Source organism: Phocoena sinus, chromosome 4, assembly GCF_008692025.1.
Source record: "Phocoena sinus isolate mPhoSin1 chromosome 4, mPhoSin1.pri, whole genome shotgun sequence".
Taxonomy (NCBI): Eukaryota; Metazoa; Chordata; class Mammalia; order Artiodactyla; family Phocoenidae; genus Phocoena; species Phocoena sinus.
Genome location: NC_045766.1, coordinates 22,602,609 through 22,846,401, shown reverse-complemented (window position 1 = coordinate 22,846,401; position 243,793 = coordinate 22,602,609). Strand labels below are relative to the sequence as shown.

At 40.0% G+C, this 243,793-nt stretch overlaps 2 protein-coding genes, 1 non-coding gene and 4 pseudogenes across 14 annotated transcripts; 2 read left to right on the top strand and 5 right to left on the bottom strand.

Moving 5' to 3' along the window:
* The first annotated feature begins 936 nt into the window (after window positions 1-936).
* Window positions 937-168,347, top strand: TFDP2 (transcription factor Dp-2). Of its 11 annotated transcripts, none has more exons than XM_032629719.1 (14): window positions 937-1,260; window positions 36,586-36,704; window positions 44,697-44,763; window positions 112,516-112,592; window positions 117,687-117,808; window positions 119,638-119,685; window positions 139,539-139,701; window positions 145,817-145,963; window positions 148,630-148,698; window positions 153,080-153,231; window positions 157,456-157,622; window positions 159,300-159,368; window positions 161,600-161,705; window positions 161,917-168,347. In XM_032629719.1, exons 2-14 carry the CDS (start codon window positions 36,690-36,692, stop codon window positions 162,098-162,100), a joined length of 1,386 nt encoding a protein of 461 aa, XP_032485610.1. In that variant the 5' UTR covers window positions 937-1,260; window positions 36,586-36,689; the 3' UTR covers window positions 162,101-168,347. The 11 variants fall into 11 exon arrangements, with proteins under 11 accessions (XP_032485610.1, XP_032485609.1, XP_032485608.1 ...); XM_032629718.1 differs by having other exon boundaries at window positions 112,489-112,592; window positions 145,820-145,963; XM_032629717.1 differs by having other exon boundaries at window positions 112,489-112,592.
* Window positions 27,589-27,660, bottom strand: TRNAE-UUC. Its single transcript has one exon. It is a non-coding gene; the product is annotated as a tRNA-Glu (tRNA).
* On the bottom strand, window positions 127,852-128,312 carry LOC116752798 (annotated as a pseudogene).
* LOC116752797 lies at window positions 142,463-143,200 on the bottom strand (annotated as a pseudogene).
* Window positions 168,348-174,703: 6,356 nt separating the features above from the next.
* Window positions 174,704-177,473, top strand: LOC116752796 (annotated as a pseudogene).
* A 6,637-nt stretch (window positions 177,474-184,110) lies between these two features.
* ATP1B3 (ATPase Na+/K+ transporting subunit beta 3) lies at window positions 184,111-226,014 on the bottom strand. Of its 2 annotated transcripts, XM_032630713.1 has the most exons (8): window positions 225,637-226,010; window positions 206,502-206,630; window positions 201,904-202,010; window position 199,948; window positions 196,028-196,212; window positions 193,267-193,317; window positions 187,006-187,092; window positions 184,111-184,787 (listed from the first exon to the last, which is right to left on the bottom strand). In XM_032630713.1, the coding sequence occupies exons 1-8, from the start codon at window positions 225,743-225,745 to the stop codon at window positions 184,617-184,619; spliced, it is 840 nt and encodes a 279-aa protein (XP_032486604.1). In that variant the 5' UTR covers window positions 225,746-226,010; the 3' UTR covers window positions 184,111-184,616. The 2 variants fall into 2 exon arrangements, with proteins under 2 accessions (XP_032486604.1, XP_032486603.1); XM_032630712.1 differs by lacking the exons at window position 199,948; window positions 201,904-202,010 and having other exon boundaries at window positions 225,637-226,014.
* On the bottom strand, window positions 209,975-211,460 carry LOC116753190 (annotated as a pseudogene).
* Window positions 226,015-243,793: the final 17,779 nt, after the last annotated feature.

The window sequence follows — 243,793 nt, the reverse complement described above, 5'->3', positions numbered from 1 at the left end:
CTTTAGGCATTTATTTAAATGGTGCCTTTCCTGCTGCCTTCACTGAGCGCTCTATTTAAGTCAAGCCATCCCTCAAACACCTTCTCTGCTACATATTTTCCCCAAAGCAGGTCCCAGCATGTAACATAGCTTATATTTTGCTTATTTCTTTTGCATATTGTCCTTCCCACCCCACTAAAATGTAAGCTCACACATGGTTTTCAGATAGGCACAAAATGTATTAATACTGAACTAAATGGACAGGTATTTGGGGGGTGGGAGCTGCGATTTTCTCTTCAGCTTCCACGTGACATGGTGACCTGGCCCGGTTTGGATCTTACTTGCCTGTGTACTGAAGAAGCCACATGCCCAGCGGTCTCTAACCCCTGTCTGAATAATTTACCGCACACTCGTCCCCACACGTGGCCTCAATCACTCGTCCCCTTGCCCCTCCATGCTGCTGCCCCGGAGGTGACCCATCAAGTGACTGGGGACGGAGTTGTGCTTGGGAACTAGGGATGACCTAGTTCCTCCTTTTCTAAGAGAGATGGGGGTTTTCCTGCTTGGGCCCGGGGGGATGGGGGTGGATGGAAAAGTCAAGATTCCCACCCAAGCCGGGGGAAGGGGCGGGGAAGGGTGTGTCTATAAATTTTAGGCCTCAGGCCTGTAGCCTGCCCCGGAGGCGGCTGGGGAGCCGCGTTGGCGACATCCCTGCGGGGGACCCACTGAGAACCTCCAGTGGACAGCCCAGGGACCCGGCACAGTGCCTGACGCCCCGCTGCTACGCCTCGCGGCCCCCTCCTCTCTTTGGGAAGCCTCGGGGCGGGGTTTGTTTACTCCTCGCACGCACCGCAGGCCTGGCCAATCCGTGGGAAGAGGTGCCGTACGACATTCATCCCGAGGGCCAATCGGCGCTCACCGTGCTGCTCCGCCGCCAAAGCTCGCGCGGGGGAAGCGGGGCAGTGGCTTGGCCGGGCGAGGGCGGACGAAGCTGCCTGCGGTCTCGGCTGCAGCCGCCGCCGCTGCTCGGTACGCGGGCGCGCCCTGACCCTTCCTCTTTGGGCAGGCTCAGGGGCGCGCGCGCGGTCGGCGTCCCGGGGCCTCGAACTCCAGGGCCTCGACTGGGCAGGCCGCGGATCGCCAGCCTGCCCGGCGTGCGAGTCGGCCGGGAGCCGGCCGCCGCCAGCCGCGGGCGCCACTGGAGCGGCGGCGCCCGAAGACGTGCCCCAGGCTCGAAGAACAGCCCTGCGCGGTCGCCTCGTTTTCTGCAGCCAAGCGGCGGTAAGGTTCAGGGTGCGGGCGCGGGCTCCGTGCCGAGGGCCTCTGGACCCGGCCCGGCGTGTTCCTGGGCAGTTTCCCTCCCTGCGCCTCCGGGCCCCCTTGTCACCCCGAGTCCCATCTGTTTATTCCCACGCATTCTTCCAGGCCTGGCCGAGTAACCCTTGAATGTCTGGGGAAGAGAGTTGGAAACCGGAGACCGCCCCTCCCCCCCCGGTCCCCCCCCGGTCTCCGCCCCCCAGCCACACACAGACACACAGAGCGAATTGGGGGAGGCACCGTCCCTGAGTCACGCCTCGTGGAAGAGAGGAAGGGCTGCTTTCTACTTTCTCGGTATCTTCAGGGGAGAAGCATGGCTTCTATGTCTGGTTTTCCATCTCTACCAGGTGTATTTCAGAGTTCCAAAGCCTCGTGCGCTTGGAAGAGCCTCGTAGCCTCTATAAGGGAACTTTTCTCTCAAGTAGAGGGTCACTTTTGGGGCCCAGACTCTTTTGAGAAATTCCGGAGAGCCAAGGTCTCTCTCCACAGAAAAGGGTAAAGATTTTTATAGGCTCTTGCAGGGAGACAGTGCAACTAAGGGGATGAGTGCTCCGTCTCTGGTACCAGTCTCTGTTACCTGGCGTTGTGTGGTCTCAGTTTCTTCATCTGTAAAATCGTATCCACCTATTGAGGGTGTTGCCAGGAGGAAATGGACTAATCGGTGTCACCATTTGGAACAAAGCTCACCTCCTATTAATTGCCCTGCCCTGCTTGAGTTAGGCATTTAATTGACCCCCGTGAATGATGGTTTAGAAAAGTTCCCCGTGTTGTTTCTCTTTTTCCGTTGAAACAGTTAACAGGCTCATCCCTTTCCGTATTCACTGCTGAAGCTCCCTTTGAGGCTTTGAATACTTTTCCTCATTCTGGCCCTGAGGGCTCAGACTCCCTGTCCCACTTCTTTGCTCTCTTTTTGGTAAGTCAGTAGCTCATTCCCTTCCTTCCCCTTTCTCCCCCAAATCTTAGTGTTGTGTTTTTTCATTTGATTTCTATAGCCTAATTTTTTTTCTGGGCCACTTTTCTTTTCTCTTAATGGCTTGAAATCATCTTCACCTAATAGGTATAGTTGAGGTTATTCATCTGTCCTCTGTACGGTGTAATCATGACCCTACCTCTGTACAAAATTATACAGAAAATAATTTAATTGATCTGATATTGCATGTTGCTTTTCCATTTCATTGGTTGGCCTATAATTTAGCTAAAGCTTTATCACTATCCTGTTACTGTAATAAATCTTTAATGGCAGTGTCCATTCTCAAGTAGCACCCGGAGAAAAATCAAATGCCTAGACCCCGGATTCTGTCACACTTCTGTGCTGGCTCTTGATGCATTTGTTATTTATTAGAACATCTTGTGCCTGGAACTAGAGTCTAGTCTCATGGCAGACATGGTGTCTGTAGCCCTGTTCTGGCAGTTCAGTTGCAGTTTCAGCAATGTGGTGCTTATATTTAATAAAGGCCCAAGACTTATTAAACTCTTATTTTGGAGTTCTCTTTCTGTCTAGTTGTTTAAGAGGGAAAACAGAAGTTTCAAGTGTTTAATACTTCACGTTACCATTTTGTGATCATATGCTTTTCCCCCCAACTCTTGGAAATGTGTCCTCCGACTGGCACCTTCAGGTTTTTCCCTTGCACCCAAAATTCTTAACTGTGAGCTATGTCCCCTCAATACAACTTGAAATTGGGTGCACAGATGTGTTTATCCTTAATATGGAAAGCATTTGTGGATGGAAATTATACATCAAAACAACCTGAAGGATTCAAAGGTTGCTTTTTGTAATTAGGAATTGAAATGTGAATATACATTTGCTTTTATTTTTTTTAGCATTGTAGAAAGACTGGCTTTGTTTTCTTGCTATTGATACTTTATGTTTTATGCATAATGCATGAGTCGTATATTACATTGCACTTCACCATTTTTATTTATTTTTAACATCTTTATTGGAGTATAATTGCTTTACAAAGGTTAGTTTCTGCTTTATAACAAAGTGAATCAGTTATACATATACATATGTTCCCATATCTCTTCCCTCTTGCGTCTCCCTCCCTCCCACCCTCCCTATCCCACCCCTCTAGGTGGTCACAAAGCACGGAGCTGATCTCCCTGTGCTATGTGGCTGCTTCCCACTAGCTATCTATTTTATGTTTGGTAGTGTATATATGTCCATGCCACTCTCTCACTTTGTCACAGCTTACCCTTCCCTCTCCCCATATCCTCAAGTCCATTCTCTAGTAGGTCTGTGTCTTTATTCCTGTCTTGCCCCTAGGTTCTTCATGACCTTTTTTTTTTTCTTATATTCCATATATATGTGTTAGCATACGGTATTTGTTTTTCTCTTTCTGACTTACTTCACTCTGTATGACAGACTCTAGGTCCGTCCACCTCCCTACAAATAATTCAATTTCGTTTCTTTTTATGGCTGAGTAATAGTCCATTGTATATATGTGCCACATCATCTTTATCCATTCATCTGATGATGGACACTTAGGTTGCTTCCATGTCCTGGCTATTGTAAATAGAGCTGCAATGAACATTTTGGTACATGACTCTTTTTGAATTATGGTTTTCTCCTGGTAGTGGGATTGCTGGGTTGTATGGTAGTTCTATTTTTAGTTTTATAAGGAACCTCCATACTGTTCTCCATAGTCACTGTATCAATTTACATTCCCACCAACAGTGCAAGAGTGTTACCTTTTCTCCACACCCTCTCCAGCATTTATTGTTTCTAGATTTTTTGATGTTGGCCATTCTGACTGGTGTGAGATGATTTCTCATTGTAGTTTTGATTTGCATTTCTCTAATGATTAATGATGTTGAGCATTCTTTCACGTGTTTGTTGGCAATCTGTATATCTTCTTTGGAGAAATGTCTCTTTAGGTCTTCTGCCCATTTTTGGATTGGGTTGTTCATTTTTTTTTGATATTGAGCTGCATGAGCTGCTTGTAAATTTTGGAGATTAATCCTTTGTCAGTTGCTTCATTTGCAAATATTTTCTCCTATTCTGAGGGTTGTCTTTTGGTCTTGTTTATGGTTTCCTTTGCTGTGCAAAAGCTTTTAAGTTTCATTAGATCCCATTTGTTTATTTTTGGTTTTATTTCCATTTCTCTAGGAGGTGGGTCAAAAAGGATCTTGCTTTGATTTATGTCATAGAGTGTTCTGACTATGTTTTCCTCTAAGAGTTTGATAGTTTCTGGCCTTACATTTAGGTCTTTCATCCATTTTGAGTTTATTTTTGTGTATGGTATTAGGGAGTGTTCTAATTTCATACTTTTACATGTACCTGTCCAGTTTTCCCAGCACCACTTATTGAAGAGGCTGTCTTTTCTCCACTGTATATTCTTGCCCCCTTTATCAAAGGTAAGGTGACCATATGTGCGTGGGTTTATCTCTGGGCTTTCTATCCTGTTCCATTGATCTATGTAGCCTGCCCCGGAGGCGGCTGGGGAGCCACGTTGGCGAGATCCCAATGTTTTTGTGCCAGTACCATACTGTCTTGATTACTGTAGCTTTGTAGTATAGTCTGAAGTCAGGGAGCCTGATTCCTCCAACTCCATTTTTCGTTCTCAAGATTGCTTTGGCTATTCAGGGTCTTTTGTGTTTCCATATAAATTGTGAAATTTTTTGTTCTAGTTCTGTGAAAAATGCCAGTGGTAGTTTGATAGGGATTGCATTAAATCTGTAGATTGCTTTGGGTAGTATAGTCATTTTCACAATGTTGATTCTTCCAATCCGAGAACATGGTATATATCTCTCCATCTATTTGTATCATCTTTAATTTCTTTCCTCAGCGTCTTATAATTTTCTGCATACAGGTCTTTTGCCTCCTTAGGTAGGTTTATTCCTAGGTATTTTATTCTTTTTGTTGCAGTGGTAAATGGGAGTGTTTTCTTAATTTCACTTTCAGATTTTTCATCATTAGTGTATAGGAATGCCAGAGATTTCTGTGCATTAATTTTGTATCCTGCTACTTTACCAAATTCATTGATTAGCGCTAGTAGTTTTCTGGTGGCATCTTTAGGATTCTCTAGGTATAGTATCATGTCATCTGCAAACAGTGACAGCTTTACTTCTTCTTTTCCAATTTGGATTCCTTTTATTTATTTTTCTTCTCTGATTGCTGTGGCTAAAACTTCCAAAAGTATGTTGAATAATAGTGGTGAGAGTGGACAACCTTGTCTTGTTCCTGATCTTAGTGGAAATGGTTTCAGTTTTTCACCATTGAGGACAATGTTGGCTGTGGGTTTGTCATATATGGCCTTTATTATGTTGGGGAAAGTTCCCTCTTTGCCTACTTTCTGCAGGGTTTTTATCATAAATGGGTGTTGAATTTTGTTGAAAGTTTTCTCTGCATCGATTGAGATGATCATAGGTTTTTCTCCTTCAATTTGTTAATATGGACTTCACCATTTTTAAAGGCTATTTAGGTGTATGAAAGTTTGTAGAATGTGGTGAGGAAACAGACTAAGCCAAAATTAAATTCATGGCAAAAATAGTGAAGTAGAACCTAGTATTCTGACTTCTAGTACATTGTTTCTTAGTTTGTCAACCTTAACAACCAATCGGGACTAAAAGATGAGAAGGGAGAGTTTAGGATGAAGTCTTAAAGGCAGAGGGGGAAACTTTCTAATTTGGGCATTAAATATTAGATATTGAGTAGTATATTAGCACCTCATTTTTTAATCTTTAAACTTAGGTATGTTTCTTTTTTTTTTTTTTTTTTTTTTAAAATTTATTTATTTATTTATTTTTGGCTGTGTTGGGTCTTCGTTTCTATGTGAGGGCTTTCGCTAGTTGCAGCGAGCAGGGCCCACTCTTCATCGCGGTGCGCGGGCCTCTCACTGTCGCGGCCTCTCGTTGTGGAGCGCAGGCTCCAGACGCGCAGGCTCAGTAGTTGTGGCTCACGGGCCCAGTTGCCCCGCGGCATGTGGGATCTTCCCGGACCAGGGCTCGAACCCGTGTCCCCTGCATTGGCAGGCGGATTCTTAACCACTGCGCCACCAGGGAAGCCCCAGGTATGTTTCTTTTAAAGATGAAATAGTAAGCCATTATTACTTACAGTCAGAACTTACTTATAGTTGGTTTACATTGTTGCTTGGCAAACTTGATTTCACTTTTTTTCTGAACCTGTCATGATATTTTAAGCTCTTACTGTAACATGTATCTTAATGTGTCTTAGGGGAAACTAGAAAGCATGAAGTTCAGTGCTTTTTAGATCATAAAGTTTTAAGCTGTAATCAGTTTTAAAGATTATAAAATATATTTGCCTCTTCATACTTGAATCTTTTCTGTTTTAATCTGGGTTAAGTAATTCTAAGGATGGGGCATGAGTACATTAAAAGTAGATTTGTGAACCCTTGGAAATTTTATGTGCATTTGTATATTTTTCTGGAGAGAAGATTCATAGTTTCTGAGGCAAAGATATTTGGACAACTCTCATTTTTATAAAATTATTTCTTTTACAGAACTAGAAGTTATATCTTCACTGGTTTTAGTTCTGTCCCCTCTGTAGTGGGTTTTCAAATATTTGAAGATACTTCCTATACTCTCATGATTCGTTTCTTTTCTAGACAAAGTATTCTCAGTCTTTAACCTCCTCTAATGATTTGCACCTCCTCAAATTACTTATGGCTCATTTGTGGGTTTGTCAGTTCATCCATATTCTTCTTAAAAGTGTAGTACCCATAATTAGATATTAACCAGTAGAGAAGACCGTAAATTACCTCTCTGATTTAAGATTAAGGGTAGACTTGCTTCTTTGGCAATCACGTGGCACTGTTAATTTACAATAATGTCCTGTCAAGAAGGCGAACTCTGGGGCTAGCCTGCCTGGGTTTAAATCCTGGTTCTACAGTTTATCAGCTGGGTGACCTTGAGTAAATTATGAAAACATTTTGGGGCCTCAGTTTTCTCATCTGTAAAATGGGGTTTATCATAGTACCTATCTGATAGGGTTCTTCTAAGGAATAAATGAATACATATATGTAAAGCATTTAGAATAGTCCCTGGCATTTAAGTGCTATGTGCATTACCCGTTATTGATTTTGTAGTCACCTAACATTCTTGAGTTGTTTTGTCCGTGCTCTCCCAGTTCTTTAATAGAATATTTTTTGGTAGGACTTGATATTTATCCCGATTAAATTTTATCTTGTCAGATTGGTTCCAGTTTGTTGACTCTAAAAAAAAGAAAAAGTCTTGATTTGGTCATTCAATAAAAAAGCTTATTTGTTTATCCATAGATTTGATAAACTATAATTTTGATAATGCTGACATAGCCTTCATACAAATATTATTAAAATGTTGACTAGGTGGGCCTAGGAGCAGAGCTCTCACCCTGCTAGAGACCTCATAATGTTGAATTTTAAAAACCTGTTAATTCTTTGATTCAAGTTGTTCAGCTAATTAGAAATCTAGCTAATTTATCATTATCTACCTCAAATAGTTCTAGGTTTTCACAAGGAAAATATAAGGAACTTTAACAATTGCCTTCCTAAAACCCAGGTAACTTTATATATACTTCATTAAAAAAAATCCTATCTGTTTAATAACTGTCAAAAAAAAAAAGAGCATTAATCTGTCATTACTCATCCTTAATGAAACTATACTGATTTCCAGGAGCATAGGCTGGTTATTGTTTTTTCTGTGTTCATAGACTGCTCTCAGTAATGACTCTAAAATCTTGTCTAGAGTTACATTTAACTCAGTGATCAATAGTTGGCAGGATCCCCTTTCCCTAGCAGCTGCATGCACATTTCATCGGGAGTGATATACCTTGTTGAAGGTTTCCTTAGAGCAGTTAGGAACTCTCTTTAGAATCTTCTCATCTATATTGAGCTTTGGTTTCCATTAATTCATTGATTAAATTTATTAAATGCCCATTTTGTGCAAGATACCAATGCTCGTTTAACCCCATACAGTCTGAAGAGAATTTTTCATGGTAGAGATACCTGAAGCAAAAAGGTAATCCATGTCCGTTTCTCGCCATTCCTACTGTTGTTACCATAGTCCGGGCCTCCATTCCTTTCCTCTACAATAATAGCTTCCTTTTGACCTTCCTTCTTTGATCTTTTTCTGTCTCCAATCCTTAAGCATTGCAGCCAGAATCATCTTTTTTGTTTTGTTTTGTTTTTTTGCTGGACTGCTCAGCATGCAGGATCTTAGTTCCCAGACCCGTGCCCTCTGCAGTGGAAAAGTGGAGTCTTAACCACTGGACCACTAGAGAAGTCCTTCATGTTTTTTCCTTAAATTAATTAATAAGCTTTTGGTTGCGTGGGTCTTTGTTGCCGCGCGTGGGCTTCCTCTAGTTGTGACGAGTGGGGGTCACTTTTCGTTGCAGTGCGCAGGCTTCTCATTGCGGTGGCTCCTCTTGTTGTGGAGCACGGGCTCTAGGCACGTGCACTTCAGTTGTTGTGGCACGTGGGCTCAGTAGTTGTGGCTCGCAGGCTCTAGAACACAGGCTCAATAGTTGTGGCGCATGGGCTTAGTTGCTCCGCATGCGGGATCTTCCCGGACCAGGGCTCAAACCCGAGTCCCCTGGATCGGCAGGCGGATTCTTAACCACTGTGCCACCAGGGAAGTCCCTGTTTTTAAAATGCATGTATTTCTTTAAAGTATTTTCTTCCCCACTGGAAAAATGTTTAATGATCTAATTAGATTTTAATTTTTGACTACTTTCCAACTCCCTTATTCTGTTTACTAGCCTTTTAAATTCAAGCCTCCCCCGCCCTCTTTATTTTTTACCTTACTTATTCTTAGAGATGATATGAACCATCAGCCAGATAGTAGGCATGGAGCAATGGGGATTCCTCACCAGCTGGTCTGTGTGTGAGTCACTCAGCTGACAGATATGGAGTGCTTACTATGTTACAGGCACTGTGTGAGCCACTGAACTGACAGAAGAGCATGACATAGCCTCAGCCCTTGAAGAATTCTAAGTGCAGGGAAAGATAGAATAGGGGAAAGTATTTGGAAAAGAGAAATCTTTCTTTTTTTTTCTTTAATACTCAAAAGCATAATAAGTTTATGTAACAGATTCCATTTTATTTTGAAAAGAGCCAAGTATGTTGTTATTAAAGAATGAGTTTGTGGGACCTGCCTGGCGATCCAGTGGTTAAGACTCCATGCTGGGACTTGCCTGGTGGCACAGTGGTTAAAAGTCCGCCTGCCAATGCAGGTGACATGGGTTCGATCCCTGGGCTGGGAAGATCCCACATGCCACTGAGCAGCTAAGCCCACGTGCCACAGCTACTGAAGCCTGCGCACCTAGAGCCCGTGCTCCGCAACAAGAGAAGCCACCGCAGTGAGAAGCCTGCGCACCACAACGAAGAGTAGCCCCCGCTCGCCACACCTAGAGAAAGCCCGCGTGCAGCAACAAAGACCAATGCAGCCAAAAATAAATAAAGTTATTTTTTTAAAAAAAGACTCCATGCTTCCACTGTAGGGGGTGTGGTTTGATCCCTGGGAGCTAAGATCCCACATGCTGCATGGTGCGGCCAAAAAAAAAAAAACAAAACTGGGGGTGTAATGTACACCATGATAAATATAGTGAACACTGCTCTATGTTATGTACGGAAGTTGTTAAGAGAGGAAATCCTAAGAGCTGTCATCACAAGGAGAACAGTAGTTTTCTGGTTCTTTAGTTTTGTATCTGTATGAGATGATGGATATTCACTAGGCTTATTGTGATAATCCCTTCATGAGGTATGTAGACAGATCATGCTGTCCACCGAAACTTCTGCAGTGCTTTTGACAGCTATATCTCAAAACTGGAAGAAAAAGAACGTATGCAACTAACAAATAGCAGTCAATAAAATGATTTCTAGGCTAAAGAAAGTTTGGAAAAACTTTTTCATGTTGTGACTACTAGCAACTTAGATGAATTTTTCACATTGAATCTACATCTATCTTAAGTAACCAGTGTGTGTTTGGTAACATTTTTATGTCCGATATCAGAAGCTCTCTCATAGTTTACATTATCTAGTGCTTACTGTGTGAATCTTGTTGTGTCTGATAGTTCCCTTGAAGATACTACCTGTTAATTAATTAATTAATTTTTGCTGTGTTGGGTCTTCGTTTCTGTGCGAGGGCTTTCTCTAGTTGTGGCAAGCGGGGGCCACTCTTCATCGCGGTGCGCGGGCCTCTCATTGTCGCGGCCTCTCTTGCTGCGGAGCACAGGCTCCAGATGCGCAGGCTCAGTAGTTGTGGCTCACGGGCCTAGTTGCTGTGCGGCATGTGGGATCCTCCCAGACCAGGGCTCGAACCTGTGTCCCCTGCATTAGCAGGCAGATTCTCAACCACTTCCCCGCCAGGGAAGCCCGATACCCCCTGTTATATCTACTCTTAGTCTTAGCTCTTGGTTATCTTGCACAAATCCCACTTTTTCTCAAGAGGAATATAGGAGATTGGTTGCTGACGATGGAGAAATAAAATAGACAAGTTGTGCTTTCTGGATTCTTCTGGGCTTAGGGACTCATGCTTGCCTTTCTGACTTCTTGTATTAATATTTGGCAGTTACCAATTTAAAATTTTCTGAAAAAGAATCTTCATATTTTTCATCTCACTATCCAGAGGTAAAACTATGTTTTTAAAAACTGCTTTTTTACTGAAAGATGATAGATACCTAAAATTGGACAAATTTTCACTAACTAAATAACACATCAGTGTAACTAGCACCCTAGATCCAGAAACAGACGATTAACAGCACCCTACTGCCCTTTCCAGTCACGAACACCTCTTCCCCAAGGGGAACTATCTTGATTTCTAACAGCACGAATTAGTAAAACTACCTTTAACCATATCTGCTTTTAGTTCTTTTGATGGTTATCACTCTTAGTGGTATAATTATTGCTGTATTTCTTTTTTTAAAACTTTTTTACTTTAATTTGAGACTTACAGGAAAGATACAACTTCCTAATGTTAATTTAACCTTTTCATAACCATTGCATAATTATCAGGAGCAAGAAACTAACATCAGGACAATATTATTAACTAAACTACAGACCTTAATTTGAATTTCATCATTTTTTTCTGTAATGACATCTTTCTGTTCCAGGATCCTATCTAGGCTCCCACATTGCATTTAGTTGTTTCTCCTTAGTATTCTCTATTCTCTAACAGCCTTCAGTTTTTCTTTGTTACATGACCTTGACACTTTTGAAGAGTACCGATCATATATTTTCCAGAATATCCTTTATTTGACTTTGTCCAATGTTGTCTCATGATTGGAGTATGGTTATGCCTTTTTACTAAAAATACCACAAAAAATGATGTGTCTTTCTTTCACAGAGCTCATCAAGGGCTTCGTCATGTCAATATGTTTTACCATTGGTGATATTTACCTTGTTTACCCTTGTTTACCTTGGTTAAGTTGATGGATGCCCACTTTCATTTTTTAAATCTTGATCTCTAATCCTTTTGGAGTTTATTTGTGTGTATGGTGTGAGATATGGATCTAATTTTATCTTTTTCAGAATGATTGCCCAGCACCATGTATTAAAAAGTTCATCTTTTCAGTTGATACCGAAAAGTATTTGACTAAATTCAACACCCTTTATGATAAAAACACTCAACAAACTAGGAATAGAAGGAACTACCTCAACATGTAAAAAGGCCCTATAGGAGAAGCCCACAGCTAACATCACACTGAGTTGTGAAAGACTGAAAGCTTTTCTTCAAGTTCAGGAACAAGACAAGGATGTCTGCAGTCACCACTCTATTTAACATAGTACTGGAAGTCCTAACTGGAGCAATTAGTCAGGAAAAAGAAGTAAAAGACATCTGAATTGGAAAGGAAGAAGCAAAATTTTCTCCATTGGCAGACAATATGATCTTTAGATGTAGAAAACCCTAAAGATTCTACATACCCAAACCTATTAGAATTAATGAACAAATTCAGCAAAGTTGCAGGATAAAAAAATCAACACAAAAGAATCAGTTGCATTTTTACACACTAACGTAGTGAACAATCCAAAGGGGAAATTAAGAAAACAATTCCATTCAGGATAGCATGAAAGGAAAAAAGAATAAAATACTTTAGGAATAAACTTAATCAAGGAGGCAAAACACTGGTACATGGAATATTATAAAACATTGCTGAAATTAAAGAAGACACAAATAAATAGACAACTTGTGTTCCTAGACTGGAAGACTTAATATTGCTAAAATGTCAATACCACACAAAGTGATGTACCGATTCAGTGCAATCTTTATCAAAATCCCAGTTTCTTTTTTTTAACAGAAACAAAAATCCGTTCTAAAATTCATAAAGAATTTCAAGGGACCTCACATAGCCAAAGTAATCCTGAAAGGGAACAAAGCTGGCGGACTCAGACTTCCCAATTTCACTACTTATTACAAAGCTACAGTAATCAAGCAATGTGGTACTAGCATAAAGACAGACATAAAAATCAGTGGAATATAATAGCCCAGAATAAACCCTTGCATATATGGGCAAGTTATTTTTGACAAGGGTGCCAAGACCATTCAATGGGGAAAGGGTGGTCTTTTCAACAAATGATGTTGGGGAAACTGGATATCCATGTGAAAAAAAAAAAATTGGGCCTTTATACCATATATGACAATTAACTCAAAATGAATCAAAGACCTAAACTTAAGAGCTAAAAGTATTAAATTCTTAGAAGAAAACATAGGTAAGAATCTTTATGATTTTGGATTTGGCAGTGATTTCTTGGACATGATACCAAAAGCACAGGTAACAAAAGTAAAAATAGATAAATTGGGCTACGTCAGAATTAAAAATGTCTGCATCAAAAGACACCATTAAGGGTGAAAGGCAGCCTATGGTATGGGAGAAAATATTTGCAAATCATATGTCTCATAAGGCGTTAATATCTAGGATATATAAAGAACTTCTACCAGAACCCAAACAACTTGATTCAAAAATTGGCAAAAGGACTTCCCTGGTGGTGCAGTGCTTAAGAATCCGCCTGCCAGTGCAGGGGACATGGGTTCGATCCCTGGTCCAGGAAGATCCCAGATGCCGTGGAGCAACTAAGCCCGTGCACCACAACTTCTGAGCCTGCGCTCTAGAGCCCAAGAGCCACAACTACTGAACCTGTGCCACAACTACTGAAGCCCGCACCCCCCAGGGCCCGAGTGCCACAACTACTGAAGGCCGCGTGCCTAGAGCCCGTGCTCTGCAACAAGAGAAGCGACAGCAGTGAGAAACCCATGCACTACAACGGGGAGTAGCCCCCGCCGCTCGTTGCAACTAGAGAAAGCCTGTGTGCAGCAATGAAGACCCAACACAGCCAAAAAAAAAAAATTGGTAAAAGACTTGAATAGACATTTCTCCAAAGAAGATATACAAATGGCCAAAAAGCACATGAAAAGATGTTTAACATCCACTAATCATTAGGGAAATGCAAGTCAAAACCGCAGTGAGAGGGCTTCCCTGGTGGCGCAGTGGTTGAGAGTCTGCCTGCCGATGCAGGGGACACGGGTTCGTGCCCCGGTCCGGGAAGATCCCACATGCCGCGGAGCGGCTGGGCCCGTGAGCCATGGCCGCTGAGCCTGCGTGTCTGGAGCCTGTGCTCCGCAACGGGAGAGGCCACAACAGTGAGAGACCTGCGTACCCCCCAAAACAAACAAACAAACAAAACAACGCAGTGAGATACCACCTCATACCTATTAGGATGACGCCTATTAAAAAAAAAAAAAACCAATAAAACAAAATAACAAGTGTTGGTGAGGATTGGAACCTTGGTTGGTGAAGAAATTGAAACCCTTACCCTGTTGGTGGTAAAATTTATAAAATGGTACAGCCAGTGTTGAAAACAGTATAGAAGTTCCTCAAAAAATTCAAAGTAGAATTACTATGTGATCCAGCAATTCCACTTCTGGATATATACTCAAAAGAATCGAAAGCAGAGCCTCAAAGCGATATTTGTACACTCATGTTTACACCCATGTTTATAGAAGATAGAAGCAACCCACGTGTCCATCAATAGATGAATGGATTAGCAAAATGTAGTATATACATACAGTGGAATATTGTTTAACCTTAAAAAGGAAGAAAATTCTTACACATGCTATAACATGGATGAACCCTGGGAACTTGATGATAAGTGAAATAAGCCAGTGACAAAAAGACAAATACTGTATGATTCCATTTATATGAAGTACTTAGAGCAGTCAAACTCATAGAGACAAAGCAGAATGGTGGTTGTCAAGGGCCACGGGGAGGGGTGAATGTGGAGCTATTGTTTAATGATTATGTAGTTGCAGTCTTTCACAGTGAAAAGAGATCTGGAGGTTGGTTATACTGCAGTGTCAATGTACTTGATGCTGCTGAACTCTAAACTGAAAAATGGTTAAGATAGTAAACCTTATGTTACGTGTATTTTACCACAATTTTTTAAAAATCTGAAAAGAGTCCATCTTTACCCAATGATTGGGGATGCCGACTTTGTCATATACTAAATTTCCATTTGTATTTAGGTCTAATTCTGTACTTTCTATTCTGTCCACTGGTCTACTGGCCTATTCGTGCATCTGTACCACAATGTTTTAATTACAGAGGCTGTATAGCATATTTTAATATCTGGTAAGGTTATTTTCCATTCATAGTTTTTCTTTTCCAGTACTTTCCTAGTTATTCTTGCATGTTTGTTTTCTATGTCAACTTTATTTTTAAAAATTTTTTAAAAATTATTTATTTGGCTGCGTTGGGTCTTGGTTGCTGCGTGTGGGCTTTCTCTAGTTGTGGCGAGTGGGGGCTACTCTTTGTTGTGGTGCGCGGGCTTCTCATTGCGGTGGCTTCTCTTGTTGCGGAGTGTGGGTTCTAGGCACGTGGGCTTCGGTAGTTGTGGCACACAGGCTCAATAGTTGTGGCGCACGGGCTTAGTTGCTCCATGGCCTGTGGGATCTTCCCGGACCAGGGCTCAAACCTGTGTCCCCTGCATTGGCAGGTGGATTCTTATCCACTGTGCCACCAGGGAAGTCCCTCTATGTCAACTTTAATATCAACCTGTCTAACTCTATAAAATGGGTTGTTAGTATTTTTATTGGGATTACATTGAATTTATAAATTAACTTAGGGAGAATTTATATCCTTATAATGTTCAATTGTCTTATCCAAGAACAGGGTATGTCTTTCCGTTGTTCAAATCTTTAGGAGTATTGAAAAATTTCCTTGTTTTTTTTTTTTTAAAAAAGCTTTATTGCATTATAATTATCATAAACTTTACCTTTTAAAGTATATGATTTGGTGGTTTTTGGTATATTCACAGAGATGTGCAGCCATCACCACCACCTAATTCCAGAACATTCCTAGTAACCTGAAGAGAAACCTGTGCCCTTTAGCAGTCACTCCTCATTCCCTTCTCCCTCCAGCCCTGGGCAACTACTAATTTACTTTATGTTTCTTTGGATTTGCCTCCTCTGAATAGTTCATATAAATGAACTATTCATGTATAATATCTAAATCATATTTAAATTCCGTCATACAACGTGTGGCATTTTGTGACTGCCTTCTTCCACTTAGTGTAATATTTTCTAGGTTTATACATAGTGTAACGTAACAATACTTCATCTCCTTTTTATTGCCAAATAATATGCATTCCGTTGTATAGATATAGTCCTTTTTATTTATCCATTCATCAGTTGGTAGACATTGGGTTTGTTTACGCTTTTTGGCTATTATAATAATGTTGCTACGAACATTCGTGCGCAGGCTTTTGTGTAGACGTATGTTTTCAATTCCCTCATACAAGTTTTTATACATTTCTTGTAATTTATTATTAAGTATTTAATCTTTCCTACTATTGGACTTTCTTTACCCTTGTAATCCTCCTAGTGTTTATTGATTTTTGTGTTTTTTTGTATTGATTTTGTTGCTGTACGTAAGTTAAACTCGACTGTAGTTTAACATATTGTTCCTATTATCTGGCTTTGGTGTAAGGGTTATACTGACCACATCAAATGAGGCATTGTTTTGAAGAGAATTCTTTGGAAAACAATGTGTATTCTCCCATTTTGGGGGCAGGTTGGTACATATGTCTCTTAGACCACACTTACTAATTGTGTTGATGAAATTTTGTGTATACCCTTACTGACTTTCTTATTTTGTCTGTTCAACTCATCATTACTGAGAGGTGTATGTTAAAATCTCTTTTATAGTTGTAGATTTCTCAGTTTCTCCTTGTAAATTTGCCCTTTTTTTCTTTATACATTTGTGAACTGTTATAAAATACATTCAAATTTAGAATATTTGTGTCTTCCTGCTGAAAAGAACCTTTAATCGTTATATCCTCTTTATCCTCTATAATGCTCTTACTGTGAAGACCATTTGTGTGTTTATAGAGTCACATTGTCTTTTTTCATTCTGTTACTTTCTGTGGAGGTATGTGTTAGATACTGCAAAGAGCAGTTGGATTTTGTTTTCCATTTTATTGTTTATTTTAAACCCAATGTGACAGTCTTTTTAACTAACGAGTTTATTTATGTATTTGCATTTCTTTCTACCATCCATTTATACTGCTTTTTCTGTGCTGCTTCTGTTTTTCTATCCTACCAGCTTTTGATAATTCTTTTATCCTTTAAGTGGTTGCCTTTACATTTTTAGTGAGCATATTTAATTTAACACAGTATTTTCTAAACAGCACAAGGCCCTTTGAATTCTTTAATTCTGATCAAATGCCTCCCTTCTTATATTATTGTTGTCCAGGCATATTTCCTCCTGTTTTTTCCCCCACTTTCTTCATCTTCTAAAATTATTCAGTATAACTGTCATACAGATGATGTATGTTTATATATAATCTTACCGTTTTTATTTCTCTTCCTTGAATTTCTTTTGCATTTTCAGCTTAGTTTTCCATTTTCCTGAAGTATATCCTTTGGATGCCTCTTTATTGAATGTCTGTTGAAGGTAAACTCACTGAAAATGTCTTTTATTTCACGCTTATTTTTAGGTGAAAACTATTCTAAAATAGTTTAGAATTCTAGTTTGCTTTTGTTTTCCCTTAACACCTTGAGGATATTCACCGTGTTTTTGCTTTTGCTGCTGTTGAGAAGTCTTCTGCAGTCTAATTGTCATTTGCTTGTAGATAATCTGTTTTTCTCTCTGCCTGTGTTTTTTCCCCCAATTTAAAAAAATTGTAGTAAAATACACATAACATAAAGTTTACTGTGTTAACCATTTTAAAGGATACACTTCAGTGTCATTAAGTACATTCATATTGTTGTGCAATCATCACCATCATCTCCAGAACTCTTCTTCTTGAAATCTGAAATTCTGCACCCATTTTCCCCTTCTCCAGCCCCTGACAACCACCATTCTACTTTCTGCCTCTATGATTTTGATTACTCTAAGTAGTCATATAAATCATAGAACCATACAGTATTTGTCTTTATGTGATGGGCTTATTTCACTAAGCATAGTGTCCTCAGAGTTCATCCATGTTAGAGTACGTGTCATTATTTTCTTCTTTTTTAAGGTCGAATAATATTCCATTGTATGTGTATATGTAGCATATTTTGCTTATCCATTCATCTGTCTACGGATACTTGGGTTACTTCCAAATTTTAGGTGTTGTAAATAATGCTGCCGTGAGCATGGGTGTACAAATATCTCTTTGAGACCCTGCTTTCAGTTTTTTCGAGTATATATCCAGAATTGGAATTTCTGGATCACATGGTAATTCTAGTGTGAATTTTTTCAGGACTTCCATACTGTTTAAACTCCACACTAGCTGTACCATTTTATATCCCCACTGGCAGTGCACAAAAGTCTCGACTTCTGTACATCCTTGTCAACGCTTCTTGTTTTGAGAGTAACCATTCTAATGGGTGTGAGATAGAACCTCACTGTGATTTTATTTTGCCTTTTTCTAATGATTAGTGATGTTGAGTATCTTTTCATGTACTTGTTGGCCTTTTGTACATCTTCTTTGGAAGAAAGTCTATTCAAGTCCTTCGCCCATTTTGGAATCGGGTTGTTTGGTTTTGTTTTTTTTTTCTTTTTTTGGTTGTTGAGTTTTAAGAGTTCTCTGCATATTCTGGATATTGATCCCTTGTTGGATGTATGATTTGCAAATATTTTCTCCTGTTCTGTGGGTTGCTTTGTTACTTTGTGGATAGTGTCTTTTGATGCACAGAATTTTAAATTTTTCATGAAGTTCTATTTGTCTGTTTTGTCTTCTGCTGCCTGTGCCTTTGGTGTCATTCTCTGCTTGTTCTTAAGATCTCTTTATTTTTAGTGTTTTGCTGTGTCTGGATGAATTTTTTTTTTTAATTGGAGATCATTATGATACCTGAGTCTGAGGATTTTTAGGAGACCTCTTTTTCCCCTAGTTTCCAGAGCTAGATAGAGACATTTTCTTGTCTTTGCTGGTGGTTGATTTCCTTCTCCTCCCCTAGTCCATCCTTTCACTGAGAATGTTTGAAACGGGGTGGAAAAAAAAAAAAAAAAAAAAAAAAGAAAGGGAGTGGGGACCTTAATTCCAACTCTTCACTTCATGTGATTCCCAAAGCCTCGTCTCTTGTCACTTTAAGGCCATTAAAAGTTAAAAGTTTTGGTTATTTGTGTTGACGAATTCCTCCATGGCAGCTGAAAACTTTGCTTTCTTGTGAGCTCAGCATTTGAGAGAATATGTATTTTAATGTATCCAACATTTCTAGATATTTGTTAAGGTGAAGTTTACAGACCCTTTAGTTCACTGTGTTACCAGAAACAAATATTTTTTGGGGGTATATAATTTCTTTCCTTCTTTTCTCTTTTCTTTTTCTGAAATTCCCTTTTAGTTGGACATCCTAGATTTGTGATTCTTATTTTTTTCTAATTTTAAAAAGCTTTTTGTTATAGTTTGTAGATTTCCCACTCTTCCTTTGCTTTCTTTCTCTTTCTCCCCTTCTTTTCTTTCTTTCCTTTCTTTTCCTTCTTCTGTTTTGTTAATTCGGTCTTTTTATTTCATGTTAGAGACTTTCCTCATTTGTTCAGTAAACTTTGGCCATCTGTGTAAAGAGTGAGACAGTAAAAACTCTGTCCGTGGGGAGTTGTTAACTGCAAGTCTTAATACAGGGTGATGGAGTGATTGAGGGTCTCTTCTCTTGGGTCAGATTCCCTATGGAGGAATCTCGTAGTCTCTTGCTTGATTGGCTTGTGTTCTGGAAGCTGATTTGGGGAAGACGGCTGGGGTCCACTGTTCAGCATGTGAATCTTAACTTAATCTCTTTGTGGTATGCTGTGACACACAACCCCTGTGTGTACCTGGTTTCTACATCCTAGTTTAGTGTCTTAAGACAAATCACTTGTCTCTTGCTAGGGTGCAGGAGAAGCAGTTTCTTGGCTACATGATAAGGCTTCTGGGTGAAACCTGTTCCTTATACAGCCTTTCAACCGATATTCCTATTTTCAGCCCCGACCCAGATGTCTCCATTCTTAAGCCTTTCTGTTGTGTTTGCAGCTTATTGGTTTCATACCCTCACCTGCCCTCACATGCATAGGGTTTGGCTTGTTCTGTTTTACCAAGCCAAGTTCAGCTACCCTCTGTCTAGCTTCAGTGAGCTGTATTTATGTCCCTGATGTTTCCTTTCATGCTACATATGTATATGTTTTTAAAAAAATATTTATTTATTTATTTGACTGTGCTGGGTCTTAGTTGTGGCATGTGGGCTCTTACTTGTGGCATGCGGGATCTAGTTCCCTGACCAGGGATGGAACCCGGGCTCCTTGCATTGGGAGCATGGAGTCTTAACTGCTGGACCACCAGGGTAGTACCAATATGTATATTTTTTGGATGGTTTTATCCTTTTTTAGTCCTTTAGCTTCATTTTAATGTAGTTTCAAAAGAGAATGGATATAAACCTGTGTTTTCGTATTTAACAAAAGAACCTTATGGACAACTACATGTAAAAGAAAGATATTAGAACATTTTTTCACACCAGGTACAGAAATAAACTCAAAATAGATTAAAGACCTAAATGCAAGCCTGGAAACCATAAAAATCCTAGAAGAAAACATAGGCAGAACATTCTTTGACATAAATTGTAGTAACATATTTTTGGATCTGTCTCCTAAGGCAAAGGAAACAACAGTAAAAATAAACAAATGGACCTAATTAAACTTAGAAGCTTTTGCACAGCAAACGAAACCATCAACAAAATGAAAAGAGAACCTACTGTATGGGAGAAAATATTTGCAAATGATATGACTGGTAAGGGATTAATACGCAAAATATATAAACAGCTCATACATGTCAATCTTAAGAACAAACAACCCAATCAAAAAATAGGCAGAAGATCCAAACAGACATTTTTTCCAAAGAAGATGTATAGATGGCCACCAGGCACACCAAAGGATGCTCAGCGTTGCTAATAATCAGAGAAGTGCAAATCAACACCGCAACGAGCTATCACCTCAACCTGTCAGAAATGCTGTCATCAAAAAGACCACAAATAACAAACGTTGGCTAGGATGTGGAGCAAAGGGAACCCTTGTACACTGTGAGTGTAAATTGGTGAAGCCACTGTGGAAAGCAGTGTGGAGGTTCCTCAAAAAAATAAAAATAGAACCACCATATGATCCAGCAATACCACTCATGCGTATATATCTGAAGAAAATGGAAAACACTAATTCATAAAGATGCATGAACCCCAGTGTTCATAGGAGCGTTATTTACAATAGCCAAGATATGGAAGCAGTCTAAGTGTCCATCAACAGATGAGTGGGTAAAGAAGATGTGGTACACGTATTCAATGGAATACTACTCAGTCGTTAAAAAGAATGAAAATTTTCCATTTGCAACAACATGGATGGACTTGGAGGGTGTTATGCTTAGTGAAGTAAGTCAGACAGAGAAAAACTAATACTATATGACATTATTTATATGTGGAATCTAAAAGATGAACTAGTGAATATAACAAAAATGAACCAGACTCAGATATAGAGAACAAACTAGTGGTTACCAGTGGGGAGAGGAAAGGGAGAAGGGGCAAAATAGTGTTAGAGGATTAAGAGGTACAAACTAATGTGTATAAAAATAAATATGCTACAAGGATATATTATACATCACAGGGAATAGAGCCAATATTTTATAATAATTATAAATGGAGTATAATCTTTAAAAATTGTGTATCACTATATTGTATACCTAAACTTATATAAAATTGTAAATCAACTACGATTTTAAAGCAAAAGGAACCTTATAATACGTTTTAAATATGTTGTATTCACTTAAAATAGTATTGTTATAAATTCAGGAATTTCTTCTGTCTTCCTTTTCCACTCATGTTTATTTCAGTTTCGTATCTTGGGTGAAGAGTAGAAGGATAGGTAAATATAGGCACGAATGCAGAAGGGCAACAGGACAGAGACATAGAGAAAAGGAAAAACGCGTCTCTTAATAAGACCTTGAGAGACTTAGATGTAGGTACCAGTGAGACTTTAGTGAAGTAATAGTGCCATCTTCTGGCTTTTTAAAACCTGTGTTCCTGTAATTTTATCTTGGAATCCCACATGTCGCTACATTGCACTGTGTGTCAGATATGGTGAATTTGGTCTTGTTTAGTTCTCTACCTTTTTGTAGAAAAAGGCTTTTCTTTACATAGGATTTGATTAGAATACAATAATTCTGGTTTTTCAAGCTCCTTAAGCGAGGATTCTATCTAAAATGTTACAAAAACCATACCCTGACTCTGTACTTCAGATATTATTTCTACTTATTTTTTGAAAGCAGTATTGTTTCTCTCTCTCTCTCTCTTTTTTCTTTTTGGCTGCATTGGGTCTTCATTGCTGCCCACGGGCTTTTCTGTAGTTGCGGTGAGCAGGGGCTACTGTTCATTGCAGTGCATGGGCTTCTCATTGTGGTGACTTCTCTTGTTGCAGAACACGGGCTCTAGGCGTGTGGGCTTCAGTAGTTGAGGCACGTGGGCTCAGTAGTTGCGGCGCGTGGGCTCTAGGGCACGTGGGCTTTAGTAGTTGTGGTGCACAGGCTCAGTAGTTGTGGCTTACAGGCTCAGTAGTTGTGGCCCACGGACTTAGTTGCTCCACAGCATGTGGGATCTTCCTGGACCAGGGATCGAACCTGTGTCCCTTGCATTCGCAGGTGGATTCTTAACCACTGCGCCACCAGGGAAGTCCAGAAGTATTGTTTCTGTATGAAGGAAAATACAGAATTAAAAATTAAATTGGTGTGTTACATAGGTATTTTGTGTTTGTGGGAAAAATACAGAATGTATAAAGGATGTAAGTAGCTCATCTTATTATTTCATTAAAATTGATCAAAGAAAAGAAAAATGTGTTCTTCCCACTCTTTGCCATATGTCCAGCCAGTTCCTTGCCTGGGAGGTAGTCTTTTTATACAAATGCTAGTATGCTTCACGTACTTCTCTTTAACTTGCTTCCTTTCACTGAAAGGTTTACATTGGAGGTCATTCTTTATTAGTTCACAATGCGCTCCCTTATTTCTTGTTTTAGGCCATGATTTGTTTAACTAGTCTAATATTGGTAAACAGGGTTTGTCTTAACTTTTGCTATAAAAGTGACACCATAGTGAGTATCCTTTATATCTATGGTTTCACATGACCCTAGGAAAAAACCTCATGGGATATATACATGTATAATTTTCATAGATATGGTGAAGTTACGCTGCATAAAGATTGTACCTATTTATTCTACCACCAGCAAGTATGATAAAGTCTGTTTTCCCTCCTTTTTCTCAGTACAGTATACCAGTGTCAATATTTTTGATCTTGTGTATTACAGCTTTATTTTGTATTTCTCTTATGAGAGAGGTTGAATATATTTTATGTTTAAAAGCCATTTGTGTTTTCTGTTATGTATCTTTTGCCCATTTTTCTTTAGATCTATTTATGTTCTGTTTATTTATAGGAGCTTTCATAGGTTAGAAATTAACTCTTTTTTTGGAAGGTGAATTGCAAATACTACTTTCCAGTTTATTTTTCTTATGACTTGCATTGTGGTGTTTTCTTTAAATATAAAAAAATGTAGTCATATCAGTTTTCTTCCTTTGATGAATCCTGGGTTTGGGTTCATATTTTAGAAGAGGTTTCCACACAGATTAAAAAATCAAGCTCCCATGTTTTCTTCTAACACCTAAAAAATTGCATTGGATTTTTTGATCCGTCTGGAATTTGTTTCAAACAAGGTACAAATTATGGCTCCAATTAATTTTTTTATATAAATTTATTTTATTGTATTTATTTGTTTTGGGCTGCGTTGGATCTTTGTTGCTGTGTGGGGGGCTTTCTCTAGTTGCGGCGAGTGGGGGCTACTCTTCATTGAGCTGTGTGGGCTTCTCATTGCAGTGGCTTCTCTTGTTATGGAGCACAGGCTCTAGATGCGCGGACTTCAGTAGTTGCAGCACGTGGGCTCAGTAGTTGTGGCTCGCGGGCTCTAGAGCGCAGGCTCAATAGTTGTGGCGCACAGGCTTAGTTGCTCCACGGCATGTGCGATCTTCCCGGATCAGGGCTTGAACCCATGTCCCCTGCATTGGCAGGCGGATTCTTAACCACTGTGCCACCAGGGAAGCCCTCCAATTAATTTTTTTAAGATGATTACTCAATTGTCTTGTATCCTATTGCTATTTATTGAGTAATCTACCTAAACCATTTATACCTAACTAATATGAAGTGTCAACTTTGATATATACTAAATTTCTTTGTAGATTTAAATCTATTCTTGCACTTGTTTTTTGGGTCCATCCATCTATACGCTTTTGCATTTACAGTATATAACATTTTAACTGTTGTAACTTTATGACTGGTTTTAATAATTAGACGGGTCTAATCCTTACTCTGTATTTTCCAGAATTTGTGTGGCTGTTTTGCTTACTTTTCCGTGTAAAGTTTTTTGTTTTTGTTTTTGCTCATCCCCTACTTTATTGTCTATCCATTAAAGAAATTTTTTTTATTGTGGGTAAAATACACATAACATAAAATTTACCACTTTAAGCCTTTTTTAGTATGTAGCTCATCATATCTATAACTCTTCATCTTGTAAAACTGAAACTCTATACACATTAAACAGCAGTCCCCCATTTCCATCCCCTGTCCCCCAGCCCCTGGCAACCACCATTCGGTATACTTTCTGACTCTGTGATTTTGCCTCTACTCTGAGTACTTCATGTAAGTAGAATTACAGTATTTGTCTTTTTGTGACTGGCTTAGTTTGCTTAGCAGAATGTCCTCACGGTTCATTCATGTTGTAGCATGTGTCAGAATTCCCTTCCTTTTTAAGGCTGAATAATATCAGCCTGGGAGCAGATAAATTGAGAACCTAAACAAAATGGATGATTATCCAGGAAAATATAAACTACCAAAAACTACCTCCAGAAGAGGTAACAAGTCTAAGCTGTCAGGTTACCATAGGAAAAATAAAGTTGTCAAAGGGTTGCCCATCTAAAGAGCAACTGGGGCCGTACTCTTACAAATAAGTTCTATCAATAAGAAAACACTTTAAGTATTTATTAGTAATTATTATTAATTTTGACTACTAATGCCTTTTAAGCAAATGCTAAAATATGCTTTCAGAAGATTTGATAAGATTTAACATGCATTCATTATACAGTCTTGTTAAATTCTCATTATAAACATTTAATAAGAGAAAATGATTAATATTTAGTAAGATTATATTTTATGAAGAATGCATATGGAATCTTATCAGATGCCCTTTCAGCACCTATGGATATATTTTTCATTAAGTATCATTAAAGGAACAGTCTGATTAAAGAATAATAAGAAAGAATGTCTGTTATTACCACTCACCACTATTATTTAACATTGTACTGCAGAAATCAGCCAGTGCAATCAGAGAAAAGAATGATAGAAGTATATAAAGTGGCTGAAGAGGTAAAGTAATCATTGCTTACAGATGATCTGTTTACAGAGAAGCCCCAAGAGAATCAACTGGAAAGCTCTTTCAAACAAGTGATATGGCAGATTACAAAATTCATACTCAGAAATTCACAGCTTTCTTTCTTTCTTTCTTTTTTTTGCGGTACGCGGGCCTCTCACTGTTGTGGCCTCTCCCGTTGCGGAGCGCAGGCTCAGCGGCCATGGCTTACGGGCGCAGCCGCTCCGCGGCATGTGGGATCTTCCCGGACCGGGGCACGAACCCGTGTCCCCTGCATCGGCAGGCGGACTCTCAACCACTGCGCCACCAGGGAAGCCCCTCAGCTTTTTTAAAAATGGGAAAACGAGAGTGTTTTGTATTGCTTGTATGTGCTTAAAAGAAATCTGGGGCAGATACAGTAGAAACAAAGTACTTTGACTGTCCATGCAGGGGTATAAATGGGGCAGATGGGAAATAGGCAGATGGGCCAACAACATCAGGAGAATAACATTTCGCTGTACACCTTTTTGTACTTTCTGGCTATCTTCTTTTAAAAAATTAATTTATTTTTAAACCAGTGTTAAAGAAATCAAATTAAAAATATGTGATAGCTCTAAGTTGATAGAGGGCTCATATAAATAAGACAAATGTTCTTTTTCTAAAAAAATATATTTATTTATTTATTTGGCTGTGCTGGGTCTTAGTGGCGTCATGCGGGATCTTTGTTGTCGCATGCAGGCTCTTTAGTTGCGGGATGTAGGCTCTTAGTTGTGGTGTGCGAGATCTAGTTCCCTGACCAGGGGTTGAAGCTGGGCCCCCTGCATTGGGAGCGTGGAGTCTTAACCGCTGGACCTCCAGGGAAGTCCCAAGACAAATGTTCTTACCCTCTGCCATTTTTCTAGAAGTCTCTTTTAATTAATTAATTAATTAATTTTTTATTAATTTTTATTGGAGTAGAGTTGATTCACAATGTGTTAGTTTTTTTAATTAACTTTTATTGAAGTATACAGAAGTTGATTTTAGATCATTTTAAACTATATAATAGTTTATATTCTTCGCCATTTATATACAATACAAACTTTCTTAAGTGTTTTTAAAATCTTAAATTACTTTAAAATTAAAACTGCTTGGGGGCTTCCCTGGTGGCGCAGTGGTTGAGAGTCTGCCTGCCGATGCAGGGGATGTGGGTTCGAACCCCGGTCCGGGAAGACCCACATGGTGCGGAGCAGCTGGGCCCATGAGCCATGGCCACTGAGCCTGCGCGTCCGGAGCTATGCTCCGCAACGGGAGAGGCCACAACAGTGAGAGGCCCGCGTACTGCAAAAAAAAAAAAAAAAAAAACTGCTTGGAACTCATCTTTTTATGATATCATGGAACATGTATGTAGTAACTTTATTGCAAATTTTGGTTGTATATGACCTTGTGCAAGTTATTTAAGCTGACTCAGTTTTCCCTCCTGTAAAATGGAGGTAATAGCTATTCTGTAGGTTATTTGGGGTAATTATATAGTAAGTAGCTCTTGTGATGATGCTGGATATAAAATTGTTTCATTTCCATTTGGATATAGATGAAGTATTTATATAAGAACAGTGCTGTTTTAAGTGAGGATTAGAAACTGTACTGTTTTCTTCACTGATTGCTTCCTTTTTCTTTTAGCTTTTTTAAAAATTAATTTTATTGGAGTATAGTTACTTTACAATGTTGTGTTAGTTTTTACTGTACAGCAAAGTGAATCAGTTATACATATACATATGCCCAATCTTTTAGATTTCCTTCCCATTTAGGTCACTACAGAGCATTGAGTAGAGTTCCCTGTGCTGTACAGTAGGTTCTCATTACTTACCTATTTTATATAATCAGTTGCTTCCTTTTGATTGCCTCCATTTTTCTTTTCTTCTTGGACCCTTAGGTGAATTGAACATTTTACACTTGCATCATTTTTTGTACAATACTTTGTCTGTAAATTATATTAATACCCAAATGATGTTTTAAAAACTCATCTAGTCTGTTGTGATGTATCAAGTAGGGATAGATCTTAACATTTGTATTACTTATCTAGAGCTACATTTATCTGGAAACAAGACTTTGCTAAAGAGCATATGGACAACAGGTGATCTAATCCATGCATTGTGCATAAACTGATTAATGGTTTAAATTTTGGCTTGTACCACTTGATAAAAGAAGCTTTCTATTAGGTTCTTGGCAGGATCTTGAAATGTGATTTTTTTCCAAATTTGGGTAATTACTTCTGATGTTGCTTGTTTGGTCAGGGCAGAAATAAGTTTTCTCTCTTAACTTTTGTTTTCTGTAATTAAGAACAAATAATAAATGTTATGATCTATGAAAATGTTTTAAACAATAATATTCATTAGGTTTTATTGTGAAAGCTCGTATAAGACCATGTCATTAATGTGGTTTTGCCAGGGAATGAGGGAGGATTTTTTTTGTTTTTTTTTTCCTGCGGTGCCACATGGTTTGCGGGGTCTTAGTTCCCCAGCCAGGGATTGAACCCGGGCCACGGCAGTGAAAGTGCAGAGTCCTAACCACTGGACCACCAGGGAACTCCCGGGGGAAATTCTGTTTCAGTGAATTTACTTGGTAAAATATAATATGTCTAGTTTTCCTTAGTATTAAGCTGCCAGTTGTCAATTACTTTGTCAATGTACTCACCTATAGCAGTGCCTCCTAACCCATTTGCTCCCTGAAAATCAAGATAAGCAAATTTACCAAGAATTTTATGTTAAATAAAATCAAGTGAACAAAGGCCTGTGTACTTGAGTTACTGACAAGTGCATAGGTTTTATGGAAGCTAATTTGAGAGCTGGGGACTTTTTTTTTTTTTTTTTTTTTTGGCTTATTTCTGAGCTTTGAGTTTTGTTCTAATAGGATAAGGTGTTTGTTAGATAAATGAATTGTAGATGATGAATATACACTTACCTGGTATAGTCAGGAAGTGAGTGAATATTTCAGTTACCAAAGAATTACAGAATATTATAGGTGATATTACCAGTTTTTAAAGAATTAGAATGCATGTAATTTGTACTTAATCTTTGGTGAATGTAATTTAGTATCTCTGGTTCAGATGTTCGGCTCTTAAAAATCTTTCCAAGGCTTCCCCCTAATTTAATTAAAAAGAAAAGAAAAAAGTAATGTCCTGCATGATTGGGCCTCCAACCTTATCTCTCAGTCTTTCCTCGTCTTGCCCTTTGTTTTCAGGTACATAGATCTTCCTTTAGCTACTGGAACTTGCTATATGTTTTTCTTCCTCTGAGCATTCCCCTGTCATGTTTGCACCCTCTGGCTGTGAGGTCCCCCTCTCTCTTTGCCAGTGGTTTACTCTGTTTGTCTGTTGAGCTCGGCTCAAACTTCACTTCCTCAGAGGAATCTTCTTTAAAACCACCAGAGTTCCAGACCCTTGTTGTACGTGCTCCCTTTGCATCTTTTTTTTTGCCTCTATAGTAGCACTTATAGTAATTGTAATTACATAGTTAATTGGGAAACATTGTTGAATGCCTACCTTTAGAGTTAAAATGTAGGCTCCATGAAAGCAGGGACCGTCTCGTTGTTTCTCGAAGTATCTTTAATGCTCAGCCTACTGTTTGACAAGCAGCAGGCAGTCAATCAGTATTTACTGAATAAGTGAACCAATAAGTAGTGCTCAGACAACATTATTCGTAATTTCCCTGCACATATGTGGAAGACTCTGTTAAAAGTTGTTACTGATTGCTTGTAGTATTAACCAGTTTTTATCATTGTGTAGCGTCCTGGGTGAAAGCTTATGTAAACCTGGACACATTTTTTTTCAATTTAAAAAAGGTGAGCAATGAACATAAAAGCAATTATCTTTTTCTTTTTAAGTGTAAGATGTTGATGGTTTCTTAGAAGGGCAGCTTGTAAATTTTAACTCTTGGGACTTCCCTGGTAGTCCAGTGGGTAAGACTCTGCGCTCCCAATGCAGGGGGCCCGGCTTCAGTCCCTGGTAAGGAAATTAGATCCTGCATGCATGCCACAATAAAGATTTCTCATGTTGCAACTAAGAAGTCCGCGTGCCTCAACTAAGAGTGCGTGCCACAACTAAGAAGTCTGCATGGCGCAACTAAGAAGTCCGCATGCTGCAATTAAAGACCCAGGTGCCACAACGAAGATCCCGTGTGCTGCAACTAAGACCTGGGGCAGCCAAAAAAAAAAGAAGATTAACTTTTGCCTACTGTTCTTTTCACCTTAAACATCAGTGAAATTAAATATACCCTATTATAAAATTTTTCCCATTTTTTGAAATTAATGAACACAGATATAATGCTGGCTCCAAAACACTTTTTGTTCATGACAGGAAAGTGACACACACATTCTGCTATGTAGCTTAGTGGCATTTCGGATGTGTGAATGTGTTCAATGTTTATATGTTTTCTTATTTTCTGCTACCACGTCATATTAAATGAGATCATCATATATTATTAAAGCATGAAAATAAATAAAATATTGAGTACATAATTAATTTAATGAATATTTCTTAAAAAGCAAACAAAAAACAAATATTTCTTGAGTTCCAACCATGTGCCAGACACTGGGTATATAATAAGTGAACAAAATGGATAGGGTTGGGAATTTCTTGGAGGTCCAGTGGTTAGGACCTCCAGGGAATTAGGAGTGCTTTCACTCCGAGGACCTGGGTTCTATCCCAGGTCAGGGAGCTAAGATCCTGCAAGGCGTGCAGTGCGGCCAAAAAACAAACAAACAAAATAGATAGGGTCCCTGCCCTCATGGCATTTACTCTTCAGTTGTAGAGATGGGCCACAATCTGATAACCACACAAATAAATAATGACAACCAGATGTGTGCTATGAAAGGAGAAGGTAGGAGAGCATTAACTGGAGACTCCTGACCTAGTCTGGGTAGTGGGAGAAGGACAGTTTTCCCTGAGAAAGTGACATTTGAGAAAAGATCTGAAGGAAGGAGTGTTAACTGCTGGGGAAAGTTCCAGGCAGAGAGAACAGAATGTGCAGAGGCCCTGAGGCAGGAGAGCCTGTCTTTGAAGAACGGATGGGAGGGCCAGTGGACCTAGATGAGAGAAGGATATGGGAAAGTGTTTCAACACAGAGCTGGCAAGGTGGTCAGAGAGCAGATCAAACACTGAGGATTGAGTCACTAAAATGTGATTACTGTCACCAGTGTAGAAATGTAGGAAATCTAAATGTCCATCAGTAGGTGACTAGTGACATAAGTTATGGTGTAACAATGTAAAGGAATACTATATAGTTATAAAAAAATGAGGACGTTTACTACCTACCCAGAAAAATAAATGTAAATTTAATACTGAAATTTAAATAAAGAAAGAACCTTTAAAAAGGGGAAAAACCTGACCCAACGATATATAATTTGTACTATATGAAAGTAATTCTTTTGGTATAATGTTATCCTTTTATATATGGATTTATTGTAATAGTAATTAGGTATTTTGTTTTATTTTGAGGATATATTTATTGTATTTCAAGGCAAATACATTTTACAAATTAGCATAGTAGTTAAGAACATGTCTGCTGGTCTAAGATCCTGACTTCATATTCTGGCATTGCCATTTACACAGTTGATTAACTGGGCAAATTACTTCAGCTCTCTAAAGCTTGGTTTTGCCATGTGTAAGATGCGAACAGTAATAACATTTACCTGATAGAGTTGTGATATGAATTGAATGAGATTATATAGGTGAAGCACTTAGATGTGCTCATCACCTAAGAAAAAGTTATATACTGTCACTTTTTATGAAAATATCTTCTAATTAATACCATTTATCAAAAGTTAGAGTGCAGAAGGAGAATACTGAAGAAAGTTATATCAAAAATTTATGGTAGGGCTTCCCTGATGGCGCCGTGGTTGGGAGTCCGCCTGCCGATGCAGGGGATGCGGGTTCGTGCCCCAGTCCGGGAGGATCCCGCATGCTGCAGAGCGGCTGGGCCTGTGAGCCATGGCCGCTGGGCCTGCGTGTCCGGAGCCTGTGCTCTGCAACGGGAGAGGCCACAGCAGTGAGAGGCCCGCGTACCGCAAGAAAAAAAAAAAATTTATGGTAGTTGCCTTTCAGAGGTGGGATTATGGCTGCTATTTGTTATCTGTTTTATTGTTGTGTATATTTTCCAAACTTTGAAACGTGAGCATGTATTTAAAATTACTATTGCCTTCCATTGAAATACGCTGGCTTTGCTGAAATTTAATTTTTAGTAACATCTTTTTCAGCAGTGTGAGAAAGTCTGCAAACCCCGATTCAAGTGATGTTAGTTCTGTAAATGTATTCATAATTATTTTTGCTTTCTTCCTTATATGTTGATTAATGTTGTACCAATTTAAAAGGCTTTGTGCCCACAGCTGCTAAGTTGTGATTGGAAAGGAAAGGGGCTTGCATTTTGAGACCATCTGTGGGAGTTGAATTGTCTGAGTCTGACAAGAGATCATGGCAGATGGTGAGGTCACTAAGATTGACTTTTTGAGCTTGACATAATGTGTTCATGAAGCTGGAAGAAGAAATCTGACTTAATTTTTTACCCAACAGCAGAGCATGGTGACAGGAAGAAGAGTACAATTGTTGAGTCTGGATGAAACATAAGGCATCAGTGCACATGACTGGTTTATCTTTGAGAATCACCAATACTGCCAAAGATGGCAGTTTCTTGAAACATTCAGTGCTGCATTTATTTACTTTCTAGGCCCTTGATTTAAGTCATATACTGCAAATGAAGACAGTGTAAAAGAAAGATAAAAGCTTTAAAAATACTTAGAAATGTATATTTTTAATTAAAAAGTTATAGGCTATCACTCAAAGCCAGTACAGCATACTTCTTCATTTTTAATTGAATGAAGATGTCTGTTGCAATCCCATTTCTTTTTATAACATTTATCTTAATGTAATTTTGTATCATTTAAATTACACTTGAAGGTTTATGCTTCCTGTTTCTGTCATCTACTAGGACGTCTCCAGTACCTGGATTCGTGTTTTGCCCATAGTGGGTATTCAGTAAATGCTGGATAGACAGATAAATTAATGAATGAAGTTATTGCCGACTCTTGTTAATTTTAGATGAGTTTTTCTTAACCACAGTTAAACACTTGTTTTTTCTCCTTTAAACTTGGATTTAAATGTAATAGCATTTTAAACTTGGATTTAAATGTAATAGCATTTTACCACATTTAAATGTATTTATCACTTCAACTACATGTGAATTAAGTATTATTTATTTTGGAGGAAGAAACCTTAATTTGTCGTGAGTCAGTGAACCACTTTTTTCTTTAACATTGATTACCTTTTGCTAGGCAGTGTCCTAATTATTTTCCAAGTCTTGACTCATTTAATTAAGTAGGTGTACTAACACTATTTTGTAGATGAAGAGATTGAGGCACAGAGATATTAATGTAAATGTGCTCAAAATATTCACGTACTTTGGCTCTATTTCAAACTTTTATCATTTAGGTAACAGAGGTTGCAGTTTATGCTTATCTTTGGTGAGAAGATGCAAAGGGAATACTAAACAAAATTATGTTTTGTCTTATTAAGCTCAGTTAATGTGGCTACAAAGCATTTTTATTGGTTGCCTCCTGTTACAGTGTGTTGAAATAGTAACACCCTGTTAATTTCTTCTTGTTTGCATGAGTAACGGTGTCACTCAACAACCTGGCCCTTAGGAAATATAATCCCATACTGAACACCGAGTATAATAAGGAAGCAGATGCATGGAAACAAGGAGCACTAGCCATTACAGGCATACTCTGGAAACGAAGAATTGGGGAGGGGGGAAAACGGCATTTACTAGCTGAACCTAGTAGCCCAGCCCAGTGATGGTCTGCTTATATTTCATTGGCTAGAATTATGTCATGGTCAACCCATCTGAGGGGGAGACAGAATGTAGTAGTTTCAGTTGGGCATATTACTACCTTCAACTATTCCTAAGGAAGAGGAGGAAAATGATATTGGGTAGGCAACAGGATCTGCCTTAGGTAGATACAGCAGGTTTCTAAAATTTAGCAAGTACTTTGGGTAGAAAAGAGTCTATTTTGTTGTTGTTGTTATAACTATATTTCAGTAGGTCATAAGACCATCTAAAAATATTTAAAACTGATTTTTTTTGGCTGTTTGGAGTGTTTATGTATTTATAAATTGGAGGACATTTGTTACATTGTCTTGGGTGATACAGTTGCTTTTCACTTTGACACAATGTATCTAACTTACTCCTAATGAAACAGCACAACTCAGATGGGACTTGAGTCCCAGATTGGGACTTGAACCCACAAGTTGAGACTCAAACCCAGCCAAAACCCAGACTGGGACTCTAACCCACGGGCTGGGACTCAGACCCAGCCAAAACCCAGACTGGGACTTGAACCCACTGTCTTTTAATTGAGATCACACATCTTGTCTCAGGATGTAATGAAGCTCAGGTTCTTTATGTCTCATCACAGAAAGAATTTAGTGAGAGGCAAAGTGATATAAGAAGTGGATTTATTTAGAGAGATACACATTCCGTAAACAGAATGTGGTCCGTCTGAAAAAGTGAGAATGGCCCTGGGGGAAACACACTCCACAGACAGAGTGTGGGCCATCTCAGAAGGCAAGAGGCCCCAGAATGGAGTGGTTAGTTTTTATGGGCTGAGTAATTTCATAGCCTAACGAGTGGGAGGATTATTCCACCTCTCTTGGAGAAGGGATGGAGATTTCCAGGAATTGGGCCACCACTGTCCACTTCTTGGCCTTTTATGGTTGGCCTTGGAACTGTCATGGTGCCTGTGGGTGTGTCACTTAGCATATGCTAATGTATTACAGTGGGCATGTAATGAGGCTCAAGGTCTCCTGGAAGTCGATCTTCTGCCCTCTTGGACCTAATTGGTTCTAACCTGTTTTATGTCGTAACCTCAAGGGCTATGTCATTCTTTCAAAGGTTGTGCCCTGCCCCCTTCCCTCCTGTTTCACTAATATAACCCTGAAAAACTCTGTATACCTATTTTTCAAATGAGGACGCTGAAGCTCAAAGAGGTTAAATCACTTGTTCAAGGTCACACAGCTAATAAGTGTCAGAGCTCAGACTGAGCCTAAGTTAAAAAAAGAAAAATCATGCTCTTTTCACTCTGCTACACTGCTGCTTATTATATGTCTACTTCAAGCAGGACACTTAGAACCAGTTGTTATTTTGATTTTTTTTCCTATTTCATTAATTCTTCTTTTTAAAATTAATTTATTTATGGCTGTGTTAGGTCTTCATTGCTGTGCACAGGCTTTCTCTAGTTGCGGTGAGCGGGGGCTACTCTTCTTTGCGGTGCGCGGGCTTCTAATTGCGGTGGCTTCTCTTGTTGCGGAGCAAGGCTCTAGGCACGTGGGCTTCAGTAGTTGTGGCATGTGGGCTCAGTAGTTGTGGCTCGCGGGCTCTGGAGCGCAGGCTCAGTAGTTGTGGTGCACAGGCTTAGTTGCTCCTTGGCATGTGGGATCTTCCCGGACCAGGAATTGAACCCGTGTCCCCTGCATTGGCAGGCAGATTCTTAACCACTGCATCATCAGGGAAGCCCCCTATTTCATTAATTCTTACCCTTCTGTTTCTTTTCTTCTTTCTTTGAGCTCCCACTGATCTTTTAAAAAGCTTTTAAGTTGGGGCTTCCCTGGTGGTGCAGTGGTTAGGAGTCCGCCTGCCAATGCAGGGGACACAGGTTCATGCCCCGGTCTGGGAGGATCCCACATGCCGCAGAGCGGCTGGGCCCGTGAGCCATGGCTGCTGAGCCTGCGTGTCCGGAGCCTGTGCTCCGCAACAGGAGAGGCCACAACAGTGAGAGGCCCGTGTACCGCAAAAAAAAAAAAAAAGCTTTTAAGTTGATTACTTAATGAATGAAGAGAAATGTAAATTTACTTCTAAGTACTATTTCAGCTGCACTTTACTGTTTTTTTATTATTGTTTTCATTGTCATTCAGTTCTAAACATTTTAAATTTCCTTCTCTAATTCATGGATTGTTTGAGCCATGCTATAGTTTTATTTTCTAAATATACAACTTTAGAAAAAAATGACTTCTAATTTAATTTCATTGTGGTCAGAGACCATAATCTGTATAATATTGTCTCTGAAGTTTGTTGCTACTACGTTGGTGATTTTGTATGTGGACAAATTTTGTAAGTCTGTGCTTAAAGAGATGTTTCATATCTGTTAGCTACAGAGTTTTATGTAGATATATTAACCTTGCTTAAAATATTAATCTTCAAAATGCAATACTTACATTTTAGCCTTAAATTCCTTAGTGTGAATATGTCAGGTAGTTTGGTGAATGGGACGTCATGAACTTGTGCTTTATTATTTACATCATGTTTGTAACACTGAAGAGGACATAACAAATAACTGATAAATGTGAAGCAGTTCCAATGTAGGAACTTGATTTTCATATGACTTTAGTCTTTTAAAATCTGGACTGTTTCTTTAAGCCTCCTTTGTCTTTCATGATTCTAATATTTTTTTAAGAGCTCAGGCCATTACTTTATAGAATGTTTCTCAATTTGAATTTCTCAGTTGCTGCCTCATGATTAGATTTAGAGTATACATTTTGGGAAATACCTCAGAAGTGATACTGTATCCATTGCAGTGCACTTGAGGAGATGTATGATGTTGGTTTGTCTCATTGTTGGTTGTCATTTGGTAGCTTTGATCACCTTGGATGAAGTGGTATGTGCCAGGTTTCTGCACTGTAAAATTGGAATTAAGAGGTATTTTGTAGGGAAATATTTCAAGACTATGTAAATATCCTTTTGCTCACCAACTTTCATCTACTAGTTTTAGCATCTTTTGGTGATTCTTGCCCAATCCATTAATATCACAGTGTTTACAAATTGGTAGTTTTCTAACTGCTTCATTTCTTTATACATATTAGTTGGCATTGTATTGCAGAGAAGAGCTTTCCCTTCCTCCTCGTTATCTGTTTCTATCAGTATGGACTCCTGGATTATTATTTAATGGGTTTAGAATCTGTTCTAGTCTGTTGCTATCAGTATATACTTAGGTGCTTAATTGCCCCTTTAAACTGGCTTAAGTTGTCCCTTTAAGTTGTAGACCCTTTAAGCTGGCTCCTGTATACTTTTCATATGTCTCCGTCGTTTTTCGAGCCCATACTTACTTTAGGTACAATACAATGTTCTAGGTTTATCTTATACATTACCTGCCCAGTGCTGGAAGTGGCTCTTTCTCCAAGAAGCCCTGGTGTTGCTCTCAGTGGATTATCTAAAACAGCATGGTATAATATTTCAAAGCCCAGTCTTTGTCACTTCTTAGCTGAGTTGATTTGGTCAAATTATTTAACATCTCTAAATCCCAATTTTTATCTGGAAAATGACAGTTAGAATGGTACCTATCTCACAGTGTTGTTTTGAGGGTTAATTTAGATAATTTAAAGAACAATGCATGCCACATAGTAAATATGACATAAATGTTGCTTATTATTATTATTACATTATTATTCCCTTTTTTCCCTTTAACAGGATGTTCTTTTAAAGAATATTGAAGACGAAGTTTTTTGTTTTGTTTTGGTTTTTTGTTTGTTTTTTAATGGCTTTACAGAATTTTAAATTGAATACAATTTGACATGACGGCAAAAAATGTAAGTATCTGTAAATTTTTAAATGTAAGTATTTAAAAAATGAGTTGTACTTTTTCGTATGCATGTTTGCTTTGTCATTCTGATTAATGAAATTCAGTGTACCGGCATTAGCTGATCACTGTTTTTGTTCCTGCAAAGAACGAGATAGTAAACTTTAACACTGTTGAATATTGTGCCAGGTTGCTCCATCTCAACAGCTGCAAAATTGCTATCTCCAGGTTTCCCACTCCCCCACCCCTCCTGTTTTGTGTGCTGTGATAAATTTGTTTTGGTGCTTGCTGGAGACTTACTTGGCATTATTGAGAAAAATCACTGTTTTCGTTGGCTCACATTTTTTCTTTTGGATTTACTCTTGGAAGTGTGTACAGATGTTATTCAGAAGAAGCTTGTTGTCCTCCATGAGATGATTTCTGAGGGAACATGAGACTTAGTTTTTTTGGAGAAGTTATTTCTGTTTTTCTTTTGCTTAAGGCTCTCACTTCTGAATCTACTTCCGTACAAGTTACATTCTTATTATCACCCTGTATCAATGGATTTATTTCCAGTCATGGTGAAGGATTATGCCAGAAAAGAAATACTACAACATATAGGGAAATAATTTATTATAATTACTGTTCCCAGATTATGCTGGAATATTTGATTACAGGTAACAGAAACCAGCTTGGGCTACCTTAAACAAAAAGGGAATTTATTATAAAGATACCGGATGTCTCAGGGAATTCAAGAGGAGGAATTTAGTGGGTCCTCAGAAAGATCTGGGTCCAGAAACTTGAAATCTACCAGGAATCGAAGCAGTATTTGGTTTCCATTTGTCATCTCTATTTGTTTCTGTGCATTGTCTTCATTACTCTCTGTCTCTCTGCAAAGCATCTTCCTCAGTTCTCAGTCAGCATCTTGATCTACTTGTTACAGTACCAGCCTATTCAGAGAGAGAAAGAGAGAGAGAGAGAGAGAGATGAAGGAAATGGGGGCAGGCAGCCTGACAAATCCTGTCTGCCTATGTCAGCTCTAATTTCAGACTCCTTGGGAAGGACCTCTGGCACTACTCCAGCCTGATATCTGCTAGTAGTTTGGCTAGTTGTGACCAGAGGCAAGTGTTATATTGTATAAAAAGATCTTGTGAGCCAGACAGATAGTTCCAGATACTACCCATTATACATTTAAAGAAGAGCATCGAAAACAAACAAACAAAAAACAGCCAAAAACCAAAAAAACACCCTGATTACTTATCTCTATTTTCCCATTATTGACCTTGCTTTTAACACACATGAGTAGCTGTAAGCAGATATAGACTTTGGTTCATTATCATCTAATTAATTATTTTAGCATAAATTATCAGGAGTAGTCTGCTTTTTAAAAATTTTTTTCATTGGGGTACATTTGTTTTACAGTGTTGTGTTAGTTTCTACTGTACAGTGAAGTGGTGTTGAGTTCCCTGTGCTATACAGCGGGTTCTCATTATTTATCTGTTTTATACATATTAGTGTATATATGTCAATCCCAATCTCCCAGTTCCAGCTTTCCCCCCTTGGTGTCCATACGTTTGTTCTCTACATCTGTGTCTCTATTTCTGCCTTGCAAACCGGTTCGTCTGTACCATTTTTCTAGATTCCACACATATGGGTTAATATATGATTTGTTTTTCGCTTTCTGACTTACTCTGTAAGACAGTCTCTAGGTCCATCCACGTCTCTACAAATGACCCAATTTCATTTCATTCGTGTGGTATATGTACCACATCTTCTTTATCCATTAAGAGTAGTCTGTTTTAATCTATGGCTCTTGTATATATTCGTTTAAGTGCTGTCTGGGGAAAAGAAGAAGCAAATTTTTAGTCTGTGTATTGGGAATTTTCTTCCAGGATATTTCCTTGATTTTCCCTCCTCTAGAAAAAAGAGAATATAAAAGTTATCCTGAGCAACAAGATGGTTAACATTCAAGCAGCAAGTATATTTTGGCTTAAAAATGTACCTTAAATCTTCCTAGCCATATGTACAGTTTGCTATATTAAAAGTTGTTTCCCTAAAGTAAGAAAGCATTTGAACCAGTGGTAACTATTCTCCCATTATTTCATTTGTATATTTGGAAGTAATCAAAGAGTATGCAAACAGTTTCTCTTTGCGCTACAGCAACCTAGGGGGAAAGGGCTACGTCATGAGCTGACCCTCTTCTGATTCCTTGGAGTTGGGGACATGGAGAGGTCAGGCCTCAGACTGGGCTGAAGCATGTGGGAAAGAATTGAAATAGGCTAAACATCTAATCAAGTTCACTAGCCATTCTGCAGTAGATAAGAACATTTTTGTGACTTTTAATATATTTTGTCGAGGTACTTACGGGAAGGCTCATACCAGTTTACAATGCCATGAACAACTCATTCTCATCTCCCCCCTCCCCATCTCTCTCCAACAAATAGATTGTGTCTGACGCTGTTCCGGGCTCCTACCTTCTTGGGGTTTATAGTGTAGTGAGAGAAGATGGTAAATATATAATGTCAGGTAACGATAACAGTTATGAAGAAAAATAAAACAGGGTAAGAGGAGAGAAAGTGACAGCGATGAGGGAGATCTCTTTCAAGGAGGTGTTCAGAAGAGTCCTCTTTAAGGAAATGATGTTTAGACAGAAGAATGCTCTTCAGTCTCAGTGCAAGAAGAAGGAGCCAGCCATGTGAATATCTGGGGAAAGAACATTCCAGGTAGAGGCGGGAGAAGGTGAGGTTGTTCAAAGAGCAGCAAAGGACCAGTTGATAAGACGGAACAGAGTAATTAAGCCGGGGAGAGTGCGAGGCTCCAGGTCGTGGGGAGCCTCAAACACTGGGGTGAGCAGCGTGTGTTTTAAATGTCAGTGGGGAGCTGTTGGAGGTTTTGAGGATGGTTTCATGTCCTGACTTAGCATTTTCAAAAGCTTGTCTGGCTGCTGAGTGAATAGACTGCAGAGGGGCATAGTAGAAGTGGGGAACTCATTTGGTACTTGTCCCAGTAGTTAGACATCAGAGTATGGTGACTTGAGCTGGGGTAATGATATTAGAGATGGGGAAAAGTAGTTGAATCTAAGATGTATTTGAAGGGACAGCCACCAGGACTTATTGAGTAATTAGGATATGGGGACAGGGAAGAAGTTAAAGATTTCTCAGCATTTGGCTTGTGTAACTGGGTAAGTGCCTTTGCGGTTTAATGAGAAGAGGAACCCTTGGGGAAGTGCAGGATTTTGTGGCAAACTCAAAAATTGTTTTGAATATATTAAAGTTGAGGGACCTGAAAACATCCAGGTGGAGATATTGACCAGGCAGTTAATATAATGATTAATAATGACTCTGGAGCTCAGGGGAAAGCTTGGGGCTGCATATAAAAATTTTGGAGTCATTTCATATTAGATTGATTATTTTAAAGCAGTATGATTCCATGAGATTATATAGTTCATGCGTGGCTAGAGAATACATAAGGACCAAGGTCTGAACGCAGGGAATACCCAACAATTGGGGAGGAGGAGAGGCAGCAAAGGACACTGAAGGAATGGACAGAAAGGAAGGAAAGAACGTTACCCTGATGATGTGGAAGCCAAGTGAAGACAGTGTTTCAGGAAGTGGGGGTGGAGTGATAATTGTGTCACATGCTGCTTAAAAGTGACTCTTAGATATAGAAGAGATTGCTCAGGTTTTATGGAAGAACTATTATTATTACTGTTATTTTTGCGGTATGCGGGCCTCTCACTGTTGTGGCCTCTCCCGTTGCGGAGCACAGGCTCCGGACGTGCTGGGCTCACGGGCCCAGCCGCTCCGCGGCACGTGGGATCCTCCCGGACCGTGGCACGAACACGTGCCCCCTGCATCGGCAGGCGGACTCTCAAGCACTGCGCCACCAGGGAAGCCCTGTGGAAGCATTATTAAACATATGTTCAAATATGTGCATCTTCAGTTCCTGTTTCTCATTTTGCATTTCTCTTATGAGAATAGTTTTTTGTGAAATGTTAGTTTTGCCTCAGCCATGCCATCCTAGGTCTCTTATGGTTGCAGGTGTTAGAAACCCTATTCAGAATCACTTAAGGCAAACCGTGGAATGTGTTCATTGGCGTAACTGAAAAGTCTGGAGTACTCTGGCTTCAAATACAACCGGGTTCAGGGAAATGATAGGCATCAGGGCTCTGCCTCCCTTTTTCCAACTCTTGGCTCTGTATTGTGACATAATAGCCTACATTGGCCTTTTAATGCTTATCTCAGAAGAAGAGAGGGAACTTTTCTTTTTTAGTATTTATATTTCAAATTCCATGGAGGAGCTTTGGTTAACTCTGCTTGGCCCACACACTTAGACAAGTGGAGAAGGAAGTAGGATACCATAAATGGTTTGCTGCTTCACTGTGGGTCATGGGTCCACTCCTATTGTCGTAGCACATTTGAGGCTCCAAGATGAACAGCCCTACCAGAACTGCAGGGAGTGTGGGATGTTTCGTTTGCAAAAGGAAGTTCTGCAGAGCTGGCAAAATATATTCATTGTATCTGGGACAAAATTGTTATCAGGTAGTATCTAGCATCCAGTGATACTCTTCTAGTGTCTCCATAAATGGAGATGTGGTCTCACTTAAGTTCACTTAGTATACAATAAAGAATTTGAAAGGTACTTTGAGGTGTAATTTTTTGCCTTGTCAAAGAATCTTTTAACAATATGTAAGCCATAATACTCATTACAGAAAAATTAGAAAGTACAGATAAAGAAAAGAAACTAGCCTAGAGATTATCAGCAAAATTCTGCCTAAGAACACATCTGGTATATACACAAATATATATATATGTATATATACACCAAAATCTATGTATATTATATTTTTTTTAATAAAAATGAGGCCAGACTGTTTTGTAACCTATTATTTAGCTTAGTCTCTATGATGAAAACCTTTTCTTGTCTTGATAACTCTGTAACATCATGTTAAATGGCTCTTTTATGTTATCTATTCTATGGACATTACACTAGTTTCCTAATATTGGCCGTTATTTCCATTTTTTCTCTTTTTTTAAACTTTTTGTTTATTTTTGTTTACTCATTGGATTATTTCCATGAAACAAAAGTCTTATGAAATTACTGGCCCAAAGAGTAAGTACTTTTTGGACTCTTGGTTCATATTGCTAGATTGCATTTCAGAAAGGTTGCACCAATGTACATATTCACCGGTGGTATATGAGAGTGCCATTTCCCTTTATTTTCTTTCTAATCTTGGTCAATCTAATCAGCAAAAAAATGGTATGTAATTTACTACATTTCTCTTAATTGCTAGTTAGGTCAAATTGGTATTCTCTGTGTTTATTGGTCATTTGTGTCTCTCTTATGAATTGTCTAGGTCAGTGTTGAAGTAGTAAGGCCATTGCCCTTTGAATTAACGACCCAAACTTGAATATTGCTTTGCCATTAACAAACGTCTTCACATAATTATTTAATTTGGTCTAAAGAGCTGTCTGAGTTTGTTGTACACATGTGTATTGTCATCCTCATTTTGCAGTGACTGTTCCAAGAACACCTTGCTTGTGAATGAATGGTACAGCTGAACTTTGACCACAGACCATCTTGCTTTGAATCTTTCAGTTATATCAGTCTGAAATGTTAAAGATCAGTGAAATTATAATGCTGTTATTGGGGAATATCGTTTGACTCTTAACATTTGGGCCTTGGATATTTTTTATTCAATAGACATTTAGTGACTGCTTACAGTATGCAACACAGTGTTTGAATATCCTGATAGAAAACTTTTCTCAGGATCTTATTAGATGAAAAATTTTACATAAAATTAGTTTACTTTTTTCTCTTGATCTGAGAAACATTATATAGAAAGATCCTTTTTAAATGGACAGAATAAAGAAAGAATAGCTAATATTTTTAAACGCCTTTCCTACCCAACTTTTTCTACTTGCATATCTACTTTTTCTTTGAATCTTTAAACTATACAGTGTTTATGAAAGCAGAAATTAATACATTTTCGAAGTTTTAAATAAATTTTAGTAGTATTTATTTAAGCTCTGAATACAAACACCTCCCCTCCATCCATGAGACCAAAAGTACACGCACTATTGATTTACAATTGACTTTTATCTTTTTGTGGTATAACCTGTTGTTCACTAAGGTGCAGGTGTACAGCTGCTTAAAACATTTCCTGATTTGTTTGCTACTTCACTTAGAAGTAGCAAAAGTTAAACAGTAAGAGCAGGTGTTTAAATGTAACAGTAATCCAGTAACTGAACTCTCGTCTGTGAATATGTGGTTTTGGTTGAGGTTTTTGCCGTTATCTTTGTATAATAACAAAAAGGTATAAACGGATACTTTTGAAGTTATTGTAATGTATTAAATAATCACATTGTATTAAGCATGGAATATATTAAAGGCTGTATTTGCCTTCTTTGCTTTCTGTTTACGGTAGAGCACCAACAAAAATTTCGCCTTTCTCTTTTTTTGTAGTAGAAGAGCTTAAAAAGGAGAGGCATGTTTGTGATGCCACAGTAAACTCTTGGCATTTACAAATTGAACGCTTAACGTTAGTATTTGTGAGCAGCTCTGGAAATCCATGCAGTGGTATTTTGTTGGAAATTGTGTTGCAAAAGGTTTACTTCTCATAGAATACTTACGAGAAGCTAGACAGGATTAAGGATCTGCACCATTATCTACATAGAATTAAGAGGCTATGTTTTAGGTGCCTCTGTCTTCAGCCGCTTCCATAAAAATTTAATATGAGATGCCAGACATAAGTTTGCATCCGAATTACTTTTCTGTGATGTGAACAATATGTAGAAATATTTCTGGTAGCATCTCTAGAAAAAAAGAAATAGCTGTTAGTAGAACATCTGAATTCCCAAATAATGAAAGAATTAGCTCTTATATTATGAAATTATAAAGTATCAAATGAGTGGTTTAGAAGAATATACAGTGTTAAAGCAGTGGATACTTTAAAAACATAAAGCAAGTACCCAGATACAAACTTACAGAACGTTGTGTGCCTTAAAATCCTTTCGGTGTGTTAGTACTTTGAGAGGATGTTTGGGGTACCAAATTAGCGTGGATGTTGCAAGGTTACAAATCTACAAGGATTAAAACAATAATACAGTAGTAACAGTAGAACCATTTATTGGATACTTGCTTTGTGACAAGTTTTTAAAAATAGAGGGTTTTTTCCTGCTGGCTCTATCTATAATGAAATTTTAAAACTCCGCTTGCTGATACTACCATATTCAGCTTATGATTCCAAGTAGTCCAGTAGACATCACATTAAAAGAAATATATTGTCTAAAGGAGAATTTATAAACACACTTGCTTTAGGGTAGTCCCTCAAGTATCTTACAAACAGTAATGAACATTAAAATGGATGGAGCATTTTGTGCCAAGCCCTGTGCTTTACATGAATTCTTTTTCTTAATCTTTCTAACAACCTGAATTGGTAAGCACCTTTAGCGGCCTCTAATTTATGGACGAGGAGACTGAGATATAGAGAGCTTGTGTGACTTGACCACGGCCACACACATAGTGGGCTTGATGAACTGCAGGATGAACCCAAGGCCAGTGGACCTCATGTCTGTGTTGTGGTATTAATGGTCTTTATTTGGTCCATTACAGGTCATAATGTTTAAAAGCATTATATGCAGTGATTGTGAACAGTAAAAATTAAGGGAAGCAATGAGGGTGGAATTTTGGTATATCTTTTGGCAACTTCATGGTTGCCAGATTACTTGCTTTCAAAAAAAAAAAAAACCATCAGTGAAATCTGTAGATCTCACATCTGCTCATAAGTAACATTATTTCATTAATTTTTATCTTGATCTGGACAGTGCATTATTTTTCCCATTTCAAGCAAAATGACAATGTTTTAATCCAGCTCCTATAGTTGATATCATTTACTCATCTTTATGTGACAATGTATAATATTTGATGTGGACCTCTGGTGGAAGGTTATTAATAATAGCTTATTAAGTGATCACATATTATTTAAGATCCTATGTATAATTTTTAAAACTGTTTTATTCAGGTTGGTTTGACTTCTACAAATGCAGAATTAAGAGGATTTATAGATCAGAATCTCAGTCCAACAAAAGGTAAGGACAGTTGAATAAAAATTTTCTGCATTGAGCTAGTTTTATTGCATTTGCTATATAAAATAAACAGTTAAATGAAGAATTACTTTATGTATAATAATTATATAATATTACTGTGTTATATTCCAAAGAACTGTCGTATTCCAAAGAACTTTTATCATATAAAAGTCAGTTACCTCTGAGAGGTGGAGAGGGGGAGGGAGAGAGAGAGAGAGAGAGAGAGAGAGAGAGAGAGTGTTTTGAGAGACCCTATTTGCTAGTGGTTTAACTTGTAAGGAATACAGTAGAATGAATGAATATATATGTAATTCCTTTGTGTAAAGTAGATGGTTTACTGGGGGGATGCTTATATCAGAAATCTGATCCATCCATACAAGAATTTGTGCAGGACACTTGTCAATATCTTTCACTATACATCTTTCAACAGTATCTTTTAGTACGTAGAAATAGCATCTGAAATCTTTATGGTTGAAATGATAGGGTGTTTGGGATTGGCTTCAGAATAATCCAGTGAGGGAAGAAGAGTAAAGTGAGTGGAATTATAGATAAAACAGAATTCTCTGTGAGTTGGTTAATGGTTTAAGCTGGGTGATAGTTATACGGGGTTTCATTATTCTTTTCTCTCTTCCTTTGTATATGTTTAAATTTTTCCATTATACATATATAAAGGTAAAAACAAAAGTGTCTACTATTACAATACAGATAGCTATGAGAGAAACATCAGCTTCCTCAAAGGCTTTATGTCTAAGGTGGGCTATGTATGTCTAAGGTGGAGAGAAGGCTAGAGAAATCTGTATTTCAGTATAAAAATTGCTAGCTTAAGAGTAGAAATGGTCTGTAGAAGTATTCTAAGAATTTAAATGTATTATGAAGCAATGAAAGAGATACTTGAAGCCTTGATGCTTGTCATTTTTTCCCCAATTTTTAAAAATTGTGGTAAAACACACATAACATAAAGTTTACCACTTCAACCATTTTTAAGTGTACAGTTTGGTGGCATTTAAGTACATTCACATCGTGCCACCATCACCACCATTCATATCCGTAACTCTTCATCTTGCAAAACTAAAATTCTATACCCATTAAACAACAATTCCCTATTTTCTCCTCCTCCTTTAAACCTCTGGCAAGAACCATTCTACTTTCTGTATCTGTGATTTTCACTACTCTATGTACCTCATATAAGTAGAATTATACAGTATTTGTCTTTGTGACTGGCTTATTTTGCTTAGTGTCCTCAAGTTTCACCCATGTGGTAGCATATGGCCTAATTCCCTTCCTTTTTAAGGCTGAATACCATTCCATTTTAAGTATGTACCACATTTTGCTTATCCATTCATCCATCAGTGGACACATGGGTTGCTTCCATATTTTAGCTATTGTGAGTGATGCTGCTGTGAACTGGGAGTACAAATATCTTTTTGAGACCCTGATTTAGTTCTTGCGGATATATTCCAAAAGTGGAATTGCTGGGTCATATGTCATATGGGTCAAATAACAGAATTATTTTTAATTTTTTGAGGAATTGCCATTTCGATTTTTACAGCAGCTGTACCATTTTACATTCCCATCAGCAGTGCACAAGGGTTCCAGTTTCTTCACATTCTTGCCAACACTTAACTTATTATAGCCATCATTATAGGTGTGAAGTGATATCTTATTGTGGTTTTGATTTGCATTTCCCTAATGACTAGTAATATTGAACGTATTTTCATGTGCTTATTTGCTATTCATATATCTTCTTTGAAGAAATGTCTACTCAAGTCTTTTGCCCATTTTTGAATTGGATTTTTTGTTTTTTGTTGTTGAGTTCTAGAAGTTTTTATATGTTCTGGATATTAATTCCTTATGAGATAAATGATTTGCAAAAATTTTCTCCCATTCATCAGGTTGTCTTTTTGCTTCCTTGATAGTATCCTTTGATGTGCAAAACTTCTTTGTTTTGATGAAGTCCAGTTAATCTATTTTTTCTACTATTGCCTGTGCTTTTGGTGTCATTTCCATTTAGTGGTTGCCAAATCCAGTGTCATGAAAATTTTCCCCAATGTTTTCTTCCATGAATTTTAAAGTTTTAGCTCTTAGGTTTAGGTCTTTGATCCATTTTGAGTTAATTTTTGTATATGATACAAAGTCAGGGTCAAACTGACATAAGGATATCCAGTTTTCCCAGTACCATTTGTCAAAAAGACTGTCCTTTGACCATTGAATGGTCTTAGCACCCCTGTCAAAAATCAGTTCGCCATATATGTGAGGATTTATTTCTGGACTTTTTATTCTATTGCATTGGTCTGTATGTCTGTCCATATGTCAATACCATAATGTTTTAATTACTGTAGTTTTGTAGTATGTTTCAAAGTCAAAAAGTGTGAGTCCTCCTACTTTATTCTTCTTTGAGATTGTTTTGGCTATTTAGGATCTCTTGCAATTCCGCATGAATTTGAAGATTACATTTCCCATTTCTGTGGAAAAGGCTGTTAGATTTTAAAAAAAATTTTATTTATTCATTCATTAACTTTTGGCTGCATTGGGTCTTCGCTGCTGCACGCGGGCTTCCTCTAGTTGCAGTGAGTGGGGGCTACTCTTTGTTGCGGGGCACAGGCTTCTCATTGTGGTGGCTTCTCTTGTTGCAGAGCACAGGCTCTAGGCGTGTGGGCTTCAGTAGTTGTGGCACACAGGCTTCAGTAGTTGTGGCTCACGGGCTCTAGAGCGCAGGCTCAGTATTTGTGGCGCACTGGCTTAGTTGCTCCGCGGCATGTGAGATCTTCCTGGACTAGGGCTCGAACCCGTGTCCCCTGCATTGGCAGGCGGATTCTTAACCACTGCACCACCAGGGAAGCCCACGCTGTTAGATTTTTGATAGAGATTGCATTGAATCTCTAACTCACTTTGGTTTTATTGACATCTTAACAATGCTATGTCTTCTTATTTATGAACATATTCAACTTGTCTAAGCCTTCTTTAATTTTACCATTTCTTTTTGAAGTCATAAAAAGGTTCTGGAAATAGTGGTTGTAGATATATAACCTTGTGTATATACTGGAAATCAGTGAATTTTTGGGTATGTGAATTATACCTTGATTTAAACAAAAAACATTTTCTTCAACTTAATCTCTCCTTCCAGCCCTCATTTGTTCTCCCCATCATTATCAGACTTCTTGAAAGAAGCTATACACTTACAGTCCCATTCTCAGCTTTCATCACTTCTCTGCCCAATGTAATCTGGCTTTTGACTCCATGAATCCATTGAAACTGCCCTTGATTTTGTCTTTTTTTTGTTTTCGGTTTATCAGCTTTTGGCACAGTTAATGTGCCCCCCACCCTTTAAAAATAACCTTTTAATTTTAGAACAGTTTTAGGTTTATAGAGAAATCACAGAAATAGTACAGAGAGGTCTCATAAACCCCTCACTCGGTTTCCCTACTGTTGACATCCTACATTATTCTAGTACAGATTTTATAATGAATGAGCCAGTATTGATACATTATAATGAATACAAGTTCATACTTTATTCAGACTTCCTTAGTTTGTAGCTAATGTCCTTTTTCTGTTCCAGGAGAGCATTCAGGATATACCACATTACATTTCATGATCATGCATCCTTTGCTGCTTTTGGCTGTGACAGTATCTCAGACTTTCCATGTTTTTAATAACTTGACAGTTTTGAGGTGTACTGGTTAGGTATTTTGTAGAATGTCCCTGAATTGGGATTTTTCTAATTGTTTTTCTCATACTTAGATTGGGGTTATAGGTTTTTGAGAGAAAGACCACAGAGATAAAGGGCCATTTTCATCACAACATATTAAGGGTATCAACATGACTTATCATTATTGGTGTGAACCTTGGTCACTTGGCTGATGTAGTTTTTGTCATGTTTCTCTACTGTAAAGGCACTCTCTACCCCTTCCCCCTTTCCATACCATAGTCTTTGGAAGGAATTCATTATGTGGAGCCCACACTTGAGGAGTGGAGAGTTTGCCCCACTTCTTTGAGTTGTGAATATCTACATGATTTGTTTGGAATTCTTCCACCCTAGATTTGTCTCTTCTCCTCCATTTATTTAGTTAATTCTTTCTTTATACCAGTATGGACTCATGGATATTTGGTGTATAGTCTGGGTCATAGTCCAATACTACTTCAGTTTTTTTGCTCAAATTGTTAGGACTATGGCCATTGGGAGCGTTCAGTTGCTTTTCTGTGTCCCTTTGACATATTTCCAGCCCATTCCTCAGATCAGCCATTTTCCGAGAGAGTCCTGATTCCTTTTTATAGAGAATGTTGTTAGAAATCAAGGTCTTGGTGCTAAGCGAGCTCATCGTTACTAGGGTGGTGTCTTTCTTTTTGAATCACTGTTTTTCTTTGTGTCTGTGATACCACACTTTTTAAGTCTTACAGGAAGCAGTACAGTGTAGCAGTTAAGGACAAGGGCTCTGGAGGATGAGGGTGTAATCTTGGTTGCACTTCTTATACTCCACCGAATGTGTAAATCTGAGCAAGGTGATCTCTAAGCCAAAATGTCCACATCTGTAGCGATGCAGATAATAATGGTAAATTGCTCATAGGGTATGTAAGGATTAAATGAGGTAGTGCACATAAATCACTTAGTACAACACCTAGCACATAGTAAGCATTCATTAAGTGCTTACTCCTTTTCCTCTTGTTAATATTTTCATCTTCCTTTTTGGCCATTCCCTTCAGTCTACTCTCCTAGCTCTTCTTTTGTCTTCTAAATGTTAGTGTTCCATGGTTTTTTTTTGTTTGTTTTGTTTTGTTTTTTTGCAGTACGCAGGCTTCTCCCTGTTGTGGCCTCTCCCGTTGTGGAGCACAGACTCCAGATGCGCAGGCTCAGTGGCCACGGCTCACGGACCCAGCCGCTCCGCGGCATGTGGGATCTTCCCAGACCGGGGCACGAATCCGCGTCCCCCGCATCGGCAGGCGGACTCTCAATCGCTGCGCCACCAGGGAAGCCCTCCATGGGGTTTTTGTCTTAGTTTTTTTTCCTCACCTTGTACATTTTCCCTAGGCAATTTCATCTGTTCTCACTGCTTTTACTTTGTGTATGGTTGATTCTCAAATCTGTACCTCCGGCCCAAACCTTTGTCTTGAGTTTTTGTATATTTAACTGCTTATGGGACACCTTCATTTGAATAACTTATATGCATCTCAGACTCAGTCTGTCCATAATTAAAGTGATTATTTCACCCTCTCAAAACCTACTTTCCCTTTTCTTTATCTTACTGGATAGTACAGTAGTACCTTTCACCCTTTGCCCAGACCAGAAACTGAAGCATCATCTTTGACTCCTTTTTTGACCTCTCTACTCCCAGTCAAATCACTTACAAGACTTGCTGATTCCAGCTACATATCTCAGTTCTCCCCACCCACTTTCTCGATCCCACTGCTATTATCTTAGTTCAGACTGTGATAAACTATTTCCTGGATTACTGTAGCCGTTTTACTTGCTTTGAGATTTTATTTCTTTCTATTTCATTCACTGTACTATAGCTACATACTTTTTCTCAAACACAAATCTGAACAAGTCTTCCCAAGTTAAAAAAACATTTTTTGTTCCTTATTGCCCTCAAGATAAAGTCCAAACTCCAGTTTAAAAGATCCTTCATGATATGGTTCTTGCTTTCATCTTTAGCCTTATCTCAGACATTTATGCTTCTGCTACACTGAACTACATTCTCTCTGTCTGTCTGTCCCTCTTCTCCCTCCCCTCCCCTCCCCTCCCCTCCCTTTTCTCTCTCTCTCTCTCTTTCTCTCTCTCTGTCTTTCTGTATTCTCTTCTCTGTACCTATAATGCCATACCTCTCTGACAGCATCCTCACTTCACTCCTGATAGATACACATTTCGCCTGGCTAATTTCTGTTCATTCCTAGCATCTAAGTTTAGATGTTACACCCACTTGGCCCATAAGCCTCTAATACTCTCTACTTATCCCAATTGCAGTATTTATCACACTGGACTTTAATTTTACTGATTACTTATTGGTCCCCACCTGACTCCTTGAAGTCAGAGACTTTTTTATCTTATTCATCACTGTTTCTGTAGAATAGATATTTCAAAGTAACTATTCCATAGTAGCTGTCCCAAACTGGAACTTTGTTGAAAGAATGCGTGTCTTTCCTTCTACCTGTAATTCCCTTGGCCACTGGGCAAATTCCTGTTTACGCTTTAAAATCTAGCTGAGCACGAATTCCTCTGTACCTCCTTGTTACTGAGCCTCCTTTGTGTTAACCTTTGGACCCTGTAGATACTTTGTGATTGTCCTTATCACATTATATTGTGTTTCTTTACAAGATTGTCCTTTTTTTTTTTTTTTTTTTTTTTTACTAGACTCTGAGCTCTTTAAGGACTGGGTCTTTTTTTATATATATATATAAATTTATTTATTTATTTTATTTTTGGCTGCATTGGGTCTTCAGTTGCCGTGTGTGGGCTTTCTCCAGTTGTGGCAAGTGGGGGCTTCTCTTTGTTATGGTGAGCACGGGCTCTTGTTGCTGAGTACGGGCTCTAGGAGCACATGCTTCAGTAGTTGCAGCACGTGGGCTCAGTAGTTGTGGCTCGCGGGCTTAGTTGCTCCGCAGCATGTGAGATCTTCTTGGACTAGGGCTCAAACCTGTTTCTCCTGCACTGGCAAACGGTTTCTTAACCATTGCACCACGAGGGAAGCCCAGGGTCTTTTTTCATATTTTTGTCTTTAGAGTCTAGCTTGGCATCTAGCGCAGTTACATATATTCAGTAAATTTTTAAAAGTTTATTTTTTTATTGAAATATAGTTAATTTACAACATTGTGTTAGTTTCTGGTGTACATCAAAGTGATTCAGTTATACATATAAATATATTCTTTTTCATATTATTTTCCATTATAGGTTATTACAAGATATTGAATATAGTTCCCTGTGCTATACAGTAGGACCTTGTTGTTTATCTATTTTATATATAGTAGTTTGTATCTGCTAACCCCAAACTCCTAATTTATCCCTCCCCTCCCTTCCCTTTTGCATACTAAGTACATATTGAACTGCAAGAGCTTGTTTTGCCGTAGCATTTCCAGACTTTTAATGCAAATATTCATTTATCTAACCTTTGAGAAATGTATAAAGAAGGAACTTGCCTTGAATGCTTTTTGAAACAAAGTGTTAAGGTATTCAGTGAGGAAGGTTTCTGAGCTTTTTGTCTTAGGGCATCTATCTAAGAGTTGGAGGTCTAAAAGTTACATAATTAATTAAAATAAGGACAAGCCTGAAGATGATTTTATTCCGCCATAACCAGGCGAGTAGCAGAGGATTCGAAAGCAGTTGAGTATTCGTATATCCTTGTCATAAATCATGTAATTTGTATTATTTTTTATTTTATTTTACTTTATTATAAATTTATTTATTTCTGGCTGTGTTGGGTCTTCGTTGCTGCGCATGGGCTTTCTCTAGTTGAGGCGAGCGGGGTCTACTCTTCATGGCGGTGTGTGGGCTTCTCATCGTGGTGACTTCTCTTATTGCGGAACATGGGCTCTAGATGTGTGGGCTTCAGTAGTTGTGGCTCATGGGCTCAGTAGTTGTGGCTCACGGGCTCTAGAGCGCAGGCTCAGTAGTTGTGGCGCATGGGCTTAGTTCCTCCGCGGCATGTGGGATCTTCCCGGACCAGGGATCGAAACCATGTCCCCTGCATTGGCAAACAGATTCTTAACCACTGCACCACCAGGGAAGCCCTGTATTATTTTTTAAAATGAAAGAAAAAGATAGTGTAACTCAGGGCTTCATTATCTCTAGTGTTGAAAGCCCAGCGGAACCTTTGTTGAAGTCAGGGATTCCTTCATTATCTGAGAGGTACATGCTGTTACTTGGGCTATATCTTTGGGTGGTTCTGGCATGTGAAAGAGGCCATATTTGCCTGTAAGCTGTATGCGTTTTCTCAGGCAGCTGCTGTGGGCTGAATTGCTTGTGTCTCTGCAGGTAGATGAGCCCTGCCGTGTATCCTCCTCTTGCTCCCTTATGTCCTCAGCAGAGCTAGCAGTGCCACCTTGCCAGCTCCTTCATTGCTTGCACATCAGATTGAAAATATGTGTATCTTTTACTCACTGCCAGTTCCGCACTGTCCAAGAGATTGCAGTAGCCTACAGCTATGGAAATGACAACCTACTAAAAGGAATGCAGCAACTCAAAAGAGGGAATATCCCTGGATAATCAGATTCCTCCTATGGAGGCAGAACTAATGGAAAGGTAAGAGAGAGCATGACAGGAAGAAAGAAGAATGGAACTCTCAAGAGGATACAGTTGGAACACCAAAAAAGTTGTTTTGGAACTAAAAATATATTCACAAGTATTGAATCTAAGGAAGATTAAAAACAAAAAAATGGCCAAAGATGTACCATGAGCAAAACAATATTGATACTAAATAAATATACTAACAGCCTCAAGCTATTAAAGGGACAAAGAGAAATATTGTATTGTGATGAAAGGAACAATCTACCCAACAATCCAATTTTTAGGAAATGGGCAAAACTTATGAATAAACAGTTCACCGAAAAATATTAATGGTTCTTAACACAGATAAAAAGGCACTCTACCTCATTCACAAACCATACATAATTTAAAATTACACTCGAGTACCATTTTTCACTCTATAAGGCTGGCGAGTATTAAGAAGTTTGATAAAACACTGTTGTCAAGGGTGTAGGGTAATGTGCTCTCTTATACTGCTGGTGGGAGCATAACCTTTATGGGAAGCAATTTCACAGTATTTATTAATTTAACATTCACATTTCCTTTGACCAAGTGGTCCCAGTTTTGGGAATGTATTCTACTGATATGTTTTATAAATTTGGGAAATAACATTTATCTTTGTAGTATTGTATGTAATAGCAAAATATAGGCAACAGTGTAAATCCATCAGTAAGATCTGGCTAAATAGATTATGTTCAGTACATATAATGGGGTTCTATGCAGATGTAAAATTGGGAGTGAGAAAGCTATGTACAAGTATGGAATGATCTACAAAGACACATTATTAACAAAAGAAAAGTGCAGGACAATGTGCCGAATAACCATTTGTTTAAAAGCAGTGACATAACAAGCACACGTATCACATTTCTTTGTAAGAATACAACAAAGGCTTGACATTTCTCATCTGGAGTTAGAGAAACAGTATCTTTCACGGAGAAGTTTTCATCTTAATGAAGTCTAACATTAAAGCCTCATTTTTTTTTTTCATGAATCACACTTTTTGGTGTTTTATCTATAAAGTCATTACCACACTGAAGGTCAGTTAGATTTTTCTCTTATTTTTCTTCTAGGAGTTTTACAGTTTACATTTAGGTCTGTGATTCATTTTGAGTAATTTTGTGACAGATGTAAATTATGTATCTAATTCTTTTTTTTTTTTTCTGCATGTGGATGTCTGTTGTTTCATCCTCATTTGTTGAAAAGACTGTCCCTTTCTTCATTGAATTGCCTTTGCTCCTTTGTCAAAGTCTAGTTGAAAGTATTTGTGTAGGTCTTTTCCTGGCTCTCTATTCTATTCCACTGATCTATTTTCTTATTTTTTTGCTGCATACCACGCTGCCTTGATGGCTGTGAGTCTTGAGGTTGGGTGGTATCAGTCCTCCAACTCTTCTTCTTCAATATTGTGTTGGTTATTCTGGTCTTTTGCCTCTCCGTGTAAACTTTAGAGTCAGTTTGTTGATATCTACAAAATAACTTGCTGGGATTTTGATTGAGATTGCATTGACTCTGTACGTCAGTGGGAATAACTGACATCTTAACAATATTAATTCTTCTATGCATAAACGTGGACTTCTCTCTCCATTAATTAGATCTCTGATTTCTTTCATCACAATTTGGTAGTTTTCCACATATAGATCTTATACATATTTATTGGATATATCCTTAAGTATTTCATTTTTTGGTGCTAATGGAGATGGCCTTGTGTTCGTAGTTTCAAACTCCAGTTATTCATTGTTGGTATATAAGAAAGCAGTTGACTTTTATTTATTAACCTCGTATCCTGCAACCTTGCTATAATCATGTATTAGTTCCAGGATTTTTTTTTTTTTTTTTTGTAGATGATATTTTTGTTATTGGTGGTGTCCTTTTTTCTTCTTTTCTTTTTTTGGCCACGCTGCGTGGCATGTGGGATGTAAGGTCTTAGTTCCCTGACCAGGGAGCAAACATGTGCCCCCTGCAGTGGAAGTGTGGAGTCTTAACCACTGGACTGCCGGGGAGGTCCCTGTAAATGGTATTTTTAATTTCAATATCCAGTTGTTCTTTGCGAGTATGTAGACACACAGTTGGTTTTTGTATTTTTTGTAGCCTGCTCCCTTGTGAAACTTATTTCTAGTAATTCTTTTGTGGATTTTTTAGGATTTCCCTTATATACTCTCACGTCATCTGTAAATAAAAAGTTTAACTTTTCCTTTCCAATTTGTATTTCTTTTTCTTTCCTAACGTCACTGATTAGGACTTGCAGTTCAAGGTTGAGTAGAAATGGAGAGAACAGAAATCCTTGCCTTGTTCTTGATCTTAGGAGGAAAGTATTAAGTCTTTTATTATTAGGTATGATGTTAGCTGGTAGAATTTTCATAGCCACCCTGCAACTGGTTGAGTAAGTTTCCCTTCTAAGTTTTCTGAGTGTTTTGATAATGAATGGTGGATTTTGGTAAATGTTTTTTTTCTGCACCTATCGCAGTGGTTATATATGGTGAGAGTAATTTTAGCCCATGAATATGGTGAGCTACATTGATTGATTTTACATGTCACAAAAACTTTGGATTCCTTGCATAAACAGCACTTAATTTTTTAAAAACTTAATTATTTTTTGGCTGCGTGGGTCTTCGTTGCTGTGCGTGGGCTTTATCTAGTTGCAGTAAGCAGGGGCTACTCTTCGTTGCGGTGTGCGGGCTTCTTATTGTGGAGGCTTCTCTTGTTGCAGAGCACGGATTCTAGGCGTGCAAGCTTCAGTAGTTGTGGCATGTGAGCTCAGTAGTTGTGGCACACAGGCTCAGTAGTTGTGGCACACGGCTTAGCTGCTCTGTGGCATGTACGATCTTCCCAGACAGGGCTTGAACCTGTGTCCCCTGCATTGGCAGGTGGGTTTCTTAACCACTGTACCACCAGGGAAGCCTAACACCACTTAATTTTGAGAGGAGCTTATGAGTTCTCCATTTGGAGAGTATTGTTGATTAGAGCCTGTTTGTACTATTTTTAATCCCTTATAATCTAGGATGATTCTGGAATCCCTGTGTAACAGCAGGGAACCAGTTGAGGTTAGGCAGAGTACATACGTTTATAGTGGAACCAATTGTTCAGGTTTTGTAACGTTTTTTTAAAAGATCTTCACAGCCTGGAAACAGAAATAAAAGAAAGCATTTTGTGGGTAAGGCAGTAGGAAGAGAAGGAATTCAGAGTTTTCCCCAAAAGTGTTGCTGGAATGGCTCCTTATAGGGGCCATATGAATGCATGTCTGCTAAGAAGGAAATGTGAGAACTTACCTTTCTTGATGAAAGAAGCTTAAAAGGACCTGGAAAGGTGAAAGGTAAGGAACTGTGTTAGAGATTATTTCAGTCCTCAAAATCTTAAGAAGAGAGAAGCTTGTATATTTTGGAGTTATATGTTTCATTAAAAAAGGCTGCTAATGGTTTGCCCCATTTAAAAATTTACTTAACAAATTTAAGTCCTCAAATATCTAGTAAGCTTTGTTTTTATTTTATATTTCTTTGAACAGTAGTATAAGCGACATTTGGTTGCTTTTTCTATGAAAATTCTTTGGCAGGCTTCTAAATCTGCGGTCATGTTAGGGTAAGTTGGGCCTCTCTTGCTGTGTGAGGCTTACTGAGAGATTGTATTTTAATAAACACAGTGAAGGGTTCTGGCTTTGCCTTTGAATCTGAATTTGTTTCAGGATATTTAAAAATATCTTAATGATCTGATAATAGAGTAACACATTCTACAAGTAGTTTATCGACCTGTTCAATCCAGTAGCTTGCTTTCCTGTAGGACCGGTGCCATCTGATCTTTTTCTCTTTTGATTTTTCTGATCTTTTTTTCTCTTGTGTTTATCTACAAGATAAGTTTATTTAAATAATCATGTTTAGTTTACCATACTACATAATTAAATACTAAAATTAAATAAGAATTATCTTTTAGAATAAAAGTTAAGTTCCTGATTTAAAACAAAAAATAAAGGAAAAATTAAATGTTTTTAAATAGACTGTGCTTACTACATCTTTTATCTTCCTGTTAACTGCTTTCACAATGTATATTGTGGTTAGGTAGCATTACATAACTTTGTTCTGTGTTTTGATTGCATGTTGTAGATTTATAAATAATTTTGATAACACAGTATGTTGTACCTGAGACCAAATAAAATGGGTTCCCCCCTCTTTTTTTTTTTTTTGCAGTATGTGGGCCTCTCACCGTTGTGGCCTCTCCCGTCGTGGAGCACAGGCTCCGGACGCACAGGCTCAACGGCCATGGCTCACGGACCCAGCCGCTCCGCGGCACATGGGATCTTCCCAAACCGGGGCACGAACCTGTGTCCCCTGCATCGGCAGGCGGACTCCCAACCACTGCGCCACCAGGGAAGCCCTCCCCATTTTTTAATATACATTTTTATTCTCTATTCTGATAGTTAATATAAATTGCTTTATTATAGAGCTTGACATGATGATACCTATTTTTAAATCTTGAAATAACGAGTCACTATTTCTTATGAAAGGATGATAAATGGATATTATTCTTTTTGGAGGAAAGGATATCTGCAGTCTTGTTTCTGTAGTATTTCAAAATTCATTTTCAGTGAATCAGCTTGTAACTTAGTTGGCAGAGTAGAATACTGTTGATGTTAAAAGGTCCTTCTTTATGTGATTTCTTATTTGCTAGGTAGTTGGAAAATGGAGTTGATCTAACTGCCTGTTTTTATTTCCTATTCCTATATGGCTCACTGTCTTCTAGAAGGAAACTTTTCCACACCTTTAACTTAGCTAGCCATCTTGCTTACTATTGGTAACAACTATTGGTACTGGTTAATTTCAAACCCACAGCACTAAGGGAAGATGATAATTTTGATTGTCAATTGGAATTTAGTTCTAAGATCAACTTCTTAAATGTTTTCTTTTTTTGAATTTCCTCATTTAAATTTATCTTGTTTATGACCAACATAAAATTTGCATGAGTTACCAAATCTAAAAGCAAAATATCAAAAATCATGCCTTAAAATTGTTTAACAGCTTTGTTGCCAACAGTGTTTTGGCAATTTAAATTGCACATGTTATTTAGGAAAGATTAAATTGCCTCTTCTGAATTTACCCTGGTTTCTCCTCTGCTTTATAAATTACATAGTAAATAAAAATGGTAGCTGTGTCTTTAAAAAATACTAAATAGGAAAACTATTAAAAGTTGGTAAAATTTTACTAACTATATTTCTTTAGGAGTTTTTTATTCATTCTAATGAAAACACATTGTATTTTGCTTCATGTTGTAAAGTAAGTTTGATATATTTGAAAAGGGTCAGGTTTTGGAATCAGTGAAGCAGAGCTTCAAATTTCAGCTTTGCTATTTACTAGATCTACAATTGATAACATCGGAAATATACTAAATCTCTCTTCTGATTTTCACATTTGTGCTTTGGTGATTGTAATACCTACCTTGGAGGGATTATATTTTCTCATTTAACTCTCATGTGTAAAGCTTTATGCATAATGCTTAGCATGTAGTGGGTGCCCAATAAAATATTAATTCTCTTCTCCTTTACTTCCTTCATTGTTCCTTTGATATTTGAGCCTTTCCTTATCATTGTATCAATTATGTAGAAAATGTCTGCAAGTTGCTGGTTAAATTATTGAAAAAGACCAGCCTGAATACATTTAATTACAAGCTGTATTTTGAAGTAAAAGGAAATTGCTATCAGGATTTACTGGTAATACAAATTACTTCCTTCATTTTCTGCCTGTGAAACTAATTAAATCCAATTTTTTGCATATCTCAGAATAAGCTAGGACCTGTTTTGTCATCCCTTTCTTCAGTGACATCCTTTACATCCCCTTTAGTGAGTCCATTTGGGACCCATTAAAGTGTGACGAGTAGCATGACTGACACTGCAGACATGTAAATCACAAATCTAAAAGAAGTGGAACAGAAGATGAAAACATTTATCTAACATGAAGGCCCTTAGTCTCTCAGATGAGCAAAGTAGCAATTAGAATAATAGTTTCTAAAAATTATTTATTTTTTTTCCATTCCCTGATTAATAAAGGTGATGTTTTCTTAGTATGCCTGGAGGTTTAGAGTGCTTTAGTCCAGTAGTTCTTAAATTTTAGCAAGCAACAGAATCACCTGGAGGGCATCTCATAAAGATTGACTCCAGAGTTTCTGATTCAGTAGGTCTGGGGTGGGGTCTGAGAATTCATATTTCTAACAAGTTCCTAGGTGAAGCTGATATTGCTAGCCCTGGACCACACTTGGAGAATTACTCCTCTAAGGGTATGTAGAAGAAGTGGGGATTAAGCAAAAGGTAGAATCAGACTGACTTTTCTGCCTAAGATTTTTCACTCAATTCAGAAAACTTTTTCCAGTACCTTCTATGTGTCTACTACTGCGGTATCATCAAGCCTCACGTCTTAGACATTCAAACCACAGATTTTGCTTTACGAAAGGACTCTACTGCCTAAGGAGCACTTCTAAAAGAAAAGACAAGTGAAGAAAGGATAGGCCATCCATTTTGTTGCTTTTTCAAACCTCTGTCCTCATGTTATAGCAGTATTTTATCTTTTGCTAATTTTAATGCAAGAACATTGGCTCTTGTAATTCTATCTCTAGGTATCTCTCCTAAGGAAGTAAAATTTGACTTATAATTAATATAGACAAAGACAGGTATTTATCATAGCATTGTTTGTAAATAGCAAAAAAGTAGCTCACACACAGAAGTATATTACTAGGTGATTTTAAAGTAAATTTTGTTTGTATGTATATGATAGCTAAATTTGTAGTCGTATTTTGCTTATGAAGGAACACGTTTTGAAAATAGAAAATGCTTAATACACATAATTATTTTACGTAGGTATGTTTTGATATAATTTAACCTCACATTTAAGTAAAATTGTATGTATTCTATGTTCTTAACTATGTGACATTTATAGAAAAATGAGGAAATACATCAAGTTACAGGTATCTTTTAGAATATGAGATTATGATTGATTGGTACTATATATTTTCTGCATTTTGTAATGTATCCAGAATGGGGTATTTACTTTTATAATGAAAATATTCATGTCGTATATTTACATATGTATATGTGTATATATCAAGTTATCAAGTTTTAGTTGAAATATATAGAGAAAAGTACAAATATAGGTGTACAGTTCAGTGAAATTTCACAAACCAGCACTCGAAACTAGAAGCAAAATACCAGCATCCCAGAAGCATGCTTTGTGCTCCCCTTGAAGGCTAAGTGCTGTCTTGACCTCTAACAGGATAGACTATTTTTGTCTGTTTTGGGGCTTTACATATGGAATCATACAGCATTTATTCTTTGTGACTTGCTTTTCTTGCTCAGCATGTTTGTGAGATTCATCCATATTGTATGTAGTTGTAGTTGATCTTTTCTCATTGCTATATAATATTCCACTGTGTAACTAAACCATAATTTATTTATTCATTCTAATGCAATTGGGCATCTGGGTAGTTTTCAGTTTGGGGATATTACAACTAGTGATCTCACAATATAATTTTAAAATACCGAGTCTGTCAAGTGTATTTACGTAATTGAATTTTATTTTCCTATTACCTTATATTATAATTGAAGTTATGTTCTCATAATCAAATTCTTCAGTAGAATGAGTTTAAATTTTTTTGGCAAAGACAGATAAGTTGATAGGCGTTTGGCAGTTGTAATCAGGAACATTACTAGACTCAATACTTTTAAAGCACTACACAGATATAAAAAAATTTTTTTAAATTTAATTTTATTTATTTTCTTATACAGCAGGTTCTTACTAGTTATCCATTTTATACATATTAGTATATAAATGTCAATCCCAGTCTCCCAATTCATCACCCCTTCAGCTGCTTTCCCCCCTTGGTGTCCATATGTTTGTTCTCTACATCTGTGTCTCAATTTCTGCCCTGCAAACCAGTTCATCTGTACAATTTTTCTAGGTTCCACATATATGCGTTAATGTACGATATTTGTTTTTCTCTTTCTGACTTACTTCACTCTGTATGACAGTCTCTAGATTCATCCACGTCTCTACAAATGACCCAATTTCATTCCTTTTTATGGCTGAGTAATATTCCATTGTATATATGTACCTCATCTTCTTTATCCATTTGTCTGTTGATGAGTATTTATGTTGCTTCCATGACCCAGCTATTGTAAATACTGCTGCAGTGAACATTGGGGTGCATGTGTCTTTCTGAATTATGGTTTACTCAGGGTATATGCCCAGTAGTGGGATTGCTGGGTCATATGGTAATTCTATTTTTAGTTTTTTCAGGAACCTCCATACTGTTCTCCATAGTGGCTCTATCAATTTACATTCCCACCAACAGGGCAAGGGGGTTCCCTTTTCTCCACACCCTCTCCAGCATTTGTTGTTTGTAGATTTTCTGATGATGCCCATTCTAAATGGTGTGAGGTGATACTTCATTGTAGTTTTGATTTGCATTTCTCTAATAGTTAGTGATGTTGAGCAGCTTTTCATGTGCTTCTTGGCCATCTGTATGTCTTTGGAGAAATGTCTATTTAGGTCATCTGCCCATTTTTGGATTGGGTCGTTCTTTTAATATTGAGCTGCATGAGCTGTTTATATATTTTGGAGATTAATCCTTTGTCCGTTGATTCCTTGACAAATATTTTCTCCCATTCTGAGGGTTGTCTTTTCATCTTGTTTGTAGTTTGCTTTGCAAAAGCTTTTAAGTTTCATTAGGTCCCATTTGTTTGTTTTTGTTTTAATTTCTGTTACTCTAGGAGGTGGATCAAAAAAGATCTTGCTGTGATTTATGTCAAAGAGTGTTCTTCCTATGTTTTCCTCTAAGAGTTTTATAGTGTCCGGTCTTACATTTAGGTCTCAAATCCATTTTGAGTTTATTTCTGTGTATGGTGTTAGGGAGTGTTCTAATTTCATTCTTTTACATGCAGCTGTCCAGTTTTCCCAGCACCACTTATTGAAGAGACTGTCTTTTCTCCATTGTATATCCTTGCCTCTTTGTCATAGATTAGTTGACCATAGGTGCGTGGGTTTATCTCTGAGCTTTCTATCCTGTTCCATTGATCTGTATTTCTGTTTTTGTGCCAGTACTGTATTGTCTTGATTACTGTAGCTTTGTAGTATAGCCTGAAGTCAGGGAGTCTGATTCTTCCGGCTGTTGTTTTTTTCCCTCAGGACTGGTTTGGCTATTCGGGGACTTTTGTGTCTCCATACAAACTTTAAGATTTTTTTGTTCTAGGTCTGTAAAAAATGCCATTGGTAATTTGATAGGGATTGCATTGAATCTGTAGATTACTTTGGGTAGTATAGTCATTTTCACAATATTGATTCTTCCAATGCAAGAACATGGTATATCTCTCCATCTGTTTGTATCATCTTTAATTTCTTTCATCAGTGTCTTACAGTTTTCTGCATACAGGTCTTTTGTCTCCCTAGGTACGTTTATTCCTAGATATTTTATTCTTTTTGTTGCAGTGGTAAATGGGAGTGTTTCCTTAATTTCTCTTTCAGATTTTTTCATCATTAGTGTATAGGAATGCAAGAGATTTCTGTGCATTAATTTTCTTTTTCTTTTTTTTTTGCGGTACGCGGTCTTTCACTGTTGTGGCCTCTCCCATTGCGGAGCACAGGCTCCGGACGTGCAGGCTCAGAGGCCATGGCTTACGGGCCTAGGCGCTCCGCGGCATGTGGGATCTTCCCGGACTGGGGCACGAACCTGTGTCCCCTGCATCAGCAGGCGGACTCTCAACCACTGCACCACCAGGGAAGCCCCTGTGCATTAATTTTGTATCCTGCTACTTTACCAAATTCATTGATTAGCTCTAGTAGTTTTCTGGTGGCATCTTTAGGATTCTCTATATATAGTATCATGTCATCTGCAAAGTGACAGTTTTACTTCTTCTTTTCCGATTTGTATTCGTTTTATTTCTTTTTCTTCTCTGATTGCTGTGGCTAGGACTTCCAGAACTATGTTGAATAATAGTGGTGAGAGTGGACATCCTTGTCTTGTTCCTGACCTTAGAGGAAATGCTTTCAGTTTTTCACCATTGAGAATGATGTTGGCTGTGGGTTTGTCATATATGGCATTTATTATGTTGAGGTAGGTTCCCTCTGTACCCACTTTTGGGAGAGTTTTTATCATAAATGGGTGTTGAATTTTGTCAGAAGCTTTTTCTGCATCTATTGAGATGATCATATGGTTTTTATTGTTCAATTTGTTAATATGGTGTATCACATTGATTGATTTGCGCATATTGAAGAATCCTTGCATCCCTGGGATAAATCCCAGTTGATCATGGTGTATGATCCTTTTAATGTGCTGTTGGATTCTGTTTGCTAGTATTTTGTTGAGGGTTTTTGCACCTATATTCATGAGTGATATTGGTCTGTAATTCTCTTTTTTTGTAGTGTCTTTGGTTTTGGTATCAGGGTGATAGTGGCCTCATAGAATGAGTTTGGGAGTGTTCCTTCGTCTGCAGTTTTTTGGAAGCGTTTGAGAAGGATGTGTGTTAGCTCTTCTCTAAATGTTTGATAAAATTCACCTGTGAAGCCATCTGGTCCTGGACTTTTGGTTTTTGGAAGATTTTTAATCACAGTTTCAATTTCATTACTTGTGATTGGTCTGTTCATATTTTCTATTTCTTCCTGGTTCAGTCTTGGAGGGTTATACCTTTCTAAGAATTTGTCCATTTTTTCCAGGTTGTCCATTTTATTGGCATAGAGTTGCTTGTAGTGGTCTCTTAGGATGCTTTGTATTTCTGCAGACTACACAGATTTTTGTATTACTTTCAGAGCTTTGATAACTTTGAAATGTTCTTATCATCTTGATTTTCTTTCTGTTTTATCCACTGGTACCCTTATTCCGAACTCTAAAAGTATAGTTCTCAGAATTTATTCCCTTCCTCCTATTGGCTGAGTCTTTAGAACAAGGTGGAAAGCACAAAATAATTCAAATTCTCCAGTAAAAAAAAAAAATCCAGTTTATGTTTATAATATGTAAGTTATACATGTATAATCTTATTAGCCTCATTGGTATTTTAAAATTATATTGTAGTGGCAGGCTCTTGAGACAAAGTAGGACTTTGCTAGGTAAGTGCACAGCACGTAAGTGCACAGTGCTAGGTAAGTGACTCGCAGGGGCTTAACATCTATCTGTTGAGTGGATGAAACAAAGACAAAATTCCACTATCAAGTTTTTCTCTTCTCAGGTTTTGTTGGCGTTTCCACTTGTCCACTCCCCTCAAATTTTGTATGTTTAATTTAAAAACAGGTATTTGAAATGAGTAAGAGAAAATTGCTATTAGTGGAATTTTTTAAAGTGGAACTTTTTCTCAAGATAACCCCATAGACAAGTCAGAGGAGAGAAAGGTAAAATCGTGAAATCACTGGAGATATTACACATTTTAGTGATTTTTTTTTTTTTTTTAGTTCAAATTTTGGGAGAATCTATTCAAATTCCCATTAAAATAAAAAACAAGGTTAGTGTTATCATAATATTAGTTAAGGTGTATCAGTGAAGTAAATTCTACAGTATATATTGGCTACTTATGAACAAAGAGAACTAGGGGAAATAATGCTTTAAGAGAAGGAAAATAAAAGAAGTTCCAAATACAAGGAAAGAAAGCTAGAGGCAGAGAGATCAGGAACAGTGAAACTGTCTGACCAGCATCTGTTATCCTAGATGATATTAAAGAGCTTTGTGTTGAATGTTTTTTCCTCAACTCTCTTCTACTTTGGATCACAAAATTTTATAGTGTATTATTTAGTTAGAAAAGACAGCTAATCCTCTAGAAATTGTTATTTGCTGCCAGTTTTTAAAGCTTTCCTTGGTTTTAGGTTCCAGATCTTTAAACCTCACTATGAACCAACCCAGTTGTTGAGAAACATTGGATACAGTCATTGGAAAATCTTAACCATATGTGTTAGAGTGGCTACAAAGAAAATGCACAGGGCTTAGGCCTGAAACTTCAGTGCTTTGTTTAATGTGTGTTTCAATTTTATATAATTGATCAAAGCAAATATATAAAACTGCTACTTAATTTTGTATAAAAATATCTAAGTAACTGTTGCTTTATTCTGTAATATCAGATACTCAAATTCAAAGATAGTCTAGATTTTGTTTACGTCACTGTGTTCTCTCTTGGATTAGTATCCCAAGGTAATTGTTAAATGAACTGGATATTTTAAAACTTGTCAGCTTATACATGAAACTAATATAATATTGTAAATCAACTAACTTCAATAAAATAAATAAATAAAAATTAAAAGTTTACTTAAAAATATTAATAATTCACATAGCAATTTCTAGAAAACATAGGTTAGATCAGGCTTTATTTAAATCAGTGAAGTGTACTATCCTGGAGAGGTAAGCTTTTTAAGGCAGTATCCTTATCTCAGTTTCTATGAAATTTTATTTGGGGATCTTGTTAAGATAATTGTGACTGTTTTGCAAACCATGAGGAGAAAAGTAACATCTGGTATATCTGGAACACAGACTTTAAAGGATTCCAGCATTAACTCATACTAAGCTCAGTTGGTGTTGAACTGGCCTGGGGAATAATGTGTCATAATAGCATATGACCTCTGAGATGGTTTGGATAGAAAACCTTATTATATAAAGCCAAGGGGGCTGAGTCTGGGGCCTGTGATCAAAGAAAGCTTCTAGCATCTCCCTGCAGCCACATTTAGTTTTACTGTTATTACCTACTCCCTTCCAACTCATCCTGTATTTTTGGAAAAGGAGGGAAATGTCTTTCTCTGAGATTTTTCTATTCATATTAGATAATTAGAATGCAATCACTTAAACTTAATCTATTGGAATTAAATAATTTATGGAATTCATAATACTCAAATTGTTTCAACAGGTACTCTTAGCAATTCTGGATTAGTTGATTAACCACAGTTCACAGCTCTTCAGTTACACATTATCCTTAAGTTTCAGAAATTCCTTTCTGGATGGGAGAGTCAAAACAACCCACCCAGGAACAAACTTATTTTCTTGGTTGCAGAGCAGTTTCCATTCTTAACGTACATGAAATAGCTTTGCCATTCTTAGCTCTGCTAATTTTTTCTCTTATTTTGCTTGTGTTTCTATTTTCACACAATTCCCTGAAGTGATTAAGCTGATCTCAGAGAAATATTTTTTATTTTGTAATTTTAGAAAGATCTTTTAAAAGTATTTTGTTTCAGAAGGGATAGGCTGTCCTTAACAAACTTTGTTATCCCGTGGAGGCTGTGGAAATACACCATTCAGATCTCCTGCTTGAAGGGAGGCGTAACTGACTGACAGTGGCAGCTGTGGCCCCTCTGGATCCACTACCTCATTCTTGTTGAGGCCACCCACACTGCTTGTGGCTGCTCTCAGCCACGATTGAGCACAATGGAGTACTAGCATAGTCCCATTCTTACAGGATGCAGAACTCCTGTGATGGGCAGAGCATTTCTGTTGCTGCATAACAAATTACCCTGAAACCTAACAGCTAACAACAAACATTTATTATCCCACACAGTTTCTGAGGGCCAGGAGTGGCTTAGCTGGGTGATTCTGCCTCAGGGTCTCTAGTGTATTGTAATCAAGCCCTGGGCCAGGGCTGTCATCATCTGAGCGCTGGACTATGTCTGGAACATCTGCTTCTAAGATGGCTCACTTATGTGACTTTTGGCATGGGCCCTCAGTTCTTCCCTGGCTGTTGTCAGGGGCTTTCAGATCCTCGCCACATGGGGGTCCCCAAATTTGTTGGGGATAAGTAATACTGATAATTCAGTTTCCATCTTGGGTATCATTTTCTCTAAGACACTTTTCTAAACATCATCCCCACCTAGGGTTGCCGGATATAGCAAATAAAAACACAGGACAATATTAGGGGCATACTCTAGAAACGTATTCATTGTTTATTTGAAATTCACATTTAACTGGATGTCTTGGAGCCCTACTTCTGGCCTCTCTGGGTTTAATTTGTCTCATCTGTGCTCCTGTGGCACCCTGTGCTGACCTGTCTTTGCATCCACACTACATATATATTTTTGCAGTACACGGGCCTCTCACTGCTGTGGCCTCTCCCGTTGCAGAGCACAGGCTCCAGACGCGCAGGCTCGGCGGCCATGGCTCACGGGCCCAGCCGCTCCGCGGCAAGTGGGATCTTCCCGGACTGGGGCACAAACCCATGTCCCCTGCATCGGCAGGCGGACTCTCAACCACTGCGCCACCAGGGAAGCCCCACACTATATTTTAATTATATATTTAGTTGTCGGTATCTTCCTACTAGGGTGAAAGTTCCCTTGGGTAGGAACTGTGTCTTGTTTATTTATTCACCGATATTTCCCCAGTGCCAAGTGCTGTGTTTGACCTTTATAGGTACTCAGTAAATATGCGTAGGCTATTCAAAGAAGGAAGATACTTGGCCTTGTAATTCGATGTACTTTTTCTCCTCCTCCATCTTTTTCTCCTCTTCACCATCATCATTATCATGATGAATGTCCAAGTAATACTAGTGCAGAGAAAAGGCAGGGAATTCCAAGATTCAAAAACTTGCTTTATCACTTTATATATAAACTTTAGTTTCCCCTTCTGATAGCTGGAGGTAATAACCTGTTTCCTGACTATCTTGGATCATAGCTGCCTCCTGTCTCCCTTAGAAAAAAACTAAAAATTACTAAGCCTACTATTTTCTAGGAAATGTGCTAGTTTCAGTCATTGGAAGCTGGGCTTTTATATAGTGGTAATAGGCTTTAAGTAGTGGTAAGGACATGGAATCAAAAGCTCTGAGTTTGAATCCTAGCCTTGCCACACTAATGTCACATACTAATGGGCAAGTTACTAAATTGTGTTCCGGAATGTCAATTTTCTCATCTCTGAAACAGCTAGCTGATACCTGATAAGGGCAATTGTGAAGATTAAATGGTACACATGTGACCTTGCACATGTTTTGGGCACATGGTAGGTACACAGCAAAACCCTAATGAAGCCTCTCAGCCTCGCCATATTGTAATTCTTTGAGTGACTTTGGCTTTTGATTTATAGACATTCATAATTCTACCAACTGTAAATTCTCAGCCAAACACATATACAAAATATTTGATCCTGTGATTTCTCTTACTGAGATGGTTTACTATGGCAACAACATATCAGTAGAGTGAAGCTAACTTGTTTTATATCAGTCTAAAATCGCTAATTTTCCCTATATGTAGTGCTTGTTGAATCCTGTTCCCAGTGATGGAAGGAAACTACATTGAAGGATCGAAAATGGATGTTTACTATGCTTATTTTTCTGCCCCGTGGTGACTTTTGTGATATCTCCTGCTTAAAAGCCAAAATATAAGAAGGCTCATGAGATCCCACTTTCTCAGACTGTGGTTCTTCTGAAAAATCAAGTTCAAGTGTAACTTTTGGCCCTTTGCTTCTCAAGAGGTTTAACCGTCCTTATTGGCCTCACATACATTAGGATTGCTGGTTGTACCCACCCCAAATCCCCAACTCTGTCTTTCCCCACTTTACCCCAATGCTGTTCAGTTTAATGAATAAGGAAACTTAGTTTCATATAGATCAAATGACTTACCACAGGTCACCCACGTAGTCAACTGGGATTTGAATCCAGGTATCCTGAATGCATTATGGTATGCATAGTACATTCCACTTGTTTTATTAAATGAGAATTATGCAGCCAGTGGATTGGTGGACAAATATGTGGTATTATTTTTAATATTGTGAAGTGCTGTACAGAGATACGCAGTAACCCCTATGGCAGAAGGGTTTATAGTTGATTTAAGGGGACATAAGTTAAATAACAGAAGATGGTAAGTGCCAATGATTCATGTAACCAAAAAAACGACTACTGAAAATCAGAATTATTTTTAGCCATATAGAATATTTTAATATATTTTATTAATATCATTTGTGTCTAGATTCTTGTATCAATACTTAGGATAATGCTTTTGAGATTTATTTGTGTTGTGTGTCAGTTCTCTTTTGTTCCATTGTATGGATGTACCACAACTTGTTTATCCATCCATGAGTTGATGAACATTTGCGTTGTTTCCAGTTGTCGACTATTATGAATAAGGCTGCTGTGATTAACATTCAAATGCAAACTTACGTGTTGACATAAGTTTTCGTTATGAGTAGAATTGCTGGGTCAATGGTACGTGTATATTTAACTTTATAAGAAATCACCAAAATATTTCCCAGAGTGTCTGTACAAATCAGTCATCCCATCAGCAATGTGTGAGAGTTCTAGTTGCCTTGCATCCTTGCCAGCACTTGATACAGTCATTTTTCATGTTAGCTGTTCTAGTGGGTTTATATGATATCTCAGTGTGGTTTTAATTTGTATTTCCCCGGTGAGTAATGATGTTGTGCATGCTTATTTGCCATCAGCATATCTCCTTTGAAATAACAGTTCAAATTTTTTTGCCCATGTTTAAATTGGTTTGTTTGTCTTATTCTGGATACAAGTCCTTTATCAGATATATATTTTGCAAGTATTTTCTCCCAACCTGTAGCTTGCCTTTTAATTTTCTTAACATTAAATTTTGAAGAGCAAATACCTATTCTATTTTCTTTATTTTATTAAAAAAATTTTTTTTTTTTTTGGTTGCACCGTGCAGCTCTTAGGATCTTAGTTCCCCAACCATGGATTGAACCGAGGCCCCCTGCAGTGACAGTGCCGGGTCCTAACCACTGGACTGCCAGGGAATTGCCCATCTTTCCTATTTTCATGTGCAGTTTGTCAATTTAAAAAATAGTTTGTTCTTCTTTATGTCCTCTTTAAGAAATCTTTGTCTAAGCCAAGATTACTAAGGTTTTTGCTTATATTTTTTTCTTGGAGTTTTATAGTTTTGGCTCTTGAATTTAAGCTTGGGGTAAGTTTTGAATTAAATTTTTACATATGGATTGAGGTGAGGGGTGAGGTATATCTTTCTTACATACAAATAACCAATCATTATAGCATCATTTATTGAAAAGATTATCCTTCCCCATAGAATTGCTTTGTCAAATATCAGCTGATACATAGTTGAGGGTCTATTTCTAGGTCCTATTTTGTTCCATTGATTTAAATATCTGTCTTTATGACAGTAACACACCATACTTACATAGCTTAGTGGTTCTCGATGAAGGGCAGTTTTGCCCTCTATGAGTTATTTGGCAGTGTCTGGAGACACTTATAATTGTCACACTTGGGGTGTGGAGGATTTGCTCTAGTAGAGGCCAGGATGCTGCTAAAAATCCTACAGTACACAGGACAGTTCCCCATCACAAAGAATTAGCCAGTCCAAAATGTCACTGGTACCAAGGTTGAGAAACTCTGCTGTAGCTGTATATTAAGTCTTAAAGTCAGGTAGTGTAAGTCCCCCAACATTGTTCTTTTTCAGAGGTGTTTTGGCTATATTAAGTCTGGCATTTTTATATAAATTTTAGAATCAGCTTGTAAATTTCTACTGAACTGTCTGTTGAGATCTTGATTGGGATTGCATTGAATCTATAGATGAATTTGGAAAGCTTTGACAACTTAATATTGAATCTTCTAATTTATAAACATGTTTGATCTGCCCATTAATTTAAATCTTCTATAATTTGTCTCAGCAAAATATTATAGTTTTCATTGTACAGGCCTTGCACATATTTTGTTAAATTTATCCCTAAGTATTTCATGTTCACATTTGGTATTATTATGAATTGTATCTTTTTTTTTTTGGCGGTACGCGGGCCTCTCACTGTTGTGGCCTCTCCCGTTGCGGAGCACAGGCTCCGGACGCGCAGGATCAGCGGCCATGGCTAATGGGCCCAGCCACTCCATGGCATGTGGGATCTTCCTGGACTGGGGCACAAACCCGTGTCCCCTGCATCGGCAGGCGGACTCTCAACCACTGCGCCACCAGGGAGGCCCTCTCAGGAAATTTTTGATTAACATGGAACATTATTGACAAGACCAGAAGTAATTTAAAGAACTATACCACTGAGTAATCTCAGTGCCCCTTGTTATGCTAACTGGTTTTAGTATTATTTGTGTGCTAACTTATTTTTCAATTTATTTGGAGACTGTCTCTGATAATTGGCCTATTATCTCACCAGTTTATAGGTTTTATCATGTACACTCTATTGTGGAGGAACTTGAGTATTTCTAGTTGGTTGCTACAATTGCTTAGGCTTTTGTTTTGTTTTTAATTAATTTATTTTATTTTTGGCTGCACTGGGTCTTTGTTGCTGCATGTGGGCTTTTCTCTAGGTGAGGTGCGCGGGGGCTACTCTTCGTTGCGGTGCATGGGCTTCTCATCGCCGTGGCTTCTCATTGTGGAGCATGGGCTGTAGCTGCACGGGCTTCAGTAGTTGTGGTGTGCGGGCTCAGTAGTTGTGGCTCACAGACCCTAGAGCACAGGCTCATTAGTTGTGGCGCACGGGCTTAGTTGCTCCACAGCATGTGGGATCTTCCAGGACCAGGGCTCGAACCCGTGTGCCCTGCATTAGCAGACGGATTCTTTTTTTTTTTGCGGTATGCGGGCCTCTCACTGCTGTGGCCTCTCCCATTGCGGAGCACAGGCTCCGGACACGCAGGCTCAGCGGCCATGGCTCACAGGCCCAGCCGCTCCGCGGCATGTGGGATCTTCCCGGACCAGGGCACGAACCCACGTCCCCTGCATCGGCAGGCGGACTCTCACCCACTGCGCCACCAGGGAAGCCCTAGCAGACGGATTCTTAACCACTGCGCTACCAGGGAAGCCCATACAATGCTTAGGTTTAAACCTTAGATCTATTGGCAGTTTCTTGACATCTTGACCTGGAGTAGAGCTTCCTTGAGAGAAAAATAACACTTTCCTTTTTAATGTGCTCTATTCTATATGCTCAGTAATATCCATGAACATTTCTGTTTATGTAAATTCGTAGTGTGGTTGAAAGTTAAGGGAGGCAAGAGTAGATAAGAAGCTATTTCTTCCGCTTATCTGCTGTTCCCAGGCTGAACACGTGCCAGGTTATTGTAGGGCATTTTAGCCTCAAGATTTCAACTGTGGGAAGCCTGGGTTTAGCTGGCAACCAGCTAGTGGAACCCAACTTAATTTCCTCTGTTCTCCCATGGTCAAATAGGTGAAGATACACAGAGAAGCAGGATTAGAAATAGAATCAGAAACTAGAAATACAAATTAAAATATGCCAGGCATCAGGAGGATTTTCTACCAGTAAAAGTAAAGACAGATCCCCAAGACAGAATAGCAGGGACAGGCAGGAAAAAGGTAATTTCCTACCCATCTCTAATGCATACCTACATTTAAGGAAGTAGGTGCTTTGCCAACGAGAGAATTGCCAACTGTCTCCTGCGGTGTTGCAACTGCTATCTGCAGCCTCCAGGGCTCTTTTTCTCCCTTCCATCTTTCTTATCATTACCTCTCTACTTCCCTTGGTGACCACAGTTCTGTAAAGGCGGGGGCAGAGGTGGACTGGTTATAGTGTATTTTCAGATGTGAAGTAGGAAGAGGCAGGGGGAGGAAAACCCGTGGGGTGGTATGCATTTTTTTTAGGCCCTATACCCAAACTCACAAATAAAGCTTTTTATTTTGAAATTTTCAAATATTTACAAAGAGAAGAACAATTTGGTGAATGCCCTTGCACCAGTCACCAGCTTAAACAACTCTCGGTTAAGCCCTACTTTGGACTAGGGAAGAACTGTATTCTATTTCAAAGTAACCAGGATTAAATTATCAGTCATATGCATCACATAACAAGGTAACAGGATCAGGAGAGCCTTCATTAGCTAATCAGAACCATAGTAAGGGAGGGGATCCTTAACCTAGAATCCATGAATTGACTTCAAGGCATGACGGACTGAACTGGTAATTAAAATTCCATGTTTTGGAGAGAGAGTATATCATTTTAATGGGATCCTCAAAGAGATCCTTAATCTCCAAAACATATGATAGTCATAATAATGATGTGACTGCCTAACACCGGAAATTTGGCTAAGAGTTGTGTGAATCAGTCTTTTCTCCAACTTAAGAACTAAGAGTTAAAAGTCAAATAATGCCCAAATGGACAGTAAAGGGGAGAGACTAACTAGAGTTTGCCTAACTTTTTCTTAGCAAACCCCAAACCTAGATAGTTTTCTCAACTTTCAAATAATTGACAGCATTTTTTAAAAAGGCATCATGGGCTTATTAAGAAATTCTGCAAAATAAAAGAAGGAAATTTTATATTTAAGACACAGAGGAAAATCATACTTGGAAAAAATTGATAAAGGAAACAAGAAAATATTAGATGGGAGTTGTTTTCTTCACAGAATTATCTACTGAATCTGAAGTAGTGTGTAGAAGATAACAGGTTGACATAAAAGGGAACCAGCTGAGATATTAGTGAAGATTATAGTAATAGCTAAATGTTTATTGAGTACGAGATACTGTATTAAAACCCTTCATGAATTAGCTAATTAAATAATTAAATGATTATTCCCAAGAAAATTGAAGTAAATAGGTTAAATTACTTCCCCTGAGATTATACAACTAGTCAGAGTTAGGTTTCATATTTGAATCCAGATAGACTGACTGCAGGGCCCTGGAACTAGAGGAAATAAAGATGATTGCAAAGGATCTTGAATCATTTTGTACTTTTCTGCATGTTAAGTTTTCCTCAAGACTACTCAAAACTCATAAATTATGATAGTGAAATTCAATGTACTATTAAAATCCACAATGAAGGAGTCAGAAGATGGTGAATGGTGAAAATCAAGTAAGTGATGTGGAAGAGAAGCTGGAGAAGGTCTTCCAAAATACAGCAATGGAAAAGGGTCAAAAATGAAAATGATAGGTACAGAGGATAAAGACTCAGTATGTAGATAAGTAGTATTCCTGAATAAAGGAGCATATAGATAGAAGAGAAGCAATAATCTAAGGTAAAATGGAAGACTGTTATCTTCCTTGAGCTCAACAAGGACCAAAGTTTACAGTTTAAAGGATTTCACTGATATAGGGAAAGTACTCAATGTATCACTGCAGATTTTGAGGAAGATTAAAAGATGTACTGTAAACATCCAGGCAAGGGGTGAAAAGGATACTGCTACAAAAAGCAACCTGTTCACTATTAAACAGCAGAAGACAATGGAACAATATTTATAGTGTTATTATGAAAAAGAAAATGTCTACAGTGTGATTAGACAAGGACAGAAAATACAGGAGATAATATTAAAAATCATCAAGAATAACAGTGACATAATGTAAGACCACCTAATTGGTAATTAGGATAAAAGTGAATACATTAATATATAAGTTTAAAGAACAGAGTGTCAGATTGGGTCAAAAAACAATATCTAAGACTTATACTACCTGATTTTGAGGCTTACTATAAAGCTACAGTGATCAAGACAGTATAGTATTAGGGAAAGAATAGAAACATAGATCAATGGAGCAGAATAGAGAGCCCAGAAACAGACCTATTTATATATACAAATACAGTCAACTGATCTTTGACAAAGGAGGAAAGGCAGTTCAATGGAGAAAGGAGAGTCTTGTCAACAAATGAGGCTGGAATAATTGAAGTCCATGTGCAAAAAAAAACTAGATGCAAAACTCACACCTGTCACAAAAATTAACTCAAAATGGATCATAGTCCTAAACGTAAACATAAAAAGATAAAACTTCTAGGGACTTCCCTGGTGGCGCAGTGCTTAAGGATCTGCCTGCCAAAGCAGGGGACACGGGTTCGGGCCCTGGCCTGGGAAGATCCCACATGCCGTGGAGCAACTAAGCCCATGAGCCACAACTACTGAGCCTGCACTGTAGAGCCCGCAAGCCACAACTACTGAGCCAACGTGCCACAGTTACTGAAGCCCACACTCCTAGAGCCCGTGCTTCACAACAAGAGAAGCCACCACAATGAGAAGCCCATGCACCGCAACAAAGAGTAGCCTCTGCTTGCTGCAACTAGAGAAAGCCCGCGTGCAGCGCTGAAGACTGAACACAGCCAAATATAAATACATAAATTTTTAATTAAAAAAAAAGATAAAACTAGTAGAAGACAAATAGAAGAAAATCTAGGTGACCTTGGGTGTGACAGTGATTTTTTTAGATACAACAGCAAAACATATCTTAAAAAGGACTTAGTGAAGTTAGCCAATTGCAAAATTTGGGAATAGTGCACAAAAGGCTGCTCTTAACTTCTGACACTAGTTGTGAATTCACGGTTCTCCAAAGTCACCTTTTAGGTTTGCTAATACTCTGGAAGGACTCACAGAATTCACTGAAAGCTGTTATACTCACGGTTATGATTTATTACAGCTGAAGGATACAGATTAAAATCAATCAAGTAAAAAGGCACGTAGAGGGGCTTCCCTGGTGGCGCAGTGGTTGAGAGACCGCCTGCCGATGCAGGGGACGCGGGTTCGTGCCGTGGTCAGGGAGGATCCCACATGCCGTGGAGCAGCTGGGCCCATGAGCCATGGCCGCTGAGCCTGCGCGTCCGGAGCCTGTGCTCCGCAACGGGAGAGGCGACAACAGTGAGAGGCCTATGTACCGCAAAAAAAAAAAAAAAAAAAAAGGCACGTAGAGCAGAGTCCAGAAAAGTTCCATATGTGGAGTTTCCAAGTTGTCCTCCCCATGGAGTCATGGACAACATTACTTTCCTGGTATTAATGTTTGACAGCTCATGTGGAGTATTGCCAACCAGAGAAGCTCACATGAGCTTTTTGGGATTTGATCATGTAAACCTGACCAGCTACTCATGTGGCAGATTTAAGTCACCATTTCCTCAGGAGGTCAAGCTGATACCACTTGGCCCAAATGTCCCCAACCTAAATCTCATTATTGATGTTACTCAAAGCCTCCACCCTAAATTATATTGTTACTATGTGGCTGGCCCAATGCCTCCAGTTAAGCAAAGACACTTTTATCAGACAAGGCTTTCCAAGGGAGCAACTAGGCCCGTGAGCCACAACTACTGAGCCTGCGCGTCTGGAGCCTGTGCTCCGCAACAAGAGAGGCTGTGATAGTGAGAGGCCCGCGCACTGTGATGAAGAGTGGCCCCCGCTTGCCACAACTAGAGAAGGCCCTCGCACAGAAAGGAAGACCCAACACAGTAAAAATAAATAAATAAATAAATAAACTCCAAGGGTTTAGAGATTACCCTCCAGGAGCTAAGGGCAAAAGGCAGACCTGTCTTTGGGTAAGATTAAATTCTTTACTACCTAGACTTGTATCCAAAATATAAAAAGAACTTAACAACAAGAAAACAAACCACCCAATTAAAAAGTGAGCAAAAGATCCAAACAGACACATCACCAAAGAATGTGTACAGACAGCATATAAAAACACACTCAATATCTTTTATAATTAAACGATTGCAAATTAAAACAATAGTGAAACAGTGCTACATACCTTTTAGAATGAGCAAAATCCAAAAAGCTGACGATACCAAATTGTTGACAAGGATGCAGAGCAATAGGGACTCTCATTCATGGTTAGTGGGAATGCAAAATGGTGCAGGCACTTTGGAAGACAGTTTGGTAGTTCCTTACAAAGCTAAACACTCTTCTAGAAGTTGTTCTTCTGGATCCCATTATCCTTTATATATCTACTTATGTGCTTAATCTCCTATTTATAACTAATTTCTCATCTCTGCCACCCCACTAAGTGGACACCTTCCTCGCATTACTTCAGCTCTATCACTGGGTACCTTACAAAGAATACCCCTTCTCCTCAAGCATTCATGGAACATTTGTAGAAGGTAACCATGCTAAAAAACAGAAAAATCTCAATATAGTCTATAAAGCAGAAATTTGATAGACCATTGTATCTGGCAACAGTGCAATAAAATTTGGAATTAATGAAAGAAGTCCACTTGTCATTTCTTTTCCTAAATAGCTACTAAATCAAGGCAGAAACCTCAACTGCAATGACTATTAAAAATAACAAATTGTAATTTTATATAAATACACACATATACATATATTTATAGGATACAGCCAAAGTTGTATATGTGCATTTTTTTTAATTAAAAAAAATTTATTCACTTATTTACTTATTTTTGGCTGCACTGGGTCTTCGTTGCTGCACGTGGGCTTTCTAGTTGCGGTGAGCGGGGGCTACTCTTCGTTGCAGTGCACAGGCTTCTCATTGTCATGGCTTCTCTTGTTGCGGAGCATGGGTTTCTAGGGCGCACAGACTTCAGTGGCGCTAGGGCTCAGTAGTTGTGGCGCACAGGCTTAGTTGCTCCACACAGCATGTGGGACCAGGGCTCAAACCCGTGTCTCCTGCATTGGCAGGCAGATTCTTAACCACTGCACCACCAGGGAAGCCCTGCATTTATTATTTTTCAATGAAAGAAAAAATGTATTCACCTCCCAAATTTAGCCAAAGGTTTTAGCAACAGGAGACATGTAATAAAAATAAAAACAAAATTGAGCAAAATCAGAAGATAGAAAAGTGTAGAATTGAAAGATCCAGGTAGATTGGTCATAATAAACTCTAGGAAGTCACTTAGCAAAACATTGGGATATTAGGAACATTAGAGAAATATTAGAAATATTAGAGGATTTAAAAAATTAACAGTATCATATAATAATTATGTTGAAGAATTTGAAAATACTGATAAAAAATTATTTGGAGGAAAATATCAATTACCAAATTGATTTTTTTTTTTAAGTAGAAAACTTGAAAATTCTAATTATGTTGGTAGAAATAGCAAATGTTGTCCAAAGAATTTACTTTAAAAAAGACTCTATTCCTGACAGTTTTATGGGCAAGCTTTTCCCTGTTTCTAAGAACAGATAATCCAGCCAATAACACATGCAGAGTATAAAACCAAAGACTTCCAGTACATGGAACAAAACTGATTTAATTCATAAATAAAACTTAACAGTACAGAAGGTTATAAACCAATTGCACAACTATAGTAGCAAAAAACCTAAGTATTAGCAAATAAAATTAACATATTAAGAGAACTATATGCCATGAACCAGAATTTGCTTCAAGAAAGTAAGGATGGTTGGTTTAATATTAAGAAATTACCATTAATATATTTACGTAGGTAGATTAAAGAGGAACCATATTTTTGTCTGAAATACTTTTCAGGCTACGTTTTAAAAGATTTGGCCACTTTTTAAAAAACTATCCTTGTGAACTAGGGGTTAAAGATATTTTAAAATATATTTTTTAAAGGTCTATCATTAAGTTATTAGTCAATACTATATTTAATACATTTCCGTTAGAAACATACTATATTTAATACATTTCCATTAGAAACAGACATTCTCATTTAAGATAGGAACAAGATAAGGAGATTCACTGGTACCACTATTATTTATTTGGTTTCCTGTTGTTTTGTTTTTTAAAGTCAGATTTATTGAGGTATGATCTATGTGCAGTAAAGTTTACTATTTTTTGGTTTTTTTGTATATTTGGGGCCTGCTACCTTGCTATAAACTCATTAGTTTATTAAAATTTATTACTTTTGATAGCTTTTTTGTAGATTCTTTTGCATAATTTATGTCTAGCAGCATTCTTTGGATAGATACCACTTGTTTGTAATGTATTATCCTTTTTTATCTATTGCTGGATTAAGTTTGCTAACATTTTGTTAAAGATTTTTTTTGGTACTTTTTTTTTTAACTTTTTGGCCGTGCCACATGGCATGTGGGATCTTAGTTCCTTGACCAGGGATCGAATCCGTGCCCCCTGCAGTCTAAGTGCAGGGTCTTAACCACTGGACTGCCAGGGAAGTTCTGTTAAAGATTTTTTATGGTGGTAAAATATACATAACATAAAATTTACTGTTGTAACCAATTTCAAGGTATAGTTTGGTGGCTTTAAGTACAGTCATAGTGTTGTACAGCCATCACCACCATCATCTCTAGACCTTTTTCATCATCTCAAAATAAAACTCTACACATTAAATAATAATTCCCTATTCCCCTTCCTCTAGCCACTGGTAACCATTGTTCTAATTTCTGTCTCTGAATTTGATGATTCTTGGTACCTTATATAAGTGGAAACATACATTATTTGTCCTTTTGTATCTGGCTTATTGCACTTAGCATATTGTTTTCAACGTTCATCAATGTTGTAGCATGTCTCAGAATTTCATTCCTTTCTAAGACTTGTTACGGTTCAGGAAGGATATTGGCTTGGAATTTTCTTATTATTTCTTTGTTTAGTTTTGGTATCAGCGTTGTGTTGGCCTTATTAAATGATGTGGGAAGTGTTTTCTACTATTCCGTTTTCTGGAAGAGTTTATATGTAGCCACATAGGCCTGAAGTTTTCTTTGCGAAGAGGTTTGAAACTGGAAATTCAATTTCTATAATAGGTATAGGGCTATTCAGGTTGTTTTTCCTTGAGGGAGCTCTGGTAGTTTGTATCTGTCAATGGATTTGAAAGTGTGTTGTTCAGTTTCTAAATGTTTGGAGATTTTTTTCCAGAGACCTTTTCTGTTACTGATTTCTAGTTCAATTCTGTTGCTATCAGAGAACATCCTTTGGAGATTATTTGAATTGTTTTGAAGTTTGCTTCACAATCTCTTGCATGGTCTAGCTTAGTAAATGTTGCAAATGCACTGAAAAGAATGTGGATTTTGCTGATGCTGAGTGGAGTGTTCTATAAATATCAATGATGTCAAGTTGATTGCTAGTGTTGATCAGACTTTCTGTATCCTTTCTATCTGTCTGCTTATTCTGTTAATTACTAAGAGAGAAATGTTGGTCTCCAATCATGATGTTGATTTTTCTATTCTGTGAGTTCTGTGAGTTTTTCCTGCGTATATTTTGAAACTCTGGTTTTGGGCACATGCACATTTAGGATTGTTATGTGTTATTTTGTTCGTTTGTTTGTGCTGTTTTCTTTTATCATTATGTAATACCTGTCTTTATCCCTGGTAATATTCTTTGTTCTGGGAATCTCTGAATTTACTTAGGGTCTCTAGATAATTTATATTTAATATAATAATTGGTATGATTGAATTTAAATCTGCCATATTGTTAGTTTTTTTCTCTATATCCCATCTGTTTCCTGTTCTGTTTCTTTCTTTTTCTTGATCTATTTTGGATAAATTGAATTTTTTTGTGATTCCATTTAATTTACATTCTATTTTTGCTTATTTGTTATACCTGTTTTTAAGTTTTTGTTTTATTCTGTTTTGTTATAATCATTTATTTTATTTTTTAGATTCCACATATAAGTGCATTCAGTATTTGTCTTTGTCTGATTTATTTCACTGAGCATAATACCCTCTAGGTCCATCCATGTTGTTGCAAATAGCAAAATGTTATTCTTTTTTATGGCTGAGTAGTATTTCTGTGTGTGTGTGTGTGTGTGTGTGTGTGTGTGTGTGTTACATCTTCTTTATCCATTCGTCTGTTGATGGATACTTAGATTGCTTCCATTATCTTGGCTATTGTAAATAATGCTACTGTGAACATTGGGGTGCATGTATTTTTTCAAATTGTGGCTTCATTTTCTTTGGATATATACCCAGGAGTGGAATTGTTGGATCAAATGGTAGTTCTATTTTTAGTGTTTTGAGGAACCTTCATACTATTTTCTGTTGTGGCTGTATCAATTTACATTCCCACCAACAGTGCATGAGGGTTCCCTTTTCTCCACATCCTCATCAATATTTCTTATTTGTGGTCTTTTTGACAATAGCCATTCTGACAGGTGTGAGGTGATACCTCATTGTGATTTAGATTGCATTTCTCTGATGATTAGCATTGTTGAGCATCTTTTCATGTGCCTGTTGGCCATCTGTATGTCTTTGGGAGAATATCTATTCAGGTCTTCTGCCCATTTTTTGATTGGGTTTTTTGCTTTTTTGATATTGAGTTGTATGACCTGCTTATATTTTAGATATTAACCCCTATTGGTTGTATCATTTGCAAATATTTTTTCCATTCAGTAGATTGTCTTTTTGTTTTGTTGATGGTTTCCTTCGCTGTGCAAAAGCTTTTAAATTTAATTAGGGCCCATTTGTTTATTTTTACTTTGTTTCATTTGCTTAGGAGACAGATCCAAAAAATATTACTACAATTTATGACAGAGAGTGTTCTGCCTATGTTTTTTCCTAGGAGTTTCATGGTTTCAGGTCTTATATTTGTTACACAGTGTAAGAAATGTTCTAATTTCATTCTTTTACATGTAGCTGTCCAGTTTACCCAGCACCACTTACTGAAGAGATTGTCTTTTTTTCCCCATTGTACATTCTTGCCTCCTTTGTTATAGATTAATTGACCATAAGTATGTGAGTTTATTTCTGGGCTCTCTATTCTGTTCCATTGATCTATGAGTCTGTTTTTGTGTCAGTACCATACTGTTTTGTTTACTGTAGCTTTGTAGTATAGTCTGAAGTCAAGGAGTATGATAACCTCAGCTCTGTTCTTTTTCAAATTGCTTTGGTTATTTGGGGTCTTTTAGGAATATTCTAGTTTGTGTAAAATGCCACGGGTATTTTAATAGGGATTGCATTGAATCTGTAGATTGCCTTGGGTAATATGTTCATTTTGACAATATTAATTCTTCCAATCAGTGAACAAAGTGCTTTCTCCATCTGTTTGTGTTGTCTTCAATTTCTTTCATCAGTGTCTTGTAGCTTTCCGAGTACAGTTCTTTTACCTTCTTAGTTAAATTTATTCCTAGGTATTTTATTCTCTTTGATGCAATGGTAAATGGGATTTTTTTTGCTTAATTTCTCCTCTTCTGATGGTTCATTGTTAGTGTATATAAATGCAGCAGATTTCTGCATATTAATTTTGTATCCTGCCACTTTACCAAATTCATTGATGAGTTCAAAGTTGTTTAGTGGCAACTTTAGAGTTTTCTATGTATGGTGTCATGACATCTGCAAACTGACAGTTTTACCTCTTCCTTTCTAATTTAGCTTCCTTTTATTTATTTTATTTTTTCTTGTCTGATTGCTCTGACTAGGGCTTCCGCTACTATGTTAAATAGAAGTGGTGAGAGTGGGCATCCTTTTCTTGTTCTTGATCTTAGAGGAAAGGCTCTCAGCTTTTCACCTTTGATTTTGGGTATGATTTTAGCTGTGGGTTTGTCAGAAATGGCCTTTATTATGTTGAGATATGTTCCCTCCCACTTTGATGAGAGTTTTTATCATGAATGGATGTTGAGTTTTGTCAAAAGCTTTTTCTGCATCTATTGAGATGATCATATGATTTTTGTTCTTCAGTTTGTTAATGTGGTTTGCCCTAGAGTGTACATCTTTAAGTTATTACAGTCTGCTTTCAGAGAATTTATACCATACCTTGTATACTTCCATTTCCTCTCTCCTCTTTTGTGCTATTGTTAGCATACGTTTTATTTTTACATAGTTATAAGCCCTGTAATATGTTATTAGTGTTCTGGTTTAGACTCTCAATTATCTTTTCAAGGGATTAAAGATGAAAGATAGGAAAAAATTTTTCTTCCAGTCTAATAATGAGAAAGTTTAAATAGTTATTTTAAAGCCCCTGTCTGATATTTTCAACATCCAGGTCACATATGAGTCTGTTTCTATTGGCTGCTATATTTCTTGGCAGTGGGTTTTTTTTCCCTTTGTGTGTGTTTTACAATTTTAATTTAATGGCCAGACGCCTTGTACAGAAGCATAGTAGAGCTTGAAATAAGTAGTATTTATACATGGAAATGGGCCACACTTCTACTTCTCATAGGGCAATTGTCTGTGGGATTGAGTCAGTCAGTCAGAGTTGAGCTGGGTATGGGTTTTGATGTTGCCATGATTAATGTTCATCGTATCTCAGAGGGAAAAAGACGTTGAACCTTAAGAAAAATCTTGGTTCTTTGGAAAGGGGAAATTGATTCTGAATAGTGCATGGTGGTAATTACTAAGTTTTGTCTTATGGCCAGACCTATTCAACTCATGTGTGAATCCTATGAGAATAGGGTGGGTATGGTTTTTATGAAGACAACAAAACAGTTATCTTTTAAAACATAATTGAACAAGAATCATCTTGTTAAGACACAGGCAGTGCTGCTTATGTGTATCTCTTACACGGCAGTCTAGTAAGGGAGCAAAATATTCTTCCTTATTTCAAAAAGGCAAAACTTGAAGCTTGGCATTTTTATGGATGCCAGTGTTTCTGCAGAGGAAGGGGAGGTGATCTGTGCCTACTGCAGGCAGCATTGCTCAGCAGTACTTACTGGAAATGAGCTTTCATTGAGGCCGTGAAACAGACCGAGGTGGTGTTTCTCTAGCTAAGATACACACTGTAATCACCAGAGACCTTTAGAACAGTACTTCCCACCCTCAGAGGTTCCAACGGAATTGGTTTGAGATGTGACTAGACATGAGATTTTTTAAGTTTTCCCAGGTGATTCTAGTGTGCCGCCAAGGCTGAGGCTCATTCCTCTAAAGGCTCACAGAAATCCCGCGGGCTGTTGGAGACTTTGTAGGATCTGGAATATTTGCATTAGCAGATGGAGGAAATACTAGTGATATATAAATTACTATCATTGCTGTGATATACAGAAAAGCAATTGTTTTATTATGCTGAGAAACAACTTAGCACAAGGCAAGTCTTGTCTTTTAACAACTCAATAAATGAAAGTTATTCCATATACCTAGCAGAGAAAAATAAGTATTTTAAAGTTGACAGTTCCTTCCAAAGCAAATAACAGTTATGTAATGCCATTTCAATCAAATATTTTTTAGAGTTTTTAAAAGCCAGTAATGTCACTCACTGCCCAGATCTTGGTGTCTAATACCGTTCTCCAATAAAAGCATCCAGGACTCCTTGGAAAAATAGCTAATCTATGTTTGCACAGGAAATATACAAAATGAACATGGTATCAGAAAGTAAGGAAATACTAAAAAAAAAGTGGGAACATGCCAAAGCAACACAGGAGCCAACCTGAAAAAGGTCCCAGGGGCCAAAACTGGAGCAGTTTGAGCAACAAAATAAATAACGTAATGTTGGATTTTAACCTAAAGTATAAAATAAAAATAAACAAGTACATAGTCATATGAATAAGTGACTGAATAAGTGGCAGAGAAGAGACAAGTCTCCCGTACAGAATTCCAAAAAATTTATGTAGGTACTCCCCGCTCAAGGAGGTAGAGCTTTAACCTCCAGCCTCTCCTTGAGTGTGGGCTACATTTATTGCAGTGCTTCCAAAGAGTGACTTGTGTCTGTATGGGGAGGGGGGAGAAGTAACTTATAGTGGGAAGCCTAGAAACACCAGCTTGTCCCGGTGATCCTCAAAGTTAACGTTAATAGTCATAAGTCATTCTGATAGCATGTGTCCTCGATATGATGTGAAGAGATCTTCCTCCTAATAACCCATAACCCTAGCCTAACAACGAGGAAAAAAAAAAATCCGAAAAAACCCAGATTGAGTGGCTTTCTACAAAATGCCTGATCAGTACTCCTCAAAACTGTCAAGATCTTCAAAAACAAGGCAGATCAGAGACCAAGGAGGCTTAGTAAACACCATAGCTAAATGTCATACAACTATATAAATTAAATATTGTTATTACAAGAAAAAACGGGCAGCAGAGTGGGAAATTCACAGAAGAAATGCAAATGGATAATAAAAATATGAATATATATTCCATTAACCAGTAATCAAAATGCAAATTTAACTGACAAAGCCGATGTTTGCCAGTCATATTAGCAAAGTGAGTTTTTTGTTAATACTCACTTTGGGGAGGTAGAGGAAATTATGGGAACTTATAGAGTGATACAACCTCTTTGGAGGATAATTTGCTCAGTACCTATCAAAAATCTTAAAATATGCAACCTCTGACTCAACATTTTTTCTTCTGTGGATTTATCCTAATTAAAGAAAGATCTGTGGGAAGATTTTAACAGAGAATGTTTACCATGGCATTGTTGATAAGAATGAAACATTGGAAGCAGTGTGATAAATGAGTATATTGTGACACTGTTGTATGGTGGTATTCTATAGATATTATAAACTAAGCAGTTTATTAAGTTAAAAAAGTTAAGCCAGCATATACAGTATGATTTCCCCCCTTGCTTTTTTAGAAAATTGAAAAATATGTAGCATAGAAAAGGAATCGATATATGTATATAAGACATTAATTATAATTATTTCTGGGTGTTTGAATTATAGATGATTTTAAATTTCTCCTATGTGCTTTCATATATTTTATAATTTTTCTGCATTGTACATGTGTAGTATTTTGGACATCATGTAAAAAGCTGTTTAAAAACAAAATCTTATGCCTCTATCAAATTAACAAAGACTTTCTTAAGATTATGACCTGTGTTGGCAAAGGTAAGAAAAGTTGGTTATCTTCATTTCATAGCCACTTCTTGTTATCCTGTTTATTCATTTCTTCTTACCTACTTCTATTAGGAGTGTGAATCAGTACAAGCGCTCTGTGAGAAAATTGGTAATACCCATCAAACCCCTTAAAGTAATTTACAGTCTTTCACCCAGTGGAAACCGTTCCAGGATTTTGTCATTAGAAAAGAAAAGATTTGAGTGTAGAAGTGCTTATTACATAATAGTTTATTAATGCAAAATATGGAAACTGTGGAAATATCCATTTATCAGGAAATAAAATATGATACATCCACACAGTGGAATATTATGCAGTCATGATTGTGTTTTAGAGAATATTTATTGAGGTTTGATAATCTTCTTCCTTTTTAGTCTTCTGGTCAGAATGGCATTCATGATCCAGATTTTTTTTTTTCTTTACATCTATATTAGAGTAAAAAACATTTATTGATAGTTGTAATGTATCGTTTTATAGATGAGGAAATGGGGGCTTGAAAATGTTAAATGAGGTGCCCAAGTCATGTGGCTAGTAAGTGGCTGAAGTAAGATTTTTATTTATTTATTGGCTGCATTGGGTCTTCATTGCTGAGCCCGGGCTTTCTCTAGTTGCGGCGAGCGAGGTCTCCTCTTTGTTGTGGCGCGTGGACTTCTCATTGCAGTGGCTTCTCTTGTTGTGGAGCACGGGCGCTAGGTGCGTGGGCTTCAGTAGTTTTGGCACGTGGGCTCAGTAGTTGTGGCTCATGGGCTCTAGAGCGCAGGCTCAGTAGTGTGGCGCACGGGCTTAGTTGCTCCGCGGCATGTGGGATCTTCCTGGACCAGGGCTCGAACCCGTGTCCCCTTCATTGGCAGGTGGACTCTTAACCACTGCGCCACCAGGGAAGTCCTGTTGTATACTTTTTAAATACACAGTGTATATATTTTTAGCAAAGTTTTAGGTTCACAGCAAAAGATACAGCTGTTTCCCATATACCCTTTGTGCCCACTCCTATGTGAGTTTTTTTTTTCTTTCAGTTCTTAAAATTGCTGTAAAATACACGTAACAAAATTCACAGCCTTCGTCATTTTTAAGGATGCAGTTCAGGGGCACTGAATATATTCATAATGTGGAGCCATCTTTAAGACAGTCGTTTTAAAGCCTTGTCTGATACGTCTGCCATCAGGACTTTTTCAGAGACAGTTTCTGCTGATTTCTTTTTTCCCCTTGAGTTGGCCATAATTTCCTGTTGTGATTTTTCGTTGTTGAAAACTGGGTGTGTAGATCTAATAACGTAGTAACTCTGGAAATCAGAATTTCCCTCGTCCCCAAGGTTTGCTGTTGTTTGTTAACTGGCTTTGTTCATTTAAAAAAAAAAAAAAATTGTTGTGGGCTGTCACTGTGCCAAGGATCAGCCTGAGGTGTAAACTTAAGGTCTGCTCAGGTCTTTTCTGAGCCTTTCCCTGGGCGTGTGTGGTCACTTTCTAATTTTCCCAGATATGCAATGTCCTAGTCTTTAACGTCTGGCTGTGGAAAGGGTAAAAAGAGAAAAATGAAGGAGGGAGGGAAGGCCAGGAGTCCTTTCAATCCCCTGGAAGTCACTTCAGCTGGAGGGGGGCTGGCGGGGGGCTGGGTGGAACGATGTGAGGAGTTACAACAGCAGTGCTGCCCACTTCTTTGTCTGCACCTCTGTGAGCAGAAGCAGCAGTCCCCAACCAGGACACGGATGCCTGATATTTGGAGACCGGGCCCTTTTTGCCCACCCTGGCTCCCACATGCTGTGTGCAAACTGCTCCAGGAACAGTGTACAGCTGCCAGCCACATGGCTGGGGTTGGGGGAGGGGTAGCTACTACGGCACCATCAGCTATAAATTGACCAAAATTAGCTGAAATTTACCATCCAGGCCTTCCTCTGGAAGTTGCAAGACTTCCTTAGACTCCAGAGTTTCAGAAGAGTTGTATGAGACAGATTCTGCCAGTGCAATTGTTGCCCAGGTGAATAGATGGATTCCTGATGCTTCCTATTCTGGCATCTTCTCAGAATCCTCTTTCCAACATGAATTTTTAGGACAGAACGGCAGCAATATCTCTGGCATGTTTGGAAAACTATTACAGAAAATTGTGGATTACTAACGGAGAGGACAGCTAGTTGATGGTAATTAGTAATGGAAAGTTATTATAAAAATTCATCTGGGTCTAATCATTAAGAGTCTGGAAATCGGGCAAAAGCAGATAAAATTTCTTCTGCTGTCAGTGGAGTTCTTTTAACAGATGGGAAGCGACTGAAGGTATTTGATCAGTAAAGGACACTTATTCATTCATTTATTTGTTTAATAGGTATTGTTTGAATATATACTGCGTACGAGATGGTTTTTTAGACAGGAGGGGTACAGGGATGGAATGGGAGGGCTGGAGAGCCAAAAACCTGTTGTGGAGGAATTCACAGACATGTAACTTACAAAGGAATATGATGTGGAAATAGGAATATGGGAACTTAAAATAAGACCAGGTCTGCTTTAGGGAATTGGGAATATCTTAATTGAGGAGGTAACATTTTATGGTTTTGGAGGAATTCTAGTTTACCAGGTGAAGAATATTGAGAGCTTAACAGTAAGGTCATGGGCTGCTCAGGGAATGGTAAATAATTCATGCCTCTGGAGTTGTGGGAAATAGACCTTGAAAAGCAATTTGGGATCTGATCATTAAGGGTGTAGTGTGATTTATTTGATGACGGAACCATCAGAGGTTTTTAGGCAGGGGAACTGAAATGACTTTATTTTTTTCTCATCTCGAATAGTTTAATTGGCATTAATGAACTAATATTTGACATAAAGAACAATACTAGATTTTAGTAAGCCTTTTTTTTGTGTGTGATACGCGGGCTTCTCACTGCTGTGGCCTCTCCCGTTGCGGAGCACAGGCCCTGGATGCGCAGACTCAGCGGCCATGGCCCACGGGCCCAGCCGCTCCGCGGCATGTGGGATCTTCCCGGACCGGGGCACGAACCCGCGTCCCCTGCATCGGCAGGCGGACTCCAACCCCTGCGCCACCAGGGAAGCCCTTAGTAAGCCTTTTGATTACATTTACTCATTGAATTTATATCTCTGATTACTATCCATAGACTTTAAATGTGTGGACTTTAAGAACTGGATTAGAATCATAGTTCTACCATTTTGTAGCATTTATACAAGTTATTTGATGTGGTAAACCTCCATTTTCTCATCTGAATTATTGGGCTTCTTAGTTTCTGGGCACTATTGACAGGGGGGAAGTAATGAGATTTCTGTTGAATGGGGAAGAAATCAAGTGAGACTCTCCACTGGATGTAATGTAGTCTGAGTGTACTCTACGGACTGGTTGAAGGCCATAAAAAAGGTGTGCATTTAATCTACAAGAGACAGTTAGTTCTAAATAGGTTTTTGTATGCTTAAGGATTTGGAGACGGGAACCACTGAAGGTTTTTAAGCAGGAATCCATATGATCCGGTTTTTCCAAACTGCTTCAGTTGTATCCCAGTATAATTATTAATAGTGTGCCCCCTTTAACTCTCAATGGTTAACCCAGTGTGGGTAATAAATTTTGTGGCCAGTCACCTTCTAAAACAAAAATATAGTAAGAACAGAGAGCCGTGGTTGAGCCATTTAGAATACAAGTAATGAGAAAAAAATAAAGGAACCAGCCTAGAAGGTTGGAGTGAAACAGAGAAGAGTCTTTACAAAAATCTTTACAAAAGCCAAGAGAGGATAATTTTAATGGTATTAAGAACGTGAGATTTGTGAGGTCAGCAAGGTCAAATTCGCAAGGTTATGGAGCATGAGTGTACATTGATTTTTTCCAAGTAGAGCTCCTTGTCTACTCTAGACAGTAGAGTTTCATTTGGGCACTTGGAGAGAAGCCAAATTGGGTCGTTTCTTTGAGGCTAAGGACTCTGCCCTTTATTTTTATATCCCTAGTGCCTAGTACAGTAGGTATCATGTAGGAGGTACTTGGTGCTTTTTTTAAGAATTGAAATATAATTAATAGTTTGTAAAAAGGTGAGAGAGCAGCTATGGATATCACACTTTCAAAAAATTCCGTCAGACGGAAAGGAGGATGTTTTTAGTTGGGCAGCAGTTAGAAAGGAAAGATCTCTGCATCTTAAACGTTAAGATGAACTCAGTGAAGAGGGAAAAATTAAAGTTTCTGAAAAGGTAAGGAAGTTTGAAAGCTAAAGTTCTTGCCGCTTAGGGCAGAGTCTATTACAAAGTGAACAGTGTGGCCTTAAAGAGATAAGTGGATAACATACCCTCACCTACCCTCCAATCCCGCCCTCCAACCCCGCCCCCAACCCTTTGATGATTTAGGAATATTCTAATGAAAAGAGTACAGACATCAGAGTCAGAAAACCTACAGCCAAATCTTGACTTTACTTTTTACTAGATTAGTGGCAAATCATTTACTCTCTTATATTTAAATGATTCACCAATACTCATGCTTTCTCCACTGTAACATATTCTTTCTCTAGGGCTGAAAATCTTTGGTCTAAAGTTCTGTCCCTTCCTAACTTGTGAGGGCTTTAGTGAACTATGGCTGTCCTCTCTAGCACCTTTGGTCTCTTCCCTTTCCATAGATCCTTCTCTGAGGTACTGGCAAATGCCTCCCTCATCCTGGAAAGCCTTCGCCTTGATTCATTCGGCTCCGCTAATTCAGCTGTGACTAAAGCACGCAAAGGGATTTTGGTAGAAGTTTAGAAAGGGGCCAGATTGAGGAAAATTTAGACAGCAGTCTTAGGTCGTTTGCTGTTATTGTCTAGACCAAAGATGTTTAATAGCACTTTCTGTGATGATGGAAATGTTCTGTATCTGCAAGCTGTTAGCCACATGTTGAGGACTTAACATGTGTCTAGTGCAACTGGGAATTGAATTTTTAATTTTATTTAAATTTAATCAGTTTAAATTTAAATAGCCGTATATGGCTAAGGCTACCAATGTTGATAGTGCAGCTCTAGCCATCAGGAGGTCATCAAAAGTTGTATTTCTTATTTCTTTTGTTTTGTTTTTTAAATAGGGAAATGATGTGTGTTTTAGAAAAAAAAACAACTGGAAACAATGTGGTCATTTGGATGGTGAGGAAGAGGCAAGAATAGAAAATCACTTTCTTTTCAGGATGATGATGCCTGTAACAAGGATGGGGAATGTAGGAGGGTGAGCTGCTTTGGGACAGTAGACGTGGAGCTCAATCCTGCAGAAGTTGCGTTGACGTCGTGGGACTTGTAGACAGAGATGTCCAATAGGCCATTGCAATGAGAGTTTAGAGCAGAGAAGCCCAAGACTAGAAGTATACATTTTTGTAGTCGTCTACATAGAGGTGACAAAGCCGTAGAAATGGGTAATGTCCTCCAAAGAGGAAATATAAATCTTGGAGAAACGAGCATCAAGGGCAGAACCTTGAAAGATGTCTACATTTAAAAGGTAGAGGAAGAGGAGGTGCAAAGGTGAAGTTAACTGTGGTCACTATGCTATACATTAGATTCTCAGAACTTATACATCTTATAGCTGGAAGTTTGGATTTAGATTACTTCCATGTCTTAGCTATTGTGAATAATGCTGCAATAAACATGAGAGTGCACAGAAAAATACTATATGATATTTTAAAGAAACCGACACTTACCCATGCAAGTAGTAGCAGGAACTCTTTGCTTTAGGCATAGCCCTCATCAGGGAGATTAGACATTTTACTTGGAAATGTGAATAAGTATGTACCTCATGATATGGATCTGGTAGATAGTTATATTTAGCAGGCATGGGGCAAGTAAAAACTATTATTGTGCTATCATAGTGTAATTTCTGCCTATAGAATCACAAATGTATCTGTAAAATATGGTTAATCTTTGGTCAGATGGCCAATAGACATAGCAAACCCTAGTCCAAATAAGTTAGCTTATAAACTTGGGGAAGAGAATGGCTTGTCCCCTTTGGTGTTTGCTAGATAATCAGTAGTTGTAAATAATATAATGCTTAAGTAGATTTTCTTTCTTTCTTTTTTGGCAACTCTGTGTGGCTTGCAAGATGTTAGTTCCCTGACTGGGGATCGAACCCAGGCCCCCTTCAGTGGAAGTGCAGGATCTTAACCACCGGCCTGCCAGGGAATTCCCTTAAGTAGATTTTCTATCTAAGATTAAGGAGAAATTGTTTGGGAGAACCTACATAAGATGCATTTTATTATGCCAGTGGGAAGACTCATGAACTTCCCCACAATGTGTCGTACACTCATGAAGGCGTACAGAAGGTAGTGATCAAGCTGCCTGCTGAGAAAGGCTTGGGAGTAGATTGAAGAGCAGTGTGAATGTGAATGAAGAATTTGGGAGTTTAAAGGGGGCACTGGCAAGGAAGGGAAACAGGGACAAGTAAACATGGTAGAGAAGGGCTTAAGGTCAGATCTCTGGAGCAGACAATAAGGAGCAGGTCAATTTGCTGCCTAGCTCAGTGCCTGATGCATAGTAGGTGCTCAATAAGTATTTGTTGAAGGAAAGATGAATGATGGTTAGGGAGAAAAAACATTGCTCCTGCAGGACCAATGGAATCCTACTTTGGCCCAATGTTATTTTATTCATTACTTGACCTCAGGCATCACAATGTCTTCCTGACCTTGGGTTACTGTTAATTTATTGTTAGAATACATACTAACTATTCCGGGTAGAATATTTGAACATGTAAATCACTGTCCAGCCCTGGGGGCGGGGGAGGGGATGCCCTGCCTACTTCCTACTACTAGTAGTAGTAGGATCGCAGTGCCTGAGTTATTAGAAAGTTTAATTTCCTTTTAAGACTGTAGCAGAGTAGGTATGACAATATCTAGACCCTGAATATCCTGGCCTTGGGTGACACGAGCGATCACTTCTGGCTAACCTCACAGGTTAGAGGTATGTGCATGTTTACTCTGTGTGGTTTCTGGTAAGGTGATCAAGAATGGTGAGAAGCAGGATAGGGAGATTAAAATTATTTCCAAATGTGGGTATATAAACAGATGTAACCATGTTAGATTTTAATACACAAAACTGATTGGATGCTGGGTAATTTTCAAGTTTCTTCTTTTTTTATTAAAAACTCCTCTGAAAACTGATAGTCCACAAAACCTTAGTGTATAGAATTTTAACTGATTCCTTTACTCAGATATTATAGTGACCTCATTTGATATTGAAAACAGATTTTAGAATCTGAAAAGATACAGAGCCATAGAGGTTGTATTTTCAATTTTAAGCTAATATGTACTTGCAGCTCAATTTAATTTATACCCTATGCTATATTATTTTCGACATATCTCTGTGTGTATATAAGTGTAATATGTGGTACATAGTCTGTTTACAAAGAAAAACTTGACTAAGAAAAAGCTCTGTTTGATCTGTTTCATTCAGTATATGTTTATTGGGGTGTCTAACAGCCTCTGTTTTAGCCACTGGGGATACAGCACTAAACCAAGCTCAAGATCCTTGCCCTGCTGGAGCTGTTGTCAAGACATACTTTCAGAGAGGAATATTTCAGATTAGGTGGTACCTAATCAAAGAAGGAAAGGTACCTTATTCATCCAGGAGAGTTACACTTTCAGGGAACTGAGATATAAACCACTGAAGGCAGGGATTTTCATTTGGCTTTTGTTCACTGCTGTATCCACAGAGCCCAAAATAGTGCTTGGCTCATATGTCCGTTGACTGAAGCGTTTATTGTTTTGAATTTGTATAATCAGAGACATGTACTTTGATAAATGATCTTTACACCGAGCTGGTTGAAAATTTTATAGTCTCCTTTACCTTATTTTTATGTTTGTTACCTACTTTTTCTTTCTCTTGGGGCCCATTGTCAGGATGCAGGAACAGCTTATTAATATTAATAATTAGTCATATGGTAATCTGATATCGCAAAGGTTAGATTTGGAAAGGAATTTAATAGGTCATCTTTTGTTCAGCTTCCTGCCTAAGAAAAACCAAGTAAGATAATTAGGTATGTATTTTTAATTAATCATTTAAAAAACTAGGACAACATAATTGGGTTCTCTCGAGAAAATGGAGAAAGGTACTTAACCCTAGATACAAAGGTACTAACCTGAAAAAGTTAGAACTTCTAACTGTGTGGGAAAGTGAAAAAAATTCGAGCACCACTAAGCTGCTCTTTGTTGATATCAGAAATGGGCCTGTCATTCATTTTGGCATTGAAGCATAGCCTCCTATCTCAGGGGGCAGAACCAGGACTTTTTTTTTTCCTCCCAGAGGAGCTGGACAGTTATTACAGGTTGAAAAGCCTGACTAGTTTTTCAAGAGTTTCTCCTCCTTTTTTTTTTTCCCTCTGAAACTCATGGTGCTTTTGCTCTGCTTTCAAGATGCACTGAGGTCTCCTGCTTTGTGACTGCTTCGGAGCCCGCAGATACCCTGACATGTATAATTCGAAATATGCAGGTTTCATAAGTAAGTTCCATCTTGGTTTTTAGCCAGTTAAAATTCAAGTTATTTTTAGAAAAATGTTAGGGTGGAGTTAGGCATTGTATTGTTTCACCACTTTTATTTTAAGCCTATTTCTAAAACAGTCAGTAAGACCTGTACTTTGTTCGTTTTTAAGTGTCTTTGTTGCATTAGACAGTATTCATATGTCTTTTAAAAGCTAGTAACGAAACTATTTTCTTGAGCATCTTTTTAGTTTTACTGAGAAGTATTTTAAATTGAGTGTTTCTGAGCTCGATTGCTCATGTCTGACACAGTCTCAAGTTTCCACTGAATGGTAACAAAGACTGTAGAGTGTTGTTGGTACTGCAGTGAGAGGCATGCTTCATTAGACCAGGTAAGAGAGATCATTTTGTTTCTTACTGCTGGGTGCGTTTTTACAGGGTTTATTTTATATTCTTTCAACAGCAGCAGTGTTAAATTGATAAATAGCCTGGAGCACGCTGAATTCAAGACGTCCTTGCTTGTTGCAGACAGGAAAGCTACAGGGTATGGGGGTTGGGGTGGGGGGGAGGGGTAGAGTAAGCTTAGTTTATCACTGTTACTTATATAAATCAATTTAAATATAAAGATAATTCTGGAGCTCCATTTTCTCCGTGCAAGAACTAAAGAAGCAGTTAAAGAAATGAATAATATTAAAGGTACTTCGTGGTTCTTACTTGTGAGTGCAATTCAGATGTGAGTTTTTACTTTCATTTCTTTCCAGTAGTTCATAAAATAAGCTTTGCCTCTAAATCTGCATTTTTTTTTCCCATTTACGAAAACTTTGAAATTGTCAACAGCAAAATATGCTTCCTCAGGATCTTTGAAATAAACCTGACACGTACAAAAACATTTCAGCTTTTATAGCTGTTTCATTCTCTTTTTTTCCTAGTACATTTTTCTTCAAAGTATTTGTGCTTTGAAAATGTCAGCTGTATTCTAATGAAGCTCAGGCATTGTTTGCTCATAAAGGGGCCGGTGCATTCCACTGCTTTATGGTTTATTATGAGGCACAGTGTGAGAGTTTGGGTGGCACCATTTGGTGTCTGCCTCTTGGGGTAGTGACTGCCATTATGTTCGCGTTGGATTGGCAAAGAAAATATAGAGTGCAAGATCCTATATGAATCTGGATCCTGTGAAGAAAATCTTTACCATGGACAATAACTACGTGAGCCTGGAATGTGTGACAACTTGAGCTGATCACTTCAAGTATACTCTTGAAGCCTGTATTTTAGTTATAATTGATAGTCTCCCAGTAACATCTCTGGTTTCGTGATGTATGTAAATAACATTTACGCATTATTTGAACTGTAGTAAAGTGAATGTCTCTAGGTAAACTATGACATTTTAAATGGACACGGTACAATTTTCAATCATACATGTACTTTAAAAAAAAGTTTGAAGGAACTTAGTGTCGGGGGGAGGGGGAGTAGGAGTGGGAGAGGAGGTCAGGCAGAGAGGCTTTCTTTCAGTTGGGAAAGCCCTGATGAAGAGAAAAAGCAACAGATGTTTCTTCTGTTACAATTGAGGTTGTTTCATTCAAAATTCACAGTAGCTGGAAACGGGAGGGGCGGCCATAAATCTGACTTAATCAGTGAATAAAGAAAATTAGTCATTTCAAATTTATTCTTTTACATTCAGGATTTGAGAAACAGTATAGAGTAACATATTCTGAGTAACATACTTTTTGAAGAGGCTTTTCTTAATCTTAAAAATTTTATGTGTAATTAGTGGAAATGTGAGAAAGCTAATTTTAGTGCCTTTAAGTGATGGAGAAAATGATTATTAAGTCATAAAGAATACTAGGAAAAAAGCGAAGCCGCTACAAAATATATAAGGAATACTTAGGTAGCAAAAGTTTGTAATTACACAATAGGTATTAAGGCTCAAAATGAAATTGCAGTATGAAACATCATTTGCATTTAGTGAGAGACTATTTTATCTTCAGTGTGAAGCCATGAGACTTATTTCTAAAGATCTTTGAATAAGAAATGTGGGAGAAATATTTTGAGTTTAATTGAAATGATGTGTTGCAGTTTCCCTCTTTAAAAAAAAGATAGTAAGTAAGCTAATGGAAGGAGGGGAATGTTTATCTGTTGAAAAGAATAAGAAGAGCTTGGACGTGATATGCATGTAATGAAAGCAGTCAAAAAATAGTTCTTTAATTCGTGGAGTTCATAATGAGTAAAGTAAAAATCTGTCCTTTTACAAGTAACATGTAGAGAAGTTCTGTGCTCCCGTATACTGTGTGTTTATATACATTACAACTTTATGTATTTCTTAAAGTTAGCTCTTAGAAAACCAGTGCTGAGCGCTAGATCTTTCACATATTAGGCACTTATTAAATTTTGCCCTACCCTACACTGTAAAGTTAGTAATAACATATAATAGCCAAAAACTTCTTTGAACCGTAGTTCAAAATTTGCATATTGAGCAAATGTTAAACGATTTTCTAAATGTTTAGTTGGTCTAAGGAAAGGACTGGGAAAGATAGCAAGATTCAAGGAGGTTATTAAAAATGTCTCTTGCTCTGAGCTAGGATCTGTGGGCTTCCCTGAAGATTTTCTTTGCTTCAAATAATGACAATAGAATTTAGAGATTTCAAAACTTTTCAGATCATTGTTTGAGTTAAGATTGAGTTTAAAATCGATCTGTGTACATTTTGCTTTTTTAAGGAATAGCAGTATGGAGCATTTGAATTTTTTTCTAAGATAGCCAACTTACATGGTGGAGTTTAAAGTGGATTTACCAAGTTATAGGTTTGATTAGAGTAAGAACTTTTATAATTTTGACCAAAGAATGTATAGTTTTGATGGAATAGACAGTCCTAAAAAAAACTTGGTGACCTCACATGTGAAACATAACTTTGACAGCATCATAGATTGCAGTTATCAAAAATGTGTGTCAGTGGCTTCCCCAGTGGCGCGGTGGTTAAGAATCCGCCTGCCAATGCAGGGGGACACGGGTTCAAGCCCTGGTCTGGGAGGATCCCACATGCCACGGAGCAACTAAGCCCCTGCGCCACAACTACTGAGCCTGTGCTCTCGAGCCCGCGAGCCACAACTACTGAGCCCACGTGCCACAACTACTGAAGCCCGCGTGCCTAGAGCCCGTGCTCCACAGCAAGAGAAGCCACTGCAGTGAGAAGCCCCGGGCACCACAACAAAGACCCAATGCAGCCAAAAGTAAAAGTAAATAAAATAAATAAATTTATATTTAAAAAAGTGTGTCACTTATGATCATAAATGTAGGCATGACAGTACGTTACAGCATCATTAACAACGGTGCAGAAGTAATTGAGACTGTTAACCCTTCAGTTTAAGAGCAATATATTGGCTGAAAGAAGACTTCTGGAGTGAAGTACCTGTGGTTCCTGCCTTATATGTGAACTCTTTAGCAAAAATTGATGTCTGGGGCAATCTGCGCCTTCCCTATTCATTTTTCTCCAATTCAGAATACCCAGAGAGTGACCGATGTAGGCGTTCTCTCTGCCTTACATATTTTAATGCAGTTAGAAACTATTGACGGTGACCTAGAAATCTCTCATTTCTGGTGTGGAAGTCGGAAGATTTGCCAGACACCTACATTTTTCTGAGAAGAAAACCTTTTACGCCATTGTTTAGGAGCAGGTATGAGTGTTGTGCCTTAAGTGTATTATGAGCTAACTCTGTTTTGCAAGTGGCTCCAGAAACCGATGGTGTAATAGCATTCTTCCTTTCTACCAAGTTTTAAGCAACCAGTTTTCAAGTGAACTTTTGGGTCTTGACTCCAAAGCTGGAGATATCAGCAGGGGGCTTTGTTTTCGGCATTTGGCTCTCTCTTGCAAAGTTTGGCAGCTCTCTTGGCAATTTCTCTGACAGAAAGATGAAGAGACTTCTACCTGAGCACTTACTGTTTGCCAAGTAGACCCAGTAGAACTTATTTATAAAATTTAGCAGAATCTTTTTTTTTTTTTTTTTTTTTTTTTTTTTTGCGGTACGCGGGCTTCTCGCTGTTGTGGCCTCTCCCGTTGCGGAGCACAGGCTCCGGACACACAGGCTCAGCGGCCATGGCTCACGGGCCCAGCCGCTCCGTGGCATGTGGGATCCTCCCGGACCGGGGCATGAACCCGCGTCCCCTGCATCGGCAGGCAGACTCTCAACCACTGCGCCACCAGGGAAGCCCTAGCAGAATCTTTTAATGGGCAGGATTTTAGTACAAAAGCGTTTGTTGATACTGGTGTCTAAGATTTCCTGCTCTTGACAGTATGGTTTAAATGTAGCTTCAGTAATAGCTCTCAGTGGAACATATTATTGAAATACGAAGTTGGTAACAATGCAATTTTGAATGAGTTACTTAGCATGACCTATGGAATATAATGATCCCTTTTCTTATTTGCTAAGGAAAAGAACTGCCTTTGAAATTCTGATTCATGGGTGGTCTTTGGTCTTTTTGAATTTGTGTCCTAAAGTTTTAAATTTATTTTAAGAACGCACCTTTTAAACTCTGGATCTGTCTGTAGTCATTGCCACCTTTTGTAAATACTAGAAAAATAGCTTCTCTTGACTGTAAATTTAAAATGATTTATTTGTTAACACTGTCTGGGGCAGGGTACCGTCTCAGAGGGTAGTGGGCTTCTTCTTGAGAGTGATTTCCAATTCAGTGCCTTTGGGTGTTGTAATGCTTATCAGTTCCGACCCTTGTGGTTGCGCCCAGCTGCGTTGATCTCCTCTAGCCATTCAGTGGCTCTTGGTACCAGATAAAATGTGCTGCTTTCTGTTCACACTCTTTTTCTAGGCATGCGGACAGCGTCTGTGTGCCATCTGGCAAGTGTGTTGGCTGTGGTGATGGTGCTAAAAGTAGTGGTTGAAAATAGGCTAAACATTGAAAAGATACAGCATTTAAGAACAAGAGACAAAAATGATGATGATGATAATAATATAAGGGTCGCTTGGCCCCTTCTCTTTTTAAAATGAAAATAGAGGTAAGTGTAGTAGAAAGTCTACTTAGACTCCATTACTTCCTTAATTTGAACAGAGAGGAAAGGGGCACTTGTAGCAGCTTGTCCCAGTCCTGCTTGATCCTAATCATCTTCTGAGGCACTTGTTTAAAATATGCATTCCCACCTGGTTTCTTTACGTGTTTAGTGGAACCCAGAAATACGTATTTTGAATAAGAGGGACACTGCCCTCTCCCACTTTTGTTCACCCCCTTTGTATCCTATGTCTAAGCACATTTGGTAAGAATTACTGGGAAGGCGTGGAAGAACCAAGTTGTTTGAGGCCATATGGTGAACTCATTCAATTATTAATCAGAAGATAGAGTGTCCAAAACTGGGAAATTCTAATTAAGGAGGTGGAAGAGAAATGAGAAAATCAAGAATTAAAAGATGGTCCTTGTCTGAGCAGGGCAAATAGAAAAAGGACAAAAGGACATGTTTTATATAAAGATAGAGAAGCCAGTGAAGAAGCAGTAGGATCCAGCCTGTAGATGAGATGCATGTTTTTGGATGGACATCGACAGAGTATTGAAAGGGAAGGGTCCTACAAGAGAACCCCAGTGAGAATGGACTAAATGATTTCTAAGACCTTTTAGCTTTGAGGTTTGATGAACTAAATGAAAACAGTTATAATATTCCAGATACTAGAGCTTGAATTAAGGAGTTCATCTAAGAAATGAAGAAGCCCTGTTTAAATCCTGACATGTAGGAAGATGGAAAAGAAATGTTTTTCTCCTTTCAAGTTGAAGAATCTGGGGCATTTATGGTTCTGGATACCAGAGAAAGAGGGAGCTAGCTAATTGTTTTAAAAGGTGTCCTCCAAGTAAACATGCTTATGGAAGCCAAGAGAAAAGACTTGCTGCTCTAGGGAAAGTATGTAGGAAAGACTGACGTAAAAGATTTATTGACCCATTAGGAGTATACCCTGAGGGCTGTAGAACTGTTTTTTGTTATGGTCATTTCAAGGATCCTTTCTGTGGTTCTTTGGAAAGATTCTGGTGAGGTGGTCCACTGGGGGGAAATCACAGAAGTCCTGTGCTCTGACAGCTGCAAAAACATCCCGGCTTTGGCTTCCATGCCTGTGATATGTAGGAATGTGCATTTCAGATCTTCTGTCTTTATCTATGCGTTAAGGATACTTGATTTCCATTTTGGAACCACATACAGAGAGGGAGGTTCTAGAGGTCACTTTAACCATTATACTTTGGAGATATTATGAACTTTTATCTTCTGTTTCTCACCCTGACCATTTGCAGTGATATTGTCGTCACCCACGTTAAAGAGTTTAGTAATGGATGGTGGCCTTTGGATTTAATCTTGGCAACTTTGGTGAACATGATTGAGTACAGATGCAACAAAATAGAACATAACAGTGTTATAGGGTGCATATAGGTAATGCACATTATAGTAGCTAACCTCTAAATAGAATGAAAACTAAAAGAAAAAAAAATTTGAGTATATTTAAACAAAACCGAATGAAGTCACGGTGACTGCAAGGTTTATTTACCTTCAGTTCCCATTCCTGACATGCACCTTATACATGGATGTGCTGTATTTTACTATCTTACAGATTTGCTGTTTCCAGTTGGATATGTTGTCTTTTCAAATTAATTATGAGCAATTAATATGGGTTTCATTTATGAAGATAGTGCTGTTGATCTATTGGGCCTGAGTTATTTTTCAAATAAAGGTGATAGATATCCCCTGAGCCGTCATATTGTTCCGCCTACTTTACTCTCTCTTCAGTGACATATGTTGCTTTCTAGATGGCTGGCTGAAATTAGAAATATAGTCTGAAGGTTGTGGAATCTTTGCTCTTTGCAAAATGAATGGGCCTATTCCAGAACCGACCTGGGACTTGACCTCATTCGTACTGTATTTGAAACTGATGGATAGTCATCAGTCCATGACAGTCATTAACAGTCATTAACAAATAATTAAAAGGTAGTGTGGGAAGGAAAGGGATGCTTGACACTTTTCTTTTTCTGAGTCTCCCTATTCTCTGTTTGAAATGTTAATTGTGAATGAAGTGAGGCACGTGATACTGTCACATAAGTAGGCAGATCAGTGGAGCAAAGAGAAAGTCAATAAGGTAGACTTTCATGTTAGCGTGGGGGAGGGGGAGTAGATTACTTATTAAAAGTAGCCATTTAGGAAAAAGAAATTGGATCATTCGCTTCTCACATCAAATAAATTCCAGATGGTCAAGGATGTAAAATTTAAAATGAAGGCATCGAAGGATTATGAGAAAACATGGGGGATGTTTAATACAGTCTTTAGTATGTAAGGAATGATAAATAAATTCAAAGAACAGCATATCCAACTGGAAACACCAAACCTGTAAGATGAGTAAAACATAGCACACCCATGTATAACGTGCAGCTCCAGGGTGGGAAGCGAAGATAAATAAATAAACTTTGCAGTTACTCCGACCTCCTTTATTTTTATATTTAAACAGACTCACAGACCTTTTTAATGGCACTAAAGTCATAAAAGGAAAGAACTATGAGATGGACAGCATTCTTTTAAAATGTGGAAAGAAAATCGTATATAAAAGCCAAAGACAAATGTCAAAGGGGGAAAAATATTTTCAGCAGGTATAACAAAGAATACTCTTATTCCTTCGATATTTAAGGAGGGTCAACCAATAAAGCAAATCATCAACAGCCAATAGAAAGTTGGTCATAATTCTCAGGAAGGAAAATTTAGATGAGTTTTAAACGAAACACGTCAGTCTTATTCATAATAATAAAACCAAAATAAAATCAACGTGAGATACTATTTTTAGCCTAAAGATTGACAACAATAAAGTTTGATAACACACTGAGTTGGAAAGGATATGTGGAAATGAATACATTTCATACATTTCTGAACAGAGGGTGAATTGGTACAGCCAGTTGGTACAACCAATGTGTGTAAAGACATATGTGTAGTCATTGCAATATTATTTGTAGTAATAAAAGATTTTACTGTTAATCATGTTTGTAACACTAAAAGCTTTCCATTATTAAGGGACTCAGATAAGCTGCTAGAGCCATAAAAAGAAGTATTACATAGCTAACGAAGTAAATACTGAAGCAGAATTACATATGTATGTACGTAGTATGGAAAGACATCTAAAATAGGTATAGTATTGTTAAGTGGTAAAAAAGCAACATGCAAACTGATATGCAAACCATATGTGTAAGGAGAAAAGGATATGTATTGCATATATGTTTGTATATGCCTAGAGTATTTCTGAAAGGTTATATATGAACTGGCACCAGTAGCTGTCACTAGGGAAGGGAATGGTTAGGTGGTGGTCGGGGACGAGAGGAGGCTTAGTTTAACTGTATACTCCTGTCTCCGGAATTTGTATCACATGCTTCCATGCAGACATTCGTGTATTTGTGCATTCATTCATTCATTCATCCATCCAGCAAATATTTGTTGAACTATGCTATGTCCCAGGCACTGTGCTAGGTGCTGGAGATACAGCAGTGAATAAGATAACGAATCCCCTGTTCTTACAGAACTTAACATTCTGAGAGTGGGTGCTTATATGATTATAAGCAAGTAAATATAAATTTGCAGTACATCATGTACAGATAAGTACTCTGGTGGAAAGTCATAGTAAGTGAAGAAGTGCTGATGTAGGGTGATCAGCCATCTCTGATACACTGACAGCTGAGCACAGTCTTCAAGGAAGCTGGGGAATAAGGCATGTAGCTATCTGCGGGAAGAAAGTTACTGGCAGAGGAAACTTTTAAGGACAAAGGCCACGAGGTAGAAATTTGCTAGTCATGGTTTGAGGAACAGCAAAGAGGCCTGGGTGAATGTAGTGGATTGAAGGGAGAGATTTGATGAGGTCAGAAAGGAGGGGTCCGGTGACACAGGGCTCTGTAAACCATCACACAGACTGAGATGCAAAGCCCACTGGAGAGCTGAAAGAGAATTACTCCACAAAGCAGGGTCACTCTGACCGCTGTGAACAGCAGTGCTGTTCAGTAGGATAATGGAAGTCGCATAATTTAAAATTTTCTAGTAGCCACATTTAAAAAGGTAAAAAGAAACAGGTAAAATTAATTTGAATGATAGATTTTATTTAATCCAATATCCGAAACATTATCATTGAACATGTAATCAAATTTTTAGAGAGTTAGGTTTTGATTACTTAGCCTTGAAAATCTGTATTTTACACTTAGAGCACATTTCTGTTTAGATGTTAAATTTTCAACAATTGAGGTGAAATGTAGTACTACCAAAACAATAATGCTGTTTTTAATGGGAAAATATTTTATACTGCTTCAATTTTTAAATTTAAATTCATTAAAATTAAATACGTTTAGAAATTACGTCCTCAGTCGTACTAACTACTAAAGTCGTACTTTATAGCCTCTGATCTAGTGGCTACTGTATCGGAAGGCTTGGGAGTAGTTTTGTGGGGTGAGGTGGGCCTAATGCAGGACAGGTGGATGAATCAGGAAGATATTGCAATAATTCAGTCTAGAAATGGTGACTTGGATCATAGTGGTAGCAGTGGAGTGGATGAGAAGTGGTTATATTCCAGATAACATTTTATTTTATTTTTTGTAAACATTAAATCATTTTTATTATGGGTATGGATACAGACGTATAGCAAAGAACTAAGTAAAAATTTAAAATAAGGACTACCATCATAAATGTAAACCAGCAATGTTCTGACACAGCCACCTCTTGCTACATAGATTGTTTGGGGTTGGTTTTTTGTTTTTGTTTTCTTTACATTGGCCATCTACCTTTTTTTTTTAGTATATACAATTAAAAAAAAGTTTTATTTATTTATTTTTGGCTGTGTTGGGTCTTCGTTTCCGTGCGAGGGCTGTCTCCAGTTGCGGCGAGTGGGGGCTACTCTTCATCGCAGTGCGCGGACCTCTCAGTGTTGCGGCCTCTCTTGTTGCGGAGCACAAGCTCCAGATGCGTAGGCTCAGTAGTTGTGGCTCCCCGGCCTAGTTGCTCCGTGGCATGTGGGATCTCCCCAGATCAGGGCTCGAACCCATGTCCCCTGCATTGGCAGGCAGCTTCTCAACCACTGCGCCACCAGGAAAGCCCCAATATGCAATTTTTAAAGGTTACTTTCCATGAACAGATACTACAAAACATTAGCTATGTTCCCTGTGTTGTACGATACACCCTTGAGCCTATCTTACACCCAATAATTTCTGCCTTGCACTCCCCCACCCCTATATTGTCCCTCTCCTTCCTCCCCACTGGCAACCACTAGTTTGTTTTCTATTCAGGATACATTTTTAAAGATAGGACCGATAGGATTTATTAATGGATTGTATGTAGGCTATAAGAGAAGGTCAACAGTGATCTCTTTTGGTCTAAACAGTTGAAGAATGGAGTTGACATTTAATGAGATGAAGAGAGAGATGGGAGAAGGAGGTTTCTGGGTGGGATGGGGAACAGTCAGGAATTATATTTTGAGAATGTTAAGTTTGAGATGCCTGTTAAACATCAAAATGGAGATATTTGAAATGACAGTTGGATACATGAATCTGAAGTTTGGGCGAGAGGTTTAATCTGGAGAAATATACATGGGAGCTGTCAGACCACCTAGTGAGGAAGAGTTGACAGAGAATAGTCGGAGGACTGATGTAAGGGGCTCCCGAATGGTTTTAGAGAGGAGGATCCAGCCACCAAGACTGAGAAGGAGAAACCAGTGGGTTTGGAGGAGAACCAAGAGAGAACGGAGGTTTGGATGCCAAGTGGAGAGTGTTTGAAAAGAAGGTGTGTTTTTGTTTATTTTTTTTTGCGGTACGCGGGCCTCTCACCGCTGTGGCCTCTCCAGCTGCGGAGCACAGGCTCCGGACGCGCAGGCTCAGTGGCCATGGCTCACGGGCCCAGCCGCTCCGCCGCTCTGCGGCACGCGGGATCCTCCTGGACCAGGGCACGAACCCGCGTCTCTCGCATCGGCAGGCGGGCTCTCAACGACTGCGCCACCAGGGAAACCCAGAAGGTGTGTTTTTAAAAAGTATCAGATACGGCTGGTAGGTTAAGGTTAAGTTGAAAACTGAGAATTGACCATTGGATTTAGCAACGTGGAGGTGATCTTGGCAAGAGCTGTTTCAGTGAAGCTGAGGGGCGGGAATGGGAGTGGGTTAAAGAAAATAGAGTGGAGAAGTGGACACAGCAGATGTTGACAGATTTTATGAGTTTTGCTGTAGAGCGCAACAGAAAAGAGTTGGTAGCTGGAGAGCTGTGTATGGTTAATAAAAGTTGTTTTGTGTTTTGTTTTTAAGATGAAAGAAAAAATGCATGTTTATGTGCTGGTAAGAATGACCCAGCAGAAGGGGAGAGATTGTGATGATACAGGAAGTTTTCAAAAGAGAAGGTAGCTGGAGGGATGTAATTTAGACAAATCCATGAACTACCTGTTTATAAAATAAATTTAAAAAGTAGATAGCAGAAGGTAACAGAAGAGGAAAAGCAAGAGGATTGTATAATCTGTAATTAGCTTCTTGCTAATAAATAATGAAGTTGCCTAGGTCACTTTTTCCCATTTTTTAAATTAAGGTATATTTTACATGTATATAGTAGAATTAACCCTTTTTAGCCTAGAGTTCTCCGAGTTTGACAAACACATACATACACCACCACAATGTAGGTCATTTTTTTTTCAAATAAATTTATTTTATTTATTTATTTTTGGCTGCGTTGGGTCTTCGTTGCTGTGCGCAGGCTTTCTCTAGTTGCAGTGAGTGGGGGCCACTCTTTGTTGTGGTGCGCGGGCTTATTAATGCAGTGGCTTCTCCTGCCGTGCAGCACAGGCTCTAGGCACGTGGGCCTCAGTAGTTGTGGCACGCGGGCTCAGTAGTTGCGGCACACGGGCTCAGTAGTTGTGGCTCACGGGCTCTAGAGCGCAGGCTCAGTAGTTGTGGCGCACAGGCTTAGTTGCTCTGCGGCATGTGGGACCTTCCTAGACCAGGGCTCGAACCCGTGTACCCTGCATTGGCAGGCGGATTCCTAACCACTGCACCACCAGGGAAGCCCAGTGTAGGTCATTTTTAAACTTATATTTAGGGTTGTAAGTTTACCTTGTCCAGTGAAGTTTGGACCCTGTATACATGGGATATACACTACTTCTGATTTGAGGTATTTAGAAACCCATAAAATAAGCATATTCTTTCCTATAATGTTACTAATTAGGTTCTTCTGGGAGAATGTGATATAGGCTTGGGTGAAGATCTTCCCCAAAGCTTATTCAGGCCAAAAATAATCTTTCCCCCAGCAGGTTAGTACTGTGAAAAATAATTTATGTTGGCTTCATGTAGACAAACCACAATTATTTGACTGAATTTTTCATTTTAATTGGACATATTGAAGGTGATTAACTATAACTGAAACCCCCCAAAGGATTATGAGTGAAAGAAATCTTTGGTGTCTGGACAATTCTAATGCAAAACAGAAGGATTCCAGTTACTCAAGAGATCGAAATAAAATTTGAGCCGAAATTTTGTGCCTGTGCAGGGTTTGGCGTAAGTGTTAGCTTTTCTTAGCCCCTTTCCTAGGTGATCGATCTCATTTTAGTTAATTCAGGGAGCTGCCAGCACCGAAATCCAGGCAGGTCTTTAAAGTTTTGTTTTTAATAAATATATCAAGTGTCAGGCATTGGCTTTTGGACAGTGTCAGGACCCTGTTGCCACGGAGCTATGAATTAAGGCCAGGTACTTAAGAAAAATTGTTTAGACTTGGTTTGGTTTATTCCTAATGTGGCTGAAATTTCAGGAGACTGGATGTTTATAACCTATTTAAATGTCCTTTTGAGTCCAAAAAATTATATTTCTGCTGCTGAACCTAGTTGATTCAATGAAAGCAAACTGTGTCTAAATACGTGGCTATTGTTTCTGGATATTACAATTACTGAAATCCCAGCAGAGCCCCTTTAACCGCTTCTAAAACAGATTTCACTTTTGCTAATTCTAAAACACAGATACTTCATTTATAGATCGTCACCTTGTTTCAGCAGCTGTGGCTGATTCTCTGTCACTGTCTTTTTTTTCCTTCAGAATGGCAATAGCTTTTCCCATTATAAAACAGGTGCATGCATGCTCATAAAACTTTATTAGTAATAAAGTATAAAACAAAGTAAAACACTTCTCCATACTACTCACCCAGAGCTAACCTCTATTATTATCTTACCAGACTCTTTATGCGTATGTAAACTTATGTGTATATGTAGTTTTTAAGGTAAATGGAATCATACCATTTAATCATCCTCTCTTATAATGGGAACATTCTTCCATGGCAATACATACTTGTAATGTTTTTAGGGACTTTATAATATCCCATCATATGCATGTACCGAAGATGTTTAAACATTTAAATTGTTTCCAGGGTTTTGCTTTTATCCACAGTGCTGCAGTCCTAGGACATGTGTAATTGTTATCATCTGCTTAGATTATTAGGGTACACATCCTGCGGAGGAATTGCCGGTCAGAGGGTATACCCATTATTAACTGAGACGTTGTTGCAGAGGCCAGGGATCACCTTGCCCCTTAGGCAGCAGAGGGCAGTTGAAAGATTATTTGTTGAGGTAGAAAGAGCCTTTAAAATGTGTATAATTGCTTATAAAGCCCTTACTTAAAAATTTATACTCTAACACACAATCCTCAAACTCCTCTCTAATTACACTGTTGGACTGCCATCCAGAAAGGCTCTCCAATAGTGTTAGCCCCTTGACTGCAGTGGACAGTTCACTTGCCCTGAGTATCCGTAGCACTTAGCATTAGTACTTGGCATACAGTAGGTGCCAAGTAAATATTTTTTTTATCTTTTATGTTTTTATTTTTAAAATTTTTGGCCACACTGCACAGCATGTGGGATCTTAGTTCCCCGACCAGGGATCGAACCCGTGCCCCCCCTGCAGTGGAAGCAGGGAGTCCTAACCACTGGACCACCAGGGAATTCCCTAAATATTTTTTAAATGCACCCATTTTGCCACATCTTCACCAACTCAGGACATTATCAGACTTCTTAATCTTTACCAATCTGGTACATTAAAAAGTTTCTTTTTGTGTGTGTGATTTTTTTTATTTTTAAAATTAAGCATCTATTCCTGTGCAAATTTGTTTACCAAGTCTGAGATTTGTCTTAAGTGTATTGGGTCTTTTGCTGTTTAGAAAATATTTATTTTTAGGTAGTCAAATCTGTCAGTCTGTTTTCACTTAAGATTTCTGAATTCTGTAACATGCTTGGAATGTTTAATTTTTTTTTTTTTTTTTTTTTTTTTTTTTTATGCGTTACGCGGGCCTCTCACTGTTGTGGCCTCTCCCGTTGCGGAGGACAGGCTCCGGACGCGCAGGCTCAGCGGCCATGGCTCACGGGCCCAGCCGCTCCGCGGCATGTGGGATCCTCCCAGACCGGGGCACGAACCCGTGTCCCCTGCATCGGCAGGCGGACTCTCAACCACTGCGCCACCAGGGAAGCCCCTGTTTAATTTTTATATTTAAGCATTTGGTCTTTCTGGGATTTATTTTTGTGAAAGATGAGAAATCTAAGATTTTTTTTTATCCAAATGGACAGTTTCTTGTCTCAACATTTCTTAAGTAATCTACCCTTTCTCCATTCATTTGAAAAGCTATTTACCATATATAAAATTTTCATGTATAAATGAAGTAAATTTTGGACTTTAACTTCTGTTTTGTCAATTTCTTTGTCTGCATCTTAGCCAGTGTCACATGATTTCAGTCCCTTTAGCTATGTAATAATTCTGAAATCTGCGAGGCTACAGTTCCTCTCTTCCCCATTATTCCTTTTTTCAAAATTTTCTTGGCTGTTCTCTGTCTTTACTCTTCCAGAAACACTTTAGAATCAATTTTTTAGGTTTATTAAGTTCCATCTAAATTCTTTGATACTAACTGCCATGACAGATCTGGCTTTAACGAGGTTTTTCTATTTTTTTTTAAGATTTAAATTTATTTATTTATTTATTTTTGGTTGCGTTGGGTCTTCGTTGCTGCACGCAGGCTTTCTCTAGTTGTGGCGAGCGGGGGCTACTCTTCGTTGCAGTGCGCAGGCTTGTCATCGTGGTGGCTTCTCTTGTTGCAGAGCACGGGCAATACTCGTGCTCAGCAGTTGCAGCACGTGGGCTCTAGAGCACACAGGCTTCAGTAGTTGTGGTGCACGGGGCTGAGTTGCTCTGTGGCATGTGGGATCTTCCTGGACCAGGGCTCGAACCCATGTCCCCTGCATCGGCAGGCGGATTCTTAACTACTGCACCACCAGGGAAGCCCTTTTTTTTATTTAATTTTTTAAAAATTAATTTATTGATTGATTGATTTATGGCTGCGTTGGGTCTTCGTTGCTGTGCGCAGCCTTTCTCTAGTTGTGGCGAGCAGGGGCTACTCTTCAGTTGCGGTGCGTGGGCTTCTCATTGCGGTGGCTTCTCTTGTGAAGAGTGGCCTCTAGAGTGCAGGCTTAGTAGCTGTGGCGCACGGACTTAGTCGCTCTGCGGCATTTGGGATCTCCCCAGACCAGGGCTGGAACCCGTGTCCCCTGCATTGGCAGGCGGATTCTTAACCACTGTTCCACCCAGGGAAGTCCCTCTTGTTTCTGTTTTTGACCTAAGTTTTATATTCTTAGTTTGTCTTTACTGTTAAGTTTCAATTTAGGGTTATTCCCTAACCTTAACTATCTTTTTTTTTTTTTTTGTATGTTTCTTGCTTCACTGTTTTTTGTAAGTTTTTGGCTTTTGTTTCTAATATGGTGTATCACAGATGATCTCATCTTAAACATTCAGCAGCCTTAAGGTCATTTTAAAAAACCATCTGAGGACTTCCCTGGTGGTGCAGTGGTTGAGAGTCCGCCTGCCGATGCAGGGGATGCGGGTTCGTGCTCCGGTCCGGGAAGATCCCACATGCCGTGGAGCGGCTGGTCCCGTGAGCCATGGCCGCTGAGCCTGCGCGTCCGGAGCCTGTGCTCCGCAACAGGAGAGGCCACAACAGTGAGAGGCCCACGTACCGCCAAAAAAAAAAAAAAAAAAAAAAAAAAAACCATCTGAGAGCCAGACTTTATCATGGCTGGATTCTTCCTCACATGGATCGGTGGTGTTTCCCCTCCTGTCTAGGACTGAGTTTATGGCACATGTATATCAATTACAGACCTGTTCCTCCCTCTGGAATTATAAATTAGTATTCTCCAGTTAAGTGAATTCTTAAACAGGTGAATAACCGTATTTGAGTTATAAATATCAAACCGTATTTGATAACGTAGAGGCATGTTGTATAAAAGATCAGTGGCACAGTTACAGAGAAAGGAAACTATTTGCTAGTACCAGTTGGTCAGTCATGTTTAAAAACAATAAACAAAGGACCTGGTGTTTAAATTTATTTCACCTGTTAAAAAGTAACAAAAGATACAATTTAGGCTACATTACAGGAAGCATGGCATCCAGATTAGGAAAGGTAATAGCTCCAATCTGTGCAAATCGAACAGTTTTTATTGTTTCCTGTACCTCTTTGGGGCCAGGGACTAAACCAGGTGCTAGGATACAAAGCTGACAACATAGCCTACTTATAGTAGAATTACAAGTAAATAATAATAGGTTTTATGAAAAGCCAGAAGAAGGGCATCCAAGACCTAGACCCTAGAGGCTGGAGACGCCTAATAAGGGGGAGGTGACACAGAGAGCAGAAGCTTCAGAGGTGGAGCTATGGCCCTTTACTGCCTGTGGGACCTTGTACAGACTGTTTAACCTCACTCCGTGTTAATTTCATGTATAAAATGGAGTCATCAGTAATATATGTCTCACTGTTCTCCTAAGCATTAATGAGATGATGTGTATATAGGAAGCCTCTAGAGCAGACCCTGGAACATGGTGATTTCTCAGAAAATGGTAAGGAGAACCATTTTGAAGTGCTGGAAGGTAGGCCTTGTCCCAGTAGAGAGAGACTTCCCAGCAGAAGGAAGAGTGTGCATCAAAGCTGGAGTGGTTGATCTGGGGCCTTCCTGGAACTGCAAAGTATATAATCTGATGGGAGCCTAGGGTGCATGTGGACAGAGTAGCTGAAGATGAAACTGGGAAGGGAGGCGGGGTGAGATCTCCAAACGGGAGCTTGTGTGTCATGTGAGGAGTCTGAGAGGCATTTAGGAAGTGTCATGGAATCTCTGAAGGCCTTAAATAGGGGAGTGTCCAGCACAGTTTCATCCATGGAAAGACTGGTTTGTCACAGATGTGCAGAGGGGTAGGAAAGCTGTTTGAGGTAGGATACCCAGTCGGGGAAGTGGGGCTCAGCACTGGCTGCACCTTGGAACTATCTGGAGAACTTTAACAGTCTGGTGCCCAGGTTGACTCCAGTTCAATTATATCAGAAGCTCTGGGGGTAAGACCCAGGCACTGGCATTTTTTATGGCTTCCTAGATAATTCCATTGCACAGCCAGGGTTGTGAACCTCTGGATTAGAGAGTAACTGTTTTCAAACCAGATTTGATAAAGTTCCAGATTAAACAAGCACCGGCAATATAAAGGAACCAGGGTAAGAAGGTAACAAGAAGGATGTGGTAGTTGGTTGAATAAGGAGGGGTTGATGGTTTCTGGTTCGGGTCACTGGGTGCACGATGGTCTATACCAAGAAGGAGAAGCAGATTTGCTGAGTGGGCATGAGAAAGATAAAGAATTTGATTTTGAAATGTAGAATTTGAGGGGAAATAATAATACAAGGCAGATGGGCAGAGAGAGACGCTGAGGGAAGGAACCGGTGGTGTAGTTGAAAACTCAGAAGACAGAGTAAATAATTGATGCGTGAGTTCCCTGAGAAGACAGGAAGTGCAGAGCAGACATGAAAGAAGTAATTTATATGAGAATCTTCCACTCAGAGAGAAATAAAAATATGTGAGGGTGCCGGTAAGTTCCCAGGTTGAGGAAGAAGAGCCTGGTGGCCTGAGTTCCTTACTGCAGGAGACCTACTGAGAGTTAGGAGATAAGAGAAGGGCATTCAGGAGTTGGGCAAGCTTTGGGGGAGCTCAGGAAGGGGGAGGGAGAGTGAGAAGGAGGTGCATTTCTGGTCCTGCTCTTAAATGTTGTTTTTTCCCCACAGTTTCAATATTGACCCTCTTTCACGCACTTCCTGTGTGATCTCCTTTGTTGTATTGGATTACACTCTTATCTTCTAAGAGGAACATTGGTAAACTGAAGTTTGTCCAGAGAACTTAAGTAGTTGACATGGTAGTTCAGAAAATTATTGGTTGGCTTTTCATTTGGGGGGAAGGCATTTTGCTACCTTAATTTGAAATTTAAATGGTTGAAATCACTTGAAAACACTATACAGATCTCATAGCTTCCACCATCAGAAACTAGGTGGCATCATTTATTTCTCCACTGTGATAAAATCTCAGAACACTGCCAACTCAACATTTTGAAAGCATGTTAGCATTTAGTATAAAACGTTATACTGTAAAGAAATTCTAACAGATACTTATTTTATTTCATGTTATACTTCATGCATTTATTTTTGTTCTATGATTTCTAATAAAGATCTAACTGGAATTCTCAACTCTGATATAAACTATGATGTGCATTATGAACTCTCAAAATGTTTTTTCCTCTAAAAAACCAACTTAATGTCCAGTAGTTGTCAGATAAACCAACTTTCCTCTAAAAAGCCAACTTTTCCTCTAAAAAACCAATGTCCGGTAGTTGTCAGACAGACTGAACTATTTATTTTACAGGTGTGCTGTTCTGCAGAATTAATTGTCCTCACTACAACAAAGCAATAGTTGGTTGGCTTTTCAGTACGGCTCTTTGGTCTTAACTTCCTTATTAAGATAATTATAAATTACTTAAGCACAGCTGGTTAGGACCATGGATGCATAGATAGGTAGAAGGTGGCCTTGATATTGCAGAACATTAACCGAGTGTTTTGATATAATTTCAGGTAACGTTTCATTTGTTGCATTTCCAGTTTCCAGCACCAACTCACCAACAAAGATTTTACCGAAAACCTTAGGACCAATAAATGTGAATGTTGGACCCCAAATGGTAAGAAAATCATCATATCTTAGGACTTGAAACTTTGCTTAGGCAAGACTTACTCAAAGGAGAGTTGTACCAAAGACGCTTGGTCAGATATTCCAGTTAATTTCTTATCTCAGTCACTTATTTTTTAAAGTTTTGTTTTTACCTGAGTGTAACTGATTAGTCTTACGAAAAACAAAGGCGTTATACTCTTCAATGTTCAATGTTCACGTACTTGAATCTGTGGATTCTGAATGTGTTAATATTAAGGTTTTTGCTCCCTATATGAGGCTTCTCTTGTTTTCAGTTGTTCGATTAAATTGGTTTGAAATCTGTTATGTTTTATGTTCTCCTTTTTCTTTTTCTTGTAAAATAGCCTTTACTGCACTAAACCGTGTAATCTCATATAAATTGAATATCATATAAATTGAGTATGACCCAACAGTTAATCTATATTTGGAGCTACTAATTTGAAACTCTTTGATGAAAGGACATTTAGGAAGAAACAACTCACCAGTTCATTTTAATCTTTAGCAGTAGAAATAATGAATTAAAATGGAAAGTATTTAACTGTTTCTCTGAAGGTATTCCATTAATTATGCTAGAGCTTAAAGTATATAGCACTTTTAAGAAAGCCTTATTTATAAACAGAGTTGCATGCAGCTAATCTAAAAACTATACCTAATTTAAATGGCCTCACCCACCATTAGCAAAAGTATGTAAACATTTGAACAGTAACTCTTCATTGTCAGTGTTTACATCTTCTTATCTATAAAGCAATAAGCATAAATTTTGTTTGTAATGTGCGGTACTGTGGCCTATGTTAAATGCACAATTATTTAGACAAAAGTCTCTTTTAACATTCTGAATGGCTTCAGAAAGTCTTTGAGATCTTAAGCCATTCTAGACACAACATTTTTCTTGATCCCTTGAGGACTGTTAATCATCTGCAGAATCCGAGCTAAAGATGTTGCACAATGGCTGTAACTATGAGAAGAATGTAATCTAGCTCCAAGCCTCTTAGAAACTTAAGCTCAGGTGAATATCTGCATTTCAAGGTAGTTCAGGGTATATTTTCAAACGTTTGCTAAGCATTTGCCCCTCCCCAGCCACTACAGGAGGTGCAAATGAGATTATACACCTGACTTGAAAGTCGGTGTTTTGACATGCGGTTTATATAAACATCAAAATTAAACAAACAGATGTGAACTTTCTTGACTTCGACTCTTACAGTACTCTTCTATTTTGAAAGACTGTTTCCTCTTGGTATTTCAGTGATGCTGCTATGGCTGAAGTTTGAATTCCTCTTTTAGAAACATAATTGTTCTTCCCATTGTCAGTTTAAACTAATGTACATGTAAGCCTTTACACACTTCAGTTCTGACAGTGGTAAGTAGTCCTGTATAGGACGTACCCAATTACTGCAAACCTCAGAATCAGCAAAGCAAAGGTCAGACAGAGAGATTTCGGCCTCTCCTTTGAAACGGGCCAGCCCAAGACCTTCATTTGTCTTCCGAATTCTGAGGTGCTTTTTGTAGTTTTTAGTCCCTAGGCAGGAATTAGAGTTTTCTTTTTGATTTCCTAATATATCGTGGAACCCCAGCGAGAGCCGCTCTCTCTCCTCTCGCTTGTCTCTTTTGAATGTTGTTCCCTCACATTCAATCTCTCATCCATGATTTAAAAAAATTTTTTGTTAGAAAATTCTTAAATGAAACCTCACCTGTTTCCTTCTTACAGTTGTCTTTCTCGACTTGCCCTTTAAATTTTACATGTCCCTTTGGAAGCCACATCTTCATGGTAGCTAGAAATTTCAGAAGGCCTCAAGAAAAAGTTGTTCTCTGTGTTTCTAGAAGCTAGTTTTAGCAGTAACTGTTTCACTTTGGGATACTTGCTCTTTTCTTAAAGGTATCTGGTTTTATGGGAGGGGAGTTTGGGGGAGAATGGGTACATGTATATGCATGGCTGAGTCCCTTTGCTGTGCACCTGAAACCATCACAACATTGTTAATCAGCTGTATTCCAATACAAAATAAAAAGTTTAAAAAGAAAAAAAAAGGTATCTGGTTTTTTATATAAGATAATCTCACGATTATTTTAACATGGTTAAAAATTGCATGTTTCTTACCGTGAAAATGAAAATTTTGTCAAATAATGAAATCCTTTAATAGAACACTTTATAGTTATATAGATTCTTTCTTTTCAGAGTATAGATGCTCTCTTGGCTTTTCTTACTGTAGATGGCAGTAGTACATAAGGTATCTTGATTGAAGGTAGAAAATCTTCAGAACGAGGTTCAGTTGTGATTTGATTTATGGCTAACTGTAATCTATTGTCAAAGAAACCGCATGGTTACGTTGAAGTTAAGGATGTCTGGTTTTTTTGTGGGGAGGCGGGGAAGACTTAAATTTAAAATAAATGTTCATTTTCCTCATCAGATTGACTGAATACTATTTTAATTTGGGATTTCAAAATTAAGGTTCAGTTTTATAGAGCATATGTGACTTGTCACCTATATGAACTAATTTTCCTGTGTTCGTTGACTTCCCTTTGGTTTTGTTTCTTGAGGCTCAGTCACTGTCACTGTCCTAGTTTAAGAACGCAGTGCGTCTCATAGGGATTTCTAACTTGTGGTTCCAGTTCAAGTCGAGCATCCCACCAGTTCGTTCGTTCATGAAATGTTTGTTAAGGACTTCCCAGTATTGCTCATCACTCTCAGATGAGGAAAGAAGAGCAGCTGACAATCTGACATTAAGGAAGAAAAATAGAGTAGAACATAACAATTTATTTCCAAAGTCATTCTCAATAAAGATAACCAGCTTTTCTCTATGTCCTATTTCCCTTCCTCCTTTCTTCGTCTTCTTTTTTTCCTACAAAGCCCTTTAAATCAGGTAAAACCAAGCCTGTAGGGTCCTAATAACAGATAAATAAAAAACTCCTTAGTAATAATACTGCACAAGTAATGCAGTCTGTTTCACGGGTAAATCAGAATGCTTAGATAAGTTGCTTTTCTGGAGACTCCTGTTCTAGGAATAGAGTAGACCAGAGACTGATCAAACGCTCAAAATTTCCCTCTCAAGCTCTCACACTCAGGGTAAGCATGATAGAGAACGTCTGAGTGTGTGGTGCGGTGATTGGTGAGAACTCTGCCCTTTTCTTACAGGATTTTATATAATCCTTTCTAGCATATCAATGAACAAAGAAGCTACTCTTTTCCATCATTTTAAAAGCTGGGCCTTCTGTCTCAGTTCAATAAATACTTATTGATTCTTTCCTATGAGAGTCCCCTAGCACTATGGTAGGCTCCGCAGACACTCTCTACCTTTAAAGATCGTGCATTGAAATGGAAGTGAGGAGGTGGTGTGGAATATGTGCAGGGCTAGGAGGTACAAACACCTTGTCTAGTGTTCATATTTTCTCACGAGGCAGACTTCTGAATGCCCTCTTTAATAATCCTTGGCATATTATGAGAATCAGAACTCCCCAGACGTCTGTCAGTATTTGTTGTGTTTTGTTTTCTTTGAACTATAGAATTAACATATTAAAAGCATTTCCTAATCATTTGTATGTAGTAACATCTCCCTAGCCCCATTAATACCCCCATTCTCTGGAGCATGCCTTTATTCTATTTATTTATTTATTTACTTATTTATGAAAATACTTAGGGTACCAAATTTTTTTCACCAATGAAAACTGTAAGACCTGGAAAGCAATTTGGCAACACAGATCAAGAAACGTTTTTTACAAGTCCACATCTTTGGACTTCCCTGGTGGTGCAGTGGTCAAGAATCTGCCTGCCAATGCAGGGGACACAGGTTCGGTCCCTGGTCCGGGACGATCCCACATGCCATGGAGCAGCTAAGCCCGTGCACCACGACTACTGAGCCTGCGCTCCAGAGCCTGCGCACCACAACTACTGAAGCCCGTGTGCCTAGAGCCTGTGCTCCACAACAAGAGAAGCCTGTGCACAGCAAGGAAGAGTAGCCCCCGCTCACTGCGACTAGAGAAAGCCTGTGCGCAGCAATGAAGACCCAACGCAGCCAAAAATAAATTAATTTTTAAAAAAGAGCAAATTAAACCCCAAATAAACAAATAATAAAAAGTGAAAATCAATAAAATAGAAAACAAAAAATATATAAAAACAATAAAATAAATATTTATTTTTGGTTGTGTTGGGTCTTCATTGCTACTCACGGGCTTTCTCTAGTTGCGGTGAGCTGAGGCTACTCTTCGTTGCAGTGTGCGTGCTTCTCATTGCCATGGCTTCTCTTGTTGTGGAGCACGGGCTCTAGAGCGCAGGCTCAGTAGCTGTGGCACACGGGCTTAGTTGCTCCGTGGTATGTGGGATCTTCCCGGACTAGGGCTCGAACCCATGTCCCCTGCATTGGCAGGCAGATTCTTAACCACTGCGCCACCAGGGAAGTCCCCAAAATAAATAAATTTTTAAAAAAAAGTCCATATCCTTAGTTCCATTAATTCCCTTTCTGGAGTTTATCTGTAGGAAATAGAAATTAAAGCCAGTATCATTTTATAGAAATGTTTATCACAGCATTATTTATAATATTTGAATATTCATAAAAATCTAATAATAGGAGATAATTAATCCACATGACAGAGTGTTTTATGGTCTTTAAAATGTCTTTGAAGAATATTTAATGACATGAGGAAATGCTCTTAAAAAAACAGGTAAAATTGTATCTGTATAAGAATCCAAATTGTATTATGTCTTTGTATATGTTTCGGACTGTGAAGAATTAATTTGCTGTTACCCCAGTTCTAGTAAATAGAGTTCAACTGAGATTAGTTTCCATAATTTCAAAGAAAGCTTCTCATTTTTCTGATTTTTAAAATGTCGTCAGTTGCCAACTTAATCCCTCCCAATTGCTGTTCACTTGCTGAAATCTACATTGTGACTTCATATCAGTATTCAGGATACTTGTGCTTTAAGATCGTAGAATATAAATGTATCAGAGGTATTGCTTATATTTAGATGATTGATATTAAGTACATTTTAGACAGTAAGGTCTACTCCTTGTGTATAGGTTAGCATTCAGCATTATTTTCTGCCTGTAGGTTTTCCTTAATAACTAAGAATATTTTTTTCTTTGTCCTGACTTTACAGATTATAAGTACACCACAGAGACTAACCAGTTCAGGAAGTGTTCTGATTGGGAGTCCATATACCCCTGCACCAGCAATGGTTACTCAGACACACATAGCAGAAGCTACTGGCTGGGTCCCTGGGTAAGAGTGGTACTGCAAATTACCATTTTTAAAAACCTTTTTTTTTTTTTAAGTTCTGATCTTTTTTTCTCACTATCTTGTCTTCTGTTCTTGTTTTATGTTCTTAAAAACTCATATGTTTCCTTTAAAATCACCTATTTTATTTTATTTTATTTATTTATTTATTTATTTATTTATTTATTTTGTGGTATGCGGGCCTCTCACTGTTGTGGCCTCTCCCGTTGTGGAGCACAGGCTCCGGAAATGCAGGCTCAGCGGCGATGGCTCATGGGCCCAGCCGCTCTGTGGCATGCGGGATCTTCCCGGACCGGGGCACAAACCCGTGTCCCCTGCATTGGCAGGTGGACTCTCAACCACTTGAGTCACCAGGGAAGCCCTCACCTATTTTATTTCACTTTATATCCTAGATATAAATCAGCTCTGGAGCAACCATTTTTTAAAATTTTATTTTAATTAATTAATTAATTAATTAGGCTGCACCACCACAGCATGCAGGATCTTACTTCCCCAACCAGGGATTGAACCTGTGCCCCCTGCAGTGGAAGCGTGGAGACCTAACCACTGGACCACCAAGGAAATCCCTGGAGCAACCATTATTAAACAGAAAAATAGAACAGTAACTTGTAACTGAATCTTCTTTCTTCAACTGTGAAAGAAGACTACTTTTTACGATTGTGACATTTAGCCACTTTGGAGATGTAAAAACTGCATTTTATATTGTTTTGACAAACATTAGAAAGGAGTTTTGTATATACGTGTGTGTGTACTCAGAATTTCCCCTTAAAACCAGCATGTTTATTTCCTTTAAAACCAGAAAAGGAACTAGGAAAAAGAGCCCAAAGATATTAAAACTTTCATTGAGTTTTATCTTCGTTCCTTTAAACACTGGGCAATTAAATCAGTATCCCTTCTTTGTTACTCATTTGCCACTTTTAGTATCAAATCTCTATGTTTCTTTACCTGTAAAATACCTTCATTCAACCTTTCTCCACTCCTTATCATTTTAGCATCTCATCCTTCCATAACAGAAAAGAAGTAGTAAAATAAATGATTCGGTTTTAGTTTGTCACTTTAGAAGTTATTTCCAAGGTGGCATGCCACACTGGTGGTTCTATCATTGACTTACAGTTGTGAGTTCTAGCAAACAGACAGTAAATCTTGGTTGAGTAAGAATCTCCTTGCTTCAAGGATATTAAGGAAATGAACGAAATAACAATCCTGGCAAAGTGCTTTAAGCCATACACACAGACGGAGACAGAAGAGTTTCATGTGTATACATAATGTCTTTTCCATTATCAAATAAGATGAAGTGACAGAGTCACCTGTAATTCCTTTGCCTTTATTCAGTCGTTAACAACATTTCTCATGTAGATCTAAGATCTAAAAATCTTGGATTTTTTCATAGCCTTGAGAGATAATTTAATGAAAGCCAAGCCTGTGCCAGTAGTGTTGGCCTACTTTGGAGATGACCAGAGTTTGGCTGTTTTCAGCACCAGCTGTGCTTTATGCTGGGGGTAGTCTGATTATCTAATGTTTTTATAGTCATTTCTCCCAGAGCAAATAAAACTTTTCTATGCCTTCTCCTCCATAAATCTGCAGTATTTTCCTCCCTAAAGATTCATTGAGTTCATTTCAGACTATGGCTATCATGTTGCGATTTCTTTGTCCAGTGATAAAATTTAAGTTTTTATTTCATGTACATATCTTTTATATTTGTTACTTTTGTGTTTGGATATTTTCCATGTGGAATTAGACAAGTTACAATAAACTATTCATGAAATAAAGTTCTTTATGCGTGTTCTTTTTATGGTATCTTTTTTTCTTTTCAGTGATAGAAAACGGGCTAGAGAATTCATAGACTCTGATTTTTCAGAAAGGTGAGTATAAGTTTAACTATTTTGTTTAGGAGATGCTACTGCATAGAGAGGGGTTTGGTACCCAGACTCTAATGAGATGTTTTTCTTCATATAACTTTAACTTTGTTGAGTTTCTACCATTATTTCATTCCACACTGAGTATTCTCCTTCATTCATCATTACATAAATTTATTGTATTTGTGCGGTTTCAAAAGATACTATTCTGTGAGTAGACTGTCTGTTGGCAGTATGCCATTTAGCCCCCTCCCTCCTTTTGGGAGTTGAAGTGTTTTGCCAAAGTGAATACTCCCCATTACCCCCAAATACACAAACTTTTTAAAAACAAGTTTCATTGAACACATTTAAAGGTCATAGTAAATTCTCACTTCATTTTTTTCCTTCCAGCCTTATTGAGATATAATTGACACACAGCACTGTGTAAGTTTAAGGTATACAGCATAATGACTTGATTTACATACATCATGAAGCGACTATCACAGTAAGTTTAGTGAACATCTACCATCTCAAATAGGTATAAAATTAAAGAAATAAAAAATAAAAATGTTTTTCCCGTGATGAGAACTCTTAGGATTTACCCTTAATAACTTTCATATATAACATGCATCAGCGTTACTCTATCATGTTGTACATTACATCTCACTTTTTTCTTAAGACATCCAGTGTAATATAACCTTTCCTTAGACTATTAGGACAGTGGTTCTCAGATCTTGGTGTGCATCAGAATCACCTGTGGTCTGTTGAATAAACTGCAATTGCCTACTAAGTCAGAAACTCCAGGATTGAAAACTATCACTTTAGGGTCGTTATTTGAACTTAAGTTCAGTGTTCCACAAAAGCCACTCTACTGAACATCGTATTAATGTCACACTACGTTAAAACAAGACACGTAATCTCAGAGGCTGTTGAGTTCTGTAAGATAGTTACTATTTTAGATAAAACCTTGTCATCAATGCTTTTTAAAATTTACTTTTGATTCTGAGATTTTGGAATTGCTTTTGTCAATTGTGTTTTCATCTCTTTTCTCCTGTTAGGTCGTCTGCTTTCAATACAATAGTTTTCTGTTTCTCCAGTTTCTAGTTGCTTTCTCTGATTTGCTGTGCACTGAGAAACTACTTGGCCAGATGTGTTAGAATTCAGTCTAAAATAAAAGTGAATAGGTTCTGAATGAGGACCTTGGGGCTGTATAAAAGAATGTGTGTTTTCTTACATTGACACTAGCTCTGCTTTAGTTCCTTGGTGGCCTTTGTAGTTTACTTCTCACATCTTAACTGTTTTGAACAGATAAAATCATGTCTGAGGAACTGCTATATCATATAGACATATATGGCGAGATGGTCTTTTTTCTCTAATGGAAATTCTGGCTCATACTGGTTTTTCTTCATGTATATCCTTGGAAAGGGCAGCAGCACACTTTTTTTTTTTTTTTTTTTGCGGTACGCGGGCCTCTCACTGCTGTGGCCTCTCCCGTTGCGGAGCACAGGCTCCGGATGCGCAGGCTCAGCGGCCATGGCTCACGGGCCCAGCCGCTCCGCGGCATGTGGGATCTTCCCGGACCGGGGCACGAACCTGTGTCCCCTGCATCGGCAGGTGGACTCTCAACCACTGCGCCACCAGGGAAGCCCAGCACAAGTTTTTTTAACCATATATTTAGCACTATTTAAGGCCTTAAAATGGAACTGTTCATTAGTTATGATTGGTGGCACCTATGTATTGCAAATAATATAAAAAACAAGGTTCTTTTTATTCTTTATAAGAGAGAAACCTCTAAAGAGCACATATAAAAGCACCAGATTAAACTCATTGGTATAGCCACTGATTCGACTTTCCCTTTCTGCATTTGGTTCAGTGGCCTTTTTTCCTAGTGCTTTTTATTATTCTCTTTTTATTCTTTAATATAACTTTTCTATAATGAATCCCATTCCCTCTCCCTAATCAAGCCACAAAAATTACTACGTGTGGTTTTCTTTTGTTGTTGTTGACCTTACAAATGTTATTTTCCTCCAAATTTATGTGTTTTTCTGTAATGTTGAGAAAAGTCTTCTGTTCCCTTTTCCCAAGTGCTGAGCTTCAAAAAGCCAGCTCTCAACCCAAAGTAATCTTCTTCATCTCTTTAATGTCTTATATGTTGATTTAGTATCATATGTAATTATTTTTATTACTGTTCCTCAGGGATATGGAGAGAGAGAGAGTGAAGGAGAGAGAGAGAGTGAAAGAGAGAGAGAGAGAGAGAGAGAGAGAGAGAGAGAGAGAGAGAGAGAGATAAAACACACACACACATAGTCCCACAGAGATAAATACCACCGTTTTATCCTCATCTTACACTTGACAGTACAACCTTAAGTATGTTTTACACAGCTATTCCTTCGTCAGGTTCATTTGCGAGAGCAAGTCAGTTTCTGAAGAAATTTTTTGTTGGTTAAAGATCCATTGATGTATTCTCATTGGTTTTTTTCCCTGTGTTCTGATCCACTGGACTTGTTTGCAAAGAGCTTGTGGAAGGAGCTGCGAAAGCCCCCTTTCTGCTCTTGCCGGGGGTTTTGATCCTGAAAGATGTTTGCTCACTTTCTCTTTCTCCCTTTGGACAGAATATGGTGGTGTCTTCTAAATGCATCTCTTCCAAATAGGGAAGGGGGACCTATTTGGGATCTCTTGGGTGGAAAGAAGGTCCTGGATGTGTGATGGGCAATGGCAATAGCCTGCATATGTTTTACTGTATTCCTGTCTTAAATGACTGGGATTTAGCACAGTGGTGTTTCACTGTTCCTTTGTGCTCATGTAATCTTAAGACCTTTTTTTAAAAATTCTGTTGGAATACAGTTAAAACCCTTTTATTTAGAATAAACTAATAACTGATATAATTTAAACTATAATAAGCTAATAAAAATCAATATAATATCTGTACTGCTTCAGTGATGTTTATGAAGTTGTTTGTTCAACAATTGTTTTTAAATTTATTTATTTAGTTAGTTTTGGCTGTGTTGGGTCTCTGTTGCCACGTGCGGGCTTTCTCTAGTTGTGGCTAGCGGGGGCTACTCTTTGTTGCGGTGTGCAGGCTTCTCATTATGATGGCTTCGCTTGTTGCAGAGCATGGGCTCTAGGCATGCAGGCTTCAGTAGTTGTGGCACACGGGCTCAGTAGTAGTGGCTCGCGGGCTCTAGAGCACAGGCTGAGTAGTTGTGGCGCACGGGCTTACTTGCTCCGCGGCATGTGGAATCTTCCCGGACCAGAGCTCGAACCTGTGTCCCCGGCATTGGCAGGCAGATTCTTAACCACTGCGCCAACAGATATTTTGATGTGATAAATGTTGGTATGTTCTAGGCATTGGCAAGAATATTAAACAAGATAGATAAGTCTCTGCCCGTTAAAGAGCTTATATTTGGGATGGGGGAGCAATAAACAAAATAAGATAATTTTAGATTGTGATAGGTGGTATGTAGAAAACTTAAGAAGGACGATTTGTAGAGTATTGGAAGGATGGTGGCTACCTTAGAAAGGCCTTTCTAAGGGGGTGACATTTGAATGCAAGGAAGACAGGCATGTAAATACCCTCAGGGAGTCAGGGGTTCTAGGCAGAAGGAATGGCAAATGCAGAGCTTCTACGTGAGGAGCGAGGTTGTTGTATTTGGGGAAGCACAGTGGCTTGGAGAGAGTGAGAAAGTCAAAGAGTGATGTGGGATGAGGATGGAGAGGCAGGCAAGAGTCAGAACACGAAAAGCCTTGTAGGTCATGGTAGAGAATCTGGTTTTTATTCTAAACAGGGTTTTAAGTAGGGAAGTGACATGATCTAATTTGCACTGACTGCTGAGGGGGAAATGGACTCTGAGAAGACAAGAACAGAAGCAGGGAAATCAGTTAGAAGGCTGTTGCAGGGCGCACTGGCCTGGCAGCGGAGATGGAAGAAAAAAATGGATAAATTTTGGAAATAGACAAATTGATAGATTGGATGAAGGGAAGAGAGAAATAAAAGATGGCTCCTGTTTTTTTGCAGTGAGAGCTGGGTGAATATTGATGCCATTTAGACTTACTGTAGTTAGGAGTAGGTTTGGGGAGGAATTGAGTCTTGTTTTGGACATATGAAGTTTGATAAGTTTATTAGTTATCTAAGTGATCATATCATTAGTGTATAAGTAGTATCATCAGCTTGTAATTCGTCACAGGCCTGGATGACATAACCCAGGGTGGGGAGACAGTGAAGATCTGTAAGTGATCACCATTTATTTCCCATTCAACAATCCCCCCCAACACACACACAATGAATACATATGTACAGGAAAGTGGGGTTTGGGGGTTTTTTCCTAAATTATTTTACTAAATTACTAAATTATTTTGCTGATTTAAACATTCTAGTTAACTTATTTGAATGGGAAATGAGGTTTTTATTGTATATTTTATATAATTTCTTATGTAAATGGAATACATTTATTATAACTTATACCTGGAGGTATACTGTTATACTACAAATTTGAGTTTTATATTACTTTTGTAAATAAATATAAATTATTATGGGAAAATATAAAAAGACAGTGATTGTGGATTCTAGTTAAGTGCCTGGAAAAATAAATACTTTTTATTCCTTGGGAGTAATTCTTATAAATACTTCTTATGAATATGAAATTATGAATACTTCAGATGAAATAAAATACAGCATGCTTTTCAAACTGTGCTGTATTAGTAGTTTTATTTTCTTAAATATTAAAAAAATTTTCAATTTGGTTTTATTTGGCAAGGAATGCTTCCTACTGGTTCTTTTTTTTTTTTGATTTAGGGACTAATAGAGATGATAGTGTGTACATCCTGTGGCCAAATTTTGGTGTTATTTGGAAAGAGGGTCTTGGTGTTTCAGAGAGCTCAGGTTTTAGGAAAATGTGTAAACTCTACTTATTTTAAGGTTTAGAGGGCTTCCCTGGTGGCGCAGGGGTTGAGAGTCCGCCTGCTGATGCAGGGGACGTGGGTTCGTGCCCCGGTCCGGGAAGATCCCACATGCCGCGGAGTGGCTGGGCCCGTGAGCCATGGCCGCTGAGCCTGCGCGTCCGGAGCCTGTGCTCCGCAACGGGAGAGGCCACAATAGTGAGAGGCCCGCGTACCGCCAAAAAAAAAACACAACAAAACAAAAAGATTTAGATAGGGAGCTTCCAGTTTGAGATGATGGGCTGAACACCCATTTTTAATCCCCAGCCCCTAAGATTGTAATAAAATTTTTTGTGTAAAAAAATAATAAAAAATAAATCTCTTAAATTGCCGTAAAACATGATAGAGATGTAGATTTTCCAAGGACTTGAAGGTGAAAGCTGGTGTGATTATAATGATGACAAGTGAAAGTAGAGAAATCCACATCCCAAAATACGCATGGGAGAAGTCAGATTTGGAAGCTGCTCTTGCCTGCACTGACATGGAGAGGCCCCAGGCTCAGAGTTGGCAGGTATTAAAAAGCAAGAAGGAATTGGCAGGGGAGGCACTGAGGGCAATGAAATGAAAACTCTCCAAGGAGCACCTGGGCCAGTGGAACCTTCTCAACCCTCCAGATCCACTGTCCCTGCCATCCTGTCTCCACACACATAAAAATTACATGTTGTGGCATATATTAGTACTTCATTCCTTTTTATTGCCCAATTATATAACATTGTATGGATATACCACATTTTGTCTACATTTGTTCATTGATGATGGACATTTGAGTTGTTTTTACTTTTTGGCTATTATAACTACTGCTATGAACATTTGTGAACAAGTTTTTACACGGATATAAGTTGTCATTTCTCTTGGATTATATACTTAGGAGTGGAGGTGCTAACAGACAGTTTCTAGAGTGGCTGTACCATTTTACATTCCCACCAGCAAAAGGTTCCAGTTTGTCCACATCCTTGGCAATACTTATTCTCTTTTTTTTATAGCCATATTTGTAGATGTGAAATGGTATCTCATTTTTTTTGTGTGTGGTACGCGGGCCTCTCACTGTTGTGGCCTCTCCGGTTGCGGAGCACAGGCTTTGGACACGCAGTCTCAGCAGCCATGGCTCACGGGCCCGGCCACTCCGCAGCATGTGGGATCTTCCCAGACCAGGGCACGAACCCGGGTCCCCTGCATCGGCAGGCGGACTCTCAACCACTGCGCCACCAGGGAAGCCCCTTATTTTGGTTTTGATTTGCATTTCCCTAATGGTTAATGATGTTGAGCATCTTTTCATATCTTGTTTTCTTTTTATTGAAGTATAGCTGATTTACAGTGTTGTGCTGATCTCTGCTGTACAGCAGAGTGACTCAGTTATACACGTATAGACATTCTTTTTTTTACATTCTTTTCCATTATGGTTTATCACAGAATATCGAATATAGTTCCCTGTGCTATACAGTAGGACCTTGTTGTTTATCCATCCTGTATATAATAGTTTGCATCTGCTAATCCCAAATTCCCACTCCGTCCCTCTCCCACCCCCTCCCCCTTGGCAACTCTGTTCTCTATATCTGTCAGTCTGTTTCTGTTTTGTACATAGATTCATTTGTGCCATATTTTAGATTCCACATACAAGTGATACCATGTGGTATCTGTCTTTCTCTTTCTGATTTGCTTCACTTAGTATGATAATCTCTGGTTACATCCATGTTGCTCTAAGTGGCATTATTTCATTCTTTTTTATGGCTGAGCAGTATTCCATTGTATATATGTACCACATCTTTATCCATTCCTCTGTCGATGGACATTTAGGTTGTTTCCACGTTTTGGCTATTGTGAATAGTGCTGCTGTGAACATAGGGGTGCATGTATCTTTTTGAATTATAGTTTTGTCTGGGTATATGCCCAGGAGTGGGATTGCTGGATCATATGGTAATTCTATTTTTAGTTTTCTGAGGAACCTCCGTACTGTTCTCCATAGTGGCTGCGCCAGCTTACGTTCCCACCAACAGTGCATGAGGGTTTTCTTTTCTCCACACCCTCTCTGGCATTCGCTATTTGTAGACTTTTTAATGATGGCCCTACTTTTTTAAAGATTTACTTACTTATTTATTATTTAATTTATTTATTTTTGGCTGTGTTGGGTCTTAGTTGTGGCACATGGGATCTTCACTGAGGCATGCGGGATCCTTCGTTGTGGTGCGCGGGCTCTTCGTTTTGGCGCGCAGACTTCTCTCTAGTTGTAGTTTTCTCTTCTCTAGTTGTGGCGTGCAGGTTCCAGGGTGCGTGGGCTCTGTAGTTGTGGCACACGGGCTTAGTTGCCCCGTGGCATGTGGGATCTTAGTTCCCTGACCAGGGATCGGACCTGCTTGCCCTGCATTATAAGGCAGATTCTTTACTACTGGACCACCAGGGAAGTCCCAGTGATGGCCATTCTGACTGGTGTGAGGTGGGTACCTTATTATTGTTTTGATTTGCATTTCTCTAATAATTAGTGATGTTGAACATCTTTTCTTGGGGCTACTGGCCATCTGTATGTCTTCTTTGGAGAAATGTCTATTAAGATCTTATGCCCATTTTTTGATTGGGTTGTTTGTTTTTTTGTTGTTGAGTTGTATGAGCTGTTTGTATTATTTTGGAAGTTAATCCCTTGTCTGTTGCATCATTTGCAAATATTTTCTCCCAGTCTGTAGGTTGTCTTTTTGGTTTTGTTTTTTTTTGTGTGTGGTTTCCTTTGCTGTGCAAAACCTTCTAAGTTTGATCAGATCCCATTTGTTTATTTTGTTTTTATTTCTATTGCCTTGGGAGACTGACCTAAGGAAACATTGGCATGATTTATGTCAGAGTGTGATTTAAGTCAGAGCATGTTTTGCCTATGCGCTCTTCTAGGAGTTTTATGGTGTCATGTCTTATGTTTAAGTCTTTAAGCCATTTTGAATTTCTTTTGTGCGTGATGTGAAGGTGTGTTCTAACTTTATTGATTTACATGCAGCTGTCCCAAGTCTTTTTTTTTATTTTCCTAGTATAAATATCTTATAAATAATTTCTGGCAGTTTCTAACCAATGAAGTGTATTGCACAATAAACCACCTCACATCTTCCAGGAAGAAAAAAACACTAAATTTGAATAGTAATGACCCACTGAATTAAGACACAATTGAAATTTGCTTTAAATATTTCTTTGGGGAAGGGGAGACACACTTCTACTCAATTAAGAGAAACATTTTTACAGTTTGGAGGTCTTCTGTGTTTTTTTTGTTTTTGTTTTTGTTTTTGATCATGCCATGAATTCATAGGGACTGGGTTCTGGCAGCTCAGACTCCTTTCCATTGGTTCTCACAAAGTGTGCATCTCTAGGTGGAGCAGGCTGGTGCTTCAATTGAACCCAAGTACCTTTCTCTTTGGCTTTTTTCTTTTTCTGATCATTTTCCTTCACACGTTTCAGGAAGCTATCTTAGCTCTTAGAGTGCTTAATTTGCTTCATAATCTCTTTGCAGGACTCTTGCCCTTAACTCGTTTGTTTACAACAGTGCCAACAGCAGCTGGGTGACATTGTGGACTCTTCTGGTAGCGTTTATGGGGTGTTCCTTTTTGAACAGTGCCCATTCCCTTGACGTCTACAATATCATCTTTCTTGTAGATTGGCATATTTGTAGCCAAAGGAACAACTCCATGTTTTCTAAAAGGCCTAGAGAACATATAGCGGGTACTTCTCCATCCCTTTGTGTTGATCATTTTGGTGAATTACTGGAAGATGCCATTCTTGCTGAAAGGAAGTCTAAATATGTTCCTTGAAAAACTCTATTCCGATCTTTTGGGTTGTTGTTGTTGTTGTTTTTTCTATTGAGTTGTAAGAATTCTTTATGGATTATAGATACAAGACCCTTATCTGATACATGATTTGCAAAAAAATTCTCGTATTCTATGGATTGTTTTTTCACCTACTTGAAGCACAGAAGCTTTAAATTTTGATAATGTTTATCTGTTGGGGTTTTTTTTCTTCTTGTGTTACTTATGCTTTTGGTATCCTATCTTATTTAAAAAAAAAAAATTGTCAAATCCAAGATCACAAAGACTTAACGCCTATATTTTCCTCTAAGAGTTTTATGGTTTTGCTCTTACATTTAGATCTTTGATCCATCTTGAGTTAATTTTTGTCGCATGTGACATTATAAGGTTAATTTGTCTAATGTAACCCAAAAGCATATAGAAGATACGTGAAAATGTAGACATTTATTTTTATAACATTTTTCAGCCATTTAAATTTTTTAAATAAGCCTGGTTTAAAATTTATCATTTTAAATTATTAGCTAAATTAGAAAAGTTTAACTTTAAGTTTTTTTAAGTTTAACGAAGCTAAATTAACTTTGGGTTTTTTTGGCCGCACTGCACAGCACGTGGAACTTCCCCCACCAGGGATTGAACCTGCGTCCCCTGCAGTGGAAGCACGGAATCTTAACCACTAGACCGATAGGGAAGTCCTGAGTTACTTTGGTTTTAACCCTCATTTTGTGGTGGGGAAACAAGCATTCCTGAACTGTTCTTGTCAAGAAAAGGCACATCTTTTCTGAATGTGGTGACAGTAGTAGTAAGCCAGATGTGACAATGGAAATAGTTCAGAGAATGAAGAACAATAAAGTTTGTTTTGCTCAGAAGCATGATCCCTTGTATACTGAGTTTGGCTCTTTTCGAAATAATGATGAAATGCTAAAACCACAACATCTTATTTTATAGATATTCAGGCTCATGAAGCCATCAACACTTAAGCACAAAAGACAACAAAACATAAATAAGTTCAAAAGCAAATAAACCACTGAGAAAATAAATAAGAACTTATTGTGCATCTGTTGCCGCTATCCATCTGCAGAACTTTTTCAACATCCCATACTGCCCCTCCTTACTGATGAAGCAATAACTCCCCACTTTCTCCTCTTCCAGTCTGCGGTAACCATAGTTTTACTTTCTGTCTCTATAAATTTGACTATTTTAGGTACCTCATATAAGAGGAATCATACAATATTTACCCTTTTGTGTCTGGCTTATTTCACTTATCATGTCTTCAAGGTTCATTCATGTTGTATCAGGATTTCATTTTTTTAAAAGCTGAAGCATCTGTTATGTGCATTTACCACATTCTGTTTATCCATTCATCTATTGATAGATATTTGGGTTGTTTTCACCTTTTGGCTATTGTGAATATTGCTGGTATGAATGTGGGTATACAAACATCTGTTTGAGACCCTACTTTAAATTTCTTTGGGTATATACCCTAAAGTGGAATTGCTGGATCATATGGTAATTATATGCTCAGTTTTTTGTGGAACTACCATAGTATTTTCTACAATGGCTGCACCGTTTTACGTTCCCACCAGCAGTGCATGAAGGCTCCAATTTTTCCACATCCTCCCAACACTTGACTGTTTTTTGTTGTTGTTGTTGTTTTTAATAATAGCCATCCTAACGTGTGTGAGTGGTGTCTCATTGTGGTTTTGATTTGCATTTCCCTAATTAGCGATGTTGATCATCTTTTTATGTACTTACTGGCCGTTTGTATATCTTCTTGGAAGAAACATCTTTTCAAGTCCTTTGTCCATTTTTGAGTTGAGTTGTTTTTGTTGTTGTTGAGTTCTTTATATAGCCTTTTACCTTTTAATGCTCTTTTACTAGAGGTGTTGTTCACTTAACTTTTAAAGAAGTGGTTTATAGAATTGGTTGCAGGACCAAATCTCCTATCTGTGTACTGCAGGTATTAGCTCTTCTAAATGCTGTTGAATTTTAATGTAGACATTGATTGGGTTTTGGCATGCTGCTCCACCAGCCTTCCAAAGATCAGGCTTAATTTCTTTTTTTAAAAAAGTTAATTAACTAATTTATTTATTTTTGGCTGCATTGGGTCTTCGTTGCTGCGTGTGGGCTTTCTCTAGTTGCGGCGAGTGGGGGCTACTCTTCGTTGCAGTGCGCAGGCTTCTCATTGAGGTGGCTTCTCTTGTTGCGGAGCACGGGCTCTAGGCGCGCGGGCTTCAGTAGTTGTGGCTCGCGGGCTCTAGAGCGCAGGCTCAGTAGTTGCGGCGCACGGGCTTAGTTGCTCTACGGCATGTGGGATCTTCCTGGACCAGTTTCATATGTGATGTATGATTTAATCCTCACAGCAATATGGGTATTTACGTCTGTATTTTTCAGATCAAGGAAAACTGTGGGATCAGAGTTAAATGAAGTAAACTGCTGAAAATATATAGTTAATAAATAGTTTACCAGTGTTGATACTTAGCCACAGCTTTCTTCAAGTCTATCAATTCATACACTGAACTAACAGTATAAAACTCATACTGTAGTCTTATATCTGTGTTTCGAGAATATGTTCATAAGCATTTAATAGTTGTTAAAAATCTAGTTATTCCTATCTAGTTTCTTCCTTTAAATATTATCCAGGTATGACTGCAGAGGGCAAATTAGTCAAGTGATCCCCCCAAAACACTGTATGATTGTCTTATTACTCTCTTTTTAAAAAAGACCTAGAATTATATGAAAAACAACAACCCTGCTTCATCCCTGGCTTTTAAAAAGTATGTAAACACTGAGTTAAGGGTTTTATTTACTTTAAGCCATTGTCCAATTCTTAACATAAATGTAAAATCCCACACACAACATATTTCTTTCAAAATAACTCCTGTCTCTAGCAATTCTTAAGTATTTTGTTACCTAACTTGCACTAATTACGTAAATTTAGGTGTGACTAGCCATTTATGTCTAAATACACTAAACTCTAAGGACAGATCAGCATAGAGTGGGTTGTGTGGGGAAATGTAGGTAGCAGACAGGAATTGATGGATTCTTTTGAGAAATGAAATTACTTAGTCCAATGACTGGTACACACTTAAATTCAGGGAGTGTATGCTCTTTACTACCATTAGCACCAGGTTATTAGGGTTATGTAGAAGGGTCACCAGGATGGCCATGTGGAGGAGGGATTGAAAGCCCTTGCCTCTACGCAGCACAAAGGAAAACAGTTATATGGCTCTAGTTATATTCTTTTTTTTCCTTTTAAAAAAAAAAAACTTATTGAAATACAGTTGATTTACAGTATTAGTTTCAGGTGTACAGCAGAGTGATTCAATTATATATTGTTTGTGTCTGTATATATATATATATATATTTTTCAGATTCTTTTCCCTTATAGGTTATTATAAGATATTGAATATAGTTCCCTGTGCTATACAGTAGCTTCTTGTTGGTTATCTATTTTATATATAGTAGTGTGTATATTTTAACCTCAAACTCCTAGTTTATCCTCCTTCCCTCACCCTTTCCCCTTCAGGAACCATAAGTTTGTTTTCTATGTCTGTGAGTATATTTCTGTTTTGTAAAAATAAGTTCATTTGTGTCATTTTTTAAAATATTCCGCATATAAGCAATATCATATGATATTTGTCTTTCTCTTTCTGACTTCACTTAGTATGATAATCTCTTGGTCCATCCATGTTGCTGTAAATGGCATTATTTCATTCTTTTTTATGTCTAGTTATATTCCGAGAGAGATTATGAGGGCCTGAACTAGGGCAGTGGGAACAGAGAGAAGAGGTTGAATTTAAGAGCTCTTTAGGACAAGACTTAGATTAGATTTGACAGAATTAGATTGATTAGATTAGAAAGGGAGATTAGGATGAATCTGTTGTTTCTGGCTTGGGTGATTGGGTGGATGGTGCCGTCACTCACCTAGATGAGAACTGGGGTAGGATCAGGAGTTATGGATTGGACATGTTGAGTTCTCCTTTGTATTAATACGGTATTGTGATGTATAAGGACCCCTTCCTGAGAAGGCTGGGCTGAGTGGAGGAAACTGAGCCTAAGGACTAAATCTATGTAAATAACCGAGGATATGCTAGAACCATTATTTTTCTCTTCTTTTTTAAAAAAACTCTTTATTTTGGAAAATTTTAAATATAGAAGTAGGTGATTCATATTATGAGCCTCCTATGTACCCATCTCTGAACTTAAGCAATAATGGTGTATCTTGTTTTGTATATACCCCTTCTATGTTATTTTATTTGTTTATTTTTTATTTTTGGCTGTGTCAGGTCTTAGTTGCGGCACACAGGAACTTTTGTTGCCGTGTGCGGGCTCTTCGTAGCGGTGCGTGGGTTTCTCTCTAGTTGTGGTGTGCAGGCTCCAGAGCACGTGGGCTCTGTAGTTGTGGCACGCAGGCTCTCTAGTTGTGGTGTACGGGCTTAGTTGCCCCACAGCATGTGGGATCTTAGTTCCCTGACCAGGGATTGAGCCCGCGTCGCCTGCATTGGAAGATGGATTCTTAACCACTGGACCACCAGGGAAGTCCCTACCCCTTCTATATTATTTTAAAACAAATCCAGGACATCCTATCATCTTCATCATATCTCAGTATTTATTTCTAAAAAGACTCATTTTTAAACATATCATTATTATGCCTAAGAAAATTAGCAGTAATTCCTTAATATCAAATATCTAGTAAGCATTCAGATTTCGAGTTGTTTCCAGTGTCATGTTTTGTTTGTTTGCTTTTCTTAAAATTTTGTCAAATAAAATACAGATACAGAAAATCACCAAAAAGCAAATGTATAACTAATGAGTTACTTTAAGGCAAACACTCTTGTAACCATCACCAGATGAGGAAGTAGAACCCCGGAAGCCCCTCCATATGCCCCCATCCCCTCTCTCCCCTATAAATAACCATTACCCTGATTTTTATAGTTATCACTTTCTTGCATGTTTCATTAGTTTTATCACCTAAATGTGCATCCTTTGGAACATTTTAGTCTTGCTCACTAAAAACAAACATTGATTGTCTTATATATAGAATTTTCCTCTGTCCCATTATTTTCCTATACTTTAGTTGTGGAAGGAACTAGGCCTTTTGACCTCTCGAATTTCCCACAGTCTAGATTTCGCCGGTTGCATACTCACGTGCATCTCAGTATATTTCTGTTCCCTGCATTTCTGTAGTTTGGCAGTAAGATTCAGAGGCTTTATTAGACTGACGTTTGATCCTTTGGCTAGAATATAGATAGTAGTGTGTTCTTCCGTTAAAAGGCACATCACATTTGATTCTCTCTCTTTTTATGATGTGAACACCACTGATGCTTAATGCTTGTATCTGTTAATTCATGGTGTGTGGCTATTAGTGTTATTCTGTCACTTCTACTTCATTTACTACTGGCACTGCTTTTATATAAAGACTCTTTTCCTCTTCTACTGTTTGTTTACCTGAAGGGACAGTTTATATAGGAAAGCAGAATAAAGCTTGATCCCTTCCCTTTACTGACCAGTTTTCAAGATGATGAGTTTGTTTCTGTCTTCCTCCAAAGGTGAACAAGTCTTCCCTTTAAAAAAATATCATTATAGGGACTTCCCTGGTGGTCCAGTGGTTAAGACTCTGTGCTCCCAATGCTGGGGGCACAGGTTCGATCCCTGATCGGGGAACTAAGATCCCACATGCCACACAATGTGGCCTAAAAATATCATTATAGGGCTTCCCTGGTGGCGCAGTGGTTGAGAGTCCGCCTGCCGATGCAGGGGACACGGGTTCGTGCCCTGGTCCAGGAAGATCCCACATGCTGCGGAGCGGCTGGGCCCGTGAGCCATGGCCGCTGAGCCTGCGTGTCCGGAGCCTGTGCTCCGCAACGGGAGAGGCCACAACAGTGAGAGGCCCGTGTACCGCAAAAAAAAAAAAAAAAATCATTATAAACTCATGAATGTAAACGTATTTGATGGGTTTCATACAATGCAGTTGTCACTATTGAAACTTAAATTGTCCCATCTTAGGTCTGTGGGAGCCTCTTCCATAATACTTGACTCATAAGACCTTTTGATATGACCCTAGATGTCTTTGATAGCTTGTTTGTTATCTGGTGTGGCAAGATGTTCCAGGTTCATCTTGTCCATTTCTTGCCCTGTACATGGAACCAGCCATTTCTCTAAGAAACTCTGGTTTCCTTTAGGGTGAATTATATGTCAAGCTCCAGTTAGGGGCCAAGGATGCTCTCTGCTACTAGGTTGGTCATATTTTCTAGTCCTTTTAAATGGAGAGAGCTAAGATACACACCCACAAAGATACAGTACTTCATGAGTTCATATTGATATTTCCAATTCAAATCTTATTAAACCTCCGTTACATCCCAATCCTCTTTTTTCCATTCCAAGAATCTTGATCTTTAAGGATGTTGGGGATGAGATGTTAGAATTAATGTATATGGTAATTACTCGTTGACTTTATCCCATAGTACATGCTCAATAGTCCCAAATAATAATACTAATATGACCATTAACATGATTATTGGAAACATTAAAAAAACTTTTTTACATATGCTCTCTCCATTCTCTTCCCATTTTTCTAATAGTCATACATAATAGTCCCACAGTATTTGAGCATTTGCCTATTTAAATACTATACTCTCTGCCTCTTAGCCCTCATTTTGTCTCACATCTACAGGTAACTATACATAAACACAGGGCCTTTATGTCAGTGTTTCTTTAGTCATTCTGATTGTCTAAGCCAGATGCTGGATACAAAAATCCTTGCCTCCTACTTTCTTTCAAATTCTTAAATATATTAATTTTCTTCTAATGTAACAATTTGAAAAATTGTTGAAAAATAGGATACTCTCTTTTTCTAGATACCTAAAAAGTTCTTCTTCTTTGCAATACAGCAGTTTTACTAGAATGTTTTGGTATTTGTCATTCCAGGCTGGTAGTCTCTTTCCTTTTATTTCATGAACATTTTCTTGACTTACTTAGCATTTAGTATTTATTCTGTTCCCTTGCCTGGATTTTCTTCTTCAGATACTCTTATTGTCTGTATATTCTTTGCCTACCTCCAATATTTCTCATTTTCTCTGGAATATCACGGGTGGGAGCCACACGGGCTAGATTGTTGCAACCTCTTCAGTCTTTGTTGGCAGGCTCTTGCACTCAGCTGGTACTGAGAGGTCAAAACTCCTTCTCATTTCAGCTGCTGCTCTCAGATTGGCCTGTTGTGCTTTCTAGCAAATTCTTGTTGCCTATTTTGGGCTTATTCTGTTCTGAGTTCCATTAAATGCAGCCTCATTGAATATCTCTTTTTCTGCCCACGCAGACACTACTGTGTAGGCCTTTTGGCTATTGGTAGTTTGTATTCTGGCATTTGTTGAAGGTACTTTGTCATCTAGTTTTGTTGTAAATGTTGTCAAGGGGTTTAGGTTTTGCTGCCTAGTCATTCCGTCTGTTTTTATGTGGGGATTTGGAGAGTTTGAGAACTATGCTGCTATTGCTGTGTTCCCAGACTCCCCCGTAACTGGGGTGTGTGTGTTTACAGTCTGTATGAATCAGAATTTAAATAAATTGATGTCTTTTATAATCTGTAGATTCCCCCTCTGTATGTCTCTCACTCTTTCGCTCCTCTTTTCCCTTACAAATTATTAGTTGAAGAAACTACATTATATATCCTGAAGAGAAATCCTAAAGATTTTGCGTATCGCATCTCTCTTCTATAGTTTAACGTGTTCTTCTGTCCTCGGTATTTCCTTCAAACTGGTAGGTGGAGCTGGAGTCTTGAACAGATTCAGCTTCCGTCATAGGTTGTACATGGAAAAAACAAACAAAAAACTGGATGGGCCAACTCAAGGAAAGCAAACAATACAGAAACAGAAGCACTCCATTTGCAAAGTTGACATTGAAGAATAGGCAAATCCATAGAAACAGAAAATAGAATAGTGGTTGCCAGGTACTGGGGGCAGGAAGGCTGAGGAACGACTGCTCAGGGGTACAGAGTTTCCTTTTAGGATGAAGAAATTAGGTTGTTGTGATGTTTGCACAACTTTTGAAAACCACTGAATTGTATACTTTAAAAAGATGAAGTTCATGGTACATAAATTGTATTTCAATAAAGCTGTCATCTTGTAAAAGGAAGTTAGATTTGAAAAGGAAGAGGGGTTACCTAATTCTCTGAGACTGGTAGGAAGGAGAGTTGGCATGGGTACACGTGCTGATAAGTTTGTAAGTGACCTCTCCCACTAGCTGTAGACTAATATATTCAATTGTCTATTGAATACACCCATTTGGATGTTCTGTAGGCATGTCAAACTCAACATCATTGCTGCCCGATAGAATGTAATACAAGCCACATGTAAGTTTTAATTTTCCAGCAGCCAATTTAAAAAGTAGATGGAAGTATGTGAAATTGATTTTATATCTTTTATTTAATCTAGTATGTCTAAAATAATATATTTCAGCATGTAGTTATAAAAATTATACATGAGCTCTTTTACCTTCATTTCTCATGAAGGTCTTTGAAGTGCAGTGTGTATTTCACACTGACAGCATACCCAATTCAGACTTGGCACGTTCCAGGTGTTCAGTAGACACATGTGGGTTACGCCTAGAGTACTGGACAGTGCAAATGAGAAGGTTTAAAATGGAATTCATGAATTCATTCCTGTCTCCTTGATCTCAGTAAATGACCCCTCCTTTTAAGGATCATTGTCCTATTTCTTCTTCCTTACAGTCCACATCGATCAATCATTTAGTTCCACTGATTTTTTTTTTTGGCTGCGTTGGGTCTTCGTTGCTGCACGCGGGCTTTCTCTAGTTGCGGCGAGTGGGGGACTACTCTTTGTTGCGGTGCATGGGCTTCTCATTGCGGTGGCTTCTCTTGTTGTGGAGCACGGGTTCTAGGCATGCGGGCTTTAGTAGTTGTGCCTCCCGGGCTCAGTACTTGCAGAGTGCGGGCTCTAGGGCGTGCGGGCTTCAGTAGTTTGGCGTGCAGGCTCAGTAGTTGTGGCTTACAGGCTTAGTTGCTCCGCAGCATGTGGGGTCTTCCCGGACCAGGGATCGAACCTGTGTCTCCTGCATTGGCAGGCAGATTCTTAACCACTGCGCCACCAGGGAAGTCCTCCACTGATTTTTATCTTTAACATTTTTGCAAATCCATCTCTTCTTATCCGGTCCTACCAGTTTCCTGAAATTCAGCACTGCTTGCCTGGGCTATTACAGTAGCCTCTCAACAGGTCTTCCTGTTTCTGTTTCTGCCCTTCTTAAGTTACTCTGCTGCCAGAATCTCTGCCTCACTGATAATTTCACCAGGCCACTCCCCTACTCAATACCATTTAGTGGCATCCCAGTATTTCAATAGTAGTCTGTGACCACAGTGAGTACTACACAGATGATTGGGAATGTGGGAAAAAGAAAGTAGACATCTGTCCTTATTCTTTTGAAAAGTACATTTAGCATCTATTTCTTAATGGACATAACACAGTAGAACATGTAAATAACTTATAAACGAATATAATTATACTGATGGAATATGATAAAGTCTAGGTTCCTTTGCATAGCAAACTCCCCATTTCCCCTTTCCCTCCAGCCTCTGGCAGGCACCATTCTACTCTGCGCTTCTGTGAGTTTGACTATTTCAGATCCCTCATGTGAGTGGAATCATGCAATATTTGTCCTTCTGTGACTGGCTCATTTCACTTAGCATGATGTCCTCCAGGTTCATCCATGTTGTCACATATGGCAGGGTTTTATTCTTTTTCAAGACTGAATAATATTCCTGTGTGTGTGTGTGTATACATACACACACACCCACATTTTCTTTATCCATTCATCCATCTATGAGTTTTCCATATCTTGACTATTGTGAATAAAGCTGCAATGAACATGACCGATATATCTCTTTGAGATCCTGATTTCAATTCTTTTGGGTATATACCCAGAAATGGGATTGCTGGATTATATGGTAGTTCCATTTTTAATTTTTTGAGGAACCTCCATATTTTTTTTCCATAGCAGCTGTACCATTTTTACATTCCCACCAACAATGTGCAAGGGTTCTATTGTAATTTCTCTACACTCTCACCAACACTTGTTATCTTTTTTTTTTAATAATAGTCATCCCGACAGGTGTGAGATCATATGTCATTGTGGTTTTGATTTGTGTTTCTCTTACGATTAGTGATGTTGAACACCTTTTCATGTACCTGTTCGCCATTTGTATGTTTTCTTTGGAGAAATGTCTGTTCATGTCCTTTGCCTATTTTTTAATTGTGTTATTTGTTTTGCTATTGAGTTGTAGATGTTTCTTAGATATTTTAGATATTAACCACTTACCACATAAAGGGTTTGCAAATATTTTCTCCCATTCCATGGATTTCCTTTTCATATTGTTGATTGTTTTCACTGATTCTTACTCCAGGAAGACTTCCTCCAGTTAGACTAGATACCCCTCTTCCCAGTTCCCATAGAACATTGTGAATAACTCGGACTTGGCACTTACATTATTATATTAGAATTATCTGTCATTATATGTCTGTTTTGTCTCTCTTCCGGCCTCAAGACTCATTGAGGGAAAGGATTTTGCCTCGGTTATCATTTTTGTACTTCTGGTCCCTAATACAGTTCCTATTATATAATTGGTACTCAGATTTAGTAGAACTAAACTGCTCCCCTGAAATTTTAATGATTAAGTTATCAAAGGTTAGACCTAGGCATTAACCTAAGATAACCGAAGATGTAGATTCGTTATTAATACCAATGACCTCTGATTGAAAATTGAGTAGATAACTGAACCTGAGAATAGTGGTATTTTTAATTTTAGGTGGAAAAATAAAAAGCTGTAGCATATATAGAATACAAAATGATAAGTATTGAGAATATAAACTCTGCAAGTGCAGAGTTTTTGTCTGTTGTTTTCACGGATCTTCTCCCAATGTGTAAAACAGTACCTGGCACATAATAATAAGTAACTGGTCAGTAAATATTTATTGAATAAATGAGTGGGCATAGAAAAGCACTCTAGCTTTACACTTTATTAGGCTTTTAAGGCAAAAATTAAGTTTAAAACATTTCCTTATCTCTAATTCAATGAAAAATTTATCAAATTCCTGTCTTCTCACATTATTTTATGTTTTGTAAAGGAAATCTCTAAAGTATAATGGAGTATAAATTTTTTTTCTCTTTTAGCAAACGAAGCAAAAAAGGAGATAAAAATGGAAAAGGCTTGAGACATTTTTCAATGAAAGTGTGTGAGAAAGTTCAGCGGAAAGGTACAACATCATATAATGAAGTAGCTGATGAGCTGGTGTCCGAGTTCACCAATTCAAATAACCATTTGGCAGCTGATTCGGTAGGTAGATCATGCACTTGACATTGACTGTGATGAGTGATGCAGCAGTGTACCTCTCTGGGTTGTCTGTGTCAATTCGAGGATTCAGACAAGCTAGGGAATCCCCAACTCCTCCTTTACTTGAGGGTTTCATAATTGTCTGTTGGGGAATTTTGTTGTTTTGATTTTTTGTTGTTTTGTCTTAGAAAGAATTCTTTTACTATTTATTTAAACATAAAGATGGACAAGTATTTTTTAAATGTCTTTGGGGGTTATTGAAGAAACATACTTTGTAAAAATATGCTTTTTATATTTGAATGACTTCAGATACATTTCTGAACCTTTTAGTGTTTCTTCCATGTCTAAGTCAATAAGAAAATTTTATCTCATTTTTAATTGAAAAAATACTACATGAACATGTTTATAAAAATTCACTTGTACCGAAGAGTATGTAATAAAAAATATCTCTCCTCTACGACAGACCCTAATCTGCCTCCGCAAAGGCGCTCTTCACTATTACCAGATTCCTGAGTATCACTCCAGACATTCTATATGCATATATATATAATAAAATTTATTTCTTTTATTATTGTAAACACAAATGTGATTATGCTTTTGTATGCTTCATTTTATTTTATTCATTTATTTTTAAATTTTATTTATTTATTTTTGGTTGCATTGGGTCTTCGTTGCTGTGCGTGGGCTTTCTCTAGTTGTGAGCGGGAGCTACTCCTCCTTGCAGTGTGCGGGCTTCTCATTGTGGTGGCTTCTCTTGTTGTGGAGCATGGGCTCTAGGCGCGTGGGCTTCAGTAGTTGTGGCACACGGGCTCAGTAGTTGTGGCGCACAGGCTTAGTTGCTCCATGGCATGTGGGATCTTCCCAGACCAGGGCTCGAACCTGTGTCCCCTGCATTGGCAGGCGGATTCTTAAGCACTGCGCCGCCAAGAAAGCCTGCATGCTTCATTTTTAATTTTATTTTCTTAGCAATATTTATCTTAGAGCCTCTTTTTTAGCACGTATAAATCATTCTCACTTTTTAAAAATGGAGATAAAATTACATGCAGGGAGGGAAATACACATGTCTTAAGTGTACAGTTAAATTATTTTTTCCTTATCTATTGTGGAATAATTTACATACAATAAGATGTATTCATTTCAAGTGTAAAATTCAGTGAGTTTTGACAGTTGTATGCACCTGTGTCATCACCACCATAATCAAGACACAAAACATTTACATCACTCCCAAAAGGTTCTTCCTGCCTTTGTCATCCGTCCCTCCCTCTCCCTCTATCTCCAGGCAACTGCTGATATGCTTTTTATCATTATAAATCAGTTTGCATTTTATTTAAATGTAGTCATACTATAGATATTCCACAACAGTATTAAGTAATAGTAGTAACTGTCGTCATATTGTCTTTAATTCTTGATGTTAGTAGAAATATTTGTAGTTTTGCAAGCTTAATTATGATAAAAGTTTTATTTTGAGATGATAGTAACCATAACTTAATTTTTTAATGAATGTTTATTTCTTTTTTCTTAATTAAAACAATTAGGAATGGATGCTGAATTTAATCAAACTCTGGATAGTTTCCTGAAATTTTAGGATTTTTACACTGGTGTTAATGAATGAGATTGGTGAGGGTTTTTTTTACTTTTGTTTTTCCCATCTTTGCTGTTTTTTTAATAACTTTTTTCCCTTTATTCTGCAGTTCACATATGAGTCCCAGACTGGTTTCTGTTCTGGCTTTGTTATTCTTTCAGTGTCTTTGTCAACACAGACATTTCTCCCAGTAGCATATGCAGTTTGATCCCTATCCAGTGAGTACATGTAGGCCTTCAAAGTTCCTGGTTCTCCAGCATCAGAACCTGGGTCCTCCTTTTTGACTGCACCCATGTCTGTCTGTGCTGGAACTCTGCCGCCTTGGTCCCATCACCCTTGAGGTATCCTTAGGCCAGGAATGCCAAACACATTAACGTGCCAAGTCTGAATAAATACGGGAACTACTTCGATCTTAGCGTTGAGAGTAGGGAAGCAGACTGTGTCTGAGTTCTGTTACAAAGAATGCTGTACGCGATTAGCAGCGTCTGCCTTGGCAACACTCACTAGACATGTCGGGAATGGAGTATTGGGAGAAGAGGCTACGAGCTGGCCCAGATTCAGAAAGGGACAAGGGGTATATTCCATCCTCACCTTAGGTGGTTGTTCTGCTGCCCAGGCTGCATTGTCTCACTGGCCAGGTGGCTGGGGAGGCCGACTGAAGGTCACGAAGCGTCAAACAGCTTCCCCAGGCTCTTGGTGGAAGAGCAGAAGCCCCAGGCTAGAGGGAGCTTGGCAGGGCAGCCCATGCAGGGCCCTAAAGGGGTATACATGCTGCAGGCCGCCCTGGCATTAGCTCCTTATCCTCTGGAGTCAGCCTCATGCAGGCAAAGGCAGCTGGATGGCTGTCAAAGAGGCAGATGCAGCTCAGGGGTGAAAACACTCTTCCATGGCACTTACCCAGAAACAACCTTAATCTCTGGATAAACTTTCAAAAATTCCCATTCCAAACTAAAATGGTTTACCTCCTGTGTGCTACCAAGAAATCAAAATAGAATAAAAGGACAGTCTTACTTTAATCAAGTCCGGAATGCGGGCACACTGCTTTGAAAAGCACTGTATCAGCAGAAGACACAAGGGTGTGTGTAAAAGAATGTTTCTGGAACATACCAAAGGCACCAGACATACCCCCAGCTTTGCCTTCTGCTTCCCTTCCGTGCCACTCCACACCCTGGGGCAGGGAAGCTACTTTTCCCAGCTGACTCTGGGCATGTCACAGTGCTCTGTGAGTGTGTCCAGGTCTCTGTTGAGTCCTCTGCTCTCGGTTTGTGGGTTTGGGATGCTTTCTTCAGGATCCTCTCCATTTGCTGCATCTCCTCCAAGGCCACCTGGGCCGAGGTCCACATTTCCAGGCCACACCTCTTCTCCTTGTTCTTTATGCTCATTCCCATCGCTTCCAGGCGTTTTGCCTTGTCTTTGTCCTTTTTCTTCTTCTGCTTGGTCATGCTGAGCTCTGCGACACCTTTCAGCTTCAAGGGCCCCTTTTGGACCTGCTCGCAGGCCTCCATGGCACCCGTCTGCAGTTCAGTACCATCTTCGCAATTTTGATTAGTGTTATGCTGGCTTTATAAAATGAATTTAGAGGTTTTCTCTTTCTGTTTACTCCATCACAGATTTAATGGCATTGGATGTCTAGTTCTGTTCCCTGAAATTTTATAGAAATCACCTGAGATACCATCTAGGCCTGGTGACTTGGTGGGGGGTAGAGTTTAGATAGCTTTTTCCATTTCTTTTTTGGTAATTAGTCTGTTTACAATTGCTTTCTCCGTTAAGAGTCAGTTTGGTATTTTATGTTTTCTTAGAATATCCTCCATTTCGTCCATGCTCTCAAAATTATTGGCAATTATATTTCCAAAATTAAAACCCAAACATCTCTTAGATTTGTTTGTATCGACCTCCTGTTTTGCAGTTGATTTCTGTTTTTATCTGTATTTAATAGTCTGTTCTCTTTCCTGAAGTTACTTTTGTTATTTCTCTACCCTGCAGACTATGATGTATACTTTATTTACTTTTATTATCTTTGTTTAGTAATGAAAGTCTTTATGGCTGTGACTTTTCCATTCATTTATGTATGTATGTATGTATGTATGTATGTGGCTGCATTGGGTCTTAGTTGTGGCACGTGGGATCTTCATTGTGGCATGCGGGGTCTTTCGTTGTGGTGTGCAGGCTCTTCATTGTGGCATGCTGGCTTCTCTCTAGTTGTGGCATGCAGGCTCCAGAGTGCATGGGCTCAGTAGTTGCGGTGTGCGGGCTTAGTTGCCCTGCGGCATGTGGGCTCTTCGTTCCCTGACCAGGGATCGAACCCTGCATCCTCTGCATTGGGAGGCCGATTCTTAACCACTGGACCACCAGGGAAGTCCCGACTTCCTCTTGTGCATGGCTTTAGCCATATCCCATTGATTCCGATATGTTATTCTTTAGATATTCTATAACTTTGGTTTTAATTTCCTCTTTGACCTAAGAATTGCATTAGAAAAGTTTCTTGTAGTTCCAGGTGGTAGGAATTTTTGTTCATTGTCATGAATTTTTATCTTTATTACCTATGATCAGAAGTTGTGATTTGAACTTTTTCCTTTTTGGGGGGGTTGCTTTGAGATTTTTCTTGTGAGCCATTATGTGGTGATTTCTTTTTCGTTTAATTTCCCTGGGCACTTGAAAAAAAAAAGTATATGACATTCTGATTTTCAGTGAGCTTCAGAGCTCTCTAAATGGTCTCCCAGCCCCCGTGTGACCTGGCCCAGCATTAGCTCTCATCTCCTACTATCCACTCCCTCAGTTACTACACTCCCGCCACACATTTCGTGGATATGCTCCTAATCAAGCCATTGCACTTGCTGTTTCCTTTGCCTGGAATACTCTTTGCTAGGGATACATATGGTTTCCCTCTCCTCTCCACCGAATCTTCACTCAGCTGTCACTACGATGAGGCATTTCTTCCTAGCACTTCTCAACATCTAACATACACAAATTTTTACTAACTACCCACCTCACTCCCGAATATAAGCAAGGGTTGGGTTTTTTTTCTGTTTATTCACTGCTTTGTTTTTTTTTTTTCCTGATAATTTGGAAGGTTTGTAGTCTGTAGTTCAATTTTTTTTTTTTTTACAACTTTAAGTAACTGCAGTATTTTATTTCTTAAGTTGTCACCTATAGACCAGTATCTGTTGATTATGGAGGGAAAAATAAATCAATATGCCTATTATTTACTCCCATCTCCCAGTTTTCCCCTCTACCACAGGATTCGGATTGATTAGTGGCAGTTGTTAAAAGAATATTATTATTGTTTTTATGACTTTAAATGAATATATTGTGCCAAAATTGTTACTTAGTTCCTCTGCTTTGAATTCATGCCCCTTCCAATATCAAAGAGGAGATCAGCAGACTTCCTTTGCTGCCTCCTTCTGATATTTGTTGTTTTATTATCATTATTTCTACAGTTTCAGGATTTCTAATATTTACATTCAGTTCTATAACTTAAATCTCCCATTTATTTAAGTTTAGTTCTATATTCAAATTGATTCAGTGCTCCACCATCCTTTATTTTCATGGATTGATTGGATTTGCTTCATATGACCCACCTGTGCACAGTGAGATAAGGGGCTTTTCCACAATGTAAGTTAACAGTTTCTTTCATTAAGAAAGTCTTGCTAACCGCCCCTCCCCCCCAAGAAAAGTCAGCTGAACTAAACAGTGTGTATAGTGATCTGTGTGATTATATTTTGGTGCAAGTTCACTATTTTCATTGTATATTAGTAATAGTTCACAGATCAGCACTAGTGCATGGACCACATTTTGAGAAGCACATTTACTAGAGCTTAAAACATGGATCCTTGGGCTTCCCTGGTGGTGCAGTGGTTGAGAGCCCACCTGCCGATGCAGGGGACACCGGTTCGTGCCCCGGTCCGGGAAGATCCCACATGCCGCGGAGCGGCTGGGCCCGTGAGCCATGGCCGCTGAGCCTGCGCGTCCGGAGCCTGTGCTCCGCAACGGGAGAGGCCACAACAGTGAGAGGCCCGCGTACTGCACAAACAAAAACACAAAAAAACATGGATCCTTGACTTTTCAAAGTCTGATATCCTCCTAGGCACTGCAAGGCCTTAGCCACTTTAACTTCATTATGCCTTTCTCATATATATACTATTATTGTCATGTATATTAGTTCTCTATATATTCTAGACTCTACAAGATACTATGTTTTATACAGTGAGTATTGAGATTTACCTTTAGAGTTGGTCTTCATTCCATCCTACATCTCCAGGCTCCCATCTTAGATTATCTTTCTTTTACCTAAAGAAGGCCCTTTAGTATTGTTTAATTTAGATCTGTTGGTAACATAATCTTTATTTTTAAGATTGTTTTATGTTTTAGATTGCTTGAAAGTATCTAGTTCATCTTTACTTTTGAAGGATACTTTCACTGGGTGTGCAGTTCTTTCAGGTCTTTGAAGATACTATAATAATATTAATTAAATATTCTAATATCCTGTGACTATATCTTAACCTTTAAAATTTATCACTCAATAAAAATATTTTTTAGCAGGCTTATGACCAGAAGAACATTAGGCGAAGAGTTTATGATGCTTTAAATGTGCTAATGGCAATGAACATAATTTCAAAGGAAAAAAAAGAAATCAAGTGGATCGGCTTGCCTACCAATTCTGCTCAGGAATGTCAAAACCTGGAGGTAAGTGAGGAAAATCTGTTTACAGATAGTAGTTTGCTTTCTTTTACATCAGAGACATTTTAATTTAGAGATATAATCACATAATATTAAAATATTCCTAATTGTTCGTTCATGTATACTGTGCCCTTTTTTTAGCAGATTCTTCTATGTAGAATTTTAGAACTGGAAGGAGATTTAGAGAGGTCTAGTCTGACTCATGTCCTGATGAAACCGAGGGACAGAGAAATTAAATGACTTGATTTTTACTGTTTTTTGGAGATCTTTATTTTATTCTAATTTCATTCTGAGCAGTCTGCTAATAAATGTTTGGTGACTCGTGTGATAGAAATGCTATCTTATTTGATGAAATGCTGTATCCATCCAAAAACATGGATCAAGTTAGTTGTTTATTTCTTGTATTTAACCTTTGACTCTAGAATCAGTGGTAACAGAATGGTACGGTATTTCATTTGAATCCTTATTGGAATGTTCAGCTTACACGAATTTGTGGGTGATGTATGCCAAAACATTGTTTATTCTGTTAAGTTTAATCATTAGACAAAATCTTTCCTAAGTGAGCATGTGTCCTGACGTACTATTTCTAAGTTGATTTGACATAATTTTACTGTCATGGCCATTAAAGGTAATAGACCAAGGTTGACTACAGCTTTAGAGGTGAATATGGTTGATTTTGTGGGTTTTTTCGTCCCTTTTTCCCTCCAGCAAATTAAAAAATTTTGGTATTATTACACTTGTGGATGGAGGGAGAAACCAGGCAGTCATCAAAGTTCTAGAATAATGTTCTTCATGTGCTACGGTGGATATGTCCTTTTTTCTCCTCCTGATAGAGTGAAATTTGAGGGTTATATTAATTACCAGTAAGATTAAGCCGGTAACAAAGACTCAGTAAGCAGTAATCTATTAGCATCTACCATGTGCTTAAACAAAGATTATACGAGACAAAATCTCTGACCCCAAGGAGCTTTCATACTAATTGAGGAGAGCAGAAATGTAAAAGGAGTTAACCAGAAATGTGATGACTCCTGTGAAAGAAGTATGTACAGATTCTCTGGAAAGGGAGATAAGGGAGGGCTTTACCAAGAAAAAGAAATCCCTGTGCTCAGTCCTGAGGGAGGGGTAGGAGTTTGCCAAGTGGTTTAGGGCAGGGAGGGCTCCCCAGGCAGAGGCACCGCCTGGGCTGAGGCAGGCTGAAGAGGGCGTGCCCGCAGTGGGTGTGGCCAGGGTACAGGCGAGGAGAGAGGGCATAGGTTTCTGAGTGCTAAAGCAGTAGGGACCTGATCCTATAAACAACCGAAGCTGCTGGAGAATGATAAGGAAGAGGGCTGAGGGCGTGTGTTCTGAAGGGTCACTCTACTAGTGGGTTGGAAGTTGAACTGACAGGAAGGTGAGGAGGGAAGGTGAGGGCGGGTGGGTTGGAGAGGGGCTGAGTTCTGGCTGTGGCAGTGAGGCTGCAGAAGTGTTTTAGAGGCAGCGTCAGTACAGCTTGGCCTGGCTGGGTGCAGAGCATGAAGGGGCAGATGGGGGCTGCCCTGTCACAGCCTCAGACACAGGGGGAACCCCCTGCAGCATCTTTTCAGATGGGGGAGAGCACAGATTTTACAGTGGGTCTTCAGTGTTTTAGGACCCAAGTGTGGTAGTGGTTAGAAGACACCATGAGAGAAACTCTCGGTGCGGACTAGATGGGGAGCAAACAAGAAAGACGCTGCTTAGCTCCCTGGCGGTCCAGTGGTCAGGACTCGGCGCTCTCACTGCTGTGGTCCCGGCTTCCATCCCTGGTTGGGGAACTAAGATCCTGCATGCCACAAGGCGCAGCCCACAAAAAGAGAAAAAGAAATACGCTGCTGGAGTAGATAAGAAAAATGTCTTATTAGATGTCGTTGGCTTTTGCCCAAAGACACAGTGGGGAATTCATCTACGGGAAATTCAGACCCCAATATATGTTTTCTAGGTAGCTGTGAGAGTGAGGAAAATAATAGTTATTTGAAGCTGGGAAATTTGTCCCATAAGCATGTTTCTTACAACAAGTAGGGATTTCATATTGAATATGTAGCCTCTCTGTATTAGCAGCTGTGCCTGTTTAAAAGGCAGTTAAACGGAGATCTTAAATGAGATCTTACCTCATTCTTGGCGGTTCATAGAGCAAAGGAATTAATAATAGGGTCTCTGAAACCAGGTGGCTTAGGTTCAAATCCTGGCTGTTGCCACTCACCAGCTGTGTGACCTTGGGCAGTTACTTAACCCTCTCTGTGCCTCCATTTCCTTACTGCAGAAGGGGTAACAGCAGTACTTACCTCTAGGGTTTTGTGAAGACGAATTAAGAGAACATGGGTCCAGGGCTCAGCTGAGTGCTGGCAAGTAGAGTAGGTATTCACCACGTGTTAGCTGTTACTCTGATAAGCGCTTCTGTAATAAATAGCGACAGGTACTGCAGAGCGAGTGTTCACTCAGGGGATGATTGTCATGATGGCAGTTGCCACAGTTCTGCTGTCTTGCCTGCATGCTCACCCAAACCCAGAAGGTGCGATTTGCCTTTATTGATGTTCATTAAAACGGGTTGAGTGTCTCTAAGGAAAATTCTCGATATCTCAGAACTAGGACCTGAAAAGCGAGCAGTACTTTCTATGTACTGCATATGTTCATGCTATTTTGTTACCTGTGTTTTAAAGATCGAGAAGCAGAGGCGGATAGAACGGATAAAGCAGAAGCGGGCCCAGCTTCAGGAACTTCTCCTGCAGGTAAAGAAGCGGGGGTGTGTTTCGTTACCTTCCCTACCTGTACTCTGCCTCTCCCCTTACTTGCTTTGAGTCAGCGTTTTCGGCTTTGGGTGCCTTGGAGTATCTGGTGGGGCCTTGCTAGGGCAGCCTCTGCCACGCCCGAGCTCATCACCGTGCTCACGACCTGCCTGCCCCACCGACATCAGGGGGCCTCACAGCAGCTCTAACGTGGAACATATTATGCAACAGTTTACTTTTGACTCTTACCCTTACTCTGAACAGAAATTATTTTAGCCCTTATTTGGAACATCAAGGAATAAGGCTAGTTAAATTTTAGGCGCTTTGAGTAAAATAATCTGATCCACCTGTAATACTTATTATCTGTAAGTGACATTATAACATAATAAGCTTTGTAGAAATACCAAAACTTAAGATGCATTTCTGTTTAGGAAAATTAAATTTTATAGTGTAATGAGGATCCCTGTATTTATGCTTTTTTTTGATAACTGTCTAGAATCTGGGTAATTTAAAAAATATATCATAGAGGCCTTGTATAAAATCATGTGAGGTAAAAATCACAGGGTAGATGGACCTTTTTTTTTTTCTATTTTTGGTAATTGTCAGTTGGTGTAAAAATTCACTTTGAGCAGTACAGCGAGTCATTTTCAGTCCAATCAGAAAAACTTTGTAAAATGAGCCAGCGAGTCTTTATACTTTTGTTTTTAATCAGCAAATTATATGAAAAGCTTTCAACCAATCATGAAATCGATGTGAATTTGAACAACCATAGGTCCTATTTCACTTTTGGTGTAATCTACTTTTCAGAAATAAAGGGAGCAATAAATTACCAAATAATTGTAACATTTTTTCCCCCCCTAAAATACTCACTTTGTCTCATGGACAGAATAGGGTAAGTATTCCTACATGTTCCAGATTTGTGTTTTTCACTTTCTAGACGTGTATTTCTTTTTGTTTGTTCGTTTGTTTTTCACATTTTACGTACACATCGGAGAGGAATGAGAAAACCGCTAGCCCTTCCACAGCTGCGCGTGGTCTGGGAAGGAAGGAGGGGAGGAAGCGGGGCAGGGGAGACGGGACAGAGGCTCCTGCCGCACAGGCGGCCCCGCCAAGATGTTCCCTCCTCATTAGGCACTGCCTTCTCGCTGCCCTGTGTCTGCAGCTCACACTGGCCCCTATGGGAACTACCTCTGGAGCAGGCGTCCTACGTAGTTTTCATACTGGATTTCCAAAGTAGGCTTTGTTGGAAGAGAGCATTCTGCAGCTTAAAAGAAAAACAAAACTTGAAAGCTGACAGTTGATTCCTGTGCTGCTCCCCGTACAGCTCTGCCTGCTGAGAGACCTGGCCTGCCTCGCCGCCACCTTCCCCGGCTGCCTGTCTGTCGTCCCTGTCCCTGCAGCATCTGCAGTATTTCCCTCCCCACTCACAGACCCTGAAACCCTGTGCCAGGCCTTCCTCACATTTCCTCAAAACCCTCATTGGAGCTTGATTTTTGGCATATGTTATTATAAAAACCTGTGTATCAGTATGCCTGTAATTATCTGTTTATCAGAAAGACTTGCGCTGGGCAAAATCGCCCTCACGTATGTGGCGCTTTCCCATCCCTAGATGGCCAGCACAGAGGATGAACTGGAATATGTTCTCCCCTGCTTATCTTTATACAACGAGCATTGCTTTTTTAAAGTCCTGAGTTTTTTTTCCTCTGCTGTCTCTCAAAGTAAATGTTTATGGAAGATTTCAACCCAGGCACAACCTAGCTGTCAACATTTATCAAAGCAAGTCTCTCTAAACATTAAAATGAAACCCCAAGTATAACTTCTAATCTCCTGGTAGACATATAGCTTATTTCTTCCTCGTAAAATTAAGCAAGTTGTCCCTAAACAGGAAAAATTTGCCTCGCTGCAGCTAAGCTAGCTTAATTTTTTTTTAACAAGTTAAGGTCACAGCTACTGACATCACATGACCCAGGTCACTTTTACTTACATGGCACCACTTCTCTTTCGTCCTTGGTGATGTGGGAGAGGAATGGTGGGAGTAGATTCTGCCTACAGATAATCTAAATGCCCTACTTTTGTCTGTATCATTGTCCCTTCCAGCCAGTAAATCTTTTCCAGAGCTACTAATGCAGGGCAAAATGAATGTCTGAATACACCTGAAGCTGCTTAGCCTCTGAAATAGATGTTAATGAGCCTGGAAAAGAACGAAAGGATGAAGGAAATCAAAGGGCAAAAAATAAGGAAATCAGTCCAAAACAAATGGGAAATGATTTTTCTTTTTTACTATCCAAATAACTTTATATCTGTATTCACAGTGCTTTGCACAAGAAAAATCTTTTTTTTTGTTTTTTTTTTTTTTGCGGTACGTGGTCCTCTCACTGTTGTGGCCTCTCCCGTTGCGGAGCACAGGCTCCAGACGCGCAGGCTCAGCGGCCATGGCTCACGGGCCCAGCCGCTCCGCAGCATATGGGCTCCTCCCGGACCGGGGCACGAACCCGTGTCCCCTGCATCGGCAGGGGGACTCTCAACCACTGCGCCACCAGGGAAGCCCAAGAAAAATCTTTGATGCTATTAAATGTACACAGTATTTAACAATGAATCATACGTACATAAGAACTTTTACTTACCGCTGTTTATATTCCACCCTCTACCGAGGCCCTCCCATGGCACTAGGACCACAAAGCTAGGAAAAGTATGGGGGTGTCTCCAAGATGCTTTTTCTAGAAGAGTAAGGAAGCTAGGCAGAAGTATTCAAACGTATAATCTTTTTCCCGGTTTTACAGTTTCAGCATATTTTTCCTCTATTAAGTGAACTAAGCATTGAATATAAAATAGCCTTAGTTCGTTAGCAGCAGAAAAGAACAAATTAATAAGTATGACTTAAGTAATGTTTGGTAATGAATGGTGTTGACAGTGATGGTTCTGGACACACTGTCAGGGCTAGAATAAATTGGTTTCCCTTCTGTTTTGTGCATTTTAAAAGAGTAAATGTTTACTTTCTAGGGAGATAGCACCCAGCCATTTTAAGATGACAGTAATCTTAATCAAGCTTCTGTTAAGGCCCAGGACCTAAAATAAAAACACTCGTAGGATAAGGTTGCTAAAACATAGAAAATAATTTAAATGCATCACTACTGGGTGAGAAGAGGGAACTCGTTGATGGAAGGGTTGAAAGGCTGTGACTTTAGGAGCTTTTTAAGCCAGTATCTGTTCCACAAGCAGATGAAAGACTTTGGCTGCGTAAGGTCTTTCTAGCTGTGGAATTCTGAGATACGTTTGCCTTATTTAAAGGGGGGTGGGGGGCTTCCCTGGTGGCACAGTGGTTGAGAATCCACCTGCCAATGCAGGGGACACGGGTCCGATCCCTGGTCCGGGAAGATCCCACATGCCGTGGAGCAACTAAGCCCGTGCGCCACAACTACTGAGCCTGTGCTCTAGAGCCCGCGAGCCACAACTACTGAGCCCACGTGCCGCAACTACTGAAGCCCGTGCGCCTAAAGCCCGTGCTCTGCAACAAGAGAAGCCACCACAATGAGAAGCCCACGCACTGCAATGAAGACCCAACACAGCCAAAAATAAATAAAATAAAATTTTTAAATAAAATAAAAGGGGGTGGCAGGGTCTCTGTCTTTGACTTTTGATTAATGGTTATAACTTAAAAGTAGCAGCAAAATTTATTGTAAAGATTCAGGCCTTATATACCTTATAATCAATGCTAAGCCTCAGTTCCCTCATCTGGAAGATATCAGGTGGGGAGTGGCTTGGACTAGATTCCAAACTGTGTCCTAAAGATGCTTAGAAGTTCTGTGAAGGAGCTAAGCGGTGAGTGAGGGCAGAGCTGGCAGGACTCAGGACTCAGCCCCAGTGCAGCCAACCAGAGCAAGGATGCTTTGATCTGTTTTATAAACAGTGGGTGTCCCAGAAGATTTCATTTGAAGAAGGCATTCTGTGGCTTTATAAAGTTTGCATATTTCTGGGCTAGACAATCTAAGGGGCATATTTTTAACCCTAAACTCTCAGGAGTCTGTGTTAGATAAACACTGTATCTGTTGCTGTATCACTCTAAGAAGAGTTGTAGGTGCCACTGGCTCTCCCAGATTTGTAAGATCCTGTTTCTATGCCTGATGGAAACCATGGGTCCCATTTTCTGTGTTAGGATATGTTAGACACCATTTAAATGTATATTTTCTTTCCCTCGAAATATATTTATTGAGTTGGATCATTCTAATCTTTTTTCTTAAATGTTTAATTTTAATTAACTCGTAGGTGAAGGGCCTCTTTAAATGCTCTAATTTTAAACTATATTTTAAATGTATTTAATTCATTTAGTTCCAACTCACTTATCCACGTTAAATAACTATACGGGTAATTTTGTTGATCATTACAGCAAATCGCTTTCAAAAACCTGGTACAGAGAAATCGGCAAAACGAACAGCAGAACCAGGGCCCTCCAGCTCTGAACTCCACCATTCAGCTGCCATTTATAATCATCAATACAAGCAGAAAAACAGTCATAGACTGCAGCATCTCAAGTGACAAGTAAGTGGAGAACCAGCGGCAGGGGCAGGGCTGACCTTCTATCATTTGCAACATAAAGAAGGTTGTACCCATTATCTGAGCGCACCAAGGCTAACTTCCTTGGGGCTCACGAAACAAGCTTTTCAAACGTGAAGTGCTGTCATCTACTAGCGCTGGCTTCCACATTCACCCTCCGTAGGCCCCTCTCTTGAGCCTGGCACTGTGCTGCCGGTGCTACAGGCGTACTGGTGCCCGAGTCAGGATGTGCACGTATGTACACGTAATGTGGTATAAGTCTGGGCAAGTCACTGCGCTAAAGTAGAGCGTCACTGGGGTCTGGGACAAGGTAGGTTCACTAGTGATTACTGTCGTCATGTATGGTGGAAACAGTTGAGATCAACACGCAGCACTAAAGCAGTTGTTTGTTTTGCTGTATCGTATTTGAATGTGCTTCTGTTTATAATGAATGAATAGACGTGAAAGTGCTAGATGCATTCTCTGCTTGCTTGCTTTCCTATTATCTTATAACTTGAAGTTTGTGCTTTTTATGACCTTCATTCGTTTTACTCACCCCCACCCTCTGGCAACCACCAGTCTGTTCTCTGCATCTATAAGTTTGGTTTTTAAGATCCACATATAAGGTCCATCATCCGTGTTATTGCAAATGGCAGAATTTCCTTTTTTTTATGGCTGAATATTCCATTTTCTAAGTACACCACATTTTCTTTATCCACCCATCTGATGATGGACACAGGTTGTTTCCATGCCTCGGCTATTATAAATCATGCTGCAATCAGTGAACATGGGAGTACAGATATCTTTTCAGGATAGTTATTTCATTTCCTTTAGACGTATACCCAGAAGTGGGATTGCTGGATCATGTGATAGTTCTATTTTTAATTTTTTGAGAAACCTCCATACTGTTTTCCAGTGGCTGCACCAGTTTACATTCCCACCAGCATGTTTGTCACTTTAAGATTGATGGCAATATTTATCACAGTAAGTGAGAAATAGCAGTTTTCAAAATACAGAATTTATTTGTAACTTATTTTACCCTTCATGAAAACAGTAGTGGTCTTCAGGCTGTGACCAGTATCGAGGTCGTTAAGGGCATAGGGTGCAGAGTGAGGCAGACACAAGTGTGGGTTGTGGCTCCCGCATTTAACTGCTTCAAAAGCTCTGTGTCCAAAGAACAGATGGGGACGATGCCAGGGCCTCTGTCACTTCCTTAGCCTTGTTGTGAGGATTAAACAAGATTATGCCTCTAAGAGGTCTGACTCATGGAAAGTGCTTTGTAAACATTAGCTACTTTTCCAAGGAGTCAGCATATAACTTATCATCCAAATTTGGGACACGTTTGAGAGCAAAAGAGGGCTCAGTAACCACATCAGTGCCAGAGGCATAGCCTAGGACTGTCCTGGGAACTGGAACTTCTAGCCTCTTAGAGCTACTGCATCACCGTGGGGCTTTACCACTTCTGGTTTTTCCCACTCTTTTCTCTGGCAGTGTTGCTTCCCTGTCTTGATTGCATGCAGAGATTATGGGTCACTTAAATAAGAAGGAACCAAAAAAAAGAAGAAGAGTAAGAGAAACAACAGGGATTTCTCGAGTATTTGGTAATTAAGCCTATAGACACAGGTAGAAATAGTAGGGACCGTGCAGGCTGTGGCGTCAGAAGATGCATTTTTCAATCTTTCCTCTAGTTGTGTAGTTTCTTAACTTCTCTGAGATCTCATTTCTTCCTCTGTAAAAACGAGAATTATAGTATTTAACTTGCTGGTTTACAGACGTTAAATTCATAAAGGACCAGCCCAAATGGTAGATGTATTATTATTCACACACTTAAAATTCTTTACAGAAACATGTGTCTACAAGGACTTGTCACATATTCTCATAAATCTGAGAATTCTAGAGAATGGTTTAACATATTTTCGGGAAAAACTGTTAGAATTCTAGTTATTCTCTCTAGTTAGTCTGTTTTGTGGGAAATCATTAAAATTCTCTTCTTTGGTTAATCTTTGAGGTCTAAAAGAGTAGCAGGAAAGTGTGGGGACCAGAGACCTAAGGGAATTAGGGATTCTTGTCCTTCTTGGGTGGTTACTGACTCGTGCCCTTTCCTCGCCCTCCCCTGAGTGGAGGGAAGGAGGCTCTGAGCTGCTTGTAGGAGCTTGTTGTTCAAGGCGGGGTGCAAAAGCCTGGTCTTTCAGTTACTTTGGTGATGCAATCCTTTCCCCTTAGCCAGGAGGCTTTCCCACAATGATGATTACATTTACGAAACCTTCAGCTTTTAACGTATGCCTGAAGTCACCCCTGGGGCAGGCATCCACTCCAGATTTTGTGTGGTTTCTTTTTTTTCTGAATTTCTGTTAATGTACTTATTTAAATTCATATACTTCAAATTACTTAAATGTGGCATTTTGCTTTAAATTATAAATTTTGCCCTTAAGATCTAGCATAAAAAGTTTTACCCTTGCGTGACTTTAATAGAATTTCATGACAGCGTAAGCCCACCACTGTCCCAGAACTTCGCCTGCACCCTGTCCCTGAGGGGCTGAGGCTCTGGGTGATGGTGCCCCAGGGCATAGCCTGGGAGTCAGATGGACTGTTTCTTCTTACAGTCACCTCCTTATTGAAAGCCTGTGCCAGGTAGCTGGGCATCCTGATTTGGTATTTTACAGAAACGTTTGGAAACGTGCTATGTGTTATATACGACACTTTTTTCTTGCGGCGTTTTTACCCCTTAGGCCCTCAAGACAGGATTTGGGGGTTGGTTAGTTTGTGAAAAGTCTTCCATTTTCTGCTCATCTAAGGTATCGTGTAGCTAACACTTGACTCATGAAAATGAAGTAAGCATCCAACATGCTTTTTCCTCAACCCTAGTTAGGCCAACTCATAGTAGGAAAGTTAGATATTAAATTGGAAAGGCTTTCTTTGCTTTTTTTTGTTAATGACTGCTTGCTTTATTTGTTTTTATTGAAGTATAGTTGACATACAATGTTATGTTAGTTTCAGGTGTACAACATAGGGATTTGACACTTGCATCCATTACAAAATGATCACCGTGATAAGTCTAGTAACATCTTTCCCCGTACAAACTTATTACAATATTATTGACCATATTCCTTATGGTATATATTATATCCCCGTGGCTTATTTTATAATTGGAGGTTTGTACCTTTTAATCCCCTTCACTATTTCACCCACCACCTTCAGCCCCTCCCATCTGCCAACCGACCACCCATTTGTTCTCTGTGAATCTACTTTTATTTGTTTCATTTTTTAGATTCCACATGTAAGTGAGATCATATGATATTTGTCTTTCTCCGCCTGTCTTATTTCATTTAGCGTAATACCCTCTAGATCTATCCATGTTGTCGCAGACAGCAAGTTTTTTTTTTTTTTTTTTAATGGCTGACTAGGAATATTCCTCTGTGTTTGTGTGTGTGTACACACCACATCTTCATTCGTTCATCTGTTGATGGACACTTCAGTTGCTTCCATATCCTGGCTATTGTAAATAATGCTTCAGTGAACATTGGGTGTGCACTTTATGTTTCTGAATTAGTGTTTTTGTTTTCTTCAGGTAAATACCTAGAAGTGGAACTGCTAGATAGTATGGTAGTTCTATCTTTAATTTTTTGAGGAAATCTCCATACCATTTTCCATAGTGGCTGCACCAGTTTACACTCCCAGCAGCAGTGCACAAGGGTTCCCTTTTCTCCACACCCTCTCCAGCATTTGTTATTTGTTGTCTTTTTGATGATGGCCATTCTGACAGGTGTGAGGTGACATCTTATTGTGGTTTTGATTTGCATTTCCCTGACGATTAGCGATGTTGAGCATCTTTTCATGTGTCTTTTGGCCACCTGTATATCTACTTTGGAAAAATGCCTACATGGGAAGGCTTCCTTAATATTTTATCTTTTGTGACAGAGTTATAGACAGCTTTGAAAAGTATTAGATTTAGACCAAAATTTCTGTCTCCAGTTTGCCACAGCTTAATGAGGGCTGAAATTTATGGGCTCCTGTTGTCTGTCACAGGAAAGGTGTTTTAATTGGCAAGTGGTTTATTTGAGATGTCATTCTGAACCCAGCAGAATGACTCATTGCCCTAAAGGGTAACAATTTCTAGTACTGTAGCTGAGCTTAGGTCCTCATTCTTTTATTGAATATGCAGAGTACAAAACTATTCAGACCTCCCCAATACCGCAGAAAACCCCACACTAACTTTGTTTCCTGATGCAGGTTTGAATATCTTTTTAATTTTGACAATACCTTTGAGATTCATGATGACATAGAAGTGCTGAAGCGGATGGGAATGTCCTTTGGCCTGGAGTCAGGCAAATGCTCCTTGGAGGATCTGAAACTTGCTAAATCACTGGTGCCAAAGGCTTTAGAAGGTTATATCACAGGTATGTTAACTCATGCTTTTTCAGTGTTGTCCTTGATTAAATGTCAGACCCTTACTTGCTAAAACCTTTCTCATAGAAAATTAAAGCCCACAATGTATGTCCTTCCTCAATTCTGTGCCCTTCCCTACCCTAAAATGTAACCTCTCTCTTGAATTTCTTGTTTATCACTACTTGCTTTTCTTTAGAGACACAAACACAAACAAATATAGTAAGCTGGAAACAATTTATTAGTTTTGCCTAATTCTCGCCTTTACATAAATAGAATCATAGTGATATATTCGTTTGTGATTTGACTTTTTTCACTCAACATCATGTTCTTTAGATTTGTCCACATGGTTTCATATAGCTGAAATTGATGCATTTTTACACAGAATTCTTATATGCATAGAATTCTAGTATGTGGGTAAAGCACAATTTATTTGTTCATTTTACTGATCATAAACCTTTAGTTTGTTTCCAGTCTCTTGATATTTAAACAGTGCTGCTTCGAACATCCCCGTAACTGTATCCCGGTGACCGTGTGCAAGTGTATAGAGTGAGGTTGCTGGGTCAGAGTCGGGTGCATCTTAATCGTTACTAGATGATGCCACAGCTTTCCAATTTGATTTTGCCAAGTTACATTCTCACCTGCAGAGTGAAAGAGTTTTATCTTCCCAAGCAGGTGGATGTGAAATGGTATTGTAATTTTTTTAAATTGAGATTTAATTCATGTACCATTAATACACCATTTTTTTTAAAAAAGTTATTTATTTTTGGCTGCATTGGGTCTCTGGTGCTGTGCGCGGGCTTTCTCTAGTTGCGGCTAGCAGGGCTACTCTTTGTTGCTGTGTGTGGACTTCTCATTGTGGTGGCTTCTCTTGTTGCAGAGCACGGGCTCCAGGCGCGCGGGCTCAGTAGTCGTGGCTCACAGGCTCAATAGTTGTGGTATGCAGGCTTAGTTGCTACACGGCATGCGGGATCTTCCCAGACCAGGGCTTGAACCCGTGTCCCCTGCATTGGCAGGTGGATTCTTAACCACTGCGCTACCAGGGAAGCCCAAAATACATTTTAAAGTGTACAATTCAGTGGTTTTAAGTATATTTACAGGGTTATTATGCAGTCATCACCAACCATTATCTCATTCTAAAACGTCTTATCACCCCAAAAAGAAACCCCACATACACTAGCAGTCACCCTTTATTCCTCCTTTCCTCCCGGCTCCTGGCAACCACTGATCTACTTCCTGTCACTGTGAATTTGTCCATTCTGGACCTCTCATATAAATGGAATCATATAATATGTAGCCTTGGTGACTGACTTTTTACTTAATGTAATGTTTTCAAAATTCATCCATCCTGCTTCATCCCTTTTTATTGCCGTTTTGTGGATATACCACATTTTTTTAATCCATTTGTTAGTTGGAGGACATTGGGATTGTTTTCAGTTTTTAGCTATTATGAATGTGTTGCTATAAACATTCTTGTACATGTTTTTTTATGAACATAAGCTTTTGGTTCTGTTGGGTGTATGCCAAGCAGTGGAATTGCTGGGTCATATGATAAACTGTATCTAACATTCTGAGGAACTGCCAAACTATTTTCCAGAGCAGTTGTACTGTTTTACAGTCCTACCAGCAATGTACCAGGGTTCTGATTTCTCCATATCCTTCTCCACGCTTGTTCATCTTTTTTATCGCAACCATCCTGGTGGATGTGAAGTGGTGTTTCACGGTGGTTTCAATTTGCATTTTCCTCATGACGGATGATGGTGAGCATCTTTTCATGTGTTTACTGGCGATTTGTGTATCTTCCTTGTAGAAATGTCTATTCAGATCCTTTGCCCATTTTTAAATTGGGGTGTTTTAAGAGTATAGTGAGTGTACTTGAAAATGGAAACACCGTTTTGCATGTTCTAAATTTCAGATTTTCACTAATTCAGAAATCTTCTTTATGACTGTCCTAGTTCCTAAGACTGGTATATTCTGCACATATAATTTGGATGTATAGACAAAAGCATTCTTTTGCCTTTGCTTTTGCCAGTTTCCTTCATTTATAAGCATTACTACCTAGAACTAATATTAAAATGCCTTTAAAACATGATGAGAAACTCTAAAGTATATTAAGTCAAATATAAGCAAACAGGTTGTTTTTATTTTGTTTTATGGTTTTGGCCCTTTAGTCACAAGAGTCTGTTGATTGAGATTTGGTTTCTGTTGGATTTAGTTTTTAAGTTCGCACCGCCCGCCTCCTGCAAATGGGACCCCCTCTTCTTGCCCCTCAGCGACCCAGTCCCCCATCCTCACCCCGGCCCACTCCGTGCTCCCCTCGCTCCCCCCCAGAGAAGGACCTCCTGTTTTATTAGCAGCTCAGGCATCCTAGCCGTCCAGCAGGGTCTGCATAAAGCTCTTACTCCATAAATCTCCAGGACTTCATTTTAGCTCATTCTCAGTGAAAAGACTCAGGGCGATTAGGCGGGCTCTGTGGCTTTGATCTCTTCGTGACCGGGATACAGACTTTCAGGTTAGTTCAGAAGCAGAAGCGTGTGTGCCTTCAGTATGTGGAGGGACAGGGTGGCTCTTGAGGAGGGTTGTGAGAACCGTTGTGTGGGTCCTAGGAAAGAAAGAAATGTTGGCTTTTCAGAGCCATTGTGAAAAGAAAATATGTCAAGAGCTGTGTTCTGGCAGAAGGTTTCCATACGTACTAATTGATAACACTTAGCACAGGATTCTGGCTTTAATTTCATTATGTACGGACTTGTTCTTATTGTATGTGTCTAAAGTCTACTCTTCTTCTTAGAATTGAAGGGTTTTTGTTGTTGTTTTTTTCCCCACAGCTGCCTTAGTTCGCCTGGGAAGAAAAGATCCACAAGGCCATTTTAAGATGAATGTAGTCGTTTAGTTTACTTTTTTCCTACGTGGGAAGCCTCTCACTTGGTCAGGTAGTGCCAGGATAGTGGAGTTTCCAATCCCAGTACACAGTTTCTTTTCCTTTTTGCACAGTGATTATAAAACTATCTTGATTAAGTATAATAAAAACTCATTTGGCAAATTACACTTTCTCAGCATACACTTGGTCTTATCTCACAACGTAAGTCAAATAAGTTTCTTTTTTAGGAATGCATTTCTGCTGTACCTCCCACCTGTGTTGTAAACTCACCGTTGAAAGAGATGGTACTCCTTCGTGCGGTAACAGTTAGATCTCAGATGTTCCAGTCACTGCCTTCTCTGAGCTAACATTCTAGATAAGGAGACAAGCGTTAAACAAGTCGAAGTACAATAAGAATTGGTCAAGGTCGTGATAGGAAAACCATGGTAAATGCATAGAAAATGAGATTGCAAGGACGTAGCCAAAATGTTTCGTACAGACTAAAACAGCAACGCCTGTCTCGCCCTCATGAAAAAAGCGACTGTGCGTGGCCTTTTAAAATAAGGTCTAGTTCAAGTTGTAAAGCAGAGGGTACCAGGAAGAAGACTAGGCCTCTAGTGCCTAACAGCACTGAGTTCACCAGGGGGCACGAAAGGACGGCGTGCTGGGGGCCTTGGGCAAAAATGTGTCCTTCTGGCCTAAGACGTTGCGACTCGACTTTGTCTGCACCCACTTGTGCTCAGCTTGTTAACACCCCGGCCAGAGAGGCTTTTGTGCTGAGTCCGGCGGGTGTCCAGGAGTAGTACAGCTCTCACTGTACTGCGTGAGCTGCCCTCTCGAGGTCTTCTGTAAGAAAAAAGAATGAAGAGTCTGTGATTGGTTTAATTTGAATTCTTTCCTGCTGTAGTCTGCTTTCCTGTATCCCCACCCCACACCCCACACCCCACACCCCACACCGCTCTTATGTTCTGTTTTCCAAGCTGAAGAAACCTGGGTTCTTCCCTGGGCAGGAGACTCGTCCGGCTGTAATTCAGAACAGGCCGATGGCCTTACTTGTCTGTGTTTTCTTCACGCCATAACAAAAGCAGCCACGGAACTTACAGAGCTGCCATCTGTTTTTGTTTTTCCCTGTAGATATCTCCACAGGACCGTCGTGGTTAAATCAGGGACTGCTTTTGAACTCTACCCAGTCAGTTTCAAACTTAGACCTGACCGCTGGTGCCACCTTGTCCCAATCAAGGTACGTATTTTTTCAGGGTGAGAAGGGCGAGCCGCGAAGCCCTGACCCTCCCTGGAGGGGAGAGCCAGCGTGCTGCACCGGCCGGGTCCCAGGCGGCTCCGGCAGGGCTGGCCTGCAGCTCGCCCCTTCCCCGGGTTCTTTTCCCTGTGTTCTCCAAAGCTTGAGACATCCACCACGTTAATGAGCCTGTGTGTTTTCAATTGTTTGCTAGTGCAAACCAAGGGTTGTGCTTGGATGCTGAAGTGGCCTTAGCAACGGGGCGGCTCCTGGCCGCAGACACTCACCGGTCCGGCAGTGCGGCCTCCCACTGCTCTGAGTCCCGAGGCGAGACCCCCTGTTCCCTCAACGACGAGGACGAGGACGAGGACGAGGAGGACTCCTCCTCCCCAGAATAAAGACAGGCGCAGACCCACGTTCTGCTCTTTGATGCTCATGTGTGTTTTTAGTGTGAGCTCTTGTGTTTGAAACGATTGCTTCGGTCTTTGCCTTTGTTTGCACTGTGTGTTCAGTGAAAACTAGGGAAACACAATAAGCAAATTACCTGAAGGCTGAGAGGATTGAGGTGAAAGTTAACGTAGTGTGAATGAAAACCCTGAACGACAGAGCAGTAGATCACATGGCAAACAAAGCACGTACTCGGAGGTGGCAGAGGGGATAGTCCCTGACTTGGCAGCACGAACGCAGCGCATTTATCTTCCGTGAGGCGGGGCGCCGTGGCCCCCAAACCCACGCAGCCCTCCTTATTGCCGAGGTGGCTCCATGAACAGTCCCCGACGGCCGTGTGCCCCACGCCCCGCTCCCTGCTCTGGGCTGCCTTTCACGAGGCGGAGCTGAACGCGAGAGGTTCCCGGTGGGAGGAGCTGTACAGCGAGGGATGGAGACCCTCGTGGCCCAAGGAGCACAGATTGAACCGCTGAACTAGTTGAAAGTCTAGTCGAGGTGCTTTACGCATCAGCTGCCTTAGACGGCTTCTAGAAAGGAGCGAACGCTAATTCTTGAGTACTTAAGTGACATTTAGAATAATTTATAGTCAAACTGAAATGATCACTATTAGCCAATGCATTGGTGCATAGAATTTTCTAGGGCTACTTCTGGAAGCCAAAATAGAATAGCATTTCCACGTGCATTAAATACTTTGCCAGCACTGCCTTTCGCCAGCAACCTAAATCTGGAGTTTTACAAGAGAAGAAAATTCTCTCTTATCGTTTTAATCAGAGCTATGCATTTCATACCGCTCTTTCACCTAGAACAGAACAAAGGAACGAGTCCCTATGACCGAGTTGCTTGCTTACAAATTCCCTGCCGTAATTGTATGACTTCACCCCGTGTGCAATTTGTGGAAATGAACTGTCATTACTTTTGTCTGAAAAGTATTTCCAGAATACGAACAGCAATGTTTTCCTGTCATGTCACCTTTGGTACATTCTCATTCATCAAAATGACCGTATTGGGTTGATTCCTGGGTCAAACGCATTTCAAACTCACCCGATATTCAGTGTTTCACAGAAACACCAAAAAACGTTGAGCACTCCAGGTGACTGGGTGTGCAGTAGATCAGGACATAGACTGTCAGGTCAGAGCCAAAGATGTGGCTAGGAACCCGCGCACTGCTGGGTTCACTTCCTGCCCCTCTGAATATGAGTGTGGAGACACTGCCCCCACAGCCGAACCCTGACCTAAGCGCACGTTATTAGTTATAAAGGTCTTGGAAAGGAGCAAATGATAATGGAAGATTAATTCTAAATCTCTGACTTGAATCATTTGGATTTGCCCCGAGATTATGCATCCGGCGTCTGCGGGCTCAGCGCTGAGCTCAGCCCAAACCGGCTCTTCCCTAAGCCCCGCGGGGGAGCGCGGGAGCCGGTGCCCACGGTGAGCCGGCGGGGAAGGGCCTGGCTGACCCAAACAACCGGTCCACAAGGATGTACAACTCGAAGTTCCTTTGAGACAAAACGCATTCCATCAGGAATAAGCCATAGCGCAGACTCAGAGTGCAGAGGGGCCGGAGAGGTGGAGGCAGGTGCAGGAGGGCCCCCGTAGCAGCCTGAGTTCCGGGCCACCCTGAGGCCGGGGCGGGCGCGGGAGGGAGGGCCCGAGGGCCTCCAGGGCACGTTCTGCCTGGAAGGTGTCAGCTGCACCATCAGGGAAAAACCGGGTCTCCTTCAGGCTGCCTCGCCCTCTCCCAAGCCCAACTTTTCTTGCCCCTGTACTTGAAAGGGGCCCAGCGGGGACCTGGAGAGGCCCAAGGCCACAGCGGGCTTTTCAGACTTCAGAATACCATGCCGCAGGTCCCAGGGCCACACATCGGCGTTCATGACAGGTGCACCGATCGTGAGCACTCCTCTACCAGGTAGCAGGCTCCTTGCCAGAGTTCGTGGGGCACCGATCCCCTCCCTTCTCTGTTCTCTCTCTGCTGCTGATAAAATATGGGTTTAAAAGAAAAAGCAACCAAAGACTCCTCTTACCATTCATTACTGGTGCCCCATCAGTGGCCTCCGCAGCCGGCAAGCAGTGTGTGGTGTTTGTTGGGCAGGAAGTGGCCTCCGTTCCTCAGTGACACACACGGGTTACTGCTGAGGACGCCCAGCAGAGTCACACTGTGGTCACGGGATGTGTTGTCACTGGTGTAAGGCTTTACCTGAGCAGAAAGCTAGACCCAGATGTTTAGAAAGAGAAATTCTGTCATTCATCTGCTTCTCCCCTAAACAGATTTATGTGGTTCTAAAGTTCATTACTCAGTCACAATTTCATATAGAAATCAAACAGAAAAAAAAAAAAAAAAGGAAATTGTGGTTACAACATCCAGGCTTCTCCATAGGAGGAGCACTTGGGGTTATTTGCACACGCACATGTACACACACACGCAGACACCCCTCCCAGAGGGTGCTGGTTACACTCTGCTTGGGGGAAGTTCAAGAGTCCCCTTTTCCCTCAAGCACCAGTGTATTCGGTAACCTTTCCGGTGCATGGTGTCGCCCAGTCAGTGAAGTCGTGATCCGTTTAGCACCCGCGCAGGTGGCACCAAGCCTGCTGTCTTTGGCCCTGATGTGGGAGGGTCCAGGCAGTGCCCACGGCACCCAGGCAGCCGCCCACACTTCCTGCCCTTCCCCGCTGCGCGTCTGTCTGACCCGCTTCATTTTCTCCCGTGATGACAAGGTGACGGGAGCAGCTTCAGTAAGTGTTGGCATAAACTGTGCCTTACGATCACAGAGGACCTCGGGGAGGGGCCGGGAAAGGAGGTGCTGAGACGGTGATTCCTCACCTCTCAGCGCTGCCCGCCCCCCTGCAAAACTTTACAAATGACCCCTGTCTTCTAGAAATGGTGGGGAGAAAACTGTCTGCAGTTGGCTGCCACTTTACCGGGATAAAGAGGATAACTCTCTTCCTTGGCAGAATTTACAGTTGTCACCATACTCTGCCCTACCTGAAAAATGATGCCGGGGGCAGCCCCCAAGTACACATGAGCCCCGCAGGTAATTCAAGCAGCGATAACCACAAAGGAGTGGCTCACTTTAGCCATGCAGACATCAGAAACTCGGCGGTTTGCTAAAACACAGCCCTTTCTGGGCTGCTCAGGTTGTAGAGACAGCAAAGTTTGGGTGTAACCTGGGCCCTGGGACGGTCAGAGCATAGTGGGCATGGGTGGGGGCAGGGTTAGCAAAGGAAGGAAACTGCCTCAGCTCTTCCTACAAGAACCACACACAGGGGGAGAAGCCTGGTTAGCTTCATGCGTGAGTCACTTCAAGTGGCCTTTGACACCTCGCCAGGCCCCTCGCCTCGGGCACATCTGTGAGGTGGCCTTTAAGGCTGCACTGCCACAGTGGTCCCTGCAGGGTAGGGGCTGGACAGTGAATGGGAAGATATAATCCTTCAGTAAGTGTTTGAGTGAATACAGAACAGAAGACGTTCAGGTTGATTTGTGCTATGGAAAAAATGACAGGGTCATGGGGCAGTGGGGGAAAGGCTACTTTGGCTGGCGGTAGCCGGGGAAGGCCCCCTGAGAAAGTGACTTCTGTTCTGAATCAGACAATTGAAAGACCTCCCTACGAGGCCACCCTACCCCATAACGTGCACTTGGAAATCTCTGCTAAATTCCAAAGGCCCCACTCTTCCAGCTTTCAGTGTACATTTTGGAGTCTGTCAGGGAATTTCTAAGATTAATAAAAGAAAACCAAACTTAGCTACCAGCAGTAGCCATAAACTAAGAGAACATTCTAACCCATGGAGGTCTCCTTGTTGGCTCTGTTACCTTCCAATTGAACCTACACAATAGGAAAGTGAGTAGAAATGGAGAACTTTTCTAGGTGTTTTCTTCTAGTTTTACAAGTTGTTAGATACATAAAGATCTACTTTTTATATTAGATATATAAAAGAGAATCTTTTATCCTGCATATGGACTAGTTTTAGCAGAGCTGAAGACAACCTGAGGATCATTTTCCCAAACAGGTTCCCCATTTTCAGGCACCCGAAGCAGTGGTCCCCCAGCACTGACGATCACTCACACACATTTATCCAGGCCCACGGGGTGTGCCAGGGCCCCTGCATGACGCCACTTGAGCGGCCCTCAGAAGCGTGCCTCCCTGCCCTCTGATTCACAGTCATACAACGTTCAGTTCATTTGCTTAACTTCCATTCAAGCCGAAGACTATTACCCAAAAGGAATATAGTGTCTGACGTTGACTTTACCATTTTCTAAAAAGTTCAAGCTAATGCCCACGTAAATTACATTTCTCAGGAATTAGCCAAGATCTCTCTGGAAAGCTGTGCGTAGATAACCTTCAGGACCCCGTTTTCCCACCTACTTCTACACTCACACTGTGCTAAGGAAGAGAAGGTGAGGGCATAAACTCTGCCCCTCCAGTTCTGACCTGGGAGTCCCTGACAAGTACAGAAGTTTCAGTGGCCGCAGGTGTTCACTGACCACGCTCTTGTGACAGAAGAAAGTATATTCGCTTACTTCTGTGCAGCTGTACTTTCAGATAAAAGCCTGTATTCTTACAGGGCCTTCACTTTACACGAAGGCCTGTGAATTCCATGCTGTCGTGACCCCTTGCTACTCCAGCAGATCGGACTTTGGTCCTCTGCCTGTAGCTGCCTTAGAAGCCAGCGTAGTGGACACGTGGGGTCAGGACTCGCCCCTTCTCCACCAAGGGCCTCAGAAGAGGGGCAAACCCTCCCCACTCACTCAGGCATGTGAAACCGGCCGGGGGCGTGACCGGCCCGATGCCCCTCAGCCTGTCTGGCAGAGCCTGCCCTGCATCCCGAACCTCCCTCCTCCCGGGGCCCCACTGCCTCCTACAAACCCAGCCCTCAGCCGGGTCCTCCCAGAGGGCTTCTGGGTTAGCATCAGCGCTCTGCCACACCAAGTGCTGGACAGCTGAGCAGCAGGCCGCCCGTGGGTCCCGGCGAGAGGCTGTGGTGTCAGTCTCGGGCCTGTCCCAGCCCGGAAGACCCAGGCTTAGAAGAAACCCGTTCCTCCCTGGGCAGAGCCCTTCTGTAGCAATGTTAGCTTTTTTCTGTCCGTGCCCGTCTCAACCAGGAGACGTCCCCAGATCACGTTTGGGTTTTAAAACCCGTCGCTTTGTCGCTTCAAACTCACCATGTTGTCACTTCCCACGCGCTGTCTTCAGCATGTCGGGCACTGATAGCAAATGGCCTGATGGGTCTGTGTGTTCAAGACTGGGGTCAAAGATTACTCTCAAACCCAGTCTCTGGGGACCGAGATTCTCTTCTGCTAAGAGACTTCTCTGAGCGTGTTGCAGTTCTGTTTTTCCCAGTAGAACCGTGGCGGCTTCAACCGTTCGGTGTCCCGAAAGGCGGACCCCCCCCCCCGGCCGCGCCAGAGCTCGGAGGCCCACCGTTCAGTACTGTGAGGTCTCCGAGGCGGCTGCTTGCCATCACCACCCTGACTGTTAGACAAAAAAGAAAGGCCATGAGCCCAAATCCCCAGCTGGTTCACCTGTTCATTTGTAGATGTCGTACTCTGATCATGTGCTGATAGGTTTTATTTCCAGAAAATATAGCTCTGCTTTTTTCTGCATGAAGGAAACATCATGGTGCCACATGCTTTAAGCAGTTTAAACGAGAAATAAGGGGAAAATGCAAACACCACATCTGACCTGCCTAATGTAGACTTTATTAGATTGAAGTATCTAACCTGATTATTATTTTGTAGCATTCTCAAACTTTGTAAATAAATACCATTATTTTTATATGGAAATTTTATAGAAGAGCTATTTCTGTATACTTAATTATTCCTGGGTTTTCTGAAATTGCTTCCAGTAGGTAATGGACAAGTGCTAATCTGTGTTCCTGTAAGGATGGTTCAAGGACCACCCACAGCAGAATTGATGGGGGGGAGTTTTTAAATTTTGCCTCCCTAGAACCCACCCCAGACGCTCACTCAAAAGCTCTGGTGGCGGGTGGGGGGGGGAGCCTGGGAAGCTGTATTTTTAATAAACTCTGAGTGGGTTTTTTTGTCCATTACAGTGTGAGTGTCTGTCCATCCTGAAAGATTAAAAGAAGGAAAGAAAGAATAAGCATTTGAAATGAGTTTAAGTTGTGCTTGAGGAAAAAAATGTATCAGACTGTTCCATGATTTGAATGAGATGTACTATAGAAAAAATAAATAATTTAAAATAATTGTGGTCTCGTTATTAGCAGGCTGATGGCGGTGGTGGTTAGTGAATACTGTGCAGTGCCCAGACCCCGGCCCCATCTGAGTCCCTCTCCCCAGGAATTACCCTTAAAAGGGAGCTGCCTCACACAGCCAGTGAGGGGTACAAGAGGCCCAGCCGCCTTGCCCCAGTTGGGGTATCTGAAGGGCCGTCTCCATGTCAGAGTGCCTCGGGGAATTGGCTGGTTCCTCTGACGACTGTGTCGTGGCTCAGCTACCCTCTAGCCCACCCTGCACCCCTCACTACTTACAGGTCACGTCCCCAGAGCACTTCAATGCACATCCACCACCTGTCACCTAGGATGGAAATGTCAGACATTTAAAAGGTTTTCTGCATTGGAGACCTGTGATTTTGCATCTTTATAAGATCACTTTAGAAGATAATCGCCTAAAGAATAATGTCTTTACAGTCTCAGAAACGGCCGACTGTAATACAGTTTTTTAGGGAGAACGCTCATCTTCCCTTTAGCCAAACCGGCATCAGAGAGACGAGCTACAGTGATGAGTACAGAGTGAGGCCCCAGGAGCCACCGTGGCCCCCAGAACCTCCTGCTCAAGCAATCTCTGCCTGCCTTGGGAGAGGTGGGAGCCCTTGATAGCGCTGTCTTATATGCAGTCAGCTGGGTGCGTGGTGGGCACGTGGACAGTCGGAAGGGTTTGGCGCAATTGGGGCATGGCAGGATGGGGCCACGTCTTAAAGAGACACTAGGAAATGGTGAAGGAAGCACTCACTTGAATGTTAATGTCCAGTGGGACTTCCCTGGGGGTCCAGGGGTTAAGACTCTGCGCTTCCACTGCAGGGGCCACAGGTTCAATCCCTGGTCGGGGAACTGAGATCCTACAAGCCATGCTGCATGGCAAAAAAAAAGAATGTTAATGTCCAGGAAGAAAGGCATCCTCCCTTAAAGACTCTCACTTGAGTTGAGCAGACCAAGTCAGTGATGGTGGTGTGGACTGTCCAGCGTTGAAGTGGGGAGCCGGTGCCCGCCCCCTTTCCCAGGGACTTCCTGAAGTGGTGAGCCCAAGCTGGTAGCAGGTCCTCCCTAGGGCCATTTGGCAAACGTGTCCAAGGACCCATGCGAGTAACACTGGATCACTTATTTGGCCATGAGGACGTGCTTTGCTCTTGTGGCCGCATGGGGGATGTCGTGCGAGACTGCTGGGAGTGTCGTTGGTAGCTGTCAACACAGCCAGTGGCCACGGGATTGGCCGGGGAGATGTCCACAGAGCCCCAGCAGTTGTTTACGTCACCCAGTTCCTTGAGCTGGGCTCTGCTGAGGTGACAAGGCATCAGCGAGAAGACGGCCTCAGCCAAGGGTCTTCCCCAGAAGCCAGAACTCATCTGACAATCGACTGTTGCCTTTTTCGGTTCCTACTCCCAGAAGCTAGTTTTCCCCCATTCCATCGGACAGACAAACGGCTACAGTAGTTCCATCCTCCTTCCATTTCTGTGTCTTATTTATTTGAGCGCTGGCTCCTCTAACTGCTGCTTGCGCCTGAGAACACCTCGAAACTTCCCCCGTTTCTTGCCTGGGAAGAGGGCTCCGCGTGTTCATACCGTGAACAACCGCCAAATGCCCGGGAGCTCCCTGCTCACTGCCAGCTCAGCCTTTCTTCCCGAGAGGCCTTTCCAGCTTCCTGCTGAAACTTGCTTTCAGGAAATCCAAGCGTATAAAATGCTCTGTAGTAAAGGCAGGCCTGTATCAGGGTGGGTGAAACCAATCCCACTGAATGCCAAGTACAATTTGTCATGACCCCTCTTTCACTTTCATGCAAATCACTTTGCCATTTCTGCCACTGGGGCACAGCTCCCATCGCCATCCACTTCCTTCTCGCTTGCTTGTCTCCTGCCTTACTCGAGGGCCTCGAGTACTATGATGCCTGCCATACTGAGGTCAGAAGATTTGTTTTCATGCCCTAGCACTTGGCCATGGCCCCCAAAAGCCAGAATTTGATTAGAAATCCCCAAAAGAGTATGCACTAAAGCCCCCAAATAATGGTCCTTAAAAAGGTACCATCTCCACAGGAATTATTTTCAGATTCTGCTAATAAATAGATTTGTTTTTGAACCTCCAGTGAACAAAGTCTTGTATTGCAGCTTTAAAAAAAATATTTTATTTTTGGCTGCATGGGGTCTTCGTTGTGACACATGGGGTCTTCGTTGAGGCACGTGGGCTTCTCTCTAGTTCTGGCGTGCGGGCTCAGTAGTTGCAGTGCGTGGGCTCTCTAGTCGTGGCGTGCAGGCTACAGAGCGCATGGGCTCTGTAGTTGCGGCATGCAGGCTCTCTAATTGTGTCTTGCGTGCTCAGTAGTTGCAGTGCATGGGCTTAGTTGCCCCACAGCACGTGGAAGCTTAGTTCCCTGACCAGGGATCGAACCCACGCCCCCTGCATTGGAAGTGCGTATTCTTAACCATTGGACCACCAAGGAAGTCCCTTGTATTGCATCTTTAATCTGAATACAACAAGAAGTGCTCTCACAGAAGGTGTCTGTAGAACATCTAGGTGCGGCCTGCTTCGTACGATGGGCCATTGGAGCAGTGCTGGGCTCTTCCACTCCTGCCCGTCCTGTGATCATCTAAAAGATGAACAGTTTCCTCAAGGTTTATCAAAATTCAGTTTATAAATCACTATTAACAGTTATAAGAATGATAGATTTTTTACTTTAAAAATACTTGTGGAAATTATTTTTTAAGAACAAAACCCAGGGATTTCCCTGGCGGTCCATTGGTTAAGATTCCATGCTTCCCCCGCAGGGGGCACGGCTTCGATACCTGGTTGGGGAACTAAGATCCCGTGTGCCATAAAGCACGGCAAAAAAAAAAAAAAACACAAACCAAAACGTGAGCCCAGTGGACACTCTTGAAAGTCAGACTAAAGGCATGTAAGGAGACAGAGACCATCAAACTGCAGTTCCTACTGGGGGCGGTTAGTGTCCCGCGGGCCTTGTCAGACAGGCAGGCGGGCCGGGGCAGGCCGTGGGGCTGCCTGCTTCTTCCTAGGTGTTGGCTCTGACCCTGGCAGCACCGCAGAGAAGACAGGCAGCTTCAAAAGCCACAGGCTCTGGCTTCCTCACCTGCACTCCTGGATGCAGACCTTTGGAGGAGGCGTCAGTCTTCAAAGACAGTGTTTGTTAACGGGCAACACCTTCTCCAGGGCTTCCAGAGACAAATTCCTCAAAAGACATTTCTAAAACCTCTGGAATGAGGGTCGGTATCAGGGCAGCTGTTCCCTCCTTGTTGGGCCTCTGTGCCAGGAACCTGGCCTGTACGTGACTGGGCAGGTTAAGGACAGGTGTGGCCAAAGAAATCTGCTTGCTGAGGGGAGAGAGTTTCCCCCGTGGCTTCCCCACCCTGAATCCCTTTTGAAAGTCTTCTCAGAGCCTGGAGGGCAAAAGCATGAGCAGGTTGCAGGGTTGGCTGGAGTTAGGCCGGGGAGGTAGGTGCTTGCTGGGGCCACTTCCAGTCGTCATGATAAAGGCCAGACACGGAGCAGATGGGGAAAAAAGTCCAGGAGAAACACCCCGGGCAGAACAAACACAGAAATGAAAAACTGCGACACCCACGTAGCATGAGCCATGTGGGCCACGGAGGCGCTTGGAGGGCCTCGCCCGTCAGCCGGTAGCGGCTGGAAAGCAGCACAATCTCCTGTGAGGTGGCCGTGTGCTTTGCTTAAGTTTTTGTTTGTAAGACTCAACAAATACCAGCTACTGCACTGGGAGTCCCTGATGGAGTTAAAGTCCTGCTGGGTATACGGTAATGGATTGACGAGATAAGTCGGTAACACAGTCTACTCATCTGATGAGCTTGGATGAGCTGGCATTTGAGAAATTTTAGTTGACTTTTTTTTTTTTGCGGTACGCGGGCCTCTCACTGCTGGGGCCTCTCCCGTCGCGGAGCACAGGCTCCGGACGTGCAGGCTCAGCGGCCATGGCTCACGGGCCCAGCCGCTCCACGGCATGTGGGATCCTCCCGGACCGGGGTACGAATCTGTGTCCCCTGCATCGGCAGGCGGACTCTCAACCACTGCGCCACCAGGGAAGCCCAGTTGACGTTTATTTACATTTGCGTGTGTGTACACAAATTCCGTAATTCCTAGGCATTGTCTGATAACAAAATTCTAATTTTTCTGTAGGATTTTGTCATGTTCAATAAGCAGTATTAGAACACACTCTGCAGTTGACAGTCTGTTGACTTGCTTGGCAAATTTTTTTTTTTTTTTTTTTTTTTTTTTTTTTTTTTTTTTTTTTTTTTTTTTTTTATGCGTTACGCGGGCCTCTCACTGTTGTGGCCTCTCCCGTTGCGGAGGACAGGCTCCGGACGCGCAGGCTCAGCGGCCATGGCTCATGGGCCCAGCCGCTCCGCGGCACGTGGGATCTTCCCAGACCGGGGCACGAACCCGTGTCCCCTGCATCGGCAGGCGGACTCTCAACCACTGCGCCACCAGGGAAGCCCCTGCTTGGCAAATTTTTAAGCGAAGAGAGACACAGTCAGGAAAGTAGGGAGTATAGCCAGGCTTTGGCCAGATCATTCATGCTGAAGGTGAGTGCTATTTGGTTATTCAGGCGAACCAAAGGGTCAACATAAAGAGTGCGTAGTTCACCTGTTCATGCGTTCATTCATTCACTCGTTTGCACACCTTGACCTGTCTTCCTCCCTCTGATGACAGCTTGTGCGCACGTAGGGGTGAGCCGGCTGGGGCCGTTTGAGGGACCTCCGTGCAAGAGGAGGGAGGGAAGCCCCTGCAGCTCACAGGCTCCAGCATCACAAACCGGCACCCACCTCACTCGGGAATTCTCAGGCTTCACTGTCAGTGGGAGGGAACCCAGGGAAAATCTTTGTCTCTCAGAAATTAGAAGTTCTCTGAAAATAACCTACAACAGGAACTTGTTTCTTATACATGGACTTTCTTTCATCTTTGTAAATTCAGGGCCTGGCACAGTAACTGGTATGTAATGATAGGTTCTTAGTCTTTTTTGAACCAGTGAATGAACGAACGAACGCATGAACAGGTGAACTACGCACTCTTTATGTTGACCCTTTGGTTCGCCTGAATAACCAAATAGCACTCACCTTCAGCATGAATGATCTGGCCAAAGCCTGGCTAACCTGGAAAGACTGACCTCTTAACCATCCTATGTTCTGCTGGATTGAGTCAAGAGAGGACAAGACGGTGAAAAGAGTGAGACATTTGCCTGGCTTCGGAAGTAACTGGGAGATAAGAGCAAATAAGCTGATGCAAGGAGAAAAACTCTGCCTCTTGGGGAGAAGGTCGGGGGGAGCAGGCCTCACTGTCACCCGCCTCTGGGTCCTACCTGACAAATCCTGTCTAGCGACTCGCCCACAGGCCCGACTGTGCTTTTCCAACCAGCCCAGGCCCCTGCGTACTATACGCTTCTCTCCCCACCAGGACGTTAGTAGTTGATTTTCTATGAGCCAGTAAGAGACCATGGAAAGGTGAGGGCTCCACTCTGATAAGTCTCAAGCCAATAAGGTTTGTGTTTCCAATACAGAAACAGCTGCTTCACGCCCGCCCGCCCCCGCCAGTCCGGTACCAGCTAGTTCTGTCTTTCCACTGCTGCCATTAACACACTTGTTCTAACCAGCAGCCACTGGATTTTTCCATACTTGAGTGTGGGCAGCTGTTAACAAGAGAACACCTGCCCAGAGAAGCCAGCAAGCATGGGAAGGAATGAACTTGTTACACAGTCAAAAACAGATGACTAGGAACTACATGAAGTCCGTAGCACTTCCAGCTGCTTTCCATGTCAATTTATCAGTAACAACTCCACAGGAGAAGCTTGAGTGGGAGAGCTGGTGAGGGACTGTCCTAAGGTCACGAAGAGACCAAATCACTTGCAAAAGAGAGTTCCAGCCAGAGAGCTTACCTCACCCAATCTTTGTATCCGGGGAGGGAAAAGCCTTAAATGCTGGAGGGGCCAACACGAGGCTCCCCACAAGCCTTCTCCTCAGAAGTCCATTTTAAAAGGCCTCCTGGGACTTCCCTCGTGGCGCAGTGGTTAGGAATCTGCCTGCCAACGCAGGGGACAAGGGTTTGAGCCCTGGACCGGGAACAACCCACATGCCGTGGAGCGACTAAGCCCGTGTGCCACAATTACTGAGCCCGCGTGCCACAACTACTGAGCCCATGTGCCACAACTACTGAAGCCCGCGTGCCTAGAGCCCGTGCCCTGCCGCAAGAGAAGCCACCGCAATGAGAAGCCCACGCACTGCAACACCCGCGCACCGCAACCAAGAGTAGCCCCCGCTCGCCGCAACTAGGGAAAGCCCGTGCGCAGCAACGAAGACCCAACGCAGCCAAAAATAAAATAAATTTATAAAAAATAAATAAATTTAAAAAAATAAATTAAAAGTCTTCCTGGGCCAGGCACAGAGCTGTTTTCTTAGTCTCTGCACCTACAGGTGTATCACAGGCCAGGGATGCACCTCTCTTGGGGCAAAACTCTTTTAGTCATTTGTAGGTTGAATTAGCGACTAGTCTTTGATGGGGCAAGATACTTTTCTACTACCCCAGGGAACTGCCGCCAACCCCTAGCAAGTTTCCCAAGCTGAACGGTGAGCACTGGCTCCAGATGCCCACGGTGGTCAGAGTGGGCCTGGACCAGGGAGACTCTGAGGGAAGACAGAAATCCTTTGTTCCTAAATAATGAATCTTCTTTAACAGTAATGGCTCTCTTCTTCGGCGCTGCCTACAGAGCGGGCAGCATCTCCTACCCGGGATCATGGCTACCCTCAGACCACTCGTGAAGCCCAAGATGGTCAAAACCTGATGAACCAAGAAGTTCATCTGGCACCAGTCAGGCTGATGTGTCAGAATGAAGCGGAACTGGTGGAAGCCCAGAGGCATTGACAACAGGGTGTGCAGGAGATTCAAGGGCCAAAGGTTGATGCCCAACATCAGTTACGGAAGCAACAAGGAAACAAAGCACGTGCTGCCAGTGGCTTCCGGAAGTTCCTGGTCCACAGTGTCAAGGAGCTTGAAGTGCTGCTGACGTGCAACAAGTCTTTCTGTGCTGAGACTGCTCTCAACCTCTCCTCCGAGAACTGCAAGGCCGTTTTGGAGAGAGCAGCCCAGCTGGCCACCAGTCACCAATCCCAACACCAGGCTGCACAGTGAAAAAATGAATAGACAGCTCGTGTGCACATTGTGTTAATAAAACCATGAAACTTGGCCAAAAAAAAAAAAAAGACACACCAGTAATAAAAAGCAGCTAAGGCATCTAGCGCTAATTGCCAGGCACTCTTCTAAGCACTCGCCCTACTTCACAGACAAAACTAAGGAAACAGAGAGGTTACTGTCCAAGGTCACACAGCTCTGAGCAGGGGGCAGAGTGAGGACTGAAGGCGAGCAGCCTGGCTCCAGGCTGTGCTCTTAAGGATAAATTAGAGCTGCCCCTAGTCCCTCCAAGGCAGTCTTTTCAATTCTGGTAAGTGTATTGTCTTTAAGTTTTATACAAAGAAATCCACGTCAAACAGGCTGTCACTTGACCCAGAGTTAGTTGGGGGCGGGGTGAGGGTGGTCAGTTCTCTGGGTTTTGAGGGGAACGAGAGGCTGGTGTTGAGATCTGTGCAGTTAGTTGGGACAGTGGCCCAGGAAAGAATGACTAAGGCCGAGAACAAAGCCCCTTTCTCTCCTGCGCCAGCCTCTCCCAGGGAGGGAAGTGTCTTTTGGAAGTGGGGTCCCCAGCAGGCGGTGTCTGAAGGTGGCATGGTTGTGCCCACAAGTCTCCTGTGTTTGCCTCCCTGCCCACCTCTTGACCCTGTGAGTTTCTTTCTCAGGCAAGCTCTCCCCAAATGGTGGCCAGATGGTCCCCAGCAGCTGCTGGATTCCTCACTGCCCTCCAGCCCTCTAGCCCAGAGGTCAGCGCTTCTCCTGACCAGTGTCTTGGGGTTTACTCTTCTTGGACCAGCCTGGGCCACATGCCACCCCGACACCAACCAGTGTGGCTGCAAAGAGCATGCAGATGAGCTCGGCCCGGGCTACCCCGCGCCCTTGGAAACAGGTCAGTGTGGCAGCCCTGCCTGGACCGCGTGGCCTGAGGTGGGGAACATCAAGGCGCTGTGATGGGCCTGGCAGAGACAGGTCAGGGCAGGAAGAGACACGGACACCCGCATTTACCCAGAGCAGCCTTGCTGGAGGAGACCCGCTTAAAAGTGAAAGCATTTACATTCTACAGCAACACTGTTTTATGTGCTGCTGTGAAGTCAAACAGTGGGTGGGGGTGGTCTGGGCACTTACAAAAACAGCCATGCTTTTCAATAGTGCGTTGAAACGCTGGAATGCATGGGATGGCAGGTCTGGAGCAAAGATCTGGATTTCCACTGCGGCTCCACTAAAAGTAAGTCCCTGGGCTGGACTTGTTTCCATCCTCACAGAAGGGGAGGCTCACCTCCGCCCTCCATGCCTCACAGGCATTTCAGGAGAAATATGAATGTGAAAGTGCTTAGCGCTGTTGCAGGAATGTTCAATCCTGAGCAAGATCCCTCAGGAACTGGGGCAAAGTGAGTATGGCCAGAAGTCAGTACGACAGACGACAAGTGCAGGGGCCTCTGGGGCCTTGGAGGACGGGCTGTCACAGGCAGCGCCGGGTGGGAGGGGAGACCAGAGGGCCACAGAGGGCAGGCTCCTGGGCTCGGGGGACTGACAATCACAGCTGAGAAAACACACACTTCACAGACTTGATACTTCTGCATCAGGAAACGGCATGAATGATCAGGTCTAAATAGAACAGAGAAGCACTGACCAGCAGAGAGGCCTGCGAGCACAGCGGGCGGGCGTGGAGCCGCACATCCCCGGGGCAGGACAGCTGTGGACAGAGGTATATCCCCAGCAGGCAGGGGACAGTCGGGCCGGCGAGAGATTGAGTGCTACCTCAGGGGACCACCCATTTCAGAGGCCCTGTAATTAGCAGACACACAAACAATGGCGACATAGTACATGGAGAGAGCTGAAAAGGGTGAAAAGACCCGACTGCTACTACGTATAAAATAGATAACCAACAAGGACCTGCTGTATAGCACAGGGAACTATACTCAATATTTTGTAATGATCTATACAGGAAAAGAATCTGAAAAAGGATATATATACATATATATATCTCTTGTGCTGTATACCTGAAACTTACGTGATATCGTAAATCAACTATACTTCAATAAAAACAAAAGACTTTGAAAAAAAATAAAAATAAATAAAAGACCCAACTGGGCGTGTCTGCACTCGGTCTCTGCAACAGTTCAGAGAACAGGCTGTGCTTACCTGCCCAGGCCAACCCTAATCAGAAGGCTCTTCATGGAAAAGACATCCAAGAAACCCGTTCAGACTGTAAGGAGGAAACGCACCAGTGGCTGCTGTTCGCATCTGCAGTTTCAACACGGAAGGTAACCACTAGTTGGGGTTCCTCTTGTAAAGCTGCCACAGAGGTCTGGGGCTCCCCGAATCTGGCTGATGCTTGGGGTCTGCTAGGGAACCACCTTACTTAGGAGGCCTCGTTAACAAACTTCCTTGGATGGATTTTGGGATAGTCTGTCTTTAAAACAGCTGCTTCTGAGGGATCCAGATGACAGTCAAATTACCACATGAGATTTTCAAGGAGCCCTTGTGCTACTTTTAAACCCTAATGTGTGTTTCTTGTATTTACTTGCTACACACATATAAACATCACTATTCTTTTCCAACTAATACGGATTTTAAATTCTGCTCGCTACACCAGATAAACTTCTTGTCCATTGGAGTTATTTAAGGATCTGATAGAATCTTCTACAATCCTTTCTCTCAGAGCATTTATAAAATGCAAATATCAAATTTTTAAAAAAGTGGGGGGGGGAAATCCCCTGGCGGTCCAGGTTAAGACTCCACATTTTCACTGCTGAGGGCGCGGGTTCGATCCCTGGTTGGGGAACTAAGACCTCACAAGACGCGTGGCTCAGCCATAATAATAAAAAATGAAATAAAAGGCAAGTATCCTGAAGACTGCGTCTGCAGGTGTGATTATTGCCGTCCTTCTGGGTGGCTCCAGACTTAAAGCCATTTAAAGTCAGTTCTAACATGTCTCCTCAGAAAGAGGCTCCCCAGACCTGCTGAGCGCTGGCTGAGGGCTGTGGACTGAAGGTGTGAGCAACGTGTGGACCAGGCCTACTCTGGCCAGAGGCCATCACCTCCTGGAAGGGCCGCAAAGACAGCCACCACACACACAGCCTACCAGAAGCAGTTTCAGCCTTGCTGTAGTTGCTGGGCTGTTAAGTTCCACGAGGGCAGGGATCTTGTTTTGACCCCCAGTGTACCCCAAGCTCCTAGTACATTGCCTGGCACACACTGGGTGCTCAATTTAAAAAAAAATTTTTTTTTTTAAATGAATGAGTCCATTCCTTCTCACTAAGCGATAGCAACTTTGCAGAGTTTTCTTTGTTGATGAGGTGGGTTCCCTTCATCTCCAAGCCGGTGGCCCCCAGAAGCTGACCTTCTATTCAGCTGGGAGAAAGGGTATGCTGGCGAGGACGTTGTTAAAGGTCAGGCTGGCACCATGCTGTCCTCAGGAAGCTGGAACCATGGCTGCAGGCTCTTGTCCTCCCCCAGGGCCTCAGAAAATAAGCACAGGACATGGAAATGCCCCATCTGCAGCCAGGTCCTGCCTGCTGTGCAGGCCACGGATCACAGACGTGAGGCTCACGATCCAGAAGCCAGGGGCTCACGACACAGGGCACCCCTCCACCTCGACCTCTGTGAATACTAGTTCACAGCCGAGCAACACGTATCCGAGGCCTTTCTTCTCTCAGTTCTCATTTCCTCCCTCCTCTGCCCTGGCTCCGAATCCCAGGTGCTGCACTGACCAGGACGGTGCACGAGAGCCTCGTGGGCAAAGGAGATCCTCAGAGTAGCAGCACACAGGAGCCCGTCAGGAGGGCAGACTTTCAGGCCCCACCCTAGACGTGGCTGCGTCAGAACATGCATTTTAAACAGGATTCCTTGAATGAATCACATGCCGAGACTTGAGAAGTACTGGGTTGGAGCATCCGCTCTTCATTGAGAAAATGACCATCTTCGCTTTCTAGCTGCTGCTGAAACAAATGACCACAGATTTAGTGGCTTCAGATGATACTCATTTATTCTCTCCATGGTTGTGGTCAGCCGTCTTGGTGGGCTGGGCTGGGCTGGGCTCTCCTCTGGAGGCTCAGGGAAGACTGGGCTTCCAGAATTCGGTTGCTTCTCCTGTTTCCACACGGCCCCCTTCATTATCAGAAGAGCAGCTGGGCGTCTTCTCACACTTCGGACCCGACTTCTGCTTCAGGCTCCCATGATTACACTGAGCGCTCTGGATGATCCAGGATAATCTCCCCATTTTAAGGTCAACTGGTTAGTAACCTTAATTTCATCTGCGAAGTCCCTATTGCCACGGGATACAACATAAGCACAGGTGTGACACCAGAAGGCAGAGGTCACGGGGGCCCCAATTCTGCTTACCACAGTGATTTCATCAGCAGTAGGTCCAAACCCGGATGAATGGTCTCAGAAGGGCACCCGCAAGCGCTCTGAATGCTCGGTCATCTCTGTTGGCGCCTCTCCCTGCCACGCCTCATTTGGTTCTTCCTGCCTGACCCTTAGTTTCACTCCAGTTACCACTGCCTGCCCCCTACCCTGCCATACAGTCTCAACACATCTCAACTCCCTCTCACCCAAGAGAGCTCTTATCTGAGGGTGCACATAATTCTGCAGGAAGTCCATCCTTTCCATGCCATCTCAGCTCTTCTCAGCCACCCAGAGGGAAGATCACAAGGAACAAGGCTAATGCCAAAACAAGATGGCACCCACGCCTGCCACTTCATGTCACCCCTCACTCTCCCTCGGCTCTGGCGTTAGAGACCTGGGGCTCTGACCTGCAGAACAGAAGGGGTGCTGGATGCGTGAGTGTCAGCAGAAGGTCTCTGGGAGCTCAGCACCACCCCAAGGTCACCTGAGCCAGCAGCCCTGCACACTCTCCAATTCCAGACAGACTCATACTTGAGTGGATAGAGTGGTCCTGTCTTCAAGCAAATCCAGAACTAACGCTAGCCTGTCACTAGCTGGTTGGTCACCAGTCAAATCCAGTTTATTCTTATGAAGGCCCTTCTGAGTTATCCCAAGGCCACACAAATAATCTGGAAAGAGAGGGTTAGGAGACATGCTCCGCTTTGGTTTTCATACTCAAATATCAGCCCTTACCAGTCTTGACTCCCTAGTGAATTCTGTTCCTAAAAAGCAAGCCCATCCTCAATGGACAAATCCTGCCATCCGTGACAAGGGTTAAAGGCTGTTCCATGCTCCTGAAAGCAAATGCAGAAACCATTCCCGAAAAGTTGTGAAGTGACTTATTTGAAGGACAAGTCACTGGAATGTCACGAAATTGGTTTGTTGAAAAAGCAGACACACTGATCTCTGTGTGCCCTCCAGTATGAAGGAAGCCCTCCTGGGAACAGATCTCCCTCCCTGGAGTACCAGTCAGTCGCAGGCCGGTCTCAGGGAGGCGCCGCACAAAGACCCGCGGCTCAAAACACAGCTCCTTCTATGCGGGAACCAATGGAGCTAAAAAACTCTGAAACCAATGTAGCAGATCCTGTTGAGCCTTCTTTAAACTCCAACTTGACAAATTTATTAAAACAAGAAAAGCCAAGGGAAATGAAAAATCCCACGTGGACGACAGTTTCAAATTCACCCATCTGTGACCCCTGCCCTCATACAAACCTGCTGCACAAGGCCACAGGCAGCCAGGAAGGACTTTCAACTCCTTCTCTACCACACCCCTCCCAGTGATAAACAACCCGCCAATGCAGCAGCAACACCGTACTTACCCTGTTTCCAGTTACCAGGAAGGAAACACTCCCGAAAAACCTGCAACCTCGGAAGGAGGGGGAGCCTTTGGAAACTCACATTTATAAACATCTACTACATGTTGGCGTGGCATATATATTTTCTCATTTAATCCTCACCGCCCTGAAGGGGGGCAACACCCTCATTGTACAGTTAAAATGAGAACCGCAGCTCAGAAGGGTAAGTACCCTGGCCTGAGATTTCCAAACAATCAAATGCAAATCAAGATTTAATGCCAATTTTCCCTCCCTCTCCTTCCACAATGAATGATCGGGGATTTCACGTGAAGTTCTCTCTTCCAACAGACTCTACACAGAATCTGGGAAGTCCTCCTCACAGACTGTACCTTCAGTGATAGGCAGTCCTACCGGATTTCGTGAAGAGGACAGACCAGCCTTTCTTATCTCACTGCTGCATGTGGCGGGGAAGCTACCACTAAGAAAGGACAACGCGGCTTAAGTTATAGGACGAACTACACACGTTCGAGGTAGGGAGAGTTCATCTTGTACAGAAAACCCTACTAAGACACTATAATACGGTCTAAGGCTGAGTCTGTATGTCCAAATTGGGATTGAACTAGACTGTAATTTGTTCCCTCCCACCCATGGAAGTGATCAAAGTGAAATAAGAGTTCATTTGTATAAAAAAATTCCAAGTATAAAACAGCTTGGAGATCTACGGAAACTAACACATAATTTTCTTTGAGCTAGATATATAACATACCTGTTGAATTTTAAGTAGCAGCTAAAGTCAAATGACAGTGGAATCTTCTCCATCCAGTAATCAGACTAGTGCCAGACTCAACCGCTTGAGGATGCAAAGCTGGTTGTCTTTAGTCCTTTGTCCCCTTGCTATTCAAACTGTGGTCTGTGAATAGCAGGCTAGGCATCACTTAGGAGGCTGCTGAGTGTACAGAATCTCTCCTATGGAATCAGAACCTGCCTGTTAACAAGATGCCCAGTGAAGCTCTGAGGAAAACCTGAAATGTAGCAGAAACGCAGACTCAAAGCACGTCCAGGGCTCCCTTCATTCCTAGTCACCCTTTGCATACAGACCCAGCCCCTTCCCATACTGACTGTCTCGGGGGACCTTTGGAATAACCCAGGCCCCCCCACCTCCCTCACATGTACCTGCCATCATCTCAGAGCCTGTTCCCTCCTAGTTTAAGATTTTCAAGAGACCACATCTCTTCATCTCTTTATCCTCAGAGTCTGGCAACTCATTACCTGGCCCACAGCAGGCTTGGGATAAAGTTGCTAAACTCCCCTAATTTCAACACAAAAGAGAGCCAGGAAGAGTTGGGTGCGTCAACTAAGGTCACAGGCAGTCAGGGGCCAAGCCACGACCAACCTTCTGAACCAAGGAGGCACAAATGGGACTCATGTCTATGTCCCTTTTTTCTTTCTTTCCAAAACCCACTCACCCATTCTGGATATCTCAATTCTTGTCACATGTTCTGAGAACTGCTTTGCTTCTGCCTAAGCTTATTAAAACAAAAATTCCACCCACACTATACTTCAAAAGATACAAAAATACAAAATTAACTGAATACTTAATGATATGGATTTCACGTGAGCCAGAGTTGACAGCTGCTGAGGACCTGTTCACACTTGGCCAACTAAAACGGTGTCCTGGTTGCAGCCCATGACACTGCTCTGCCATCACAGCGTCTTTTCTCCTTGTTTTATACTCTTAAGAGACAGGGTAGGTTTGCTTTACTAACAACCCCAAGAATCATTTTCTTCAGTTGCAAAGGAGGCTTCTACAATGAAAATCTGTTATCACTAAGATCTTAGTGACAGAGCAAACCTCCCAATGGCACTGAGTGACAACTACCCAAGCGTTCAGGCTGCTCCTGGGCCACCAAGGCCCATCTGGCCAGTCAAGGCCACCCAGAGCACTCATGTTTCCTCCAGACAGCAATTCCTGAGCCACCAAGGCCCATCTGGCCAGTCAAGGCCACCCAGAGCACTCATGTTTCCTCCAGACAGCCATTCCTGAGCCAGCTGGGTTGGGTCCCACTCGTCCTGGCTTGCACCAACACAAAGAAAACCTCAAGAATATTAGCCCTGCCTTTTTTTAAGGAGAAAAGTAACAATTTTTAAAAATAGGCTTTAAAAAAAACCACAGATCATGTGGGAAGCACACCTTTCTCAACAGAGGAGAAAGTAGCTCATGTTATGACAAAGAATCATACCAAACACCTCAGACTGAAGGAGGAAATATTTCATGACTCTAATAAGACAATGCTGAAATAAAACTGTTCAGTTGGAAGCTTTGAATAAGTTCCAAGTGTTTATATTTCAATTTGTAGAGTCCACAGTCTGCTAAATAAAAGCAGTAGCAAGATTTCACAAACTATTATACAATTTAAATCTTATGAATTTAATTTCGTAAAAATTTAGGTGCACATATTCTTACCTTGGTAGTTTTGTTTTTGTTTGTTTTTTCTTTTTGCGGTACTCGGGCCTCTCACTGTTGTGGCCTCTCCCGTTGCGGAGTACAGGCTTCTGACGCGCAGGCTCAGTGGCCATGGCTCATGGGCCCAGCCGCTCCGCGGCATGTGGGATCCTCCCAGACCGGGGCACGAACCCGTGTCCCCTGCATCGACAGGCGGACTCTTAACCACTGCGCCACCAGGGAAGCCCAGGTGCACATATTCTTACTGGCTAACCTAAAAATGCAGTTTTTATCTAGGGTCTAAAATACTTTAATCTTAATACTTTAAAAGATTTAGTTCCAGCACTGAAAATAATCCCGTCACTTTGTTTGTTTTTACATGTTTTACAACAAAAAGGTGGTGCTCCTAGTCAGAAAGATCCACAGACTAATTCAGCATGTAAAAAATAACTTTACAAAACATCCAAGACAACCTTTCAAATCCACTTTTATTTTCCTTTTTCCTGCTCACATACAGAACTTCTCCACACACTGCATTTCTTGCAGCTATAAAGTCATTTGACGTTGGTCAGGTACCATTTTATCCCCTAAAACTTTGCTGGCATCAAAATATGACAGTTAACCAGTGTTAAATCTATAAAATATTTACATAGCACAGCACATTAAGCTTTAGACACTTGGCAATTAAACCACATAAAAATTGGACAAACCCCCATCCTACATGTTCAGAATCAGCTGTTCACAGTCCCTATCTGGTGACTGTACATCGTTCAAAAGGCAGCAGAGGCAACAGGCAGTTACTTTGAAGGACACCGAACACTATGGTCTGGAAGCACATTGTGATGCTACCCCAGTGTCATGCACCACTCCACCTTTCTCCAAGGCGGTCTCATAATTCTGGAATGGCAGGTCCAGCTGATACCAAATGAAGACAGACAACACAACGCTTACTCTGTGGAGATATCTTAACTCCTACTATGGACGCATGGTGATTTTGAATACAACGCGTCCTAAAAACTTGTCACGATCATCCTGGTTTTTTAGGTTGGGTGATCCATCAATCTTGCACTCAACTGTGACTTCGTTTATGTCATTTCTATTACCAAAGCTGAGCTGGACGGCAACTAATGGCTGTAGATAGCTCCCCTGGCAAATAAAGGAAAATACATTAATTCAAATTCTGCAATAACTTTACACTTTATCAGGGGTTTGTTTATTCTGTAAAATTAAAAAAACAAAATTTTAATTTAATAATTAGATCTATTATTTTTTTAATCCTCTACCTTTTTTTCCCCCTTAGCTGGATATTCATTTATTTTCACTTTAATTTTTATTGATAAAAGTGTTTGTGACTATGAATTTTCCTCTAAGCACTGCTTTAAACGTATTCCATAGGTTGTGATTATGTTGTGCTTCATTGTTTTTTAGATATTCTATAATCTTGGTTTGAGTTTTCCCCTTTCCCCAAAAGTTGATTAGAGAGTTACCACCTCCTCCCTCTTTTGGAAGGGCCCTTTTATTTCAATAATTTCTAGTTTTCCTGCATTGTGATCAGAAAGTATTGTTGTAATATATTTCTATTTTATGAAACTTGAGCATGCATTTTTTATGATAAAGTTTTGTGACTGTTCTGGGTGTCTGAGAAGGATATGTATTGTATCTATCTATATATTAGTATGTTTGATAAACATGCAGAAGATCTACCTCACTGATTATGTTACTTGGGTTTCTAACATCCTTACTTATGGTTGCTGTGTGACTTGCTATAAAAGTATACTCAAAATTGTTTTGCCATCACTGTGGTTTCTAAATACAATTCTTCACTAAAAGGAACTAGGGGCTGATTCCAGGGCTGAGGCAGGAAAGTACAAGAAGAACCTGGAACATCTTGTGGTGCCAGAAAGTAAGGAAGTGCTATAGGAATCAAGGGAACATGTCTAAAGGACACAGGAGCCAGAGCCAGCCTGAAGGTCTCCCACCAGCCAAATCTGGGACAACATTAGCACCAAAATAAATGATTATAACATATAACCCCTGAATTAAATAAGAATCCGTAAGAATATACTGATATAAATAAATAAACAGTGGAGAAGGAAAAGCTCTTCCTTAGAGTGGAATGCCAACTAGTAAATGGAAAAAGAAAAGATTAGAAAAAACATTTGAGAACAATTCTATTAGTAACTGATTGTGGAAAGAATTGACAAATGCTAAAGTTATAGGAGAAATAATTTTATAAATTCTCCAAGTATTCTCCCCACATGATACTTATTACAAAGAAAAAAAAAAGTGTAACTTTACATTAGGGAAACCTGGCTGACCCCACCCTAACAAGGTTAACACATCACCATTAATGGGACTCAACACCACATCCCTCCTGATATGCTATTCTGAAAAGGACATAACATTTCTTCTGAGGCATTCCTGCCGAAAATGTACAACCTACATTTAATCATGAAAAACATCAGATAAACTCAAACTGAGGAACATAAACCAACAAAGTAAGCCAAAAAAGGCCTGTACTCATTTCTGAAGAGCTCAAGGGCATGAAACAGACAGATGGAGGAACTGTTCCAGGTTATAGGTGACTAACAGTGTAACATCCTAGACCAGGAAAAAACTTTTTTTTTTTTTTTTTTGCAATAAAGGACATTATTGGAACAACTGGTGACATTTCAACAAGATCTGTAGATTAGATAATAGTACAGTATCAATGCTAATGGTTATATATGATAATGTCCTTATTTTTAGGAAATTTAATGTAAAGAGGCACCATGTTTATCACTGAGTGCCAATGATGGTTCAGGGGGAAAAATTATATATATATATTTTATATACATATATATACATACATATACATACATATATGTGTATATATATATGGAGACTAATAAGACAAATGGGAGATCTGTGTAAAGGGTCTATAGGAACCCTTTGTACTATTCTAGCCACTTTATGTTTAAAATCATTTCAAAATAAAAAGTTTACTAGTATACATACGAAATGCTACTTATATACACATACTTAAAGAAAAACTATGGAAGAAATTACGCTACAATAATAGTTATTCTCTGGATAATGACTTCTTTACTATTTCTCTATATTCTTTAAATAAGCACACCCTAAGAAATGAAAGAGGAAACTGTATTTTGAAAATAATCATCCTTTAACTTAGCTGCTTTGGTTTTGTGTTTGTAGTTAAGATCTGGAGTCTCCATTTGCCATCACCATTTGTATTTAAAAACCAGAATAGATGATGCACACGTTACATAGGGCATACGTCTACCTAATCCAGACAACTGGCATTTTAATACAGACTACCAATTTTCCAAGAGTCCCTACCACTTAAGAACTTCTAAATACTTACATGCAATTTTTTCCCATAATATGGAAAATATTTTAAATCTATCATTCCATTGGAAGGATAAGTTGATAGCAATGCTGTGTTTTCACCCTAAAGTTGAAAACAAAACAAACCCTTTTTAGGTCACAAAAAATAGCTTTTAAAAATGTATTTTTATTAAAGCAGTATCCATTATGGACAGTATGAAGAAACTACAATGTTGCTCCAACTGTATTCACTACAAGTGTATTTTTGGAAAGAGACTTACTCATGTTGATTTAAACCGTTTGACACAAACTATCCTGATTTCCTAATATATCTTATATACTTTTCCATGACAGTCCCTTTAACTTACAGCCAGATCTACTCATGCAATGTCTGTAAAAATCTTATCTGCCTTCCAACTACCAAATGCCAGTTCTCCAGCCACTGACAGCAGGAATGCACAAGTAGGTCTGGGACCAATGAACCCTAAAATGAATAAAATATTGTGCTTCCAGACTGGAAAGCAATAGCTGCCACACCTAGAAGGTACCACTCAGGCCTGGGAGGCAGCAGGTCCAGAAGTGTCACATGATTAACAACCATGATAACTGTAACCAGAGGTGGAAACTATGATGCAGCTGACACACTGCTGGGGAAAATTTAAAGTACTCCAAGGAATACCCTTAACTAATTTAAATACCACATTTCCCTTGAATAATTTTTACGGGCACATGTAAATCAGTTAGAAGTATTATATATCTACTGCAATTATATTCCACGTATTAAAAAAGCTGATACAGGAACTTCCCTGGCGGTCCAGTGGTTAAGCCTCTGCGCTTCCACTGCAGGGGGCACGGATTCCATCCCTGGTCAGAGAACTAAGATTTGGGATGCCACTAGGCACAGCCAAAAAATAAATTTAAACAAACAAACAAGCAAACAAAAAACTGATCCAACAAAAAAGAAACAGACTCTCAGATATAGAAAACGAATTAGTAGTTACCTTTGGGGAGAGGGGCAATATAGGGGTAGGGGATTAAGAGGTACAAACTACCATGTATAAGAAAAGCTGGGCTTCCCTGGTGGCACAGTGGTTGGGAATCCGCCTGTCAATGCAGGGGACACGGGTTTGAGCCCTGGTCCGGGAAGATCCCACATGCCGCGGAACAACTAAGTCCGTGTGCCACAACTACTGAGCCTGCGCTCTAGAGCCCACAAGCCACAACTACTGAGCCCGCGTGCCACAGCTACTGAAGCCCACGCGCCTACAGCCTGTGCTCCGCAACAAGAGAAGCTACCGCAATGAGAAACCCACTCACTGCAACAAAGAGTAGCCCCCACTCACCGCAACCAGAGAAAGCCCGCATGCAGCAACGAAGACCCAACGTAGCCAAAAACAATAAATAAATAAAATAAATTTATAAAAAAAATAAAGCTACAAGGATAAACTATACAGCACAGGGAATATAGCCAATATTTTATAATAACTATACATGAAGTATAATATTTAACAATTGTGAATCACTGTGTTGCACACCTGAAACTTATGTAATATTATAAATCAACCATACCTCAAAAAAAACCTGATATACAAGATAATGATACAAATCTAGTATTCTTCTTGAAAAATAAGCAATTTATGAAAATTCTCATGTAACACATTCTGAGCAGACCCAATATTAATGACTGTAACTTTTACACATACTGAGTAGATGACAGATAACAGTGATTAAAATCAGTGGCAACTTCAGAAGGCACTAATTAAAACAAAACGTTACTAAATGTTTGCACTCTAGATTTGAATAAACGAATTTCTACTTTTGAAAGCATACATGAAACACGATAGCAAAAGTAAGAATCTTCTCTAAGGGAAGCGGTATTCTGCTTACTTCCCTTAACCACCATGAAGCAGCAGATGTGCATGGGGTGAGAGAAACACATGGACAAGCGACACAGGCAAGACAGCAAAGCATAAAGCGATGACAACCCACAAAAAGGGCAAGTTCTAACGATCCAGATCAACAATACGTAAAAAGAACAGGAGAGGGGCTTCCATGGTGGCACAGTGGTTAAGAATCCGCCTGCCAACGCAGGGGACATGGGTTCGAGCCCTGGTCAGGGAAGATCCCACATGTCGTGGAGCAACTAAGCCCACGTGCCACAAGTACGGCACGCCTAGAGCCTGTGCTCCGCAACAAGAAGCCGCTGCAATGAGAAGCCCGTGCACCGCAAGGAAGAGCAGCGCCCGCTTGAACGAAGACCCAATGCAGCCAAAAATAAATTTATAAAAAAAAAAAAAAAAAAAGAACAGGTGATAACAAGGCTAAGGAAACTGTAGAAGCCATTTTTCATTCACTATTCAAACACCACCCTACGTTTGTACTCCTTAATTTTAAAAAAGTCTAAAAAGAATCTAAAAAGGAGTGGATATATGTGTATGTATAACTGATTCACTTTGCTGTACACCTGAAACTAACACAACATTGTAAATCAACTATACTCCAATAAAAATGAAAAACAAATTGAAAAAAACCAGAATACATGCTAAAAGAAGTCCAAAGTAACATTTTATATAGGAGAAAAAAATAGTCACTTTGATATAAGTACTTTTGTACATTAATTACTTTTCTTTTTCTTTCTTTTTTTTTTTTTTGCGGTACGCGGGCCTCTCACTGCCATGGCCTCTCCCACTGAGGAGCCCAGGCTCTGGACGCGCAGGCTCAGCGGCCACAGCTCACGGGCCCAGCCACTCTGAGGCACGTGGGATCCTCCTGGAGTGGGGCACGAACCCGCGTCCCCAGCATCGGCAGGCGGACTCCCAACCACTGCACCACCAGGGAAGCCCCATTAATTACTTTTAACCTATTTTTCCTTAATAATTCATAGAAACAGAGAGATGTTCCCCAAAATGTAAAAGGTTTTAATTAATTAATTATTTATTTTTGGCTGTGTTGGGTCTGTTGCTGTTCGCGGGCTTTCTCTAGTTGTGGCGAGCCTGGGCTACTCTTCATTGCAGTACGTGGGCTTGTCATTGCAGTGGCTTCTCTTGTTGCAGAGCTCGGACAGCACTCGGGCTCAGTAGTTGCGGCACGTACGCGCAGGCTTCAGTAGCTGTGGCGCACGGGCTTAGCTGCTCCGCGGCATGTGGGATCTTCCCGGATCAGGGATTGAACCCATGTCCCCGGCGCTGGCAGGTGGATTCTTAACCACTGTGCCACCAGGGAAGTCCTGGGTTACAGTTTACTGAGCACTTCAGTGTGCATTTTCAGCCACATACCACACTCAGTTTATATTTACCTCATTTAGGCCTAAGACCCTTAAGTGTGTAGGATCAGTTATAGAGAGGGAAACTGAGGCTCAGCGTTATGGTCACATGCTCAATTAATTGTTCTACGGGTTTGTGCCTAAGCCATCACGTTGGCAGACTTTTACTTAAAATTAACATTTAGAAACTGTGAAATAATAAAATGCACATCTGAACAATGATGAGGTACTTTACGGTGAAGCTACATGTCATGGTTCTCTAAGTATACGAATGGCATCATATTGGAAACCATGAGCAACTAAGTCCAAGAGTCTATTAGCAGTCACTAAGTTCCACTGAAAACAAAATAAAGGTTTAAAACTAATGTATTTTGGTTCTACTGTAGAGTCATCACCTGTAAATAACTTGAAGAACACACACCAAATGTTCTAAGCAGTGATTAACTCTGGGTAGCATTTACCAAATGTTTTCCTTCTGCATTTTTCTAAATTTTCTTAAATGAACACGATTCACTTTTGTAAGAAAATTAAAAAAAACACTAATGACATAAATATGAATGTTACATCTTTTGCAGGAACCATCCTTTAAAATTAAAGGCCACCTCTAAAAGCATGTTCTGTCATCAATGCTTTAGTGTTTCCAGGACTCTTAACTTGTATGAAAGCAATTAAAGGACTGCCCCAGTGGCACAGTGGATAAGACTCCGCGCTCCTGATGCAGGGCGCAGGGGTTTGATTCCTAGTCAGGGAACTAGATCCCACATGCGTGCCTCAACTGAGTTCGCATGTCACAACTAAGGAGCCCACGTGCTGCAACTAAGGGTCTGGCAAGCTGCAACTAAGGAGCCCACCTGCTGCAAGTAAGACCAGGCCCAACCAAATAAATAAATAAATAAACAAAAACAAGACAAAAAAAATCCTTGTAAATAAATAAAAGCAGATCAAAGTTAAGAATACAAGACACAATAAAAGACAAATGTATTATATAAAAAGTAAGTCAACTAAAGAATTTACACTAAGAACACTTGATTATTGATTATAGACAAATCTAATGGAAAACAGCAATATGGTGATATGCAGTAAATGTTGCCATCTGTTCACAGAGCCACACCTCGAAAATTTATGGATTCCACCTGATTACTCCTTTGTGACTAGCCTACGAGTAAAATGCAGTTTTACAAAGAGTTCCTCCAATTTTGTGTGTTTTTTCTAAAAACAAAAATATTCCACAACTAAACAAACAAAACAAAAACCCCATCTATTATTTTGATTATTTTATGTACTTTCCACACCACTCTTCAAAGCAAAAGGGACAGCAAATTGAAATCTGAGTCATTAGACCAGATGTTCCTCCAACTATTCTAGAAGTTCCCCCAACTATTCTAGAATAGTTCCCCCAACGGTTCTAGAAGCAAAAGATACATAACAGATAACAAGGAGAAAAATCCATTTATAATCCTAAGTGAAGAGTTAACACGGAGGAGTTTATACTGGCCAAAGGCTTACAGAAGTGAAACCTTAGGAAGGGAGTGGAAGGCTTTTGTCCTTCTGGCTGTGTGTGTGTGTTTTCCTTTCTTGATGGTGTTGGCTCCACAGACCCACTGTTCCAAGTATATCTACATTGTCTGCTCACAAGCAGAGGCAAAAGTTCCTGCACACAGGACGCTCATAAAATCAGCACTTCCACCTGGCTGAAGGCTCACAGCCAGCCTCGGGAACCTTCTACTGGAAAGAATTGCAAGCAAGGGGGATCACAGAGTTACACAATACATTTCCTAAATCTGTCTTGTAGGTGTAACGTTTTCTCCTGTTTTGAGATGCCAGTAGAAGCTCACTCGATTTTTAGAAGGATTTGTACACCAAGAAAAACTCAGCTTAGATGCAGCATCTGGTTTTAAGTGAGATTCTGATTTTTTAATCCAAGTTTCCTGCTGAGCTGACTACGGCATAAGGAGATAAAGTGAGCTGCCTGTGGTCACACATGCATACTTCAACCCAGATGAGAAAACCACAAACTTCCCAGCTTTTCATTCTATTCTAAATCGTGAATAAATACTCAAAATAAATCAATAAGGATATTCTAAAGCAGGAGTTCTCAGAGTGTGGGTCCCAGACCAGCAGCATCACCATCACCTGGAAACTTTAGTTAAAAACGCAAATTTTGCAGCCTCACCCCAGACCTACTGAGTCAGAAACTGCAGAACTGGGACCTAAGAAACCCTCCAAGTGATTCTGATGCATGATCAGATTTGAGAACCACCCAGCAAGAAGTTTCTGCCCAAATAAGAAATCCATTCATCGTTAAAAGGGATTACAGTTTTCTTTGGCAAACAACTTTAGAAGTGATTTCAATGTAACATTTCAAGTAAGACACTTCTGACACATTAACTGGAGCTGGAATGCTAATATTTTACACAACGATAAAATTAAATTTAGAACTTAACAGTTTCTCCTGAGAACTCTTACCCATCATTTACATATTTGTCTTAGTTGAACTTTGCAGCATGGAGAGAAAACAAAAGAAATTATGAAAGGAAAACAGCACAGTGCTCTGGAAAAAATAAAGTAGGGATGAGAGAGCAAAATAACGCCTCCTTAAGGAAAATGTACCATGTTTTTTCATTAAATCTCAGATGCCACTGATGTACACCAATTTATGTACTATTAAGAAAGAAAAAAATCTTATACACTATTAAGTCACTGTCAGTTATAAGGCCAACCCCAATTTTGGTGTTATCAAGCTAGAAAAAAGAAAATGAATCTTAAAATCAGTGAAATATGGTATATGTAAATATAAAGGCAAAGTATGTGACATCAAATGCACATGGAAAACAAGTCTTTTTGAATTATCATTAGCAAACAGAGAAGGGCTACCCCCAAAGGTCGGTGGAGTTTCATTCTTCTAAGAATGGCACTACAATGGACTTTAAAAATGTGACAGGGAAGAAAAAAATGACTAAATTCATTAGACTTTTAAAGTATTTTTAAGATACACTAAGGTTTTAACAGAAGTTGGGTTATTTTCTGAATACTAACCTTCAAAATACATTCTATCCTTGGTTCTCCTTGAGGCTTTAATCCAATTATCTAAGGTAAAGAAACATTGATTAACTGAAACATCACAACGGTATACAACAGAACCTCTTCCTTCATTGCTGGGGACACAGGGGTGGGAGGGTTGAGATGAACACTAACACTGCATTAGAACCCTGTTACCTCTGCCTTTTACTTTAATTTTATTTTAGAGGATTAGAACAGACTTTTCAATATAATAATCTTACCAATTATCTATCTTATTATAGTACTGGGGCAATTTAGAAAATAAATCAGTTATCAACGAATTGACCAAAACACAGCATTGCACTTTGCTACCCTAAAACAAGAAATAGAAACCTTTACATTTCGTTATTTATATGAACACATCATTAATGCCAATAAGAATGGCAAAGGCGTAATATAATAACTGTTCTTCACGAAAATAGATTAGGTCACAACCCTACCATGTTTCCATAAGGCTTCCACAGAGCCCTGTTGTATTTCACATCTATCTGTTCTACAAAACACATACACTTAATGAATCCCATTTTGAGGACTCTCATAGCACCACTCAGTTCTATGTAATGAGGCTTTCATTTATGTCGTTGATATAACTAACTCTGTATGAATGATAACAGATATTTATCCATATATTTTGCGAGAGGATTTTTTGGCCTTTTGAATTGTATGCATTTTAATTTATAATTTTATAATTTATATACATTTTAATGTGAATGCCTGTAAAATGTAAGTACTCCTCCCGAAAGACAGGTATTGTTGCAACCGAAATAATAATCTCAAGAGCAGTAACTATCCGTGCCCTTGCAATGATATTGGAACAAACTATACTGGGATTAAATGCCCTGCTACACCCTTATGCGACATGTCACTGCCGATCCCTGTGTGCCTCATGATGCCTTCCTGGCGTGCCTGTGAAGTTCTGCCCTAGCGGCAAGTATAATCTCACATCCTCATCATTCAGAGGACATGCTGACAAAGAAAACAAACTCAGAAGGTTGGTCCTGTGGCAGAAGGAACTGGCATTTCTTCTCTTGGCTTTATATTGGGAACAGATTTTCCATCAGTCTAGGTGTTGTGAAGAGACTCCTAGGAGGCAGGGATTACAAAAGGCATCCCTGTTGGAGGGAATGGATCTACTTCATCTTACAAGCTAGATCACCTGGCTTCACATTACAGTTGGCCCTCCCTATCTGGGGCGGGGGTTCCACATCTGCAGATTCAACCAATCGCAGATCAAAAACATCTGGGGGAAAAAAATTCCAGAAAGTTCCAAAGAGCAAAATTCGAATTTGCTGTGTGCTGACAACTTTTTACACAGCACTTACACTGAATTAGGTATAAGTACTCTAGAGATGCTTCTGAGTACACAGGAGGATGTGCACAGGTTATATGCAAATACTACGCCATTTTATATAAGGGACTTGAGCACCTCCAGATTTTGGTGTCCTCAGGAGTCCTAGAATCAATTCCCCACAGACACCGAGGAATAAACTATCTGGGTTTCTTGTGTGGATTGTGAAAACTCATTTCTACTTTATTTAACAGTATGTGGTATGTATGAGCTCCCTAGCATTTCTGAGGAAAGTAGGGGTCCCCTTGAAATAGTTGCTCAGATTGCTCCCACTTCCAGGCCTACCCATCTTGCCTTCAGTTTCACCTCCACTTTGTTAACCTTAGTTCCTAAGTGTTGCTAAAACATCCCATTAAATGTTTATTGAGCACCTACTATGTGCCAGGCAATGTTTCAGAATGATTTCCGGAGTGCTATGAGATAATCAGAAACTGTCGCTGTCCATGGGGACAGGGGAAGGAGAGGCTGGAGGGAAGCCAGTCTGGGAGCTTAAGGGTCTAGCTGGCTCTCCCTACAGGGAAACTCCTTATTTAGCAGTGCCAACTTCAGAAGACTCAAGTTTTAGTTTTATTAGGGATGGTAACTTTAGTGATATGTAAACTCAAGCCCTTGAGAGGCCTGCACCTGTTTAGGAAATTGCCTTTTCTCTGCGTAAATGACCAGGAATTACCTCATTCTTCAAGGGAGACCGTACAGGCCTCAACAGGTTAACTGTATCAGAACACAACTCTGCAGTACCATTTATAGAGCAGCAAGGCACAGGGTTTGGAGATCACTTCATTATGCAAGGAAAGCATCTTCCTTTTGCACAATGACTCCACAACATTGTTACTTAGATGTAGAGCACATTAGCTTCTTGGTTTGCTAATGGCTATACAATTCAGGCACTTTCTCTGGACAACATGGCAAGATGCTGCTGGGTTCATTTTAATGCAAATTTATCTCTATTTCTACTATTGAATTACATATACTATAAAGCTATGCTTTGCTATTAAATATTCAGAAAAAGTGAAATAAGCCAAAACTTTGTAAGTTTGCCGTGGGATTTTAAATTACATTGCCACACAGGATGCAAAGATGAGCAGAGCACATTAACACAACCATGCTGTGGGCATGATCCCCAGAATACCTGATCCCTGAAGCTCTGATCTACGCTGAAGTGCATACAGCTAGTTCCAAAAGAGAAAAACTGAAGTTGCGTTACTCCCTAATTTATGACTAATCTACGAACCAATTGTTTTTTTCTGTATTAATTTTCCAAAGGTCAGTATCACTGTTAGCTTTTTACACAAGCTAGCACCAAGTGAGAGAGCACTGAATAAAGAGCTGCCAGCTTCTTAACAGAAGAGATTTGGAAGAAGCAGCCGCGGCAATAAATTATGTACATACTCTGTTCATTTTCACAAGAATACAAGGGTGTCCTGTGGAGTAGCCAAACTCGGGATCATCCACACCACTGCATGCTTCAAGTAAGACAAGAGGAAACTGACACGAAGTATATTCTGGACCCTTCTGCTCAAAAAGCTCTCCACTGTGACAATCTGTGAGATTCTTCTGTTCTTCTAAGCCATATGCTAAAAAGGAAACAGCCAAAAAGGACCTTAAACACAACCAGAAATATATCATCCTTTGGACAACATTCTTCAAAGACAAAAACAGCAATGCCATTTACTGGAAAATTTTAGGGAAAGAATGTTAAGTCTGTTCCTTTAAAGTCCGACTGCTATCTAGCGCTTTGCCGTTTATTTCATTTCAATACAAACTGGGTGACAGACAGATCTCTTTTGTCACCATTAGGTGGCACTAGCCACGGCTACAGCATTATCTGAATGCCTTCGATGCTCTTGGCCCAAAAGATAGAATGGTGAGGACATAAAAACGCATTACCTCTGCCCTTATGGAGGTAATTTACAGTGTAGTGGGTAAGACGGGTGTTGAGGATAAAATCATAAATGAAGGGCCTAAAGAAAGGGGTACATGTGAGTTAATGTTAGCTTACAAAAGGGTGTTTTCAGCAGAGATGGAGGTAACGAGATAGATCCAAAGGGGATGAAGGAGTAAAATGGTTACAACTTGGAGATAGGGAAGGAAGGAGAGGGAGACAATTCAACGATTTTTCGAATGTTTGCTGTGCACTTGACACAGTTAGACCAAAGGGGCACAACGGGGAGCCAGTCTGCTGTGGACCCTGCCCTCAATGAGCTTAGGCTACTGCAAGGCACTCACTAATAAACACGGTACCACAATCCTCAATAAGAACTGTTGGTGTGTGGGTATACATGGTACCAGAGACAGGCCAGCCTACAATGAATTCAACCAAAAACAGGAACCAAAATTTCAGAGTACTCACATATACTTATTTAACTTTATTTATTTATTTAAATTTATTTAAATTTGCTCATTTGCTTGCTTGCTTGCCATGCCACGAGGCTTGTGGGATCTTAGTTCCCAGGCCAGGGATTGAACCCAGGCCCCGGCAGGGAAAGTGCTGAACCACTGGACCACCAGGCAAGTCCCAAAGTAAACACATTTAAAAGGAAGTATGATCTTTCCCTTAAAAAAAAAAAAAAAGTCAAAAATTTTGGTTTCAACTTTTACTTTATCAAAAATTAGGATATCATGGGAACTATGTACCCATTAAATAGCCAAGAATGAATCAGGTATTGGGGAGGGGGGATAGGAGTAAACTTTTACAACAAAACAGTACCACTAACATTCGTCACTCCTTTTTTTTTGCGGTACGCGGGCCTCTCACTGTTGTGGCCTCTCCCGCTGCGGAGCACAGGCTCCGGACGCGCAGGCTCAGCGGCCATGGCTCACGGGCCCAGCCGCTCTGCGGCATGTGGGATCTTCCCGGACCGGGGCACGAACCCGTGTCCCCTACATTGGCAGGCGGACTCTCAACGACTGCGCCACCAGGGAAGCCCTCGTCACTCCTTTTTGACTTTCGTGGCACAATCATGAATGTCATTCGGCAGAAAATACTCAAGGCCTACATCAGTTTCCTCCAAGGGCTTCTCCTGCATATACTCTGTTGGTACAGTTCATCAGGGACCATTTTTGTATGATGCCAACTTCCACTTCTACACAAAACCACTCTAAGTCAAGGAGTTGGATGATGAATGGTCAGAATATGAAGACCTCTGCTCAGCACATGATGGGAACAGAGAAAGGTGACCATTCCGAGAGAGAGCACAGAACCCCACATTCCTGAGGAGCGTCTAAAGTAAGATAGAAAAAGGTGTAGGTAAACGGGGGGGGGGGGGGGGGGGGGGGAGAAGAGACCTGAAAGATAATTTGAACAATATAAGATTTTAAATTCTAATTAGTATTCAAGGGGGGGGGGGAAACAAACCCAGAGCAGATAATGTATCTTTTAACAAGAGACTGTATCTTTTAAACACCAGAAAGGCATTCCTAAGAGCAACAATGACAATACAAAGTTTAAAAAAAGGGAGGGGGGAGGGCGTGCTGAACACTGAAGATCTAAAAGTAAATCCCCAGTATAATAAAGCAAAAGTAGAAAATGAGAGACAAACAAGAGATCCAAAACCCAACAACTAACAGAATAGCTCTAGAAAGAGAACCAGAAAACTGAGGTGAGGAAATTTTCAAGTAATAATAGTTTCCTCAACTGGAGAATCTAACTCTTCATCCCGAAAGACCCCATCAAGTTTCCAACAAAGTGATATTTTAGAGACTGACACCAACACTTGGAAATTTTAGAACCCTAAGGAAATACATTTAAAAACAAAAACAAAAAACCAACACTGTTGAGCAGAAAAAGGCAAATACAAAGGAACTAAAATTCTGTACACAGCTAAACTAGAATAAAAGCAGAATTAAGTCACTTTCAGAAATGAAAGGATTAAAAACCTACATTCCATGTATCTTAAAAACATTTTTTTAATTTAAATACAAATTGAGATATAATTCACATATAACATTATGTTTCAGGTGTACAACACAATGAATGCTTGAATATTTGTACACATTGTGAAATGATCACCACGATAAGTCTAGTTAACATCTTGTCGCTATGTAAGTTACAAATTTTTTTCTTGTGATGAGGACTTTTAAGATCTACTCTCTTAGGAATTTCCCAATACGCAATACAGCAGTGTTAACTATCGTCACCATGCTGTACATTACATCCCCAGGGCTTATGTATTTCTAACTGGAAGTGTGTACCTTTTGACCTTCCTTCACAACTTCAGCCCTGCCCCCTGCTGCCTCTGGCAACAACCAATCTATCTGTTCTCTGCATCTATGAGCTTGGTTTTCTTATTTGTTTCTTAGATTCCACATGTAAGTGAGATCATTTGGTATTTGTCTGTTCATTTCACTTAGCATCATGCCCTTAAGGTCCATCCATGTTGCTGCAAATAGTAAGATTTCATTCTTTTTCTGTGGCTAAATAGTACAGTGGTATATATACAATGGAAGAGTATTCGTGTATCTTTTCTTACAAAGTTATTTGAGAATATACTCCATCAAAACTAGGGAATAAATAAAGAAAAAGAAGGCAGGAGCCAAGAAACAGTGAATCCAATCTGAAAGGGATCAAACGAACTCCCCAGATGACAGCTGGGTGTCGAAGCCCTAAACAGAAATCAGTACAGACTGCAGCAGAGGGGAAGGACTCTAGGGAGGAGTTCTCAGAAAAAAGGGACATAAGAGAAACTCGCAAACGATGGTATACAAATAAGGGAGTTAGACGAGAGTCTCTACAGATGGTAGGAATATGACGTAAAGACAAGTATAAGAAGGCAACCAATAATGAAAATAAAATAGTAATTCAATTACTTTTGAATTGAGATTAGGTGAAGGTGTGAGGCATGTGAGCTAAATCCTCATTTAACATGGCAGGAAGTAAAGACAATGTATAAAAGTGATAAATCAGAGCCAGCAGATTGCATTTAAAGATACAGAAGAAAAAGTTCAAAAGTATGAAGTTATTTCCTGTTGAAAATGTATCCAGAATCAGACGATTTCTCACAGTCTCACTGCTCCTGACCTTGCCACTATCTCCACTCACCTAGGTGACTGCAATGGCCTCCTAACCAGCTTCCCTGATTCCCCTCTACAGTCTAGTCTCAAAAAACAGCCTGAGTGATCCTTTAAAAATCTGAGTGAGATGATGTTATTCTCTGCTTAAGAACCTCCATCTTGGTCACTGTGAAAGTCAAAGAACTGAACAACAGCCTCTAAGGCCTACACAATCCGGTCCTCCTTTAACTCCCTGACCTCAATCTCCTACTACTCTCTCCCCACTTACTCCATCCAGCCCTCTTACTTCCTTGATGAACGCTGAACACATTGGACATTGTGAGCCTCAGGGCCTTGCACCTACTGCTGGTAGTTCCATGGCTACTTCCCTCATCCTTAGATCTTTCCTCAAACATTCCCTTTCAATGAGGCCTTCCCAGACCACTCTGCTTAAAATTGCAGCCCTCTCAACTCTCCCTATTTCCCTTCTCTGCCTTATTTTCCTTCACAGCACTTATTACCTTCTAACACACCGCTAGATTATAAAAACTCCACCAACACAGAAACTTTGTTCATTGATGGAAATTAGAAGAGTGCTTGACACAAAAAAGACCCTCAAAAAGAAGTATTTGTTGAATAAAGGAACAGGACTGCAGCTAGAACAGAGTACGGCAGGGAATTATTGTTCTACTTATAAGCTTTCTTTACTATTTGGTTTTCAAACCATGGATTATAGTCTCACAAAAACATCTCCATTTAAATAATAAATATACATTTAACTTCCAAGGGAAAGAGATTTAGGACGGTAGGTAGTAGAAGACCAGGATCAAAAGGTTTTTGATTTAAGAAAGGATCCAACAGAGAGGCTAAACATATATGAGAAGGATCAGTAACTAGCATAATGCTCGAGGCAGTGAGAGGGGACGAGATGCAAAACGTGACCCGGATAGGTGGACTTAGATAAGAGGAAGGGCAGCTCCCCTTGTCAGAGCAGGAGGAAAACCACAGACAAAAAAGGCTGCAAACTGAAGGCTGGTTTTACTGTTAACAAGGAAACTGGGGGAGTTTCCACCTGAGTATTTCTAGTTTCTCTTGAAGTAGGAAACCAGGTTTATAGAAGAAAGTGAGTTATAGGGGAAAAGGTAAGGAGCTAGAGTTTGAGTAGAGGCTGAAATAATCCCTTCAGAGAATTACCCAGGGAAATTCAGCAGGATTGCCAGGCAGTAGATCCGATCCATTTGAGGGAGGTGATCAAGTATTCACAGTGCTAATTAGTCTTCAGAGGGCAGGCTCAAAGGAAGAGCTCCATCCAGGAATTACAGGGCTTCATCTAGGGGCATTACACGGCTTCATCTACTTGCAAGTTTATGACAAACGGACTAAGAGGCGAGGGATTTTAGAGTACTGGCTTAAGTAAAAATGAAATGAAAAACTATGGAATTGACAAGCTTGACCAGAAGGGCAGCTGAGCGGGGAGCGGCTGGGATAAAAATAAAAGGGTCAGTGAACTGGAAGTCCCAGTGAGGGAGACAAAGAGCGAGGGCAAGTTAAGCAAACGAGAAGGTTGTATACGGAGCCCCATCAGCGACCGTGGCAATGGAGTCCTGCACATTCTCAGAAGCAACTGCAGGAGACTGTGGCTGAGGAAGAGCTGCGGCAGCCATGAACCAAGAGGCCATGGCCGCTTGATGGCTATTCGGGTGGATGTTTAATACCATGGAGCCAGGGCAGACAAAACGGAAGAGAAAACTGGGCCAGGACGGCTAATAGCAAGCACTGCAAACCAGTAGCTCTGAAAAACTCACAACCGATACACAAACTTTTTTTTCTTTAATGAGGAACACCATTCCTCGTCGCCACAACCCGCAAGCACTACACTGGACCCGAAGATCCAAATCCTTAGAGGCATCATTTCATAATATAGTTTTGCTCCATTAGTCACATGCTATTTGTTTTGATGCAGATATAAATGTTATGCTTCAATGAACCTTACTCATGTACTTATTCAAGGGTAGATAAAAAAAAGATCAAATAAACTGCCCATGAGGGTTAGGCCCCTGTGCTTTCCGTAAGTCCAGAATACGGACTAATCATAAATTCATCATGAATAATCGTAAATTCTACTTGGCCATGTCCTCTCAATTGACTGTGTTTAACAGAAAGAAAGAAAAAGGCAAGACAAACTCTAAGAATAATGTTTCTAAAAGTAATCATAATTTGGTACTAGTTTCTGTAATAACTAAAATCTTTAACTTACTCTAAAAAAAACTACTTACACTTAGAAATTTCTTAAGGTCACTGATGTACCCTCTATAGGATTCTGGATTAGACACGCTGAATGAAAAATCCAATGCCGTCACCGGTTTTGGAAAAACCATAAGCCCTATAGAGATAAAAGAAAAGGGGGGAAATTAATTATAGCAATTCCCTTCTCTCCCTCCTTCTCCTTACTCTTATCTCTAAAAAGGAAGATCTCAGTAAATTTTGTGGAAACTGTTTTCACAGGTAGGTTGAAATTATCAAGAACCTCCCACTTCTATCTGACTACGAAGAGACATCTAAAATGAAAAAATTCCACACCTTCACAATCACCTCGGACATTACCAATTAGAAACCTCCTCTAAATCTTAGTTAGAATTGCTCTGTTCCTTAACTTAAAAGATGCAAGTTTTACTTTGTACTTTCTACATGCGTTTTCTATTAAATATTTTAGGTTTTGCCCATTTGCCATTAATATACAGAGAAAATTTAGCAAATCAAAATCTAAGCATTTTTGTCATTCAAATAACAACTGTATGAAAACATTCGTAAAGAAAGCTTACCTTATTCAGTGAAAGAGGGCTATACAATTTTAACTCTACAGTTAAATATTCTTCCTTCAATAATAAACACTGCTCGATAACTAAAATGTGGTTTTCTCATACTGAATTGACTCATAACCACCAACAATTTCACATTAGCAATCAACACCCATGTATATAGAATATGTTTGCATGAGTTTATTAACAGAAAATGTAAGCCTATTTATCTCTAACAAGCAGGTTTCCAACTTTAAGCTTTCCTTGATTTAAAAGCATTAGATCAAAAGTGTGTCTGTACATGTATAACTGAGTCACTGTGCTGTACAGCAGAGATTGGCACAGCACTGTAAATCAACTCTACTTCATAAAAAAAATTTGTTTAATTTAAAAGCATTAGATCTACATTCAGCCTTGCACAAAGGCTTAAACAAAAAAATCCTAAAATTCTCACTAGTTTCTAAACATTCCCCATATATCAAAGTTATTATAGATAAGCCTTGCCTTGAATCTGAAAATAAATAACAAGGTTGTTTTAGTTTTCATTAAAATTGCTTTTGCTGCTCTCCATGTACTGCAACTACTGAAGCCCACGTGCTGCAACTACTGAGCCCGCACGCCTACAGCCTGTGCTCCGCAACGAGAAGCCATCATGATGAGAAGCCTGCGCACCGCAACGAAGAGCAGCCCCTGCTCGCCGCAACTAGAGAAAGCCTGTGCACAGCAATGAAGACCCAATGCAGCCAAAAAGAAAAAATTGCTGCTCATAGACATCTAATTCGTTTTAGATCAAACCCAGTTTCTTTCAAATCCTAAATACTTGCCTTTGTTGATCTGCACGGTTCTTGAGTTAAACTACAATAGATCCGATGCTACTCCTATGATGAAACACTCAATGTTCCCAAATGGCAGAGCAAATCTTATTCCATATACAGCACAAAAGAGCCCCAATTAGATTCCCCATTCACCTACTATCTCAACATACCAGATCACTTGGATTTGGAGGATCTCATATGCCTTTTTTTCCTTACCCCTCCACCTACTACAAAATCAATAGTAACTTTCTGACTCTTTAATAAAAATGTTCAATGTAGAAATAAAACCTGACCATCCAGTATATGAAGTGACCATCTGTGTATGTCTGAAATTGTATGTTTTCATTTTTAAGGTTTTACAGAAGGAACAAGACATACTATACTGTAAGTGAAAAAGTATACATACAGCTTATACATAACTGTATAAAAACACCCAACTTTAAGAAAAACCCAACTTTTAATAAAACATCCAGTTTGAAAGAAATTTTAAAGAAAAATATGAAAATGTCTATGCTTTATAAAAAAAAAAAGATTACATTCCTTTAACATGACTTATTTCTATGGGAAGTTTTAAATGACTCAATTTACAAAAACTCTGTAGACCAGAATGTCTAAAACTGAATTTCTGATACAAGTTACTTCTTAGATCTTGCTGAGCAATGCTCTTGGAGCCTTAGTTCATTTAACAGCCTGTTTGAAACTCTTAAGTAAAAAAAAAACACAGCAGGAGTGTGTCGTACAGCTGCATTTTTTGACGCAGTACACCTACGTCCTCCAAATAGTCTTGGCTTACCCCAAACCATGAACATCAATAGCATGTGAAAACTACAGTAACTCTTACGTCTTTACAATTTAAACTATTGGAGCATGAATATGTGTGTATGCATGTGTGTACATCTATAGGGGTGTGCATGGATGGTACATGTTTATATCATATGCATGTATATGTTAATACACATACCGATTTCAAACTAGCATTTATTTTACCAGGTGCAAATACATTATTGAAATGATGTCATTTAAAAATAAAACTTAGGGCCTCCCTGGTGGCGGAGTGGTTGAGAGTCCGCCTGCCGATGCAGGGGACGCGGGTTCGTGCCCCGGTCCGGGAAGATCCCACATGCCGCGGAGCGGCTGGGCCCGTGAGCCATGGCCGCTGAGCCTGCGCGTCCGGAGCCTGTGCTCCGCAACGGGAGAGGCTGCAACAGTGAGAGGCCCGCGTACCGCAAAAAAAAAAACCAAAAAAACCCAAAAAAACTTAATATGGTCATTGTTAAAAAAAAAAAACCAAAAACCTTAGAAAAAAGAAGTAGAAATAAAATTTAATTACCCATAATTCCTTTATGAAGAGAAAATCATATTTAACAAACTAGTATACATTCATCTAATATTATACTGATATATAATATGAATACGTGTGCATATATATTTGTTTATTTGAACTAATATTAAGTTTTTAAGTACTATAATACACTTGGTGAATGATTTTAAGGAACTCAGTTTAAAAGTATATACTTAAAAAAGTATATTGAACACATTTTACTGATTATTCATGAAATTATAAATGGCTTAATATTTCTGAAATAGATCAGCTTATGTTCAACAGTAATAGTCACATAACTTAAGGCAGCAAGAGAAATAATTATCTTAGAATTCATCTAGGTAGAAAGAAAGCAGGGCTACAATGAAAGATGAGGAAAAAATTAGCATGGAGCTGGTCTCAGATACATGGTCAAGTAGACCAAAAGAGTTATTCATGATATTTAGATAAATATTAGCTGCAAACAAAGGAAAAGCTGTGAGAACAAATTTTTTAAGAAAACTGGTTGGGGAAACTGGTTCAATCTCGCTGCTGATGTAGCTGAGAAGTCCATGCAGTGGGCAAGGATCTAGGCTAGGGTTCCTCAGCCGTGGGCCTACTGACATTCTGGACTGGATGATTCTTTGTTGTGGGAGGTTGTACCATGCACTATAGGGATGTTTAGCAGCACCCCTGGCCTCTACTCACAGTAGCATGTCTGCAGTTGTGACAACCAAAAATGTCTCCAGACAGTGCTGAATGGCCTTGCGGGGCAAATCACTGCTGGAAGAGAACCACTGCTGCAGACAGAAACCTCCTGCTGCAGACTCCCACCTTCCCTGGCCTGCATGCCCACTCGGCCTGCATGCCCACTCTGCCTGCTGCCCAAATCACGGTCCTCCATGGAGAGCCGTCCCTTTGCTAGCATCTCTGGACGTTGTTTATATTTCTGGGAATTAGATACACTGGAGTTCTGCACGTTATTGTTATTTACTAGCACTTTGAGGACAAGGGCCGTGTGCACCAACGAAAGCGGAGCTAACATTCAAAGACCAACTGTTTAAAAAGAATAAAATCAGGAAGGAGAAAATGTGACTTAAACAAGTGCTCCAGTTAAGATTTTCTTCTGTACGAAGGTACATTCTCCAGTATCCTAGAGGAAATTTTTTTCCCTAAGACAATCAATAGAGAATAATTCAACATATTAAGAGTATGCTCATTTTATTCTCTATTGACTTCTTACCATTTCCACACTAAGCAATTAAAAACACGAAGCATGGGGCTTCCTTGGTGGCGCAGTGGTTGAGAGTCCACCTGCCGATGCAGGGGACACGGGTTCGTGCCCCGGTCCGGGAAGATCCCACATGCCGGGGAGCGGCTGGGCCCATGAGCCATGGCCGCTGAGCCTGCGCATCCGGAGCCTGTGCTCCGCAATGGGAGAGGCCACAACAGTGAGAGGCCCGCGTACCGCAAAAAAACAAACAAAAACATGAAGCATGTATTTTACAAGACCAATGCTCTAATCCACACCAGAGCTGAAATATATACTTCATAAGTAAATTACTCAGACCAAAGTGAAATTACTACACAATATTCATAAACACCATTCATAATTATAACTATATTCATCAATCTGGCTTCACTTTAACTCTCAATATTCATTTCTGCTTACTCTTGGCAAAAGACTCAAGATTTATCAGCCAGGGTTTTGTATCACTGTGTAAATATTAAAGGTTTTTATATCAGTATGTAAATATTAAAGGTCTTTATATCAGTATGTAAATATTAAAGGTCTTTATATCACTATGTAAATATTAAACAACAAACAAAATCAAAACTTTCACATTATCTAACCCTAAAGTTTAACATCTTCTACCGGCTATATAATACAGACTTACGGAGAAGATAAAGTATAACCCAATTTTGTTACAAGCCATGATAATCACAACATAATTAATTACCTGGACTAGGAATCTGGTCACGATATTTTGGAATCTCATCGTTCAGAGTCTGAAGCATAGCCCACATTGTGAATGTAAAGAGTGCAGCCAGGAACCCATAAAAGACTAGGTAGAAGAGCAAGATCAAACCTGTAAAAGAAAATAAAACTCACAAAGTTGAAGATATACACATTGTGTGTGTGTGTGTGTGTGTGTGTGTGTGTGTGATGTGGCCAGGGTAAAAAAACAGACCCATCATTGCAAGGCTAGAACTCCAAGCTTTGCCATGCACACAGCCAAGTATCTTCATATTCAGAGCGATATGAATTTGCCCAAGCAAGGGGTATTTCAGCAGGCAGCACCCACCCACATCCTGTGACCCCCCTCCTCTCCTCTGATACTTCCAAGTACAAGTAGCTTCCACAGATCATACTGATTCAAGATCAGAGCTTTAAAATTCCAGCACATAAGGGAGTATTTCCCGAAATGGAGTTAATGCTCTCTAGAAAGAAAAAAGATGATTTTAGGTTGGACAAAACCCCCAGTATGTATACGTGACAAACAAAAAAATTAACACATAGGACTTCCCCAGTGGTCCAGTGGTTAAGACTCCGTGCTTCCACTACAGGAGCCATGGGTTCAATCCTAGGGGAAGTTCTGCATGCCGCACAGGCGGACAAAAAAAAAAAAAAAGAATTAGCACATCAACCCTGTATTTCACAGTAATTATTAGCATAAATTTGGGTTTTAAAAAGTGAGCTGATTTAGAGTATAGCCAGGAAACATGCAGAGAAGGTAAATCATGAAGCTGGTATCAATGAATAAAGTTTAGGAAACACTGGTTGAGTGGAAGCGTCATGCAGAAGTGAAGAGAGGAGCATCCCAACCAGTGGGACTTGACAACTCCCTGCTAAGCACGCAGCAAGAGCTGGCAGACGCAAGTTTCAACATCAAGGGCTTAACCTTTTTTTCTTCACAATCTGGAAACACTAAGATCTATCCTAAGCCAGTGATTTATTTTGTGAACATGTAGAATTATTTTTCTCAAATGTCTATATTCAAAGATCTAACATCTTAAGTGGTCACCATCAAGATTATATACTAGAATATATTGTTAACGTCACACATTTATATTTGAACATTTAAAAACTGATCAAAGGGGACTTCCCTGGCAGTACAATGGTTAAGACTCCGCGCTTCCAATGCAGAGGGCACGGGTTGGATCCCTGGTCAGGGAGCTAAGATCCCACATGCCACGCAGCACAGCCAAAAAAAAATCTGATCAAAGAATATTCAATAAATCCCCAGTTACAGCAACAGTAAAGAACACTTCCCCAAAGTTGAATTAACATCAGCTTCATTTTCCAGTCTTAAGATAAACCTGCTTATTAATATTTGTCTTAGCAGAAGGGCTAGAGCAGGGGTTCCTAACCTGGAATCTATGGACCCTTCACCCTCACTCATCCCCAGAAGGATTAACTTCAGAGCTTCTATGACTTCTGTAATAATACAGTTCTGAATATATCCATTTTTCTTCTGCAGAGTGGCTCTACAACGTTCTTGTGATGCTTAAAAGACCCTGTGACCCCGAAACAGATTGTGGCAAAAGCTAGATAACTTTCATTTGTTACCTGCGGGCCAGGAAACTACCTCCCCTTTTTCTAAGCAAAGGGGAAACAGTTAAAGCAATTTCATTTTAATTTAGACCAGCATTCCCCATCCTCCCCCTGCCCCAATTACCAGGAGGCCAAAATAGGGAGCAAAAGGACAGAAGGAAGAAAGGAGCACAGGATGTCGCCTCCAGACAGCATCACTTCCCTATCACACAGAGTGATCCTGTTGCAGAAACACAAAGGAAGACCAATCTCAAAGAAGTGATCAGTTTACTACAGAGGTAGATGAAATACGTGCAAAGCCCAAAGGATGGTTTAATGAGATACAGAAGAAAAACCATTCTTTCAGATCTGAGTATTTGTAGGAACTAATGGATAAACTCCTCCACAGAGCAGACCAGGGTACAAATATATAAATATGATAATGAGTGGGGAATGTGTTCCATCCAGTAAAGTCTCACTTATAGAGCAGGCAGACTGAGGCCACAGTAGTTTGTCAACTGACGCAGGAGATATTAAACTGGAGAAGTTTAAAACAGGTGCCAGGAGTTTAATTATTTAGCAGTGTTTCAAAGTCATCTGAAAATATGCTTACCATTTTCAAATTTGATTTTAAATTTTCAAGAAAAATAATATAAAGCGGATTTATAAAAACGGTTACAAAGCAAATGAACATATAGCAAACACGAACAGAAGTGTAAAAACTTCCTATAAAGAGTTGGGTTGGGACTTCCCTGGTGGTCCAGCGGTTAAGACTTCACCTTCCAATGCAGGGGGTGCGGGTTCCATCCCTGGTAGGGGAGCTAAGATCCCACATGCTTCGGGGCCAAAAAAAAAAAAAAACCACAACATAAAACAGAAGCAATATTGTAGCAAATTCAATAAAGACTTTAAAAATGGTCCACATCAAAAAAATCTCAAAAAAAAAAAAAGTTAGGTTCATAAAATAGATACACAGATTAACAGCCATGTCCCAAACCTGATGCCATGTACTAGTGGCCATTAAGTCAATTTTGAATGTAGGGAGTGTACCGAGTAGATAAGTGATTTTCAGCACTGAAGCCAATTTCCCCTGCTTGATAAGATCCTCTCGCCAAGAACACACTTAACATTTAAAAACTAAAATTAATCTCACTTGTAAAAACCACATATGAAAGACCACTTGCAAGGATGGCAGTACTTTATCAACTTAACCACCTTTCTCCTACACTAAGAAAAAAAAACCTGAAAATAAAAACAGAAGTTGTAAACTGCTGTTCTTATATATCAGTATCTTGCAGTTATTTACTCAGATGCATTCCTGACAATGACAGGGATGAAACGAATTGAGCTACCCTACCTGAGTAATAGGTAGTGCAGATGGGACCTGTTCAGTGTGCCATGTCTGCCTCAGTGCTAGTTAACGTAAGCAGGGAACAGGTCTCAAACACACTTTGAGACCGTGTGTTGAACCGTGATCTGACTCCCTACTTCTGCAAACTTCCTAGTTACCTGAGGGTACCTAGACAACAGAAAGACTATGCCTTATCCTCAGAGAATTCTGATGAGAAACAACTTCCCCTTGGTAAATAAATTAATAACCTGTTTATAGTTAAAAATAACTTAAAGCAGAGGCAGGTATAATCTTTTAAAAAATCAATTATATGGACAAGTACAAATTTAAAGTCCTTTGTATATTCAAATTTTTATAAGGAGCTATTTATTGAGGTATAGTTCACATTTCATTCACCTATGAGTGGAACTGCTTGATCATATGGTAATTCTGTTTAGTATTTTGAGTTAAGTACCAGACTATTTTCCAAAGCATCTACAACATTCTACATTCCCACCAGCAGGATTCCAATTTCTCCACATTCTCATTAATACTTCCTAGTGGGTTTAATTTGCATTTCCCTAATGACTAATGATGTTGAGCATTTTTTCATGAGCTTATTGGTCATTTGTACCTTCTTTAGAGAACTGTCTATTCAGACCCTTGGCCCATTTTTAAATTGGGTTGTCTTTTTATTGAGTTCTAAGAGTTCTTTATATATTATAGGCACGAGCCTCTTGTCAGATACATGATGTTCAATTATTTTCTCCCATTCTGTGGGTTGTCTTTTCACTTTCGTGACAGTGCCCTTTATTATTATTTTTTTCAGCAAAACATTCTTATTTTATTTTTATCTCAGCAAATGTTCTCATTTGGCACCGACTGGCATCAAACCAAAGCCCTTAGGCTGACAGGTGTGGGCTGAGACCACCCGCAAACTTCCCATGTGTAGGTCTCAACGGCAATGCGCATCAGAGCACCTATTCCTCTCTCTAGTCCCTTAGGGTGGCCTAAAGGTCTCAGGTGCGCTAACAGTGCTGGCCACGAGGTGGTGGAAAAGTTGTGACACTGAAATCTGCTGGGGTAGGAAACCAAGCAGTGCCTTGAAAGCAAGTTCTTTTCTCAGGCGACAGATACCCAGATAGGGTCCTGATCATGCTTATTCAACATACTCCTGTCTGCCTGGTTACACTTTTTAGAGCTCAAGCATCTAAGGAAGTCTTGTCTGGCAGGATGGGACAGTAAGCTCTCAGGTCAGCACTGTTGGCCTGCGGAAATCCCGAGTCCAGCTTTGCAGCCTTTGCACAGTGGGTACTTTCCCAGGATCCATGAAAATACTCAGAGCCCATCAGGACATTTTACTTATGTGCAGTTTCCAACTGTCAGAGGAGTTCAGGACTGTCTGGCCTTCTCAGGATCTCAGTTCAAGATTAGCTATTCAAAGCATGAAATAAGAGGGAATACGTTTTAAGAATCAAGGCTGCTCTTTTCAGCCCTGCTGAGGGAACAATTTCAGACATGACTTTTAGAGAGGAAGCTGGGCACTCAGCAGGGCACAAGGTGGCTTTCAGACCAAGACTCCTCCTCTGGTGCGGCGGAAGTGGGACCTCGGCGTGGGGTCCCGCATTCTAGCTTTTCTTCTGCGAGCCTAGTTGACCGGCAGGCAGGGATCATGAGCAGCTGCAGGAGAATGAAGACCGGAGACGTGATCAGGCCGAACCAGAGCTCCCGAGTCCGCTCCACCAGCTTCTGGCACAGCAACATCTCGAAGACGAGCTTCAGGCTAAGAACCGTGAGGACCCAGAAAAGGTGGAGCACGGCCAGCCGCTTGGAAGAGGCGCACGGAAACGACGGAAACGACAGTAGTGAAGTTGGTGCTGAGCTGGTCAGCGGCGAAGAAGGGCACGAACACGTTCCACCAGCAGAGGCCGGAGCCAGGCCGTCCACACGCAGGGCCAGCAGCACAGAGAACACCGAAAGGGCCATCAGTTGCACGAAGACCTCGAAGGGAGCGAAGCCCAGCAACTGCACCAGCTCCCCGAGCGCGAAAAGCATCGCTCCGGTAGAGCGCGGGCCAGGGCCCCGGGCGACGGTCTCACCCGCCTGGCTGCGCCGCCACTCCCCATGGGCCTCGCTGGCGCCTGCGCCGTCGTCGCGGCCAGCGAGCTGCAGAAAGTGGCCCTGCCTGCCTTGGCTCTCGGCCCCAGCCCAGGACCCAGCACTGGCCGCCAGCTGATGCCCGCCTTGCTCGGACGCCATGCCCCGCTGGGCGCCGACAGTGTCCTTTAAAGCAGAGAAGTTCTTAATCTCAAGGAAGTCCAACTTATCTATTTTTCTCCTTGGTTGCTTGACTTTTGGTATCATATCGAAAACACCACTGCCTAATCCAAAGTCATGAAGACTTGTAATTATATTTTCTTCTAAGAATTTTTAGTTTTAGCTCTTTAAGTTTGGGTCTTTGATCCACCGTGTGTTAATTTTTGTACATGCTATGAAGAAGGGAACATTGGGGTTTGGGATAAAAACTGGGCAAGGTCCTGGATGGGTTGGTAAAAATCTAAATCTCTCCATAGAGAATCTCCATACCTGACCAGCTCTTGGCTACCTATGCCTCATCCCTGAATGCTATGACAGGGATGTCTAAATACAAAGAGGAGGTGCAGAGAACCAATAATTACAAAATACTGAGAAGAAAAACTAATCCAATAAAGTATCAAATGCAACAAAGAAAGTAATGCCTGAAAAAACTGGGTTGTAACAGGGTACAGAACCAGGGGGGGTAGCATGAGTATAATTAAAATACAGAGTATAAGGTAAGAGGATAATTTTTCAAAATCTGATTTCATATTCTGATTGTTAAAATTTTAAAACTTAGTAGATAGCTGAACTGGAGAAGAGTCAAATAATAATAAAAAAAAAAATCCAGACACCTAACAAAAAAGCAAACCAAAGACTGGGAAAAATATTTTGCATAATATGAAACCAATAAATTACTTATTTGCAATCTAGAATATATAAAGAACTCTTACAACAAAACAAATTTCTAAAACATGGACAAAAGTTTTGAACAGAAACTTCATCAAAAATGTAATGAGAATTGCAAAACACTAAAGCTCATGAAAACATACTCAACATCACTAGTTATCCAGGAAGGGCAAATCAAAACCACTACATGCTCACCAGAACGCTAGAAATTCTAAAGACCGACCATACCAAGTGATGATCTAGGAGCGGGGCAGCTGACCCTCTAATACCTGCTGGTGGGAATGTGCCAAAACAAAAACTGATTTTGGAAAACAATTTTTTGAAAAGTTAGTAGCATATGCCTATGACAGGATCCAGCCAATCCATTCCTAGATATTTAACCAAGAAAAACGAAAGCACACGTTCGCAGAAGTGTATGAATATTCGTAAATGCTGTATTTGTAATCACTAAAAACTCCAAACAACCCAAAAGCACATCTACAGATGAATTAATAAATAAATTCTGGCATATAATACAATGGAATACTATTCATGAACTACTTCTCAAAGTAACTGTGCTGAATGAAACAACTCAGCACTCCTGACCCCAAAGAGAACACGCTACATGATTCCATGCATTTAAAGTTTCAGAAAATACAAACGAATCTAAACTGTCAAAAAACAGATCTATTTTTGCCCGGATACTGGGGAGGTAGGGAAAGAAAAGGATTACGAATGGGAAAGAGGAAATCTGGGGAGTGATGAATATTTTCATTACCTTGATTAGAGCGATAGTTCCATGGGTACAATATATGTATATGCATATAGGTGAATACACATCAAAACTCAAGTTATACATTTTAATTTTAAATACGTGCAGTTTACCATATGTCACAATTATACCTCAATAAAGCTATTTAAAAAACAAAAATTTGGAAGAAGGCCTAACCTAGAGAACTAGCCAAGCCAAAGAAAATTCAGTGAGCTAAAAGATCAAACCAAGGTGTTTTACAATACTGGGCAAAAAGACAGAGAGTGTGTACGGAGATTGCTGAGACACGGGAGACAGAACCAGAATATCAATAAATCCAACAGGAATTCCACCAGAAAAGGGGATGGGGAGGAATGCCCAAAGAAATAACACATTTTGTGTCTAGATTGGAAAAGATTGAAAAATATTAGAAAATACCCTATACCTAGATAGAAAAAGGTAAAATTTCAGAATACTAAAAATAAAGTGAAAATTTCTTAAAGCTTCTAAGAAGATAAAATGGGTTTTACCTAGAGCAGAGAAATATGACTGACAGGTATCTCATCAGCCAAAAATAAAACAGTATATTCCAAACTGAGGAGGCTTTAAGTTTTAGCTACACTGTCTTCATTTCCTTCTTTTTGGAAGAAAAACTTATATATTATCTAACCTGAAAAAAAAGGACAAAGTTCACAGACTAAATTCTAGAAAAAGCTAATATAATTGTATTTTTCATTTTTTAAAGTTTTCTTTAAAAATCTAAGACAAGAAAAATATATAAAGCAATGGTGAGCAAAGAAACCAGTAAGACTTGCTGGTAACATCTAAGTAAGTGTTGATTTTAATTTCTTTTCCTTATCAGGTCTGAGGAATAACTTACATACAATAATTTTCATTGATTCCAAGTGCACAATCCCAATGAGTAGACAGTTGCATGTACTGTGAAACCACCACTACACTAATGATACAGAACATTTCTATCACCTCTGAAAGGTTCCTTGTGCCCGTTTGCAATCTGTACATCCTTCAGCCAGCCAATGATCTCCTTTTGCCACTACATTAGTCTGTATTTTACACAGTTAAAATTTGATTTTAATTTAATAACAAGTTAAAATCCCAAAAATATTAAGATAGGAATAATTTAATAGTAGTCTAATAAAAGACATTCTCAAAGTGGGTTAAAGAAAACCTTATAGCACTATAAATAAATGCTATTTATAGATAAAAACCTAAAATTATAACACATATTGGTTGAAAATAAAGTAGATCTTGGCTAACAAAAAGAAATGTAGAAGTGGCATTATTCCTGTAAGCAAACTATTTAGAATTCAAGTCAAAAGGTATTAACAAAGCAAAGATATTCTCTATTAATAAAAAGTAAACAAAACACATCAAGAAGATACAGCATAAAAGCCATGAACATTTGTGATGCTAAGTGGCTTAAGATATGTAAAGCAAAATTTATCACAATCATCTGTAGAGATTTTAACGTACCTCTTCCAGAAATCCACAGATCAGGTAAACAATAACAAAAAGGATAATATTTTAAAAACACAACTAATAGTTATTTAATATATGTAAAACTTTGTAGCCACCAGAAAATATACTCTTTATAAACCTGGAACATTGCCTCAAAACTGACCATGACTTAAATTTCAAAAAACCAAACCAAAACAAAATAAAAAATAACCTAAAAAAAAAAAAAAATCAAGGCCACATTTTTCAAAATCAAAGTATGTTAGAGAAGTATAACAAAAATTTAGAAAATGGACTGCTAAATAACCTTTGGATTAAAAAGACAACAAAACCCAAAACATTCAAAATTCAAAACAATCATGTAACCAAAGCAGAACACAAAGGAAAATCCATAGCCTTATACGCATTCACTAAAAAACCAGACTAACCAAAAAAGCCAGGTTTTAAACTCAAGAGTAAAATAAATTCAAGGAAAGTAGGAGATTTAAGATACAAGCACAAGTTAATGGAAACAAATGCAAAAAAAAATCATTAATTTTATCAATAAAACCAATTTCCAACTAGTAAGCTCGAAAATAGATGAAATATATGATTTTTAAAGAAAATAAACATATTCAAATCAGAAGCTGTTACAAGAAATAAAGAGCTCTATCCCTAAAAGAGACACTATGTCCAAACGGCTTTAGTTCTCCCAATTTTCAAGTAGATTCTTTCTCTACACACAAGCTCTCCTTTTTGTATGCTCCGTAAGTTACCTAAATCTTTATAAGGCTAGCACTCTCCAGATACCAAAACTAAACAGACAGTACTCGCACAGATTTCACAAATTTATTTTATTTTAAACGCTTACATAGAGCTTACATGCTATAGAGTGATAATGACACAGGAACAGAGATACAGATTAATAATAAAACATAACAATAATCAGGAAAGGAGCCATATAAAACCCAAGTAACAAAGCGGGCACTTCAAATCAGTGAGAAAATGATGGATTATTCAATATATTTTGAGATAAGTGATCAGGAACTGCCTATAAAAGACTGTTAAATTTGTAATAATATTTATTTAAACAAGTACAATTTTTAAAATAAAAGAATTAAGAGACAAAAGACAGCAAAAAGACGAGCAGGTCGCTGTAAAGAAACGAAAACTAAGCAAACATAAGTTGCAATTATCAGAGATACTGCAAATTAAACCAACCAAGACACCAGCATCCCATCAAACTGGCAAAAATTTTTAAAGAGTGATGATAACCAATGCTCAGAAAGTTGAAGGGAAACAGGTAATTTGATCCCTGCTGGTGAGAGTATACACTGGTACAGCTTTTCTGGAGGACAATAAATTAATATAAAAATAAACATATACTATAAACTGGTGATTCCATTTCTCAGTGACTACCCTGGATAAATAGTTGCACACATGCACTGCACAATTTGCAAGACAAAAATTGCAAACAATCTAAATATTCATCACAAAGAAATATATATATATCTTGGATATATATCCCCACACTATGGAATATTATGCAATGACTCAAAGGAATGAGATAAATAAATGGGGGGGGGGGAGAGAGAGACAGAGACATGGAAACAGTCAAGACATATTAAGTGAAAAAAAGCATGTTCTAGAACATACATTCTTCCTATTACTCATGTAAAAGTGGAAAATTAATTATTCCTACATAGTCCATATATACTCATATACATACACACACACACACACACACACACATATACATACACACGTATATAAGTGTGTTGAAAAAGGACTGGTAGGAAAACTGATAAGCAATCATTATCTGTGGGAAAGACTGCGACTGGTAGAAGGCAGTGAAGAGAAACAATATATTCATGTATTCTTTTTTCTCCAATATCCAATTAGGAATACTTACAAATACACAGAAAAGTTAAAAGAAATGTAAGTGAACACGCATAAACCCCACCTAGATTCTACAGTAAAGTCTACTATATTTACCTCTTATCTATTCACCATCTATTTTTTTTTTTAAGAATTTCAAGTTGCAGATGTCAGTACACTTAACCCCTAAATACTTCAACATTATATTAACTAAAATTGAGGGGAAATTGCATTCAGCAAAATACACAAATCTCCAAGGTACCATGACACGGTTGTTGAGAAATACATTCACCTCTATGATTCAAACAGCTATCATTGCCAACACCCTATAAAGTTCTCATGCCCCTTCCCAGTCAATCCCCATGACCACCATCCTAGAGGCAAACACCATTCTGGGCTTTTCCCCAGCATAGGTAAGTATGGCTTGATTTAGAATTTCAAAGAAATGAAATTATATGGTATATTCTCTTTGGTAAAGCTTCTTTTCTGCTCAGCCTAATTGTGGGATTTACCCATGTTTTGTGTTACCTGTAGTTTGCTCCTTTTTACTGTTGAGTAGTATTCCACTGTGTGGACACTGGTTTGTTTACCCATTCTACTGCCGGACACCTGGGCTCTTTCCAGTTTGGAGCTACTATGAATATTTTGTGTATTTTTGTGGACATATGTTTTCATTTCTCTTGGGTAAACTGCTGGAGATCATGGGGTAAGTGTATATTTACCTGTACAGGAAATTGTTAGACCTTTATCCAAAGTGGATATACCACATATGCTTTAAAAAGTATGATAGGTAACAGTGGTTACCCAGGGAAGAAGCTGAGGATGACAGTGGACTTATTGACTATTCACATCTGTACTATAAAAACTCAAATAATGAAGTTACTTTTGTCATATGAAAAAAAACAAAGCCAAGAGTCCATATTCCATTTAAGACACGTTCAGGTTTCTTGGATTAGCCTACGCTGACCACTAACTAACTTCTAAAGCATAGGTCAGCAAATCATGGCTGCTGCCTGTTCTTGTAAATAAAATACTGGAATGCAGCTAGGCCACTAGTAAACATATTGTTTACGGCCGCTTTCAAGCTACTAACAGCAGAGTTGAGTAGCTGCAACACATACTGTATTCCTGGCAAAGCCTAAAATATTATCTGGTCCTTTAAAGAAAAAGTTTGCAGCCTCCTGTTCAAAAGCATTTATATAGGCCTTGATTGTCATTCCAATGTGACATCTGAAACTATCTCATGCAACTTCTCCCTTACAGAGGAAACTAAGACCAAGAGATTTTTAATGACTCACCTAAGCTTAGATGGAGATGTGGAATTCTAATTCAGGTCTGTATTCTGAATCCTAGTCTGATCATCTTCTCAGTACACTGGTAAACTTCTAAGACGTATCAAGCAAAAATACATAGGCCCACAGGCTCACTTTGACTACGATGCCCTATCTGGAAACTTCAGTGAATGAGAAATTTAGTGGAACAGGATCATGGTGAGCTGAGGGGAACGATGAACAAGTCTCTCCACAAACAAGACTTTCATAGTGTGGAGCTATACCAATTAATCAAAGTACTCTCGACTTTAGCCCAACGACCAGGTGAATCACCAAGTGGAAACTGACTAAATGACAATTTATTCATCAAAAAAATAGTAAGTGCTTACTATGTGCTAGATGTTGTAGGGACATAAAATGCACCTGTGATTCCTGCTCTGTGAGAACATCCAGCTAGTGGGAGCAACGTATATAAACAACTCTAATCCAGGATACAAAATTTTTAGGTGTTATAGACGATAAATGTATTATTTTCACCTGGGCAAGTCCAAGAAGGCTTACGGCAGAGAGAGCACTAGATCTATGAAGCAGGGGAGAATTTATGATGCAGAGAATGAAGGGCACGGGAGAGGGAATGAGTAGGGCATTCCAGACCAAGGGGCCTTAGACATACCCATTTGGCTATGACATGTGGTGTACAGGGAGCAGGGTGTAAAATGACAGATTATATAAGGTTGGAAATGTAGTTCTAAGCCAATATGTAATATATCCGGAATACCAGGCTGTCTGGAACTGATTTAAACCTTCTGAAAGCAGTGGGGATCCCAACAGCTTTGGGGTATAGGGAGTAGCTTGACCAAAGCTGCAGCCTTAGAAATAATCTGATAGCAGTGAAGTTACACTGGTTTAGGTCACAATGATTCTAACTGATTCCTTGGATCTTTCTGGGGCTGCACCAGAAGAGCCTAACTTCCCCAGTCAACAACACTACACTTTTTATAAGCAGCAGATAAAAGTTGGAAAGCCAGTGGTCTCTTTAAACTAGGACCAATTTTGAAAGAAATTTACAAAAGATCTTCATCTAGTGCTTTAAGTTTTTTAATCAGAGAATTTACAAGAAAAGGCACTACCAGATCCTGAAAAAGTGGGGCAGGGTTGGTGGGAATATTGAGGGCTCTGCAATGTGCAACAGGTGGTTAGCATTATGAAGCTAGGAAAAACAAGCACCCTGGGCTCCCTCTGAATGCCTGTTTTCACAAGATACTGGAGGGTGGGGGAGGTGGGGCAGTGGTGAGTAGGTCAGAGGAAATTAATTCCTGAATTAACTGTAGCAGTGGTAATGAGGGTGTGGGTCACCAAGAGATTCAAGAGATGTTATGGAAGTACAACTGGCATGGTTTGGTCAGGTTCAGAGCCCAGATGACAGAAATGGTAGTGACAGTCTTCAAAACTTGCAAATACAGAAGCAACTCACAACTTCAGTGGAGGAAGGGGAAAGAGCTCTGTTTATCAGTTGATAAACAAGGTACTGGAGTTGTCCAAGCCTCACTCTCAGGTTTATGGGATGTGCAAGAAGCAACTGGAATCTCAGAGAGATGTTAACCAAGAAGTAAAATCTGTCAGTAATCTTTGCAATTGTTTTATGAGATGAAGAAGATGAAAAGAAAACAAGGCCAAAGACAGCACCTGGGAAATCTACATCTAGGAAACAAGAGAACCAGGAAAGGAATGGCTAGAGAAGTATAGAGTAGGGGTAAGGGCCACTTTTATGGACCAGATACTGCCAACTGGCCAGAAACCATCAAAAGAAAAGTACCTCATGCTGTAGACAAGGGTCAATTCCTTACCGTGGCATCAGCAGAGTACTAGGAGGAAGTCATAAATGAGCCAGCTCCACCAATGACTCAGTAACAAAGTTTAAACAGATACGGGGAGGTTGTTAAGTTAGGGAATTCTTTTTAAAAATATTATTAGTTAAATAGCACCCTGTAGGGAGAGGATGATACTATTAAATAAACCCCAATTAAATCTGAGAGCAGGTAAGTTTAAAAAGAAAAGAAAAATCTTTATGAAGTTCTCATAAGAGCCATATAAGAAGCAGAATAGAGCAATAAAGCAGGACACAGGAGGCCTGGATAATTACCCTGGTTCTGTTATCCTAATCAGATGCACGACCGGGCATGTCAAACTCAGCTGAGTCTCTTTCTCGGTCTCCCTGAGAAAGTTAAGTGGAAGCTTTTTCTGAACACTGAACTATGAAAACCATCAGTGCTGAAGCAAAAAGGAAAATGCCCAAACACTGGGTGAACCATTATGCTATGATACACCAAAACCATCAAAGACATTAAAAACAATGTTGCAGAAGACTAATTACATTTAATTAGACTGGAAACATTTCATAATACTGTTCATTCATTCAACCACTTCTTATTACATTCCCACTAAGTGCCGGGCAACAGGCTAGGTGTTAGGGAATTCAAGACGGGTAAGATGTGAATAAGAAGCGTATGTCTAATAAGCGGGTAACAACAATACTGTTGAAGTCATAAATACTATACTAGAAAAAGGTATCATAGAATACACTGGAGCACTTGACCCAGTCTCAAGGCAAGGAATGGTTCGAAAAGGTTTACCAGAGATCAGGCCATCACAGCTGACATCTGAGTAGCCAGGCCAAGTTGAAGGAAGGAGAGGCTCGGAAGCTAGGAAACAGGCCCAAAAGCAGTGGGAGAGAACTATGTGGAACAGTAGAGATGACAGGGGAGAAATATGCCAACCAGACTGCAAAGAGTCTGCACGTCGTGCTAAGGAGCCCTGAGGGCAACAGAATTACACGAAGAGGTGCCCATGAAACATCCAACTGAAGATTTCTGACAGGCATTTGGTAATAAGAATACAAAAAAGTCTTAGGGACTAGAAATGCAGATTTGGGGGTCTCAAACGGAGATAATAACTAAAGCCACCAGAACATGTAAGTTCTAGCAGGAAGTGTGGACAGTCCCCACAGAAGTGATGGAGAGGGCCAGGGATACCCCAACAGAAAGTGGCAGAGGAATAAAAAACATTCCCCTTAAACGTTAAGTGATCAAACTACGTATACCTAACTGTGTATTTTCAAATTTTATTTATACATTTGAAAAAACTTTATACATAGGAAAATGTTAACAGTGGTTACTCTATGTGATTAAAGATGGCAGGTTTTACTTCAAAATCAATATAATGAATGCATAATTAGAACATAATAAATTTATCTTCCAAAGTTAATTTTTTTTTCCTATTACACAATTCCTTTTTTTTAAATGCTAGGTTAGTAGAGGCTTAACCATAATGGAAATGCCGGAAGTCGAAAGGGGGAGGGGAAGGGGAACTGATATCTCCTAAGATTAACCTTCACTTTTTAACAATTATTGTACATGTGATTTTTTTTCCTGCTCATACATGTGTGCTGCCCATGTACTCTTGGCATATTTCAATAAAAGTGTTTGGAACATAAAAGCGTTAAACGGTCCTTAATCAAACACAATGATAAATCACAGTAAAGTCGTTACTAAGGACAGGAGGGTTTTTAAACTTCTTTTAATACAACTAAATTAATTCTAAAAATATAAATTCAAAAGTTAATTTCAAAGAAATGGAATTACTTCGGGGGTGAGGGGAGGCTGCTCTTTAACACAGTAAAGCACATACTACTGTAATTACAAAGGTATCTGGAACATCACACACACACTTGCCCCCTCCCTCCCTTCCACTAGCAGTCCAGAAGTGCTGCCTCCTGCTGGGGGACAGCTTGGTTAGCCTCAGCTGCTGCCGCTGCCACACCCACCACTGCCCTTCATATTTATAGCCTCCACACAGGGTAAGGCAAGTCCTGTTACTTTCCCAACAGTGCATATTTTTGTAAAGTTTAATATGTCACTCCACAGGACAAAGAATACCTTACAAAACTGGGAAAATAAACACACTTGCCTTCTCCCCTACAGTCAGACACCCAAGATGGGATGGAGCCTGATCTCCAAAGCAGAGCATTTACTGAGGCATAACCCAGAATGGGAGCAGGTGACTGAAAAAACAGCACTTCATATATAATGTGACCTATAATAAAAGAGACCTGTAATAAAAGAGAAGCACATGAACAAAATGTAGATATTAGTAGTTTGGGTCCAGAATCCTGACCCTGCTTGGAATCAGTAACTTGAGTTTTAGGTCCATGTTAAAATAAAGCATTTATTGACCAATAACCTTAAGATAATGAACTCCAAAGAAGCCCACAAGCAGATGTCATTAAATGACATTACATCATGTTTAAAAAAAAAAAAAAAAGCTCTGTCCTTGGAGAGTCTGAGGCCAAGGATTCTATCACTAGCTGAGTAAGTGAATTCTGACAGATCAGATCTGTGGGTTCAATTTTCTCACGTATGAAAATGAGGGCACAGGGCTAGATTAGTGGCTTTCAACCTTTTCTTGATTGTGAGCCACAGTAAGAAATACATTTTACACCAAGGTATCTGAATATACAAAAAGTTTCACAGAATGATACTTTCTCTTAGAATAAACTTATTAGGCAGAATAAACTTTGATAATTTTTCTATTCTATTTCATTATTTTTAAAAATGTTAACTGCAACACATGGTCCACTGTCTACAACTAAATAACACTAGATGATCTTTGAGCTGCCTTTTACTCTAATTGTACGTAATACATTTAGGTTTAATATCTGCAACATAGCCACAAGGTGCTAAAAATTGTCTTTGTCCTGTGTTTTCGTAAAAGGCAACTACTTATTCCTGATGCATCCTTACTGTCCAGCTTGAGAAAACAGCTCTTAGGAACACTTTGATCACCTTTGATCACCTACATGGTGTGCGTAGAAAGTTGTGAAGATGGAATGAGGTAAGTGCGTTTATATAAGCACTTTGAAACTGCTCTAACCAAGTGTCACATATTAACCAAATATACAAGAAGCTAATCAAATTCTTCACACAGCTGTTTTAAATAAGGCAATGAAATGAAACGTAGTATTTTCACTTTATCCCCAAGGTAAACTGCAAAATTGCTTTTTAAACATGTGTTTTTAACATAGATGATGCACTTGGAGAGGAACCTCAGATTACATGGGACAAATGTACTGAAGCCTTGACTGTAAAAAATAAAATCAGGAAACATCTTAAATGTCTTTATAGAATCCTTGAGGTAGAGAAAGGTTTTCTTTATATGCCAGCAGCCCAGCAAATTTACCTAGGTCAAAAATAGATGTTAAAAAAAAAAAAGAAAAATAGATGTAATAATTCCCCCCCGCCATTAATTTCAAAAGCGACTAAAAGAAAAAATTTGCACTAATGAGGTTTAATTAAAAAGCCTATAACATGTTTTCAGAATATAAAACGTACATAATGTTATCCACAACCCAGAAATTCCACCAGTAGAAGCATATCTCAAGGAAATAAACTTGCAAAAATGTACAAGGATGAAGGGAATGGGAGGAGGAGGGACCAATACATACAATAATGCACTGGTTAAAAAAAAAATCAGGAGTTACTCCTATTACCCTGGGTATCTCCCATGTATACATACGGTACACATTAGTAAACTTAAAAAAAAAAAAAATCCCAGTACGTCTAACTATACAATGGAACACTAGCCAGCTATCAAAAGTGGTGATATAGGTCTTTATTTATTAACATGGGAAGATGCCCACAATATACTCAAAAGATTATAAAGCAACACTTACGGTATGATCTCTTTTTGTTAAAAAAAAATTAATAGTAACATTAATACACATTTTTAAAGTCTGCCCAGACATATACCAAAATATGAATAGTGGACGTCTCTGGGGTGATGAGATTAGGCAGCTCACTCATACACTGCCTTTCTGAGAACTACAAGAAGATACGCTTTCTCCAGGCACACCCCATGCTCTAGGGTACACAGCCCAGTGAGCTGAGTATGGATTTCAGCCTCCAGGCACCACTCCTCCACATTTCCTTGGAGTGAGTGCCCTTATACTGGGATAGGATTATGGATAGCTTTCACCTATTTATGCCATTCTCCGGCTGGCTTACTATTATTACAATAAACCCAGAAATTTACTATTTGTTGATATTTTCGATTTTGAAAAAAAAGGTCTTGCCTTAATCCTTCCAAAACTAATCCCAACTTTACTTGTACTACTCCCACTGCCCTTACATGATGCCGCATACTCTGATAATTTGTGCGTGTTATCTATTTAAATGCACGTACCAAATAAAATCTCTACCCCAAAAGCATATAATACAAAGGTTAGATAAGGAGCACAACCTGCACTAAGAAATGTCATTCTAACACAAAGTGCAGACACTTACTACTGGAAATGAGAAGGCACTGAGAAAGGTAGTCTACACAAATTAACCACTCTCCACCACTCAAAAATTCCTTCAGCAGAAAGTTAGGACACTCTAGAAACAATAATAACTGTTCACAGTTTTTTCCCCCATTTAATTCCAGATGCAAGATCTATTTCCTCATCACATTAGTGGGTTCCCCACAGACAGCCATTCGAAAAAAAATCGTGAGTGATTACCATGCAGTTAGGCAAGGCATGTGTAAAATAATACCACCGCTGGACTAGGATTAAAGGACAACTGGTTCTTTTCTTGGCTCTTTGGAATATGTAATTTTATACAAAGTAAAAACGCAACCTCTCTGGGGCTCATTTTTCTCGTCTCTAAAGCAGGGTTTGGGCTAAAAAACCTCCAAGGCCCCTTTCACCTTGTGATAGGACTTTAAGCCACCTTTCCACTCTGGAGGAGCCGATTTCAAGCAACAGCCAGTCTATTTTCTAAGTCAGAGCAAATTTACTCTCTTCGTACTTCTCTTGACAATGTCATGCCCGAATAGTTCTCAACTCTAGAAATATTCTCACTCAGAAAAAAAGGTCTGTCATGACCAACTAACAAAATATTTTTCAAAAGGAAAGAAAAACTAGTTTACTTAAGTGTAAAGGGGGGAGGAGGAAGCGCACTAGTCCTTATTCAGATATAAACATAATTTTTCCAAAAAAAAAAAAGAGTCACTCCAAAGCAGCACCACACTGGTGGATGGTTTAAATATTTCTTTTAAAACAAAGAACCCACGCAGAGGAAAAACTGCTAGCAAATTCAATCATCACACGTTTTGAAGGCACAGGAAAAAAAACTGTGCCATTCAGACCGGATTTACTTTCCCCCAATGAAGCACGTTGGTAAGAAAACCTGTGTCATTATAAAGGAATTAGGGAGAAAGCAACCTTTTAAACGGTCTTTTTACTGTCCAAACTCAAGTGCACTTTCGTGTACCGTGTACTTCTGTGCTTAAAACATGAGTGCAGACCACACACTTAACACTCACACTCTTCCGACCAGCTGGGGTGGCAGCGTGGACGAGTCACAAGATAGCGGCGGGAGTGGAAATTTCCTCTCCCCGGGCGTGGGGCAAGGTCGGGCTTCCCCAAACCGCTCGGCGCCGCTGGCCGCCTCCGCCAGGCCTCTCCGGGCCGGCGCGCTCCGTACAAAGGAGGCCGGGCGCTCAGCCCCCACGCGCTCGGGGTTCGGGCAAGGGTTTACCGGCTTCCGGCGCCGCAGGCCCGGGCAGCACGTGCGGCCCACTCCCGGCAGGGAGGAAGGAACCGGCGCGGCCCGGCGGCGGCTGCCAGCGGGCCCCGCAGCCTCGCTCGCCCGCCGCCGACCCCGCGAGAAATGAATGGGGCCGCGCTGCTCCTCCGGCGCCGCCGCCCGCGTTCAAGGCTGGCGGCCGCGGCGAAAACAGCTGCGGGCGGAGGGAGCGGCGGCTCCCGGGGCCCCCGCGCGGGGAGCCGCCTCCCGCCTTCCCTTCCCACCCGACCCCGCCCGGCGCCCCCCGGACCGCGGCCGGCCCCGGCGCCCAACCGCCGCCCGCTCACCCCAGCTCTTGGCGGTGCGCCCCAGGAACTCTCCGGTGGTCGGGTTGTAGATGAAGAGCTTCCACTCGGCCAGGCTCTGGTTGAAGGACTTCTTCTCTTTCTTCGTCATGGTGTGTGTGCGGACGTCGAGGGGAGCGGCGGCCGCGGGGGTGGAAGCGGCGAGGAGCGCAGAGGCGCGTCCGGGCTCGAGCGGCGCAGCCCGGCGACGGCGGCAGAAGGCGGGACGGCCTAGGAAACCTCCTCTCTGTGGTGAGCGCTCGACCCGACTGCGCTGCGCCGCGCCTAGCCGGGCCACCGCTCCGGCCGCGGGAGCCTGACGTCTCCGCCCTCCGCAACCAATCCCCGCGCCGTTCAGGCCCCGCCGCCGCCGCCGCTACCGCCTCCAGCCGGCGGCGGGGCGCAGCTGGAAGCTGTGAAGACGCCCCGCCCACGGCCACGGCCCCGCTCGGTGGTACCCGGCTTGGCTCCGGGACGCTCGGCGCTCCCTCTTCCCGGCAAGAAGAAAAAGCAAAAACTACGCATAGCAACTTAAAAAATCATGAGAGCTTAATAAGAAGCAGATTTATAATGACAAGCAAAAGATGAGCATCCCTAACCCGCTGGTTTTTCAGGAGAACTCTGGGGAGATGCTGCGGGCAACCGGGATCCGGAGTCCCCTCGCTTCCTAGCCTGCGGCGGCGCGGGACTAGCAGAGAGCGGAAACGACTCCAGTCCACCGAGGACGGGACTTCACCACCGTCTCCCCAAACCGTTTCCAGGCGTTTTCCTCTGGGCTCTATGACGTGACTAAAAGATAATCCGCTGTAGTATCTCGTGAGGGTGTACGGTGTATTACATACCTTCGCTCAGAGAATGCCCTGACTTCGCTCTTTTGAAGGAGTCAACTAGGATTCTTGGGTCAATGGGAATTTCATCCTAAACATGCCAGTATTAACTAAATGCAGTATAGTTTTCCCCAGATTTAATTGATCAATGAAATCAATACACATGCTTTCCTGAGTTTCCTGTCAACCGCAAGACCTGCTTTTTCTCAAACACTCAGACTCTTTACAGGAAATCAATTCTTCGTTTAGTCTTGATGCCTAAATACTGTTCGCGGCTTTTCATCTTTTCCACTCTATTGGTTGCTCCCCTTGGTCAGAGCTGAGGGTGCAGTCGATGTTTTCCTACACGAGATGGAGCTGAAGAGTACAATGCTTTGAGACTGTTGGGACAGCATGAAAAGACTTAAATAGGAGTTTGGGCAGGAGGTGCTTTCTTTCTTTTCTTTTTTCTTTTTTTGGAAAAAAGAAATGGAGCACTGCCTATGTTTTATTAGCAAATAAAAAATTATGAATGAAGAAATGTAGCACACATCTTACCGTTTGGAATGATACATTGTGATCCATCCGACAGTTTAAACAGCCAGCAAATGCTTTAAAGGAGTAAATGGATAACAAAATTCTGGCGTTGCTTTTGTTTCCTCACTTTGTTTATCAAAACAAGGAATTATGAATTATGCCTTTCACAAATGGAAAAGGAATAGAAGAATATATTATTATAAAATGATTTTCCCCCTGCGCTTACGAAAGCTAAATTTAAAATTATGACCTTGGGAATGATAACCAAATCCAGTTACTTTGTTGAGCCAATGACAGCAAAAGATTTGTAGAAGCATTTTGTAAAATTTGGCATGAAAATAGTACTACAAATAGCAAAACATCGTGCAAGCAGACTAGAATGCATTTCTTTAGTTCATAAATAAGGTCGAAAGGGAACTGAGGAATGGAAGTAGTTAACTATTTTTGTCTCATTAAAAATCTAACTACAAATTAGAGGACAGCTAAAATATTGGTAGAGCTGATAACAGGCTTTCTAGTTTGGGTAAGAGGGAAGATACAGAGTCTATTTGGAATAAAATATAAAGCTGCTTGGACTTTCCTGGTGGTGCAGTGGTTAAGAATCCGCCTGCCAATGCAGGGGACATGGGTTCGAGCCCTGGTCTGGGAAGATCTCACATGCCGCGGAGCAACTGGGCCCGTGCACCACAGCTACTGAGCCTGCGCTCTGGAGCCCGCATGCCACAACTACTGAGCCCACGTGCCACAACAAGGGAAGCCACCTCAATGAGAAGCCCACGCACTGCAATGAGGAGTAGCCCCCGCTCGCCGCAACTAGAGCAGCAAAGGAGACCCAACGCAGCAAAAAAACAAAAAGAAAACAAAAAAACCCTCTGCTTTATTTATTTTGTGTGTGAGTTAATAACACAATAAGCACACTTCAAGAAATAATTACCTGGCACATACAACGAAAACATGGTAAACAAGAACTTTATGAAATAGTGTTTCAAAGATACTGAATGCTGTCAGACATTTGTAGTCATTAATATGCTTTTCATATGTAGTGCTTTGTGGTTTTCCAATTAAGTACTTAAATACAAATATAATTCAGTAAGTATTTTCAAAACTCATGCCTAGTTTAGTATAATACCTGATCCAACAGATTTCAGTTTGGGGAAAAGTTTACATCCTAATCCAAAATACAGGAACTATTTGTTTCTCTGATACATGATACTTGAGCATTACTTGCAAGAGAAAATACTAAGTGTTTTGGGGGATATAGGCCTACCAAGTATGAATAGATGAAATATCAAATTTAATCAGAGCTTTATTCCCTGTAGATTTACTTTACCATACCCAAGTCTCCCTTTTATTTTATTTCTTTTTTAATTTTTGAATTTTATTTAATTTTTTTATACAGCAGGTCCTTATTAGTCATCAATTTTATACACATCAGTGTATACATGTCAATCCCAATTGCCCAGTTCATCACACCACCACCTCCACCCCCTGCCGCTTTCCCCCCTTGGTGTCCATACGTTTGTTCTCTACATCTGTGTCTCAATTTCTGCCCTGCAAACCAGTTCATCTGTACCATTTTTCTACGTTCTACATATATGTGTTAATATACGATATTTGTTTTTCTCTTTCTGGCTTACTTCACTCTGTATGACAGTCTCTAGATCCATCCACGTCTCTACAAATGACCCAATTTCATTCATTTTTATGGCTGAGTAATATTCCATTGTATATATGGACCACATCTTCTTTATCCATTCGTCTGTCGATGGGCATTTAGGTTGCTTCCATGACCTGGCTATTGTAAGTAGTGCTGCAATGAATATTGGGATGCATGTGTCTTTTTGAATTATGGTTTTCTCTGGGTATATGCCCAGTAGTGGGATTGCTGGGTCATACGTTAGTTCTTTTTTTTTTTTCGGTATGCGGGCCTCTCACTATTGTGGCCTCTACGTTGCGGAGCACAGGCTCCAGACGCACAGGCTCAGCGGCCGTGGCTCATGGGCCCAGCTGCTCTGTGGCATGTGGGATCCTCCCGGACCGGGTCACGAACCCGCGTCCCCTGCATCGGCAGACGGACTCTCAACCACTGCGCCCCTAGGGAAGCCCCTATTTCTAGTCTTTTAAGGAACCTCCATACTGTTCTCCATAGTGACTGTATCAATTTACATTCCTACCAACAGTGCAAGACGGTTCCCTTTTCTCTACACCCTCTCCAGCATTTGTTGTTTGTAGATTTTCTGATGATGCCCAATCTAACTGGTGTGAGGTGATACCTCACTGTAGTTTTGATTTGCATTTCTCTAATAATTAGTGATGTTGAGCATCTTTTCATGTGCTTCTTGGCCATCTGTATGTCTTCTTTGGAGAAATGTCTATTTAGGTCTTCTGCCCATTTTTGGGTTGGGTTGTTTGTTTTTTTTTTTTGGGTTGTTTGTTTTTTAATATTGAGCTGCATGAGCTGTTTATATATTTTGGAGAGTAATCCTTTGTCCATTGATTCATTTGCAAATATTTTCCCCCATTCTGAGGGTTGTCTTTTCGTCTTGTTTATGGTTTTCTTTGCTGTGCAAAAGCTTTGAAGTTTCATTAGGTCCCATTTGTTTATTTTTGTTTTTATTTCCATTACTCTAAGAGGTGGACCACAAAAGATCTTGCTGTGATTTATGTCAAGAGTGTTCTTCCTATGTTTTCCTCTGAGAGTTTTATAGTGTCTGGTCTTACATTTAGGTCTGTAATCCATTTTGAGTTTATTTTTGTGTATGGTGTTAGGGAGTGTTCTAATTTTATTCTTTTATATGTAGCTGTCCAGTTTTCCCAGCACCACTTATTGAAGAGACTGTCTTTTCTCCATTGTATATCCTTGCCTCCTTTGTCATAGATTAGTTGACCATAGGTTCATGGGTTTATCTCTGGGCTTTCTATCTTGTTCCATTGATCTATGTTTCTGTTTTTGTGCCAGTACCATATTGTCTTGATTACTGTAGCTTTGTAGTATAGCCTGAAGTCAGGGAGTCTGATTCCTAATCCAAAATACAGGAACTATTTGTTTCTCTGATACATGATACTTGAGCATTACTTGCAAGAGAAAATACTAAGTGTTTTGGGGGATATTGGCCTACCAAGTATAAGCAGATGAAATATCAAATTTAATCACAGCTTTATTCCCTGTCGATTTACTTTACCATACTCAAGTCTCCCTTTTAAAAGAGAAGTTATTTTGCCAGATAAAATACAGGATGCCCACTTAAATTTGGTGGTGATATGTATAAGTATATTCCCTGTAATATTTGAGACATACTTACATTAAAAAAAAGATTCTTGTCTATCTGAAAATCAAATTTAACTGGATGTCTTGTTTTTTCATTTGCTAAATCTGGCTTCCCTACTGTAGAGGATACCTATGAATCCCACAGCAATAATAACAATGATCATTTATACATACCAAGTCCTAGGCCCCGGACCACTTGCTTAGTGTGATTTATTTCTTAATCTTCACAAATACCCTAAGAAGGAGGTATTAGTTCCCTAATTTTGTAAATGAGGAAACGGAGGTTTAGAGAAATTAAGTGACTCACCCATGGTCAAAAAGGTATCAAACAGCAGCACAGTGATTCAATGCCCATCTCTCCTCCACCACCCAATACTGCTTCCACAGTGAATGACGGCAAAGTTCTGGGAAAACTTAACAAAGCTGAATGAGGCAGAATGAGAGAGAAATGGTTGTAGGCCACTGGCTGAGTATGCTCTCCAATCAGCAGAATCCATTTTCTACTTTCTGTGGGCATAAACAAGATATTTGGGCTCTTAATTTTCTAAAACTCTTTGTTTATTCCCGAATTTTATTTTTTTAATATTATTTATTTATTTATTTTATTATTTATTTAGGCTGCGCCAGGTCTTCTTTGCGGCATGTGGGATCTTTGTTGTGGCATGTGGGATCTTTAGTTGTGGTATGCATGCGGGATCTAGTTCCCCGACCAGAGATTGAACCCGGACCCCCTGCATTGGGAGCATGGAGTCTTACCCACTGGATCACCAGGGAAGTCCCTATTCCTGAATTTTAGAATTGTTTATACAGAAAAAAGTATTTCAGTTCTTAAAACAGCATCTTATTTATAACTTGGTGTTATAACTAGGACTGTGATACTAAATCACTGAAAGACCATTGTCCCTCAGAGAATAGATATTAAGATTTCCTTAGAAATAGTCCTTTCTTCCCCACAAGCAACAGCTATAATTGTGTTGGGATTTTATTGTATCTGAGAAACACAGTCATGAATATATATATTCTCTTCACAGAAAATGTCCTTTTCCACACATTGATTTTAATATTGAATACTTTTACTAATCCTTTAACAAACAGCATCTCTACATACTTTGCAGGTTAAAGGGCACACAGTTGCATTGTTGATTATCTTGAATAAAATGAACCAGTGCTTTCATAAAGCATGAGCACAGTGTCTGGCACAGAAAGCGCTCTGTAAATGGTAGGGGGTTTTTGGGTATAATTTCTAATACTGTCATCCACTGTGTTAGGTGTTTTATGAAAAAGTGTATGATATGATCTAACAGGATTTTTTACTAAATGAAAAATAAATTCAAAAGACCAAATCAATATGAAAGAGTAATTAATAATTTGGTTATCAAAATTTACAGGAGTAGGTGAAGTTGTAAGTGAAACAAGAATGGTAGAATATTGATGTTTATTGAAGCTGGGTGATGGGTGGATGAAGTTCATTATACTTTGTTTACTTTGTATATCCTTGAAATTTTCCAGGATAGAATGTTTTTTTAAAATGGGGCCAAAGGATAGGAAATTTTCTTGATGCACAAGAAAAGTTCACTTAGTTGAAAAATAACCGGAAGAAGGTATGGATGTAATGTTTTCAAAAGAACGATTTAAAAAAAAAAAACAGCTGAACTAATGGGAAACAGATAATTCTGGGAACATAAGATAATTTTTTTGTATTCTAATTAGTAACCAGAGGTAAAGTTGAGAAGCTGTTGTATCCATAAGACAAAGACAAGTATATGTATATAAATATATATATGTATGTATGTATATATATGAGACAAAAAAATATTGAAAATTTAAAATATAATTAATTCCTATAATTTAAAAAATCAACATAAGGGCTGAAAGAAAAGGTCAATGGAATCTCCCAGAATGTAAAGCAAAAAGACGAAAGAAACACTGTATTTTTAAAAGTCCAAAGACTATCTAGGTTCAATCCAGGAGGGACAATAGTGAACTAATAGTTCCAGAAGGAGGTAAGAAAATGTGGGGGAGAAAATAGTGAGAGAAATACAGAAAAAAAAATGTCCTAGAGTTGAGAAAAGATAGAAGTCTTCAAACTGAAAGAGCTTACTGAGTGCCAAACAAAATAAATAAAAATAGAGCCATACTTAACCCTAACCTTGTGATTTTATAGTACATCAAATACTAAGAGAAGTTCCTAAAAGCTTCCAGAGAACAAACAACAGGTCAACTACAACAGAACAAAAACCTGATTGGCACCAGTCTTCTCATCAACAAAAGTGCTAGAGACAGTGGTGGACTGCCTGCAGAGTTCTGAGCATCAGAATCCCATACCCAGCTAAGCTATAAGGGTAAAGTGGAAACACGTTCAGACATGTAAGAACTCAGAAAGTCCACCTCTCAAAAATCCTTTCTGAAAACATCAGTTAAAGATGGACCAGTAAAAAGGAAAAGGTATCCAAGAAAGAGAAAAACCTGGGGTGCAAGAAACACTGGTCCTAACCCAGGAGTGCTATGAAGAGGAGGTCTAAAATAACAACTGTATACAGCAGGCTAAGAGAACAACAGATTTTAAAGGGAGAAGAATATCTTCAAGCAGAAAGTAGATTCCATGGCCATGGAGACTGGGATTAAGATCCTGGACAAATTTAATCATATGGTGAAGGCATGTGCTTCTTCTGTTAAGTGAAAGGCAATTAAAATCAGCAGAAAACTGTGTTCCAAATATAAAGCAAACTAAAATGTGGCAACTCATGGAGCGTTTGAAAATGTAATTATATAATCTCAATGTTTGGAGCATCCTTTATTTTTTTTTGATTAATTAATTTTAATTTTTGGCTGTGTTGGGTCTTCGTTGCTGCGTGCAAGGGCTTTCTCCAGTTGCAACAAGCGGGAGCTACTCTTCATTGCAGTGCGCGGACTTCTCACTGTGATGGCTTCTCTTGTTGCGGAGCACGGGCTCTAGGCGTGCAGGCTTCAGTAGTTGTGGCACACAGGCTCAGTAGTTGTGGCTCGCAGGCTCCAGAGTGCAGGCTCAGTAGCTGTGCCCTCGGACCCAGTTGCTCCACGGCATATGGGATCTTCCCAGACCAGGGCTCAAACCCGTGTCCCCTGCACTGGCAGGCAGATTCTTAACCACTGAGCCACCAGGGAAGCCCTGGAGCCTCCTTTCTATTGGCACAGGGCTAGTGATATGGATTTACTTTTTCTTTTTTTTTAATTTACTTTTTATTTTATATTAGGGTATAGTTGATTTACAACGTTGTGTCAGTTTCAGGTGTACAACAAAGTGGTTCAGTTCTACATATACATATATTCATTCTTCTTCAGATTCTTTTCCCATATAGGTTATTACAGAATATTGAGTAGAATTTCCTGTGCTGTACAGTAGGTCCTTGTTGATTATCTATTTTATGTATAGATTTACTTTTTCTATTCTAACAGATGCATTTTGTTCTACAGTGAATACTATTTTCATAATCAAAATAGTAAAATTGCAGCTTATTGACTTGCAATTCTTCAGAGTCAACTGAATGACCAATCACAGAAGAAAATGTAAATGTTGTAAATTATGACAATATAAAAGTAATGGTGGGGTTGACAGAAGTCAAGGGCTTTATGTAGGAGAGAGTTGAAGGAAAAAAGTTGAAAGGAAGTGTAGAAGTGTTCATTTTTTTACATAATAAATAAGAAGGTAAGAAATGTTAAGAGTAAAGAGTTTAAAGATGGTGGAAATGGAATGGAGGTTTAAGTATGTTCTTTAAAGTTATAACTATAACCAATGGAAAAATAAAGTAAATACTAAATAATAGGACTTCCCTGGTGGCGCAGTGGTTAAGAATATGCCTGCCAATGCAGGGGACAAGGTAGGGAAAGATCCCACATGCTGTGGATCAACTAAGCCCGTGCGCCGCAACTGCTGAGCCTGCGCTCTAGAGCCTGCGAGCCACAACTACTGAACCCGTGTGCCACAACTACTGAAGCCTGCATGCCTAGAGCCCATGCTCCACAACAAGAGAAGCCACCGCAATGAGAAGCCCGTGCACCACAACAGAGTAGTCCCCACTCACCACAACTAGAGAAAGCTCGCGCGCAGCAACAAAGATCCAACGAAGCCAAAACACAAACAAAAACTGGATAATACTACATATTATTAATAATAAAATAATACTATGGCTAAAAAATATGAAATGGAGGATGAAGTGGGATATAGTACATAAATAGCTCATTTATCATCTTCCTTGGCAGAGAGTTAATAGTGTTAAAATTTGACAAATAAAAAGATAGGTATATTGGGAATTCCCTGGTGGTCCAGTGGTTAGGATTCCCTGCTTTCAGTGCCAAGGCCGTCGGTTCAGTCCCAGGTTGGGGAGGGAACTAAGATCCTGTAAGCCATGCAAGGTGGCCAAAAAACAAACAAACAAAAAATGTATATGAGCGTATTATTTGGAGCTAAGGAGAGAGTGACTGACTTCCTTAATCCATTCAGGCTGCTATAACAAAATACCATAGACCAGGTGGCTTATAAACAACAGAAATTTATTTCTCACAGTTCTGAAGGCTGGAAGTCCAAGATCAGTGTCCTGACATGGTGATGTGAGAGCCCTCTTCCAGGTTGCAGACTTCTAATTGTACCCTCACATGGCCGAGAGGGGAGGGATCTCTCTGTAGCCTCTTTTGTAAGGGCAGTAATCCCATTTATGAGGGTTTCACCCTCGTGACCTAAGCACCTCCCAAGGGCCCCACCTCCTAATACAATCATCTTAGGGGTTAGGATTTCAATTTATGGATTTGGGGGGGCACAAACATTCAGACCATAGCAGTGACCAAATGAAATAAAGCAAGAAAGGATTTAAAGTGATTACTTCTAGGGAGTTCAGTGAAAATCATGTATGTTTTTCCAATGGGATAGGAGAGAGGATACATGTACTTTTCATTTGTAGTTTGTTTCATCTTGTAGTTTGATTTTTTTAAAACCATGTACATGTTGTTCTACTTTGATAGTTTAAGTGGTTGGGAAAAAAGCACTTTAGTGTAACTGGCTCCTCCCATTACAAATCCTGAGACCCACAATTCCTAACTGCAACCCTTTTTTTTCCTCCTTAAAGGAAGATTTAAGTTCTTCAGTAACAGGCTAAGAACTAACACCTTAATAAATGAGTTACAAGGTATTAGGTGAAACCAAATGAAATTTTGACCTATGAAGATAGCAATTTCATATCATTCAAATTAATATATGCTTTTTTCACTAAAAAAGTGCAAGTGAAGCCAGAACTGTAATTATAGCCTGTTATGCACCATACATTTCGTTTTTTATATTGATTTTTCTACTTAATTTAATTAAAAAAAATTTAAACCCCACAGAGCTCTGTCAAAAACACAAAACTATTTTCAATTATAGAAAGGGCTAAGCCATCAGTCTCCAGAGAACTTTGGTTTACTTTTTTTAAATTAATTTTTATTGGAGTATGGATGCTTGGTTTACTGTTGTTTGATATGTCTCTTACAAAGCAACCTGCTAATTTAACTCAAATTTGAAACTAAAAAGATGTCACATGAAGCCATTTATTTAATATTCAGGGCCCTTGTACATGTAATATGCTGAAGTAATATGCCCTGCAATTTTTCTATTTATTTCTTTCATGACAAACTCTAACCAAAGAGGGGCCAGGAAGAATTTCCTAATACAAGGGCCAGGCAGACTTAAGAACAATGTCTTATTACTTAATCACTGTTTTTCAGCAAACCTTGAAAGTACCTGAATCTCAAAAGTTAGCCCTAGGCTTTTTTTTTTTTTTTAAATAAAACTCAATGCTCCTCCCAAATTTGAGGTATTTGATTCCCTAACTGAGAATCCTTCTCGAATATTTTCATCCTATACCTGACAATTTATTCCTGATTGTTACTATGAAGGACTAAAAGCTGTAGAGGATGTGTAGTTTCAAACTATAGTTATAGTAGTATAAGCATATTGCTCATAGACTCCTAGATCTCTAGAGAAGGGACCCTCAAGATCAGCTGATCTGTTCACAAATGAGGAAACTGAGGCCTAGAGACTGAGAAATTTAGTCTATACAGAAACTTAATGAGATACATAAAGTGACCAGAGAGTGTTCAGCTCCTGGTGAGACCTTTTTTCTGTTATACTGTGCTGTTTCCTTAACTCAGAAATTCACCATCAAAAATATCCAGGTTTTTTTTTTTTTTTAAGAAATTAGTCAAAAATGGACTTTTGTAAACCCAGAAAATCATGATTCTCCAGAAATTCTATAAATTAAAAAATATGTTGCCCCTCAGAGGTCAGGAATAATGGTGGTAAACAAAATACTTTCCATATCCTGAAGTCTGGGGCATCCTTCAGTGGAAAAGGAAATGTGGGCTAAAAGAATAGTAGACCCTATCTTTCCATATTTCATCTTTATTTGAACAAAGGTGTCTCACGAATAGTGATCAGGGCTCATTTCCCTCTATTCAAATAAGCTGTAGGCTTCTGGTGTGTTTGCCAGACAACTTCTAGGGCAAAATTGGAGCAATTCAAAACTTGAATCCAATTTTCTAGCTGCCAGGATTGCATTACCTGATAGCATTAATAAATAACTGACTTATTATTTAAACAGTCTCTTTTCCTTTCAGTTTGATGTTTTGTTTTCAGTGGAAAATAATTGTGTCAGAGAAGTGACTTTTTTCTTTTAAGCAGGAACTGTCTGTCACAATCTGACTAGGAGGAACATGAAGGAAGATTTAAATGTCACTTTAGGTAGTATCGCAACAGTGTTTCCTAAGAGACTTGATAATATCTCCAGGGCCATGGGAATTCAAGTTCCTTGACTCTAATTATTGTGTTGCAACCGACTCCTGACATGACCACAGCTACCATAGTTTAATTACTTTTACACAAATTCATTATCTCTCATGAATTGTGTACAAGTATATAACTCTGCCTTACTGGATATATTATGAGGAGAATGGTCTTTTGGTTATATGACGGTTTGGGAGTTAGGAGATGTCCATAAATGAATATTGTGTTTCAACTTCCTGCAAATCATGTAAGCTTATATCAGCTAATGATCTTTCCATAGCAAGAAACAGAAAGCAAACTCCTAGTGACTTAAACAATAAGGAAAATGTACAGGTGAACATAGCGTAAAGTCCAGCTTTGAGAAAGGTTTAACCCAGGGCCCAAATGAGTCTATAAATCCTGGATTCTTGCTTTCCATTTATTGGTTTTTAGGATTAGTTTCTAGAAGCTTCTGGGCCTAATTATTTCCATGTTCAAATCCAGAAGAAAAGAGAGACGCAGCATCCTCAATAGCTTAAATAAAACTCCTAAATGTAGCCTCATTGACCCACCCACTGCCCTGACTCGGGTACTGTGTTTGTCCTAAACCAACTGTGAAGACCAGAGAGGGACGTGGTATATGCTGATTGGATCAAGCCCAGGAGGGTCCACTCTTGACCTGGGGGTGGGGTCAGTCTCTCTCAATTGCATGGTTCAAAAATTTGGAATAGTGTTAGGAAGAGGGGAGGGGAGATAAATCCTACAGACTTCTATTTAAATAACTGCCTTCAGAAACTAAAATTTCAGGGACTTCCCTGACTGTCCAGTGGTTAGGACTTGGCACTTCCACTGCAGGGGGCCCGGGTGTGACCCCTGGTCAGGGAACTAAGATCCCACAAGCCGCACATCCTGGCCAAAAAACAAACAAAACCCCTTGAAACCAACCCCCCCCTAAACAATAACTAACATTTCAACCTAGAGTCATTCTTTCCTTCATTGATTTATTCAACTAACCTTTCTTCAGAGGTCCCCATATGTGAGGTCTTTTTTTTTTTTTTTTTTAATTTATTTATTTACTTTGGCTATGCCAGGTGTTAGTTGTGGCACACGGGATCTTTAGTTGTGGCATGCACACTAGTTCCCTGACCAGGGATCAAACCTGGGCCCCCTCCATTGGGAGCACAGAGTTTTAACCGCTGGACCACAAAGGAAGTCCCTAAAGTGAATGCGTTTTGATTTTTGAAGTTAACTTGGGGGTTGGAAGAGGGTTTACATACATTGAACACAAGACATTGTCTTCATAATTTTTTCCAGAGTCAGCTCCTTTTAGATCTAGGAGATAAATAAGTCTTCTTGTAGCAGTAATTTATCAGTCAGCAGTTGAGGTTCTGAGGAAGCAGTTCATTTGTCTAGTGTAGTGAACTTGTCTTAGAGCTCTTCCGGGCTCCTGACTACTCTCTCTCACCTCCCACCTCCAGGCTCAGTCTCCCTCCCACTCTAGGGAGGATGCTTATGGGCAGGAGTCTCCAAAGGCCTTGTTGGAAATTCATTAGCTCAGGAAAGAGTTGGTTTTGCTCTTTCCTGTGACTGCCTTGACCTTGGTTTCTGGATTTCTAGTAACCAAGAACTTTTCCGGTAACCAAGATCTGCCTATCTTCTTGTTCTTGGCTGACCCTTGCTCTGTTCCTGAGTCCCTGGTAATTGCATTTCCCTCCCAGTTTCACAGGGAGGTTATTGCCCTCTGTTCTCTCCAGTGACTACATTTATCTAACCTTGACTCCTAGACTCCTACACCTGAGTTATCTGCATACATTTCTCCTCTCCTTGGCATGGAATCATTCACTTAACACAGGTGTAAGCGTGTTCGTGTTTTTATTGGGGCCTGTATTCTACTTAGCTTTATTTTAATCTTAGTTCCCCAACCAGGGATCGAACCTGCACCCCCTTCAGTAGAAGTGCAGAGTCTTAACCACTGGACCACCAGGGAAGTCCCAGAGCTAGTGTATTTCTTGAATGCCCTGAATCTCACTGAAAACAACTCATTAACTTTCTAGCATTGAATTATATCAGCTGACAGGAACACAAACAAGGTGGGCTAAAAATAAAAAAAAAAAAACTGGATGATCACTTAACACCTCATAACATAAGCGGTGTGATGTGAACAAAAAGCAGTGCAAACACTTCAATAAAATCTGAACTAGTTATAACAGCCATCTGGTCAAGAATCCTATTTTAGTTTTTACAAGAGATCAAAAGCTTAAGAATTAAGAATCATAGGCATAACAATTTCCATAATCATCTCACTGCTTGAAACAGGAAGAAAAAAACATTGGTATACTCTGTTTTTTCTCTAAGTTATCTTGGCAGAAAAAAAAAGAAATGTGATTCAGTTTTGCAGGTAAGAATTTTTTGGAGCATCTTTCTTAAAGACAGGGGTTTCTGCACACTCACAGATATAGAGAACAAACTTGTGGTTGCCAAGGGGGAGGGGGAATAGGGGAGGGATGGATTAGGAATTTGGGGTTAGCAGATGCAAACTAGTATATGTAGAATGGATAAACAACAAGGTCCTACTGTATAGCACAGGGAACTATACTCAATATCTTGCGATATATGTGTCACATCACTTTGCTCTATAACAGAAATTAACACAACATTATAAATCAACTATACCTCAAGAACAACAACAAAAGACAGGGGTTTCTGTCTCTATTTCATCATTGAAATAGTTCAATAAACCAATTGCAGTATAGGATTTAAAAGATAAAATTCCCTTTAGAAATGGTATATGAAAGTATCTAGTTGTACTAACAGAATTATGCAAGACCAACACAGGCAAAATTAGCTGCAAAGCTCTTGAACCTTTTTGGGTTCTGAAACCATTGATATTACCTGGGGTATTTATGCTGTAAAATTTGACAGACGTCACACGTTTTACTTGGTGTATTCTCAGCTGCCATTCACCAAAAAATCAAAGAAAAGTGGTTTATATGACAAGAATATTTTTCTCATGGAGGAGGGCCCAGAGTTGGCTCAGGGCTCAACAGCGTCACAGAGAATCCAAGTTCTTCCTGTCTCATTCTCAATGGCTCAGCCGAGTGTTCCCTCGGGTCACGTGATGGCAGCAGCAGGTCCACAGGGACATGTCCCCAAGCAGGGAGGAGGGAGCAGGGTCTCCTCACACATCCCTGTCATTTTATTGGAGAAGAAAACCTTTCCCCAAAGCATGTACCTCTCTTTCCCCTTCTTTCATCGACCAGAACTTGATCCTACAGCACTGTTCACTGAAAAGTGATAGTGTGCTATGGGCAAGCTTTCCACATTTTACTAACCCATGGAACATTTCATATTACATGAGGTTCATCTCCCCTTTGAAGTCTTGAGAGTACTCAACCTTACGGGCCACGTGGACCTGCTTTCTTTTGTAAAGGTAGACCTTTGTCTACCTATTCCTTATGTTATTATTGGTGATTTCAGGCTTTCTATTTATTTAGTCAAGTTTGGAAAGTCATTCCCCATGGTCTAGATTTTTAAAGTCACTGGAATGAAGCTGTACCTAACATTAAAAAAATTTTGTTTTTAAATATCTGCATCCTGTTTTCATTCCTAATGAATGTTATGGTGTCTTTTTGCTTCTTTCTTTTCTGGAACAGACTTGCCAAAGGCTTTCTATGTTTTGATCTTGTCAGAACATAGAAGTTTAAAGCTATTGCTTTTGGCGTTCTATTTCATACTATCTATTATATCTTTATTAATTCCTTCCTTCTACCTTCTTTGGTTTATTTTTTTATTTCTTCTCTGGTTTCTGGAGTTGAATGCTAAGTTCATTTATTTTCAACCTTTCTTGCTTTCTAACATCTGGATTTAACATTATAATCTGCTCCCTGAGAAAATATTTTGTTATGACTCAGAGCTGAGATGCTTTGTTCCCATTGTCACTGATTTCTAAATAATTCTACTGCCCCACCCTGTGGGAGAATTATACTTCCTTATCCCATTGATGCTAGACTTAGCCATGCAACTTATACTTTAGTCAATAAAATACGAGTAGAGGTGAAGCCTACATTTTACGAGTCATAGTGTGGTTCCATCATCTTTCTTCTCCTTTGGCAAAAAGACAAGCAAAGTCCTAGATAGGGCTGCTTCTTCGGTCTGCATACCAGACTGAAGGTGACAAGAGAGTGGCTGCTGGCCTGGGATAGTGATGTAGTGTGAATGAGAAATAAATGATTGTTGTTCTAAACTCCTGAAACAGCCTTAAATGCTTCAGCACGCATTTCTGAAGAATAAGAACTTCTTCCTATGTAGCCAAAAATGATGTTTCACATCTAAAAAAAATTAATGATGATTTCTTAATATTATCCAATACTTAACACATATTTGAATTTCTTCATTTGGCCCAAAATGTCCTTCATAGCTGGTTTGTACAAACCAGAAACCAATCCAGAGCCACATGTTCCATTTAAGTTTTTAAACTGTCTTTTAACCTAGAAGAGTCCCTTTTCTTATTACACTGATTTGTTGAAGAGCCCGGGCCAGCTGTCCTAAAGAATGTGCCATCTTTTAGATTTGTTTGTTTCCCCATAGTTTTGTTTAGCTTGTTCCTGTATCCCCCCTATTTCAGTAAGTAAGTTAGATCTAAACATTTGGCTAGGTTCAAGTTAAACATTTTTGGCTAGAATACAGTATATGTGATATTGTGTGCTTTGTATTGTATCACATCAGAAGACACATACAGTTGGTTATCTCACCATTAGTCACGCTGATGGGATAGAGGACCACTAGGTTCAAGTGGGAGCAGCCTGATGCCTCCATTATATCGTTATGTTTTTTATCTCTTGTGACCAGAAAGTAACCCAAACGTTATCACTTTAATACGATATGAATAATCAAGTATCCTTCCACAGAGGTTTTAACAACAATTGATAATCCTTGCCTGAATCAATAATTTCATTAGGGACTATAAAATGACTCTTCTGTAAAGTAGAGCTTCTCCTTCTAAATGGAGACATTTGGTTTCTGCAATAAAGTTGCTACTAGAAAGGCAGGATAATGTTCCAATATTCACTGTAGCACTGTTTATAATAGCCAAGACATGGAAACAACCTAAGTGTCCACTGACAGATGAATGGATCAAGAAGATGTGGTATATATACACGACAGAATATTACTCAGCCATAAAAGTGAATGAAATAATGCCATTTGCAGCAACATGGATGGACCTAGAGATTATCATATTAAGTGAAGTAAGCCAGACAGAGAAAGACAAATATCATATGATACCACTTATATGTGGAATCTAAAAAAATGATACAAATGAACTTATTTACAAAACAGAAATTGACTCACAGACATAGAAAACAAATTTACGGTTACCAAAGGGGAAAGGAGGGTAGGAGGGATAAATCAGGAGTTTGGGATTAACAGATATACTGTACTATATATATAAAATAGGTAAACAACAAGGACCTACTGTATAGCACAAGGAACTGTATTCAATATCTTATAATAACCCAGAATGGAATAGAATCTGGAAAAGAAAAGATACGTGTATATGTACAGCTTAATCACTTTGCTGTACACTTGAAACTAACACATTATAAATCAACTGTACTTCAACTGAAAAAAAGAGATTTCAGACACAGAATATCTCGGAGTACGCAGGAGCCACTGCTGGCTGTGGCTACTACCTAGTTGAGAAAGTGAGTAACATGTACTCTGAATCACTGGTCACAGTGATTCTGTGATAAAATTAGCTACATGAGGAAGCAGTACTTAATTTCATTTTGGTTTAGTTTAGTTTTTAATCACAAGCGAGGGTGGGCATTGTGCAAGAGCACAAGAGAGCTGCTTTGACTCAGCCTCTGCTCCTGTCTTATCACCACGTGACCTTAGGAAAGACACAACCTCTCCAAGATTCAAGTCCCTCATCTGTAAAGTAAGGACACGAACACCTTCCTTACAGGGCTTTGGTGAGAATTTACAGGAGAATGCTGTGAAGCCCCATGTAAATGAAACCTGTGAAAAATTAATAAGTTAAAAATGTTTCGGGTTCTGTAAATGCATGGATTCAGTTCTAATTTTTAAAAATCAGGACTCGCCTATGACTTCCTGGTACAGAACAGTGAGGGTGGATGGGCAGGTCTGACAGACCCACCCGCTGCTTGGAGAAGCACCTTGGCATGCCAGACTTGGAGGATGGAAACTCACAAAACCCTCACAAAGGGTCAGAATCCCCCTCTCCTAGAACAAGTAACTTATAAGAGATTTTTAAAAAAAATTATGCACAGGTTGGAGCTTTCTAATTGATAGGCTGGGTTTTGCTGTTCTCATCTAGCTACCGGGAGTGAAGAATTCGCTTACCTATTTTCCTAACCTGAACTTGGACCAGCAGCTGTTCCCTGGCACGATCACATTCTAGAGGACTGTCTAAAGAACTCCTTAGTTTCTGGTTTGAGATTTGAAGAGTGATTTGTGGAATGTCCCCTCTGGAAAGCAAACAGTACTACAGAGCACGAATTTAATTCTTATGCCCAGAAAGTTCAGCTTCGATATTTTATTATAGACAACATTAACGGAAGACGCTGATTTCTCTGGGGACTGCTTTGGAAATGGTGTGAAAAAAAATGGAACATCGGGAGGACTGCCCAACATCTCTCCTCATTTTGCCATTTATATACAAGTCCTTATTAGGCAACAGGGAAAAAGTCACTGCAATTTCCTCAACTGTGATCTGGAAAGTAGCCACACCCTCCTCTCAGAAGTTCCCTCTTCCCCCAC

Excerpts from the sequence above, each read along its gene's own strand:
- TFDP2 (XM_032629717.1), top strand. Across the intron at positions 145,964-148,629 it reads AGGAATGTCAAAACCTGGAG|ATCGAGAAGCAGAGGCGGAT; the intron begins GTAAGTGAGGAA and ends TGTGTTTTAAAG. Across the intron at positions 153,232-157,455 it reads TGCAGCATCTCAAGTGACAA|GTTTGAATATCTTTTTAATT; the intron begins GTAAGTGGAGAA and ends TTCCTGATGCAG.
- ATP1B3 (XM_032630713.1), bottom strand. The coding sequence starts at position 225,745 with ATGACGAAGAAAGAGAAGAAGTCCTTCAACCAGAGCCTGGCCGAGTGG. Across the intron at positions 193,318-196,027 it reads TTCTTGTGAAAATGAACAGA|ATAATTGGATTAAAGCCTCA; the intron begins GTATGTACATAA and ends TCTTTACCTTAG. Across the intron at positions 184,788-187,005 it reads ATTATGGGAAAAAATTGCAT|GGGAGCTATCTACAGCCATT; the intron begins GTAAGTATTTAG and ends TTTATTTGCCAG.